The 235,121-nt window shown below is 40.4% G+C and overlaps 6 protein-coding genes across 13 annotated transcripts; 2 read left to right on the forward strand and 4 right to left on the reverse strand.

The window, feature by feature from the left end:
* Nucleotides 1-8,306: 8,306 nt before the first annotated feature.
* hsp90ab1 (heat shock protein 90, alpha (cytosolic), class B member 1) lies at nt 8,307-12,954 on the reverse strand. The gene is made up of 11 exons (XM_063496595.1): nt 12,805-12,954; nt 12,482-12,688; nt 12,206-12,365; nt 11,729-11,862; nt 11,342-11,647; nt 11,069-11,234; nt 10,763-10,953; nt 10,100-10,247; nt 9,720-9,988; nt 8,935-9,268; nt 8,307-8,843 (listed from the first exon to the last, which is right to left on the reverse strand). Exons 1-11 carry the CDS (start codon nt 12,952-12,954, stop codon nt 8,725-8,727), a joined length of 2,184 nt encoding a protein of 727 aa, XP_063352665.1. The 3' UTR covers nt 8,307-8,724.
* A 2,360-nt stretch (nt 12,955-15,314) lies between these two features.
* Nucleotides 15,315-28,063, forward strand: rbm25b (RNA binding motif protein 25b). Its single transcript, XM_063496593.1, has 17 exons — nt 15,315-15,441; nt 15,945-16,045; nt 16,252-16,469; nt 16,569-16,626; nt 16,765-16,925; nt 17,015-17,200; nt 17,306-17,389; nt 20,215-20,492; nt 20,795-20,906; nt 21,206-21,295; nt 22,166-22,239; nt 23,138-23,288; nt 23,507-23,918; nt 24,905-25,200; nt 25,421-25,519; nt 25,614-25,661; nt 27,116-28,063. Exons 2-17 carry the CDS (start codon nt 15,967-15,969, stop codon nt 27,206-27,208), a joined length of 2,439 nt encoding a protein of 812 aa, XP_063352663.1. The 5' UTR covers nt 15,315-15,441; nt 15,945-15,966; the 3' UTR covers nt 27,209-28,063.
* Nucleotides 28,064-28,817: 754 nt separating this feature from the next.
* eif2s1b (eukaryotic translation initiation factor 2, subunit 1 alpha b) lies at nt 28,818-34,475 on the reverse strand. The gene is made up of 8 exons (XM_063496596.1): nt 34,303-34,475; nt 31,704-31,946; nt 30,656-30,735; nt 30,248-30,399; nt 30,053-30,159; nt 29,873-29,970; nt 29,621-29,764; nt 28,818-29,512 (listed from the first exon to the last, which is right to left on the reverse strand). Exons 2-8 carry the CDS (start codon nt 31,942-31,944, stop codon nt 29,387-29,389), a joined length of 948 nt encoding a protein of 315 aa, XP_063352666.1. The 5' UTR covers nt 31,945-31,946; nt 34,303-34,475; the 3' UTR covers nt 28,818-29,386.
* Nucleotides 34,476-34,525: 50 nt separating this feature from the next.
* On the forward strand, nt 34,526-39,126 carry atp6v1d (ATPase H+ transporting V1 subunit D). The gene is made up of 9 exons (XM_063495156.1): nt 34,526-34,759; nt 36,588-36,705; nt 36,993-37,072; nt 37,161-37,228; nt 37,311-37,355; nt 37,454-37,557; nt 37,947-38,013; nt 38,126-38,204; nt 38,432-39,126. Exons 1-9 carry the CDS (start codon nt 34,719-34,721, stop codon nt 38,574-38,576), a joined length of 747 nt encoding a protein of 248 aa, XP_063351226.1. The 5' UTR covers nt 34,526-34,718; the 3' UTR covers nt 38,577-39,126.
* Nucleotides 39,127-40,294: 1,168 nt separating this feature from the next.
* On the reverse strand, nt 40,295-59,393 carry pals1b (protein associated with LIN7 1, MAGUK p55 family member b). The gene is made up of 14 exons (XM_063496264.1): nt 59,183-59,393; nt 55,910-56,391; nt 53,964-54,172; nt 51,056-51,133; nt 48,208-48,327; nt 47,202-47,363; nt 45,841-45,918; nt 45,565-45,748; nt 44,145-44,213; nt 43,990-44,061; nt 43,266-43,427; nt 42,720-42,922; nt 42,342-42,452; nt 40,295-41,274 (listed from the first exon to the last, which is right to left on the reverse strand). The coding sequence occupies exons 2-14, from the start codon at nt 56,235-56,237 to the stop codon at nt 41,098-41,100; spliced, it is 1,953 nt and encodes a 650-aa protein (XP_063352334.1). The 5' UTR covers nt 56,238-56,391; nt 59,183-59,393; the 3' UTR covers nt 40,295-41,097.
* Nucleotides 59,394-62,601: 3,208 nt separating this feature from the next.
* gphnb (gephyrin b) lies at nt 62,602-179,138 on the reverse strand. Of its 8 annotated transcripts, none has more exons than XM_063496490.1 (25): nt 179,006-179,138; nt 143,623-143,701; nt 132,048-132,105; nt 131,828-131,920; nt 123,013-123,107; nt 121,948-122,014; nt 107,616-107,888; nt 106,213-106,347; nt 88,082-88,123; nt 86,168-86,242; nt 81,786-81,842; nt 78,656-78,698; nt 77,592-77,729; nt 74,211-74,303; nt 71,427-71,482; nt 70,771-70,890; nt 69,406-69,464; nt 68,937-69,090; nt 66,999-67,120; nt 66,735-66,822; nt 66,466-66,539; nt 66,264-66,331; nt 66,039-66,142; nt 64,543-64,639; nt 62,602-64,054 (listed from the first exon to the last, which is right to left on the reverse strand). In XM_063496490.1, the coding sequence occupies exons 1-25, from the start codon at nt 179,067-179,069 to the stop codon at nt 63,921-63,923; spliced, it is 2,388 nt and encodes a 795-aa protein (XP_063352560.1). In that variant the 5' UTR covers nt 179,070-179,138; the 3' UTR covers nt 62,602-63,920. The 8 variants fall into 8 exon arrangements, with proteins under 8 accessions (XP_063352560.1, XP_063352562.1, XP_063352561.1 ...); XM_063496491.1 differs by having other exon boundaries at nt 62,603-64,054; nt 66,267-66,331; nt 179,006-179,137; XM_063496492.1 differs by lacking the exon at nt 88,082-88,123.
* Nucleotides 179,139-235,121: the final 55,983 nt, after the last annotated feature.

Consider the following 235,121-nt stretch of genomic DNA (forward strand, 5'->3'; position numbering starts at 1 on the left):
GTGACACAGATGCAGTAATGTGCAAAAGGTCTTGAGCCACCACTTCAGTTTTGTTTCAAATATAGTGCTAAGAAAATGGGAAATGGGTTTTGCAATTTACTGAAGCATATAAGCTTGAAAGTCAATATTTGGTATGATCACCTTTAATTCCAACATAGCCTGAACTCTCTTAGGCAAATTTTCTTCTGATTTCTTTAAGTAGTCATCAGGAACAGTTCTCCAGGCTTCTTGGAGAACATTCAAAGCTCTTCCTTGGATGTTGGCAGCCTTTTGTTATGTTCTTTGTCAAGATAATCCCACACTGGCTCAATAATGTTGATGTCCGAGCTCTGGGGAGGCCAGTCCATGACTGATAGTGATTCAGTTCAATTTTACTGAATTGGCAGTGTGTCTGAAATCATTGTCCTGCTGAAAAATAAAGCAGAAGCAGCTACCGATTAGATAATTTCCATATAAATGGTGGATCGAAATCTGACAGTATTTTTCCGTGTACATACTTTCATCAATTTTGTATGTGATATATGTGAAATGTAGACCCAACCCATGACAGACCTGCCACCATGTTTTACAGATAGCTGTAGATACTCACTGTTTTTCCTCTCGCTTGACCTCCTTCGTTCATTTTGACAAAAAAATTTGACCCAGAAATTTAAAATCTGGATTCACTTTTGATACTGATTTACAGTCCAGTTCTTATGTAATGTGGCATACATCAGGCTTTCTCCCTGTTTCCCTTCCTTAAGAATGACTTCTTGACAACCACCCTTCTACTGACACTGGCTTCGGTGAACAGCAGACGGCTCAAGAGCCAGATGTATCTCTCAGGTCCTGTATCAGGTTTTTGCTGGATTTTTTCCTATTTCTTAAGATCATTACTTTCAGATACTGTTCATCTGATGTAATTAGTTTTTTAGGCCTGTAACCTCTTCTGACCACCACTAATTAAGTTTCCTCAAATTTTTTAAGGACACAGTGCACACCATGGCGAGATACACTCAAGTTCTCAGGCTAATAATTCTTTGGGGATCACCTTGTTGCTGCAAAAATACTATACTATTGCAACAACACTGTGTTATGTTTGACATTTTTCATAGATTCAGATAAAGAACTAGTAAAAAAAAAAAAGAAAGAAAAAAAGAAGCCATTTGTCGTGGTAGATGCATCACTGATTCATTCCCTTATGTCTTTTTTATGCTTGGATGATTCATAGGTCAGTGTTAAGTGACCTAAAATGGTGAACATTCAATGAGACACTAACATTTCAACAGCTTATTATGAAAATGACAAATATTACGTGTGGTATATATTAATATGCTTTTAAAAAAAAACCTTTGTCTTTTAGTTTTTTAATAGATTTCCTAGTTGAATCTACGGTCAGAGTACAGTTCAAAAGGTCAAATAATGAAAATCAAAATATAGAAGCAAATTTTAAAGAAATGGGGGGCAGCTTAGGAATTTGCACAGTACTGTAATATAAACATTTGAATCAGTCGAATTAAATAAAAATCATAAATCAATTTTACACTGAAAAGACAATACAGAAGAAGGGAATGTTGCAGAGTTTAAAACAATGCAGATGTTACCAGACTTCAATAAGACTTGATATAATGATAATGACTAAAGGTAGTTTTCATTGTGAGTGTAAAGGATCTAGGAACTTTCATAGACAGACTTGGGACACCATTTTTTAGGTCAAAGTCATGAAAGTTGTAAGTCATGGCTTGTTTTTGTAATCCTCCAAACTCCAACTTCATGTTTAATAGCGGTATTTTCCAAAAGACAAAGATTTCAAAATATAATTACCATTCCCAGAATCAGAGCATCTGGATTTCTCTTTGGAATCTTATTTTTTAGGGGGGAACTACATAAAGATGGAATGTGTTTAGATTTCCAGATTAGCCATAGAAACTGACCTGCAGCCAGAATGCTTCAGAAATAATTACAGTAAGATTTTACTAACTCTGGGTCACTGAATCTGAAACAGATGCTTAAAATGATTAGCTGTCTCTAGTTTTTGTGATATGCTGAGACGTCAGTTCTTGGACCAAAACTTCTTAACTGAAACCAGAAAGGAGTAAAATACATTTTGACCAGTGGGTTTTGACAAACAAAGGCCTAGATGTGAGTCATTTGAGTCAGCTATTCTTTTGTTTTGTAGGAACTGAGCTTTTTTGGAGTTGGATTTCCACCAAGTCTGAAATGCTGTGTCCAGTTTCAAATACTAAACTTTCTCTACTTACCTTTTGACCTCTGCTCTGACCTTATGTTTAAATCCTAGTACTCGGAAATCCAGATAAAATCTAGATAGGAAATCTAGAAGTGTTTTTTAAAGCACACCGAGATATACCACAAGTAATATTTTTCATTTTCATAATATGCTGCTGAAAGTTCTGTGACTCATGGAACTTTCACCAGTGAAATTCACTTAACCTTAACCTGCATTTCCTCTCTTGGTACATGTAGCTATGATGAAACCAACATACATTACTGTGCAAAAGTCTTGAACCACCCTTATTTCCTTACTCTTTTTGCTTCCAAGGAGCCAGACTTTCTTGTCCTTTTTAAAGTGGTCTTAAGAAATAGCACTCCAGGGTTTCTGAAGGTATTTTAAAGTTTGGGAGTTTTATTTTTATGACATTCACTCGTGGACTTGCCAAGACCTGAGATCTGGCCCTTCAGCTAATCTAGTGACTGTTCACCAAAGCTTTGTCTGAAATGGGTCAGTGGAAAGGCGATTGTCAAGAAGCCATTCTTAAGGGAAAGAAAACAGGGAGAAAAGGCTCGGGTATGTTAATTACACAAGAATCGGGCTCAAAATCAGTAGCAAAAAGGTTTTATGGATTGATATGAATGCAGGAGATCAGAAGAAAGGTACAACAGTGAGTGTCTACAGGCATCTGTAAAACACGGTGGAGGCTCTGTCATGGTTTGGAGCTGCATTTCAGTGGTGTTGGACATCTTCTAAAAACTGATAGAACCAACAACGCAGAAAAGTACAGTCCTGCCAAGCATCTGATTGGCAGTGGCTTTATTTTTCAGTTGGACAATGATCCCAAACACAGCACCAATGCAGTAAACACATCTGGATAGATAAACACACAATGAAACAGCATCAGTCATGGATTGGCCTCCCCATAGACCTAGCACAAACTTCCATGTAATTAAAGCATTAAAGCAGTGCAGGATTCTCTTCGCACAGACAGAACAAAAGGACGCCAATATCCAAAGATGTTAGAGTGTCCATCAAGAAGCCTGAATCAATTCTGACAACTATGTAAAGAAATTATAAGAAAGTTTAGTCAAGAGAGTTCAGGCTGTGTTGGAGAATAAAGGCCTGAATTTCCACAAATGCTTGCACATCTTTCAATAAATCACTGCATATATTTCCCATTTTACTAGCAAAATATAAAGAGGGACTGACTTTTCTCCATGTGGTCACAACAGCTTCACGTGGCCTGGCAGGCTGAGGTTGAGGTGGGGTGGTAATAACTCTGCTATGTTTTCTAGTATACTATTTCAAATTAACTTTTTAAACTGTTAGATTAAAAAAAACAGTGACAATATTGTCAAATGAAGCAATCATAAACAGATGAAAAGGCTGATATTACAATTAATAATTAACCCTCATTTAAACAGTGTACACAGGTGTAAAATGTAAAACATTGAATGTCTTATTAACAGCAGCCAACTGGCTTTTTTATTCATTTTATACCACTGAAAACTGTGTGCACATGTGCACTTCACTTGATTTGCATTTCTCTGGCGCCACAGCGTTCCCCCTAAAATCTCAGTAACAATTTAAACCAGGTTTTACTTTAAACTGTCTCTCAGAAGTTTTCCCTGGGCTGTAGAGCAACACAAACAGCTCTTGTGTGATTTGCCACCCTCTTACAGCTAGTCATAAAGGTTAACATTTAAACCGATGTTTGTGTTTTATTCTTCATGATAAACTGTTATCTGCTCATCTTGCTTCCTTCCTACTTAGTGTGGGTGTTTATCCTGTTCCTGTATAGTATTTACCAACTGCTGTCAATATGACAATTATAACACCCTGCCTTATGGGTGTAATAAAAATGTTTCACATCATGAGTAGAAGTTATGATTTTTCTGACATTTAGTATTTCAAATGTCAAGGAAACGAAAATACGCCACGTTTAACACATGACACCAAGGTGATGTGGTCGAAGTAAGCACTGTAATGTCAAGCTAGATTTGCGGTGTATATGATAGGTATTGTTTACTCATACTAAAACTACACGTCTGTGGTGGTCTGTTATCAGTGGGCCACAAACACACAAACTCTCTCGTTTAGGTCATCATGACATAGGCAGAGCCACACAGAGAGAGGAGCATTTCGATTTCTTCTCAGGGTCCTCCAAAATTATCAGGAGCACTCCTTTGCAAGAACAAAAGCTGTGTAGTCTGACGCATTTTAAACCAGTTTCTTGGTATTTCTGCGCTGACATCGTGCACCAGAGCAAGACAGACTGCAGTCTGCAAAGGTCGCAAGATGCATTCACAACTGTGACGCTGCTGCCAAACAGCAGGAACCCCTCCATTATTGCGCTCAGCATTTGTGGGCTGAGAACAGACTTGCACAAAGGAGTTATGTTTCCACAGGATGTCTTTTGTTGAAAAAAAGAAAAAAGACAAGTCAGATCAGAAGCACCTTTCAACTTTACAAGGGAAACCTATTCTGACTCTTGATTAACCTCACAAGGAAATTTCCATTAGTGCTGTCGTAAACAGATGTCACCGTATATTAGAACATCCCTTTGAGGTTACCTATTTGTCAGTCTAGATTCAGTTTATTGGGAAAAACAGTAATGCATCTATCCCTGTTTCCCCTTTTTCCTTCTAATTAAATCTGCCTTTCCTCTAAATAGAGGACAACCATCATTTTTTAGTGTTTGAGTTCAAAATGTTTTTTGTGCATGTAAAAAAAAAAGCTAATTCTTCAGCACAGGCAAGAATTAAACTTCATGTTGTACAGCTAAAAGCATGTTCATCACACGGAGGACTGAGAATGAGTAAAGGAATTTGATACATATAAGTAAATATCCACTTTATTAGGTACACCTGCATAGACAGGCCAATAATCAGTAATAGTAGCAAGAATACTATAAAGTCCATGCATGTGGGCAAGTCTGTTTCACAATACTTTTCTTGTTGGCACCAAAGTTCATTCATGATAATATTTTGAATTATGGGGGCCAAACCCAGACCAGTAAACCTTTTTTTGGAACACCTGAGTGCCTGAAAACGGTCTCTTTTTAGCGCAAAGTACAAGTGCAATCTGAAAAACTAGTATTTTAATGATAAGCTGGGAAAGAACATTTTAAAAAAAAAGAGTCCAATTTGAATAATATGCCTCAGCATTTTCACATTTAGTCAGCTTACTGATCCACAGTGGTCATGTTTATTGTTTGCTGTAAAGGTGTGATGATTCAGACTTCTGGCTCAGATGAAATTAATAGTTCAGCCACTCTCATGCTGTGATCCATTCTGAAAGACTCGTGTCACCGTGCTTACTGGTGCAAAATGCAGTGGAAAGTCCAGAAATGGGTTCTCCTCCTCCTCCTTCTGCTCTTCCTCCTCTGCAATTTTCACACTTTACATAACCATGCCGTAGGCCGCATTGAACCCTTTGGGAAGCAAGTTCAGACCCCTGGTGTGCATCCATGCCACGGCAATAAAGGTTTTGATTATGCTCACCATCAGTGTTTAATGCATTAGCCTGCTGATGTAGTGGAATCTTTCTTAATTTGCTCACATGCTTAAATTTCATGTATGGTTGTGCTTTCATAGTTTGAAAAGGGAGTACGCTCAGAAGGCAAGGGAGTTGAGGACATGTGGGGATATCGATGTCCTTGCCAGATAAACAAGATAAGATGGTCAGGGCTGTCTAGATCAGGGGTGTCAAACATAAGGACCGGGGGCCAGAATCAGCCCGGCAAAGACTCCAGTGGGGCCCACTGGATGGCTCTGCAGAAAAGGTTGAAAGAGAACATATATTTTGGACTTTTAATTGTACTTTCATAAGTTTTACAGCTTTTCCTCTTCTCCTTGGCCCTTCATGCTACACCAAAGTAATTAAGTTATAGATTTCTGTAATTTTACTCATTTGCTTCTTAAAATTTAAGCCCAAGGAGTTGTGCTGAGAGATTTCTTCCTGTTAAAATAGCACTTCATTTTTTTATATAAAATATCTCAGGGATTAAATGTGTAGTTAAACATCTGTACACTGGCAGAAAGTACAGTTTCACTGGTCCAGGCAAGTTTCAAGTTAAAATATTCCACACATTTCATCAAACCTTTAAGATCAGCTATATAAACACATAAAAAAACTAACATTTATAGTGTTATTTGATTTACCTCATCTAACCCTTATCCTTTGATGAGTTTCCACAACATATTTATATACACGTGCTTCTGGGAGAGCAGAAAGAGTATGTAGAAATGATGAATAGGACCCTTTGTTATATTCCTAATATTTAGGGAACCGGCTCATATGCCCCAGCTTAAAATGAGACTGAGTTTTTAGAATTGTGGTTTTTAAGCTGCCAAATAACCAAAGCTACAAACATCAGCCAGGAAAACATGACAAGGTATAGCAACGAGTGGTGTACCTTCCAAACCAACCTCAGGCATGTCTTTATCTACACCATACCACATGGAGAGAAAAAGACTTGCACTGCTGCTGCAAAGTGAGTAGGGTTTGCAAAGACACATCAAGGGAACACACAGTTCCCTAGCTGTGTCATAGGGATGGTCTTATCCAATCCTTAAAGATATTCAGATTTTAAAAACATACTACTGTATTATAAGGTACTGTATCATTAACTACTGTTAGGGGTTTGAGTGGGGAGGAGAGGAGAGGCTGTCTTTTAAAAGTTAAACATGTAATGTTTTTAAATCTACATTTACCACCAGCTCTTTGGGGGCAAATCATTTCTTTAATTTGCACTGCATGTTCAAAAACATGCTTTGTGAGTCTACTTCTGCTGTAGACTCAGCAGAAGGCTGTAAAAGGTTATCTGTTGGCTCTTTGATACAGCTGGGATAGGCTCCAAATCCACACAATGCTCTTAAGTGGCTGAGAAATGTAGATGTGTTGATTATACGGTGATATTTACACTGATATTCTTAAAAGACCAACTCATTTATTTACTCTTACAGAAATGGACTGGTTCATTATGGTGTTACTGATAGGACAACACAGGGTAGAGAATGGCACTGAGGGACACAGTCACCCCAAGCTTCACTATATGGCTACACCCCTGATTAAAGGGGCTCACTGCTGTAGTAGCAACTTAATTTTCATGTTCAGTGTCCACATATTTATTGTAATATACTTTGCACACTCAGCTTTCCCTTACTGTCATGGCAAGTTTAACATGACCTTTACTAACCGTGCCTGACTGATGCCGTTAGTCCCGCTGTCACTTTGTGCCGTATTTTTACATTTATTTACATAACGTTGTGAGTATTTGCGCACACAGCACAAGTTTTAAGAAGGTGGTCAAGTCACAGAGATAAGAGGTGGCAAAGAAGCAGCGGAGTCGGTTTCTGAATGACAGAGCTCAAGTTTCCTCACTATCACTTTGACTGGAGCGAGTGTGAGTGAGTTAGTGTGTGAGGGGACAGACACCCACACGTCACTGTTTTACTGACAAGAGCAGAAAAAACTGCTGCCACCTACTCAAGCTTGTACAAAACACACGACTTCCAGGAAAGCTACACGCTCTACATTTCCCCCAAATGTTCAGCTGATACTGCCTCACGCTTTGAAGAAACACGTGCCTCCAGCACATGGCTGCGTCCTTTAATGCAACTATCTGCATTTCTCAGTGCTGTTGTCAGATTAACAGGATTACTTCGCTTTTCTTTTTACTCCCTTCTCACGCACACCTGCACTGTAATTTATGCAGCTGTATGAGAGGTCTTAAAGTAAGAGAAATTATGGATTTTAGTGAGAAGACAAAGTAGATTTACATTAAACTGATCAGATCATACATTAAGATGTAATGTAGTTGGCATTTTGATGCAGCTTTAAGCAAGGTGCGGGGGGGGAGACGACAACGACTCCTCTTTACAATAGTAACACTTACAAAACCCATTCTTCTGTGTCTAAACCACTTGTATGCTGATGTTTGGAAAAGGCTCTCACACTGTAGCATGTCCCCACCTAGTGGATACATTGAGCAACTGCCCCAGTAAGAATTTTGAAGACGTGTGCCAGGTCCAAGTATGTGTGCAAACACTTATTTTAAATTCCCTAAGACATAAAAATACTACAAGACAAATAAGGTCTCACATCTTTAATTTTTTTGCAAAACAAGACTTGGAATTACAGACGAGCCTGAACTCAGGCAAAGGAATCATACAGTCCTCTCTCCATGCAGTGTGCAGAGTTGCACGTGAACAGCACTCCCCCCAAACCCTCCAGATGCGACTGTGGAATGTACTTGTGTTCACACATTTACCGCTCTGACATTTAAAACTCAGTGCAACAGGGTTCTCATTAAAACAAATGTGGCGTCACCATGAACTTCTACAGGAAAAATCAAGACGGCCTCTTAAAGAGCTCTTCAGTGTGATGCTCCACACTCAAGAGCACCAATATCGGTCCACCACACAACATTAATAGCTATTTTTTTACAGTTTAAGGATGAACAGTTGGAAAGGGAGGATTATGTGTTGAAATCTGGGGTGCCATCTTGTTTAATCCACTTCTTCCATGCGTGAAGCATCGTCCTCAGCTTCGCCTTCTAGGGGAGGCATCTCATCTGGGACTGCTGTAGTGGTGGTCTCCTCTGCGGGAATGTCGTCATCGTCGATACCTGAGAGCAAAAAAAGGAAGAGCGTTGTTCACCTAGATCGATACCTACTTCTAGAAAGTAAAGAGGATCTGGATCTGCAGCGTTTTCTTACCAAGACCAAGTTTGATCATTCTGTAGATGCGGTTTGAGTGAGTCTGTGGGTCGTCCAGGGAGAAGCCTGAGGACAGCAGTGCGGTTTCGAACAGCAGGATGACGAGGTCCTTCACAGCCTTGTCGTTCTTGTCAGCCTCAGCCTTCTGCCTGAGAGTCTCCATAATGGGGTGGTCAGGGTTGATCTCCAGGTGCTTCTTGGCCATCATGTAGCCCATGGTGGAGTTGTCCCTGAGTGCCTGGGCCTTCATGATCCTCTCCATGTTGGCGGTCCAGCCGTAAGTACTTGTCACAATGCAGCAGGGGGATGACACCAGTCTGTTTGACACAGTCACCTGAAGGAGACAGAAGACATTAAGATTTAAAGAGGCTCAGGTGACACATCTGACAATTTTAAGGAGAAAAGTCAAGTTAGTCAAGCATGTTAGAAATAATACCAGCACATTACAACTTTAAATCTAGTCTAGTTCGTTTACTTCCCCAAATCCTTGCAAAAACTTAAGTACTAGATGCACATTACTGCAACAAGCATGAGTTTGACTGCATTCACTTTAGGGTTCAGATTTCAAACATGTATGTACAGTGACACATCTGGCAAAGAATGCAAATCATTCACATCACACCAAGACTGCAGGAACTCACCACAGTACAAGTTGGGACCAATTAGATGACCTGTTACCAAACAAAATCCTGTCAGCCACAGTTGTGAACTTTGAGACCCTAAACGCTAGAGCACGAAGGCAAGTTTGGGTTAATCTTAGTTGGGCTCTCATTAGGATCACTGACCTTCTCCACTTTCTTGTCAAGGATCTCCTTCATGAGCTTGCAGAGGTTCTCAAATTTAGCCTTGTCATCCTCCATCTTTTTCTTCTCCTCCTCATCCTCAGGCAGCTCCAGACCCTCTTTGGTGACAGAGACCAGGGTCTTGCCATCAAACTCCTTCAACTGCTGGACACAGTACTCATCAATGGGCTCCGTCATGTACAAGACCTCAAAACCACGCTTGCGGACACGTTCAACAAAGGCAGAGTTGGCCACCTGATCCTTGCTCTCACCTACAAATCACAAAAAAGCGATAAAGTTTGAATAAAACTGCATTTTTAAAACTTCTGTAAATGCAGTTCTCTTCTATCATTTCAGAAGCTACTTAATTTTATTTTCCTCACCAGTAATGTAGTAGATGGATTTCTGGTTTTCCTTCATGCGGGTCACGTACTCCGAGAGGGAGGTGGTCTCGTCACCGGACTGGGAGCTGTGGTAACGCAGCAGCTCAGACAGCTTCTTGCGGTTTTGCGAGTCCTCGTGCACACCCAGCTACAAGTGAACAAGTAAGATTTATCATCTTATCCAAAAACAACCTCATACACCAGTAGGTTAATGGATTCAAATAAAAATTCAATCCCACCTGTGTATGGTCAGGTGGGATGGACTGCCAGCAATGTCACAATTCTAATCACACTGACATTGCACACGGCATGAATTCTGCTACATAGTTTGTCACTTTAGGCTTTTAATTAACTTCATGTTTTCAGTCTACAGCATAAATGTGGGAAGTTTCTATTCCTAATGCAGGATTGACTGCATGGGATTACATAAATGCCAAAACAGCTATTCTTCTGGGTTTTAAACATTTTTTTTTTTTTTTTGGTAATAAACAAAGGTCTACACTAATTTGAACAACAAGAGGGCTTTACAAACCAGATTAAAGAATAAAGAGGTAAACCTTTGAGGTCCATGAAGATGCACTGACATGAAATGAAGAGAATTTTAAGAGCCAACTTTCCTAAAGACAAACAAAAAAAGAAAAGTAGCCAGAAAATTATAAATACCTTGAGGTTCTTTGAGAAGGCTTCATAGAACTTCTTGTAGTTTTCTTTATCCTCACCCAGTTCAGCAAAAAGCTCAAGACATTTCTTGACAATGTTTTTACGAATGACCTTCAGGATCTTGCTCTGCTGCAGCATTTCTCTGGAGATGTTCAGGGGCAGGTCCTCAGAGTCCACAACACCACGGATAAAGTCTGGAATAACATACAAATGCTACACTAAGCCTTTGCCTTTAAGCAATTCCTTACTGTGTGCTAAGCTGTAAATTAAAGTACTTTCAGGCTAAAGGTAAAAAGCAAGTCCTCTTACTCAGATACTCGGGGATGAGCTCTTCACAGTTGTCCATGATGAAGACTCTCCTGACGTAGAGCTTGATGTTATTCTTCTTTTTCTTGTTCTCAAAGAGGTCAAAAGGTGCGCGACGGGGGATAAAGAGCAAGGCACGGAACTCCAGCTGGCCTTCCACTGAGAAGTGCTGTAGAGGAAAATGACTCATTTTAGCTTTATTGTAGTTTATGACTAGGTTAAAAACCCAGTAGGCCAATTAAAACATGGCAGAGCAGTTCAGGTTAACCTGCTTACCTTAACAGCCAGGTGATCTTCCCAGTCGTTGGTCAGACTCTTGTAGAACTCGCCGTACTCTTCATTTGTGATGTCGTCAGGATTCCTGGTCCAGATGGGCTTGGTCTTGTTCAGCTCCTCCTGGTCGATGTACTTCTCCTTGATCTTCTTTTTCTTCTTCTTGTCCTTGTCTTTGGAGTCCTCCTCATCATCTGAGCCAACATCCTCAATCTTTGGCTTGTCCTCACCTTCCTCTTTCTCCTCCTTTTCTGCCTTTTCTTCCTCTGCCTCGTCGTCACTGACCTCCTTGTCACGCTCCTTCTCCACCTGCAGATTCACATTACTTTGATTTTTACTTTGCTGTTCTTCAACGGTATTCTAACAACGTCCTCTCTAAAAGTCACTTACAAAGAGGGTGATTGGGTAGCCAATGAACTGAGAGTGCTTCTTCACGATCTCCTTGACCCTCTTCTCCTCAATGTACTCTGTCTGATCGTCCTTCAGGTACAGGATAATCTTTGTTCCACGGCCAATGGGCTCACCTGTGAATAGTTGTGATGCTTTTAGTACATTTTGTACTAAACAGTGTCCATGGATTCAAGATTCAATTTTTAGATACTGCAACTCCATATTTAAGCCTCTAAAGGAGCGCACTTTGCTAGACGATGCCAACTTTAACGCCAAGAATGAAAACAACCCTCTTAATATTTTAAAGCTACATCGTAACCTCAGACACACGAAAACCAATACACAATTAACAACATCAAGACCATTAACAGTAGTAAGAACTGCTTCCAATTAATGAGAAATCAGGGACATCCTGAGATGTACCCACAATATTTAAAAACAGGTTTAGTTCTGATATTGTAACATCAAGACACTTACTGTTGTCAACCTTGACTGTGAAGGAACCTCCAGCAGAGGACTCCCAGGCATACTGCTCATCATCATTGTGCTTTGTGATGACAACCACTTTCTCAGCAACAAGGTAGGCAGAGTAAAAACCCACACCAAACTGACCAATCATGGAGATGTCAGCACCAGCCTAGAGGAACACAGTCAGTTCTAATGTTAGATTTCAGCTCAATTGTGAACATGGAAAATGCTGTCCTCTTATAAAGCGTCCCTACTGTTCCATACTGAGACTCATTCCCTTCATACCTGCAGGGCCTCCATGAAGGCCTTGGTACCAGACTTTGCGATGGTACCCAGGTTGTTAATGAGGTCGGCTTTGGTCATACCGATTCCAGTATCGACCAAGGTCAGGGTGCGTTCAGCCTTATTGGGAATGATGTCAATTTTCAGATCCTTGCCACTGTCGAGCTTGGAGGGATCAGTCAGGCTTTCATAGCGGATTTTGTCCAGAGCCTGTTGTTTAAACAACAGAATTAAAACTAACATTCTTTAAAGCATTCAGAAACAAAAAAATGGCTAAAAATAAATGCATTAGTGCTGAATAAAAAGCTCTGCTTCTGCTAACTTACATCAGAAGCGTTGGAAATCAACTCCCTGAGAAAGATCTCTTTGTTGGAATAAAAGGTGTTGATGATCAGCGACATCAGCTGAGCGATCTCAGCCTGGAAGGCAAAGGTCTCAGCCTCCTCTTCTTGGTGCATTTCTTCAGGCATCTGCATTAAAACAGTTTGTGTATGCTTTAATAAAATGGTGGATTTCGATGAAAACAGGATGATAAAGCTAATTATGGGAAGACAGAGATCCGGTTAAACTACATTCATTCAACTACTTTCAGTTTCGCAAACTGTATCATCGTTTGATCCTGTCAGAAGTCGGTTACATAATATGGATAACTGCCGTCATGTTGCGGAAGTGGCCGTTAACCAACATGGCGTCGAGCGACAGACAATGGACCCCGCAAACACGTGCTAAGGAAAAGCTACCGATGAAAATAACGAAAAAAAGCTTATGCAATGCGGCAAAATAGGTTCACCCAGAAGAGCAACTTAAAGCCGTGTATTAACGACGGCAAACGTGACTGTCATATAAAACGGCTCTGCCACCAATTCGAATAAATAAGAGCTAAAAACACCAGTCACTTAAGACGAGCATAAATCTGAAAGCATTGGCAACTTGAGAGACTAACTCGTGCGTTTTATAGAAACGCGACAGCTAGGTGAACACGGGGACTAAACGAAATCGACTCAAGACAGTTCACTTTATTCTTATAAAGATTTAAAAGGATTAATTCGGTTAATGTGGACCAGTCGTACACTATATGAACCGATACAGCGCTGTCATGTTCGCCACACCTGCCTTGGTACTACACACGGCTGGGGCAGTGCGGCAGAGTACAGCATTTACACTGCTCGACGTCTGCATGACAAGTGCAAACATTTCTTACTCCACAGTAATTAAAAACCAAAATTTTGAATACTACAGTGATAACTGTGATATGTTAGCCGTACCTGACCAAAGTTACTTAAGGTTACAACCGTAACTCGTGAGAATACGAGCTGTATACTTCACTGACGGTTTAATAAAAGGTCAAAAATCAAAGGCTAAAGCACGTAGTAACCAACAAGAAAACGTTCGTCTACATACCTTGTTAATTTCGTTGACTTTTCTTGAATAAAATGCAACCAAATCGCTATCCCTTACGCTGTCTGACGCAGAGAAATGGAAAGGGACCTCCTTTTAATAGACCGGTATCTTTATACACGTGCTTGACTGTGCAGTCGTATCCATCCGCGGTGCGCCATCTAGTAAGGAGAAGTACATCAAGTGAATTACAGTTAATGTTTTAAGGCTACATTCACCATGTGATGAGTTTGAATGAAGACTTGAGGAAATACGATAACTAAATAAATAAATATGATGTTATTAAGACATTTTAGCAGGTATTAATTCAGTGGATTGAAGTGTAATGTGTACTAAGGAAAACAAATCTCTGGAGATTAAAGCTATTATTATTAGGTATACAAAAACAAGGGGACTTTTTCAAGATTAATTAGTAAAGTGAATCCAAAAACACTTTATACTACTTTATACTAATCTCCTGGAAAACACAGTATTACAGTTTTATTTCTGAGACAAGCGCATCATTGCTGCCATCTTGTGGCCGTTAAAACCAAAAACGAAAGTATTGTCAGAACCGATCTATTTTATACCAGTTTCCAGAGCTGCCGCGATATGCTATCAAGGCAGAATTTAAATCAGTCTAGCAAATAAAGTCAATAAAACTCACGAGTATACTGTTAATTTCCCGAGAGACCAACAAAGACTTTAGATCTTTTTAATCTGATGGAGGAATATTCAAAAACATGCAGGGTGTGCTTCGTTTCTTCTAGCACTTTCCATGAAAATCCCGCCTAAAGTGACGTCACGCGATGTCAGTCGCAGTCTTCACATAACAGCCGCTGTCTCGGAGAGGCACCGACAAAAAACAAAACAAAACAAACACACAAACAAAAAAAAACAAACGAACAAACAAAAACAAAACGCTGCTTATGCAATAAATAAATAATTAATCTTCAGATATTTATTCTGTCGGATGTCAAAATTATTATTTTATTCGTAAAAGACATTATGGAGGATCTCCTATGCACAAATAATAGACTACGTCTTTGGATTACATATTAATGTAATTAAATAAAAATAAAAATCTAAATTGACGGTGTCTTAAAATTTCCACAAAGTAGTACATACAAGTGCAGGAGTTGTCTTATAGTATTGAAATCTATTTCTAACCCAGCAAACGTTCAACATCGACAAACGCTCCCTAACCTTATGTTTCATTAACCTTCTAGACGACCTTTAGGATTGCTATCTAAATATTAATAATAATAAGAGTAGTGATTTTTCTTATTGATGTTAATATTATAATACTAGTATAAAACTATACTCTAATGCTAGTAATAATAGTAGTACAGTTATTGCCGCAGTAGATACTAGTATCGTTAGTAAACTCCGTCCAGTGGTCAAGTCTTGGTGTACAAAGCAAGCGCTCATGTAGTGTTGCTCGTAAAGCGCTTGCGTCAAATGTTTTTTTTTTGAAGGCCCGACTAGCCAACGTGCTAATCCAACATTTGGAACGTTAGAGGAATTTTCATAATTACTAACCTTCTGAGAGTATTTTTATTCTTTTAAACACCACCCGATTAAAGGTATGTATACCTGGGCATGTGTAGATTTATCTTGAACTTTAACTTTGCCCGGTAATAGTTGAGTGTTGTTTGTTAAGTAACGCCAGGTTGCGCTAATATTAGCTTAGCCTAAGTCTATGCCGGGGACACTGGAGCGTGCTCGGTGCTAGCTTTAGCTAACTAAGCTGCTAGTTTTTTGGCCGCATAAACAGTGAACAAATTAACTCGTTGTAACACAATAACAATACGTGGCTCCTGGGACTTTATAATAGTCACCCTGCGAACGCCATCCCATTGAGCTAAGCTAAGTTTAAGTATTGTTGCTGCTGGGCAGCAGAAGTCACCGACGGGTACTTCAAATTCATATGACTAGATACCAATAAACATCGTTGTGCTTTCTCGCTTATAGTGTTGTTGGGTTAAACGAATCTTTGGGTCTTTGTTTTAATTTACATTGTTTAGAGGACTTGATATAATTACACATCTGGTGCTGCTGATAACGGGTATCTTGGTTCCTTCTTCAGGTCGGTCCAGTTCACTTCCACAATGTCCTTCCCCCCTCATTTAAATCGGCCGCTGTTGCCACCTCCAGGCATCCCTCCTCAGTACACAGGCTTTCCCCCAGGTAAGCACCCTTCTGATTGGCGTTCACCTGTTTTGTTTCAGGTTTACCACAGTGTCATTATTAAGAGGCATATTCGCAACACCCAAGGTAGTTGAGATTCGCTACATTACTGAAAATATTTGAGAATCGTTTTACTAATCTGCAGTCATAGATCTTAAGTGAAAATGGTGTAATTGCTTGTTGCATGTTTTCTTTGGCTGTTTCAGGAGCCCCTATGATCCCAGTTCACATGGGTATCATGGCCCCCACACCTGCAGTAATGGTTCCTTCAGTACCAGTGCTCAGCAAGCCTGCAGTCCCTAAGAGGGAAACCATTGCTGTGATTGCCAAAGACAGTGATGAGAACAGTGGCCCCACCACAACAGTGTTTGTGGGGAACATATCAGAAAAGGCTTCAGACATGTTGATCAGACAGCTGCTGGCGGTAAGAGGGGGAACACCCATTCTATTTGTAGAACTACACCAGCAAAGGCAGACACCCTCTTAAGTTGACAACTTTATTTTTTTCTTTGTAATTATATAGAAATGTGGAATTGTTTTGAGCTGGAAGAGAGTACAAGGAGCCTCTGGCAAGCTTCAAGGTAATTTTTATTATGTAGTCAGTATATGGGTATTAAAAGATGAAGAATATCTAGATACATGGCAAACCGTCAATTCAGTCTATAAATAAACATTTGATCATGCCCTTATGTCTATTTATATGTCAATATTTGTTCCAGCTTTTGGTTTCTGTGAGTACAAGGAGCCAGAGTCCACACTGCGAGCCTTGCGACTGCTTCACGACCTCCAGATTGGAGATAAAAACCTACTTGTGAAAGTTGATGCCAAGACAAAAGCACAGCTGGATGAGTGGAAGGCCAAGAAGAAGACTGCAAATGGGGTATGAAGTTTGTAACAGCAATTCAAATAAATGTTTGCAGCAGCTAGAGAAGGTGAAATATTGCTAAACTTGACTCATTATATTGACAGGATAAAAAGAGTGAAGATGCAGGAGAGGATGAGGAAGAAGTGTTAGATGAGGAGACAAAGAAGAAAGATCAGATTATCAAGGGCGCCATCGATGGACTGATGCGGGAATATGCTGCGGAACTTAATGCACCTTCACAGGATGATGAGTCCCAGCGACGAAAGAGAAAAAAGGAGAAAAAAGAAGAGGTGCTAACTTTGATTAATTGTTAACTTGTGCTACTGTTTTGTTTACTCCTTAGCTTGAAAGTGAGCATTGTTATTTCAACCTGTCAATGCGTTGTTTTTCCTCAGGATGACATAAACACTATTGACATGGAGGAGGACAAGAGGGACCTGATTTCCAGAGAGATTAGTAAATTTCGTGACACTCACAAGGTAAAGTGGCTTCTTTGATCTTGTAGTTGACATTTCAGGTTTTGGACAGCAGTTCACTCCTAGAGCTTGCACATTTAGTTGACACAGTTTTTTTTTTTTTGCCCTAACTCAGTAACATGCATACTCTACTATAGATTGGCGGTCCCTAAAACAACACCACCAAACATATTATTCTGCCCTAAACTATATGAAATGTTTTATTTTCATTGTTTGAACACTACAAGTGGGCAGACAGCTAGTGTATTCTTGTCACCTTTCTCAGGCGTGATTTGACACCTGCCACTATTGCCAAAATATCTAGGTGTGACCATTATAGATCCATATCTTCATTCATCACACAAAAATGCATGGAGACGATGTAAAGTTACTTAAAAGCTAATCTATTCATTAAACCCCACCATTATGATAGTGATCATATGGTGACTAAAGCAAGATGAATCTCAGAGCTTTGGAAAAAGTTGCCAGGATAGGATGTAAGTATCAGCCTTCATTTACTATATACATATACTGGGCGTCCCCCTCTTGAGGACTTGCATTGGGGCAACTGTGCTGCTCAGTTGTGTGTCTGTGTGTGTGTGTGTGTGTGTTGGCCTTGATTTAGCCAACCTTTCCACCATGCAAAGACAGTTTCCCTAGATCATCCTGAATTTATGACAGCATTGGTGCTTCACTTGAAAGCTGATGAGTCAGTGAACCTGTGCGAGTCCTCTGTAAATTATGGTCTGTCATAATGGTGTTCATGTTGAAGCACAAGGACTCAGTAACTACTGCAGTGACTTTGGCTGTAGCCTTATTATTCTAGTGTGGGGTGGGGGCGCCCTCTCCACAGCAGTAAGATGATCTGAAGACTAACAAGGTACGTGCTCTCTGTATGTTTTGTTGTGGAATTTCTTTCTTCTGTCTCTTCCATTTGATAAATATCTTACTCTCTCTGCATTCGTTTTTATTTTTTTTATGAAAGATTAGTTAGTGAGTTTATTCAATCAACTGTTTAAATTCTAATTTTTATTAAAACAACAGGGAAGGTAGCAATCTAGTTGGGTTTTGGATGCATAACTCTGGTTTGCTTGAAGTGTCCTCCAGCTGTAATCATGATCTTGCCAAAACAGCGTTTAAAGAAAGGGAGAAATTTCAGCTGCCTGTTGTGACCTATCATATTTGGGCTGATCGATTTTTAGCCCCAGAAAAAAATAAGAAATCATACTTAATTCAATATCATTATGATTATTTAATGTGGTTAATCAGTTTTTAGTGAGTGACTTTGCAGGGAGTGAATTCAGGCTTTTTATGGGGAAAGAAAATTAAAGGAAGCGCTTAAATGCTGAAAGAGTATTTTTGCGAAATGTTTTAATAATACCAGATTTTTCTTTATAATTATAAGTTTGCCTAAATATTACTGTTTATATACACCCATACATGCTTACTGTAAATAAATAAAAAAAATTTTTTTTTTTTCATGGTCGCATGTTTATTTAGCATTTAGCCTTGGCAGACAATGCAGAGGTAAGTAAAAAAAATGTATTAAAAGAAAGGAAAAAACACCTAACGTGAAATCATAGATTTGAATTAGAGCTAGGGTATTAACTAATATAAAGACAATTTAACTGGAGCATTATAGATTTTTAAAATAATTAACATCTATGTTATCTCTGTCATGTCACACGTTTCTTTCTCTTGAGATGCATAACACCCAAGGCTTTTAATTAGTTAGTCATTGTAAAGACCAACTGACTGCATATGACTTGTACAAGAAAACCTTTTGTAAAGTTATTTTCCATCTAATCTCAAGTACAACAGTGCCAATGTAAAAGGAATGCAAAATGATGAACATAGTATTATATTAAGGCTCAGTATATTCAATCATTGTTTTTAAAAGTCTTATTTTGCATCAGATGCCAGTATAACTGCAAAGGAATTCTGGTTAAAGCCTTGTGTGTGATGTCCATAAAACCAGAGTTTGGTGTGTGTGTGTGTGTGTGTGTGTGTGTATGTGTGTGTGAATAATCAGTCCTGAAGAGCTCCTGAAGACTTCTGCAGGGGTAAGACCGTTTCTACAATTTCATTTATCTGTTCAGAAATATAACTGATGTTCATAATGTTTATTTTTTTGATTTTAGCAAAATACCAAATGCCATGTTACTCATTGAAGGAAAGGCTGTTGTTGTTTGATGACGATGATAATGATGATGCTTAAGCAAGACAGAATCCCATAACATTTTTCCCTTGTATACCGTGTGACCTGCTTTCCTCCCAGGCCTAACTTAAAAGGCTTGTAAGGGCAGCGAAGGGCTGAGTCCATAGTTCAACACCTGTAAGTCACAAACAACTAGTTCAAAAAAAGACTGATGCCTGTTTTCTGTTTTTGTTTTCCTTGTTCTGAGAGGAGGACTCTTAAGGAGACAAAAAGCATTGTCATTTCCCGCGTTTTTTTTTGTTTTTGTTTTTTTTTTGTTTTTTGTTTTTTTGTTATGAATGCCTCAAGTTGGATATGTTCCACGGGTCTTTAAGGCCATTAAAGTGGTTTCCAGTTCTATTCTTGCTAAGCTGTAGTTTATGCTGCAGGCTTCAAGCAATAAACTGTCCTATAGTTTTAGATTAATGTTGAAGCTGTCTCTCTGTGGGGGGAGAGCTTTTTGATTGTTCCTGGTTTTCCATTTAGGATTCTGGCTTCTTATACAAGCTTTGCGCTGATTAGCAAAGAGCATGTTCATCTGTGAAACCAAAACCTGGAAACCACTTGATCTGTGCACAGCTGTGAATTGGTTGCAGGGGCTCCCTGCATCTCGTGTGGCATAAGCTGAACCTGTCTGTATTTTACTCTGCAGAAACTTGAGGAAGAGAAGGATAAACGAGAGAAGGAGCGGCTGGAGTTTGAACGTGAAAGGAGGGAACGGGAAAAAGAGCGAGAGCGGGAAAGAGAGCGGCGGGACCGCGAGAGGGAAAAGGAGCGAGAGCGGGAACGGGAGAGGGAACGAGAACGTGAGAGAGACAGAGATCGAGACCGAGACAAAGACCGTGACCGCAGGACCAGGGAAAGGGAACGAGAGCGAGAACGGGAGAGAGACAGAAGCCGTGACAGGAGTGCCGACCGCAGCCGATCCAGGTGAAGCAAAAAAAACCAGATTAATGTATAAAGACACATGTTACAATTAAACACGTGCAAATGTTTGCAGGTACTTTGCTGGTGATTGAATTCTGACAAGTTTCTGCAAGCTGATTTTCTCAGGATTTAATTGAAACCACTTGAATTTTAAATTGAAATGTTAAAATTTATATCATCTCATTTTGATGAAACTCCTTAAGACTATGTACCATGCTTGATCAACACCTTAGTACTTGGATTTGCCATGTGTTTCTATATGGTCACAAATAAAAGAAAATGTATCTATGATTTCATTGTTGTAGGGAGGTCAGCAGAGACAGAGAAAAGAAGAGAGACCAAGAGGATGAAGAAGAAGCATATGAACGCAGGAAACTAGAGAGGAAACTTCGAGACAAGGAAGCAGCCTATCAAGAGGTGGGACTGGCTGTGCTAAAAATGATAAAAGCCATGCGCTGAAGAGCAATATAAGCTATCCTACTAGCAGTGAGGTCACAGCTTCTATTTCCTACTATACAAAATGTTTGTCTGAGAAAGTCAATACAAGCAGAAAAATTCAATTAAAATGATTCTTTATATGTCAAAAAAAATCCAATAAATCTTCAGCATCATTTCTATTTTAAGCAGAGTAACAGCCCTTGTATTACTCGTTTACCTTAGCTAGGGGTAGTTCTTGTGTGATGTTTGCAGCTTGCCTGACAATATATTTGTTGTAGCGGCTGAAAAACTGGGAGCTGAGGGAGAGGAAGAAGGCACGGGATTATGCTAAGGAGGCTGAGAGAGAAGATGAACGCCGACGAGAAATGGTAAGCGGGTTCTGAATGATCACTGGTTCTGTACTATTATACAGGTTAAGTTCATACTGTATTTATTTAACTAGGGATCTGTATAGCAAAGTAACTTTGGGGTTAACTCTGGGGTTACAGAGTTAAAGTGGTTTATTTATTACCAGACTACATTGGTATGTTGCGCTGCAGACTTAACCTGCTCTGGTAAAGGTTAGAATAGAGATAAGAGATGAACACACAGAGCCACAGCCTACAAACTAATCAGTTTTCTGGAAATGGTATTGCCTTGTTTGGAGAAACCTTTGGACCTCGGGGTGCAGTTAGTTGGAGGCTTTGTATGCTTTTGAGATGGTCTGCACCCTAAGCCTTGTACTCGCCAAACTTAATTTAAGATTTGCAAGAAGGCTAAACCTGCTTACTGGTTTGAATTCTTTACTAACAGACCCACTAACACACCCTGTTCATCTGAATGCACTTATAGTTAGACCCAAGGCTGCCTTATCGAATTGATAACCACCTTTGTGTAAATGCTTAGCCTATTTTTTTTTATTTTTTATCTTGGTGTGATTAAAGCCAGATAAGGAAGTCATATCCTGGGTATGTTAATTATATTTTATAGCAGAGCAGTCAGTTTTTCCCGCAAAACTACCTAAACACGTCTGTTTTTCAGTTTTAAGCTAAAATGTTGAAATGTTGTCTTTGTGGGATGCATTTAACAAGTTTGAAGTCTGCTCTTTTTGTCAGTTAAAAAGAATTCTACTTCATATCTTGTGTTGTCCACGTTGTAGTTCTCTTTGTTCATATGATTTAGTTTACTAATTCAGACAGTAGAATTTGTTAGAAGTAATTTTTGTGGAGAAGTTCATTTTTGTCCTTTGTTTTCATTAGATTAAAGAAGGCAAACGGTTAAAAGAGTTTCTTGAAGACTATGATGATGACAGAGATGACCCCAAGTATTACAGGTGAGTGTTAACCCAGGTCATCAAAAACAAATGCACTCATGCAGGATCCTAATTGGCTAATTATAGGTCACTATAAATCCACTCTAAAAAATTTCCTATACATATGTTGTTTACCGTACACTGCCTATTTCCTGTTGCCACCAGGCGGCACTATGAATGTGACCTAATATTGACACATACAGTGAAGGAAATGAGCAATCTCTAAATTTTATGGTAGTGGCTGCAAGAGTTTTACATGAGATTTCCAGATGGCAATGTTTAACCATATTCATAGCCACTAGTCTATGATTATAGTTAAATACTGCCATACACATGTTCAGAGGCAGACCCTTAACCAAACTTCTCATGTTTGATAATGAGTGAATTACAGGAAATGAAAATTTCATGGGGACTGATTGAAATTTGCTATGGCAACATAGGGGCGCTCTTCAGTGAAAACTTAAATGCTTTGCAATTTACCTACAAGAGTTTTTATTTATTTAATTTTATTATTTATTTTTGTGTGTGTACCGTGCTGTGTTACGTATGTTTATTAAATGTTATACATATACACACAACACAGCAGTGGGGCTCCTGTTTTGCAGAACGGTGCTATAGAGTCATTTTGCTCCACCCATGTACGTGGCCCATAACATGTGTATATTATCAGCAGACCTGACACATGTGCAAAATTTAATTAGAATCAGAGCATGTGTAGGACTTTAAATAAGCCAATTTCTTTTCTTTTTCTTTTCTATTTTTGGTAAGAAATTAAAAATAAAAACCCAAAAAACAGAGCATACACAATAGGGCCTCCTCACTATCAGCAGATCCTGTGTGACCCACATGTGGCTCATGGCAGCGCATGCAGTACTGCAGCCATTGTTCTGAAAGCTGTTATTTTCCGTATGACCCCTAGGGGCAGTGCACTGCAGAAGCGTCTCAGAGACCGAGAGAAGGAGATGGAGGCGGATGAGCGTGACAGGAAGAGGGAGAAGGAGGAGCTGGAAGAGATCAGACAGAGGCTGTTAGACGAGGGACATCCAGACCCAGACGCAGAGCTACGCAGGGTATGCTTGTCTGTAATGTAATATAAATGTGTGTGTTTGCCTGTATCTGTCTGAGCTGAGTGGGGCATGCTGTCTGTTGTCTGTGTGAAGGTCACTTTATCGTCTGAGTCGCTCTGCACATTATGTACGTCTAGCAGTCATTATCTGTTGACCTTCTTTTCTGTAAAATGCTGTGATTGGATGATTATTTTCTGCATATCTGCCTGTTATTGGTCCAGATGGAGGAGGAAGAGGAGGAGCGTCTGAGACAACCTCCCATCGTCCAAGAGCCAGAACCTGAGGAGGAACGTGAGCGCCACAGAGGTTCACGAGATCACCGGGAGCGCCGACAGGAGCAGGAGAGGGCAGATTCACGCTCACGACCCCCCCAGTCCGACAACGAGGTGGAAGAGGGTGAGGAGGAAGATTATGACAACGATGAAGACAACCCAGACGTGAAACCACGCTTAAAGCCCACAATGCGACCAATCACAGCAGCGCCTTCTGTGTCATCAGCCAGTGGAAATGTGTCTCCCAACACGCCCGGGGAAGAGTCACCCTGTGGCATCATCATCCCCCATGAAAACTCCCCACCTGAGGCTCTTCCGCAAGAGGAACACCGGCCAAAGATTGGCCTCAGCCTGAAACTGGGTGAGTCTAAAAGATCTTTTACCTCATTACAGGATGAACAGACACACAGCATACCCATGTAAATATGAATTCATTAATCGATTAGTTGATGAAAGTAGCAAAATGTTTAATAATTGATAAAAATTCATAACAAGGAAATAAGTTGCATTCTATAGACAAATAATTGTTTAAAACTGGGTTTAGGGTAAAAAAAAAAAAGAATAATAGGTGATGTGTTGCTTTTCTTCAGGTTTTGATCTTGTCTGAATGTATTCAAGGTAATTTGGCACCTGCTACACTGTTTGGTTAGTGTGAATTGGACTGAAGGAAAGGATATTTCTATATTTTAATTTATTTTGAAGCTAAATAACTTCATAGGGACAAATCTATGATACACAAATTCCTACATGGATCAGGCCGTGTTCCAGAAAGCATGTTTAACAAACTCTGACTCCCGTCCACTTCATTATTTCTGTCACCTCAGAGTGTCTTCACTTTGTGTGTGGGTATTTAAAGAAAGCCATCATTAATGGAGCTCAAATACCAATATTCACCATGGCAACAGATAATTAAAGAGCAGAGCCTCAATTTTCATCTAGTGGACTGAGGAATATGAATATGAATCATGACATTCGTCTGAAAAACAGAGGGGACTTATTTCAATCGGTGTCATCTGCTCAGGCATCATTTATCAAACCTAATTTCCCTTTAATAGATGAAATCTGGCAGAATTCCAGTTTTACATCTGATGTTTTCTTGAATCAAAATTTTAATCAGACAGTAACAAAATGGAAGTTATGACAGTGTTTTTAGTGTTTTTAATCAGCTAAATTTTTGCAAGGTAATGTGCCTGAATATGAGCTTTGATATGAACTATATGAATGTCAGGCAGGTGTTTCAATTGTTTCAACATTTTCAGATGCTGTTAAGGGCGTTTAAATAACTCTGGGGTTGCAGAGACAGAATTCTACAGACAGAACAGTAGTTAAACTCTGTGTCCTTGCCAGGTGCCACGGGAAGCCCCAGTCAACCCAACGCCGGCAAGAGGAAGAAGCTTCCGGTGGACAGCGTGTTCGACAAATTTGATGACGAGGAGGCTGACGAGCAGCCGCGCAAGAGGAAGCTGGTGCCCCTGGATTATGATGACGACAAGAGCCTCGGGGTGGACGGTGCTGGACTTTCCAGCATAAAGGGAGCCAATGCTGAGGAGAAACGCAAACACATCAAGAGCCTGATCGAAAAGATTCCCACCGCAAAGCCCGAGCTCTTCTCGTACCCACTGGACTGGTCCATGGTTGACACGGTGAGGAGAAGAGGGACAATTTGTGGCATCTCACTGAGTGTGTCTTATTTTTAATCCATTTGTAATTAGGCAAGTTAGAAAAGAAAACCTGTGCTAAGAATATTTTACTCACAGGATTTAAATGATCAAGGAGGGTCAATTCACAACCTTATTTTCTGCTTATTGCTAAAAATAATATAGAAACGGTGAATATTTCTCTTTGTCATCCCTTTTTCCACAGACGTTAATGGAACGGCGTGTTCGTCCCTGGATCAATAAAAAGATCATTGAGTACATTGGAGAGGAAGAGCCAACGTTAGTGGACTTTGTCTGCTCCAAGGTAATAGTCATGTCACTAGTTGACATCTGTCTTAGAGGGAATGTGGAACGATTAAAATGTAATCTTTCTGATATTTTCCTCTGTGTACTTTCAGGTGATGGCCCACAGTACACCGCAGACTATCTTGGATGATGTTGCCATGGTGAGCAAAGACACAGTTTATAGATGCTTGTTTATGGGGTTTCTCTGTGATTATATTTCTTGTCAGGATGCAGGTTTTTTTTAACCTCCTTACTAACCTTCTCAATCAAATTATACCAAAATACACTTCATTAGGTACACCTGTTCAGCTGCTTAATGTCAATATCTACTTAACCAATCACATTGCAGCACCTCAATGCATTTAGGTATGTAGACCTGATCAAGACAGCCTGCTGAAATTTAAACAGCATCAAAACGGGGAAGGAAGGTGATTTAAATGGCTTTGGACATAGCATAGTCTAAATATTTCAGAAACTGCTGATCTGCTGGGATTTTCCCATATAACCACCTCTAATGTTTGAAAAAGAGAAAATATTCAGTGAGTGACAGTTCTCTGGGTTCAAAAGCGTTGTCAGAGGAAAAGACTGCTCGAGCTGATATGAAGGCAACTCAAGTTACCCACTTGTTACAAATAAAGTATGCAGAAGAGTATCTATGACTACACCGTGAAGCTGAATGGGCAAAAGCAGCAGAAGACCACTCCTGTCAGCTAAGAACAGGAAACGGAAGCTTGGATCACACACAGTCTCATTAAAATCAGACAACAGAAGATTGAAAAGTATTGAGTGATCTACTGAATCTTGAGTAGAGTCAGAATCCTACCTTATATCAACAGTTTAGCTTGATGGTGGTTGCGTTATAGTGTAGGGGGATATTTTCTAAACACATTTTAGATCCCTTAGTACCAACTGAGCATCACCTAAACTACGCAGCCTACCTGTGCATTTCTGCTGACCATCCGTGTACAGTGTACTCGCCTTCTGATTCCAGGAGGATGTGTCACAAAGCTCGTATCATTTTAAACTGGCTTTTTGAACATAACAGTGAGTTCACTGTACACAAATGGGCCTCCAGTCACCTGATATCAAACTAAGAAAGCACCTTTTGAGATGTGAAAAAGTGCAAGATTCACATCATATCAGCAAAAATCTCAGAGCAATGGTTCTAGTGCCTTAGTAAATCAGGGACATCAGGAATTAAGGCAATTCTGGAGGCAAAAGAGTGCAACAGGTATTAGCAAGGTGTACCTAATGAACTGAAGAGTATGTTAGTTCCATCTGATTTAAAATGTGTGGGGGGAGATTTATGAGGTGAGATTTCAGGCGCACCTCTTATCGATCAAGGTGAGTGCCAGATAAAAATGTAACCCTTTAAGGCAACTGAAATTGTAACATTTGACTAAGAGTTCAAGATTTTTAAAGAAACTGGCCTTGAAATGTTTTAATGTCTCTCATTCGATGGCACAAGTAGAGCCATGTCAAATGAGATGTATTTTAATTAGCAGTTCATGGTCAGTATTTTAACATATTCACCTTTTCCACATACACGTCATGAGTTTAGGTTAGTCCTCTAAGTTTCTTTCGATTATCTAACTTTCCTTTTGTTCCGAGTCAGGTTCTTGATGAAGAAGCTGAGGTCTTCATAGTGAAGATGTGGCGGTTGCTTATTTATGAAACTGAAGCAAAGAAGATTGGGCTGGTAAAATAATCGTCGGCCGAATGAAGATGAATTCCTCTTCTCCTTTACCTTCATTGTGTATAATACTGTAGCGAATTTATGTCACCCCAGAAGACGTGACTGACCATACCAGTACAGACTGTAACTGCAGATTCTGCTCATTCTCACATTTGCACCAGTTGTTGGGTCTCCTTTTTTTTTTCTTCTTCTGTTTAAACATACTCAGGCTGCATCCACCTCCTCCACTCTGCAGGTGCTGATTGTGTCTGTGTGCTTTTGTGTATATACAGTTTGTCATTATTTGGTTATGAAGAAGCTACAGCTCTGGCCACCCAGGGTCACTGTGTTGGAGATGAGACCCTTTAGTCCCATACTTTTTTTTATACATGCCAACACACACTGAGTGAGAACAGTTTGCAGGTTTGCTACAAACAGTTCACCATTTCTCAAACTATTCTTTTGAGTTGTGAAATTGGGCTTACAGTTGAATGCGGGTTGGTTAAGTAGACACAAACTAAAGCGTATGAATGACTACAGCTATGATGTTTTTAAAATAATTACAGGGGTATTTATTAAGGGTTTTTGGATGCAACTGAATTTTATTTCTGTAATCAGTACACAAATTCTTCCCCCTCTCCCTCAATTTCTTGTCACATTCCTGACAAACTGGCATGTTGTTTTCAGACCATCTCTAAAACATCTCGTTCTCATTTGAAATGTCTACTGACAAGACCCATAGGCCATGTGTCATCCTCAATGCTGTAAAAGCACACGTCATAACCACTATAGGAAAATGAGCTAAGAACGAAAACAATTGAAATTGTGAAGATGCTCTCCATTTGTTTTTGTATTGGTGAACATTTGAATAAATAATTTTTATAATCATTTGACTTTTTTGGTTTTGCATTAAATCACAACCATTAATTTGAGTTCATGTCCTAAAATATGGAGCTGGATTTAGGGTTAAAGGGGGGTTTTTTGTTCCCTGTTTCTTTGTGAGTAGACAAATAACCAGATTTTCAACACCTGGGCTAACACAGACAACCATTCACACTTATGGGCAATTTAGAGTTTCCAATTAACTTATCCCGACTGACTGTATGTCTTTAGACTGTGGGAGGAAGCCAGAGAACTCAAGCAAACTCTATACAGAAAGATCCCAGCCTGATGGTGGAGTTGAACTCAGGACCTTCTTGCTGTGAGGCAACAGTGCTAACCACTGTGCTGCCTGTATCAGAATTCAACTAACTCTTAATGAGCAGAATGAATAATAAACCATAGGGCCTTAAAGTTTCAAACTAAAATGCAAGAAACTTAAAGCAATGAGTTTGTAACAAGTCTCCTAATTTAGAAAAGAAAATTACCTCCAGTTCCCTCCACATAAGCAGTCTGAGGTCTAAGTTTTCTGAATATTAAATCAATGTTTAGGGTTTTTGGCATTCATACATTGATATACAGTCAAACCTATCTCCAGTTGGCTTCATTACAATCTCTCCATTTGAAAAAAACAAAACAAAAAAAAGGCGAGAGTAACCGACAAGATTTACCTTGAATTCATCCAATAATAATTGCTGCTTTTTGGGAGAATAAATGTTATTTCTTGTTGGTGGAACAATTTAATTAAACTGACAAAAAGGCATTGAGATCAAAACTTCCAGATCTTTATTGATACGATGGGAGCTAAACAAGAGCCAGTAAAAACCCTTTGACTGGAAGAGAATCAGCACATAAAGTCACCGCTGGCCGGTGTAGAGACAGACGAAGCATATGCGTTTCCCCTTCAGTCAGTCACATCCAGTGAGCAGCCGGAGATACAGCGGCATGGATACTGAAGACACCGGGCTCTTAAAGCAAGAGGTAAAATGAAAGGCCACAGCCTGAAAACAGCTTTTCTTGTTTTAGAGTTATTTAATCAAATGGGGGTACTTTAAAATAAAAACTATAAGTGATGTTTAACTTGTAATTTAACCATCCTTGTGTCCGTGTCTGGTTAAAAAGACCGCGTTTCAGTTACCTTCTTCTGAGACAAACCTCTCTTGAACAAACTGGGATGTTGCCAATAAAAATAGTAACACCAGTTAATGGTTGCAATGTGAAAGTTAACATCTGTTGGACTGGGTGACTGAGGCCAGGTATGTCCACGTTTCTTTCTCTTCTTTCCTCCTTTGATGCTTTTCTCCCCACCAGCTTTCCAAAGAGGACCGACTCTTAGTCCTCTGCTTTGGCCTCCATCTCCTCAGCGTCGTCGTCTCCATCCACCTCGGCGTTCTCGCGCTCTAACCTCTCCAGCTGCCGGGCGAGCTCCGTCTCATCCGTGTCCGTCACCACCTTAGGCTGCAGGACAAAGTTTACAGTTTAAGCATATTGATCCTTTGGCCAGATGAGCTAAAGACAAACATGATCATGAAAAAAAGAAGAAGAAAAAAAAATGAAATCATTCACCTCCATCTGGATATTAAACACGCCCCTCTTCTCTTCAATCTTCTCCTTGATAGCAGCCATGGCCTGGTTGAGGACAGAGAGGCCCTCTGTGCGCTCCAGGGTGGTCGTCGTCATCACATAGCGAGGGGGAGCGATCAGGTTGATCTGTAGAAGGTAAACGCCATGAGAGAAGGATCCAAGTAGAGCCTACAGCTAGAGACTCATTAAGGTAAATAAGAGTTTTTACTTCTTGATGGAAGAGAGAAGGATTACCTTGATGGGCATTGCCTCTGTGGAGCAGCCCAGCCCAGCCCTCAGAGCTTCTTTCACGGCGTCGATCCCCTCGTAACCATAGCACGCCACTTCAATGTCTGCACGAGGTAGAGGAGGTTATCTTCACATTTCTAATTTATTCCTAAGTCCAACTGAGAAACACTGTGAGTAAACAGTCACCTGCTCTGATTTTGACAGCCTGTGGAGTGAGTCGCCTGTTGATGTTATCAATCAACACATTCCTCTCCTCCTCTGTTAAATCCAGGCCATCCAGAATAGCAGGATCTCTGCAGAAAGCCATCAAAATGTAAATGTGTGCACACACTGAACAACCTGTGTTTCATTTTAATAAGAGGTGCTGAAATGAGAACTTACGATACAGCCTGTTTGAAGACATCATAAGCGCCGTATCCTGGCCGCTTGTATTTCTCATCGAAGACCCATGCGGTGCGCTGGTACAAGCTCTCTAGCTGCTCGTCCTTACTGTACTCCAACACCTCTGCCACGTGTCGCAGGATACTGTAAACCTGCAAACACTTTAAAAATCAGCTCAGCGCAAACAATATTGTAAAAACAAACAAGATAGACGTTTACAATTTCTTACAAATACACGTCTAACTTGTCTCACAATATTATAATGAACGCCTGAACCAAATGACCACAACAAGGCTCAAAGGCAAGTTCCATCTACTTTAACTTTACACAAGACAAGGAAGTCCTCTCCAGGCTGGGCAACTTGCACCAAAATGACCGAGACAGATAAAAAGCATTTGACCAACTTACAGTTTTAGATTTGGTGAATTTATCCTCACACTTGATGGCCTCCTCTGGCGAAACTCTTCTTTTTGATAAATCAATGTATCCTGAGAAGAAAACAGAAGGAATGCAAAACAAACGCTGTTTTAGTGCAGCAAGTAGTTTCTTACGATTAGGAATGATACGATTAACTAACAGGGAGGGATTCGATGGCCACTTGCTGGTCTAAGTTTCAAAATGTGCTCGTCTTTATTTCCTCATTACCAGCTTTGCATTTTCATCCTGTGTCTCTACTCGAGTGTCGGAACATGGATCACAGGTCAAATCTGCACAACTATCTATCTATATAAAGAAAATAGTCAGGTAATATGAGTCAGATGAGCTGCATATTTTGCGATTAGCAGAAAATGTCCAGTTCAGTAGCTCAGTTCAAAGTGGTCATGCTTAATTCATGTTAGTTTTGTTTTTCTTTTTTTTGAATGTATGAAATATGCCTATGTGTTATAAACTCAAAAATCATCATCTTCATTCATCTTATAATGAGCCTCAGTTCCTCAGTTCACCCACTCTCTCAAACAAGCTGTTTAAGGCAAACTTGCATCTGATTGGGCTGCCGCTGGAAAAGAGAAGTTTTGAACAGCAGGTGGGTGGAGCTGCAGTTCCCACAGAACTGTTGAACAGATAAAGATATCACCTCTTAGTGACATCATACAGAGCCGAAAGCACAAGAAGGGTCTGAAATGGTGCATTAAAAAGCAGCCTGAAGCCTGAGCTTTAGGAATTACTCATACATATGGTGACCTCATTACAGCAGGTCCCCTTTAATTACTCCAAATTAGATATTCTGTGTGTCATGTGAGACTGTCCTGATATTAACCTGGTGAATGTTATAACTTAATGTAAGTTATTGATCATTTACTAACCACAGCCCGTCACAGAATAACACCTCTAGCTTCAGTTCAAAAAAAGGAAATGTGGATCACACAAAAAGATCTCATTTCATATGGTTTTTATTCCACCACTGCACTGCAGATCCGACACACCACCAGTTTCAACTATATTAGTCTACACTCACCCTTCTCTTTGTCTACTCGGATGACGACCACGCACTCGTTGCGGCCTATGCGGATGAGCTTGTTGATGGAGCGGATACGTCGACGCGACAGCTCGCTCAAGAGGATCATGCCCTCAATGTTGTTGTACTCCAAAAGGCTGACGTAGGCGCCCATCTCAGCGATGGACCTCACGTTCACCATCACGACATCCTCCACCTCTGGGAACCGGTGCTGGTAAAATCGACAGCTGAGCCCCGGCATTGCTGTGAGGTCAGAAACAGTTAAGAAGACAGGGGGAGGTTAACGTCTGCAAGTCATGGCACAAATCTTCACTTTGCAGTTTTAAACACTGTGAAAAGTACTGCTCGGACTGTAACTTGGTGTTTCAGTACTAATAAATACAGTTTTTATTCTAGTTAATAAAAAATAGTCAATAACTCGTAACTAGCATCTCTGCTTCCACTGCTTCAGTTTTCACCAAAGGTTGTTTAAAAAGAAGTCCCACAACTAAACACAATCAAAGCGCAACATTAAATTAGCAGAGAACCATGTATAAATTATTTCATTCTGGTTTTCTTTGTCTTTTTTAATCTCAGTCATAGTAATTTGTGAATAATCTGTCACACCATCCCTCTGACAATCCTCCTTTTAGATGTAGTGAAAGAGACATGCAGAGCATGTGACAGAGCAGATGCTAGAGACAGAATGAGAGGATCTGGTGTGGTGACCCCTAAAGGGAGCAGTCACCTACAGCACCTATAACGTAACCTAAGTAAAGGACCCATGACCCATTCATGCTTGTGCATGGTCTATTACGTGTTAATTACTTAATGGTTGGGAATCAGTGTTTTATATGTGGGGTCAGCCACAAATTATAAAGCCAATGATTATTATTCTCTCACTAATAAAATACAAACTATGCTGTGAAAAAGTAGACAGAAATGCACAAGAGGACTCAAAAATACAGAACAATCATAATAGTTGTGGGCTGCGTCTAATTACATGTCAGGTTACGACATAAGCTTTCAACACAGAAGCACAAATCTCTTGTTACCAGGGCACATCACCATGTTAACTTCTAGATTAGCTTGTATGAAATCACTGCCTAATGACCAAACAAACTCTCCTTGAAACAGCGTCATCATTCCATTCAAGATCTCCTGGACATTTTTCTGTTACAAACACTCATACCGCTGACTGGTCTGCAGCAGCTGTGCTGCTATCGGCCTGTATTATGTGTATGACCACTTTATATTCTTCTAATATCATAGTTTTCTCCTCTTTAAAATCAACGTCCCTGCTGGCAGTAGGCTTATCCAGGTTTATGACTGATTGGTTCCCCAAATCTTTTGCTTTTAACATCCTGTTGTCCCTGTAACCTGAGGACATCAGCCTACCCCCTGGAGTGTTTGACCCTTAGATCCTATCACCTTTGTTTTCCCATTCTTTGATCTCATCACTCCTGATTGTTGTCTTTCAGACTCCAGACATTGTATCTTCTGCTTCTGTTTAACATTTACATATAAATCATCTTCTAGTGATAGTCGTCTCTCCCTTTCCTCTTGTGTAAACCACTACAAATGCCATGCCTCTTTGGTGGGTCAGAGTCGGCTCATCTTCCAGGACCCACTATCTGGGCTAGTATATGGCTAGTCCATTTCGTTGAGAGTTGATAAACTGTGTGTTAACATATTGAGATGATAACCACCTTGATGTGATATCATGGGTATGCAGGCCACAGACAGGCAATGGGACACAATGTCAGCAACCACAAGTACTCTGAGTTTGAATAACAATCTGTTGGGTGTAAAATGCTGCAGTCAGCCAATTAACATCAATCCCTTTCTACATCAGAGTATTTCAACTATACACTGCAGTGCCTGTTCATGAAGTAAACTCAGCTACCAGTAAAGACATTCCTTTATGGAAGAACACTGTAATGAAAAATATCACTTTTTCTATTTTACTCAGATTTTAAAATATTAGCTGTGGTCATTTTTAGAGGTTTTAACCTGTAAAAAGACTTAGGCCATACAGACGTTTTCTCTCTAATCCTTAGTCTACTATCAAGAAAGGTGTGGACAAAATAGTAGAGAGATACCTTCAATATTAAACGAAAAGTCCCAGGCCGTTTGAATGGAGCCACTTATCTGTGTTTCTATGTTTTCCCACTGAACAAAAATCAAAGCCCAGGTTTAGCTTATAAAAATATCCAGGACATAAAATAAAAGCAGGGAAATGAAACAAAACTTCTGCCATTTGTCTTTTTCCCCTGTTGCTGTGAATGGACTGATGTAACGCATCATCATCGCAGAAAAATCACTTAGTGTTTAAAAGAGAGAATCGGCGACAAGATATGGACACAAAAAGCTGCTTACCAAATATTTAGTACGTGTTACCAGCGACTGTATGACTTCCTAGTTATCACATTTAAAACCACGAGAAGAATGTTCATTCAAGCGCAGAAACGTTTTCTTTCAACATCAGTTAGCTTCCCAGCTAATAACCCGGTGCACAGCTCACATGCGGCACACGCAGGCTAAGCTGTTAGCCGGCTATCTGCCAGTTCCGATCGTTCCCCAGTCCCCGCCAAACGACATCTTCATAAAACAAACTCACCTGTGTCATAAGGTTACAGAACGACGCGCCTGAATGTTCCGTGCTGACTTTGTTTAAATGTCAGATTCGGTTTTCTTTCTGGTGTTTTGTTTTTTTAATGAGTAACTCAGGCCCGCTAGCTCACATACATGGGTGTGCTAATTTGTCGACCCGGAAAAGATCGTAGGGGCCTTCCACACGCGCGCATGTGCGGAACGAGTTTGGTTCTTTGGTCACATGACGCGGAGGGCCAGCTGATCATCGCCGACAAGATCACGACCGTCAACTCGATCTGCTCTTCTAATCCTACACGAAGAGCAAGATTTTAGCTGTTATATGTCTAGATTAATAATTCAGGATTCAAGCTAAAGTTGTAGTGTTGATTTAGGGAAGCGGGAGTGAACTGAAAATCGCAGTAATCGACAAAAAACGGAAAGATGTCTGGAAAAGACAGGATCGACATATTCCCCTCCAGAATGTAAGCAGCTTGTGCGATGGCTAGTTGCTAAAGCAATGTAGCTTCCTTAAATCTCATATACCACTGTTTTGTTGACATATTTGCTTTTATATATGAAAGTTGTGGATAATTTTCTGCATGCATTTGAAAAGCAGGGATCGCCGTTTTGTTTTGTGCCAAGGTTACCGTTTAAAAGAGGAAGAATCCTTCTGCTGTCATGTGACATTTCTAACATTATCCAAGTGTGAGCTGTCAGTCGGAGAGACTTCATTTTAATCTAATTTCACCTGCATCCAGTTATATTACATTTAGGACTACTGAAACTGTATAAAACAGAGGTTTGACCCTTTTATCAGGTCCTGGGTGCAAATATCAATGAGTTGTGTATGTAGAGGAGTGGTATAGATTGTTTTGTTCCTTACCTTGTTTTAAAAATAACGCTATTACACAAATTACAGCATGTAACACCTTCTGTCAGTAGACTCTTGGTTCAGATAAGATCTCCTCCTGAAAAAAAAATTCTGAAATTTCTGAAAAATTCTGAAATGGTGAAAAACAGAAGAAATCTCAGGAAAATTAATGGGATCTCACTTCCAGGATGGGAAGGGATTCAGCAGATGTTGTACAGCATAGAGCAACAAAGTAAATTTCTATTATAGACGATCAGGATGACATCGTTAACAATCTAACATGTAACAATCTGTGAGTAATGTGACACAAAAGTGGGCTTGAATGTTGATGGCTGTATATTTTCGGCTGCTCCCTTATTCACAAAGAGGGATCCACAGAAGATGGATCCCCATATTTAACTGGTCTTAATCCAGGGATCTCTAACCTTTACACTATGGAGCCATGTTAAATTCCAACACAGGCCTAAGGTAGCATATGAGTCACCTGCTCAAGTCTGGAAAGAGCTGGGGAAAGATTCTGATTTGGAAAATTTTATTCAGACTTTATTTAAATTTAAAGTTATCAGTCATGATAATTTAAATGAAAAGTCAATGAACAGTCAATGACAAGTGAGTTACAACTACTTAGCCATTTAGCAGATAAAATTCAACTTGTCAGCAGCTCATTGTAAGGTCTCCCACCAGAACTACAACACATGGACTTATATATTAGCTAGATGAAAGAGAAGAACAGATACTACTACTTATTCATTTTTTAAGGTAAGCTAGCAAATGGCTGGATGAATTAGAACCCAGGCCTCCACACTATAGCCCTATAATATACAGGTTTGCCTGGTAAAACCAGTGAACCACACTGGTGCTCCAGAACAAACTACTACTCTTGACAATTAGCATTTAGTAGCCTGGTAGAAGAGGGAACAGAGGAGTTTCAGTAGTGTTTTTTTTCTCTTCATGGGCGCATGATAACCCTGACCTGAGGGCATTGAAATAAACTCACTAGAGAGAATGTGGCCACCTTGATTAATAAGACCCTTTTCTTTCTGAACTACACATTTCTTTGGACTTGGTACTCTTGGACTTTAATAATGCTATTAAGGCTGTTCCTGTCCTTCAGAGATGACCCATTGAACCAGTATATGACATAAAATGATGAAATGGGGAAAATAAGAAGTGAATCCATAAAAAAAAGAGCTTTAACAAGCATAGAGGTCGAGAGAGAAAAGAGGAAAATCTGCCGGTTAAAAAAAAAAAAGAAAACTGGGGTGAGGGTATCAACTACCAGAGAAGAGAGACAGAGACCTTGGGATGGCCTAAGGTCTGAGTGAAAACATGACAAGGAGATGAAATGAATGAAACTTGGCTGTGTCATTTTACCCCTAATTTAACCATCTGATTCAAATAGAGTGTTAAAAATATGTGGGTTTTCTCTGGATTTGCAGGGCTCAGACCATCATGAAGGCTCGGTTGAAGGGAGCACAGACTGGCCGCAACCTGCTCAAGAAGAAGTCCGATGCCCTCTCCATGCGCTTCCGTCAGATCCTTCGCAAAATTATTGAAGTCAGTTTAAAATGAGCCTTCATTTTTGGTCCTAATGCGGTCTGAAAGAACAGATGATGCAAAAAATACTTTATTCATACATCATGCTCTTTGGTTGGAGGCTGTAGCTCATGATAATGCTCAATTAATCTGATACTAAGAGGTGTTTCTATAGTAATTAATTGGGTACCTTCATTGTTATAAACTAACAAATTACAGCCAGTCTGAATCAAAACCTCATGAAATAAAATCTTCCTGAAGGCTTTCAGCTACGTGTTTCCCAGAGGTGTGTTTATTTATACTTTTAGACTAAAACCAAGATGGGAGAGGTGATGAGGGAGGCTGCCTTCTCTTTGGCTGAAGCTAAATTTGCTGCAGGAGACTTCAGGTAAGAATGAGAATAACGTGTCAGCGACGTGATGTTGTGTTCTGGTGCAGATACACAAACAACTTCCATCTGTTGTTTTTGCCTACAGCACAACTGTAATCCAGAATGTTAACAAAGCCCAGGTGAAGGTCAGAGCCAAGAAAGATAATGTGGCAGGTTAGCATCAAAAATATTTTCTAATTTTTAATCATTTTTTGTTTTGTTTTGTTTAAAATATCTGCTGCTTTTCCTCTTTTAGGTGTCACCCTTCCAGTATTCGAACACTACCAAGAAGGCGGAGACAGTAAGTCCAGTCACATGTCTGAGTTTGGTGTAACTGTACATCGGGTTTGAAGGGAATCGCAGAGAGCACTCACCCCACGATGTGTTTGTGTCTGTCAGGTTATGAGCTCACCGGTTTGGCGAGAGGAGGAGAGCAGCTCTCGAGGTTGAAGAGGAACTATGCCAGAGCTGTGGAGCTGCTTGTGGAGTTGGCCTCCTTACAGGTAGGAGGCGCTGTTACATATTAAAAGCATGCTTTATAGTTAGGGTGATTCCCCCCCCCCAATGGTATTATCATTGAAAAAAGCACAATGTAACGTCACTCATTGAAACTAAAATTGTATTGATGATCTCAAATGTAACTGTGCACAATGTGAGTGTATAATCAAAGGCTCACATCCTAAATGACCAAAACAACTCATGAAAACAAAGGGGTAGCGTCTCCCGCTATAGTTTGTGTATTCCTGCTGTGTGGCATATCACTACAACATTTCCACAAAGGCTACATTCGTTACACTGAGTCTGTGTGGATTACAGATGCAGATAAAATGTAATCTATACTCTAGAAAAGCTGAAGTTTAAGTGGAAAAAATTGCTCAATTTTGGTTTGCAGACATCTTTTGTCACTCTGGATGAAGCCATAAAGATCACCAACCGCCGTGTGAACGCCATCGAGCACGGTAAACACACTTAACATTCAACTGCAACCTTTTATTAATACATTGATTTATTTATTTTTTTAAATAAAAAACGGGTTGGTGCAGCTAAAATAATTTTGAATCCGCTTTGCAGTGATTATTCCCAGGATTGATCGCACCCTCACCTACATCATCACAGAGCTGGATGAGAGGGAGCGAGAGGAGTTTTACAGGTGATGATGTTTTCTGTCTGCCTCGTGAAGGTTTTAGTGCATAAACCTAAAAAACAATTATCAGGAGGCATCTTTTGCATGTTTATTAGATATTCTTGTTCCAACTGGCTGTCCACAGCTCCGAATTCATTCTGTCACTACCCCAGCAACTTAAGTCCAAAACCAGACTGCCCAATCCTCAATTTTTGGTTATAACACAGAATGTTCTCTGCTCTCTGCTTTGCCAGACTGAAGAAGATCCAAGAGAAGAAGAAGCAGCTAAGGGAAAGGACGGAGTTGGAAATAGCCGCCCGTTTAGCTGCTCTGGGACCCATCGCTGAGCCCGCCAACATGCTGACAGAGGAGGCGGATGAAGATCTGCTGTTTGAGTGAGGAACATTACAGGCCACCGACTTCACTAATCCTTTTATTTATTCTGTGCCTCTCTGGCCACGTCTGCGTGTCTTTACGTCAGCGATGAAAGTTGTTTCTTTTCTTTTTTTTGTGTCCACGTCGTGATGATTTGTTCTGAGTGTTTCCAGATGTGTACAGGGATCAAAGTGCTGTTCGGTATAATACACAAGTGAGACCAAAGCAGTCTCTAACAAATTAAGCAAATATTACAATGAATATGTTTACACATGGTGTGCAAGTGATAAAGAAGCGTCCCGTGTGACTGATCACCTTGTAGATATTCAAGTTTTATCATATATAGAGGCATTGCATGCTGTACAGCTTAAAGTGGTTGTGGATTTCAGAGGGTGCGAGTGTGCGCCGTGGAGACCCGTCCTGCTGCTCACTTCATATCGTGCGGTTCCTGTTACCTCACTGGAGGCTGTTTACCATTTCACCAGAAGCCCCAATGTGACCCTGTTGTAAAATGTGATGTGCAAGTCAAAACAGCCCAACACTTCATCCAAATAAAGATGTTCTAAATATTCAACCACTGATTGAATTTCTTTTTTTTCCCCCCACTGAAGGGAAAACATTTTAAGTTCCATATGTGAAGACTGCTAAGAGACGGCTTCAAAACCTTTAATCAAGTGCAAATTATACTGTGTTTAAGCAACTCATAAGGAATGGCGGAAATTTGGGACCAGAATGCTAAATGTATTTAAAATGCATTTTAAAAAATTAAACATTATCTTTTTTCAAAGGAGATCCATTTCAGAGGTGTTCTCACTATTGGATACACCCCATTTAAGTGAGAGGAGAAACTGAATAAGGAACTTAGGTTAGTTACCCAGTGGCTCTGGCAAGAGTGGCACCACAGTAGAATTAGACACATTAACACTCTGTGTTGAAAATTGTTTTTTACTGCAATCTAAACTAATGAAAAGAAAAACAAAAATCTAGCATGCTGATAAGTCTTTTGCCAGTTTGGTCAAATTTTTTTTTTGTAAACGTGCCTGATGGCTTTGATGGACATGGTTATTGCTTCCTGTTCTTAGCTGCAGCCGGTTATATAGTCTACTGCTGTCACCCAGCTGCTTCAAGGTTCAATATATTGTGCATTCGGAGATGCTCTTCTGCATACCTTGGCCCTGACAAGTAGCTATTGGTTTAGACCAGTGGTCCCCAACCCCAGGGCCACAGACCAGTAACCGGTATCAGGCCGCGAGAGTTGAGGCTCGGGTGTGAAATTTATGGTTTTCAGGGTTTTTATCGTTAACTCGGTTTCCCTGGGTCTTTTCCCATGTGTTAGGACTAAATCTTCTTTTTCTGGTACTGGTTTTATTTTGTTGTATTTATCCACCACACCTTAAAGGCCAGTCCGTGAAAATATTGTCAGACATAAACCGGTCTATGGCACAAAAAGGTTGAGGATCGCTGGTTTAGACCATTCATTCAAACCAGGTACAAGTGTATCTAACAAGGTGGCTGCTCAATGTATATTTTCTGAACTTCTGAAAAATCTTGTCCTGACAAATACCCAAATATAATCATATAAAAAATAAAACTAACACTGAAAACAAAAACTAAAAATTCTCAAACATTAAAAGCTAAACTCAAACCACCAAACCTGGAATCTGAACTGAAATGAAAACTCAGAACTACAGAAAAGATAAAAAGAAAACCTTCTCTTTGATATAAAAGCCAGACAAAATATGTGACTTGTTCACATGTGTTTTATTTTATTAACAATTCATGAGCACAAAATTGTGCCTATGAATTTGCAAATGAACTGCAAAGAATCAATACAGTATTTGTTGGAATCACACTAACTGATAACAGCTCTTATCAATACTGATAGAAAAACAAAAAAAAAATAAAACCAGACACTCGGCAGTACTTAGCAGCATTACTGTTTGTAACGACAACCAGCTACAGTGGTTTGTTATCACAGCGTAAAATCATAAAATGAGACACAAAATAAAATACTGACAATGGAAGTACCTCCAAGCTGTGCAGATTACAGCAGATCTCTCTCCTGCACTTCTGAGTGGAAGACGGTGCCCTGCAAAAAGCACTGATGCTTCTCTTCTGTTTGGTACCTAAAGAGTTTCTGATCTGCTGCTTCATTAGGGAGTCAATTAAAAACCAACACATAAAGACTCTCCCACATACAAACTGTAACAGTAAAACACTTGATCCTTTGGTCTAGAAAATATGTATGTACAATTATAAATAACTATTAAGCATAGAATAGAAATGGTTCTATTTTGTTGATAAATGACTTTGCATAAAACTGAGATCAACAGAGAAACAAAAATCACCAACAGACACACACACACCGACAACAAAATCAAAGATTAAAATTGAGTCCATCCCTGTAACGATCACCTCCTCTACAAACGAGGAAAATGTGCAAGTCAAATTCCAGTGACAGTTTACCAACCGTCCTTGGTTCGTTTTTCACTCTCCAGTCTTCTGTTTACCTCCTTCGACTCATGGTGCTGGGACACAGTGACCTCTAACACAGCCAGGACGTGGGCACCCACTGGGGCTCAGTGTCCAGTTTATCTATCAGCCTGCGCAGCTCGTGGAAAGCCTGGTCTGGATCCATGTTCAAGATGGTCGCATCAAAGTAGTGGCCGAAATTTTGCTCCATCTCGCGGGCCTTTTCAATGACCTCCTTCAGCATCTCCGGCTGTGCACAGGACATGGACATCAGTTCAAGAAACTGCAGTAGTGACTCTTATTATTACGTGTTTTCATTCTCAATAGCAGTCTTCATGAACAGAGATAATGTTTATTTACTGATTTTTATATCTAAATTTGGATCCAATACATTTAAACAACAGTGTACACACATAAAAACGTGCCTGGGACTTTTCCCCACATATTAACTGCGATCTATAAGAATGTGTCATGTGTACTTCACACCATGTGTACACACATTTTCTTTTTTAAGAGTAAGTCTGTTATGAAGTTCAAGTCAAAAATAGTGTGATAAAATGTAAAATAATTTTAAAAAAGGCATTTTTTATTATGGAATCACCTTTTGTTCTTCATAAAAGAATAAAACTGATTTGATTTCTCTTCAGGTGATGCTATAAATTCTTTTCTCTCTATAAGTTAACACATAAATGAAAAGGATGAGATCTTGTTTTTGTTTTTTGATCCATTTTTTATTTTTATTTTTATATCATCATCTTGGCCGGCACTACTTCAAAGACCGGTGCTGTGCTGACAGACTTTTGAAAAGCCGTTGATGTCATGATGTCATTTTATTTAGTAAAGTGAGTAAAATTTATTTATTAATTAAGCGCTTTTCACAGACAAACAGTCACAAAGCGTTTGTGTGAGCTTGGTTGTTTCTAAGACCATTAAACCAAACACCTTTCCTTCTCTCTACTTCTTTAGTCACAATTTTGTCTAAGAGTTTATGGTCTAAAGAGTCTTTTTTCACAAGCAAAATTACCCAGATTAATTCATGACTAAAGCTGGGATTGGGAATTGAGCTAACAGTGTATGCAATTTATAAACAGGACTATGTACTGCTCTCCATGACTGATGAAACAATGTCCATTTCTGCCTTTGTGTTTACACACAATTTCACTTTTGTTTGGTTTGTGTGCATCTTACCTCTAGTTTTACTATCTCATGGCGATTCTGTGAGTTAGAGACCAGTTTTTATGCAATATATGTGAGTAAATAATGGTCGTTCCCTGCTCTGCCTGAACGGTTTTCTTTTCTGAGCTGGTCAGCGTTTACCTTTGGTGTTTTCCCCTCTGTGGCCAGCAGGGTGCGTAGTCGCTCCTGAGAAGGAGGAGCTATGAAGATCACATATGGCTTAAGGTTGGAGGATCTCAGGACTCGCAGTGACTGACAGAAGAAAAAAATCAAGGCACAAAGAAACAAAATGAATGGAAAGAGCAACACAAGGAAAAAAAAACAGATTAAATATGGTGTCTTCAAATGTGTTATTTCAGCTTTGATCAGGCTTAGACAGGATTAAGACTTATGTTGAGGAAATGGAAAGGGGTCATTATGTTCTGGCAGGGCCACAGTGGTTAAGATCACAGATGAGGGAGGATCCAACGGGCTTTGTAATTAACATGTTAGTGTCTGGACAGTAACGAGGTCTCTTACCCTTGTGTGCAGGCAGAGCAGACAGATGCGTCCAGAGTTGATGACGTGTCGGACGGAGTCTGTGCTGGTGCCGTACAAGTTCTTCTCGTACTCCCCCGATTCGATGAACTTTCCCGTCGCCAAGTCGGCTTCAAAGGCAGAACGAGTTACAAAATGGTACTCGCGCCCATTCCGCTCATGTATCCTCGGGCTCCTGGTTGTATCTGAGCCGTCAAGAAGGACAGATATAACTGTTTTACATTTTCTGAGCTTTAAGTTGTCTATATATATATATATATATATATATATATATATATATATATATATATATATATATATATATATATATATATATATATATATATATATATATATATATATTTTTTTTTTTTTTTTTTTTTTTAATTTATCTGTGTGACAAACAGTTGTGCATTATGTGATAAGTTAAATGGTTTCACTTCTTTACTGAACACCAGAAACACGTTCCGCTCATCATCTGAGGTCTGTGATTAACATTTCACGTCGCCTCGCTCTGGGCTCTGTTGCTTTGACCAAGCGGAGACTTACGTGGAACAGCGACGGCAAACTTCTCGGGTTCGATGGAAAGAAGCCTCCGGCGCAGCTCATCGTGACCGCTGTTTGTTGGGCCGATCAGAGCTATGGGGCGTTTGCGGTTGGCAGGCTGGTGATAGAGCGACATCTCCTCATAGGTCAGGATGTCATCGTAGTCTGAGGAGACGGTGTGGGAGGGGTTATTGAAACATTCCTAACCTAAATACCAAATTACTTTTAGCTCTTGGGCTGACCTGTGACCTCTTTGTGGAGGATAGAAAGATGCATGGGATTAAGAGATCAATACATTTAAAGTGTTTGAGTAAAGTTTTTTTTTCCACAGTGCTTCATATCTGACCCTCATGGCTCAGAGTCTGCCACTTTTAGCCGTGGATCAGGTTCATTAGAACAGTATGTGTGCCACTTAGTGAATATTTGTGTTTCTATGTGTGAGCCAATCACAGCACAGGTTCCTCCAAGCCATTTAGGCACCTGCTGGTCGCCTGTTCGTGCTCCCTCTGATCCTGTCTGTGAGGGTAGGACTAATCTGACCGGAGACACACCAAGTCTGATCAAGCTGAAGTGAGAAAGACGAGACGTGTCAGCTCTGGTGTGGAAGTGGTCTTTCACGTGTGATAAAGACAGAGCGACACTGGGTTAAGACTGTAACCAGAGCCCACTTTTAAATGGGATTATTACTCAAACCACTGAAGAGCGACACAAGAGAAGAAAGCCTTACCTGTACTTTTGCTGGACTGTGACGTGATCTTCTTCCTCTGTTTCTTACTCTTCTTTGGGTACCAATTCTTCCCTGTTATTACAAAGAAATTTGCTTTAAAAGGCAAATTATCACAAGACTGTTAAAACACGCTGAGCACGTCAACTTCTTCTTACCTTGCTGCTCTCGACTTTTGTCTGTTAGAGTTTTCTTTAAGGTCTCTCTCTGTTGCTGGAAGCTCTTACCTAAAAAAAAAAAAAGACAGAACGTGCAGACAGTTATTAGTAATTTATATAAATACAGACATTACTGTATTGTACTTTAAAACCCTTTAAAAAAATGTATATTATACTGGAACATTATTTGTGCCTAGACTGGACGATTACTAAGTGGCCAGAAACCACCAATATTACAAATCCTAAACTTTTGCAAGCCTACTATTGTTTTTCTTTCTCTACCTAAAGAGGGGGAGACAAAAATATGGCCCACTTTCCATTTCCAGTGCTTAACCCTCTCTTTTGTCCCACCACAACAAGGCCTAGGTCAGAAAGTAATCACAAATAATTCTCAGGTGTTTGCTTTAATCTGCTTGACGTGCCAGATGGATGCTGATTCCTGCCAGGGTAGTAGTGCCAGATTAGCCATTAGTCACTTTCAAGTACTCTTCTGAGACTGGGTTTCCAGTTACTAGAAGGGGTCGAGCACATTACTGGCTTATCATTATTTTATAAGAAGCTCTCCTATGTAGCCCATGCATTAATTATTAAAGATTTCATTTCATGTATCATCTCTCAGAAATCTGCCATTTTGGAATTAATAAGCTCTTGCAAAAAAGAAAAAAGAAGAAGAAGTTGTTACTACGATGTGAATTAATTATGTGTGTACGCTACCGGCAGTGTCACAGTTATTCTTTCTGCCAATTTTAAGCGTGTAACCCCACAAATAGTATTCGCTTTGCATATATTCATATACGGGCTCCGGTTTTTTGTGTTGCTTTTCCATTATAGATGATACTCAGTACATCTAGTAATGATTAATAATCAACAAATCTACCCAAGTTATATAATTTCATATCTTAATGTACACATTTCCACGTAGCATTTTGTTTGTGCTTACTGACCGACCGTTTAACCCGACCACAAAAATAAATACAATTCAATTAAGTTTTATTTATATAGTGCCAAAGTACAACAACAACAAAGCTTCAGTGTGCTTTATACTGTAAGGCAAAGACCCTACAGTATTCTGGAGAAAACCCCAACAATTAAACGTTCTCTATGAGTAAGCACTTTGCGATGGTGGAAAGAAAAAACCCCCTCTTAACAGGAAGAAACCCCCAACAGGACCAGGCTCAGGGAGGGGCAGCCATTGCAAAAGGTATTAAAAAACAGCATGTATATTTTAAAATATAATACGATGTGTTTTTTTAAATATAGTTATATGTCTTTTATGTCTTTTATTACTCCATGCTGTGTGTATGACATCACAACTATAGGTATTTGTAAATATTATGCAGCATTATGTCTTTGCAGTTATTATCTGTCCTTGTTAAGCAATAAACTTCATAATGACATTCAGCTCTGGTCTGACTTCTACCTGGAATGAGTCCAGCCAGGGGCTGGTTTTCCTCATCTCCATCCCTGTAGGCTTGCCACCAGTTGGGGTCATCCTGGCTGATGACATGGAGTATATCTCCCTTCTGGAAGGACAGGCCCAGCTCTCGACACGGCACGAAGGGGTCATCAGACGGGTCGTAGTCAAAGTATGCTCGTACGTGCATCTGAGGACAGGGTTTTACATTGTGAAGGACTCTTGCACGCATGCAGACAGCCCATCTCACGCACACACGGCCATATACCGTAAGATACTTACCACAGTCTGTCTGTGCGGGGCAGGTTTAATCTGAGAGCTGGGGATGAGGAGGAAGGTCAGAGCGCCATGCATTTGTTGCTGTGGAAAACATGAATTGCAAAAAATTGAACACGACAGGAATATGAAGAAACATTATTCATTTACTTGTAATTTAGGAGATGGATTTTATATTCTGAGAGCGCACTTAGTTCAAACAACTATTATTTGCATATCTTTTTTAAATGACAGCTTGAAATTCAATTTGCCTAAACAACATTTTTTTAGCAGTAACATTATTTTATCTATTAATAAGAATTATATGTTAAAACTCTTTAAAAAAATGATTCTTTTTTGATAATAAAAATATTTCTAAAAATTATATTCTCTGTGAGTGAAACCTACTGCAACCAGCATCTCAAGTAAGATACCTGTTTTATATATATATCCCGATGCCCTTTGTGACATTAAAGTTACAAACAAAGTGTCCAGGTAGCAGCAATCTGAATGTTCATTACAACATGGCCAGGTTTCCATGTACCTGTGAAAAAGTATTTGTCCCCTTCTTGATTTCTTAGGGTTTTTTTTTTTGCATATTTGTCACACTTACATGTTTCAGATCATCAAACAAATTTTAACCCTTTAAAACCTGAATCATGAGAGACCTGTCAGAAATCTTTAATTTTTTGATAATGGAGTGTTTGTTGAACCTTTAGACAAAATATATAAAAATATATCAAATTTTAATCTGCATATATGAGTTTTAATTTGAAGAACATTTGCTACATAAATAATATTTTCGCAATTTAGTCATTAAAAGTGTGTCATGCAATTTCTATCATCTTTTGGGGGTAAAAAAAAAAGTCACACTGATGATGTAGAAGTCTCAAAAACTCACAAAAACACATGTATCAAATATGATCCGCTTGGCTTTAAAGGGTTAATAGTAGTCAAAGATAACCTGAAGAAATACAAACTGCAGTTTTTAAATGATTTTTTAATTTATTAAGGGAAATAAAATCTCCCCACTTAATAACTGGTTGCAGCACCCTTGGCAGCAAGAACTGTAATCAATAGCTGGCAATAAGTCACATTGCCGTGAAGGAATTTCTGCCTTTTCTTCTTTGCAGAATTATTTTAATTCAGCCACACTTAGTAATCCTTACTTGGATTAACTTTTATCCATCTTTGATCTTAAAATCTGTTTGATGAGCTGACGTTTAAGATTAATTTAACATTTATGGGGGACAAATATTCAAAAAAAAGAAATCAGAAATGGGACAAATAGTTTTTCATGTCACCGTATTGAAATACTTTGTGCCATTATTAAAACAAAACAAAACAAAACAAACTGCTGTGAAAAATAAAAGAGCACTTAAAATTACCAGCAAGTCGTGGACTTCATTGACGTGTTTCCCACGAATAGAAATCCCGTTGATCTCCAGGATCTCATCTCCTTCACTGAGGAGGCCACTTCGCTCTGCTGCTCCGCCCTTTACAACACGGCTCACCACCACACTGTCCATGTCATTACGTACTGTTGCACCCTGATGACCACGCACAGACAAACACATACAAAGTTTGTACAGATGGCATAACAAGAAAAAGACCTTACACTGAGCAAAGACAGAAGTCTGAAGACACAAGGAGAGAAACGGGTGTGAATACAAAGAAATGCGACCACCACTGTCATTTCCAATTCTTTCCCATTGGATATGTGACACTCAGGCTAACAGGCACTCATTCTCCTCCACAGTTTGAATGCAACAACCCTTCTAATTCCATCCTCATTTCACGGGAAACCAGAGTCAAAGAGAACCATATGTGGGAGCTAGGGCAGGTAGTTAATGATGACTATGTACTGGTGCATGAAGACATGGCTTAAGTAATTTCTGCTAACTATTCTCCCTCAGAGGCCAAAGGATGTTATAGTCCAACTCTACATTTAATATTAAAAGGATTAGTATACCTTGCTTGCATTCCTAACATGATGAGCCACCTTTGGGAGTGGTATTGTAGGCTCAACTGAAAACTACTGTCTGGTATCTGTTCTCTTCTCTACTGATGAAGTAGGGTCAGGTTGACAGAGAAGCTGATGTACACTACTGAAAGTAAGCAGTTTACAATCCATGGTGAAATCGCAGATGCACACGTGCAACTGGTCAAAATGAGACTTTCAGACAGTGAACTCAAAGTAAGAAGCAGTGCAGAGACATATGAGGAGATAATCTTGAAGGAACACTAGCAAAAATGAAATCAGGTGAGGCATTTTATGACTTTATGTTAATTTTTATGGGTTGAGTTGCAATAAATTATGATTGACTATCCTTGTTACCATGTTTCTCATTCTTTCTTTGCAGATACAAACAAAAAAAATAGATGACATCTCACCAGTGGAGTGTCTCTGGCCTTCTCCAGCCGCACTAATTTAACCGTCTCTCCGAGGTACTGGGTCACACTTTCCTCTGCCATTTCCTGCACTGCCACGCTGTCATGGGCCTGCATCAGTGCCTGCAATGCAAACACACATATATTGTAGAGAAAGAGTATGATCATGCAGAAATATACAAACATGTAATGAACAAAAATAAAGTGTGAAAGGAATAAATGAGGATTTGAGAAGAAACGAAGGATGCTGCGTTCTATAGCAGTTGACATGGGAAATAAAATGATCATAAATCTTATATGGTTTTAATCAAATTCTTCACGGCTGTGATTTTTAATGTAAAATGATGAAAGACGAAGTGATACCAAACAAGTTTCCAGACCCCTTTGACATGCACCTGCAAGCAGAAGCATCCCTCCACCCAATCTTTTTTAACAAGACCAGTCAGCAAACCCACCTCTAAGCCAGAAATAATACAGATATTGCTCCTTCACTTCATTTAATGTGACAAGCGCTCTGTACCCCACGATTAATAACCGTCGGTCCAAATTAGTTTCTCTATCCTGCAGCAGAGGGGACCTGAGAGAGCAGAGGCCGGGCTAAGCTTTGGCATACACGCAATCCGTCTTACTCTCCCCTGCATTTAGGAGTCAAAATGCACGGCCATCAATCATCAAACACCTTTGGCTGGACTGCTCCCGAGGAAACGGTGTCCCAGAAAACAATGAGAGGGAGACAAGGGGACTTGAGGGGGCCCTGCTCCTCTCTCACATGTCTCTATTAGTTTTTCACATGAAGCTGTTTACCTGTACTACAGGGTGACTCATGTGAGCCTCTGCTCCCTGCAGAGAAACCAGCATAATCTGTTCCAATTTCTGTGCCACAAGGCAGGCTCACATCTCATCACTCTGCCCCCGCCGGCTACACGGTTCCAACTCAGTGGAGGGGTTAACCGGCATCGGGGGTGGGAGATTGCGATGCTTCACACGGTCATCTGGGTCAAACATCAGACCCCGTGGCGCTCCCCTGTCAAGACCCTCAACCATAAAAATCATAGCCAAGTCATGCACCTGGGGTCTTTTCTCACCTTAGTGCCTCGCTAATAGACGATGACAGCCTGATAATATGACTTCATTTTTTCCTACAGAGGAGTCACTGAAGTCTAAACTGACAAAGGCAGAGTGTCATGCAGCATCAAATAAATGCAGTTTCTTTTGTTCTTTTCATGTTGACACCCCAATTTTTTTAAAACAAAACTCCCAATGTAATGCTGCAGGGGTTACCCAAAATGAAGTGTGTAATGCTTTTTTATTTTTGTTTTTCTTTTAAAACAGAGCTGTGCGAGTGGCCTTTGTCTACTGCAATGCTAATGTTTCTGTAAAGACGCAAAAAGCAGCACACGAGAGAGGAGCATCTTAATTGTCCAGTTGGTCAGCTAGGCCAGCAGCAGCCTTTGGCAGTGTACTGTAAGGTCACTACTAAACGGGTTAGGGACAAGTCGGACCTCGTTATGTTGAACTGTAGCCATGTCACAAACAGTGGACAAAAAAAGCTCTTTAAGCAGTCTCACAAGAAGGTTGCTCAAAATTACATATGCGTAATTTAAGGACAGATACAGCATTTCACCAATTTACAAATTACATATACCTGAAACTTATATTGCCACATTTAAGTTTAAATTTTAAGTGTCCCTTCATAACAAGTAGGCATGGGCCAGAATGGTCCTTTTTTTTTTCTTTTTTTTTTTAAACAAATTCAATTTGTCTGACATCATTAGTGCTAATTTCAGTGAGACAACTCCAGTTTAAAATGATTTATTACAGTGGCAAAACATAGTTAGAGGCTGGCATCTAATTTCTGAGCTCATCACTCCCTGCAAATATGATTGATGAGTAAATACCCCGCTGGAAACTACATATGGATACTGGGGTGGTGGATGGCTCAAAACAGGTGGGAGTGGAGATGGGCAGGACTGACATGTCAAAGAAAGTGATGGTATATTCTGCAACTTGAACAGACCGGAGGAGGGAGTGTTTGGACACATGAGCATAAAGTGCTAAAGCTTGAGCTCAGTGTTTGTACTCCTTGCAGGAAAGCTCACCAAAACACTACTGCTTCAACAACACTACACACCTCTATTAAAACTTATGGTTGTGCTCAGTAAATATATGTAAAAAATAAACTAGCATAACAAGCCTAATTTTTCATAACCTATATAAAAAATTAATTTAATTAAAGCAGGTGGATGAACAACACACCAAATGGCTAATTTAAACTGTTTGAGGAACAAGTTGACCTTGAAAAAAACTGACCCACACACACCCACCCTGAATAACAGCTAAAAATAACAGTTTTAGAATTAATATGTCATAGCGGATTTAAGGTCTTTAATAACCATCCGCCTTGGCCAAGTGTCCTTGATCAAAACAGTAAATTCCACCCATTTCATAACCCTGTGGCTGTAATGATGGAGAGCCTGACCTCTATATCTTTCATTCAAGAGAAAGGGCCCTATTTCACTTTCTAATAAAGTACACATGACAGCAACAGAGATGTAAAACTGTCCAACTGTCTCTGAGCTGGTAGGCAGCTAAGTCTTATGGTTTATTGGCATATTCTATACTTCCACTAGGACCTCTGACGTCCTAGTGGAAGGTGCAAGAAAAACAATTAGCCTTTTGGAAAGAGTCCAGTAAAACATTAATTATATTTCCAGTTGTGCAATTATCAGAATATTAACTAAATAAATGAGTTGGCCCAAAAGGTTCTGCAGGCTTTCTTGGCCTCAATGGTGCTGCCTTATAATAAAATTGCGGGTAAGGAGAGGTCATGGCTGGGAGGCTGATCTCTGACCTGGAGATGAGGATTGGTGAGCAGAGCTCTGAGCTCTAAACCCTCCTTATGTTGGCTGGACTGGAGAATCTTCTGTACCTGAAGAGAAACAGAGACACACCACAGTAAAATAATTCTGTCAAGAGCTATAAACAGTGCATCAAGTCAGAACAAACTGTCAATGGCTAATTAAAAACTTTTAACACAATAGGGACAATCAACCTCTTAATCTTTTATAAGATGACTTTTAAGTCATCTAATAAGTCACAAGAATCCAAGTAAAGTTAGAAAGTTAAATCCCCCTTTATCAAATTAACAGATATCAAATGTAGACCTCAAGGATAATTATGTATCCTATTTACTAACTTTACAAGGTTAGTTCTTCTTTCACACTTTAACATCTGAAAGCAAACACTTGATAGTTCCATGGTCTTCTCCTTACTGTACAGCTAAGGGGTCTAACTTTTTATGCAAAGGAGTAGAACGCTATGATGAATAATATATAAGTAAAATGTGCATGAAAGGTTTCAGCTAATGACTTTATCACCATTGTCATGGACATTATTTTCTGAATCTGCCTTGTTGTATCATATTTTACAAATGTAGCTCTTTCACCTTGTGACCTTCACTTGTTTTGCTGTCTGGGTACCAAAACGTACATACTGTAAATATCTATATGAAGTTTAGATGCTAAACTGTTCCCATCCTAAACCCACGTACATCATAAAAACCATGCTAGTGGCACATTCTGGTAACAAGCCTGTGGCATGGAAGAAATGTTTTCCAAGAAAACTGCAAGACAAATAACATTTTTGAAGTGATCTATGTATAACACAAGAATTTCCAAACATTTGGGGGGAAAAAAAGTATATCTTTCAAAGTGCACACAAACATAGGTACCTCACACAGAGTTAATTTAGAACCGCTCATGTAACTCACAGCAGGAGTTCAAATTCCATGCAGTATGCTCCACATACAGTCTTGTTAAATGCAAGTTTCATCCTGTGTTTATAATGTGCGAACTTTGTGTTTCACCAAATTTAACAAGCACTGGGGACTGGAAAATCCCCAATCTAAACGGCAGCATGTCAAAATTCTGGTCGATTTCCAGCCTGTCAAAAAATGTTCCAGTTTTCTTTCTTTCCTCTCTTTCTCTCTGTTCCATTTTAATCCTTTGGCTCTTGTGTTGTAATTTCATGAAACAATGCAGTGGCTATGGCTTTGGACTCTTCAATGAATAATCGCTAATTATTTTGGCCTTCTGTTTCTTCCCCTTCTTCTCTTGTTTGGAGCTTAGTTCATCCGTTACACTAATCAAAGCTCTCACTAACAAGGTGACGCACTTTCCCTTCCCCCCCCTTAGTGGTGCGGCGCCGCGGCCCACGCTGCTATAAGCTGCTGGAGTTTCTTTTTCTGGCCGCCCAGATCCTGGCCTCCTTCCCGCAGTGCGCTGCACTGCTCAGCCAGCATCAAGGGCTGCCGAGAGATTAGTTTACCCAGTGGTCAAAGTGAGTGTCACACAGAACAGCCACTTAGTTTAGACATGCTGCAGCTCAAACTTTAATGCACTGATAAGCGCTTCGGGAGCTGGCCCGGCGGATGAGTGCACACACTGATTTACTGTACACGGGAAGACAATGTGCTGTGTGCGTGAGGCAAAACAGATCATCACACCCAGCCTCTTTATCTTCAAACCACTCCTGTCATGACTGGAATAGCAATTCTGTTGCAGTGCTGCTTGCTGGCCTTTGAATGAACTCTACACAGCTCACAGTCAGTTTTGTTGACACAAGTTGTACTATTACACATCTAGCCATCAGCTAAACATCACACTGAACGAGTCTAAATGTCCTGAAAAGTCTCCATTACATTCTTTCATGTTACACCTATCACAAGTTGACACTAATCCTAATGAAGTGCCTATTGTGGGTGTAACTTGTCACAGATATACAGAGCTTCTATGTGTTTCATGGCAAACCACATCAGAATTTCAGTCTTTCTACAAGGTCTGTTCTGTGTGACAGGCTCTATTTTGAACACTGTGTGCAGAGGCTCAGTTCTGCCGGGACACAAATCAATTACTGCTGCTTTGCTTCAGCAGAGACCAGCTGGTGTTTTGTCAACAAGGAATTCAGGTGTGGCAGATTACCACCTACTCAAACCTAAAGATTGAATTGGTTTGTTGCTCTCTGTCACCTTCTGTACTGCAGCTCTGCAGGCACTGTAAACTGTTATTTAAATAGAAAACAGCAACTACCCGATGAAAGATATCAAAAATTAAAAAAAAAAAAAAATTAGTTAAAAAACTCATTATTTTTTATATTTACAAATAACCTGAAATATGAAAAAACAGTTCACACCTTCCTCCTTTATTTCCCTGTCATATCATCCACTTTTCAACCTAATTGTCATATTAACGTTCTTGAATCTCTTTTGTTGGCAGCTCACTCAATTTTTATGCGCAGCCTGGATCTCACATATCCCTCATTTTTGTTTTGACTCACCTTGTTAACCGCAAGACAATTTACATTTCATAATTATTCAGACTGGCATGGCTGTCTTTTGGGCAGCTTTGTTGAATTAATCATCACCTCGAGCAAAGATTTTTCACGCTTCACTGAGTTTGCTCAGTTGCTTTACCCACATATGCGCTTTGAAAGCAAATATAAACTGAAAGGGTCCAAGGAATTAGGAATTAGGAATTGCAGCCCGAGTGCCTTTTTGCCTTTATGCATAAAATGCAACCTCTGCAGAGGCCACCCTTGGACTAATGAGGTACAAAACTGGTTTTGTGAAGTGGTTCAAATAATTAAAGTGAGGGCTTCATTATTCTCAACCCAAGACTGCGGACAGCTTCATCTACAAATATATTAGTTATTGCCAATGTTTCAGCCGTAACAAACAACTAGAAAATGATCATTCCACATACCTCCAGGCAGAGGTCTTGAGCTTGTGATGTAAGGGGGGAGGTGGGACTGACTCTGCTCATCTGCTGAGACACAGCGCTGTATATTGAATAGGCAGTCCTGAAGTCTTCCTTGGTCAGGAGCTGCATTATCAGCTCCACATCCTGCTGGCTCTGAGCATCAGTCAAGCAGTGCTGCACCCACTTCAGAGTCTGCAGCAACTCCTCCATCTCTGAGAAAGAATCACAGACAGTGAGCAGGTGAACAATAGTACAGAGGCAATGCCGAGGAAAAGTCAGGACTTTAGCTTTTAGTCCTTTAAGTTTAAAATTTTCCTCACTGTTTGTCTTCTAGGTTTACTTTTCTGGCAGCATAGCTTCTTACTGCAATTAAATTCTAAGTCTTATACCTGTATATCAAAATTTTCCACTAGCACATTCTGTATTTGGCCCAGGGTAATCTCTAGCTATATCACAGATAGATCTACAACTTTAGTACTGTAGCACACAAGCTGTCTGTTGCTGTTAAAACATGTTATTTCTAAGTCATGTACAAAATATGTTGAAATTTAGACATTTTTAAATCATTTTCAGAGGCATAATTACTTTAATTTTAGTGGAACTAGAGCTGATTTTGCTCCACTGCTTTCAAAGGTAATAGCCACCTCTGCTGCAAAGCCACCATGCATACTGTACATAGTATGCTTCTGCTAAATGAATAGTTGTTTACTTTCAGTGCAATGAAAATATAAAAAGAAGGCAGAAAATTTTAAGATTAGCAGTGCAATCTTCAGGAGTCATGGCATAAGAAAACATTTGGGAGCAAAAATCAAAACAATAATTAGACATCTTGCTGTGGAGGTCCAGAAATTTGCTCCCAGGCCACTAGTTAACTATGAGTCTTTATTTTTAGTCAACCTTTGTTTCAGTTCAGTAGTTGCTGCAGTGTTTACACCGGAGATTTACTATGGAAGATAGTAAGAATACATTTTGTGGCATCCTTTTTTTTTTCACTTCGCATTTTCTTGGACAACGTTCATGAAATAGTTTACAGTCTAGAGTAATGTTTATTATTATTTACTACTGACTGAAATTAGATTTTATAACTGAACGTGCTAAGAAGTGGCTTGACACCAATATCATCTGAAGTATTTATATAGTAAAGAAATAATAGAAACTTTTAACTAATCCTACAGAATATTGTGTGTATTTTATTATACCACAGCAAAGCTCTTAGACAGGTCAAGGTACACAGGCACTGTCTGTGAAAAAAAAAAGATAAGACCCTGAAGACCCAGTAAAAGTTACTTCCCAGGAAAATCACACTGTTTCTGTCCAGCTGTGATAAAAAAAATTTTTTATTATCATCATTATTATTATTATTACTGTTGTTGTTGTTATTATAAATACATTAGAGTCTGGGCTGAAAAAAATTACTTTAACAATTTGTATTTTACCCACTAAAATAAGGCTCATACTACAAAAATCATGATCACTGAGTGCATTTAGCTATATACTGATGACTTTAAATGATCTTTAAACTGTATAGAAAATATAACAAAGACACTTTTTTCAACATAAACAAACAAAAAATATGTTGATCCATAGTGGTGCGTTCATATTATGCCATACACTCTTTTACTAACAACATTTTTTTCCTGGAATGCTGACTTTTGTGCTGGGTTCAGCTAATCACTCGCCCTATGGTAGCTGGGATAGGTACCCTGTGACCCTGAAAAGGATAAGTGGAAGAGAATGGATGGATAGGTTCAACTAATCAGTGGAAACTGGACATCGCTGACACCAAACCAACCATCTTTAGTAACATCTTTCAATTTACCCTTTCACTATTTAGTCACTAGTTTGACTCTTTCTGTTTTACCTAATTTTTTTCTTAAGTATGCATACATCCCATTCTTTCAAGCATGTCTTCCTCACTGCAATCTCTCACTTCACACCTGTTAACTCACCGACTACAGAATCCAGGGAACATGTGTCTTTGGTGGCCTTTTCCTTTCCCTCAAAGGTGGGATTGTCAATGCCCACTTTAGGGTTCTGCGACAGCTTCTTGAGCCTTAGGGAAGAGTTGAGGTCAATTTCATGCTTCAATCTGCTGTCCTCTTCCCTCCTTTTTCTCAGCTCCTCTTGGTAATGCTGGATCCTCTCCATGTGGGCACTGCACTGTGGAGATTTGACAAGGCTGCTTTCATCCCCTGGACAGTCCACGGCCCTCTCCCTGTGGCTCCTGATCAGGCCTGAGGCCTCTTGCACATAACCGTTCATATGGGATGTGATCATCCCTGCTGCAGCAGTGTACCGCTCAAAGCACTCCAGTGTTTCCTGAGATCTGCTGGAGTGTTAGGAGGGACTGATGCTGAGACTGCTCAACTCAGGGGCCATACTGAAGCAGTGGAAGATGTAGTCCTTTTCCCTTTTTCTGTAATTTGTCATCCTGGAATTCAAACAGAAAGTTTCAAAGGTTTAAAACACTTCCTCTAAGTGTTTACATGCTTAATTCTAAAATATCTTTGAGATCTTTGCTGCCAGCACATTTACTTTTTCTATAATTTTACAGACTGTAAATTAAAAAGAGTGTCACTTAATTTAGAAATAAATGTTTCAACGAAAATCTCGATTTGTTTCTTGTTGTTGTTGCTATATGCTCTTAGCATTTATTTGTTCACACTTAAAATAAAATACACCCATAGAAACATTTGCATGCCTTATTAATATAGTCTACGATCATGTAATATAAACTATGATTTAAACACACTATTTAATATTAATTTATCAATTAGACCTATTTTCAAACTAAATATGCAAAGATTTCCTACTAAGTTTCTCAAATCTTTTTCCTCTCACCTTAACTTTGCAGTACAGGGAATATCATATAGGACTGTTTTAGACTGCTACTACTAAGTAGCAGTTTCAGAAGTTGCCGTCTGAACCTGAATAACTCTGTCACGATGAATAGTTCATGAGTGCTTACTAAAAAACTTGCTCAGGCATGTAAACCTCATACTGAATCTGTGATGTTTCAGCAGCCTAGACTTGTCATGTTGAAGTTCTTTAACGTCTCAAATTACTCACATTGCAAAATTTCAGTCATGCTGAGACTTTGTGTCGCCTGTTGATCAGTGCCAGCACCGGCTCCTACGTCCTCTCATCAGTCTCACCACTAATCTAACTCCTAACAGGAAAGGCTTTTTAACCTTAGTCAATTAAAATCCCTTGAGTGCAGCTCCATCCAGCCATTTGCTTGTTTACACTTATCCCTAATTGCTCACCTGAAAAGCTTAATCAACTCTATTGTATGTATGGGTGCCCAATATTCTGTTACATATATGTACATGAAACTGCTACTTTATTTACTTTTAAGGACGTAACATGCATTCATCTGATTCTGGGAGTACAGCAGACATGAAGCTTTGGTCAATTCATGAGAAAAAACCCCAAAAAACTTTCAATAAGTGAGTAGTGAAAGTGTTTTATAACAGGACAGAAAAGACAAAACTATGTCTTGATTTCTTACATAATGTGTTTGTGTAAATACCATATTGTGGCATAGCTAATACAACCAGCTATGGCTTAAATACATTTCCGGATTGAAAGCTTGATTTTGAAAGCTTTCACCTGACCTTATTGCAAAGGCTTTGCAGTTAAGACAACCTTTACATGCAACAATAAAATAAGTATAAACAAAAACTGTTGCTGAATGCCACCTCTCTTTTGTAGTAAGTCATATACTCATGTCACCCATCACCACACGGCAATCTCCCCCCCCCCCCCCCCCCCCCTTTACCTACTTCTCAAAGCTAATTACGGCTGGCAGTCCATTGCCTTGTCTCTCAAACCCCTCCCTCACGGAAGCATTTAGCTGTGTTTAGAGTGGCGATGTACTGCTGACAAACAGCAAAGACTGCCAGCGTACCATCTGTTCCCAAGGGCTTAATTAAGCATGGGATCTCATCCTAGCTTGGTGGCCACAGCAGAAGTGGGAGGGATGCTGGGAGGGGACAGGATACCTGTGTGGAAGACTGAGCATGAATGGGCACCCACGCACACACACCCACTCACCCACCCACCTAAACATAAGCAAGTAAGACAATACAAACAAAAAAAACTGGTTCCAGTTAGATATTTGCTCAAGGGATTAAAGATTTCTGGGAAAATAAATACTGATGCCAAATTAGACAGTGATAAATGGCTCAAATCAGCTCACCTACCTACTAAAAGATTTAGGTGACAGTGGAACACCAAACAGATAAAACACTTACAAAATAACATCATGAAGGAGGACACCCCATGACCACACACAAATAAATAGGAAATGTTATCTTGAATCACCCTGAATTCCTAGTCTGTCAGACTATGGCTCCGCTAAACTTATCACCCCGAAATTAGCTTTGAGCAAGTCCTGGAATATTTGTCATGTATGTTGACAACAACTCCAGAGGTATTTACTTACTGAGAGCAGTTTAAAAGTCCTGAAAAATGTTTGTCAAGTGAACATGGTGCACATAATAATTTTGCAACAAAAGTGTTAAAGCCTGCTCCGAGGATAAGGTATTACAACTCACTGTAAAATGCGGATAGCACCCTACCTACACTGGCATGCTTTTTCTCGGCTAGTCTTCTCTTTATATGGCCTTACCAATGATTTCATAATAACTAGTAAACATGGGAAATGGGCTTGTACCATTCCAGCATAACAGTAGATACTGTGAAATGTCTAATAAAGGCAAATAAAGACACAAAAATGCTTCTTAGTTAATTGGTAACTTTAAAATTTGCACAGTGAATGCTCTTAAAGCACTTGTAATTACTTTCTACTCCCAATGAGACACCAACTGTCTTGTTAGTAACAAAGGTAGAAATAAAACAAAATAAATGAGTTTCAGTTCATAGTATCCATAATTCACTGAAAATATGAATATGATAAATATGACATGATAGCTGGAACAGGCAAATTGTAAGGAGTTACAGTGTCTAAATATTACTTATTGGGTTGAAACATTAATTTGTAGTTTGGTACAACTTTTAAAAAGTAGCAGCACATTTCTACAAAGCAGTACCACATCCGCTTAGAATAAGCAGCGGTCCTAATTTAAAAGTGTAAAGTTGGATTTTTAATCAGTGTTAAGCGCTAACGTAACAATAGCAAGGAACTTAGCTTAGTAGCATGGTACCGCTAACTGCGTAGCTTAACGGTAACTGTCCCGCAACAAACTCAGTGTACTTACCGCTTTAAAAAGAGCGAAGTGGATGAGATTTTCGTATTATTTTACTGTCCGTCGCTCAGAAAACGTGTGATTTGTTCACACAAGTACGAGCAGGATAAGCAAGACGTGTCTCCCGGTCTTCACAGAACCACGTTCAGCCGCTGCTGTGAGTTTTGTCCGGGCACAGTCGGGAACACTTGTGGCCATTGCTGTGGAACTGCGCCTGTTGTTTTGAGTCGTCTCCGTGGCAACACTTGCGCCCCACAGCGCCCCCTCCCTGTCAGGCACGCAATGACCCCCAATCTGACGAACTGCACCATGTACTTGAAGCCGATTAGTGACGCAGTGAGTAAGAGTGAAAATTTGCCCCATAAAATCCCTGTTAAAAGTCCTGGAATCAATAATAAGGTTAATTTTTGTTTTCTTTGCTGAAATGCTGTGTTTATATATACAACTATTCACTTGTGTGCAAATGTGCAGACTGCATGACAGAAAAGCAAGGTTCTAAATTACTGTTTCGTTTTGTTCTTACATTAAAGATAAGATCAATATCTATTAATCACATGATAGATCACAAAATGTCAACAGATAGGGAAAGAAATGCATTTATTTTTAATAATTCACACTATAAATGAAACAAAAAGTGAAACCCTTTAGAATATAAACAGAAATAAGACTGGATAGTTTCAGAAAACACTCATTTTGAGAAAATAGCCTTTAGAGCACTGTATTTTTAAATTCTTCCAAATTCTTATTGGAAACTCGCAAATAATGCTCCATTTCTTGCCCAATCTGATGCAAGGTTTTAACCTCAGCAGGCTTGACCACGTCTAAATGCCTAAATGTGGTTTCTTCCATGTGATTGAGTAATACGATATTTGCATAAACAAGAAACTGAACAGATGTAGCTAAAAAAAGTGACCAGCGAGTGTGAGTACATATGAAACATCATTCATAAAGCGCTAAAAATTAAAGGCCACTCAAAAAAGTGATCAGTTTCAGAATGACATTGTTATGATTCTTTGCAGACTAGCGTGTGAGCGTTACTTTAATGCCGCAGCCTGTAAAAGGCAAGTTAGTTCTAAGCGCTATATAATTTATTTTGTGACTACATTTCTTGAAAATGTGCTCTAAAAGTCTAAGCTAACTGTAAATTAACCTGTCTTTATTTTTAGTGAAGTAAAAGTGGCATAATTACCTCCAAAGTATAAAGTAGTATAAAACGGAATTAATGACAGCACATCCAAAAGATCACAAACTATCACAGTGAATTTTAAGGAAGCGTGTATAAAATTATGCACAACACAGAATTATTCCCAGGTGATGGACTGGGAGGCCATCATTTGAAGTTGAAACATAATATAAAGGTTTAAAAAGTAGTTGGGAATGGCTCTGTTTAAGACTTTCTTAAAATAATGTTGATATACATGTGCTGTTGATGAAAATAAGTCTTGGTCACAGACATAGTCCTGTAGGAATTTGCTGCAAATATTGCAATGCTATGGAAGCAGAACACCAGGATGTGTGTGACTGAAGGGGGAGGAAAATGCATCACACTTGGAGGACTGCCTTATTCTCCTCCTCCTAAGAATATTACTTTCTATAAGCTTTTTCCAAATGGCCCAAACAACAACTTAATATCTTCAGAGAGGCTTTGACTGATCATGAGCCCTTTCATTTGTCTTTTTTAATCTAAATGGCCTAATTTAGTTGAATGTATTTACAAAAACTAGACACTCATGTATATCTTCTAATGAATAAACACAGTCATTGCACTTGAGGGTATGAAGAAAGCGCCATTATTTCCTGCCGTCATCTTCACTCTTATCCTCTTACATTCAACACATTTTACGCACATCCACATTGATGACTTTAACTAAGTTCTTGTCACAGTACTATTATTCATTGCAAGCTAATTGGATCTACTGTCATTTTACCTTGCTGAGAAGAAGAGAAACTGTCTAATCTCAAGCTGCCTAAGAAATATCTCCACTGAAGCCAGGAGCTGCCTTTTCTAGCTGTACTTTCTATTTGGTTAATCCTTTCTGACACTTTTGTGCTTAACCTCTTTTCCTCGTTAGGCTCCCTTCTGCCAGTTCCCAATTCTTAAATACTTAGCTTCCCTAGAAAGATAGACAGTTAAAACCTCCTAGGCTCTTCCAATGCAACTGATTTTTTCATTTTTATCTACGGAGCAGTAAGTAAAAGAAGTACTAAAAAAGTAACCACAAACATGAATAAAAAAATTAACAGTGTAAAAACTGTTAAACTGTGCAAAAATCTCAAGCCATCTCTCTTTTTGTCTATATATGCTAAGAAAATGGGAAACAGATGCAGTGATTTATTGAAACATGCACAAACATACATGGAAATGCAGTATATGAGGCAAAACCAAGTTGGTATAATTCTAATGAGCTTGACTTCAATATTTGGTATGATCACTTTTATTTCTCACCACAGCCTCTCTTAAGTCCCTTTTCCATTAGTATCCACTCAGATCGGCAAGCTCTCTTATAATTTCTTTAAGTAGTCTTCAGGAATAGTTTTCCAGGCTTCTTGAAGGACATTCAAACCTCTCTTTTAGAATTTCGGTGCCTTTTGTTCTGTTCTCTGTTGAGATGATCCCATATTGCTTCAATAATTTTGAGGTCTGGGCTTTGGGTAAACCAAGCCATGACTGACTATCCAGTTATGCATCATACAAGACCTCAAGACAAGATGGATAGTGAACAGCAGATGGATACACTGAAGGTCTACATGCTTCTCTCAGGTTATGTGCTAGATTTTTTTTCCCTATTCTTTATGTCATTTTTTTGTAGATTCAAGTAAAGAAATGGGAATAAATAAATTTTTTCTTGTGACAGGCTGCTAGTAACTACGTGCCTAAAGATACAATTTAAAATTGGTTCCTTGATAAGTTTTCTGATATGTGTAGCCACAACACTGGTTCATCTCTTGAGTTAGGTGTGATATTCAGATTTACAGGTCAGAGTTAAGTGGCTTAAGGAAGGAAAAATCAGCCAGTGTCCGAAGAAAGACTTTGAAAGCCCCTCAGAAAGCCTGAAGCCTGAACTATTGGTCAAGACCACTACAAGACGTCTGGCTCCTTGGAAGTAAAATCTTAAGAAATGAGCAATGACTCATAAATTTTGCACAGCAATGTCCATTCAAACTCATATAAATAAAACTACATTAGTTCAGTATTAAAAAACAGACCCTAGTTTTAACAACTTTACATGCTACTCCTAAGGAGGATGAGAATAATAAAGGGATAGAAAAACTGTAAAATAGTGGAAAGCTGAAAATCTTTGGACCTTAAAATGTTTGTTTTTTTTTAAGTTAAAAGTCACAAACCAAAAAAATGAATCACCACTTTTTAATTTTTAAACAGAAATTGTGATTTTTCTTGAACATTTAGTCAAATCCACATTTAATAACTGTATTCACTGAGTCCCTCTTGTTATGATCAGTGATTGTTAAGGCCGGTAAACTCTTGATTCATTCATACACTCCTCTAACCTTCACGCTACTTTTAGCCCCAATGAAGAAATTCACTGCTTTTTCATTAGATATATTTTATTTAAAAAAAAAAAAGGAAACCCAACAAGAACTTGTTTTTTTTACATAATGATCAAGGATTTTTATTATCGTAGTCTCTTTCATCAGTTTCATTTCATTACAGAAAATGTTATAGTACAGCGTTGTTCAATGTCTCCTCATTGCTTAATAATTTCCTTAGGAGTGCTGGTCACATATATCTGTACAATATGATTCTTATTTTTTTCTGTACATTTTTTGTGAAGTTGGTTAAAAAGGCTGTCAGCACTTAAAGAAGCTGTTTCTTTTCTTTCATTTTTTTTTCTTAAATAGTTGATCAAATAAAAGATTATTTTTCCCAGGTTCAGCTCGCCCGTGGTGGGGTTTGGGACGGAGTTTACACCCGGTCACCATGAATATAAGGAAGCTTTAGGGTCCTGGGCCGACTGGGGTGTGCCCACCCCCCTCCCCACCCTCCCCGACACCGCCTCTTCCTTGCCCAGGCATTTGGCACTGCGCACATAAACAAGACTCACAAGATAAACAACAAGCAAAGCTCTTTGTGAAGCCATTATGATGCATACTAATGAGAGAAAAACAGAAGTGTCACCTTGATGGGCACTCCAAAGAGGAAGTGGCCTTTATGTGCCCCCCCTCTTCCTCTTAGCTGAGCACCGTGGGGAATCTGGAGCCTTCCTCGGTGTTTTCTTTATTTTCATAAAACAGAGTATTTTTTTTTCCACTAAAGATGAGAAAATAATAATTTTCTTTTTTTTTTCTTTTTTTTGTCCTGGCAGGCACCTACAGCTGTCTATTAAAATGCTACTGCTATAGATAAGGTCTAGCATTGAACACACAAAGCAATTGCAATGAAAGGAACAAAGTTGCCTTAATATAATAATGATAATAATAAGAATAATGATAATAATAATAAGAATAATCATAATAATATATTACAGAATAAATCTCTTTTTATAATTAGATTTTTTTCATTAAAAGTTATATTTTCTTTGTTTGAAATACTATAATCTTTTTAAATTAGTTTTTTCATATGTATCTAGGTTGTGATCAAGATGTTGACTATACCTCAACGTTATCCAAATCAATAAAAACTAGCTGTGCCGTTGCATATTACAGAATAGTCAATGATATGTGGACATGCACCGTGAACCACCCATTCCCTCGCTATGTGACGCCGTTTCTCCGTCCCTCCATTATGACATCATAGCCGGCCGATGACCATAACGTCGACCACCTCGCCCTTGTGCAGCTCCACGTATTGCTCTGTTTTCGGAGGTAGCATCAGGAGCCCGTTAGCACTGCGCATGCTCATCAGTCTGCTGTTCACCTGGTTCCCTGCATCAGAAAAGATGATGAGGGAACAAAATAATTGCTGTTAAAAAGAGCAGCTTTTATTTTTTCCACTGCCAAACTGGCTAGTATTCAAAAACTACAGAAACCATGTATTTGAAGTAGTTTCAACTGCAGTAAACCAAAGAAACCCTGAGGCGAGCCTAGTATGGATTCATGTCTACTTCTGCTCTGTGTTCCATATAGAGATTTTGATAAGTCTCTTTATTATTTCCACTTTGATGAATACCAAACGGCCAAAATGATCACATGTTTACATGACTGGGAATCGAAATGCTCATCTTCAAACTCGTCTAAGAAACTGCTGCCAGTCTTGTCAGTCCTGATAATTTAAGGTGCTCTTAAATGATTGCACTTATGTTTAAAAAACAACACAATTTTTGTAAATCACTATAAAACTAACCACACCTATGAGTGTTATTTTATCATTGTGCTCAAATGTTATTTTCCCCCCACAGATGCCGGTTTTGTACCTGTGCTCTGTGCCCACGGCAGAGGCTCCTGGTGATGCCATGTCAAAATGCAGCGGTGGTATTCAGGGCGAGGGTCCAGCTTCACATCACAAGACAACTAGAGTGAAGAAACACACAACATAAATTCTAATGCTGCATCACCCTTTTTTAATCACCACTGTGCTTGAAGTATGAAATTGAAGAGGATACACCCAATGTAGTGGAGAAAAAAATGCAAAATTTGCTTTCAGACAATTTCTTGGAATCCATCTGGCTCTCATGTTACTGTTACCTGGAACCACAAAGACAAAAGTCACAACAGGAGTCTTGCTTGAGTTCAGATGTTCACGTACACTGATTACGAAATGCTAAAGATGCTGATGAAAGCCACAAGCTAGAACATGCATGACTTTATTTCCGACTTTCCCGTGTACTCTGGTCTGGACAAGCTTTTGGACTCAGTCACACTTCAGGTTTATTTAGCATGTCTTTTAATTTTCAACCAAGTCCCAGAAGTTGAATAATAAACAATCTTCCTCGCTCTTGAATGCCACACAATAGATGGCCTAGCTATACCAAGTGAATTCCAACAGGGCTATAATTTAAAGCCTAGCAGAAGTGAAAAAACCAGGCTCGTCCAAATATGGCCTCTTCTAAAAAACAGAGTGCAGTCATCTTCAGAGCCACAGCCATCTTTTATATACAGTCTATAGGCTAAACACACACATGTACACACACAAATCTTCTAATGGAAAAAATCGAGATCTGAACTGTCACAAAACGTAAGCAAGTTGGGTAAAATTCTGCCAAACACATTTTAAATAGGGCAAATACATTAGTTCAAAGATTATCTAAGTTTGCTGGCAAAAGGAAACATTTTCTCAGAGTATTATCTGACCTGTGTCTGATGCCATCTGCTTTGGGAAATTGTCTGGCTACATCTGGCGAAGGCCATCATTTGCACCCCTAAGTGGCAGTAATGTGTTCAAGTTGATTTCTAACTGCTTTATAACAGCAAATGATGTAACACTGCACCCTGAATAGCACCCATAATGGCAGGGGACCAGATTGCTCACTCCATGATGGTAGTTGGGGACATAGGCTGTGTGTGCTCGCTGTGTATTATCGTGATATGATTTTCTCACTCTACAGTTATGAATATTCATGACCGGGGAGCAGGCCTTCAGGTCAGTGTGGGCCGTGATTGGTTCCTCTGCCAAATCAGAGCAAAACACTGTGGTCATAAATATGTATCAAGCAGATGATGAAAATTATATCAAATCACGGATTCGGCTGCAACGGGCTGCAATAATACACCCTGTTTTTTACGTATAAACATAACTGTAAATGTCCCCATATATTATATATTCTCTCTGTTGCAGCTGATTGCATCGACACTCTTAAAGCCTATTTGTTACAACAGCGACTTTGAATCATCCCTCACAGGAGCAAAGGACACTTTTTGCACTTGGGAACGCGATGAAGTCAGGATGTCCCGGTTGCCCTGTGTGTCCTACCCTCGCTTTGATGATGGTGGGCCTGGGGTCCAAAATACCCTGCATCTTTCTCAAGGCAGGGATGACAAAAAGATTACAGGTGACAACAGCAGACACGGGATTTCCTAGGACAGACGGGGGGACAGAGAGAGGAGGGCGAGGAGAGAAAGCGAGGGGGGAAAATATGTGAGTAACATCTCTGCGCAAACAGCGGAGTGAATCACTCTTTCTCTCAACTTCACACACTACCTGGGAGGGCAAAGATTAGTTTGCGAGCACCGTCTATGTCCAACGTGGCAAATGTTGTTGGGAGACTGGAAAAAAAGACAAAAACAAGCATAATTTCTAAATTCTCCACTGGTTGTCATTTTATACCACATGACTCCTTCTGCATGTCATTTGTATGTATTGTTTGTGAAGCACTTTTGAAGCGGATTCCTTTTCTTACCCTGGTTTCATGAACACACGACCAAAATGGATCTGAGCATGAAGATCGATATCCAGCACCTGCTTAAGGTAGTCCTAAAAATGATGTTAGAAAGAAAGAAAATTAAAAACCTTAAGAATACTCAACAGACATGAAGAATAAGTACTCCAAAAAATGTGTTTCAAAAAATAATGAACTCAAACGAACTGTGAAGCTCAGCTGTCTGGCTATAAGCTACCACATGGTGTCAGTACAACACAACTCTACCACTAGACTTTCTGCCACTGTACCTTCTCTCCCATAGACACTCCTCCTGAGGTGATGATGACATCAGCACGGCTGATGCCTTCATTCAGAGCGTTGAGAAGGTCATCGGGGCTGCAGGGCACAGACAAACATATACATACAAATGTCAACCCCCCGCGACACCCAGGACAGAGAAATCACAGAAAATGAGAAAACTGGCCTATCTTTGGATAAGTACACAGGGCTTATTAAAAGGACAAAAGCATAGCTAAAGGGAACTGTGGCAGAGGCAAGATCTGACGGCATACTTGTCTCCCACGATGCCCAGATTGATAGTGGGGTAGCCATGTTCCTGAATTGTGGCCAACAGGGTGGAGCGATTGCTGTCCCTGATCTTTCCAGGATGGAGGTCATCTTCTGGGTTCAGAAGCTATCGCCCAAACAAATCACATGTTAGAAACTCCTATTTGATGGCAGTCTTTTATTATTAGTTGTGAAAATCATTAAATAAATCGTTCTGCATCTTTTTGATTTGCAATGAGGTCTGGTAAGTAAAGAAATAATTATTCTGCTGGAAGATGAGACAATATTATAATCCTTATGCAAACTTTTTCTTTTTGTACCCAGTCATGTAGTTACTATATTTAACATGCTCTCTGTACTGAATAAATCTGCTTTGGTTCTATTACCCTTGAGTTAAAAATGCTGCATAAAATAATACTTTAAAACTGAGAAAAAGACACTTTCTGAAGTTTCAAATTAGCAACACCCATCTGTTGTCCGTGCTATAGTTAGTGTCATCTAAACCAATGCACTTTAAAGATGTCAGCTTGGCCTCTGGGAACTTGTGAGGGGCTCATGTCAGCATTTTGTCACATTTTTAGACTAAACAGTAGAACATAACTGACACATTTTTAAAGACCAAAACTAATATTTGGTGATTTAAAAATCTGATATACACAATGTTGCAACAGACAGATTTCCCTAACATTTACTATGTGTAATTATATAAGACTCTTTACAAAAATAATATGAAAATGCTTTTTAAAAATAAACATTTTAATCGCACAATTATTTTTACGATCCGCCTGACTCTTCTTCTTGTATTACAAACCCACCTGTCACCATGTTGTTAACCACCTGGTGCTTGCAGAGTTTCCTCTGGTGAACAAACTATGCAATGTCAACACTCAGAACATGGTTGAATGGGGTTTCTTTCATCTTATTCTTTACTCTTTAAATGCTAATTTATTGGCTGTTATCAATGCAGACACCGATATATCGCCAAAAAGCTACTATCAGCCAATATCTTAGAGTCATTGGACTCTACTGAAATAAATTTTTTTAAGTCATTTATCAATTGTTATACCTCAAGTATTGGAAATATCACAAAGACAAAAAAACTGCTTTTCCATTGCCCCTCTCCTCTTCTTAGTCCTTCCCATGAGATGAGCACAGGCATATGCATGTGGTTCATGCAGTCTGACTTTCAGCTTCATGTTATAAAAGCGCTATGCTTAACTGACGGTGCCACCACATCTTACTTCCATGTGGTACCATGACACTCTTTATAGCACATCACCTGATCAGGTTGGAAAAGAGCTACAATTAGCCAAAGTCTGCCGTCATCGGTTAGGTTTTGTAATATCTGAAACTGGAACACTGAAGAGGTACAGAAGTCTAGTTGTATCTTAAAATCTTTGAATCACAACATGCTAAAAGGATATCATGGATTTTTTTTGTCCACTGCCACCAAAATAAGTGCTCATGAATAAAATGTAGCTGCATCTAATCCTCTACTTCATAAGACGGCAGATGAGTGAAATATGCTAACAAACAGGTGATAAAGTTTAAATATGGGTCTGCACGGCCCTGAAAATGGAGAGCTATGCATATTCATGCACCCCATGAAATTTAAACTGCGCATTAGTCACACAGAAAATGCACAAATCTGACTCTACTGTTTAAACAAAACCACCTGGTCACAGATAAACGCGTTCTTCACAACTGAAAGCACATATGAAACAGCTGACTGCACATTCACTTCTAAATGATGTTCTGTTGTCGCCAGCCAAAGCAAACAATGGTGATTGTGCATAAATATGAACGAGGTGTGTTGTTAGGAAAAAAAGGCATACTGTTGTACCTTTCACAGCCAAAGTGGAACCATTTCAGCAAATACAGAAATAGCACGCATGAGAGGCATAATTCACCACAACAAAAACTAAGATTTTCTTAACCTTTACCTCATTTCCTGTGGACATGACGGCCACCACAGGGAATTTCTGGACCTCCACCTCTGTAACTCCAACAGTGGCCAGGAGGCCAATTTCAGATGGGCCCATATGGGTGCCCTTTGCCAGCACGCACTCGCCACGCTTGATGTCGTGACCGATAGGCCTATGAAGAGATAAGCACTAAACATTTAAAGCCTGCAAGAAAAAGGGTACTGCTACATTCAGCATAGATGTTCTGGTAAAGACATGAAATGTGTTCTAAGCATCTGTTTTCTTTCAGTCTTCATCATTATTATAATGTTAAATAAAGAACAATAATCTTAAAAAACATGCAGACAGACAGAATTATAATAAAGGCAGTAGTAGTGGTGCACTATACCTTGGATTAATTTTTTCAACTTAACTCCCAACAGTGTCTTCCAGCCTTACAGTATTTGATAAGTATAATACATAACAAACATCTCAGTCATGGACTAACCTGATGTCCTGCCCTGGGCGAGCTTGTACTAGGATTCGTACCTCCAGCTCCTCCGTCCCCTACCGGACAAACATTCATCACATTGAACAGGATGGGTCAGCAACAGATGATGCTTTCAGTATATTATGCTGATCCACTGTTTGCAGCTATAAGAAGCTTCAACTCTTCTGGGAGGGCTTTTCATAGGTTTGTTTATGGGAATTTTTGACCATTCCTCCTAGATGCACATTTGTGATGTCAGACAGTGTTTGGATGAGAAGACCTGGCTCACAGTCTCCGCTCTAATTGATCCCAAAGGTGGTCTGTCGGGTTGAGGTCATGACTCTGTGCTGGCCAGTAAAGTTCTTCCACACCAAATTTGTTTACTGTCTTTATGAACTGCTTTGGTCTGCAGTCATGTTGAAACAGGAAGGGGCTATCCCCAAACTGCTATCCCCCAAATTTGAGAGCTTGAAATTGTCCATGACTGGAGCCCATCCCAGATGTCACAGGGTGACGGGCACATAGTGGACATGTCACCAGTCTCTTGCAGCTCCAACACATAGACAATTAACCTAGCATTCATGTATTTGGAATTTGGGAAGCAGTTGCAGTACACAGAGAGAATCCCAACCGATCACTGCCTGAACCAGACTGCCTGAGCATGGTTCTCCTGGAGCTTTCTTCCCGTTAAAATTGAGTTTTTCCTTCCGACTGTCGCCAAGTGCTTGGTCATGGGGGTCAGCTGATCGTTAGGGTTTTCTTGTCTTTACCTTACAACATAAAGTGATTTGAGGTTACTGCTGTTGTAATTTGGCACTATATGAATAAAACTGAACTGAATTAAATGAAACCTTTCACAGGTTTGGGTTAAAGACAACCTTATAGGATGGTTATAATAAACATAGCTGAATTTTTAATAAAGATACTGGCATGTAAAAAGGAAGTGAGACAAAAGCTTGGGCTTGAGAGTGCCATGGATGTTCGGCTTCTAATGTTTTTCTTCTCTTGACCAAGCTGACATCAGCTTGGGATGGATTTCCTTTTATGGCCAGGTGTGTCCTTAGCTGTGTCTGTGGTGTGGAATTGGTGCTTACATGTAGTAGGCATTGCTTGCAATAGCCAGGTGAGAGGCAACCAATTAAAAGAAAGCAGGCCTCAGGCTTTAAAGAGACATGCACTTAACAATCTTGTTCAGACAGTAGATGAACCCAGACACTGCATCAAAGGCCAGTATATAATAATAATTATTATTTTTTAAAACTATGATTCATGGAAAACTGAGTAGTTTTAGATTCAAAATATGAAGCTGGAAATGAGCATACTAAGGCCTTTTAACATTCTGATTCTGACTGTCCTTCATTTAGAGTGAAACTTCACACTCACGTCTTCTGATTCGCGGAGGAGCTCGGTATCTTCCACCTGGACTACAGCGTCTGCCCCACAGGGTATAGGGGCACCCGTCGTCACCCTCATCACTTGGCCAGGCATCACTGTCTGGGTGGGCTGTGCAAACACAGAAAGGTAAACATAAGTCAAAGATACCGGAAAGGACAAACAATATCATGTCAAATTTCAAACACTGGGTTAACATTTAACCCATAGGTGTTATGGAATAAATGACTGACTGCTTGTGACTGAAGTAATCTATACAATAAAACAGAAAACTGACTTTATGTACATCATAATTGAAATTTTAAGAGCGTATAAAGGCAAATAGGAAACAGATGCTTGAATGTGTGGTGATGCTGTTTGAGAGGAGATGTGAGGGGTTGTCCAAAATCTGTCAGGCTTACTTTTGTCTCAGTGATCTCATGTGTTTACACTTTGACTTTTTGGCCATGCTTTGGTGTGAAGGGCTTTTCATCACCTGCTAAGGGAACACACTGATGTGCAATTACAGGCTGGTCAAGGTATAAGGTGAAGGGCAAAAGTGAAGTACTTTATTTTCATATCCAGCTTGTGTGGGTGTTTGTGTGAGACCGACTGTGTGAGTGAGGGTGTCTTTGTGTGCTTGCAGAGGTGTCAGCGTGGACACAAACCTGCTCTCCAGCTTGGGACTCTCCAATGATGAAGCGGTCGCCTGGGCCGTCAGCCGCTAGAATAAAAGAAAGATTGAACAGCATTACACACAAGTGCAGGTGAAAACCTGTGGGTGTGTGGGAATGTGTATTGAGCTGAGTCATTTCTTTTGGTGAAATACAGTGGGAAATGATAAAAACAAGATCTGGGGGAAAAAGTTTGTTAAACATCTCCAAAATAGACACAAACAGTACTACCAGGGCAAGCAGATTTTTACAGATTTAATCAAAAATCAGTCTGATAGCCTTTGCACAGCCCAACCCTTATTGTTACTGCAGCCAAATACTGTAAGCGACCAGAGCAAACGCAAAAATTGAGAAATCAAGAATCATTTTTAGCATCCCTCTTTATCAATTAACAAACACACAGAAAGAGGAACGAAAGTCATCACAAGATGCTCTTTGAACATGGATATACTGCATCCTTTGACATTAAAAATGTCCTTGCCGGGTGAATCTGCCATTCTCTTTAGTGCAGAAAGTTTAAAAAATCCCATTGATGACATCAAAAACCTGTTTTGACATGAAGAGGTTTTTCACATTTTTGGGAAAAACCTGAGAGCCATGATGGAAATATAAGTTTTTATGGGTTTTTATGGAGCATCTCCCCTCACCTAACTCTGCTTCATACCAATGCAGTTCTTAGTATTAACATCTACTGCATTTTTACCTGTTCACACTACACACGTAGCATAACCCAGGACTTCCCTGATCACTTTTTGGATGTTAACCAAGGCTAATTTGTCAGCTTCTTGGTGCTTTTTATGACTTCCAGTGACAATAAAAGGCAGAAGCTACACTTTGGTAAAAGGAAAAATTCAAGCTCTAGACAACAGACTCCTTTCAGACCCATATTTTAAGCACTATAATTTCTAAAAAATACACGTATCCTTTAGCAGGCAACAGGCCCTTAGGACAGATGCAGAAAATCCTGAGAGATTTGTGGTATTCTTCTCCTCCTACTCGTTCAGTAAGAACCAACAGCAGATGTTATGTACAGGAGGTTTTGAGCTGCCTGAAGTCAGCGAGTTGTCACCCTGTTCTTCAGGTTAACAGAGCCCTCAGTGCTTTACAGGACTCCCTTCATTTAAAATACTGACAGAAAATCTCAACCAACGTCTTCTGAATCTCACCTAGAAAAACATTAGAAAGGAGTTCTAACAGCCATAAGGATGAAACTCTGAGAGTCGGATGTCTGAACAAAGGTAAACCCTTCACCATTTGAGAATTATCTCTTGCCACCTGGTAGCTGTGGAGGACAGCCTCGTTTATGTACAATAATTGAAAGGATCACCGTTCAATCACACCGACAGAAAAAGCCTTTACATTGTCCCACAAGCAGTTCTTTCCTGCTCCGGTGTCCTACTGTGATCTCACTGGGACAGAAACAGTTAGTCCTTCTGCAGCATCGCTGCTCTGTTACACAGCAGTGACTTTACCAATAAGATGACATGACAGGCACGTACAGCTGCGTCAACGTGAGGTAGAATTCAAGAAGTAACCTTGATTAGTTTTCTTATTTCATAATTGTCTGATTTCACTATTAAAACTTTGTCTCCACTATACCTTATAAATATGCTGGGAACAGTTGAAAAAATTCTGCAGCAGTGCCTAACGGGAATGAATCACAATCCGCCATGTGAGGAAGGAAGTGTGAGTGCACAGTATTTCCTCAAAATAGTGTGCAATCTATTTACACTATTTAAAAGGTTGCACACCTTTTCAGGTTTGTACTTGCTTCAGTTTCAGTCCATCAACTTTTTAATAGTGCTGTCAGCATTAATCTCGTTAAAATGACGTTAACGGCATAACTGCATTAACGCAGCAAATCTCCGTTAGTGAGTTAGCGCGGATCACCCCGTGCGTGGGGCTGCACGGTGTCAACGCGTTAGCGCGGTTAGCTCGTTAACGCGTTAGTTATGGCGTCAACGTCATTTTAACGAGATTAACGCTGACAGCACTATTTTTAAGCATATATATTGCTTTTGAAGTGATCCAATTCTTTATGTTACTTTTGTTTAACTAGATCGGCAAAGCAGAATCAATACATTTTGAATTTTTCTTTAGTTTTAATTTTTAAATGAATATTTTATTTCCATTTAGTTTCAGTTAGTCTCATGGAGTGTTTTTATCATTAGAATGCAATTTTAGCTTTTATTAGCCTAATTTTCAATAATTTTTGATATTTTTTATATATAATAACAATTATAATGAGGCGTATATAAGGTGTATATAAATTTAATCAAAAAAACAAAACTAGAGACATTTCCTGAATATTTAGGATTTTTTTAGGTAAGGTTTGTAACAGTATTGTTTCAGTTAGTGTTTATGTTTTCTTGTGACTTTATAAAATGTAATTTTATAAATGGTTTCCATTTAATAATTACATATAACCATGCAGAGTTTGCACTTACGAACATCTGGTTAAGCAGGCCTACTGTCTCATTGCCCTCATGGCAATAACAAGAGGTAAAAAAGGACCAGTAAACAACTAAAAACAAACATAAATGTGTTTGATTATTAGTCAAGATGTGTCATTTGAGCATAACAAGGGCTATATAACATAAATAACAGTATAACCTTTGCAACATTTACACTTATGTACATTTTTGATAAACTGAGGCTAAGATCCAAAGTACTAAATACTGAAAGGATGTCAGATGGATGGGCAACAAAATGTGGCAAAGACAAGAATGAGAGGATATTATTCAATTTGCATCACCTGCCGTAACCGATGTTACCTACCTCTCACAGCATAACCGTCCTTGACAGAAGCAGGGAAGGGTGGCAGGTTGTCTTTGGCGTAAACGTCCTGAGCCAGGACTCGACCCATCCCATCTGTAGAAGAAGAGGAAGAACATGAGTGTGAAGAGAGGTGGAGAGGCTGGTTGAAGATCGGTGGAAGGAGAGAGCAAAAGTTAGAGAGAGAAAGAGAGACAGAGGCATAGAGCGTGAAACAGTGCATCTGATGAAGATACAGAGAAATGTTTGAGCTGGAGGTGTGTGTGTGTGCGTCTGTGTGTGTGTGTGCATGTTTTAAAGAGAGCCATAGTGTGACACCATGCATCAGCATCTCTCTGAATGACTCACCACCTGACCTGCACACACGGACATGTACTTACACACTGCGCTATTTTACTTCAGTTTACCGATTTGCACACCGCAAGTGGGGGCTTGCAAATGTTCATGTGCAAATTTCTTTAGTATTTCCACCAGCCAGACAACTTAAAAAATGTCAGGGAGGAAGAACAGAGCCTCTTCACTGAGACAATGGCTCAGAGAAAGTAAAGGAAGGAAAGAAAGACATAGAAGTCAGAAGGGAGAGTGGGTGGAGGGAGAAAAAAAAAATCCAGGCACTAAAATACCTTAAGCTGCTGTGTGCCTATATATAGCTGAGCCTTCATGCTGTGATTATGTGGGTGTTAATATGAAGATCTAAGCTTTGATATCAACGAGTTTAAGGGGAAAAAAATATGCATGTGCATACAGACACCCACACACATGCAGATGACAGGAATACTGAGCTGCTGTACATAATGCATCTCCATCATGGATAAAAGCACACATGCTCGTGTCCAAATCCTCCCATCTTTTCTCTATATTAACAGTATTTAAATTGGTGTATTTTTACACGCAAGCTGGAACTGAAAAGCTTGTTAAAACCATGTGCTGAAGCTGAGCTGTGACTAATAATAGAACAGAGGTGATGTCTTGTTGCAGCAGAAAAGTGCACGTTTGATAAGGTGCTTTTCAAAAAGAAAAACTCTTATTGTAAGACGTTCTGGACACCAGTCTAAGCCAGCAGTTCCCAGAGTTTCTGAGTCCAATAAGATTGAACCTCACACCACCTCGTCTGTTGAAGTGTATCAGTTTAAACTCATAAAAGCAGATGTGGTTAAAATAATGTCTCATTCAGTTGAAATGCAAATGTTTACGTCAGTAATTTAAAAAGTAGTGTGAGCTAATTATGACGTATCTGAAAAATAAAGTAAAAAACACAAAAAACAAAACAGGTTTACTAAATCTTTTAATGTCTACTATTTCTGCTTAAGAACTAGCCCTATTTAAGAACAATAACACTGGTTATTAGGACAGGAAAATAGGGAGGAACTGAATGAATTTTTTGTTTTGTTGTTTTGACAAATGCGCTCACTTTCTTAACTAAAACTCGATGAAATGACTCACTCTCATGCCTTTGCAGAAAAGTACATTTAAAGCCAGTGAGGTTAGCCCAGCGTTTAGCCTGAAAACAAGGGCGGACTAAACTAAAACTGCTCTGAAGTAAAAAATCTGAAGGTCTCTGTGTTTAAAACCAACCAAGTGTAACCGAGCATGTTGTTTTTCTCCCTGTTTCAATTGCTGGGCTAAGTTAACCTCCAGATAGTTAGGGCTTCATAATTCACATGCAGATAAATATTTCTGTCTAATTCCGGGCGTGAAAGAGAGTAAGCATTTCAAACTATTCCTTTAAAGTGTTTTAGACTGTTTAGCATTAAGTATTAAACTGTCAAGAACTTCATATTTAAGTACTGAATCACAGCAAATGTCTCTATGATACAATAAGAAAGATAAACAGGGATCTAGTATTAATTTATACTATTCCTCCAGTAATAGCTTCCGTAGAAATATGTAGTAACCAATTATAACAATAAAATCAGCGCTAGATACCTCTAATTCAATACTCACTATATGCAAAAATGCAGAATACACATCCATTAGCAAACACGCACACACTATTCTAAATCCAGCAGGGGAGCTGCTCCAGCTGTTGACTGTCTAAATATTTCATCTCTCAAATCCCCCCATTCTCTCTTCCTTACTCAACTGTCCGCCTCCCAGCTGTGCTCTTGCAAATCCTGCAATCCAGTCCCCTCTTCCATAACATGAAACATCATTTTATACCTGGAAAACGAAAGTGCTCCTGCTACCATCATTGATCTAGAAGTCATGTGCGCTGCAGGCCATTATTGCCGCCAGTCTTTGCTACAGTTTCTACAGATGAATTAAAGACTGTGTTTTCCCCTCCAGCCCTCAGCTTGACTCTGTGTCATCCTCCGCTGGCACTTAAGCCACTCTGCCAGAAGGATGACAAGACCCTCAGGTGCTAAACTTACTTGTCTTGCAAGTTTGTACCTTAGAATCTGGATGTCTGTTTAGACTTGTAAGCACACAATGCAAAAATACTGCTACAGTTAACTCATACAGCGACATGAACACACAAGCACTAATGCTAATGTGTACATACAAATGTCATGACAGAAACTGAGAATTATATGAACAGGAATTAGTTTTGCAACTGCATTAAAAAATGTTACTATTTTGACCACTTGGGGGCAGCGGAAATGAGCTGTAAATAATCCTGGCATACTATCAACTTTGAAAATGACTGGCTTTAGCTATTTGCTACACAAAAGTTATATATAGACCCATACACCCATGAAGCAAAAGCTAGCTTCAGCCTCAATTTGTCTCTTGATGTGTTGTGATCTCAATTTCAAATGCCTCAAGTAACAAAAACATTAGTTTCACTCTTCTTTTGACATAATATTGGGGCCACAATTCTGATAATTTTTGCTTTTGTAGAATTCAGTTCTGTTTAGCTGAAATGTACTCTGATGGAAACACAGTAGCACTCTTATGGCTAAGGAATAAAGCTACAATCACGTGCATGTCACTGTCGGTTACAGAGAAATAAAAGAAGCTCTAAACGAAACTCCCACCTGGTACATGTTAATAAATGAATAAACAAACAAATGGATCAGGTGAGCAAAAAATGGGATCCATTGTCTGTATAAAGTGTCTCACAAGCTGTGGGAAGTCAAACAACACATGCAAGTCATTTGTTTGTTCTGCATTTGACCTTGTAGCAAAGACAATCTGAGTCTGTGTGACTGACAGCATGGCCTGCGTACAGGAACTGCTGATTAAGTGAGGTGTCTGGTTGTGAACAGGTGGTGTTTAAATGCTGTCATGTGTACTTAGCAATCAGAAAGGAGTACCACCACAACATCCCAGCATCTATATGAGCTGGAGATGCAAAAAAAGGAAAGACTTACAAACTAGGAGCTCTTCTGTAGCAGCATGGCTACAGGCTTTAAAGGGTAACCACCTATCTCTCCTCCTCACCTCTGTAGTTGATGATCTCAGTGCCCAGGACTGCAGTCATCTCTAGCACAGTGATGAAGGCCTTGTCCATGGAGGTTAGGGGGAAGGGGGACATACGGTGCCTCCGGGCCACCTTGGTGATGTCCACAGCACTGTGACCTGAGACGATGTGAAACATACAGATGTAGTCATAAAATCCACAAAATCAGGTTTAATTCTCCATGTTAAATTTGAACAATTAAAAAAAAAAGAGAAAAAGTATTTATTTTTATTTAGACACTTTGAAAGAGGAAGACTGGAAGATAAGGAAGGAGAAGAGTGAGAACTCTACTGGGATTCACTCCTAAGGCAGCAGGCATCTACGTGGCTCTAAAAGCAGGGAACTGAACAACTCAACTGTCTCCTGAGACAAAAAATTTTAAAATCTCAAACCGAACCGAGCACTCTGGGTTTGCAGCTAAGTCCAGAGTCTACATGACATACAGTTAAAATGCACAAATGATCATTATAAAAAAAAGGATATATCATCTAATATGTCTTCACACCATGATAAGAAAACTGGATTAAGACGACTTATTTTTGCTGCATGTAGGCATATATGTGCTATTTGAATGCCATGAGGAGGGATTGGCAAAAAACAGTCCTGTTTGTTTGTTCCTGTGAAACGCAGCTGGATGACAGAGGTGCTCGATAGCAGCCATGTTGGCCTAATAATACCTCTCTAATAATTCCAAAGGTAAAAGGAACAAAGCAAGGTGTAACTAATGTGTAATCTGCTCTCTCTTTCTTTCTCTCTTTATCTCTCTCTGCCTCGCTCTCCCTCTGCCTCACAGCGAAGAATAGACGCTGTGCTTTGATTTCCCTTGACCCAATTTCTCTCCTTTAAACATACACTTATGCTTCCACAGCATATTCTGATGCTTAACATGAGGCTTAACAACCTCTGGCAAAACATCACAAACACACAGGGACATGCAAATTGCAACACAGAAGCCACACACACACACACACACTTAAAATCTATCTGAGTGTTAGAGGGCACACTCTGTGACGTGCAGATGTGAAACGTGAAAGTTGGTGCTTACTTGATCTTAGGATATTTTCTTTGCTGCTGCATCGTGACTGCACCTGGGGATGGAGAGGGTGATTGGGAACGAAAGACAAGAAAGGGCAAAAGGAAAGAGAAAAGGAAAGAGAGAGAGAGAGAGAGCAGAGGTGGTGGTAATTTGAGATAAACCAAGCTGCTCTTTTCACATGCTTGAAATGACAAGCTGTTTATACAACAGTCAGAAGCACTGGCAAGAGCTTGTGTCACACTACACTGTGCACTTTGTCCTGCTGCTGGGAGATGGTTACATCTCCCCCATGACCATTATGATCACTTACGGTACACTACATCATCATATCACAGGTGGTTGTCACACTGATAAATGCACTGACATGTCACACTATAATTAAAGCACTTTAAAGAATATACGGACAAAGGCAGCAACATACAGAGTGACAATATTGTATCACAAGATGTTTTAACTGTGCTACAGTGTAACACCAAATGTAGTGGAAATGTAGTGCTGAGTTACGATAGTGGCTGTTCAGATGTGGCGCAAGATGGTTCAGATTTCTCTGGAAATTGCTGATGCTGCGTTTGAACGCTACCCGTGATCTATGGCAAGGTGGGGAGGAGAGCAGAGCGGGTTAAAACTGGGCTGAGTTTCCCAAAAACAACCTGAGGCTGGAGCTCAGGTGCTGTCCATGGTTCAGAGAAGGGATGTGGAGCTTATAATATTCCTATAAAACTCTTTTAACTTCTTTATGTATAATCAGTGTTGCCAAAATTAGCAATAATTGCATTTACATTTCCCATTGACTTCTGTCTTCCTGCTTGAGTGGCCTCTCTGGATTTTTGGAGTTGTTAAACATGTTGAAAAAGGCTATTGCTGTGCCCCTGTTCTATACAACATAGTAAATGCGCACAGTATGGGTGAGAAATTTAAATTTTAAACATTACTGTTTCAATCAAAGTTTGTTATACAGACTTTATATAAAAGATAAAAAGAAGATGTTGTATTTAATAATAATGTAACGTGAAAGTCTGTAAACTCAAGAAAAAAAGAAGCAGGGTAATTGTCCAGTGGACTTCAGGATAATCAGACTTTTCTTTCCAACTAGAGGAGCTGCCCCATTATTTCTATTAGCTGTCCATTTCAAAGATCTTTTATTTACAGTCTATGGTTGGTTATTGTTTTTGTGCTATAGGAAATCAACCTGTTGGAAATTATTTGGATGGCAACATCAGTACTGAACCCAAAATAAAACAAAAAATGCTTTCTGTTTCTCAAATACAATTTTAGGACAATTCTCAAGTTTTACTTCCAATCGTCAGTAAAAATGTCTCCTAAAGGGCTTGAGAAAGCTTTGGCGATCTCCAGGAAGAGCTGATGGAGGATGGAGACAGTGACCAGGAGAGGGAAGTCTGGGCATCTCTGTCTAGACTGTTGTCCCCTGCCACCCAGATCAGGAGAAGTGGTAGAAAATGGTAGAAGACGGTCAATTATCAATACTTCCTGCCTTCTTTTGTGCAAGACAGTAACGTTTTAGAAAATTGTCATGTTTGCTGACATTTTGAGTTAAAACAATGAAACTTCTCAACTGTAAACACATTACATGCCAAAAGGAATGTAGTGTGTGTCTGGAACACAGTTTTGTTCCCAGTTTTAAGCACCTTTATTCTGCTTTACATGTAGTAATTTAGTCCAAGACTAGCTGCTAGTGAAAGAAAAGAGATGTGATGCCAAGCAGCACCGATCCATGGACATGCTACTGCTCTAGCCTCCTGTCTCTTTTAGCTGTATTTCTGGAAATCAAGCAACGCTTTGATGCTTTTATGTTAAAATGTTGTAGCGCACCTTTAAAAAGGAAGATGCTGGCTTGCAGTAATAAGCATGCTTTTGGGAAACTCAGCCTTAGGGAACGATAAATAAGGGAAGAAGAATCACAGGAGGCACTTTGTTAAGCTAGTTTGGCACATAATCAGAAAGTAATTATTCTTTAGACACATACACAAATAGAGGTCCGGTTGGATACACTGGAGTGAAAGTATGGGATTTGTGCCAGTGTTGTCCACTTCTTTGGTTTTGGCTCTCCCTTTGTCTTCTCGCCTGCTCGTTAGTCTGGCTGTCTTTCAACCTTAATATTCAGATTTGTCAACTGACATAGCTGATTGTACTCTGGCAGTCATTATCTGTCTGCGCTAACATGTCTTTCGATCCCTCTGGGCTCTGGAAGTCCTCCCTTCGTTTGTCGCTGCAGCTCAGTAACTTCTATGACCCGTGGTTATCATAAAAGTTGGGTGTGGGCAGTGTGCTGTGTATGGAGAACCAAAACACCCACGGTGAAGGTGAAAGTCTCTCTACTCACCCACCCACCCCTCTCTTTCTCCTCCCCTCCCTCAATGCCTAATACTGTGACACCACTGGGCACCAAACAGCCAAGGTGAGAAGGTGGTAAATGGGAGGTGAGGCAAAGGTGGATGGGATGGTGGAGAAGGAGGGATGGACAGGCAGAGAGATAGAGGAGACAGGTAGACAGATAGACAGGGAGGGTGGGGGTGGAAGGATGAGGATCAGCGTGACGTGGTCCCACAGCCCAGAAAGAAAGAAACAAAAACAGGAAGCACAGACTAGACAGACTTCACTAAACTACAGAGCCGAGACATAGCAGAAAAGAGGAAGAAAAGAACGAAAACAATAAAGACCATTAGAGCGGCCTGATGGCATCTACTTAACAGACATCCAGCACACCAGACAGCTACTGAAAGCAGAGCATGTTAACCGGAGAGACAGAAACAGAGAAAGATGAGCAGATGGAAGAAGAGCGAGAGAAACAAAGAGAGAAAGCGAACAATAAGAGACAGGAAAGTGTGCGTGGGAGACTGAGAAAAGAGGAACCCTAACAGACCGGACAGAGAAAACAGCTAGACAAAGAGTGATGTAGAGTGAGCGACAGATTGAGTACAAGAAACAGACCAGTGGCAACAGACAGAGAAAGAGAGGGAGTGAGAGCTAGAGAGATAGCTAGGCAAGCGAGTAGGGGGGTGGGGTGGGGTGGGGAGGTACAAAGAGCAGGGCATTTGTTTTGCGCGCTCCTCGGAGGAGGGTGAGGGGAGGAGAAGGGGAAAAGGGGAAAGAGGAGAGGGGGCGGGGGCGGGATAGTTACTCGAGAGCTGAAGGTCCTCCTGCGATCATCTTTAAGCCCCTCCAACCTACACTGGAGCTAGTGGAGATAAAGCATCGAATCACAGGCATCAGTGCATCTGTCCGAGCAACCAGAACACCACAGACAGACAGACAAGACACACAGACGGACGGACGGACAAACGGACAGACAGGCATCCACTACAACAAGCAACCCTAGCAGGAGCTGGGGGGAGAGGAGCAGAAAGGAGAGAAAGAAGGAAAAAGAGCTAAAGAGAAAGGTGGCATAAAGCAGGGCCATAAAGAATGAACACCTAGTGGCTTTTTGGCTTCCTGAAAACTTTAGCTGAGGTTCATGTTGTGATTTTGCTGATCCGGAAATAATGGATGCCCTCTATAATGATCAGAAGTTATAATAACATATTAAACCGCGATGCTTTAAAAATGTTCAGTTACAAAAAATGATAACAGAGCAGATTTTTTCTTTTTCACTGGGACAGCTTGACTTACTACACTGTATCGTAAACCTCTGATGCAGTGCTGGAGCAGAGCCAGTTCTGCCTTTCAATCTAGTCCCAGTCCCGATAACAACAGTTCCTGCATGCCGCCGTGGGAATTTCTTGGATAAGTAGCCCTCATGTGTTCCTACTTTGTGTCCAGCAAATTTAAGCCATGTCCACCAAGGTTATCACAATTAACTAACACTAAAATAAAAGCTAAAATTAGATGTGAAAAAACATTTTAGTTAACTAACTTTTGAAAAACAAATTAAACTAAATGAAAGAAAATTGAGTTTTTAAAAAACAAAACAAAACTTTAGTTAATTTTTTAACTAAAAATGTAGTAGAGATATACTTAGTTGTAGTGTTTGTTAGACTGGTAAAATATTTTATTACAACTTGCCTGATGAGTCTCAAAATACATATAATGGGTCTACAATTCTATGACACACTATGGGTCAACTGCTTTACAAAAGTTATGTGCTTCTGTAGTAATACACATACTAATTGTCATCAATCTTCCCTCTGACATGTGCCCTCCATACAATAATAATTAAACTGAATAAAACTAACACTGAAACGAATAAAAAACTAAACTAAAACTAAACATTTTCAAACAAAATAACTGAAAAGAAAATTCACTCTGTAGACTAAGGGAAACTAAACTGAAAAAAGAAGACAAAAAAAGTCAAAATGAAATAAAAATAAAAACAAATTAGCAAATACAACTGTATAATAAATTGCTATAATAAGGATATTGCTTTGAGGGCGACTGACATCTTTTATTTAATGTAGATTTTTATTATTAAAAAAAGAAAAAAAGAAAAAAAACCCCTTTCTTAAAAAAATACATGAACATGTGTGGACGTAGCCTTAGATTATAACCCTACATCGGCATAGTTTAGGCGGACAGAACTTGTGAATAAAACACCAGTTTCCCCTTCAGCTTTTTAACCCCCATACTGCCATGTTGGTAAGCTATATACCCATATTGACATTTCTAAACAAATTTCAGCAGATGCAAATGCTAACGAAGTTTTAGTTTAGGCTGGCAGCAGATAGGTCACCATGTAGATGGACTACCTAATATTTTGAGGACTAGCAGTAACACAACAACTGTAATTGAGTTTGCTGAGTTGCTAACCCTTTCAATACTAACATTAGTGCTTAAGAGTCTAATTTCTGGATTTAAAATGCCTCATCATATTTACAATTTTACCACTTTCTCTTAGTTGGTACAACCTTTTTTCAGCGCATGCCATAATGGCAACAGTTCATGCTAGCAAATTTGTGCTGAAGCTCGAAAGCCCTTATATTTCTTTTATATAACACTATATATAAGAGAGAGAGCAAGCGAGAGAGTGATAGAGACAGGGATAGAAACAGAAAGAAACAGAGAGAGGCAGGCATGAAAAAAACAAAAAAGGACAAAGGTGGGGATTAAGGGGGCTAATTACAGCTACAGCAAGGCACAGATCAAACTTGCAGACATTGAAAAGCACATATGAAAACTAGCGACTGACAGCTAGGGCATTTTTTGTACAAGGTGTGCCATTCCAAGAACACTAGGACTAGGACATCTCAAATAAAATAAAATTAAATTAAAAAAAAAGCATAACAATTACATCAAAATCTTACTGCCTAACTGGTCTCCTTAAACACACAGATAAACCACAAAGATCAAGTTTTCTTCTTCTACCTAACCCAATTTCACACTCTGTCTTATAGTAATGGATCATTAGTCTGTCTTGCAGCAATATACGGTCACCATTACCTAGCACATAGCGGAAAAACCTCAATGCAATGTGGAGTGATGACACTAATGCTGACACAGGTTGAAAACAAGACCTCGGTATGGCAAAAAATAGCTCAGAAGAAAAGATCATACCATCAGAGAGCCATGGGGAAAGACAGTTTGCATATGGAGATGAACACGGGAAAAAAGCTACAGGGGGATGTGTTAGAGGCGAGGAGGATACATGGAGAATGAGTACAAAGGCAGACTGGGATGTTTTGGACGTTTAGAGGGGGAAAGGCATAAAAGCAGACTGTCAAACATTCTCGCACTCGTTTCTAATCTACCCTTCGCTGCAATCCCCTTTTACTGGTGAGAGACCGACCAAGTGAGAGAAGAGAATGGGCTTGTATGAGGGATGCAAATTTTAACAGGCACACATCATACACGCAAGAACAACAGTTTAAAAACTCCCTGGATAAGCAAAAATAAAGGAAATAAAATAGAAAAAAAGTCAGGCAGTTTTCACATTCATGTGTGAGTGTTTGCATCGAAGCATTAGGCATGTTGCAGGGAATGCAGACACACACGCAAATGGAAAAACCACCGGCTTTCGTGCCAGAAACACTAAGCGCTCTAAACGGCAACCTTGCCGTCACCGCGGAAACAGCCTGACAACGGGTTGTCATGGAGATCTGCCCGGAAGATCAATGGGCTGGGGAGCAGGTGACGGTTCTGTGTACAGACACAGAATAGCGAGCACGGCCAGGTCAGCGAGACATGTGGCCTGGCATCTGTGAGCCGCCCGGGGAAAAATCGATGGGGCCAATAACTAGCCGGCTAAGGAGATGTTCCAGGAAATGATGGGATGCAACTGCCGCGGTGCTGAGCTCAGCACAAAAACAAAGGAGCTGTCAGACAAATTATGCAAAAAGGGGAAGATTTATACATCCTCTGCAAGGAGGAGAAGGCTGTGACAGGGCATGGAGGCTTGCTGTAAACTGGCTTCAACCGCCTCACCCCTTGTGACGGAGTGAGAGAGGGATGGAGCAGAGGACAAAATGCCAGGATGATAGAGACAGAGTAGTAGAGGGCAGGGGGAAATGCTACTGTGGCAATCCAGAGTGATGGCTTCAACCTCCTGGAGAGTGCACTCATGGCTTCCCGTGGGGAGGTCAGTTACTGTTCAGTGATCCCTCTGTAAATCCAGCAGCACACTGGCATATCCATATCAGGCACAAACACACAAATACGTTGCATCCTGTGCAGAAACCAGGTACTGACACACACATCAGACCTGACAAATGACCAGATGGGGGGATGAATGGAAGAGAATGAGTGCTGGTGGAGTTCTTGAGATTGAGGCATGGAGAAGAAATGTTGCAAACTATTGAAGATGGTGGTACACAGGACAACTTATAGACCAAAATCAGATGGAAATCAGTGTCCAAATACATCTGACTTTTGAAAACACTTCATTTTGTCTTTTGCCCATGTGTATCACCACTGTACTTCTAAATCTGAACCTAGCTCTGCATGGCTCAGGCAACAGACACCTCTGCTGTAGAAATATGCAACATGTGGACGTGTCCTATGTGTGTTTGTGTTCATTAAACAAGATCCCTTTTACACCTGCTATACATGATTTGATTTGTGTCCACACAGGTCATGCAGAGAATATAGACTGGCCTTTGCATTTGCAGCTGGTAATATTAAGCTTTTTACTTATTTGCAAGTAATTTGCAAGTAATCTACTTTATATGCAATTCAGTTTGGAGCAAACCGGCAGACTCAAACACTTAAAAGTTCGTTTGTTAAGTTTTAGGCTGACCAATTGAGATGGCGGGAACAGTCTCACCCTGCAGTGATCTCTTGCATTTAGATATGTTTCATATCTCCGTCTCTCAACTTAACATAAGCAGTTAGATACTGTCTATTACTAAAGTAGTGCCAAGTTCTCACCTGCTCCAGTGCTGCAGGTACATGCTATAGCAAAGTGAAGCCCAGTGCAATCTAAAATACAGCGTGCGCCTCTCTGTCCCTCCATCAGCCTCCCTGTCTGTGTACGTGAATGCTTGTGCATGTCACTAGTGTGGTTAGGTGCTCAGTGGGATGCCAGTGGCCTGCATGCCGGTAGAGAAGAAGTTGCTAGAAGGTTAGCGGGTTTACCTGGTCCAAGGTAGAGTACCTTGACTTGAGCGTGATGACCTCATCCAGGTGAGCCCTGAATTCTCTCCGTGAGGCCTGGGGGAAGCCACAGGATAGTCACTCACCTTCATAACATACACACGCATGCGTATACACACACACGTACAGACGACAGGCATACACTCCCACTCGGACTGTTACAACACATCAGTTAGTAGTGTTTTAAAGACACAGCTGCACACACAGTCTGCTAATTTAGCATACTAATGCAACAAATACGCACGCACGCACGCACACACACACACACACACACACGCACACACACACACACACACACACACACCAGAACTAAGCCATTGAATGACATACATTCGGCAGTCAGACCAATTTAAATAAATATAAAAAAAAGTGGCAAACAAGTCACTGGAAAACTGCCAAAAAACACAACATAAGGAATGACGGATGAGAAACAAAATCAGTTCAGTGGATCTGACAACAGTTCCAGGTGAGCTCTGCTAGCATAAATACATTTTTGAACTAACGTGAATGTTAAAGAAGTGAACCCAAGTGAGTGCTTGACCCCTGGCCCTACTCAACGCCTCGCTCGGTGTCTTTGTTTTGTTTTAATGATGTACATAAAAAAAAAGAGATTAAGCTTTATTAATTTAAATAGTTATTTTTATTCCTTAACTCATTTAGTTACAAATAAATATTAGAAAACATGCCTCTAAGTGCGTAATTATTTAAATTTTATATCCTGAGACCATAAGTTCTATTAAAATCAATAAAATAAAAAGACATATATATCTTATTTTTTAAGCTGAGATTAAGATGGCCACCAAAAATATGAAATTACATATAAATACAACTTTAAATGATACGGAAAGTACCTGAGTAGGCCTGTGCTGGGAGCATTGCAAAAATTTCTAAATTACCTCAAATATACTGCACATTGGGCATTTCTGTACTGCAGTACCTTGTTACTTATATGCATCCCATTCCAGTACATGACAAGATCAGCCTAGGTCTAAAGCAAGATTAAGACTAATGGAATACATAGCACACTACATAGGCAACAATTACTTTTGAGTTAATTTCCGATTTTGCATTTCAAAATAAAACTAAAGATAAAAAGTTACCTCTAATGCATTAGTGCTGAAAAAGAAATTGAAATGCGCATTAGCTCGCTAGATAATTTATTTTTAAACACGTATTCAAAATCTGTAGTTTCATTACTGTGCAATTACAGTTAATCAATGGGCTTCAATATCACAGTGGACAGCGCCAGCACCATTTGACGCCCTGCACAGAGGTCATGTCTTTATCACTCACTGATCAGAGTCACTTGGGGCCATGACCAGTGTACCAAGCACAGCAAAGCTGCAAAGCTTATATTTACCAGGCCTTTTCTCTTTTACGAGCTGATGAATGTGTGTCAGCGAGGCGCTTTAAAAGGAACTGAAGTGTATACACAGAGGGAGAGAAACATACTTTGTTTGTGCAACCAGTATCACTTTCATTCAAATACATAATTCAAGCAACTTTCAACTTCACTTGTGAGGTTGAAACGCGTTTGAGTAATATGCCAAGTGATGGACGTTTGTTTATTCTGGAGGCTGTGTGTGCATGGAAACCAGGCAAAGGGTTAGATACAGTATGTATATGAGAATCAGACAACATTTCACTACAAGACTCAAATACACACAAAAACACAGGGAGAAAAACAAAGGATTGTGGGTTGTGTGTCAAAAAACACAGAGAGACAGCAGGAGTGTAGCAGGCAAGTCAGCATACACACAAGGGAAAGGAAAGGAGGTTTAGGCAGGAAGCAGTCATGCCAGGCAGGAAATTAGAGGTGCTGTTGGAGAGGGAAGGAGTAGGAACTGATGCCACCATGATGACCGTAACGGTGCTTTAGAACACATGCAGGAGTACCTCAGCAATGCTTAGGGTGGATGAACAGGAGGGGAGCCGCGCCTGGTGCCGCGAGAGAAAGGAGGGGAGAAGAGAAGAGGTTTAACAGAGCCAAAGCCGGGTTGAGCGGGGCACAGAGGCACACAGAGACTGGCGGGTGGGTGGAGCGGACAGCGCCCTCTGTCTTTCAGGAGGACATCTGCATGACAGCTCTCTGTGTGACTGTCTCAGGTAGGCCATGGCAGCCAAGGGCATGAAGGACAAGACAGGACAGGTCAGGACAGCAGGTAGGAGTTACATGGGGATTCATTCCCCATCAGAACAATAGGAGAACAGGTTTCACAGGAACAAAAAAAGAAATAAATCACACATTAATGTAACATTTTCTAAGCCTCTCAATGCATTTTCCAGAATTGTCATGTTTTTAAAATTGACCAGAGAGAATCCACATGTATCCACAAAGCTCTCGCTACTTTCTGCTAAGCCCTTTCCAGAAATCTGAATGACCAACCTATTTCCATTCCCACGGTGGCAGATCCATCCCTGCATATCTGTGAAACACCAAGTTCCACTTGCACCACAGATAAACACAGGGTGTCCTTCAGCATTGGGACATGTTATAAGAATACCCAGGCAGGTTTCTCACTCCCAGTCTGTCAAATTAAGTCTAACTGAAAAATTTTAAAATCATTACTGATACAGATATTTGAAAATCCAATATATCTTCCTTTTAGACACACAAAACATAAACAGAATTCCCCAATCCTTGCTAAGAGAATATGACAATGCTATTTAAAAAATATTGTTTTGCTGTCACAGCATGTCGGTGATTACTCATTTATAGGGCTTTGGAGCGTGATGTCACAGGAGGGGGCGTGACCGCCGAGGCGCCATTTTAGCAGGCCAAACAAAGGGCTAAAGGAGCGAAGCACACGGATAGCATCAGCAATGGTTCGCACTTGCTGTTTTGTCGGTTGTAATGTTAGAATACTACCCAACTTTATTGCTTTCCACATGGACTTTGCAAAGTGCCCTCTGGTGGACAGACTATGCAACATAACCATTAATAATTCAGTTAAAGAGTGTTTCGACCATCTCCATTGTTCTTTTACATTTCTCATCAACTGGCTATTATAAATGCTGATAATGATTTCATGTTTTTCACCAAGCAGAGGGTGAAAGCAATAGTAAAAAAGCACATGTGAAGAAAATGAATTAGCGACCGAAAAAATAAATAAATTGCAAAACTCAAAGACTTAAAACAGGACAGAAACTGTGGTCTCCTGGCTGAAAGGCTTCAAACCCCAACACTAATCCTAACATGGCCACACTAATGCCAAAGGACACCTTTTGCATGTCTCTGCAACACCAGGGATGAAAATGTGTTCAAATAAATGGTTGCAAAACTAGATTTTCCCATCATTTTGTATGTCACCATCCTAGACCAGGGTACTTTGTGTAAAAGCAAATATCAGTGTGATATAGGGCATGTATAACACACTCATTTGCTGTTGACTATACACTACTCGAACACAAAGTTTTACGTCACATGTAGTAGAAGAACTGAATTCACCAGAGGTGCCATTTGAACTGAAAAAGAATGCAAACCTGACCACAACACAGTAAAAATGTCAGTTCTACAGTCAAGACAGATGTCAGTCACGGATCCAACATGTCTCCAACTGCAGTTTCACATCACATGTGACATACTGTTAAAAGGACTCCGTAAGCCAAAAGCACATGGGGAATAAATGAGGCAGTGTAATTTATTTCTACCATCCCCAGGTATCACCTGTTACTGCTCCACTGGGGTCACCCATGATTGGTGTATTTTTATTCAAGCTGTGGTACAACACTTTAATAACAATCCCTTCGCCAAAAGGCACATGAAATTTTTTATTAACTCCCCTAATGAAGCTAGAAGGAGGTTATGTCTCAGCCTATTTTAGGGTGATATTTCAGGACGGTGCTCATAGATTATCCAGTTTATCTTACTTTAGAGACACTGAATCATTAGATTCATCAGATTTCAGAGATCAGATTAATTTGATTTATTAAGCTGATCATGTGCTAGTCGGAAAGCCAATCCCTGTGTCTATGACAACTGCTCTACAGCCTTTCATTCATGTGCTAGTTTGCCAAAATATCCCAAACAAAAACTGCAAATAAACGCAGCCATCTGGGTTGGCTGTTTGTTTCTGGTCGAAGAGCCTTCCAGCTATGACATATCACTGGGAAACCCATTTAGAAGTATTACATCTAGTCCCCAAATAATGCCTAACATGAAAGCAAAGCTCAGTATGAATTATTAGCAAAGTCATTAGACAATTCCTGACTTTTCCTCATGAATCAGTAACATTTCAGATTATATAATAAATAGCCTTTGTAAAGCAGCACTGTCAAGGAGATGAGCATCTCATCCCACCTAATTGAAATGCTCTACATTCACAGCAGTTGCCCTCATGTGGCTCACAGCTCAGATAATGGACACTGGCAGGAAACCATAGGAGGTTACAAATTGAAACTCAAAAGTAAACTATACAAGGTTTTCCTAAATACTGTAGTGGTGAGGTAGGGCTCAATTCACTACCATAGACTGAATACATCTATCCTCTTTTTTCCAACCCAGAATTTTAGTCTATCATCTTCTATTAAAATGTAATTATATGTATATGATAGCAGTTGTGTAGACTGTTAGATGAGGGCTGTTTTTTGAGTTTATTGTGGTGATGGAGGGTTGGTCTCAAGAATATGACAGTGCTTTGTAATGAAACTGGGTTACATAATCATCCCCAAGATGTGAGAAAGTTCCCTGTTAAAGTACAGCAATACAATGCTAGCAGATAGATCTCCAAACATCAGAATTTTATTTTGCAATTAAACTCTTGTGATCTACAATTTTTTTTCTATGAAAAAATTAAGGTGTTTTATAAAATAAAGACTTTCCAGTATAATACTGTCAGGTTGTCATTAGACTGTTACTTTCGGTTCTTTCCATCTCAAATCATCGAAGGCTTTCTGCTTGACCATCTCTGATTTGCTTCAAAATTCTATGGTATCCATCCATCGACCAATAATGATTTCTACTAAATTTTATCTTCATACATCAAATACATTTTAAGATATATTTTTTCAGCTCCCATGCTTTATCACACTTTTAAATCTCAGGCACAAATCTCACATGTATTAAAGATAAAAGTCTAAACTTTTGACTGGCCTTTCTTACCATAAAATTGAATCATATTGCCAAAAACAGCTAGTGACAATTTCTGAATATTATATAGGTATATTGCACTACAACAAAAAAAACGTATACTCTACTTTATTACATGACTGTAAGGTTAACGTCAAAATATACTAACAGACATTAAAAACGCAACAATGTAGCATTTTCATATAGTTTACTTCTCTTGCAGCATTTGTTCCAGGCAGCATGCCGATCTCTTGATTGATGCTTACTCGTATTGTGTCAATCACACCATGTGGACACAACAAATCGGCTATATAAGACTACTCTCATGAAATGAGCTACCAACTCCTTTTTCTTTACTCTTTTTTTTTAACTTGTCAGTTGTTTTGCTATATTTATTTGTATTTACAACAAAATTTGCAGTGGTAAAATATCTAGAAAAGTATTTGATACATGATATATGAAATGTTACAGAAATCATTATCTAAGTCCAAATTTTAAAGCTCAAAAATTTTAGTCAAACAAGCTCATTTGAGATGGAATGAGTTGTAAGATAAAATATTACTCTTGGCCCAGAGATATCAGCCAAATGTTAACACTGTTCTCAGATACAAAAACACTTCACAAACCACATCACATTTGTGCAAAAATCAAAATGTAACCCTCCCAAAATGTAACAATGATCATAACACCTCTTAGGTAATAATTTTTGAAAAATAACAATGTGTCTTTGCACTCGCTGAAGACAAAAAAATAATCTAGTATATTATATAAAAACATTGTTGTTCACACAATTTCTTTTCATTAAAGGCATCAATTTTTTTTACAGCACAGCCTCTGTTTATTTGGAAAATTTTAATAGTGAAACGCAAACTAATTTCTTCAGAAACCATCATACACAGCACTTTAAATAAAGCCATCAATGGGCAGCTAGTTCACAAATTTCTGTGTTGCTATTTGGTCAGATTTGGAGACAAGCATTTAAAATCATTTATGTGAAAATGGGGTTAATAAATGTCCCACTGCGCTTCATATTACACACAGTGTTATTCGCTGGGGTTAGTGGTTCCCTCATCTCTGCAACAGAGGTAAATGTAAAGCTAGCATGACTAGTATTAATAGAAAAACAAGGTGAAAGACAATGTTAACATCAAATATTTCCAAACATATTAATAGGGACAGTAATAATATTCATGCATCAGAATGCCACCCAATCAGTGCTGTTTCATGTTCATATATTTTAACTGATACATCGGCACTGCAATGCACTGAGTACCTCTTAACCTCATAACTGTGTTTGTAGTGTTGGTGCCTTTTGGATCCATTTTGGACCTTTGGATTTTGCATCATTTTAATGCAATTATCTAAAAGTAATGTGGCAATCCAAACATTCTGTGCTCAATTTCTAAGAGTGTGAATGTGTTATTTAATTTAGGTCTAGTAGATGCACCTTGCTAATCTGTTTACCTCATAACTCACAGCTCAAGCAGAAGTCTAGAAACTTATGGGTGACATCATCATGCTGGATACTTTATTTTTATTTATTTATTTATTTTTTTTTTTAGATGCAGTCTATAATTTACTTACAGTTCAAAGTATGAAAGTAAAAGATGAAGAAAGAAGAGAAAATGTAACAGAGGTTTTGGGATTAGATTACACTTACGTGAGCTGAATTATAGATTTAGTTTGGTTGAAGTAAACATTTTTTGAATGATATCACCAGCTGATTGTGCAGGTTTATGATGAGCTGCTTTCTTTACTTGTCAAATTAAACTTTCCTGCTGTCACTGCTTTAAAGTAATTTCAAGTTTTTTGCTTACAGTTTCAAAACAGAGTTACTAAAGAAAAACAAAAAACAAACTCTGCTCTCCAACGGCTCCCTCAAGAATAACTAATATTGGCTAAGAGTCCACACTGGAAAAGCCAAACAACTAGTAGCCAGGCTGACCCGGAGCATGTGCTGTGTGCATCTTTATCTTGCCCCGGTCATTCATCACAGCGCTCCTATGGCCATCTCTACATATGTTAGAAATTAATGAGCTACTGAGTGAATTTTCAGAGAGCGTGGCATTAGCACAGCTGATTTGACAGGCCTGTGTTATACCGCTTACCAGTCTCCCCCGCTTCACATTCCCAGCCCACATGGTGATGGAGCACGCTCAGTACAGCTGGTCAGACAACTTATCCACTCTTCTTAATGCCTTTCCTGTCTGTCTTTCTGTCTTCTCTTCCTGCTCTTGTTCTGTCCCGCTGTTCACTGCACTTGTACGCTTTCTATTCTCCCTCGACTGCCCTAAAGGCAAACGCTCTGAGTCAGTGGGCGTGAGTAACTCGAGACAAATATAATACCGCACACAGTGCACGCAAACTTCACACATGCAGATGCGTGTCTGTGCTGCATGTGTGTAGAAGACATGATATTTTAAATAGATGACGCTGACATATAAAATATACGCTCCTGAATATCTAATAATCTCGATAACAGAAGTGGAAAATCCACCGTGTGTGCACATGCTCTTTCCACACATGAACAAGCACATTCGACTTATTTTGATTTAAAGCCTACAGCAGTTTGACCCAAATGGTCAATGGGTTCCTGGAGCCAAATAAAGGCAGGGAGGGCCAACTGTGTGTACATTAATCAGAGACAAAAGAGCACTTTCCTCTTGGCCATAGCTACTTTCATCTGGTCTTTTCAACACTCACACTTATTACAATACAGTCTGTTCCCTTTAAGCTTTCTCAGCCATCCTTCTGTACCTGACATTTTGCAGCACAGTCACTCCTCACAGCTAAATAACATCAGTCTACCTTTTTCATCCAGTTACTGAAGGCTGTTGTGTCTCTTCTGAACACTCTGACATGCATGTGTCTACTTTCCTTAAGGCTACATAAAGACCGGATTAAGCAGGTTTATAAAAGGGAGAAAGAGTAGACAAAGAGTCTAAGGGTCTCATTTCTCAAAAGCAAAAGACTGTCAGTATGATGTGAATATTTTAGTGTCTCCAAAGTGAACCAGCTTTTTTCGTGTATTTTCTAAAATAAAAAAAAAAATCTGAAAATCCAGTGCAGCAGTCAGTATTGTTTTGTCTGGTTTCAATACACAGACACTTCTAAAACAGTCTTGTAAAGGACTCATTTGAAAAGGAAACAGGGATGACAGATTCTGTCACTTAAAAAAATGAATATTTCAATATTTCAAGAAATGTGGTTTCTTTGCTTCAGCAATATACAACTATCATTTCTTCATGGTAACAACAGCCCTTTACGTTTGGCCCCAACCCTTTGGTGACCACCAAACGACTATTAGACAACCTAAAAAGACACCAACAAGCTTCCCACAAGCCTCTTTAAAATGTAACATGCTGCGGCTTTGCTATAAATTACATAAACAACATAACACAGGCTCATTAGTAATAATTTGAGGTGCTGAAAGGTGAACTATCTCATTACTTTCCGTCTTAAAGCTAAGCTAATCAGCTACTAATCTGCAGCTTTGTATTTATAATGCAGACACAAGAGTGGTATCAATTTAAAACATATCTATAAGCAAGAAAGCCAAAAAGCTTTCATGTTTCCTTAAAATGTCCAACTTATCTTTTAACAAAATGCAATTTTCTGGATTCATTTTTTGTCCTAATGATAGATAGATAGATAGATAGATAGATACTTTATTAATCCCCAAGGGGAAATTCAAGGTTCCAGCAGCTTAAGAACACCACACACACAGCATTCACTACAATGTACCAGGATGATACACAACAATCAACAAAACAACATATACTAAATCTAAATCAATCTAAATCTAAATCAATCTAAATCAACAGTAGCAAAGCGTATAATATACTGGGGATGCAGTCCTGTTTGAAGTGTGTGTCAGGATAATAATGCAATGGTGCAACAGTGCAAGGTTAAAATCTAGTAACCAACAGTAAATGTGTGCATATGTCAACATGTACAATAAAATGTAAGCACAGTAATTTAACAGTTCTAATATAAATATATGGGCAAATAATATAAAAAAAAAAAAAAAAAAAATGTTAGCTGTGTGTGGTTTTTTTTGGTCATCTCTTAGTCCAAACAAGCACAAAGAGGCAGAGCTCTATTTTATCCACAGGTTCTCACAGGCTCTACAAAGCATAGCCTCCATAATACTGCCATTATTTTCGCCGTACCTGACATTTAGCTATTAGTGTCGTCATTCTCCACAGTTACATCAGTATCTTGCAGCTTCTCCTTGTCAACTGTATAAAGCCATCATGGATTTCTGAAGGCGCTGCTTCCACACTTCTTCATCCATATTGCCCTCATTTCCATTTACAGTAGTGCTCCAGCTAAGCTGCTCTGTTATTGCCTGGAAGGAAGCACATGATAACTCCAGGGACAAGGAATAACAGTAAAGGCATCGGCATCATGGGGTTTCTGATTCCTGTTCTGCATATATTGTAAGGTGCTTTGGATAAAAGCAGCAGCTGAGGGAGGAAGGGAAATGTGGATGGAGTGTCATCTACTTCTTAAGTGACTGACTGACTGCTGGAGTGCAGAGCCCTATGAGATATTGTGTCGCTTACTCATACTCATCATCCTTTCTTTGTCTTTTTATGTAACTGCCACCGTCCAACACGACAGTAACACCACCACCAAAACATGAAGCACATAAGCCCCTTACTCTTTATCCACACTCTGCAGCCCACCACTAGTTTAAGCTAGTCAACAGTATCCTACATTACTCACCCTCCTACCTCCTAACTAATCCATGGCCTGACACTGTACCTCCTTCAGGCTTCAGCTTCCTCATCAACAGCAGCACACATGCACAAATAACATTTGCAAAACACAACGTTGCACACGCAATATATCCACCCCCCATGCCCACTCAGCTAATAATACAAAATCCTTCACTTATTAAACATGGACACAAGCGACCTCTGCACACACAACCCTCCACACTCAAAACCTGTAAACACTCTCTCAGATATGCAGGAGGAAAGACATTACTTACCATCTTCTGCCTGGAGTCGAAACAGAATGAGCTCCCCAGCACATGCACACACGAACACACACTTTTACACACTCGCTAACTGTGAGAGGGTGAGTGAGGAAGGGTGAGCAAGAGAGTGAGAGAGAGAGAAAAAAACGCGATAAGAAGGGAAGGCAGGAGCAGGAAGGATGCAGAAGACAGAGAGAGTGGCGAGGAAATGCAACAGCCAGAGAGACAATGAGGAGGAGGAGAGTGAGGAGGAGGGCATATAGCTGCACATACGGTGATGTGTGCTGTCCTAAATTGTACATGCATGACTGAGGTCTGTGTGTGCAAACTGCTGCATTATCTGTGTGTGTGTTTATGTGTGCGGGAGTGTGTATTTCCCATGAGCCTTTCTGTTGAGGGAAAATGACAGATGTGACTTTCTCCTCTTCACGATCATCTTTCTTTCTTGCATCTTTCAACTTTATTCTGCCTCCTTCTGTCACATTCACACTGATTTGAGATGAGTGAACCGGGGGAGGGGAGAATGCTGAGGCTAATATGAGGTGAGCTACTGGACTCAACTTCTGGGATGGACAGATGAATAAAGACTGACAAAAAGACACAGGCCAAAATAGCTGAACTGTCCTTACTGTTCACTCTGTGTGCATTTTAATTTCCTTCCATCACCCTTTCGCCACCTCCTACTCTCTCCCAGTCCCCTGTCCTCTCGAAGTTATTAGCTATCTATCCCTTTCACGCCCTCCCACTCTTTTCTTCTCTCCTTCTCTCTCCTTTCGCCTTTCTTACTTTCTCGCTCACTCCATCATAAATCCTCCACACCTCCAGCAGGCCAGAAGACGAGGAGTCACATTTATGAGCCTTTCTGCAATGGAGGAGGACAATAACACATATCTAGCACTATTGCCGCCTTGCCGAAGACACACACACACACCAGCAGACACACAAGCGGTCACTACTGTCAAGTTAAATCAAACATAATAAAACTTTCAGTAGAACACAAAGGCATATAAAAAATCCTATCTATCACTTGTGCAGGGGAATAAACCTTAAAAGAACGACGATACGAGCTGTAAAGAAGCGCCGGAACGTCACACTGCGCCTTAGCTCCAACAGTAAAGTATCTCGTAACACTCTCGCCCACTGCAGCATACAGTAAATGGTCAAATATAGTAGAGTAAAGGAAAAGAGCATTAAAGCAATCAATACATTTTACCTGTACTATGCGCGCTTTTATCAATTAAGTTTGATTAGGATCTTCATAACAATGTACTGTACTTTACCATCTCCATCGGAAAATCTGTCCTGGTTTGACATGCTGCACATGCATTAACCACTTCAATAAAAGAGTCAAGGCTGCACGCAGGGCAGCACCACAGGCCACACTGAATATGGGATTTGTGAATGGCAGTTTTTAATACCATCTCTAATCTATGTGGCACCGTTATTGATCCTAACTCTTCACTTAAAGGTCACAGGTCACCAAACTGCATGCTCAGCATATTATCCTCATCTGAAACAAAACTACAGCCATATGCATTTAACTGGCTTTAACTGAATTTTTAACTTTTTTACTTCACTTTTACTTTCAGTTTTAATCACGTTCTGTTCTAAGTTGTGATACATTAAAATGAACTGAGGCCATTTTCAGTTATGCTTTTTCTTTCTTACTTTCTTTGACATTACACTTTTAATGAATCCTGTAACTGCGTGAACTGGATAAAGGCGCTAATGACCGAGTGGCAATATCTGGGAACTAAAAAATGAAGCTGAGGCAGAAATGCGAAAAACTGCAGTGCAACTTGAAGGAGACTCCCATTGTCAAGTCAACAATCATACAGATTCTCACTTTTTAAAAATGCTCATTTTTGCAGCACAGAAAATGAAGCACACTTACAGCCTGGTACAGAAGTTTTCATACTGTAGGATTCTCTGCACTCATGTAGAATACTAAGCATTGCCTTACTGCTTCAATATGTTATTAAGGTGTTAAGTAGAAGCCAGAAGCTGCTAATAAAATGCACTTGAAGTCAATGTCAGACTGTGCAATGCTCAGAAAAATGCAAAAAAACCCAAACAAACAATCCAAGGCTACATATCAGACTCTACAGGGCTTGGTTAGCTTGTTAAATGTTAAAGTCTATGACGGCACAATTAGAAAAAGACTGAACAACTATGGCTTGTTTGCGAGGGTTTTTGGGAGAAAGATGCTTCTCTCAAAAAAACAAACAAGCAAATAAACAAACAACAACAACAACAACAAAACATGCCAGCACAGCTTAGTTTTGCAAAATTGCATCTGAACAAACCACGAGACTTCTGGAACAATGTCCTTTAGACAGACAACACTAGTGGAGATGTTTGGCCATAATACACAGCACCACATTTGGTGAAAACCAAATAAAGCATGTCAGCACAAACAAACTATCCAGCACATTAGTGGACGGATGTATACCAACGTATTCTACAGTCAATATGAGGCCATCTGTTCAACAGCTAAAACCTGGGTGAAATTGGCAGCACCAGCACATCAACAGCAGAATGGCTGAAAGAGTACAGAATGAAGGTTTTGCAACGACCCACTCAAAGTCTAGACCCTAAACCAACTGAAATGAGGACTTTAACAGAGCTGTGCATAAGCTAATACGCACAAACCTCAATGAACTAAAGCAAGGTTGTAAAGAAGAGTGGGCCAAGATTATGTGAGAGACTGATAAAGTCACATAGAAAACAATTACTACAAGTTATTGCTGCTAAAAGTCTAAAACCAGGCACACACACACCTGGCTTCATCTTCACAGTACCAAACTGAGTGTAGATGACACACAGAGAAACACCTGCATACCTACATTGTATCACAAACTCTTACCTTTGGACAGTAAAGAGTCATATCTCCTGTTCAGGGTTAGAGAAGGAGAAATCTGCCATACAAGCTTACAGATCATTGATCTGTCACGCATAGAGCCAGCTGAGCTGACACTATAATGGGGCATTCGCATACAGCCAGGGCATAAATCATTCATGTCCTGCTGACAGATCACTTCAGTTTGTCAGTGATCCTCTGTCACTACATATTTGCAAGTGATGATGCTGTGATCTGAGTACAGACTAGGCCCAGGCCAAACTGCATGTGCATGCTTTTTTCATGCTCATGTTACACATCACGTTCACACGTGCATTTTGACTCCTGTCAAACTCTTGCAAGGGACAGATTATTAAGACTGTTGAAAGCCAAGCTACCAAAAATAGAACAAAATCAAAGTAGTTACACTAAAAGGAAAAAGGTGTGGAAAATTCAGATGAGTGCAACAAACAAACAGCTGATGATTAAGTCAGAAAAATAAGAAATGTGTCATTTTAAATTTTTGATCAAACATGAATTTATAAATATTAGACTCATTCCAACCCAAATCAGCCAATTTTCTGCTCGACCACAAAATTTTATGATCCAAAGTTTGAACATATGAGTGAAATTTTAGTTTCATATATCAAATACTTTTCAAGAGAAATATATATATATTTTAAAATGGCACGTCGACCCACTTTCAGGCTTCTTTTTCCCCCACACTGAAATCTGTTGCAATGTTTGAACACGCATATCTCAAAAACTCTTAAATATAAAAGGCTGAAATTTTCACTGGTCTTTCTTAGCTTCAAAATGAATCAGAATCTGTAATTTAGAACAGATACATAAAAAAGTCTGAGTACTGGCTAGTTAAAATATGAAAAAACAAACAAACAAACAAACAAACCAAAAAACATCCAGCACTCCTGCAAAGTTCCTTATTACAGCACACACTAATACAGCAAAAGACAACTAGTGACAATGTCTGAATGATATATAGTTGGATTTCTCATAAAATCTGTAAAATAAAGCACGTCGAATACTTTTTAACATGAAATTTTTAGGACACAAAAATGAAGAAAACACCATTTTCATTTCAATTTCGTGCTGTATTAAGCTAATATGACGAGTTGTGTTGTACCACAAAAACAAAAATATTGATAGATGGTATAATCTGAATATAACACTGTTCTAGATGGTACTATAATGACAGCTATGGACAAATCAGAGATAATGGAGCGGAAACGGTGTAAAAATCGATGACCCAGGTTTTGAAAATGAATATTACGCACATATTTAACTATAATATTTTCTGAGCTATAGTTAGAGTCTGGAGAATCCATACTTTTACTCTATTTTGACAGACAATCTGAGAATTTTATTTTTGTTGTAAAACTTGTCATATTTGCTCAATACAACAAGAAAGTTGAACGAAAATGTAATTTCTTTTGTTTTTGTGATCATGAAAATTATTTAATATATGAAGCTGAAATTTCACACCAATCATTATATATGTATAAACTTTGCACCATAAAGCTTTTATGCAAATCGGAGAAGGTTGAACAGAAGGCTCGTGTTGGTTTGAGACTGAATGACCCATTATTTCTTTCATAAATCTGCCTCTCTGAACCTTCGATGAAGATGTTTTCCCATTTTCCACGATCAATTGGCAAACTAACAGTTAACTGGTAATTAAATTTACTGTAATTAAATTGATTGCATTCATGTGTACATTAATATTCCCTGTTGGTCTGCAGAAGTGAGCTGAATGTCAAATATCCACGGTGAAGGTTACTGAAGTGGTTTGGGATGCAAAGTGACTCATGTCCTACATTGCAGAGGAGGAGGTGATTTCCATAAGCCCTGGCTTTGGCTCCAAAGCCATACATCAAACCACTAATAAAAAAAAATGCTATAGGACCAGGGTGGAATGAGGCAGTGTCCTCTAGGTGCTCAGCCAGCACCCACCTGTGCAAATGCACCATCTGAAAGTGAGAGCATTGAATATTTTAATCAAAATAAATGCCCAAATCTGACAAGCTGATGGGATGTTTGGAACAGTATACAATTGACGGTAAATAATATTAGCTCTGGAAAATGCGTGGTGATCAAGGTGAAAGCTCTGATGGAAAGGGGAGTGTAGATGTACAGTAAGGGCAGCAGCCACTCTAAGGCAGGAGTATTATTTTAAAAAGGAGGCGAAACTTTAATTCAATACTAAAATATTCAATTCAATAAGCATAAAGAGCAGGTCTAAAAGAACTACTGGCAATAGCGCCAAAAGACTGCAGTGATTATAAAAGTCTTTTACCAACAAGAAAACAACCTCACAATGTAAATGAAATATTACGTTCTCGTTTTTGGTGCTGAGTTTTGAACAATCAACTCAATCTACCAATAGGTAAACAATAAATGAGAGTGTGTAAGAGCAGCCACGAAGTAAATACTGATTAACCACTTCTTACTTTCCTTACTGGGGAATTTCAGCGCTTTTACTGGACGACTGATGAATCAGTGAGAGGAGTATTATACTGGATTATCAAGGTTACATTAGATATTGCTTCAGATATTGCTTCCAGTCAATATTGGCAGCAAATGTGATGCTACCCAGAAATCAAACAGAAATGATTTCAGACACTTTGAGTTCAGCCAAATGTTCATGCAGAAATGAAACCTGCTGTGACTGCTGCATAAAACACAGAGAATCTACTTACATATCAACTTGCTACAGCAACAGCTCCAGGGATTTTAAGAGACTACGTCTTTACAAAAACCAAAATAACAGCAAGAAAAAAAACCTCCCAAACTTTATACAAATGAACATAAAAAGCCTAACTAACTAACCACTTAAGTGAGAATAAGAACAGGAGACACAACCCCAGAAAACACTGGCAAAACACACACACACACACACACTGTCAGCCATCCTCTGAATCAAAGCCCTATCTCCCATATGGTTCATTAATCCAAACTCACCGTTACGTAACTGTACTAAATGCTCACAAGAGTGGAAGGGTACAACTACTCTCTGTACATCTTGTGCATGTGGCATCTTTCTGTGTGTGCACAAGTAAGAAACCGCATGACAGAGACAGAAATCTGGTTACATGAATGATTTGTAAAGTTGCTCCTGGGCTGTATGCTGTGTGGGGTGTGTGAGAGCAACACAGACACCTTCTGTCTGGAGGATGTGAGTCAAAATTTATTACATGCAGTGTTTGTGTGCATTCCAAGTTGCCGTGCTGCAGCAGACACACAGGTCTGACCATCAGTTCGTTCCACACTCTGCATTTACGCACCGACTTTATACTTAGCAGCAAATCCTTGCGTGCAGGATCCAAACTCACACACACGGTGTTGATGTGCACATTTAAAAGTGACTTCATTATTGCAAACACATTTGCTGTCCCCTTAAAAACAAATAAGACTGCATGCATAGTGTCATAACTTGACAAATGTTACCTGAACTTAAAGTGCTAACACACCACCTCTGTGTGGATTTATGCATGTTTCTATTTGGCAAAAAATAAGTGGCCCTTTTGCTTCTGTTTCACTCTGTGAGCTGAGGTGTCGGATTGGCATGTACAGAAAAAGCAGCAGCAGCTCGGGCAGTGACAAGATTAAGATCTACTTCATACCTTTTCTTCTCAAAGCAACCACACAGCCTTGCCAACAAGACCTAGCTAACAAACTAACACAGCCCGCAGTGGCACATGAAATGCATCAGTGAACAGAGCCATTCTGGCTGTGGCTCTAGGGACAGTGTGTACATACTGTCAGCAGCCGCTTGCAATGTGGGAATTTCAAAGAACATATGGCAGCTTGTCGCTGGGTAAAAGCTCGTGTCAGAATCTAAACAAGCTAAAAGCTGTACCTAGAAAAGCCATTAACTGCCTGTTATCTGCCATTCACAAAAACACACATTCCCAGGCATGCACAGTACACACAAACCCTGAGTAATATGGCTGGAATGTGATCATGACAAGCTGGCGATAACTCAAATGGGGTCATTCGCAAAGAAAGATGGAGACACACGTGTGCTTGGGTGTTGCGGGAAAGGAATGGGGTGAGGGCTACCTCGATGCATTAGTGGAGCCAACAGCAGCATTAAAGCTCCCCACTGTCCAATTATTTACAGCTCCACACTCTGTGGCTCAGTCGAGGTCAAAAACACCTTGGCTCTCTAAATGTGATCAGCGGGATAGGCTGCGATCACTACAAGCTGTGGACCAGAGCAAGAGACCGTGCGTAAGTTATAAGCGTATCTGAAAAGATAAAGATTTGCATTTTTTCTAATGCCCAGCAGGTGGCGACTGCTCTGCTTTCAAAAAGAAGTCAGGCCTTATAAAAGTCTATAAGAAAATTACCCTCCTTCTCATCTGATTTAATACAGTGAAAAACAATTTCCCTAATGGACTTACGGCTTCAATCATTGTTTTTCAGTTTTATTCATAACAGCATAATACTCATTTTGTAAGTTATGGGCCCTTTCAGGTTAAAAAAGAATGATAAAGCAGATGATAAAGCAATGATAAAACATTAGGAATTTTTCTAGGGTCAGCGAAAGAAAGAGGAGAATCAGAAACTGTATTTCTAAGTTTAGTGCTAGTGTGTTCATATTTACACACAAAATAATAAAACCCAGAGACAAGGAAGTGTGTTTCACCAAAGAACTGATATTCACATACCATTTTCTCAAAGTTATTAACCTCAGACCTACAGTGCCTTGCTCAGTGGCCTCTTGGGAGGATGAATATTTTCAAAATTCATTTTCACCAAATAAATTTAACAGAATCCTTACTCACTACACCATGTCATGACTAGCTTCTCACTGCCTCACATCTTGCTGCTTATTTATACTTGCTGAAGGACCAAATATCTTTAAATATCTACATATCTAACAAGCCTGTTAGAAATTACTTGCAATGATTTATTGCCTGTCTGACCTTTCACCACTCCATGCACACCCAAACACAGCACAGCAGAAAGAGAGAGCACTCTTCATGGCTGCTTCCTCAGTTGCATGACCCATCTATGCACCCGCCCTCCCTCCTTTGCTAACATCCCATCCCTCTGTTCCCATGGCAACCCCACTCATCTATTCCCATGGCACCTGCCTGCTGTCCGGGAGACACACGGAGACGCGACACTGACAGATGAGGTGAGAGAGAGAGAATAGAGAGACAGAAAGAGAGACTTGACACCATTTGGCAATTTAAAAACCTGCAGGAGAGATCAGTTAAAACAGTCTTTTCACAAAGAATTGTGCAAATGTTCAGTTAAATAGCCACAACGAGACAATGCCAGGGAAAAAAAAAAAAAGGGAATACATATAGACGACATGTTCAAGTATCCCATTAAAGCAAGCCCAGAGCAAGTGCATAAAACTGCAGTGAAACCTGCTAAATAATACTGTTAGCATCCAAGCATAAAAAACCACAACCTGCTGTCTCCATAAACACACTCACACATAAACATATAAAACACATAGAAGCAAACACAAAACATACAGAGAAACACAGACACTTATGATGCTGTGACACTGAAACCGGTCATTGAAGTGTGTGCGCGCTGTTTACACAACATAATCATTTTACACAACATCACATTTACTAATAATCAGATTTTAATTGTGGAAGACGCAAAAAATAAAGATTTTAAGAAAACATATTCCTCTCTATATTAAAAGAAATAATATGATGAACTCTTGGTTTTGTCCAGTATTCCTATTCCTGTACAAGTCTATAAGCATTACATGTTTGAGTCAGGGCATGACAAACACAACTGAGCTGTGGGAGACGAACAGTAGGGCTGAGCAGAAGGGAAAAATGGGCTAGGGGCGGCCTTTGTTTGTTTGTGTGAGCATGCATATGTGTTGCTGGAAGTGCATGTCCTTGTACTTCTCTCCCGGTGAGAACCAAGTACACAATCTGATTTGGGGCTTGGGTTGAATTACATTTACACTTAGTATTTACAATCAGATTTAGAGGTGCTTTAGGAACTGAACCAACCATAAAGCATTAGAGTTTTCTCTTGACCTTGACAAAAACACTCAAGATCTACTTACCAGCTTTTTCAAGAGTTCAGTCAATGTCTGCAGCTTGCTGACATTCAAGCTCAGTAGCTGTCATTACTGTGTTCATACCAGTTTTAATATCTGTATGTCATTTTGGCTTAAACGTTAAGAATAAATTAGAAAATTTGCGGAAAACCTGAATATAAAAAAAGTGGAAATACTTAACCAAAGAAACCTTGAAAAGTGCTTTGAACAATGTAGGAACCATCGAAAACATTCTTTCCAAGCGGGCTTCCCCTCTACATGCACATATTGTGAATCAAATTGTACACAATTTTTCTTCTTCTTCTGTATTTCTGTCTATCTTCACTGGCTGTTACTAACGTTCGAAAAAATCATGGACTGTATATCAAAGATGGATGCAGCTACTGTGATGTCACTAAGTGGTTATTTGAGGAACCCTCAAGATGCATTTTAAACCCAGACATGTAGAACGAAGAACAGACCAGATTTATTTAGCTGCTGTGCAACCTTTTTCAAATTCCCACAGAGTCACGTGTTGCCAGACAGCAGCTAGTCACAGCAGAATCCAGCAGACCCCGTTTTACTTCCCACAGTAAGATACCTCACTCGGTTCTCAGAGAACCAGAGTTATGTTGGTTACCAAACATTTTTTATAGATTATACGAACCGGGCTCAGAATTAACGTGTGCTAGAAAGCATTTGATCTTTTAAACAGAGCCGGGGTGACTGTTAAATAAGTTAATTAAGCTATAGGTTGTAAAGATAGCTGCATTTTCCATGGAAAGCAATCCTGTTTCATATAACAGCTTTATAAACAGCTACTGAGCTTATCTAGTGAAAATTCTATCTGAATGATAACTCCATGAGCAACAAGAGCTAAAGCTCAGCTTTGGTAAAGTTCCTCCAAGTTTGCTTAGGATTACCGGTATTGTTTGCTCGCTTGCTTTCAGTCTGTTTTTTTCTAGATGTGTTCTCTTCACAACTGAGCTGCAAACCTTATATGGCTGATGGTTAACGTAGCATTTTAGATTCCCTGCTAGTGTAATTACATGTCGATGTGTGCCACTGGGTGTACTGTATGCTTACTTACTTTGGGTGTGGGACAAGAAGCGGTAGAGAGGCGGGAGGTGGCCTGGGCACGGGGTGACTCTGAGGGCGTGGTGCTGAGAGAGGCCGCGTCCCTGGGCAACACCTGCACACCCCGCGAGATAATGGAATCTGGGATCTGAGATCACATACACCCATACACAAACGCACATGCATATAAACACCACGTACGCACATACACACACATACCATGAACCCATAGCACACATCCTGACTTTGAAAATTCAAAAAGCTGCGCATGAATAATTCCTACAAACCTATATACATGTAACATGATCGTGAGGACAAAGTCTTTCAACATTTTTAATAAAATGCTAGAGAAAAATAGGACCTTTTAAAAAGAACATTGATTGTGGCTGTTTGGTGGAGTCTTACCAAGATCAATCTATGACTGGACAATGAGATGAGATGTTAGACTGAGAATGGAGTCATTAAGCAGGGTCCAGGCTGCAGACTGGAGGAGTATGGAGACGTACTTGATGTTACATGTGAATGCACAGAGTATACACAAACCCACACACACAAACACAAAGGCAGACAGTCACAACACCATGATATGTTAAAGTTATCTAAGGAGCTTCTTTACGTTATATGTCTCATCCAAGAAGCTTCTTCCATTCTGAGACTAAATGGTGGAGAGCCCAATTTTTAAGCGCTAGTCTGAGTTGTCCCTATAGAGGGTCGTTGGCCCAGTATTGATCATGCACCTCATCAAGGTGTGAAAAAGGGTGTGGGTCATCATCAGCAGAGGTTTCGGGTGAAACCATTGTGAGACCGTGCCTCATCCAATCATGTGACTTATTGAGATCAACTGACACAAGATGTGAGTGGGCGTTAGGGTGTCTGGGAAGGGACAGTTGGTGTTGTAATGCTGATGTTAATGCCACAGGAGGTTTAAAGATCTTTAGAAAGATCCATTCTTTCTCAAAGGCTTGTAAAGACATAGCTAGATGCTTTATTTTACACACCTGTGGCAAGGGGACTGAAAACATGTGAATTCAATGATGATGCAATATGGCCCAGTATTGTCCATATAGAGTATCTGCAAAAAATAAATATCATGGCACTATCTTATCTGCCTGGATGAGCAGCAATTGTGCATAACCGGTTTCTATTTGAACTCTCAACTTCAAAGAAAGATCAGAAAAATATACTTTGCAATTGCTATTTACATAATTTTTATAATTACATCTCACTGGCACAGGCTTTGTTATATTCAGTTATTATGTTCAACAATTTACTGGTGCTGAAAGTACTACTTTAACATTATCTTCTATGAATGACGTGAACATGTAATGACGATGAAATGGATGAAATCATATCTGAGAAAAATGTCATTTTTGTGGAACAACCAACCCTCCCCTCTCCTCTCCTCTGTCCTGGTACCTTGGCGGCAATGGATGCGGCGGTTATGTGGGAGGAGGAGCTGTCCTCGGTGGACGCAACACCGCTGTCCTTCTTTTCCTCATCTTCCTCCTCACATTGCACGCCTTTATCCTCTGTCTGGCGGCGTGGCGAACTGTTTGGAGGTGGCGAGAGGGGCGGTGGTGGTGAAGGCAAGTCCTCCAGCTCGTCTGCTGCCTCCTTTACCTTCACCACTGCGTCCCGAAGAAGGTCGATGGCGTGCGGCAGCGCTGGAAGGATGAACTGGAAGCATTCCTGGAACAGATTAAGCACAGTTGTCCTAATGAGGGTTTAAATCATGGCACAATCTCATCTAATAGCTGCCAGCATGAAGAAAGTGAAGGTTGGTTGAACACATTTGAGTGTTATGACCTGAACCTGAAGGACCTTTTCTGTCAGTGGAAGAACAGATTTACAGTTGACCTCTTTCACACATATCTGTATCAGTTTTTCAAAGCGATGTTGTTTTGTCCCACTAATTAGATTAGTGGGATCAATACTCTCAAAATTACAGCGTCACTTCTAAAATCTATCAGGAAAGGAGAACATGATGTTCTTAGGCTTGGAGGCTTTTAATGTAGAAAATACATGATAAAAATGTTAAAGATTAACTTAAATATTAACAGTGTTGGGGAGTAACGGAATACATGTAGCGGTGATACGTATTTAAAATACAAAATATGAGTAACTGTATTCCGTTACTGTTACCTTGTTGAAATAAATGTATTACACTGCGGTCTTTTCCTGTTTCATATCCCCTCTCTAATTTTGGTAATTCCACGCATTGTCGGAAACCCAAACAAAACATGCAAATAAAGGCTCTGACAGGAAATCTGACCGTGCAATGCAAACTCTGTTTGCCAGCAATCAAGCTGCTCTCAGTGTCAAAAGAATCCACCTCTAACCTAAAGAAACATCTGGAAGTAAGTTCTTTTCTAAAAACTAATGTTAGCTTACTAAAACTTCCTTGTTTTAGTTGTGGTAGGTACCTGGGTTATGTGCCACTTCAGTATCTTCGATGTACTATTGCTGTGTGATTTACTAATATTACTGAAGGCTGCATTACAACCTGCTAGCTGTAAATAATCATGTGCAGTTCTGAAAGAAGACAGAAAGAAAACATATTACTGATAAAGACAAAGTTTTCTATACGAGATCACTGCAAAAAGCACAGCCTTACCTAATGTCCACCCTACTGTTACTCATTTTATATTAAGATTTAAAGATCTAGTCGGTATTGCTTTCAGAACTGCAGATGATTATTTGCAACTAGCAGTCTGCGGTCTATGAACTAACCTCAGCTAACACCAGCTAACAACGTTAGCTAGGTGGCGAGTAGCCTTCAGTCATAGTAATAAATCATACAGCAATAGTACATTCATGTAGTTGTTACTCACATTAAGTAACTTAATAGAATACGTTACAAACTATATTTTGGGCCATGTATTCTGTAATCTGAATGTTACAATATTGTTTAAAAGTCTCAAGCCATCCTACATTTCTTTAGTTTTCGCTTCCAAGGTGCCATACATACAAAGTGGTCTTGAGAAATAGTTCTCCAAACTTGCTGAAGGTCTCCCAGTTTTTCTCTGAACATTCACTCATTTCAGTCCAGTCCTTGACCATTGCTTTTTTTTGTTTCTTAAGCCGTTTAACACTGGCCTATGATTTATACAAGCACAAAACAACCATCTAACTCAAGAGAAGACCCAGCAATGAACCAACTTAGCAAAGAACCTTTTTCAAATTGGATCATTAGCCAATTATTACTGAATATATCACAGTCAGACACCAACAAGGTGGTTCCCAAATAACTTTTAGTCAAAAATTGGCCCTGTTCTGTCCTTTAAAATTTGAAGAAGCTGGAATCCGCATCTTAAAGCCACGGTCTTAAGAACTACGAAAAATATCCAAGAAGTGCCTGACCCAGGACCTGAGAGATGCATCTGGCCCTTCAGTTGATCCATCTACTGTTCCCTGAAGCTTCATCACAAATGGCCTCAATGGAAGCTGTCAGCCATTCTTAAGGAAGGGAAACAGGGAAAAAAGGCTGAGTTATGCCAAATTACACAAGAACTTGACTGAATATTAGGGGCAACGGGTCTTATGCAGTAAATAATCTAAATTTGAAAAAAATTTAATCCATCATGTAATAATATCTGTAAAGTATCTGATTTGCAAAATCTTCATTTTCAGCATGACAATGATCCCAAACACATTGCCAACACAGTAAAAGCATACCTGGATTAAAAAAAGACGCAATGGAGCACTATTAGTCATCGACTGGCCTCACTGGAGCCCAAACCTCAACATTATTGAAGCAGTGTCAGATCATCTTGACAGAGAAAAGACCATAAAAAAAGCTTTGAATGTCCTTCAAGAAGCCTGGAGAACTATTCCTGAAGACTAATTAAAGAAATTAGAAGAACGCTTGCATAAGAGCATTCAAATTTGCTTGCATTCAAACTCGCTACAATTATACAAACTCAGTTTTTGCCTGTTTGTCCATGTATGTTCACACATCTTTTAATAATTCCCTGCCCCTAGTTCCCATTTTCCCAACAGTAAATAAATAATTGAGTGATGATTCAAGTCTTTCACTCAGTACTGAGAGTAAAAGTTTATTTAGGTAAGAGGTGGGAGCAATGTATTATCATAGTTATGACAGTCAAACATGCAGGAAGTGATGCATTGACATTCCCGCAGACAGAAGGTGATATGTGAAGGCTGTGTGCAGGCAGGAATGGTGGACCCAAAGTGCAGACGCTCGGAGGCAAAAGGTGAACTCAAAACAGCTTTAACGCTGAACTCAAAAAAGGTAACAAAACTGAGACTCCAAATACACTTACGCAGACAGAACACACAGCTAGATAAGGGTAGATCGCGACACGGACAGATGAAAACACAGGGCTTATATACACAGAGGGAGCAGAGACGTGGGACCAGGGCAGACACAGACACTGACTGGACACGGGGATATAGCAACTAAGGATTACACAGAGACATAAACCATAAGACAGAACTCTAACAAAGAAACCAAAGACTAGAAATGATAAATAATATAATAAACTCAAAACCCTGGGTCAACGAAACAAACGAAACACAAGGAGCCAGAAACCAAAACAGCAAACACAGGAGCCCAGAAAACATCTCAAAACGATCAACCAAACAAAAAGGGACCACAAAAGGTGCAGGCGGCCAGGAAAACAGTTCCGAAAAAAGTTCAGGGGACCGGCCCGGAGGCTGACGGCACAACAGTCCAAACCCAGGTAGTTCAGGGGGCCGGCCATGACAGCGAAAACGTCCAATCAGAGGCCCGGAAGGAGGCCGGCGATGTTGAGGCGTAGGATGTGGGCCGGACGGCGGCGTGGCAGCCGCAGGACCAGGCGAGGCAGAGGCCGAAGCGGAGGCCGGACCAGGCGAGGCAGAGGCCGGAGCGGAGGCCGGACCAGGCGACGCAGAGGCCGGAGCGGAGGCCGGACCAGGCGACGCAGAGGCCGGAGCGGAGGCCGGACCAGGCGACGCAGAGGCCGGAGCGGAGGCCAGACAAGGATGAAGACTCGGAGGCTGGACCAGACAAGGATGAAGACTCGGAGGCTGGACCAGACGAGGATGGCACTGCAGGCGACGAAACAGATGGTGGCGCTGCAGGCGACGGCGGCCGGACGGGCCCCTCGGACCCTCCAGCGGAGGCAGGTCGCTGTCGCTGGACGGGCTCCTTGGACCCTCTAGCGGAGGCAGAAGGCTGGACGGGCCCCTCGGACCCTCCAGCGGAGGCAGGTTGCTGTGGCTGGACGGGCCCCTCGGACCCTCTAGCGGAGGCTGGTTGCTGTGGCTGGACGGGCCCCTCGGACCCTCCAGCGGAGACGAACAAAGGCTGGTGCGGTTCCCCAGAACCCCCAGCGGGAACAGAAGGCTGGACGGGCCCCTCGGACCCTCCAGCGGAGACGAACAAAAGCTGGTGCGGTTCTCCAGAACCCCCAGTGGGAACAGAAGGCTGGACGGGCCCCTCGGACCCTCCAGCAGAGGCAGAAGGCTGGACAGGCCCCTCAGACCCTCCAGCGGAGGCAAACAAAGGCTGGTGCGGTTCTCCAGAACCCCCAGCGGGAACAACAGATGAAGGCCGGACGGGCCCCTCGGACCCTCCAGCAGGACCAGGTTGCAGAACAGATGACTGGAAAACTAAACAATCCAAAGAAGCAACTTCGCTAACAGTCTCTGTATTAGCTGGCTCAGGCGAAACAGAATCCTCAGAGTGAAACACAATGTTACTCACAGTGGGTGTGATGTCAGAATGTCCAGAGTCAGAATGCTCAAACGGAGCATACAATAAACAATCACCTTCTCCCCTGAGAGGAGTTTGCTCGACAGTTCTGGAATGGCGGCGGAATGAACGCCGTTTCCTTCGGGATGAGGAAACAGGAACCGGTGGTGAAATGGAGACCTCCTCCTCATCCTCCGACCACATAGCCGCCAGGAAAAAGGCAGGCGAACGAGGACCCTGTTGTTGTGGTTAGGGAGAGGAAGTCCGTGGCAGTGTTGAGGCAGGTGGAGAGTGTGTGTTGTCCTGGGGCAGCGGTGGGGAAGATTTAGTGAGTGAGAGAGCAAGCTCACCAGCCTTGACTTGCTCTCTCCAGGCAGTAATGGTGCCATCCAACTTAGTGTCCTTAGCGAACTGGCTAAGCCGGGGGTTATATCGAATGATGGCATCCACCGCACTCAGCCCAACTGCCATGGTCCTTAAATCTGGGGACTGTGCAATGCGGTCGAGCAGGCTCACCATCCGCTCCATCTCAGCGTTGTACTCCGAGGAAAAAGAGTCTGCGGGGTCCATGTTCTGGTCACGATCTTCTGTTATGTGAAGGCTGTGTGCAGGCAGGAATGGTGGACCCAAAGTGCAGACGCTCGGAGGCAAAAGGTGAACTCAAAACAGCTTTAATGCTGAACTCAAAAAAAGGTAACAAAACTGAGACTCCAAATACACTTACGCAGACAGAACACACAGCTAGATAAGGGTAGATCGCGACACGGACAGATGAAAACACAGGGCTTATATACACAGAGGGAGCAGAAACGTGGGACCAGGGCAGACACAGACACTGACTGGACACGGGGATATAGCAACTAAGGATTACACAGAGACATAAACCATAAGACAGAACTCTAACAAAGAAACCAAAGACTAGAAATGATAAATAATATAATAAACTCAAAACCCTGGGTCAACGACCCAGGCATCCTAACAGAAGGCTCCTGGAGAAAACATGCCTTAAACATGTGAGGAAAGCATTTCCGTAATATACAGTTTGTGAGATTTTAGGGTGCAAACTACTGACCATATGACACACAGAGCTGCAACCTGTTTGAGGCACAAAGATTTCATTTGAGGAAATCACAGTTCCTCTCCCTGGCTACATGTCTATTGGCTTTTGCTTTGGTACTTCCTCTCTGCATCCATCCCATTTTCCTTCTCCAATGTCTCCATGTATGTGTGTGTCAATGTGCCTGTGGGCTCGTCGGCTAAACGCTCCATTCTCTTCACTCCCAAGACAAGAGCTAATCTGTGAAATTATTTATCTTCCTGTGTATTTCAAGCATGGAGGAGATACATTATTAATCGCCCCCACACTTTACACTGCCCGTGAATGGGCTTTCGGGGCAACTCTTCCACTCCACTGTCCGTTTTAATGTGTACATATCGGAATCCGCATTAAATCTGACAATGCTAACCTCAGCTTGACTGAATTCAAATTTCATAAATCCAAACTGCAATTCATGCATTACTGAGACAGCATTCTCAGCACCAATGTGCATAAACATCAAAAAAGCCAGGCAGGAGGACTCAAAACAGTAGATGAAAGCCAGTCTGTCCTGTTGCGTAGCCGCAAGCTAACCTTTACACCCTACATCCCCATCTCTCTTGCACATTTTCTTCCAAAACCCCTCAGCAAAACGAAGGCTGTTTATGCCTCTCGCTGCTGAGTTTGAAGCCTACATCTGAGCATGTCTGGAGGATGCAGAGAGAAGGGCTGGGTGGGCTTGAGATGTACAGAGGACGGACTCCGTTAAAGAATGAGTGAGGATTGTGTCAAGAGCCTGGATATATTCATCCTTTACAGTTTTGCACATTTAATACATGCTGGGAATTTTTTCTTTCTTTTTTTGTTTAGCTATTTTAGGAGTGTTTTTTTCTGCTCTTATTCTCTGTTTTGTCCTGGAGGAGAGTAACTGTCAAGAACACTAAAGAGCAGAATCCCTACCAACAGATCAGAAACACGAGCAGGAGAGAGAAAGAGGCATGGAGGAAGAGGGGAAGGCATTGCTGTTCTGAGAAAGGGTGAGAAAGGATGACAGAAAGATAGAAGAGAGAGAAAAGTAGTGAGTGAGATGAGAGTGGATGAGATCTCAAGAGATAAAGAGTTTTGGGGTAGAGGAGAGAGAGAGAGATTCAGAGAGATCTTAAAGATCTCATGGACTATTATCTTGATGTTATCTTCGTTATCGGTAAGTGCCAGCACTGAATTAAATTAAACAGAAATCCAAAGTTCATTACGTAAATTAGACGTAATGAACAGAGGCTAAAAGGGCAACAGGACAGAACCTAAACACAACTGTGGTCAAAGCTCTCCAAAGCAGTAGAAAAAATGTACTCTAAAGAGGGGACTGACTTTTGATTCACGTCCTGAAAATAGGCTGAAAATCCCACTCCATGTGTATTCTTGTAATTTTATTCTTTTAGTCTGGAAACTTGCAGGCACTTGCTACCGCTTCTCTTTCACAAAACCTAAAAGGAAAGCTGTCCATAGCCTCACACATGCAAACAAACCAAATGGCCTATTTTTTTCTGCTTTAACACTGAGTTGGACTTGCAGACTTTGAATTATGTAAAATTATGTTTACTTAACAAGCAATGGATGCTTGAACAGCTTGCCTTGCAAAAGTCTTAATTTTCCCAAATCTTTTTGAAAAAACCTCTTCAAAAATTAGACAATTAAGCCCCTGTAAGTAAATATTATAATGCCTATAAATGATTAATATTTATTATGAAACTTGGTGATGGTGGCCAGGAAGAACCCCGTTTTTATAAAGGAAGAACTGTTCAGAAGACAGGACTGAATGGAGAGCCATCTATCAAGTCTGATTGATCAATGAAAGAAAGAAAAGTGAAAAAAGAAGTGCATGGATAGTCAAAGACAAAACATAAACTATGGGAGCCAGTGGTGGCTTGCAAATGCATAATGGTAGAAACGTGTGGAGGTAGGAAAAAAAAAACTTAATGTATGATGGGACCTCAGCAGCCTGAGCCTATAGTAACATAAGTAAGGGATGATACAGGGCCACCTAATCCAGCTCCATCTCTAAAATCTGTTAAAAAATAAAAGTTTGAAGCATAATCTAAAAAGTAGAGAGATTATCTGCCTCTTGAACCACAACTGGGAGCTGTTTCCACAGGTGAGGGGGCTGATAGCTGAAAGTTCAACATCCATGCACTCCTTTTTTCACTTCTCTTTCCCTTCATCACTCAACCAGACTTGATACATAGCGCCCCATCTGGTCTGGTCTGCCGAAGGGTCTTCCTTTTAAAAGGAAATTCTTCCTTCCCACCATCGCTAAGTGATTACATTGTTCAACAATGTAATTACTTCTGTACAGTACAGTGGATACACACAGTCTTAAATATGCATATGAAATATGCATACATACACTGTGTGAAAAATAAAGCTTTTGCGTATTTTCCATGCATTCATTTATAACCAGCAAATGTAGAGGTTTTGGCAGTTTGGTTATCTGAATCATACAGGTGTGTGTTAATATAATGCCACAATCTTCCCAGAAGTGGAAGATAGTGGTAGCAAAATTACTCCAAAAACAGACTGTCTAATGCTAAGAGATTGCAAAAAACACAAAGCCTACATCTCAGACTCTAAAGCCTCAGTTAGCATGTTAAATGGTAATGGAGAAAATCTCTCTACAAAGAACATGGAAGCACGGCTTAGATTTGTAAAGTCTCATCTGGACACACCACAAGATTTGAACAATGTCAAATCTTGTGCACAACTCGAACAATTTCCTTTGGACAGATTAGAAAAAGTAGAAATGTTTGGAACCACATTTGGTAAAATCCAAACACAACGTATCAGCACAAACACCACATTCTGTCAATCACGGTGGTTGAGTGGTGATGATTTGGGCTTGTTTTGCAGCTACAGGACTAGGACACCTTGCAGTTATTGAGTCGACCACAAAGCATCTTCTAGACCAAATATTCTTGAGTCAAATGTAAGGCCTGAGCTAGTTTGGCTGAAAGACTATTCTATCATGGGCTGTGCTCATGACTGTACATGCATAGATAAAGCAAAAAGGAATTCAAATGATTAGTTGTCAGAAATGAGAGGTGAAAATGTTAAACAGTGTATGGCTACAATAAGAAGGTGTAAATCCATGTTGAAATGATATATAGCTAAATTAATTTGCATCAGCTCTGCGGGTTTTGCTTTCAGTAAGAAACTAAAACAAAATGCGCCCACTGGACAAAAATGCCATTGCACTGTGCAGAAATGCCTTTCCCACTGTGGGTTGAAACATTGTTACCAACAATATTATTAGCATATATTTTAATGATGAAGTCAGCATGAAATGAAAGAAATAAAATTGTTCACTTTCCAACTGTAGTGTAACTTTTGCTAAGTTATTCTTTTATGTAGCGCTTAAGTAGCACAGTTTGAGAATACATAACATGTCTCCACACTCCAACACGAAGGGAAATTTGGGGGAAGAGAGCAACAGCAACCTGCAGTTATATGGTAATGATCAGTTTCCTATCAATTACAGTTTGAATCTAACATATAAAGCTTCTATTAGGCTAGATGTGAGAAGAAAAACACTGTTGCCTAAATTATGATGCCTAAGCAAATGTTAATACTGCACCCAGAAGGAAGGATAACAAGGTTGTCACAAGAGTCCAAAAGTAGCATGCTACTGAGCGGCATCATGGAAGATACCGATTTCCAAGCTTCACGTCAATAACTGCCCGTTTGCTGCTTCCGTTTTTTCATGTCTTGTGATTATTGAAACATAATAAAAAAGTGCCACTGGCAAATCACTGGAGCACCCTTTCATGTCATTTTCATATCAAAAGTATTTCTACTTTAGTCAGAATGTATTTATAAAAAGCAGTTACAGAACATAGTCCATAGAAGACTACCAGCTTACTGGCTCTGAGGGTAAAACCATGTTCTCATCACCATTATTTCAAAGTCTCTTTACAGTGGAGACAGAATTAAAGCATCAACAACACATATTAATAATTCACTGTACAAAAAAAAAAAGAAAGATCTAAAGTATTTAGCTGAAAACTTGATATGTAAATGCTGTAAATGGACATGCTTTGGATTATATCTGCAGTATAAATGAGGCCAAAGAGACTAAATGAGGAGCTAAAAGGTATGCAGCTGACAGTCGGACACAAGGGGCTTCGTCCGGCTGGCTCAGCTGGACATCCCTGTTATCTTTATGACAGGAGATCATTGTAATAAAAGCCCGCAATGGGCTTCCTGTGCCGTTAACTTTAACTGGAGGTTGTTGAGGGAGACACTAATATGGCAGCAGATGGGGAGAGGTGGTGTAATTGATTGAAAGAAATACTAAAATCGATCAGGAGACGCGGGCGTGTAACGAGACAGAGATAGATGTGCAGGTGAGCAAGGCGGAGAGGGTGAAGAAGGTCGAGAAGGAGACAGCAGTAGGTGAAAACACATTCATGTATATATAAATACAAGCGTATGTAGAGTTTTACATTGCAATAAACAAATATGAGCACATATATGAAATCACATGCACAAGTTATAAACTCAAACCCACAAATTCATTCATATATTTAGATATACAGTAGACAACAGTTAATAGTTAATATTAAGACTTCATTGTTAAATGGTTCATAATTTAATTACAATAACTAAATTTCTTCTGAAATGAACAGTTGGGGGTCGGGAACAACAGTTGAGAATCGTAGATTTATGGAGAGATTTGTTTTTTGCCATTTAAAACACAGAGTAACTGCACTTTGCTAGTTACTCTGCCTACATTTCTAAAATACCCCAAAGGTACTCTATTGGATTGGTGAGGTGATACCCTTGAGCGAGGTCTAGTTTCATAGTTTTTCCATCTTTAGAAACTCTTTTGTGATTTTGGATGAATGCTTTGGATCTTAAAGCTGGAATTCCTCTCTTCTGCAGGTTTCTGAAGGACCCAGAGTCATTTTATCATCCAGTTTATTTTTTTAAACACATTTACAGGGATTCACAGTGCCATCTACAAATGTCATCTCCTAACACCTTGTGCTCTGTATCATCACACTCCCCCATTCATTGCTTCACTGTTGGCACTGTTCATTTCCGGTGACCATTTTGCCCTGGCTTGCACCAAACATGCTGGATCCCATATGAACCAAACAATTTTGTCTTGGTCTCATGTGGACAAAGAATGTGCTCCCAATATTTATCTAGTTTCTTTTTATTTAGCAACTTTTAATCGTACAAAGAAATTATTTTCCGCGTGGAGCCATGCTAATGCAACCCACAGAACTAAAGTTCAGACAGTTCTGGTATACAAAGGACATTTTCATGTTCACGCAAATAGACCTACTAGTAATCACAGGTGTATTCAATTATCTTTCAGTGATCACAGGTTTTCTGACTTTTGTATCAGTGATTGCAGTTGTATTTACTACTGGTTTAATGAGTTTCTGAGTTCTAATGAGTTTGGAGCCTGTCGTTGCTTAGAAGCTCTTTGTAAAGATTCTGCTTATCAACTTAGAAGTAATGCAATCAGTGTAATGGCTCATTTACACTAAGTTAAAAATAGAACAGTAACATCCTTGTGACATCCAGGAGATGAGTATGCAATATCCTCAAGCTCTGGGTGACCACTTCAATCACAAGGCACTTGCACAGGTTGCCTATTCGGAGTGTCTGATCGCAGTCATTAAGTGAATTTGATCACAAAGAGGTATCTAATGCTGGACCAAAAGCCTTCTAGTGATTGATTCGTTCGGTAGCAGATTGCTGCGGTTACCAGTAGTTTGCACAGACGATGCCGGCTATACATGAAGTCTCACCCACTACTCACAGAGATAAAATTTATAGCGTCCCCAATTTGCAATTTTCACTCATTTGACATTTAAGTAATGTTGTCCAGAGGTGTGCTAACCTTTATTATATTAAAGCAAATCAAAACATAGAAACATTAAAACATCAATGTGGGCTTACCATGACAACACAAACACCAAAGTCTACCTGCAGATCAGTCTGCACAGAAGTAATCAATCATTCAAACCAAGCAGACAGAGGCACACAACTACACCATACAACAACAAATGCATATACAAATGGTGCACCTGGTGTTTACACGCACAGGGGTAATGAGTAAATGCAACAGTGTGCAGAATTCAACATAAGATGAGCTTCAGGTGTTACAACATTAAGCTAATGCTGTTCAGGCAAACAGGTCATGGCAAACTAGCTACAACAATAAAGAACCAGAAGCACTACCATGAACTCTGCTCTTTACTTTGTTTCAAAAGAGGTATTTTGCACAGAAAGGTCAGCCTAAAATTTGAAACAGACACAATTGTAAACAATTACTGTTCAAGAATAATTCACTAAGCTCCAAATTTCTAACTCTACATGGACTAACTAAAATATTTTACAATATGTTTTCTTGGTTGGCAGCAAGCAAACATGTCATATGCAAACAGGTCTAATGATCTGGAGCAACTAGGTTTTACAGGCCAGATAAAAAAATTTTAAATTAAATATTAGCCTACAAATGCTACAGTTCCAACAGTGTGGGGAAAAAAGACTTAGCAGGACATTAGGATCAGCATAAAAACATGTTCACGCATTTTCAGCATCACAAAAACAATGCATGCAAATTCCAGTGACAGTGATGTATTACAGTTTGTGCTGCGGTGACTTTGCAGCAGTGCTTCATTCTGCGGTGTCGGTAAAATAAGACTTAAAAGTTTGGATGTATGAAAGACATGTGTTCAGCAGAGAATCTGTATAGCACAGAAGAATAGCGTAAATGAAAGCTTGCAGCCCATTTTTAAGTAAAAATGAACACAACCTGCTCCAAACCAGGGTGTATATATGTACACACACACACACACACACACACACACACACACACACACACACACACACATATATATATGTATATATATATATATATATATATATATTTATTAGGGGTGCAACGACACTCGTATGGATATTGAACCGTTCGATACAGTGCTTTCGGTTCGGTACGCATGTGTATCGAACAATACAAAATTTTTAATTTATTTTATCAACTTTTCTTCTGACGATGCTGTCTGTGTTGAGAGCTCAGTGGATCTGCGTTCGACTACTCCGCCTAGGCTGCACTGTCGAGCGCAGATCCACTGAGCACAGCGCAAGCTAGCAAGACAGAAGCTAATCGTTGCAACGTGGCAAATTGAACCTCCCCCACCCTCATTCAGATCTGGCCTTTGGAACTATTTTGGTCTTCATGTGAAGCATGACCCTGAAGGTAAGCGCGTCATGGACAAAAGTAAAACAGTATGTCGGATGTGCCACGCAATGCTCAATTACATGGGTGGGAACTACTGCGTTAGCGCAGTTTGCTCGTTAACGTGTTGACGCTGTCCGAGGTAGCTCGTTAACGGAGATTTGCCGTGTTGTGGTGTTAATCATTTCAGATTAATGCTGACAGCACTAGTGGGAACACAACGAATATGACTGCACATTTACGCCGACATCATCCTAGTGTAAAGACAAGTGGAAGCAGACAAAAACAACATGCTACAAACTTTACCCGAGTCATTTAGACAGCCGTTAGCACATGATTCTCCTTATGGGGACCTGATATGTTTAATATGCTGCTGAGAATATAGCCCAGGAGAAGCGTATAGTATAGCTTTTATTTTGGAAAGAGCCATTTCTCTGTAATGAACTCTCTTTTCCAAAGATGAGTGATTTCTCGATCAGATAGATTTATTTTTTTATTACTTTGTTGTTTCAGCAACATTAAATTTAAAAACTGTACTTTTGAGTTAAAATATATAATTTTAATAAATGACAAATTAAAAAAGCATGAACATTTTTTTGTATCAAAAAAATATCGAACCGTGACACCAATCGTTGCACCCCTAATATACACATATATTATATCAAACATATATGTATATATATATATATATATATATATATATATATATACGTGAAAAAGTGTTTGCCTCCTTCCTGTTTTTATTTCCTGACTTGCCAATAATCATTTTGATGATCCCCAAGACTTTTGGGAAAATATTCTTGTTGAACTTTGTGGAAGGTTTGAGTCCCATTACATCTGGAGTAAAACTAACACAGCATTTCATAGAAAGAACATCATACCAGCAATCAAACATGGTGGTGGAAGTGGGGCTACTTTGCTGCTGGACAACCTGGACGATTTTCCATATTTAATGCAATCGTAAATTCTGCTCTCTACCAGAAAAGAAGAATGTCTGGCAAGCTCAAGAGCACTTGGGCAGTAGGACAACAGTCCAAAACACACCAGCATAGGGCTTAAAAGGCTAAAAAACAATACAAAACAAAACAAAAAAATCCCTAGTTAAAATTTCGGACTTTCGGACTCTGATTGAGTTCCTTTGGCATGACCTTAAACAGGCCATTTATACTGGCCTGACAGAAAGACAGACAGAGAGACAGGTGCGCACACACACGCACGCACACACACACACACACACACACACACACACACACACACACACACACACACACACACACACCAAAATCAGCTCTCGTATATAAAAATTAAATTGTCAAATATCAACTGTGGGCTCTTCTATTGTTTCCTAGTCCTTATTGTGATTTTTACATTTGTAATTCAGCTCTCTTTGTCTGCTAGACTATATGTGTGCCAGCAAACTGTCAGCTTCCCTGCCCGCCTGTGATTCTCCTCTCAAGTTTGCATACTCTGCTTGGTTGCCTTCAATAGCTAGAGACCACCGACTACTTGGACCCCTCAACTCGGCATCCCCTTTTGTGTCTTAACCTTTTAAAGGTGTTTCTGCGTCTGCCAGCACTGGCTTTAAAAACCATAACGGTCTCACTCTAGGAAGCTTTCACACAGATTGTGATGTACAGTATATATTTGAACCACATAAATATGAATGTTCCTCTCTTACTTCAGGTGAGTCTGTTTTTTTTGTTTGTTTGTTTTTTTACATCCATAGGAGAAAGCCCATGATGCACTTGCTTGCGGTGTCTCCTACCTGGGAACCTTTCTTGCTTCCTGGTAAGTTAATAATAAGTGTCTTCCCTCGGATACCACACACAGGTCTGTAAACAGACAGAGAAAGTTTTAATGAATACAGCGGAACAAAGTGCTGTGAGAAATATGCTCAATTATAGTGACAAATGTGGGTGCTGCTCTTCTTTCACTGTAAAACCAAAATCTCCTTAAATCAAGTGATAAAAATAAAAAAGTGTTATGGTCTTCTTAACCATGAGGAAAGAGGGTCTACTAAAAAAAACCTGCCTAATTACCTGCCTTGAACACTTCTAAATACAGTAATTTTAATGTCAGATTCACAGGACATTTTAACATTAGCTGTGCTGCAGTTTAGTCTGAGCTTGGAATCACTTTGAAGGGAAAACTTTCCCCATGTTAGGGTGATAAAAGAATTAAATAATGAAATGAAAATTAAATGTGTTTTGTCGTAACACATTTACTGACTTTCCTAAATGTTTCCTCTGACATAAGTCCTACAACATAGACCTGTAGCTCAGGTGGCAGAGCAGGTCAGCCACTAACCAGAAAGTCGGTGGTTCAATCCCAGGCTGCTCCAGGCTGCATGCCAAATATCCTTGGGCAAGATACTAACCCCATGTTTGCCTACTGGTGGTGGTCAGAGGGCCCGGTGGCGCCAGTGTCCGGCAGCCTCGCCTCTGTCAGTGCGCCCCAGGGCAGCTGTGGCTACAATGTAGCTTGCCATTGCCAGTGTGTGAATGTGTGTGTGAATGGGTGAATGACTGAATGTAGTGTAAAGCGCTTTGGGGTCCTTAGGGACTGAGTAAAGCGCTATACAAATGCAGGCCATTTACCATTTACTAATAATGAAAAAGACTAAAACTAACACTGAAACTAAAGATTTTCAAACAATAAAAACTAAACCGAAACAAAAAATAGAAATCCACTCGCAATCGAACTTCACTGGAAACTTACGGAAACTAAACTTAATTGAAAACAAAAATCTAAATGAAATAAAAATTAGGACTACTTAATAACTCTGGTGTGTGTGATTCTGCTGTGCTGTCTGTACTAAAATGCGTCTGACCTGGAAAGCATGCCTAGTGGTGTGACGTTGAGGGATCCCATCAGCATTGCCAGAGACATCCCTGGAGCCTCGCGCTCTATCACCTCCTTAGTGGCCTGGAGAGACAGGAGGAGAGTTGTTAGTGTGATCATTGTCCAGCCAACCATGCGAGCCATGCCATGTCAACTAAAAACATTGCTGCTGTTCCTTCTCTGAGCAAACTGGAGCAATATTCATGAGGGGAAACACTGGAATTATATTATATGCTGTAAAGAGACAGCTGTAAAGATCTGATGGCGGTAAATACCTGCATGCTTGAAAGTGTTTAGTTGCCACTTACTCTAATCAGTGGCATAGCATAGCATGACAGAGCTGCACACGAGAAGGCAAACATCCAATCCAGTCTTATCAGACTTAAATAGCCTTTCACCTCCTAACCAATATAAGAGTGCAGCGGGCAATTGCCAAATGAATTCACAGTGTGCATACTCTAACCTGGCAGCACCTTTGTCTAAACCCAGCTCTTAGCAGAAGCCTCTGAAGTGGATCTCTTGTTGTGTGTTGATGCGAGAAATTGCAAATCTAACTAAACAAATCAATAACAACAGAAACCAACTGTATTCCCATGATGTCAGCCAAAGGGCCAGATGCATCTCTCATGTCCTGCATCAGGTCTTTGCTGGATTTCTTCCCATTTCTTAAGATCATGACTTTCAGATACTGTTCATCTGCTGTAGTTGTTTATTAGGCCTGCCATCCTTTCTTTGCTTCTGAACTCATTCAGTTTTCTCAAAAACTGGGAATCACCTTGTTGGTGTGAAAATACTATTTTATGCTTATCAAACTGTGTAAAGTTTTTTTTTTTTGCAAATTTAATTAAACAAACGGAACAAATGATGTTTTGACAGGCTGCAAGTAACAGGGTGCCTAAAGACACATTATCTGGTATGTGTAGGCACAACATGGCTTCATCTCTTGAGTTATGTGCTTTTTTTTTTACACTTAAATGATTTCATAGGTGAGTGTTAAGTGGCATAAAACAACTGGACAGTGGTACCTGAAAGTGGTCAGGTACCAATGTTCAAAAAAAGCCCAGAGAACTATTACTCAAGACCACTTAAAAAGTCTGCAAAATATCAAGAAATGATTGGTGGTTCAATACTTTTGTACAGACTTTTGCTGCCTAAGCAAAAACGACTATAGGAAGAAAAAAAAAAAAAAAAATATATATATATATATAAAATGAATAGAATCTCGTTGTTGCCCATAATACGCAAGTCAGACAGATTAAAGGCTATATGGTGGAAACAGCTCTTTATTAAAATATTTGATTAAATTTTTTAGTGCACAGATATGTTTATGGGACCAAAGTTAATGCAGCACATTCCTGACAGATAGATGGCAAAAAAAGTGCCTGGTCCTCCAGCTGTGTGTGTTGGGTGCCCTTGAGTTGAGTGACACTTCAAACGCACCATTAGCGAGGGAGAGGGGAGAGGAAGAACTTCAAAGGAGAGGAGCCACTGATGAGCATCTCAGGCTTGGACTCAGGAGAGGAGAGGGAAGGGAGGGAGGGAAGGGAGAGAGATGAGGAGAAGGGAAAGAGTGTGGGAGGGAACTGAGGAAGAGTGAATGAGAAACAAGAGGGAAGGATGGAGACAGTGAGGGGTTAAGCTCGACTCATACTTCATCGAATACATCACGCAGAATCAAGAAGGCGGAGATGTATGCCTGATGTTCCACTCCACAAATATTTTTGTGGCATGCTTTTGATGAACTCTGCCAGATTTTACACATTTTTTCTTCACTTATAGACAAAATAATGTGATTTTTTTGTTTTTTAATTGATATGTATTTAAAGACAGTATGAGATGACAGTATATGATGGCAAGTGCAGGTTGAAGAACTCACAATGTAATGTTATGTGATGGAATCTTACTCAATAGGACCCCGAAAAAGATTTCAAATGTATCAAATATCTAAATGCAGAGTGATGATGGTTTGCACCAATGTTCCCTCTAAGCTGCGCAATTGCGCACTGTTGGCACGGTCTCTGCGCAGAGAAAATCTGTGTTGCGCGCACAAAAAGAATTCTAACCTGAATTGAAATTAAAGTAAATATGTGCCGACACCGGTGTTTTAGCTAGCAAAGCGGTGTGGCTGATGTGGAGTGCAGCCACGTTAACGACAACGTGTACAACCATTGGAGATGTGAGCAGGACAGATGGAACAATTGACGGAAAAAGTGTGGACTTTATACCAGCTTTTAAATTGTGTTGATAGGCCACGTAAAACCAGAGTTATGATAAAAAAAATTATGCAATGTTTGGTTTTCTTCCTGAATACTATCGTTGTTTATATTTACTGCGGGGAGAAACGGTAAAAACGGCGTTTTATAAGGAAAACGCTCGAAAGCACTCTCCACCTGTGAGCAAAGACGAAACCAAAACACCCCACCCTTTCCTATTGGTCGAAAAATGTACCATGTCGACCAATCAAAACATGGCATTTAGTTGTTATGAAACGGGAAGAAGTTTTAGGAGTGACGGCGTGTTTTGAGATGTGAGAGATCTGCAACGTTTAGCTCAAACCTTGTGTAGTTACTGTGTAGTGTAGTCAATAGTTTTGTTGTGTGTGTCAGAACAATGAGGCGACTGCTGAATGTTACAGGTGTTACAGGAGTGATACATCTCCCGTTGTCAGGCCTGCAGGTATCAGGCTGTTGTTCTCCTTTATCTCATAGTGGACAGAAATTATTTTTGGAGTGGCACAAATAATTTGTGTGGCATCAAATTTGATGTAGAACAGCTGATTGTTCTGTAAATAGTTTGAAATGTTTATTTAAAAAAACGCCTTGGCTGAATTTTTAGGTAAACAGCTGCAAAAAACTTTGTTGTTTGCATAACTCAGTTACTTTTTTGAAGAAGTAACTATATAATTAATTGTCCAACATTGGTCTTTATATACTGTATTTTGCAGACAGAGAGTTACAGGACTCTCTCCCAGACCACAGACTCATACTCATAATACAAGTCAGAGCTTTATTTAAAAAAAAAAAAAAGTTGTGTTTTCAAAATTGGAGATCAAGTTATTTTTACTTCCAATAGTGTTAACATACTACACAGGTCATGAACAAGATTTTTTTTTAAATTTTCATTGTAAGTGGGCTAAAGCAGTTAATTAAAAGTAGTCTAACATAAATGTAAATGCTGTAATTTGATTATTTTAATAAACCATGTAACTTGGATGGATTCGACGCTGGCGTGACCACAGTGCGCACGTCTAATGTCGCTCACAGTGGTCCACGGGATCGCTCAGGGAGTTTGTGTGTTCGCTCAGACACATGAAAAATTAGAGGGAACATTGGTTTGCACGTATTCATATAAAAATTAAAAGTAAGAAGTCATTTAGTTTTAAATCTTGTAAGAATGGGATTTTTACATTAATAGCTTCAGAAAGAATACGAGCCCTTGTTAAAGTCATACACTGAACACGTCCTTCTTAAAAGAAAGCTATAAATACGGATAAATACAGACAGGTACATAAGGTTTCTTTATTCCATGGACAATGCGTAATTGGTCCTCAAATCCGAGTACTGGGGTAGCCTTTGACAAGATACTAAACCCCAAATTGTCCTTGATGCATCCATCAGTGTGCATGTATGTATACAAAGAATAAATCGCTGTATGAGTGAATCTTACTCCTAGTAACACAGGTGGTCAATAAGACTAGAGAAATGCAAAATAATAGGAAGCCTGTTTGCCTTTTGCGATCATATAAAATGAAGGGGAATGAAGCTACAGAAGGCAGTTTTAAGCTTTTTCAGCTGCGAGTACATAAAAATCCAAGAAGCACTCTGAGAGTATAAACCTCCACCCAGGCAGCTCACTCTCCAGGCAGTATTTACTTTTACGGGAACAGCATTGTATTTTGTATGTATTTGTTTTCTTCTTCTTTTTAACTGTACTTTAAGATGTTTGTAGTGAAGTAAAAACAAGTGCAAAGTGCAGGTTTTTATTATTTGCGCTGTTGAAACCCATTTTAATGTACCTGACAGAAGTTGTGCATTTATGTGGATGCAGTAAATCTGTAGCATTCATTTCATTGTTTAGTAGCAGATTTTTTTTAATGTTTAAAAGTTTTGATCACAAGTTTTTGTTTAAAGAAAAAACATATTAAGGAACATTGATCATGTTTTTAAACTTTTATGTATTTAAACAGTTATAAACTTTTACTGTAGTGCACATAACATATATAACATATCACATAATGGGATATTTTATAATTCCTATATATTACTACCTTTACACCTATATGTTGTCAATACAAAGTATTGCAGTAAGATAGTTTAAAATTGGTCTATATAGCATTATTATTGCTTAAGGTATTCAGATCAACAATATTAATCTTGTAGGAGGGGTTAAAGGTCAAATGTGACATGATATTTTAAATCCTCATGCAGTACTTTCTATGTATTGACAATACACGCCACATTTTTAAGAACAATAGTTTAAAGTTATATGGCATTTTGTCAATAAATCATTAAGTTGACCCTGAATATCCTGATGGGTTAGGGTTAGGGTTAGGCAAATTTTAATAGATTGTGTCAAGTGGGGCCATGTCAACAAAGTTTTATTAGAATTTGTTCTAAACTTTTCGGGCTATCATGTTTTCAGAAAGAATGACACATGAACACTACCAAAAACATATCCTGCTTGGCAGAGGTAACAAAGCCCGTAAAAAGACATAAAAGCACCATAAAAGGTAGAAAAGAGCAGAGTGAAGCAGAGAAAAGCAGATGCATGGTAATGTATGGTTTTCATAAAGAAAAAGCACTTGTCGGATAGCGGCACATCTACAAGACAGAGTACTAGCAATGAAATATACAGTAACTCAGTTACACTTCTGCTGTTCATGTCCTTAAAAAGTAAGTAAGACTCACACACCATCTTCTCCACAATGCAAACAAACATTGTGAATAAAACAATTAATACCTAATCAGTTCAGGTTTGACTTTACAGTCATTCAACATTAACTGTCTTGATGGATAGATGCATGGATTGACCAAGAATATATTATATATATTACTCTAGTGATTTGGCGGCTAATGCTGATAAATGTAGATGAAGAGCAAGCTGATCAGATGAGGATTTATTAGCATTCAGAGAGCTGAGACATGGATTATTATAGTCAGTAATGGATGCAATGTAAAATTCAGTAACATGTAGTGTTTAAGAATAAATTAACACTTACAGCTAAGATAAGATTCACACTTACACATCTTAAAGCATTTGAAAGCAGGTACAGGGAAATGAAATTACTGGTAATTTGTTAATAAAGTGTCACTGTTACTTCTGTTATAACTAAAAGCAAGTCAGAGCAGTTACATGTGTCATGTACAGCCTTCAAACATAGAGACAGACAGAAAGATATGACTGTTTCCAGCATGCAGGGTTGAATCAGATAGCAAGTATTATCAGTGACTACAGCGTGTATGCGTATTTCCTTTTCCAGGAAGGTTGCTGCTGTCTCCCATGATTGATGAGGACCAATGATACTGCTGAGAACCACAGATTGCTTGTATGCGTTTGTGTTGGTGAGTGTGATACTGAGAGGTTTGCTGACTGCATGCAAAGACAAAAGACTTTGTGCACAGCCTTCACACTAGGCTCTATTTACACGTGTATGAATATGGATTAAAATAAAATATAACACTAAAAATGTTGTACTTCATGTTGGCTGAAATCAAGCTAGATGTTTTTGATACAGTAATGACGACTACTCATGAATAATTTAAAAAAATATATATAGCTGTAGCAAAAACTACAACAAACCCTTTTCTGACTGTGCGCTGACAACATACACTCAACCACAACTTTGTACACTTGTTCCCCAAGCTTGTTAACACTAGAGCAATCAGCCAATCACAGGGCAGCAACTCATTTGAGAATGTAGACATGGTCAAACTGAGCATGAGAATGGGGAAGAAGGGTGATTTAAGTGACTTGTCACATGGTTGTTGGTGCCAGATGGGCTGATCTAAGTATTTACAAAACTGCTGATCTAACTGGGAGTTTCTCACACAACCATTTCTAGGGGTTACAGAGAATCATCTGAAAAAGAGAAAATGTCCAGTGAGCAACAGTTCTCCAGGAGAAAATCACTTGTTGATGGCAAAAGTCAGAGGACAACAGCTTGACTCAGGTGGCAGCTGAACGGTCACTGAAGAGGCCCGCGTTCAATTCTCTGGGTCATTTCCTGTTTGTTGTTCCCTCTGCTCTTTCTCTTTCCTGTGTGCTCCGCTGTCTAGGCTACAATATTCAAAAATAAACCTCAAGAAAAAGACAGAGAGAATGGCTTGACTTTTTAAAGTTCAAAGACAGGCAACAGTAACTCAAATAAACACTTGTTATGAAGAAGAGCATCTCTGAAAGCACAACATGTGCTGCAGAAGACCGCACAGCCAAGAACGGGAAACTGAGGCTACAATTAAAACACAGGCTCACCAAAACTGGACAACAGAAGACTGTAAAAGCATTGTCTGGTCTGATGAGTCTTAATATCTGCTGTGACATTTGAATGGTATGCTCAGAACTTGACGTAAACAACATGAAAGCATGGCGCCATCCTGCCTTGTATCAACAGTTCACGCTGTTAGTCGTAGGGGACATTATTTTGTCATACTTTGGGATCCTTACTACCCACTAAGCATGGTTTGACCATCACAATATACTCAAGTATGTCCTTTCCTTTATAATCATAGTGTACCCATCTCCTATGTTGGAACGGGATGTACAACCAACAAATGTCCAGAAACTGTGTGATGCCGTCATGTCAACAGGGACCAAAATCTGTGAGGAATGTTTCCATCAACTTGTTGAATTTGTGCCATGAAAAACTTTGGAGATTATGTATCAGAATTTAAGGAGTGGGACCACGCCTCCAAACACGCTCCTTCTAGTTCTCATCTATATAGGTTCCCCCAGTTCTGTTCACTCTCGTTTATATGCCCCACCTTCCCTCCTCTTTCCAATTTGTTAACTTCTTCACTTCTATTTAGTACATGGGGATCTGCCAGGCCCGGGAGCCGCCGCCAGTCCCCTTCGAGGCCTTCCCCAAACCGCAGCTCAATTCATGTCCAAGCCATTCACCTTTACCACCAAAACGCTGTCAAACCTAAAATGAGGATGTGGGCCCAGCTAATGAAAAAGCAGTTATGGAGACAATCGGGGGTCCAACCAGCTATAAGCGACCTGTATCTAATGAAGTGTCTAGTGAGCGCAGTTGCTTCTGTAACTGCTAAATAAAGTTGTTCAGGCTAATTTCAACCAGAGAATTCCCCCCATTACTGATTTCGTGGATTTAAAAGAAGTAAACAAAAACTGTGTATTTAGCATTTTGATGGAGGCAAGTATCATGGTGTAAAGTTATGAGCTAAAATCCAAGTTTTACTGTTCATTTGTGTAATAATACTCTTCAAATACAACAACTGTGAACACAATGTCATACTTTGTGAATAATCTGATCTAAATTAACTAAAGACTGATTCTGGACACAAAAATGAAATCTTAATTGTGTTTACATTTGGGAACTGCTATGGCCTCATGTTGTCAAGTAAGCAGAAAAAAACCCTCCCCGTGCAGCCATAATGCCACATGCCACCCATTATCTCTGAGTTATCAACAACACAGCACATTTATTTATTTATTTTTTCAAAGGGAGTCAAGAAAATCTTACCTCTTATTTCCCATTTGACTGTGGGGCTAATTACACTGTGTGTTTATCAGTGCTGCAACACGCGTATGTGATCTGTATAAAAATGCTGCAGTTCTCGGAATATAGCACTTGCAGCAAAAAGAAACACCTGCCTTTTAAATCCGCTACCCTCTAAAGCTCCGTTACGTGTCAATATACTGCAATCATTCTTGTGTTTTAGTAGTATGACCTTATTTGCCTTATACGACCTCTTAGAGAAAACAGTGCCCATATTTCAACTCGAGCTGTCCTCGCTCATTCTTATGTAACATGTTTCTAGCTGTATTTCAGCTCAACCCTAAACCTAATTTTACAGTTATGAAATACTGCAAGCAATAAAATGTGATTTGTGAAGCATTTTCATGAGTTAGCACACGTGTCATTGCTCTAAAACCAAGACCAAATTCCCAATGCAAAAAACATTCTGGTGTGCTTTTGTCCTCTTCTGCACCTGCACCACTGACCCCCTCATTGCATTACTGAGAGAAGTGATACAAAAACAAAGGGCAGCAACTCAGTTCCTGAATGTAAACACACACAAGCATGGATTATTAAATCAAGAGGATAACCATTCATCTTCTTCCGCTTTCTATCCAATTCAGGGCTGTCGAGGGACTAAAGCTTATCCCAGCTGCCTGCCATAAAGCGAAAGGCAGGGTACACCCTGGACAGGTCGCCAATCTATTGCAGGACTAACACAAAGAGACAGACAATCATTCGTGCTCACATTCACCCGTAAGCACAATTTAGAATTACAGGTTAATCTAACTTCATGCACGTGTTTTGACTGCGAGAAGAAGCCACAGTACCCAGAGAGAACGGACATAAACATGGGGAGAACTTCTTATTCATTCAGCGTGTGAATGCAGTAAATAATAACACTGAGAAACAGCTTCAGTAAGATGCATGCATAGTGAAGTGCTTACCACGATCTTGTGCCATGACACCCATGCTAGCTACTCCAAAGTCAGCATTAAGAGTTTAAAGCACCTGAATACTATAGTGCAGTACGTCATTATGTATTATGCGTAAATCCATTGCATGACTCGAATGACACATGTTCATGAAAAATGTGTAAATTAACCTCTGGTGTGACGTCTCTGGGGGCGAAGCCGGTGCCTCCGGTGGTGAGAATGAGGTTGAGTTCCTTTTCGTCGCACCAGTCCACCAGTGTCTCCTGATAGAAAGAACACACATGCGCGTACAAATTACTGCTCACCGTGGGATCGACCTATCCAGATAAACGGCAAAGCAAAACAAACAAACAAACAATACAAGGAATACATTAAATAGACGGCAGTTACCTTAATTTCATCAATTTCATCAGGTACTATCTTGTAGGCCGCGATCATACCACCCAACCTGTAAAAGGTAGAAATAATGATTTGATCACAAAGCAGTAATCCATGTTCACCTCTCACCAGAGTGAGGTAAAAAAAAAAATCTATGCACTCAGAATATACCATAAGTCTGTATTACAATATTCTTGGCTTTGAGGTCCAAAAAGGAAAGCCATTGTGAAACTGCCTGGCCAGCAGGAGGCGAATTCTCTGTTCACTGAAAAAAGTCCAGTGGTATAGGAGTCCATGTGGAAATCACCTTACTTCTCATTTGATTTATTGACACAGAAAAACATTTTCCTAATGAGTTTCTGGTCTTAATCACTAATTCAGTTTTTTTTAAATACTTCCTGATGTTCACTTTGTAAATTTCAGTCCCATTTAGATTAAAATACTGAAGAAAGTTTCTACCTTGCGATCGAAGAAAGTGAAGAAAGTAAGTGTGCAGCATATCCACTGCATTCTTTGTGATGCCTGGTTTATAACCAACAAGAAACTTCACAAAGGAAATCTGCAAACTCAAGCGGATGTTGTCCATCATTTACATACACAAGTGAAAAGCCTTTGCAAAACAGCAGGCTAAGACTATTATACAATATTACACGAGTATTATACAATCTCCTATATATTTCCCAAAGCAGTAAAGCAGAACGTATTGCTTGAAAAAAGCAGAAATGAAAATGTGGCATATTTTTAGATAGGTTCATCCTCTGTCCTTCAGCTACCACTGGCCTTTAGAATAAGGCCTACACCTTTATTACACATTCAAGAAAACACACAGCTGTGGACACACTGATGGAGAAAATACAGAAGAGAAGACAGAGACTCTCAGGATGTATTTTAAATGTGGGCGAAATGAAGGAGATGAAAACAGTCTACGAGACTGAAAACAGAGGCAGGAAGGAGCGAGAAACACAGCTTTACAGCAGCAAAAATGTCGAGAGAGAGAATGCCCTTGAACATCCCTTCCTGAAAGGATTTCCACAGGATGGCCCAGTGAGGAAGGAGCTCTGTCAAGGACAGGGCTGTGCTTCAATTTTAGAGCGAGCCATAGTGACCTCCTGTGGTTAGTTTCAGTACCGCACTAAGAAAAAACCCCAAAACAAGGCAAGAAAAAAAACAACAACCCCAGGCTCAAGGTGAAGGCTCTACACAGACACCCCCTTATGTAATACTTTTTCTTTTTTTCTCTAACCAGCACTATTTTGGGAGACTTCTGCATGATGTCTCCCCTCTGCATCAGACACTTAAACGCTATGATACCCTCCCTTAGACAAACACCCATTAACTCTGAACATTAAAACTCTTTTTCTGCCTTTCAGATACTTTTATCCACATGGGAACCCTAACTCTTCACACACCGAGTTACAAATTGTGCGCCCTGGAAATATAATTCGCTGAATCCATTGGCTCTGCTTCGTTTTCAAGCTGTGCGATGGAGCAGCAGTGAGACGAGCCACCGCTAGACAACACCAAAATACTGCAGCAAGCATGCATGAAGATGAAGCACGAGGTTCAGAGGGAAGCTGCTTCTGACAAAAGATGCAGAGAAGTCGGGAAGAATCATTTAAGAATGACTTTTGCATGTAACACTGCACATGTAGAGCCACTTAGCATCCACTAACTTGTGCATTCATGCACAGACACACAACCGCACAACTTCCCTGCTGACATTCCTGTGATGGCACGACTGATTTACTTCTCTTGATGTGTTCGGAAGGGGTGGGGGTTTTGGCATCTCTGTATGTATCTGCGCGTGCATGTGAGCGTGTGTGTGTATACGTGTTCATGCGCGCGCACTTGCCTGTTGATGTGTTTGTGCGTGCGTGTGCGTGCGTCTGTGTTACACCTCGGGAGAGTAAAGGAGCTGTCAGGACAAATCACCTCTCTCGCTCTCCTGGGGTTTTTATGCCTCTCTGTTTCAGCCCAAATGAAAATATGCTCAACACAAATAGCTAGGGTTCCTTCCCACCGTTTCCTAGGCAACCCCTCCTGTCTGAAGCCTCCAGTTGCTGTGTTGTTCATTGTGAGAGAGTGCGTGAGAGTGAGAGTTTGTGTGTGCCGGTGCATGTATACGTGTGTGTGTCTTGTTTTTTGTAACTATCGGGGACACCAGTTCTCTGCAAAAGCAACAATATGTTGTGTTGACTAGATGGTTTTCTTTTTTTTGAGCGTTTGCCTGTAGGTGCATGTTCATGAAAAACAGACAAATTAAAGGAAATACCTCAACTTTATCAATTCGGTGCTTCTGTTATGCTGTGAGGTGGATTTTTGTGACGACTTGCCCCCTTCAAAGGAAAGGTCACTGCAAATCTGTTCTCCCGAGTAAAAACTTTTACTTTATTTTATTATCAGAGCCTTTATTTATTCAGGTAAAAGTCTCACTGAGGTTAAATGTTTCTTTCTCAAGAATGACCCGGCCAAAGGGGGCAGCAGGCAGTCATATAACGGGTGAGGTCTCTTTAATGCCCCTGATTAATAGAACAAGAGGTGTCACTGAATGGTTTAATGAGGGGGACAGTAATGTGACTCACATGCTATAAGGCCAGATCTCAACCCCACTGAAAACACCAAATGAGGAAAAAATGGTGTTCACGCCTCCACTAGAATTGCAGAGATGCACTCCATTGTGTGCGCTGAAACTGTTCATCAACATGGATGTGTGTAGATGCCTTTTATTTATAATAATAAGAATGGATAGCTGGATATTGCTTACATTATAATAATATGTACTAACTGTATGCTATCAGTATACAGTATACCTATCAGAGAGAAAGCAAAAACTTTAAGAGACCAAAGGAACCACAACCTGGTTCTTTAAAAATACTGCAGCTGCCTCCTATTAGATACACTCACGAGTATCAATTTCAAAATCCTATGCCGCCTTGTTCTCGAGTTATTGCATTCATAAGATTATCTAAAACACTTGACATCTGACCTTGACCTTGAGGTCGACATCACTGAAATTCCAACTCGTCCGAAACGTTTTGCAGATGCACCTGTGGTATCAATTTCACAATCCCAGGCAACTTCCTCCTCGAGTTATCGTATTCACAAGATTTTCAGAAAAACTTGAACTCTGACTTTGATCAAGGTGACTGAGATTTCAACTTGTCTGAGATTTTTTAGCAGATGCACCTGTGGCATCAATTTGAAATTTCTACGTTGCTTCGTTCTCCAGTTTTTGCATTCAGAAGCTTGGATGTCCACACAGAGTGCATGACCACCCTGGTGGGGTGACGACAAAACTTCATTGGTCTTTTACGGCTAAGGGATACAGAAAGAACACACTGGCCAGCTTAACAATACCAAAAGATCTGAAAGAACATGGATGAGTAAAGTGGATGATTGACATTTCTTTCCTGACTTTATAAAACCCCCATCATAACATCCGACCAAGTTAATAACTGTCTTGAGGAGGAAGGTGTATCATAATGTGATAAGAAAAAGCAAAAAGTTCACAAAAATCTTTGCTAATGGAAATACAGCATTTACAACAATGTGCAAACCACTGATTGCACTTAACAAAACAAGATTAGACTTCGCAGGGAAACATCAAAAAGAGCTCGCACAGTTCTGGAAAACTTTCTTTTGCCAGATGAAACCAAGATGAACTTATAATTTTAGAATTACAGAGAAGAAGAGAAACTGCTCATGAGCTGAAGCATACCACATTATCTGTCATACAAGGTGGAAGCAATGTTATAGAATGAGTATGTGTAGCTGCCAGTGGAACCGGCCCACTAGTCTTTATTGATGATGTGACTGCTGATAGGAGCAGCAGGACAAATTCTTGCACAGGGCTTTACCTTCTGCTCAGATTCAGACTAATGCTGCAACACTTATCAAAAAGCACTTTACACTGCAAATGGATAATGACCCAAAACAAACTGCAACCCAAGGGTTTTTAAGTGGGGATATTCTTCAGTGTCCAAGTCAGTCATCTGATGTCAACCCAATCATAGCTTTTTGGTTATTAAATACAAAACTGAACGCAGAAGGGCCCACAAATAAGTAACAACTGAAGGCGTCTGCAGAGGCCAAGCAGAGGATCTAATAGGAGGAACCTCAGCATTTGGCGATGTTTGTGGGGTCTATACTTCATCCAGTCAAAAACTGGAAAGGATTTTCATCCAAGTATTAAAAAACATTTTTATATTTAAAATTATGTTAGTTTTTCCGATGCAATTTGAGCCACAGAAAATGTGGTTCTAGGTATAAAAATGTCTGTAACTATACAACAGTTAATGCAAGACTTCAGTTAAATGCCTTGAATTAAAGCTGAAAGTCTCCACTTCAATCACATCTTGACTGTTTGATTTAAAATCTCCTGTGGTGGTGCGCAGAAGCAAACTCACAAAAAACTGCAATTGTCTAAATATTTATGGATCTAACTAAATGTTTAAATGAAAAAGAGATCTGCAGTAAAGGCCTGGCAAAGCATTACGTGATGCCTGAGTTGAAGCTGCAAGTGCATATTTTCAAATCTATTGCAGTGGCATATAGAGACAAAATTTCCAGACCTACCTGTGTATATTTTTGTGCATGTTTGCACACAAATATGTGTATACTATTTAAACATAGACATAGAACACAGATGTGCACCACTAACTTGAATGATACTTTGTGGGTGGGATTAAGAAAATGGGGCATCATCTTCTTAGTTAGCCACCTACCACCTACCTGTGAGAAAAAAAGTAAGAAATATGGCCGCACACATGCCTAGGGGCAACCAAAGTTTAAATTAACAAAAATATTTCAAAAGGATGAAATTGAGGAGGTGCTCCTTATCTCTGATGACTACTGATGTTTTTCTTCTTTTTCTTGTTAAATGAAAATGGAAACACCAGGAGTGTACACAAGTTTTTACTGATGGCTGGTACAAAACAAAACAAAGAAACCCTGCAACTCAGCAAGATCCGATGACATGAACACTGTGTGAACCTAGGTAGTTGAATTTACTTGCTATCATCACCCTACCACTGCCCACCTATTTCCACAAATGCAAAACAGTGGTTTGTTCATGCACATAACGCTGCTTACAGAATGTGAACATGCAAAATACACATATATATTTGTGCACATGGAAGTATCATGCATCTAGGATGTAAAATGGTTATTTATACATATGAGAGTATATGAATAAATTGTTAGTTTCAGCATGACTGGCTTCTTCTTTGCAGATAGAGTGCTTGGCTGTATTTTAGGTGGGTGTGCTCTGAATTGAGAGAAGCCTATTAGAGGGGAAAGGGCTTGCAACATTTTAATCTCCAAAACCCATCTATGTCTCTTTCTACTGCAGGGGGTTATGGCATATAAAGCTCTTCCTCAAACTGCAGGATGGAGGTAGTCAGCCTGGTAAAAAAAAAAAAAAAAGCTTTTTGTTTGAGGTGTGGACAAATCCTGATGCGGGTGGAGGAAGGAGCAGGAGGAAGAGTGGGGTAAGCAGAGAGAGACCGGGGGTGTGGGGGGAGAGCATGGCAGTAGTTTTGGCCTGAAAGCCTGGACGCATCGGCCAAATCTGTCTATGAATAAAAGACGAGCACAGAGAAGAGGATAAAGAGAGGAAGACAGAATAAGCAAGAGAGGCACAGAGTGAAAAGAGCAAGAAAAAAAAGAGGAAAGAAAAGGGCTAGACCGTCAGGGGCACACTTAACAAGAGAGAGGAAAAGCAAATGTGTGTGTATGCATGTGAGCCAGCTGCAAATCTCAGTGGTTGTGGGACACTTCCAAGATGAGACCCATCTGCCAGGGTGATTTCATTAATAATACAAGCTCTTTGTACAGGGCACTCAATCTCACTCACTCCTTTTCTTGCTCTCTTACACACTCACACTCCACCCAGGGAGGAGACGAGAGACTTGGCCATCTCCACACTCCTGGTAGTAGCATGGAGCTGAGCCCATTAGAGCTAAGTTGTTGGTTCATCCATATGTAGGAAAGCTCTCAAGAGGTCACCTCTCAACATGTTCGCTGATAGAGGGAAAGATGAAGGGATGGAGGGGGAGGAGTGGACTAACCAACCTCTTCAAGGTCCTACTGTGATGAGAGCTCTGAGTGCCCAGTGTGGCGTTCCACACCCATGACTCCACTCATGGCCAATAAACAACATGCAAAGAGCCACAGAAACAGCACACCGAGTCAGGTTTCAATGACGTTAGAGGACATTTCATTGACTTTGCAACCTTGACTGTAACCTAAACCGTAGCTACTACATGAGCCTTAACTGAACCTTACCCTAATGCTAAAACATGTCTTTTCCTTAAAATATAACTATTTAAACAAGGATGTTGCTTTTTGCCCCCATAAGGCAGACAAGTCCCTACAATGAGACTGTGTATAATGATTTAGATCATTAAAATAATGCAGCCTTATTGACACACAGCTGAGGGCACTGTGGTGATAAGGTTGTCTGTTTTGACCTGCCCAGACCTTCAGAAAGGTGCAGCTTCTTTTTTTTTTTTTTTTCTTTTTTTTACATTTCAAGTATTCAATTTGGTCTTCAATGTCTGACTTCAATAGCAAACATGGTTAAAATACTGATGTTATTTCCTCCAGTCAAAACTGGTCACGATATGATGGGAAAATATGCAAAGTAGACCGTCAAAATGTATGCAAAGCAATAAAGAAAGTAAATGCATTTTTTTGCACTTGTTTTTTTTGTTTTTTTTTAAAGTACAACAGTGTTTTATTGTCAGCTAATTTGATAATGGTTATGAACAGACAGCCACACATTATTCACTCCACATGCATATCCTTCTTTATCAGATTTATGATTTTACAGAACTTAATGCAATCCTGTGGAAAACTAAGCTAGGAATTTAGAGGGTGAGAAGCAGCCAGGTGACGATAATTAAATTAACTGATGATCAGCAAGAATGAACATCTTTATAAAGCAGAAGTTTTGGCAGTTTGCTGGTGTGGAGCATTTAGATGTGTTTACACAATGCCACAACAACCCAGGACTGGATATCCCCTACATCTCAGACCCTATAACCCTCTAAATAAGAAAGTTATTTCTTACTCTCTTGAAAAAACAAACAAACATCCCAGCACTGGTTAGGGGTGCACAACTGCATCTGAACAAATGATAAGACTTCTAGAACAAATCCATTTTATTAAATTAAGTATAACAAAATACTGCTGCGAGTACATGTCATACAACAGCAGGCAGTGTTGTACTGCAGAGATTTACTAATTTACGCAGGAGGCACAGCAGTAATTCAATTGAAATGTAAGCACAAATACAACAAAATGTGCATTAATTTAAAATAAAATTATTAAAAAAAATTAAAAAGGAAGAAAATCTATGTTGTGATTGTGTAACAGCATTTAACTTTCCATGAACCACTGATGAGCTCAACAGATGAAGCAACCAAAACACTTCTGTGGTAACCTCTGGTTCCTTTCCTGAAAGTCACACATGCCAACCCACCGGTTCAAAGTCAACATCACCCATTTTTGGAAAAAATAAAAGTACCACTTTTTATGGTGGCAGTAACCATTAGCACAGGTGCAGATTTATCCAGGTAATCCATAAAATCCATAAAAACATTCAGGATGCAGTGCAGGTATATTTAAATTCTTACTGATGTGCACAATTACTTCGTATGTATTTAAGAGTTACACAGGGAACTACATACTGCAGGTAGTATGCATGGATAATTCACTTCTTGCTTATATTGTGATACAACAGTGTCAAAATTCCAACTGCTACATAATACTACTGCTTGCAGAAGTAGCAGTGTTCATGGTTGTAGGAGTAGTGTTAACAACAGTACTGACAATATTAACTGTAGTAGTAGCAAGGAGAGGTTTACACTATTATTTGACTGCTGTACAAATATATATTCATAAAGTATATATTAAAATGTAGAAAGAGTAAAAAAAAAATAGGTAAAAGTAAAGTAAACATGTTGATATTTAACAAAGGTGTCAAGTCAGGTAAAAACCAGGAATCTTCCATTTAAATGGTCAGCATTTTAATCCGAAATAACAACAAATCTGGCCTTCGACTGTTTATTGGTGCTGGATCTCTAGCAGCACAGATTTACGATTGCGTCTTTGTCCCACGACCGTCTCCTGACTATAAAATTAGGCCTACTATCATGCATCTGATTGGCTTCTAGCTATTCTTAGCCATAATCATTTATAAAATTGACAAGGGTCGTTACAACACGATTCACTGGAAGGCAGAGACACAGAAAGACACGAGATCAACTGTTATGAAGGGAAGCACACATACACATACCTTCATACCTTTAACATAAATGCTAATAGCTACAATGACCCATGAAGCAAATCTCATAGATGCAACATTTTCTTGGCAACAGATTATATATACAATGTTAACTGCAGTAACCAATTAACATAAGCCAGAAGGAGCCTAAGTTTCCATGTATCTATTGGGTTATATAGCTTTGCAATCATTATATCTGGGATTCATGTTCATAAATTGGCATGCTGCAGCTTTATTAAAGGTAGAGCGATGAAGGGCTAAAGAGCATTAACACTTGTAAGTTACAAAAAAGAACAAAAAGCAAAAAAGAGGAAAATGCATGACAAAAAATAAAAAGAAACAAAACAATTTCAATCAAAGTGTTATTTTGAATTAAAGTATCATCAGAGATTTTCACAAAAAGTGGATCGATAAAAAAATATTTCAGTCAGGACCACTATAGTGTCCTGACCACATCTGTCCTCAGTAAGTTACAAACCAATATAGATCGACAGATAGATAGAGGGATCTCAATGTCCTTACAGAAAGGATATATACAGAAAGCAGCAACACCATCCCCTAAACCTTAAGTCAGACAAAGCATGATAGGTTGAAGTGCAGTCTGCAGATGCACAGCAGCTGTGTTCAGGAAAAAAAAGTGCCAGTAAAATACATAGAAAGCTATCACCTGAACCTTAAGCTGATATTAGACTGCACCGAGATCAGCTGATTGCCTGGGATTGCAGCTGGGCTCGACTAACGCTATGCTAAATTACTCAAATAAAAACTTGCTGACACTTTGGTATGGACGCGTACAAAAAGACACATACAAAGAGCCGCTTGTTCGCACATCCACCTCATCCTCATCTGTGTGTCCCTGACTCGAGGTATCGTTTATTTGTCCCCCTCTGTTACTTGCTCTCTTTTTTGCCACACATCATTTTTCTCTCGCCCTGACACACACCTCTGGATACCCCTGAATGTCAAACTGGGCAGACTGATTGATTGCATGTGCCAATGTGTATTTGCGTGCCTGAAAGACACTGTGATTACAGTTTATGTTATGTGTCCTGCTGTGCTGCAATACTCTCTCCCTCGCTGGCTCCCCTCCACTCTTTCTGTTTTCATCTCTGTCTATGTGCCTTTGTCATGGCAGCAGTGGCACATTGAGGGCACGGCGTTCTGGGTGGTCAACCTGATGGAGCTGCTGACTTGTGGTGCGGTGTGGATTAACATGGCATGGAGACTCTTAAGCCAGGGGAGGTCAATCATCACCACAACCCAACAGACCAGAGAGAACAGATGCCAATGCTGATATTGCCTTCCAAGTTTTATGCTTAACAGCAGCTGGTTTACCACTAGTCATCTCTGTCAGTTAACTGGTATAAAACACACTCGTCTCAAGTGCTCTTTAGTAGCATGAGAGTCCCTCAAGTCAGTGGGAGCCCAACATGGAGACAAACATCAAATACGTGTAGCCAACAGCCTCACAATGAACTGGCTATAACAAAATTATTGGCCACAACAGAACCTTTTATCAGCTGTCAACAGCCAATTGCATTTTCACATACCCCAGTTCACAACAAGCGAGCCAAGAGTTCTCTGTAAGTCTTTTACATCCCTCATATTAAAATAGATCCACCTATTATATTCAAATATCAAGAGGGTTGCCCATCTTTAACTCTTACCCTCATGAAGATGACGTCTGACAACCTGCCGAGTACCCTTAACGACAAGTCTTGACTCTAAATACATCAATAAAGATGTGGTTTGATGACCATTAAAACAGATTATGTTTTTTTTTTCCAGTTAACTGTATAGGAAGAGATCGCCTTCATTAACTTCTGATGTACATTGAGTGATTTTGTTCTGGAAGCAGGGCTGGAGTATGATAAAAACCGCTCAGGTCAGAAAAGAGATACAGGGTTACCCCTAGTAGGCGTCCAAGGGCTAAAGAGTTAATGCAAATAAATGCAATTCCATCAATACCAGAAGGAAACTGAAGGATCTTTTAACACTGTTGTTGCTTTGCTTGACCCGTCAACTCTAAAATATCTTTCGAAAATATGTATATTGCAAGGCACGCAGCCACACACACGCACATATGGTTTAAAGCATGCATGCACTGATAGATACACAAACAAAATGAAACAAGCAACTTAAAATTTCTACTCCTGCTGCACAACACTGTACAAACAAGCATGTCATGAATCCCTAATCACTTTCTGGCACCCTGTCGAGCGTGACGCACATGACATAGCATAGGGCTGCTCACACTCCCTCTTTGTGTCACACAGAGTTGACACATGAATTACACATCAGGCTCAAAATAAACATACCGTAAAGGACATGACAAGCATGGATCAGTCCAGGGTCCCACAACAGGGGGGTGGTGGGGCCTCGTGACACTCCAGTGATATTGAATAGTGTGAGACAGTGACAAGGGAGCAGGGTAGCTCCAGCAGGTCTACGGTCGTATGAGAAATTGCTCGGATGTCTAGAGAAGCGTGTCTGAGGCTGGTGTTGGGGTCACACTTTGTAGTGTTGTATTCGCAGGATGAGATGGCACTTCTATGTGTGATATTTGCAGTGGTATAAAAAGACTCTCAAATCACTAAATGGAAGAAATACAAGACAATAGTGTGCTTGAAACTTTACGGCTTTCCCTGACTGGCTCGCGCAGAATTCTGACCTCAACCATGTTGAATCCCACCTTTAGGATGAACTTAAACAGTGAGCCCGGCCTGACCTCACTAATCCTCTTGTGACTGAATGGTCAAAAATGCCCACAGCCAAGATCCAAAATCTTGTGGAAAGACTTAGTGTGGTGTAGTGTGAAATAAAAGCACATTAGCGGTCATATCAAGGCGCACCACATAAACGACATGACCCTCACTTTAGTTAAGAAATAAATGATCCAAATGAGCACGGTGGAACTGGGACACATTCACATCCCTTTTAACAACTGTTGATTTCCCCTCCTTCAGCTTCTTTTGAGTAAATAATGACTTCTTGCGGCTACCAGGATTCATCCTTATAGATAAGAGAACTGCAAGCGCTTTTGTTGTTGCCATGCATGCTGGGAAATTCTCTTCATGAGGGGCAACACTGAGCCCCGACATGTTGAGCTGAAGAGATATTTTTAGCTTCTTAGTTACACTCCTGCACTAAAAGAAGAAGGCTTACACTCAGAGATGCACACATGCAGGAGACTGTGCATCTCATTTGTGTGTGGTAGATTTAAAACAACTTTGATCTGTGTGTGTGTGTGTGTGTGTGTGTGTGTGTGTGTTCATTTGTCTAGAAAAGGGCAGTACTCACAGGGAGGGATCGTGGACGAGATCTTTGAGGTTGACCCCACTGCGGTCCTCTGCTAGGTTTCGAAAACAGCTGTCACTCACTGGATAGGCAGCGATAGAAAGAAGAAAAAATGCGGTTAGCTCCAAGTTCTAATGTTATATTACATGCATAGTCCAGGAAAAAGATTTTTCTTTGCCATAAATGCAAGTAATTACAGGGAAAAAGCAAAAAAAACCTCAAGAATTTACGTTCATAAACCTTTTTATTCTTGTGTCTGCCTCCTAATGCAGTACGCAAGAAAAATTACTATTTTTTACTCATCTAATTTTCCAAACTGTGCCATGGTTATGCACCTGTGAATCCACAGTGGGAAACTGAACTGATTACCAGATGAAGGAAAATAGTGAAATAAACCAAAACGATTCTCCTTGTGAACAGATGAAAAACACCAGAGGAGGAAAATCCAGGAAACATCCCTCCACACGCACCTTTAAATGGATCTCTGCTGTTTTTGTTTTCATTCTTACATTTCACACCTATGCCTTGGCAAACAGAGAATCTCCAGCACACAGGTTTCGTCCTGTCAAAAACGGGGACAACAGGATGCTCTTATTTGTTGCAGCCACACTTGTCAGCTGCGACTGTTATAAGGCAGGTGTTTCTGTATATCAGAATCATGTCTGGTGTAACTGCTACATTGTCGCCTGAACCCTGTCTTCCAACCCAAGCCATAGTGCAAATTAAAAAAAGGTCAGGGTGTGAGAAAAATACATAGTGACACCCTTCCAAACCCTTCATTGTGCAGGCTTTTTGATATCGGTGAGCCTATGGAAAGCCACACCTTCACGCAAACCCCCCTTGACTGCAGAGCAGGTGTGAGCCACATGAGTCATCGCGGTGATGATAGACAGATAGAGTGATGGATAGAGTAAGACGGGAGGAAGATGAATATGTGGAGAGAGAAAAATGAGTAACAAAGCAAAAGGAGACAGAAAGAGACATTTCAAGATAATGGAGAGAGGGATAAGGTGTTTTGTAATCCGATGGGTCAAACATGAGCAGACACGCACTCGCATCTCAAAATAGATCCAAAACGAGTCAATGGAGGGGGTGATGGCGGTGGATTTAAGCCAAAAAACTTGATGCACTAGTCGTAGCCAACACTGGAAATGTCATGATGTTACTCCAATGAAAGTGCCATGATCCATGAACAAGAGCGGGTGGGGAGGGGGGTGGGGGCGGAGGGATAGGGTAAGGACATGGGTGAAGCAAGAATGGTGCAAAAAATGGAATTGAGATGGCAAAGGGGAGGAATTCAAATGAAGAGAACGCAACAAAGCTGTATAAAGAAGATGGGAAAGTATGGCGTGATCTGAGCGCGGGCAATAAAAGATTGAGTTGGGGAAGAGAAAATGGGAAGATGTAGAAGATGAAAAAAAATTTAAAGAGGGGGAAGGGCAATGGCGAAAAAAGCTGTGCCGATGGGGCAGCGCTGTGGAGGTAAACAGAGGGAGCAGGACGTTGCTCTAGGCTCTGGCAAATAAATAGGAAAGTGCTGACATTTGCACACTGAGCCTACTCAGAAAGAGAGGAAGAAAGGCAGAAGCAAGAGAGACAGAAAGATTGTCGGAGAGGGGTGGTGGCAAAGCTAAAGAAAAAGTCTGAGGGAGGAGAGAAAAGGGGATGATAGCACATGGAATACACACCACCTTGGCTTTACAGGGGGACTGCTGCATAAGTGCAAGGATGTGTATGTGTGTATCAGGTTGAGCGTATGTATGTGTATAAGGACGAAACTTCGTTCAAGACTGCAGTATTCCTTACAAACACACTCTTGCACACGCGCACACACAGAGCCCTCCTCAGTCTTTCTCTCCCAGCTACCCCTTGATCTAAAAATAGCCGTTCCACTCTCCTACAAGAGGCAGCAACCATTCTGAACCAATCAACACGGTCTGTCAAAGGCATCGGCATCCACCACCCCTTAGTGTGTATGTGCGTGCGTCCATGTGCGCGTGCGTGCATTTGTGCAACAAGGGGAACTCCTGACTGAGGGTAATAAAACCGCCCCTCCCTTCTGCACCGGTTAGAAATGGTGGGAAAGTGATCCCTCCTAGAAAACAATAGCTCGGAAAACAAAAAGAAAGCAAGAGGGAGAGAAAGGGGAACAAAACGAGGAGGGGAAAGGAGTGCGGGTGAGAGAGGGACAGGGAGATCTGGCTGCAGTTGAAACAGGCTTCAAAGGAATATTAATGTGATCCTGTGCAAGAGCTGAAGACAGGGGAAGAGAAGGGGGAAGAGGGAGGGTAGATGGGGAAGAGAGAGAGAGAAGGGAAGGGGAAAAAGGGGCGTGAGAATTTATGACATCGATATCTCCCATCCGTGTAGCTCCACCCATGCACCTTTCTCCAGGTGAATCTGCAGCTCAAGCCTTCACTGCCCGCCTGCATTCTACTCACACCTGATGCGGTGTAGTAGCCACCAGGGATTTAATCATCAGAGCAAACACATGCAGAGTTTTACTTCCAACTCTACAAGCACGACGATGATACCTGATCAGTGAGCAGCTGAGGAAGTGCAACTCTGTTCCCGGTGACAGTAAAGACGCAATGCAGTGACCTCTGTCCCACCCCAGAGGGTGCTATACCCCATGCTGCATACTGTACATACTGCAACCTAAAGGTCAATGCTTCTACATGGCTGGACATCCAGCAGGAGACAGACGGCTAAACCCCAGACAGACTTCTATTTGACTGCTATTTTGTGGTCAGGCTCATATCTTTTGAGAAAAGTTTCAGTTCTGAGCAAATGCATTTAGTTTTTATATTGGACATCAATGATAACAAGTGCAACCAAATATTTCCCTTGAACTCTCCTCTTCTTTTCAATGTTATTTATATTGAGTCTAGGGATAAATGTTCAGTTTTTTACATTGTTTTTCTACATTTCTGTCACTGTCTATTTGTCTTGGTCATATTATATTAAGAAAGGAGAACCACTAAATAACTATTTACAAAGTTGAACCAATGTTATAGTGCATTGCTATTGAATTGTTTCAATGATTAAAAAACAAATAGTGAAAAACAAGTATTTTGAGTACCGATTTAACGTCCCTAAAAGTATTGCATTTATCCATACAGGTATCTCCGTTATCCTGATCAATTTTCTATTTAATCTCTTTTTTTCTGGGGTGTCTGCCGGTATTGACTCTTATCATCTTATATTTGCCTGTGAATGTGTGTGAGTGCACAAGCTCGGATGTCCCCAGGCTAAAGTAGTGGGAGGGGAACAGGAGGCCTGTGCTTCAGAAGCATTACGCAGGGCAGCACCACTCACGCATGAGATCTAGATCACACCCTAATGCAAACACAGGCTCATGCACATTCTTAAAGGGTAAACTGCTAGTGCACGGGAGATGAGGGCACAGGAGAGCACATCACGAGTACAAAGAAAAGAGAACTGATCAGGAAGTGGAAAAAAATGTCATCATAGGACAAAAGTTTGATGCTATGTATCTTTGACCTTGGAATAATGGAGACAATGCCAATAAAACCTGTGGAAGAATGCCCGGTACAGTATAGATATCTTGCCTACACATCAATCTAGAAAACCAGAGGCAATCATTGGCTGACTGAGGTGTGTGTGGCCATCGAACATCTGGGCTGAGACTTCCTTTCTGTGACGGATTGTACTTGGATGCAGAGTCTATTTTAAAAAAAAAAGCAAATAAAAAGTTAAAGAATTAAATAATAGCTAGTGGTTTTGAGATGTAATTCATAAGTCTTTTTTCTTCTTTTGCTCTTCCTATTGACTGTTTGCTTTCTTGGAACTAATGTCTTCCCTAATGTGACCAGTCTTTAGTACTAAGACTACAACATGGACTACAAGAGCAAATGGAAACTTTTTAGCTTTTTAGAAAACACCCTATCTCGTTTCCAAGAGGTTTCCCTTCTAGAGGTTACATGACAGAGCTGTGTTACCAGGTAGATGAACTCGTTCTGTAATGTTGGTCATTTGTTTGGAAAGGATCCTGCAAGAAACTTGCTGACTGCTCTTGTTCTTGTTATTATATTTCAGAGGGTTAGAAGCTTTCAGCTGGACTAAGACTGTGGGGTCGAAATGTCTACGTATAGTTGGATGGATAGTGTACCACCAGAGATTTTTGATTAACAGTTTTAGTAATTTTGAGATGTTCACAGAAACATTCGCTTCTATGAACAACATAACAAATACCACAAATATAATAATATACATTGCTTATTTGTTAAGGAGTGACAAAAACTATGTCATTTACAAAAAATGCTAATTTTTGTTTATGTTAATAATAAGTTATGCCTCAGTAAAAGGTGTCTTTTCATTGCCATCTGCTGTATTTTGTTACTTTAAAGTTGAGAGTGGTGACGATTATGGTAAACATCTGTGCGCACAATAATAACTGAAAATAAAATCGCATCAAAACTGCAAATACTGATCTTTTTGATTTGAGCAAGTCCCACACACAAAACAAAACATGACAAGATTTGTCACATCAGTGAAGTTATTCCAGACAATCTAAGTACTGCTGCTGTGCGAAAAGTTATTTAACTGTAAAACTATGACTGTGCGTTACAAATCACCTATCTGAGGTGGAGAAAAGTGCAGATTGCGATGTACCATTAGACCTTCTTCTCGAGTTATCGCGTTCATGAGATTTTCAGAAAACTTGACCTCTGACCTTGAGGTTGAGGTCACTGAGTTTCGAACTCGTCAAAGATGTGGTATCACTTTGAACCTCCTACATTGCCTCCTTCTCGAGTTATCGCATTCATAAAATTAGGTGTCCACTCCGCCTGCCCGCCATTTGCCATTCTTGATGATGTCACAAGATGATGCAAAAGACTTATGCATAAGCAAACATGCAAAACAACAGACAAAACGTCTGAATTGTTGTTTTCAAGTTGTGAGTAGGATCTCCAAATATTGTACTGCATTAATTAGTTATAGTCTATACTTTGATTAGTATAAACCTGAAGTGATAAGAGGCTGTAGCTCAGGTGATCGAGTGGATCGTCTACCAATCAGAAGGTCGATGGGCTGATCCCTGGCTGAGTGTGTGAATGTTACTGAGCACTAACAAAGCATAGATAAAAGTTAAGAGGGGGAATGAGTAGTAAAAAAGTGCTGTATGTGTTAAATAGCACTATATAAGTATCAGTCCATAACCGGCTTAGAATTAATTAAATATGGTTTATAACTGGGACTCAGCTGCAGCCTCAAAAATAAAACTATGCTATTAGTGATGGTGAAACAGACAACGAAGTCAGCAAACAGACCAGGTTAGGTGTCTCTGTGATATAGGTAATGCTAGCATGCAACTAGGCAGGAAGAGTCTGTAAAAGAGTAAGTTGCTTGACTAGCTAGCTGTCTGTGTGCTGTCAGTCTGTTAGCTGCTAGCAGACACTGCTGCTTCATAAACCGCTAGCCTGTTCCACTTAATCATTTCCAAGACATAAAGCAGTCAACTCTCATCTCCCTGGGATTTCACACTAATGTGGTTTTCTCTTATAACAGGTCCTTGCACACCCATCACATAGCTTACACACACAGTGTGCCGGTGTATAGATGTGTTTAGATGCCTATTAAATGTCGCACTCTACTTTCCAGGTGTAAGAACACACCTATACACTGACACGCACAACCTTGGAGACCCTGATATGGATCAGCAATTGGGCTCAGCTAGACTACAAATCAGTGCACAGCAGAATGGATAAAGTTTGCTTCCAGTCCCATTGTGACACTTCCGCCATGAGTAAGATTATATACCCTGCTGCTTTGAAAGAAGGACACAGAAATCCAGCTGGCTATAAGTTGCTCATTACATCTGTACATGTGAAAAAAATCTGCAATTCCACCAGCGCTGGGATAGTAAGGTATCGCCTCATTTTCTCAGCAGCCCACTTGACACCTCTATTATTTCTTCTTCTTTATCTGCTAACAGCAGTGCAAGTGGCCCTCCAGCCCCGGAGAAGCTGCTTTGGGGGGTCAAACACTGGATTGGGCTGACATCTACCGGTGGGAGGGACAACACCTCTGCACACCAATAAGCCTCTACCAAAGTGATATCACTACCTCTTGTCATCTATTTTACTGGCTTGTTCTCCATCAAATGGAAACACTGGGCCCCAGGCCTTGGATTAAATGGGCTTAATGATGAATAGAGGTTTGGATCCGCCTCCAGATTGTAACGGGGTGGGGTAGACATCTGACTAGGGGGTTTTCAGTACTACAACCCCTTTCTTAGCCAGGAGAGGAGAGGAGTAATGGTGCACAAATACCAGCATCTTCATTCCATGGCAGGGTAAATTTCCAAATTAATAAAAGCTTCACGGTGCTGGGTAAAATATAGTAACAGTAATAACGGCAGATAACCTAATCTAATATAAGCCCACTGTATCTTAGCAACCTTGTTAATTCTGTGAGGAGCAGTGGGGTAAGCAGCAGAAGCACAGCATCCATCATCAAAGACACACCCAGCAGCAACACACACACACACACACACACCAATTACTCAAACTCCCAAATCCACGACATCATGCAGATGCACATGCTATCTTGCCATTACCTGCTATCTCAATCACACGTGCTAAAGATCAAGGCATACACATGTGCAAGAGTACGCGTATAGTCACATGCACACAGAACCTCAGGCTTACTGTAAGCAGTCGGGAGAATGGAGGGGGTGTGGAGCGGAACAATGGGATCCTAATCGTCGGGCTGCATTTCAAAGCCTCTCCCCTCTACAACACTGTTTCTAGATAAGATTTGAAAATGCTATTTATATCCATGGGGAAAGGAGCCAACCAGCAGCTTGATTTTCATTTATTTGAAGTCAGATCTAAATTGGGGTGGAGTTACATAATGCAACTAGTGCGACACTCCACCTGCTACTACTGAGCCAGCCGCTGAAGAAAACTACAGAGGGAAACAACTCAAAAAGGCACTGGGCCCACGCTAGTACTGTGGCTAATAATTAATCTATTGGCTTAATAACCACTGCTTACTATAACCAAAGGAGCCTGGCTCATCCGTGTGGGCATAGCAATGGGCCGATTTGCATCTCAAATCCAAACCTACTACAAAGTGGCCCGGCCAAAATCCGGCAGCCGTGTCGCGCCAAGGACAAAACAACACAGCACAGCATGGCCCAGTCCCCCCTACGCACCAGATGTGCAGAGAAAGAAGGACGGAGAGAGGAGGACAGTTCTGTTCTTCACAGCTGTGTCCCAGGCATGCAGGGAGGGACCATTCCCAGCCCGGCTCATGCAACTCTCCCCCTGCCTGCCTCCCTGGAGATGAGGCAGCTCCATCCCAGCCTGAGTAAAAAAAAAAGGAGGAGGAGAGGTGGTAGGATGGACATGTGGAGTTGAGGGAGGGTAAATTGGAGCCCAACCCTGAGAGGATTAACAGAGCAATTCACACTGGATAAAAAAGAAGGTGAACACAGAAAAGAAGACAGATGGGAGCAGCAGTGGGAGTACTCTGAAAGCAAAGAGGGAGGACAGAAAAAGGAAGGAGGAGAGGAAAGGGAGTTGTACGGTAAAATGGGAAGACGGGGAAAAGACTGGTAATGGGAGTGTGTGAGAAGAGAGATGCAGAGGAATAAATAAAACACATGCAGATGAATAGGACATATAAAGGTACAAGAAAAGAAGAAGGAAAATGGGGGAAGAGAACCCCGAGTGCTCCCAGATACGCCTGACTATCTATAGTTTCAGTCTCTCTTTAGCCTCACAATTTATTCCGTTCTTCTGCCTAAATAGGCGAAGACTGTGGGGAATATTCGTAACTTGAAAGCCAAGAGTCAGAGTCAGTATATAATTGTTCTTTGAACATGACAGAATGACATTTGATCACGAGACTCTGCTTCAACACTTAAATGTTTTTTTCTAATTTTTCCTTATCAAATTGTCAAAAAGGTTTGGGGGAATCCTTAAAACAAACCCTGGCATCTGCCTGATCAAGGAAAAGAAAACTACTGCATTGGCTCCATTTTTCCTGTGCTCAGGAATTGTTTGTTTGTAGCTTTTTCATGAACAGCTTAAGCTGGAAGGATGAGGTAATAACTGTTGGGTGGGTTCTTTGTTTAGTGTTATATGTGTGGACAGCATGTACAGTGGTGTGAAAAATTGTTTTCCCCCTTCCTGATTTCCAAGTGTTTTGCATATTTGTCACACCTACATGTTTCAGATCATCAAACTAATTTTAATATTAGACAAAGATAACCCGCGTAAATATAAAATGCAGTTTTTAAATGGTGATTTCATTCATCAAGGAAGAAAAGTTATCAAGACCCACCTAAATCATAATTTAAATGTGATTAACCACACTTTTTGAAAAGCTGAGTTCAGTTTCACTAAACACACTCTTGACCTGATTACTGGCAGACCTGTTGAATCAAGAAACCACTTATATTGAACCTATCTGACAAAGTGAAGCAGGCTAAAAGATCTCAAAAAGCAACACATCATGCCACGATCTAATGAAACACCTGAGAAACATAGTCACTGACATCTATTGGTCTGGAAAGGGTTACAAAGACATTTCTAAGGCTTTGGGACTTAAATGAACCACGGTGAGAGCTATTATACACAAATGGAGAAAATTTGGAATAGTGGCGAACCGTCCCAGGAGTGAACGGCCGACCAAAATTACTCGAAGAAGAAGACAACGACTACTCATCCAGGAGGTCACAAAAGAACCCAGAACAATATTAAAGAACTGCAGGCTTCACATGTCTCATTTAAGATCAGAGTTCATGATTCAACAATAAGAAAACAACTAAATGGCATCCATATTAGAGTTCAAGGAGAAATCCACTGCTGACCAAAAAGAACACAAAAGCTTGTCTCACATTTGCCAAAAAACATCTTGATGATCCCCAAGACATCTGGGAAAATAATCTGTGGATTACCGAATGAAAAGCGAAACTTTTTGGAAATTTTAAGTTCCACTGCATCTGCCGTAAAACTAACACAGCATTTCGGAGAAGGAACACCATACAAACAGTAAAATATGGTGGGGGTAGTATGATGGTCTGGGATTATTTTTCTACCTCAGAACCTGGAAGATTTGCTGTGATAAATGGAACCAACCAGCTGTATACCAAAACAATCCAGAAGGCGAATGTCCATCGATCTGTTTGTGACTTCAAGCTGAAGCGCACTTGGGTTGTGCAGCAGGACAATGATCCAAAGCATACCAGCTAGTCTACCTCTGAATGGCTTAAGAAAAACAAAATGAAGACTTTGGAGTGACCTAGTCAAAGTCCTGGCCTGTATCCGATTGAGATGCTGGGGGATGACTTTTTTAAAAAAGGGAGTAGTTATGGTTGAAGTATATGTTCTTTGTAGACAAGTTTTCAGGTCCATGCTTGTATGACCAAGTAGTTCACAAATATTACAATTAAGGATCGCTGGTGGGTTTTTTTTTTTTTTTTCATTTTTTAGTTTGGTTGTTAGTGAACGGTGAGCTCTCCATTTGTGAATTGTATCAGCTCCTTTGCAAACTCCTTAACATCTTTTTCCTCACTCCCCTCAGGCACACAATATATTCTCAAATTATTGCCTCTCAGTCTATTCTGCAGGTCTTCACATCTAGCTGTTAGGTTCATATCTAGGCGCAGCAGATATCTTATTGCTCTTTCATACCTTTTCCCATTGTCTTCTGCGGCATATGATATTCCACCTCTGTAGTTCTTTTTCTATTTTTACATTTCAGCTTTTAGCTTCTCCATAAATGCTTCTGGCTTTGTAAGCCATAGTTTGGTCTGGTTGTGTTAGCATTGTTTTAGTATACTTGATTATGTGTGTTAGCACTTGCCGTGTCATTGCCAGGTTGATTTTGTTTCATTCCTTTACTTCACATTTAACTGTTTACTTGAGCCTCTGCCTCTAGAGGCTGGTGCCATTGTAAAAATGCTTTATATAGCTGAGATTTCAGAGTTTTGTTAGGATATTAAATATTCAAATGGACCTAGCTCTGCTTTTAAAGCCGGATTTACTAAACAGGGCAAAACAGGGCTTGTGAGGGCAATCCCCAAATGGGTTAGTTTTGCGGTGATCTACAAAGGTTTTGCTGTTTTATGCATATGTCATGCCCAATCTGCCAACAGTTGCGTAATTTAAAGCAAATTTCTCAAACTAACAGATGACAGTCAGCTGCGGGTAATTACTAACAGGACAGACTTGTTCACTGTAATCAGAAAAGCATTTAAATATAGGTCACACGTACACGTTAAAAGTAGGCCTATGTGGCAGTCTGCCTGACAGAGTCATTATAATGGAAACAAGCTTCATTAATTGACAGGTTCCAATGTAGAACTGTAAACTGCAACAATATTTTGACACAGCGTTATGTAGCATTCATGTATTAAGACAGCTTACAACACTTGAAGGGATAAAATGAACCGGAAATGTTTGATTGACAAACGTTTATTTCTATACTCTGCAACTGGTGGACAGTACCAGCACAATTTATCTATGCTATCTATCAATGTTAATTAAAAAGATAAACAAATAAATAAACGGATTAACAGATTTCATGGTGAGTCTTGTGCATGTTTGTCCATCTGTGATCTATCCCTCACGTACTGTCAAAGTGCATGCAGCTGAATTTGTGTAGATCTACGACTAAAAACAGCCATGTTTGATCATAGCTACGAAATCAGAGTGAAAACTGTTTGCACTGTCTGTGATTCAGTTTAAGTTTACAAGTTGAATTAATATTTCACTGTTTAAGTGTAATAAAACTTTATTAAGGGAAAAATGTGTTTAGTTTATTAACGGACCAAAAACAAAAAGCACCTTCAAACTATCAAACCATCCAAAACATCAAAATGAAAAAATAGACCGCTTTTTAAGACTTTCTGTGCCTGATATCAAACCGGGGCCTGAGTATATTCAGGATAGGGTCCAAAGACAACATCGTCCTTGCTCTGTTCTCTCTGTTTTTCAGGCATTTAGCTTTGAACCTCATGAAATTCCTGCCACAGAAGCCACAGTATTCTGAAAAGGACCCAACACCAAAAATGAAAGAGTTGGAAGGATTTTTGTTGTTGCTGGTATAAGCTGACTCCCTTTGGGTGAAGGTTCGAGGACACCTCTGAATTCACTAAACAAATTTTGAATTAGGTGGCTATATAATCTATACTTTTTTTTTTTTAAATCCAAGAGGCTCAGTTGCAAAAACGCAACATTCCGGCCTCTTACACACAATCTTCTCAGTGTCTTTGTAGATACTGACAGCACTTTGTTTTACGCCAAAAAACCTTAGTGAATCTGGCTCCTACCTTTATCAATGCGTTTTTAGTAGTTTCAGTGTTAGAGGGCAAATGTCAGAGGCAAGATTTAGGAAGATTTAGGAAAATCAGCACTGGTATTACAATAAAACACAGAACTTGTTGAAATAAAATTGACTCTCATCCAGAGTCTTAAAAATTACTGCCTTCAAAGGCTCATCAGGCAAGTTTTCTAATAAAAAGTTACCATACTAATAAATACTAAAACTAAGGATATTTCCTCTCTCCTTTTGATTTGATTTTAGTTATTTTATTGTTAAAGTTCACAAAATCATTTCAGTTACTTTTACTGTTTGTGAAAAGTTTTCATTTGTATTTTAGTAAACTATAATTTTTTTCACATCTAGTTTTAGTGATTAGTTAGGCTACGTTCACACTGCAGGCGAAAGCGCATCAAATCCGATTTTTTTGACCCTATGCGACCCATATCCGATCACGGTATGACAGTGTGAACGGTGCAAATCCGATATTTTCAAATCCGATCTGGGTCACTTTCGTATGTGGTACTGAATCCGATACATATCCGATGTTTTAGAAAGCGACTGCTGTTTGAACGGTCAGGTCGCATTAAATCCGTCTTTTACGTCACTGACACGAGACAGACGCCAATTATCAGCGCCGGAGAAGCGCCCGAGAAGACATCGTGAACGCTTCCTGGCCATCCAGTGTAGATGTCAGTGAAACTGTTGGGAAGACAACGTTGGAGAAACGTGAACATTTTATTTGTACTGTATAATCTGCAGATTCTGACAGAAATCTGCAACTATCCTTTGAAGCACCGCTCCGCTCTAAAAACAGCGATAAGGATAATTATTAGGTTATTTACGTTATTATGTAAATAACAAAATAACTTAAAGCAAAAATTGGGAAACGTGAAGTCCGAAGTCTTTATATTAAGGCCATCAGTCAAACAATATTGTTTGCTCTGGGTCTAAACAGAGCGCGTTGTGTGTGACATCTTCTTTTGCGCATGCGGGCCGCTTTGAGCGTTCACACTGGAGAGCGTTTGCTGTCGCATTTTATTTGTAGTGTGAACAAGCAGACAAAAAAATCGGATTTGATCAAAAAATCGGAATTGAGCATTAAGACCTGCAGTGTGAACGTAGCCTTAGTTACCTACGCTAACTTCTGTGGCGCACTGATTTGAACTGATGACTCTGGGGAAGAGCAGCCAATTTGAGGAACGGAACCAAAAACAGTGAAAACTTTGAGAGTGCACTGCAAAAGCAAACCTAGATTCTTTCCAGCGGTTTCTTTAAAGAAGCCTATGTGAAAATGACTGAGCTTCTCACTTTATTTAATACCAGAGTAAACATCTTAATGAGTTTATGGTGTCAATTGCTAGCTTGAAGTCTTCTTTAATGCATTGTGATGTTCATTATGCACATTTTGGTCCCATTTAGAGAAAAACAGGTGATTAAAAAGGAGAGTATGCATTAGAGTGTGGCAACATTGTCATTTACAGTGTTCCCTGCTTCTTATCCATATTCATACTTTGCTTGTGTGCATTCATCTCCAAATGCCCAACTCAACACTTCAATGCTTGATACAAACCCCCCCCCAAAAACAGTGTCCACGTTAATGCAGTTTATGGTTACTCTACAACACTACCTACAATCAATACCGAATGACAAAAGTACCAGCAGTCAAAGCAGGTAGTGTGAGGCAGTGCATTGCAAACTACCCACCATAAGAGTTGCCACAGTCATCCAAATGTTAGTCCCACCACAGGTGAGCTCCTTGCAGTCACTCTGCATCACACTTACCTGAACTTCTCTTTATCATCCAAATATTACTAAAAACCTGCAGCCACCTGCAGCCTGCAGTTCTCCACAAAGGCCTCACGTACTGATGTTTTATTAACACAGCCATAAATATTGAAAAGACACTTACTAATGAAGCTGCGTAGAAAAGTTCCAGAGACAATTTACAGCAGCAAGGAGTACGGGGACCTTGATTATGTCACCCTTCTTTCTCTTTCGTTGTCCTTCATCTTATTTCCCACACCATGGCTGGAATGCCCCTGCAGCTCATCCTCCACCCACCCACCCACACACCCACACACACACACCCCTCAGCAGCCTCCATCTTCTTCCCCCATCTATGTTTTTCTTGTTCAATGAAATCAATGGATTGGAGGGGCTTGACAATCTGCCACACCCCTTGCAAATATTAATCATAAACCACAGGCTCTGAGTATAATGAGGCTTGTTTCTAATGACAACAGGCGTGATGAATGTGTCTGTGGCTCGGCGTTGCATTACAATATAGCCAGTCAGGAATGCGTGCGTGTGTGTGCATGTAGTAAGAAGGTTGGGCGAGAGTGTGGCTGTTGGGGGATGAGGTATCACAGCTTTTCCCCCATGTAGCATGACATTTCGATGGCAGAGGGCCCACGGCAAGCCAGCTCTCTGTGGCATTTCCAACAGCTGTTTATGCACACATACACACAAGCTAAATGTTCACTGGGCATTTTATAAACACGAGTACTAGTATGTAGAATGCACGAGAGCAAGCATTCGCATTCACACATTCATTTTTCTATAGCCCTATTACTATATGCCATTTGAAGTATAGGTGAGGGCAAAAAAGAAATCAGTAATTTTCACATTGGATGTACACAAGTCACAGGGGTTCAAGCAGGGAAACACACTATCTATAGTAGCTGACAAGAAATTAAAAAATAAAGTATGTATACAGTGAATTCTATTTTGCCACCAATGCTATTTCGCAATATGGGTAATTTGGGTTTTTGTCTACCTAGTATGACACACGCCCACATCCACTAAATGTAATTTTCTCAGTCTCTCACTGCAGAAGAACGTTTTTGAGGTTCTGATTGCAAATTTTTTTAACTTCCTTCTAAAAAATAATTAGATTTAGTTTTTAATGTTCGCAAGTAAGAAAGGCTGGCTCCAAATTTTTTTTTACAATGTCCAGCTTAACAGCAATAAAAAGCAAGTTTACAGCTTGGTACACACATGGTTTTGTTTTCTATGGATGAGTTTTCCCTTCATGTGATCTACACCGTGGGTGATTTTTTATTTTTCATAACGCATCCATTTGGATACTGTAAAGTTAGCTGACATAGCTTGCTCCATTGCTCCAAAAGCTGCCAAACAGAAGAAATAATATGACTTGTAACGCGTTACTGTAATCCGATTACTTTTTTCAAGTAACGAGTAAACTAAGGGATTACTATTGCAAAAAAGGTAATTAGATTACTGTTACTTTCGCGTAAGCACGCTGCGTTACTGCGTTATTAAAACCGTGATTTTTTGCGAGTGTCTCATGACAATGACGTAAGCGAGTGCGACATTCGTGGCAACAGCTGTGTGCAGATCAACAATGGATAATATAACGAGTGCGGCAGAGAGTATGACCGTGCAGCGTTTAAAGCGTGGAAGTACTGACCTTACTTTGAGTTTGTTTCCGTAAAAAGTGACAAAAACATTAGCGTCCGCTGTTCACTGCGTGGGAAGAAAACTTCTTTTTACAGCGAAAAAACCCCTAAACTTCCGAGCAAGCACAGACAGTACGCTGCCACGGGAATGTCAAACTCCCAGATCCTTCCACTGACCGCTACAACACACCTGCACCAGGGCAAACCTCCGCCTGCCCCACTCCTGCTATACAGGTGAAAATAGAGCAACGCTGAGTCTTTGATTTTATTTATTTTCTGCTGTGTTTTACGTGCATTTATTTGAAAGAGTGAGTGTAAACACAAAAAACTATTTTATTTTATATGCTGGAATGTGCAGAAAATAGGTTTAAATGTTAAACAAATTTCTTCCAGTCAGAGAATGTTGCATATAATTTAATGTTTGCTTCATGCGTAAAGTTAAAAGATTAAAACTAATAAAACTAGTTTCAAAAAGAGACTTTTACATTTGATTACATTTTATGTTATGGATTATGCAGAAAAAATAGAATTGGGCTGAAAGATCTATTGCCTATTTATTTATTTATTACATATTCAGGTTGTAAATCATTTTTAAAAAAAGTAACTAAGTAACTAATTACTTTTGAAAATAAGTAATCAGTAAAGTAACGGGATTACTTTTTGGGGGAGGTAATCAGTAATTAGTTACTGATTACTTTTTTCAAGTAACTTGACCAACACTGATCCTCTGTCATGTTGCCAACAACATGGCAGTGGCTAAAAATGCTGACGTTCAGAGTTTAGAGTTTGCCAAAACAAGTGGGTGGCATCACAGTTGTTACATTCATCTTTTATATACAGTTTACAGCTGTAACTTAATTTATAAATAACCTCAGTGCTGAAAACGCTTACCTTTTTATTTCCTAATAATCCGTAATACCACTTTGTGGCTACCACTTGGGATAGCAATAAACAGCATGACCTGTTGACTTAATTTATTTGACAGTTATTAATGTTCCTACTTTGCCCAAGTACTGGAGACCCCAATATTAATATTGATGTGATATGCATAACAGTTTAATTTAAGAGACTTCACCTGCATTTGATGTGCAGGAGCATATCTAAAGGAATAGTCACATCTCAGATGGTAGGCTATTGTGAAAATAACATTTATTATCCAGGTTTTGCTCAGAATTAACAAAATTATGTGCCGATTTCAAATTTAAACTGGCTATCAGCACAAAAGTCCTTGTGTGCTACCAAAAAATTTTAAATATAGGAAAATTAGATCAAAAGTATTTTCTGTTGTGTGTGTGTGTGTGCAATTTCTGTGAACCAACTCGCTGGCTGATTTATGGAATTCAGAAAACAACATATTTAAAAGATAATGGATATTGTCATTTTGAGGATTACAAAATGCAAACAAATACTGAGCTGTGGGTGTTATATCTATGACTGCTCCATTAATCGGCCAGGTACCATTCTCTTGTTAGAAGCCAAAATGAGTTTGAGAGCAGCTCTATTGATTTCAATAGAAGTGCTTACACTGGCATCAGTATAGCTGTACATTTTTGATATCTCCTTTAGAAGCCCCCCACCCCCCCCCACCCCTCTGCCTCCAATTCCCTTCATCTCTCTCTCTTTCTCTCTCCTCCACTTTCTTCCACCCCCACCTCCTCCTTTATCCTTCCAAGATGCTCATGCAAGGCTGCAGCAGTACAACCACAGATTTACGCATCCCAGTTTGAACATGGAACAACAACATGGAAAAAAAACCCACTCACCTCACTTATTAAACGTCAATTAAAATGAGTAAAGATCGAAGGGTGGAGAGCGGTTAGCCTCTGAAATGTATAGCTATTGGCTAAGATAAGCAATGGGGCTCTTAATCTGTTGGCGTTCAGGGTTTGTAGTGGTACATATGTGCTGAGGCCTAATCAGATCAGGTATCGATTGGTCTTCATAGAGGAGGAAGCTTAATGCTCTCCCTGCTCCTCTGCGATATGTCTCACTCATATGAAGGAAGGTAGAGAAGCTCAAAGGCAGAGGGAGGAACAGACCAACGGTTATGGTGACTGCAATAAGGGTTACAGGTCAAGGTTATACTGACAGAAAGCCACTGAGAATCAATGTCTCATTTCTGATCAGAGCAAATGGTCACATTCATGCTGCGAGGGGAATCATTTGATGGGCAGGACAAATGCACAACCACAACTCCAATCCTGATTGGGACAAACAAGTCCCAAGAGGTGCAGCTGTCAAGACGATTTCTGGGGCAAAAGAGTCGTCCATATTGTAAGTGACACATTGTTCACTAAGTGGAAAGTTAATCTAAACTGCATCTCCACAGGGTCCCCATGTGGCAAAGATGGCAGCTTCATCATCGCCTGGTCTACCAGCTGCCCTCCCCATGACCAGTCTCCGCTCTCTGTCCACAAATCCCATTTCATGCCAGCCTCGCTTCTAAAAAGGCAAAACAAAAGCCTGATCAGCACAGCTGCGGCTTTAGGACATTGTGCCAACAATCATCGTGAAATCGGTGGAACAGAGCAAAGTAAAACTCTGCAGCGACCAAAAGTACTGAGCGCTGCACTCTGCAGCATTAAACAATATGGACTTCTTAGGTGTGGAAACTTGTGGCTACTACTTCCTAAAAGTAAACAATGACACCTGCATTATTTAGCTGGTAGGTGTTGAAAGAAAGTGAAAAGAAGCATGAATCAGAAAGTATGAGGTCAGCCCTAAACTGATGCTGTTCTAATGCACCCATCCACTGACAGATCCATGCATCAACCTTCTACGTATTATTCAGTTCAGGGTTGTGGAGTAGCACTGTAAGCAAAGGCATCCAGTGTTTCCCAGAGTCTCCTCATGGTTGGACATGCCAAACACTTGAAGCACCTCAACAAGCCCAAATTACACTTTCCACATCCACATAGGCCTGAAGAGGAACAAGCAAAGTGTTTTGCAAATCCCTCAAGTGCGTAAACGATTAGTCGAATAAGCAATTCAATTGAAGGGAAATTAATCAGCAACTAAATTTGCTAAGCTTTTGCTGGCTCTAGCTTCTCAATTCTAAATTGTGGCTTTCATTCTGTGACTTATTTACATAAAAATGAATATCTCTGGGCTATGGACTGTTGGTTGAATAAAACAAACTGAAAACTGTTATGGGATTTTTGCTGTTATGTGATCTTTTAAAGACCAAACAGTGTATTGATTAAATGTAGACATTATCAGCTGAGTATGGATAAGGGTCATTAGTTGCAGGCCTACATCTATCAGTGCATTAAATCTGACTACATCCATTATAAGCGCTCAAAAATGCAGTGCAGCATTGCAACAAAGAATTAAAGATCTTTCACAGGATATGCAAAAAGTGATATATTCAGAAATGGCGTCATTGTTGAGAAAATGTATAGAAGTTGCAAACTCACAGTGGAAATAAAGTCCTGTGGATGAAAGTTACAATGAACACATTCCACACGTTGCCAGTGCTTGTTGATGTGTTTGTTAATGTGTGAGTGGGTGGTAATACATGGGTGTATCAGTATGAATGTGTGCAAATGATTTGACTCCCCTTATTTCCCAGGATGCAGAGTTTTACATGCCCACACGTGCGCGCGCGCGCGCACACACACACACACACACACACACACACACACAGAGGAGTGCCCCGGGCCCAGCTGTACTAATGAAGAAGCCTGTAAGCAGCTACCTTCATTACATTCAATCCTCTGGACAGTGTCAGCAATTACATTGCAGCTTCCCACTGTCAGAGCTCACACATGTACGTACACGCACACACACACACACACACACACACACACACACACACACACACACACACACACACACACACACACACACTACAGCTGGATACTTCTTCTCCAGACTAATTGAGGTTGATGCAGGGAGGAGTTCCTGTTCCTCTTCTTCTTTAGTAGTGGGTGTTTGGCTCAGTCTTGGCTCTTTAAAACCCAAACCTCTCAATGCAAACTTAGATCTACCACCACATCAGCATACCCCCTGTGACGACTCACTCTACCAGCCTCTCTGTATGGTGGAGCAGAAGGGAAGCCTGGAGGCAAAGGGGGAAGCGTCCTAATAGAGTGCTCCACTTGCCATATTTTACACATCTCATCACTTATCCCACTGAGACAGATACATCTACATGTCACTGTGGGGGCAACTGAAGAGGGAAGATCCTAAAGGATCAGAGAGTTTTTGGGACTGGTCTGATTGTGTGTATAATTCTGTGTTTAAATAAAATCCATTCATCCATCCATCCATCCATCTTTTTGTGTGTGGGGGGTGGAGCCTATCAAATCAATCAATCCCACTATTGCTGATGAAGATATCCATATGTATGTGATGATATGTAAATAAATGATGGTAGATGGTAATCAGCCATTCATCTTTCTACCCCCTGGATTTGCAGCTACTGAATTTTTTCAATGTTGCTTAATTACCATATTACATTCCTAGTATTATTAGTACTTTTGGAGCCTTTGGTTGCCCACAGGCACGGGCCACAAACAACAATATCCTCAGTTTATATCCACAGGATGACCTTTTTTCCAGGCTGTTAACAAACCTCTTCATAAAGGTCATACATTATAATTAATTTACAAATACTATTTTGCAAATAATCATAAAGTCCACCATTTTGACAAAAAAACTAAGGTAATCTCTTCACAACTAACTGTAAAAAAAATATTCAGTTAACTTTGATATATGACAAAGAACAGCATTAAATCTTCATACTTGAGGAGCAGGATCCAATAAGTGCTGCTTCACTTGCTGTTATGGTATAATTGTTATGAATGGTGCATTTGGGGTACCTCCATGTTGTTGTTTTGGAGCCACAGGTGACAATTGACAATACCAGAAGGTGGAGTGCCAAGTTATCAGCTATATAGTATAATATGAGCTGCATCCATAAACTGCATGGGTGCACTGCACAGACACATAGGCCTGCTAATTAGTGCTAAAAAGAATTGAAATTAGCTGGGATAGCTGTCAGCTATGACAGAAAAGGCTATCATCCATCCATTTTCTTCCTCTTATCCAGTTCATGGATCAGTTCATGGTGGGGCTGGAGCCAATCACAGCTGTCGCAGAGCAAGTGACAGGGTACAGCCCGGACAGGCTGCTACTCTGATACAAGGCTAGATTGCAAGATAGACAACCATTCAGTTCTACGGACTTAGAATTACCAGTTAAGCCAAAATGCACGTCTTTACATGCATTTTGCATGGGAGGAAGCCAAGGTCCCTGAAGGTAACTTACACAGGCACATGGAGAACATATTAATTTCAAACAGAAAGGTCCCATCCAGTGAGTTGATTTGAACCTTCTTGCTGTCAGGCAATAGTGCTAACCACTACACCACTGCATGTTTACCAAATTATATGTGGACAGGGTCAGAAAATCTATACTTGATTCAGGTGTTTTAGTCAATTACAGACCCATTTCCAACGTTCTCAAAAAATTGTTGAAAATCAAATATGTGATCCTTAGAAGAGGAATAGTTTAACAATAACAATAACAAGAAATCCAGCCAGGATTTACAGCACAGAAAAGAAACTATACTAGTGACTTACTAGTTTACTAGCTTGACTGTTACACTGACTGGTTAGTCATGGAGTCCCCCAAGGCTCTGTTCTAGGTCCCATACTTCACATTACACATGCTTGTTTCGAGCCATACTTTTGGAAAACACTGCATACATTTCCATTTGAATGCAGATGCCACTCAGTTATATTTATCTGTGAAACCAGGTTACACAAATCCTTTGAATAAACTATCACCATGTCTTAAAGAACTATAAGGGCTAGATGGCATGTAATTTTCTACTGTGATATGCATACAAAATTATTGGATTTGCACATATAATTCTCAAATTCAAGTTTGTCTTACCAGATAGTTACTCTAGAAGGCATTTCCTGGCCTCCAGTGTCATTTACCTTGCACATTAAACAAATTTCTATGAACCCAAAGGGTCACTAGAGAAGCTGCAGTTTTTGACCCCTTATGTTTTGGTTTCATTTATCCTCTCTGCAGCTAAAGTACATATAGATTAAACTTAAACAAAAGAAGCTTGTGTATCTTTTTAAATGTCCCGAAATGGCTGAAGACTGCTACAACATGTAGATGTGCTTATGCAAATCTCAGTAGCAACAGTGCAGCACCACACTGGAATTACTGAATGTCTGTTTTTCCATTGCATTAGGCAGAATTTCAAGGTAAGCCACAAGTATTGATAATTATTTATCTCTCTAAATCTGCTGCCAATGTAAGAAAAGACAAAACAAGTAAAAATAGGAGGGCTAATGTAACAAAACTGAAGAAACTGAGTGAGAAACTCCCTGACTCACATCTTTAAATGTCCAGTGTCATGTGCCAAAACTGAAAAATCACCAGTCATGCCTGTTGTAAGACCACAAATGATGCAAAAGGGCAACAAAGCCGTCAAGCCTTGTCAATCAAATTGGCTTTTGTGTTCATGTGTTGAGCTTTTATGGCTATGATGTGTGTTTGTGTGTAGGCGCGTGGGTGTCTATTAACATTTGATTCCTAGGTGCCATGATCTGAAAGGATTTTGTGGTAGAAATGGAAAAGGCATGACACTGAATAATGGAGGAGGAGAATAGGAGAACACCTTGACCACACACACACTAGGACGAGGCCGGCCATCAAACACACCTTGTTAGGGGAAGCTGGCCTCCTCCATTATTCACAGGCACATGCTCCCCTCATACTGCTTTGCCGGGGAAGATGGAGTGAGCTGAATGTAGACAGACAGCAAAGGAAAAAAATGATAAAGGTGGACATAGAAAGAGAGGTGAGGAGACAGGGACAAATATAGTAGGTGAGAAAAAGGGGGAACGGTCTGGGATAAAATGTGTTATAAGAGTAGAAAACGGAGGGTGAATGTGTTATATTTATCTCTGAAATCCTCAGACTTTCTTCAAACTCAATGTCAGTTATCACTGATTCAGAATCGATTTGTGAAACTGACACAAACATACATGTGCAAGCAAGACAGTGACTTAAATTATCGCAGTCAATTATGAATGCAATTGCAGCATTGTCTCTATAGCGACACCAAACACTGCAGGGGAAAACCTTCATAATGGGGACCACCAAACATGACGGTTATTGAGAATACATTTTCAAAAGAAAAAAAGAAACAAAACAACAACAACAACAACAACAACCCCCCCTCCCCCCTCAGTGTGGCACCTTTGCATTTGTTGTTTCTAAAACAGAAGCAATTCAGATGACGGAGGTTCCCAGAAGCATGTGTCACACACATCCATCAGCACGTCTCACCTCGATATGGCTGGTCTTGTGGCCTCAGGAAGGACGGAGTAATGGTGGGAGGGAAGAGGTCTGAAGAAGTGACAAGCCAATGGATAACCTGGCAGTAAGTCAAGAAGCAGTGGAAGGGCCATTGCCAAGGGTGACAGCCAGAAGTCACACAGCACCACAGCACTTCCCAGAGGTCCTTTTCCTCCTTCTTGACTCTTGTTTTTGTTCTTATGAATGGCTGATGTTGTGTGCTGCTGACTGATGCTTTCTAACCTCAAGTTTATTATTTTATTTGCATGTCTGAATGAACATTAAAGGGCTTGTGGTTTTCAATCGTGCACACCTTTTGGGAGAAAAATATTACCGTTTTGAAAAATTATTTATTCACTTGTCATAACTTCACTTTGACTTACTCTGTTTTGCCTCTTGTGTTTCATTCCTCATCCCTCTTCAAACTGCACCCCACTCTCCTGCTCTGTTTGGCAAACAATAACAAAATGTCGAAATACTGGAAACCTGAGTGATGTTGACATAAATGAAGTTCCTCGTCTCTTCTTGCAGGGAAGCAAATTTAATAGCTGCTGCACTACATAGAAGATCTCAGAAGCCCCCCTCTCAGCGCATTACTTTTGTCACTAATGATGGTCCGGGGGGGGGGGGGGGGGGGGCATTTTGTTACATGGCTCATGCAGCATGTCTTGCATTTTGCCATTAAAGTTATTTAGCTGATAAGTATATTGGAAAGTTTTAGAAATGAAATGCTTGCATGAAAAGGGGAACAACTGATGGTCGGAGTATTATGAAAGTAGGGGCACACATTTGAAGACCTACTGTATTATGCTTTTCCTTTTGTTCTGTTATATATACATAATCTTACAAATGTGGGTGATCATATTGATTAAGGCCAAAGTTTCAAATAATGAGGTTAAACAATACACCAACAGGGCATAACAGTATGACCACATGTCTAATATTGTGTTGTCCCCCCCCCTTTTACCGCCAAAACAGCCCTGACCCATTGAGCCATGGACTCCACTAGACCCCTGAAGGTGTGCTGTGGTATCAGTCACCAAGATGTTAGCAACAGATCTTTAAGTCCTCTAAGTTGTGAAGTGGGACCTTTATGGTTAGGACTTGTTTGTCCAGCACATCCCACAGATGCTTGATTGGATGGAGAGCGAGGGAATTTGGAGGCCAAATCAATACCTCAAACTCATTATTGTGCTCCTCAAACTATTCTTGAACCAATTTTTGCTTTGTAGCAGGCCGCATTATCCTGCCAAAAAAGGCCACAGCCGTCACATATTACCGTCTGCAGCAATGCTTAGGTAGGTGGTACATATCAAGGCGGGTGGTTGTAGCTCAGTAAGTAGAGCAGGTCATCTACTAATTGGAAGGTTGGTGGTTCAATCCTCAGCTGCTACAGTCTGCATGACCTAAGAGTATCTCCTAGAAGTCTTTCACTCCTTTTATTGTTGCTGCACAACGGAAGTGGCTAAAACTTATATAGCTGTGAGATTCGTCTACACTTCCCCTGTTTTGCTTACACTGCAGGTATTGCCAATTTGGGAAAATAATTGCGAGAGGAGATAACATATCTTCATTTTCCTGAAGCCTTCATTACTTGCTGTGTTAAGTAGACACATATCTTTGGCCAAACGGAATGTGATCACATTTCAGTGATTCCAGTGCATCTTTATGAGATTGACAGATACACAAACATCCTGTGTAGGGTCGCTTTCATGGATGTCTGACTTGGACAATTTTCGTTGGCAATCGATGCATTGCTTTCCTGGGTCTTCATGTATTCATTATACTAGAGTTCAGGGAGTTGCAGTGTAGACACAACTCTACAGCACTCTGCCCATGATTTGTTCTTGGTTGCCATCACTTGCCTTAAATTGGAAGTCTTTCCAAACAATGGGTCATGATCACCTTCTAGGGACAAGTCTTTGCATTCTGCTTTGCCAGACATTTAATTTTTGTTTCCAGTCTGTTATCTGTTGTATAGCTTACTCTTAATGTAGTCTTACTCATCCAGACTAGGGAACACTTTTGCTTTGCATTCTATGGGTGGCACATACATTTTCTGTATATGTCAGTCATATTCACTTATCTGTGGGAAGCCAAAATTTTCATCAAGATTAAAATTCAGTTAATTGTGCAGTCCTAACCTTTCCATGCCCCAAATTCTAACACTGCTCCTGCACTAAAAAATTGCACTCTCCAAGCCAAAATCAAGACTATTTAATTGGTGTCATTTATATATTGTCTCTGATCTTGGTTGGAGTGTGCCTTTGAATGAATTTGTCTGCCATGACATGACATAAAAAAGGCAGATAATGACGCAGTTTCTGCTGGCGTTACCTACGATCAGTAAAAAAATCCAGGAAATTATCCTCCGGTCTTATCACCAGAATTAACATGCATTGAGCCCCAGAAAATCTGATAATTAAACCAATATGGTAACAATAGATTCAAGTATTATAACAGACACAATGATATGTGTGTGCATCCAACCAGAAAACACCAGCAGTGTATATCAAGCAGGTAGTGGGCAGTTCAGACAGTAACAGACACCAAATGTAAGCAATGAGTTTACTGTGAGGATCTCAGCATAATTGATGTGTCCAGCAGCCGGCATTTTGAGGGACAAATCTGATTTCATCATGATTATGTCAGACATATTTAAAATCTGTACAACACATCTAAATTATATCCAGGTTCCAGCTACAGTATGTTTAGTGTCATTGGGGGAGGAGGCTCTCTGGCTCAAGAACTACTAGATCGCATTAGGAAAAGGAGTTGAGCTGCTATTTATATTAAAGAAACAGAATATTTACGTCCAGATGAACAGAATCAACTTTTGGAGAATATTTATGGAGCTTTTGGGCCAACTGAAATGTTGTATTGCATTGAAGCAGACACCAGGTGAGACAATCCAGAAACCGAAGCATTTGTATCAAGAAAATGAGGCCCTACCTATAGACTGTTAGCACTGTTACCCTAGCCCCTGCTCTCAACGAGGAGCTCCCTGTCTCATCAGCACCCAGTCAGTCTGCAACAAATCTTAGATACAGGCGATCTGACCTTGTCCTCAGAGTAAAACATGGGGGAATTATATGTTTCAGACGCCTGTTAGATCAGGAATGGTAAAGTCGCATGGTGGCATCTCAGCACATGGAGGCCACTGATGCTTTTCCCCTTCGTTCTTTTTCCATCATCGTTTATCTTTTGCTTCCTCCAGCCCTAATTAACAGCTCAAGCCAAGACAGAGGATCCAGCATTAAGAGTAACTCATCAGTTAAAACCACCACTCTATCTTTTATCTCCATCTCTATCTCCATCACTCAGCAGCTTCTCTCCTCGCACAGGTCATCGCAGAAGACGGACCTGAGCAAAGGAGGGGGGCACCCCTTGCTGTCTGTAGACAGCCCAGAAGTGTCCTTCATCTCAAAAGTTTAGTGTTCTTGGAAACATATAAACATATAATACATATAATAAACAATTATTTAACAATAACTTTACTTCTGATAATTTTAAAGGGCGTGGGATATATCTCCTGATGGTAAATGGATTATTTATTTTAGTTTAGTTTTTTTTTTTGGGTTGTTTTTACAACAATTAACTCTATCTGTTCTCTTTCTCCAAAGGTCAAAATACATTGTTGTCAAAGTGCAAAACTTCTTTCGGAAAAGAAGACAGAAAAAGTAGAGTAAAAGTAGAGCAATAATACTTACTCTGTACTGTGATCCAAGCCATTTCAGGTGAAATAGGTGCAAGTGTTTAAATATACCCAAAATTTTATACTGAGAACAAAAACCAATAGATCTTAAATTACATAAATGCAGTAGAGACTCTTACACTGCACTGAAGTAAAACAAGTGGTAAATAACTTCTTCAAAACTTCAATAGCCATGCATTGGTGGGAAAAACACTGGGCTCGATTCCTCCATTCTCATTTCTGATTTCCCTGCCTTTGACCCTGAGAAGCAACACCATAGCATGATGGTGCCACCACATTTTTCTGGAAAAGTCTGCACTAAACAGGTGATGAGGAATGCCTGTCAAGAGTGGCTTTCCTCTAAATACTCCTTCATAAAATGATGGAGTGCTCCTGAGATGGTTGGATTTTAGGCCAGGTGCTTCTCTTACCTCTGCAGAGGACATCAATCCTGGAACTCAGTGGCCATGAGCTTTGTGGTGACCTCCTAGAGAAAAGACACCGGCCTGAGCAAAGGAGTTCAGTCTCGGTTGTGCTCAGTTACTCAGTTTAGCTGGACAGCTGCAGTCCCAGTGGTCCCAAACTTCTTCCTATTGAGGCCACTGAGTGAGCACTCAGACATTTCGAAGTGGATTTTAGACTTTTGCTCACTGCTACATATTTCATAGACACTCAGAGAGTTCCTTTGACTTCATGGCTTGTTTTTGTCCTGGTGTACAGTATAAATTGTGGGACCTTATAGAAAGGGGCGTGCCTTTAAAAATTACATTTAATTAATTACGTTTGCCACAGCTGAGCTCCAATCAAGGTCTAGAGTCATCTCAAGGGCAATCATAGGAAATATGCACCTGACTCTCAAGTGTCATGACAATGAGTCTGAATACTTTTGTAAAACAGAGTTTTCAGTTTATTTTTTGTCACTGGTGCAAAAGGTTTGAATTGTTTTTAATTGGTTTAAACGAAATGCGAATACTTACTAAAGCAACTGTATGCAAATGTCTATCATATTGATAATAATAACATAATAATTTCAGTCAAGAGATCTGGTAATAGCTCATGACCTTATGATGCCTTTTTAGAAATTTGTAGCTAAGAACTAATTGTAATAAATTTTATCAGGTACACCTGTTCATCTGTTCTTTTATGGAAAATCTAATCAGCCAATCAGGTGGAAGCAGCTCATTGATTTAGGCATGTAGACATGGTCAAGACAACCTGCTGAAGTTCAAACTGAACATCAGACTGGAGTAGAAGGGTGATTTAAGTGACTTTGAATGTGGCATCATCAGGAATAGCTGATCTATTGGGATTTTCCCACACAACAATCTTCGAGGTTTACCAAACACCTTCTGTAAAGGAGAAAATATCTAGTGAGCAACAGCTCTCAGGGTTGATCCTCAAGTCAGAGGAGAATGGCTTCAAGTTGGTAGGAAGGCAAAGCAGCTCAAATAAACACTTGTTGGATACAAGAGATGAAGATGAGTATCTCTGAATGTGCAACACACTGAACTTTGAAGCAGATGGGCTACAGCAGCAGCAGACCACACTGGGTCGGTCAGCTAAGAACAGGAACCTAAATCATGAGGCTATGATTCACACGGGCTCAACAAAACTGGACAAGAGAAGACTGGAGAAATGTTGCCTTGTCTCGATCTCTGTAGCCATATTCAGATGTTAGAGTCAGAATTTGGTATAAAGAACATGAAAGCATGGCGCCATTCAACCTTGTCACAACAATTCAAACTGGTGGTAGTGGCATAATGCCGTTGTTTCTGATCACGTCCCTTTATGCCCACACTGTGATCACCATCTTCATGATGTCTCCTTCCAGCAGGATAATACATCATGTCACAAAGCTCAAAAAATCTCTATGAGTTCTATGTACTCAAATGGCTCCCACAGTCGGCAGAGCACCTTTGGGATGTGGTGGAACAGGAGAGTGACATCATGCATGTGTTGGCAAGAAAACATCACACAGATGCCATAGAGATATCATGTCGGTCAGGATAGTCTTTCCTGTTTATCATCAATCATTTCAAGTTAAGTGCTTCGACTAAAAAGCTCCATTCATCTATTTTCTTAACTGCCTTGGGTCACAGGTGGTGGGATAATACCTATGCCAACCTACACTGTGCAAGAGGAGAGGTACACCATGTACAGGTAGCCAGACTATCACAAAGCTAACAATTCCAAATCCTTTATTCTAAAAATACCAAGCACAAATGTCCTTTTCTTGTCTAAACTGCTTATCGCGTCAAATGAATGACAGACTGTAGCACTGCTTTATGCCTAGAGGGAGTGGGAACCAACCAACTCTCCTACACCTACGCGTTTAGTCTGGGAATGGCTTTCCAGGCAGCTCCGACGGAGCTCTTCTCTGGAGAGTTGACAAGAGCCTACATGAGCGGAGGAGACCCCGCCAATACCGTCTGCCTCTTGTTCTAACTCGCAATTCCAACTGAAGACTATTTAGAGTAAGGGAGAATCATTTCCATGGGCTATGAAAGCAGAGACAGAGAAAGAGAGAAAGCCAGAGAGAGTGAGGGGTGTGTGCAATGGAGAGGAGAGGACAGGAGAGTAGAGGAGAGTCACCCCCCTCCCGGCCCAGCACACCCTGCAATCCCCACTACTAGATGCTGAAAATAATTCCTTTGCAGTGAAGACTTAATTCTCATTCTGTGTTCGTGTCCCTGATCCCGTATTGTCTATTCTGGTCATGTGGTCTGCCTGCCTTACTGCTGTCCACTGTGACAGCTGTGGATGCAGAGAGAGAGCAAGTGAGAGAGAGAGAGAACGAGTGAGAAAAGGGTCAGTCTGTGTATTAACTACTGCTACAGTATGAGCTGCACCCATACAAAAGACAAATCCTTGTCTGACCACATGCAAATAAAGGGCTCAGATAGATGTAGAGTCCAGAGAGGAACCATTAAGGTGCATGCCTGCGTTTTAACAACGGCACCACTTTGCCTTCCATGCCTATGGGATTGTAACATGATGAACATTTCCAGTTTGACAGCCTGCTGGAAGCCTACGCATCAGTGATGATGCAGGCAACAACCACCAAAGTCTAAATAAATACAAAGAAATCCCTCAGATTTGGCTCAGAGATGATCTAAAAATACTGGAATCAGATGAGAAATAAGCAGCAGGAACAAGTATATGCTCATTTTTTTTCCCGATTTAGCGCTTCTGTTCCAAGTGTATCCCTCTCAGACTAGCATATTGTTGAACAGATGCCCACATATCATTGCAAGGGATCACTCCAGTAACAGCTCAGAGATGATTCAACCGTACGCAGACACAAAGAGTAGGGTCAAAACAGGAAAAAGGAGGAATAAAATCATGCTAGTGGGTAGACACACGCCTGGGGCTCACTGATTCCCATTCAAACCACGTATCTTTATATCACCAGAGAACCGAGTGTTAACATTTATTTTGTGTTTTTGTTATCCTGTCATGATGTCAGCTTTGTCAGGATATTACGTTTGCCTGTCTAAGCGTCAGCGAAGTGGAAAATGGGAAGGAATAATAATAATCTTGTGATGCTAATGGGATCAATGACAAGCTGGTGGCCACGAGGGAGTTAGCAATGACTTTTTTGAGCTTGCTTTGTAGTGTAGTTGTGCATTTTTTGCCGTTGCCTATGGATAACTGACCAAATGAAGAAAACACGACACTACAACAGCTACAATGAGTTTGAGAACATCTTCCAGGTTGAAAGACTGTACTGCTGTTAACTCTATAGACAACCAGAAAAGTGTGTAAACAGTTATTTGCTTCTTTCAGTACATAGTGCTGTCATTAAAAAGCAAAGAGTTTAACTGAAAAGGATGCAAATTTCAAATTAAATCTGTCTTATATCACATTTTTTTCATATAAAAATAGGCTAAACTACATATCCCATATCACTTATCCATCCAGTACCCCCACGCACTGTCATTTTACATCCTTCCTTAGTGACAATCGGTGTCCATTGTGGATAGTTTGCCAGTCAATCACAGATCACACACCTTTACACCTACGGGCAGATTAGGTTAACCTAACCTTCATCTCATCAGACCGTGGGAGGAAGCCTGAGCACCTGCTGAAAATCCACAGGCTTGAGGAGAACATGCACACCCTACAAGAAGCCAAAACCTTTCTTTAAGATTCTATTTCATTTAACATTTGCAGACAATACTGATCAGTCTCCTGGCTCTTGTTTGTTTAACGCTTGAAGCCATAAGGTAATCCCACAATGGCTTCCCACCAGCAAAAAAATGTCCATTTGCTTGTTTGCAACAAAGCAACAGCCCCTGGGGGATGAAAAATAAAACCAACACGTATGTGCCAAAAACATTGCAGTTCCTGGAATCGCCACTTGGCTCCAAAACCAAGTCAATCCCCATAGATTCCAATATTAAAATGGCTTTAGAGCATAAAATATGCCTACATGAATAGTTTACAGCCTGGTATAAAAATGGATTTGGTATCTATTGATAAATTCTCCCTTATTTAATGTTAATTTCATTAGGCCGTAAATAAGAAACAGCTTCTGATTGTAGCTGTAGCTGATATCTGTTTGCCGAATGACTGAGCTGAACCTCTCAACCATGTTTGTGGTGTTGTTGTCTTTAGTTCATTTCTAGTATTTCATTAGTAACTTAGCATTGCTGCCCTTCACCTCCCCTAATTCAGACATGGAACTGGACCTCTAGGCCATACTGGGAGTGCTGCTGCTGCACTTAATGAAAGATGAATTACAGGTCTTGCAGTTAATTGTAAAAACAGACCATGCAGAACATGTGTTCCTTGTTTTGGTTTGCCAACTTGTACATTTTTATTTATATGTTATTTAACACTAATTATCAGGTATCTGTGTGATTCAATCCTACAATTTATGGATGCAGTTTGCCAACCTCCCTGTAGCTTGCCAATTAATGCAGCAATAATAATGACCATATTGTCTAAATGCCGTCACTGTTGGCTCTAAAAAAAAAGCCCAAGATGGCCACAATGCCAAAAACTGCACTTTGCTTTGTTGAGTCATAAATAGACACTAAGAGGAAATTGCTCCATTATTTGGCACACACCCGTGTTGTTTGGTGACGCCTGATAGCATTTTGGTCAAGGTACGCTGGCAAGCTGCTCCACCTCTTGCTGACTTGACTCCTGTTACTCTTGAGAGCCTCTTTAGCACCTAAGTTGTTAAGGTGAGTTTGGGATAAACTCCAGAGATTAAATTATGTGGAAAAGCTGATTAAATAGTTATTATCCCATCTGCAGCCAGACAAGTACACACACAAGAAGGTACACTTACATCTCCGCAATCCCGTGAGCCTGCACACTTGCACACAAGCAAAAGACATTAAGGCTGAAGGGAACTAATGCAAAATTTTTGTGGTTGAAAATTTTGGGGCACTGTTCAATAAGCAGGGGAAATACATTATATGTTCAAAAAATAATTATTTTACTCTCCTATTTCTTTTTTTGTTGCTCTGTCTCATTTCTAGGACAGCATGTTGGGTCTTTAACTCAGTAATAAAATGCAGACTTCATATGATTAAAAAAAAAGACCACCATCCTTTCCAAATGAAAGCTTCATTCATTCATTCTGATGAGATTCACAGAATTAGTTCTACTTAAGAGAGGAATGGAGAGCGTGATCTAAATGTGGTTGTTTTGGGAAGCTTGCCTGCTGTCAATTCATGTCTTTCTGATAGACATGTAAGTTTGGAGAGATGCCCACATGTCCCTGAGCCTCTCTGAGTTCTTAAAACCAAGGAAGATAGAAAAAGAGAAAAAAAAAATATGTGTGGGGTGGGGAGGTGGGGACAAGACCGAGAAAGGGGTACAAGGAGATCGGAGAGGGAAAAACATGTGCTGACTGTCGCACAGTGGAGCTTTCCTGCCTCGGCTCTTCGTCGGAAGCTTGGTGGTTAGGTTGTGTCCAAGTCTCTTTGAGGAAAGGCTAGCGTTAACCCACACACAACATCCACCATCAATGGAGCTTTCAGTGGGCTGCGAATCAAGCCACACATCCAAGAGCATCCGTGGCGTTTGCACGGGGCGCTGCCGTGTAATAATACTGTATGGTCCCACACATACGTGCCAGCTTTGCACAGATTAAAAGCCACTGAATGCCTTTTGCTGCTCTCTCTCTCTCTTTCTCACTCAGTCTCTCTCTTACACACTCTCTCAGTGTGTGTGATCATGGGAGGTATGCATACAGTGGCTATATTTGGGGCTGGGGGGATTTGGAAGCTGTGTTTCCCAGCCAGAGCTTGGTATTACTACACAAAGATGAAGAGCAAAGCGGAGTCACATGCAAATGCACATACTGTGCATGCAAAGGACACATACACACACAATTCAGACAAAACTGGAGTGCAAATTATCATGTAGTTAGTATTAGCGAACCTGGGCCTCACAAGGCAAGATGTCATAGAATAGTCAACATTTTTGCCATATTTTTATACAAAGTACATTTTGTAAATGCATAATATACATCAAGCCAAGTCAGACCACTAATTTAGCAAGAAATATATGACATGTGAGTGTTTGAATGGAGCACACAAATGCATATGCAACAAACAAGTACACACTCACAGGAAGTGAGTGTGTAGATGAGTGCTCAGACCCTGAGGCAGGCCCAGGGTGGGAGGCATAGGACAATTAAAACTCACGGTAAAGTGGAAGAAACACAGACAGTTCGAAAGTAGCCACTGAGCAATCATGCATAAAAATACACAACCACATAAGCACTTACATACAGGTAGACGCAAAAAAATAATACAAGCACACACAAAGGTTGAGCTCAGCGTGAGAAGCTTTCATCCACTCCTAACAAAGCTCATATTTTCAATGTGATATCTTTGACAACTGACAGCATGTTCACCCCAATTATCCAGTTTTCTACCTCCCTCTCCTCACAAATAAACCCCACCTCTTCTTCAAACATTCAACAAAATACATACATTATCTTTCCCCCCCTCTCTCTCTCTTTCTCTCTAACACACACACACACACACACACACACACACACACACACACACACACACACACACACACACACACACACACACACACACACACACTTGGACATGTCAGCTCACCTCTCCTGCACTGTGTCCAGGGTCTAAACAGAGATGTCCCCTGGGCTCTGTCACCTGTCTAAAGAGATGTGGGGCTAAGTGATGGAGGAGGGTGAGCCAAGGTCTCATCTGCTCCCTGGTGACTGAATGCAGGAGTGGACGGGTGACCTTTGACCCTGGCAGAAAAGGAGATTGAGCAACGCTCCAGACTCCATTAGCATTCTGCTCACACACACGGCCCATACCATAGCAGACTCGGAATGAACACTGTCGATGTAGAAGACTGAGGCTTAGCAACAAGGTTCTGAGTTGTAAGAGAGATTCAGTCAACCTGAATGCTTTGCTTCTTTCTGGCATCACAGCAGGGGAGGTTTTTTTGCTGTCAAAATACATCATCTCTCAGTAAATTCCCCAAAAGGAGAAAAAAACCCCACCCAAAACAAAACACGCAGAGGTTATTGTAGTAATCCTAGCATGATTAGAGTCTTAAAAGACCAGGGGTCAGGTACAACATGGGAACTTAATGCCATTGTGCACCATTTCCTGCAGGATTTTCCCCTCACGCCTTTGATGCTTTGTTTCCCCTGACAGTGCGAGCCTTCCTTTTCCATATGCACACACAAATACATCAAAAAGACAAATAAGCTGTCGGTTGTGTCTCTGCGCGTCTCAACATCGGCATATGTATGTGGGAATTGTCAACACTGCACAGCAAGATCAAACTGGCAATCTGTCAGTTTGCTGGGGATACAGTTGGGGATTTAAGTGACTGATGACACACACAGAAATTAACCCCTCTCTAATGTGGCGTGGGCCTTAATGTCAGTTTAAAAAAAATGATAAAGGGATGAGTATCCTTTGACCTCCAGTTGGTGATGAACATAAGCCACCTAACAGCCACCGACATAAACAGAATCCACAAGAAAAGCTTACTTCCAATTTTAATGCCAAATCCTCATCAGCTGATGACTATTTCTCTTTGGAACTCCCCATTATACAGCCCAAAAACGATGATGAAGATAAGAAGAGAAATAAAAGTGGCTTGGGATGCGTTTATCCTCCGCTACATTCCCGGCTGTATCTACCTCATGCAGTATTTACTGTGGTAGGGTCAGTACCGCACTGATTTGTGAGTGACGCTTGGATTTCAGCACCACGGACAGCGCGTTGCCTCTTTCCTCCAGCGCTAGGAGAGAAGGAGGGAGAGGAGGAGGAGGGATGGAGATGGAGACGAGTGGTTGTGGTGGTGGTGGTGTTGTTGTTGGTGATGGAGGGGGTTTCCCTGGCAGATTTCAGCAGAGGGTCTACACAGTCATTCCTCCATCGCTGCAAACCGCCTACCACCTCCTCCGTACTGGATTTCCATACGGAGGAATACCGTATGTGTGTGAGAGAGATCACGGCTTTTCATGAAATATTGATCGATCCAGCCTCATGGACACGGAGAGGAAGAGAGAGGGAAAGGGAGGGGGTTAGGGGGGAAGGTCGGAGAGGGGGGGGGGGGGGTATTCCTTTGCACAGCCTTTATCATGCTTCCACTACCAGCACCGATATCGTCTCCATCCCTCCCTCCCTCGCTCCATATCACTAAAAAAAAAGCAAATCTGTTTCATTTACTTTCCGATCATGACCACAACTGCTGATTTTCGCCTCGCCTTATGCTTTACCGATTTGAAACATGACAAAGCAGTAGTCTAACACACACACGCGCGCGCGCGCGCTGACAGATATGGGTAAAATGAAGGCCGGCGGCGACCAGATCCAACACCATCCGCCGTCTCATAGCCTCACATCGCATCTAAACGCAGAACGTTTCCAGTGTTGGTAAGCGAGAGACGCGCCGTCATCGCTCTGCGTTCAAAGGAATGTCGGGATTCACCGGTGTGTTCAGCCCTACCAAACCGAGCCAGAGCTGTTATCATACAGCCCAAACTTCTCGGTCGCCAATGTCATTCACAAAATAACCCCCAGTGAGCCGTCTAACACTCATTTCACTGAATTTCTCACATCAGCCACTGCTCTAAATAGGCCAAAGATGCGCTCATCATCATCACCACCACCACCACATCCACCTTCAGCAACTGTCGTGAGCAGCACTTAAAAAAAATGCTGTGGTCAGTTGGGTGCCAGTAATGCAACATAGAGGCTGAGCATCTTCAGTATCGACACAACACACGGTCAGCTGTAATTCTCAGCTTTGACAAGCAGATAGGGGCATGAATTATTCAATGCACAAACTGAGCGCTTCTTCTTCTTCAGCATCAGCAGCAGGGAAAACGGCTCGACAAGAAATCTACACACGCCAATGCAGAGCCCACATTTACCACATTAGCACTGGTTGTCATGCATACCGGTAAGAGAGGAGAGAGGGGGGGAAAAACCCCAAGACCCGGCTTTAAATCAGCGTCGCCTTCAAGAGGCTGAAAAAAAAATCAGCGAGAGACTGAGAGCCGACGCCGCCGCCAAGCAAAGCCAGCCGACACGTATGAAGAACCGGGCCGACAGCCGGCGGAAATGAATTCACAGAAACATGAGCGAAAGATGAAACGGGCGATGGACATTTCTGCGTTTACCTGTCAAGACTCCGACCCGGATTTGGTGGTCGTGGTTCGTTAAAATCATCCCGTCTGACGCCATGTTCAGCAGCGCTGTCGCCCGCACCGAGAACTCACGGCAGGGCCCAGAGCCGATCGCATCGAACTTAGTCGGGAGAGGGAGGGGAGGAGGAGGAAGAGGAGGAGGAGGAGGAAGCTCTGGAGGAGGGCTGGGATACAGCAAAAAAAAAAAAAAAAAAAAAAAATAGACGAGAGGAGTAGAACGCCGAGCGATCATCGGGACACCTACAGATAAGCGGGCAGGATGCGGGGGCCGTTTAAACCGCACACATCACTCTGCTGGCCGCCAGCCACGGTTGTAGTGTGGATCCTAGATTATTTCTTATGGAGACCATTATTTTCTGAGAAGGCTTTTAGGGAGACTGATTAACAGTAGTTACGTCTGCAGACGTCACTCAGTTTATATGTCATGCATCCTTCGGAGCTAGGAAGGCTTCATGGACCCTAAAACGTGATTAATAACAGCATCCTTTCTACGATCTGAAAACCCAATTAAGCCCCTTCCTCCGTACAGCTCTTCCTTTTTAAGATGCCACCTGCTTTATTAGATTAAAGGGGGGCCCTCAAACAGCAAGGTCAACACTCTAGAGATGTTGCGGCTGTGTCTCAATGCAAAGGCTTAAGAGGAGATCACAGTCTGACCTGTAAAAATGCAACTATATCCCAGGGCAAAAAAGCACCGCTGCTATTTATAGACTGGCCTCATGCTTCCATGGTGTATAATTTCTCTTGTTTATTCTCATGGGGGGGGGGGTGTTGAGAATCTATCATAATTCATCAGCACAGGTATATGAGCACACTAAAGGGGGAAGAAAAGGGACAGGTCCTCTAGATTTTTTATCAGTGTTGCCATATTCCTGTCCAATGACCCAACCAAGTGCATGGCACAATTTCCACTCTTTTCTTACTCATCTATTACACAGCGAAGCATCAGGGGTGCTCTGACAAGGACATGAAACAAGACATTCAAGGGCTTATTGAATGCCTTACTGATCTTCCCTGGAAGTTTGATCTCCTGTTGTGCACTGTTGCCCTGCACTACATACCTCAGTTGGATACCAGCTACATAACCTGTCCGAGCTAAATGTTTTTTTTTCTTTAAATTCACATTTATTAAGGCCATGGAATACATACCACGCATCTTCATGTACTTTTTCTTTAAAAAACAAAAAAACAAAACAAAACAAAAAACTATGCACACAGTCAAAAACCTTTTAAATGCATTTTGCGGTATGCCTACATATACAATATACAAATAAAACTGGTGCAATCATTTTATTATTACTGACAGACAAATTCCCAACTATTTACCCCAAAATGCAAAGCACTGGAAATAGTCTTCTTTGAAATTAATACATCAAAGAGGTGGTACGATTTACAGAAGAGTGATGAGAACCTGAATGAAGCGAGGGTCTGGAGAAGGCCACACCCAAGATTCACAGACAAAACAACGTAGTACACCAACACACAGAGAAAAAAGGGAGGGGAAAAAAGTATGAGTCAATGATTTTTCGACTTTCTTTTAGAAACGTTGAAAAACATGTTCAATTCGATTCAATTCAATGAAATTTTATTTATATAGCGCCACATCACAACAGCAGTTGCCTCTAGGTGCTTTATATTATAAGGTAAAGTGCGATAATACAGATGTCCGATATTCTTCCCTCCAGCACAGCATCACAAAAGCTTACACATCTGTCAGCTTGTCAATGAGAGACCAGTGTTAAACAGGCCTTGTTAATAGTGAGGATTAGCATGCCCAGATGAACTGTGCATATGTGCACATACAATGCAAACAGACGGTGCCTCTCTCTTTCTCTTGCTCTCTCACACACACATACACAAATATTCGCAGACACACTCTGTGGTCCAGAGCTGGCAAGCTTTCCAGGAAGGCTGGAATTCCCTAGTTGGCATAGAGAGGGAAACTGAGAAAAAAAGATAGTAGAGGAGAGATGTACAGAGGAGGGGAGGGAGGGAGTCATCAGGCTGAAGACATTGGGGACCCCATCTGGTGTGTAGAGGACTGTGTTTATGTAGTGTGCGAATAAGTATGCTTGTGCACAAGTGCGTGTTATAATGATGGTGTAATTACCTCACTGTCGGTCGAGCTGTTCGCTGTTCATGGCTAGGTGATGGGGAGGCAAGGGCCATCGCTCTCCCCTTTTGCCTCACCATCCATCACAATAAAAAGCGAAGCCTCGGTAGACAGAGAGAGCCGTAAACATATGCATCCTCATCTTTGTGGTGAGCGCAGGGAATCCCCTTGTTTTCCCAAGATAGAAAGAAGAGAAAGGGGTGCAGCCAGAGGACAGCCGCCTGTTCTGGGTGTTTGTGTTTTACAGCATTAGAGGCACTTAAACTCTGTCTTTAGGCTGCTGGGGACTCTGGCAGGGGAATCTCCCACAAAACTACAGAAAGCAAATTTAGCTGTTGTAAATGCAAACACAGCATAAAGAGGATAACCTACTCAACCTCAGAGACAAACAAGGACATATTTCTGCATAAATGCCCTTTGTTATTTTGATTTCATAATTTCCCCAAAGTCTCTGGACTGGTGAAATGGCTGGAAAAAGTAACAGATACTTCCAATGCCATAAAACATGCAGGATGTTGTCACCAAAGAGCCGTAAAGCTTTACTTCCACTCCAATGATCCCAAGCCTGCCCCCATTCCTAAAAAGAAAACAGCAGGCTGAAGTTGTTACATGCACGATAAAGCGTGCAGCTGCAAGTTTTACAGGGTTCCACAAAGTTAAACACCACTTTATGGCGATGTACCTCATCATTTAATATAGGTCAAATATTTCATTTAAAACCAAATGTGTGTTTGATTAGTCAAAGTTCAGTCTTTCTTCTTCTTTTTTTCTTTTAAGAAAGACTTCATGGATTTATGTCACTTGCATTTTTTGGAGCAGGCAGTTTGACTCTAACTCCCTGCACCAATCATATGTCGTCTTGGAAATGTTCCTCTGCTCGCGATGGGATGCTGTTCCTTAATTAAAATAAGAGGTGGAAAAAAGCAAACAAGAAAAGGGAAACTTACCTTCGGGCTTTTTTAGCATTATTCCCTGATGCCTTCTGCAGAATACCTGACTAAATGTGGCCTGAGCTGAAAAAGGGGAAGACAGCGAGGAAGGGGGAAAAAAACAAAAACAATTATCCATCTGCGAATGAGCAGCAGACATTTAATTGAGGACTGCTGGGGACAAAACCCTTGTTTAGAGACAGTAATTAGGCAACAACATGGCAAGGAGGTTGGGACGAGTAAGAGGCAGGGTGGTGTACACCTCTGGTCTGCTCCAGTGAAGGGAGAGAAATTAAGGGAGGAGTGGAAAATGGGAAGAACAAGAGAGAAAACATGAGAATGAGAGAGATAGATTGGGAGAGAAAGAGAGAGTGAGTGTGTGTATGTGTGTGTGTGTCAGGCACCATTCTGATGAGTGCAGGATCTCTGCCTACTCTCACCACCATTACAGCAGCACAGAACATTGCTCCAGGGCTTTGGATTCAAACCCATTACATCTGATACTGGATTTCGCTCTGCACAGAATTAATGCAATGTGGACTCGCCTCCTCTAAAGCTGGCCGGTGTCGCATAGCATCGCTGTGCAAAGAACTGCACCACAAGGAAAAAGAGGACAGGGGAGGAGAGTGAGGGCCTGAAAGTCTGAGAGGGACACTGGAAAGGGAGGCTCGCTGCAGCCGAAGGAACCTTTTTCATATTTCAGTTTTTATTGTATCTAGGAAAAGGGACAGCTGACTCTAATAACTCACACGGTATATGGTACTGTGAACACATGAAGGGGGCCTATGTATATGTTGAACAGAGGCCCTGTGGTCCATTTGCATAATTAACAGACTGGCATTTGAAAAGCAGAATGTCAGCACAAACAACCTTGGACACCAAACTACCCTGGGTCATTTTTTTTCAGCTGTATAATTGGCTCCTAATGCAAAGAAGTTAAGCGTAGAGATTTTCTGCCCTTAAAGCAGAAGACTAATAAAAAAAAACCCCAAACAAAACCCAAAACGCTTGTTAATGGGTTCACCTTGTGATAATCAGTCAGCTTGGACTTTTGGAAGTTTAAGAAAGGACCTCTGCTACATGACAGAGTTAATAAATAAATAAAATACCATGTATCTAGAAATCCTGTTTAGTATGCAGAATCCATTTTCAAGTTTAACTGAAGCCACTTGGCGGTTTTAAATACAACCATAAAATGTGTTATTCTGTGAAGTATCTCTGGCTAGCCCGGCCTTCATTTTGTCTTAGCTACACCGTGTGGAAGGGAAGGTAATACATCCATCCATCTCTATTCGTAGTGACACGCCTGATGTAATGTTTGTGTAAGCGACCATACTCTTTGTGGCCAAAAACCTGGCTTTCCAAATCACATCCTGGACACATTTGGTTTGACAGTTACTAGCAGTCTCAAGCAAATTGGAAGTATATAGGACTTTATGTAAGGCAGAACCTCAGATGATACACAACCACTCAGTTTCATTTGGGTTGTGCATTAGGGCAATAATTTTCATTTTCTTTATTTTTAATTGACTAATAGAAGGAAGTTCAAATAGATTTTGCCTTTATGGATATTATTTTATTTTATGCCACAGTCACTGAATCATATTTAGGACCATGCAGAACTGTCTGATTTAAAGTTTAATGTTAATTTGTCACATGTATATTTCAATTAATGCATTGCCCTGACAGTTAATCACACCTATAGGTGGTAGATCAGAAACCTCCATGATTCTAACCACAATAACTAAAATCACTGACCGCCTGATTTACATTTGTCAGATCTCTCTTTATAGGTCACCTTGGGCAGTATTACACGGCCTTCAGCCAGCGTAGTATTTTCAGCTTGCTCTGAAAAGTCCTCATCTAATCACAAAATGTAAACAATGTTATGGCCTGTGTATTTAGTAAGTTGGGTGGCAGTGCAGGACGGGGACTAATTTATGGTATATGCCCTTGTGAGTATCAAAATCACCCCAAGGAGCATGATTCTAATGGCGCTCCACTGAAAATGTCTTTTTGGTCTCTGGGTCTAGAGAAGGTCCAATTCCAATTATCAGTGATGTCAGTAAGGTCAGTTTGACAGAGAGGTTCCTGTTTCCTCTCTGTGCAAATCTAAGGTCCATATAAAATTGCAGATGCAAAATTAGGGTGTTCAGGACAGGACTTCCAGTGGGGTATCTAAAATTAGTGTTAAAAAGGACACAACCTTGAAAGGGACAGGGGAAAAATTCAATAATGCTGGATCCATGCCAGCTATGTGGACGAAGGTATTCGGCCACCTACACATTACACCTAGAGGAGGTTCTCAGCCATGGAAACCCATGCTATGAAGCTCCCAGCGCGCAATGTTTATTCTAATGTTAATGCCAGAAGAGGTTTGAAATTGCAATTATCAAGCCAGCAGAGTGTTGTTGACTTTTGAAAATGTGAGAGTGAATGGTTGTCTGTTTCTCTGTGGAAGCCCTATGACAGAGGGCAAGTGGTCCAGGGTGTACCCCGCTTCTCACTCTGTGATAGCTGGGATAGGCTCAAGCCTTCCCGCGACCCTGATGGATGAAGGATAATATAATATAATATAATATAATATAATATAATATAATATAATATAATATAATATAATACAGAGATCTAGGAAAGATGTGGAAGGTGAAGGCAAAAGTGGCAAATGAAACACTCGGGCGGAGACTCCCAAATTGGGAGAATGGGTCTGTCTGAGATCTCTGTCCAGAAGATTCCAGTCCTAGGAACAGCTGACATACTGTGCAGGACTCTCAAGATCCCAGGCTTCCAGGAGAGAACCCAAGTTTGAAGGACAAAGACCACCTGCAGGGTGAGTGGGGGATTCTTTTATATGCACATGTAGAAATGTCTGTTTTTTGTCCACTCTGACAAATCAATGGCCTTCTGATGATTATAATATTTTTTTACTTAGCAAAGATTCATGATATGTCTACTCAGTAGAAATGCCTATCTGTTGAAGTTTTGTCTTTGACTTGCTTCATAGGTGTTTCAAAGTGAACTGTTTTACCAGCACCATTTTAATATCAGCCTGAGAAACATTAACCCATAATCAAATCTGAAATAAAAAGTTAAGAGCCATTTTAAGGGCATTTAGGGTTAAGTTCATAGGTGTGCTGTTGATGCTTTTATGTCTTGAGATGCACAGCAATGTTCTGGACACCTGTGGGTGTCTTTTATCATTAAATCTGATGTGCAAGTTGGGAAACATGAACTGAATAATAAAGAAAAGAGAGGAAAAAAAAATACCCTCTGGTAACCGTTCTTCCAAGCTGTTCCCTGGAAAGAATTGATTTCTGGGATTTGCCAGATGCCATGCAGCCTTTGGGATGTAATCTCACGTCCATACACACCTATTAACCTCTGCTAGCAGAGAACCTGGAATGACTTTCAAGCTTCAGTGGGCCCGGTGCAGGATAATGACTGTGGTGAGTTCAGGTAATGTGGTTAGCGAGCTGTTGGGGCCAAGCTGTCAACTCCGTGACAGAGTTAAACGTGGGTGTTGTGGATTGGGGTGGTTTAGAAACTCAGAGGAGGCCAAAGAGGGAGAGAAGCTGGACCTGACAAGGCCTGGGAGCAGAGTCAGCGGCCTGGGATCAGCGGCATAGCTTGACCGGATTGGACATCTTCCTGCAGAGCGCTCTCTCCTCAAGCTCAAGCATCACACATGAATGTAAAGACTCCTGTACGTGTGTCCACATTTATGCACATGTGGGGGACAAAGATGGAAGCATATGTCACCCCAAACGGATAAAAATTCCTTTCCCCATAATGTAGATATTCCCTAATCTTCCTCTTGCCCCACACCTCTCATCATCTTTTGCCTCTTTCCTCCTAATATCCCCCTCCCTCTCCCTCTTTTCCAAGTCAAGATGCTTCAGGGAAGGAAGAATTCATGGCAGCCAGAGTTACATGACTTATTACTCATCTCGGCCTTTGGTGGACCTCAGAGCCTCATCCATGCCTGCTGGCAGTACTGCGAAGCTGTGAGCCCAGACTCTCCTTGTTCTGCCAGCTAGTTTGTCAATCAACAAGCTAAGCAGCCAATCTGTTAGGTACCAAAGCAACATTGCAGTTAGCCCTTTCACTGGTCCAGGTACCCCCTCCCCACCTTTCATCCGCCTCCTCAAAGATGACCACCAAAATGGATTCAGCACACTCTCTTCACACAGCTTCTCTCGTCCTGTCTGGCTTGCATGTATAATCTTGGCGCTCACCCACGGTGACCCCTGCATGGTCTCCCATTTCACCGCAGGAACCCTGACTCACATCCAAGCCAGTCAAAAAAATGAGGCAGCCATGCAGAAGACGATGCAGAAAGGGAAGGCATGCAAAAAAATTTTTTTTTAAAAGGAAACAATGAAGAGAGGAAGGTGGAGAATTTGTGTTAGTAAAATAGGTGTAGGTATGAGAATAATGCCAGGAGTATAAAGCGCAATATATTTTAATGGGCAGAAAATAACTTATTATTATTATTATTATTGATCCTATATTTAGGGTTAAAACTCAGACTGAGGCCTGGAAATCAGTTTAGGAGTAAAAGTGTGGTCACAAACACTAACATTTTGAAGATTGTGCCTTTAGTCCACTTGTTTGTGACACAGTAATTAAAAACACGGCTTTTTGCAGTCTCACATTTGTCAGCTCAGAAGTAAAATCTTTACAAATCTGGGTATAATGGTGAAATACTGAGCATCAAACATTTCACACAACATTGAGGAAATGCTACCTTTTTCAATATTTAATCCCAAAAAGGTCAGTTTTCGCAAACAACATGAAACCATAAATATAATCTAGAGTGAATGAGTATGTGATTTTTTTTTTCTGAAGTCCAAATCATTTCAAGCTTGTGATTTAACGACTGAGCTGTTTATGATTTGAGGAGACAGGGAAGAGGAAGCATAATTAGAAGCCTCCTCATCTTTGGCTTTCTAAATCCTGAACCCTCCTCTGTCTGGCCCATTTGCGTTGGTGTGTCGTCACAAGGCCAGGGGATTTAAGCTAAGCCATATCAGCGGCTGAAAAGGACTCCTCTCAGAAAATACACTGGCCTGGATGTGGCAAATATTGCTGTAATGCGTTTGCAGGGGCCAGAGATCAACAATGAGGCCAGCTGAGGAAAAACCAGTGAGCTTTGCCTCTGGTAGAGTGCTCCTCAAGGACCCAGGGCACACATGTATTTTAGCACAGACATGCTATGCTATATCCTCAACAAGTACATGCTCTATTTAACCTTGAGCCACATCCAAAACAAGAGCAAAGCTGGTTGCTAAGATCCAAAGTGTGGTTATTATAAGCAGCATATTTTAACCTGAATCTATAACATGCACATCCACTTAGTCACCGTGTCAGACCCAGGGGTGGGTTGCGGCATTGCTGCTGATCTGGTCTAGCCTTCCCATGTGATAAAAAAAACCTCTACAGCACACTCTAAGCATACTTCCATTTAACAGTAATGGGTAGTTTTAATGTCATGCAGATATGAATTTTTCAAGTACCGTGGGACCAAACAGACAACCAACCACTATAGTTTAAATGAGTCGCACTATTGGCATCTAGCAGTGATAGAGAAGAGAAACAGAGATGATCCTAATGGTGGAGATTATTTTGATCACAGTTCTCACTCTCTCGAAAAATAAAGAAAGATTAAAAAAAAAAAATAAATCTTTATTTAAGATACTAATAAAAACACATACATTTTAGAACTCCACTTTGATCATAGAGGATGAGGAAGCGTACGGAGATGAAGACCATCTTGAAATCAGTTCTGAATTTAATGATTCTGATTATGAACCAAATGAGGAAACTCCTATTCATATCCTTCCAAACAAGACAATTACATGAAAAGATGGTCAAATACAGTGGTCTTCATCCTCAAATATATGTTAGGCAAAATTTTCTGCATCAAACAAAGCTATTGAGCTGGTCATGCCCAACTCAATACAGAAAATCATTCTCAGAATTATTAATCTAAGGGGACAGTGTATTTTGTGGGAAGAATTGGAAGGAGCTGGATAGAAGGCATTTACGTGGATATACATGGATATTTAGGGGCCCCTCATGCTGGCCCTCATGCTGTCAAAGGAATGATTCAACAGCCAGTCTGTGGAAGTTTTAGATATATTTTTTATTAAACAAAGTGATATAAATCCTAATTGGACCATGATCTGTGATCTGTCAGATCATGGTCCAATGGGTAAACATATCATGTTCACTTGTGAGCATAATATGAGGTGGTTCATAAAGACTCTCTGGTGGATTTCTTGGTTTTAGGAAACAAACTGGTCTATGATGCATAGATGTGTTGAAGCTTGAAAAGGCTTTACTGTGTGCAGGCTTCTCGCTACCCACTGTCTGTCAATTTTGGACTAAAAAACACATTTAAAAGAGAGACAGAACTAATTGAACATTCAGTAGTAGTCACAGCATCTCCACCATTACAGTTACATGATCCTTTTCTCACACACAACCTGTGGCGTAAACTCTGACCTCTGAATGACACTGTGTTACTTGGATAATGGCGACAGCAATATCTGTGACAATAGAGTTGCTGCTACACTGTGACAAACGGAGGGGATCGTGACAAATATGTTAAGCAGAACAGCTCATTTGGAGTCCCGTACATGTTGAAGATGTCGACCTAGCATGCAAAATGGCCCTGAGCGGATCCTGACCTCCCAAGGACACATAGGCCAAAATCCTTGACTTACACCAGGCCAGCAGTCAGACAGGTATTAAATGGGGGCCGGCAGCGACACAGAAAGCTACCCCCCTGGCTAGAACGCCTAATACCCTGCAGTGCAAGCTTTTATCTGGCAGACCTCAGTGGCCCACCTGAGAGCAGAGCCAGTTGGGGAGCAGAGTGTTAAGCTGTTGGCTGTCGCTGTGTCATGTCTGTGTGTTAACAGGAAACCCAGGCTATATTGCTGCTGCTACTGCTTTATCTGAGGGCTTCTGTGAGATGCGTGTTGCAGTTTGATGAGTGTTTCTTGCTGCAGTGCGAGAAAGGGAGAGAGGGAGAGGGAGAAGCAGAGCATCCCTTCACATCAGGGCTTCGCATTTGCTGCGGTTTCCAGCACAGCTGCATACACATTTGCACATGAGCGAAGCACGTGCACATGCAATCACACATTCCAAAATGCAGACATGCATTCATGGGCGCGCACACAGTCACACGCACACATATATGCGTGCGGCGCACTCAGTGAGAGAGGGAAGTGCTTCACTGACCCAGCACGGCAAGATAAGGCTGCTCTGCAATTCAGAAATATGCAACCTGCATGTTAACAATCCCTGGAGCGCAGCCTCCCCGGGGCGCTCTGCCTCATCTCTCAGCCTCCCCACACCCCTTGCTCTCTGTGTACCCATCCTCTCCCTCCATCCACCGACCTCCTCTTCATCCATCCCTCCATCCCTACAGCCACACCTCACCTCACCTGACTGCAAATACAGAAACAATGGAGAGAGAGAAAGAAAACTGAGGCTGGATATTCTCAAAGAATGAGAGAGGGGAGAGAGCTGCTGAGAGCATGTGCAGAGTCCCAGTGAGCTGCTTAGTGCAGAGTAGGGGCAAGAGGGCTTGGGGAGGCAAAACACAACATATGGAAGACTAATGAGGTTCTATTTGAAGGGCTTCTCAAAGAAAGGTTAGACAAGGCCAAACATAAGGGGATGTGGGAGGACGAATTTAAGGGAAAACTGAGTGATCAAACTGGGCAGGAAGGCGAGATGATAGCCAGAGAGAGTGCTGTTGAGTGAGAAGGGGAGCATAAACAGTAAGGAAAAGAGAGAAAGAATGCACAGATCCACTCTCAGCAGTAGAGGGAGATTGTCAGGTTTATGCTCTGGAGATGCTATGGAGAGTGACACGTCCACACGACACAGGCATAACGCACTGGCTTTGATACTAATATCAGTCTTTTTAGTGGGAGGTTGATGAAATTTGCATTTAGATTGAAATGACTTGGGAACGGCCAGGAGACCACAGAGGGCTACAGAAAAGGAAGAGGGAAGCAAGGGGAGAGGTGGGATGTCTTTTTAGTCACGGCTATGAAATTCTTTTGCTTTTAGTTTTTTCACCCTCCCCTAACAAAACAAACAAACAAACAAACAAACAAACAAACAAACAAACAAACAAACAAACAAACAAACAAACAAACTCTCACATGCACTTGACAACATGTCCATTCCTCACGTTCTCTGTGTGCCAGCACAGCCTTGCTGAGCCACACATGCCCGGCCCTGTCGTCTGCAAATTTCAATTTTACTTTGTCTTTAAGGACACAGGAGCAGCTCTGCACGCCACCCACATCTCCTCTCCTTCTGTGCTCCTACTACACACGCCTGACATTTGCATTGTCCAGAGACAGAGGAGCTATGAGGAGGAGGTGGGTAGTGCGCTCAATTTGCGCCTTAATCACATTAAAACGGCCCTGTTCAATTTTCTAAACGATTTAACGAGGGCTGTGCCGGCTGAGACAGATCGCGCACTGTGTCCTAAAACTGAGCCCTGCCCACTTAATGGAAGAGAAAGCAAACACTTTATTTCACCTCATGCTTTATTGGCACTGTATTGTTTATCTAACATAATCACGGCATTCCGTAATTCCCCTTTTGCTTGTCGCAGTCATTTAATTTTTGGTCAGCTTCTTCGCGGACATGACAACAAACGTCTAATATTGATATAGAAACTTTAAATTTGAAATGAAATCAGCTATTTTATCACAACTTAGACATGAACACCATGATCAGCATATGCAACAGCAGAATATTGTTGCAGGAATGGAAATTAGACCAATAAGTGATGTTTCTTTTCCACAAATATAACTTAATTTCTTATTTAGCTACTAAGTGCTTAGTCAAATAGCTGAATTCTCAACTGGAGTGACTCCTTTTGCCATGCATCGGGCTGGGAATGGCTTTTCCAGAGAACAAGAGCACCACCTTGTGTTAATATTTCATAAAAAGCACCAGCCTAGGCCTTGACTTGCATTCTGATCACACGTAGCCTTACCCTTTCAGTTGGCAGAGGACAACCGACTAGACAACTTCCTTACAGTAACAATTACATGAGCTGAATTGTCTGTCAGAACCTCGTTATGTCTCCATAAACCTAAAAAGCTGAGTCGGAACAAAGGCAGCGAAAGTTCTCTGGGCGATAAAAAAGTGTCTTTCTTGGAAAGTCATTTAATCTGGCGTTGAACCTCTTTTAATATTCTTTAAAGCAAATCTGCCTGTGGGTTTATATCACTTCAGCAGAGCAGTCTTACCAACACAGAGACGGATTTTGCTCTTTTTGAGAATCACTATTAAAATGGTTATGCCGCAGAAAAAGAGTGTCCTATATGAGGTTGTTGTCCCCAGAAGTAATAAAGACAGAATCCAGATGTTCAGACCTGATTGTCAACATGTGGATTCTGATCCTATCAAAACCACTACGGTGTGTTTATCAGGCGGTATCCACTGAAAAAATGATGATAGTGGATTTTCTGCAAACCACCAGCCATTACAGTATGCTAATGCACGCTGGGAAAAAGACGTGAATTAAATGGAAGATGGGATGGCGTTAAGTGTTAATAGCAATTTACAATACCACATCCCCTCTGAGGATTTCTAATCTTCCATGTAAAATAATATAATCCTCTCTGTCAATATAATCCTGCTGATATTATTAAAAACACCCGCGATGACACGCAGATATTACTATTTCGCCTCAGAACCAATAATCTTAATTTACCTGGTGGGAGGGAGTGTGTGTTGATGGAGAGAGCGAGGGAGAGACAGAAAATCAGTGCTCGGGGAGATGATGAGGTAGCGCAAAAGACATTTGTGATGAAGAGGTCCCAGGGGGGAAATAGCTCTGAACTACCTGGGTACTTACATTACCTGTTAGGGAATCAAATAGATATAACACACACACACACACACACACACACACACACACACACACACACACACACACACACACACACACACGCGAGAAGTATGCATGGATATTGCTGCTTCCCAACTATCAATTTCAATATGCCTACTGGCGCAGGTGCTGAGTAAAGAGGGGTTCTAGAGGAGGAGAGAAGGGTAAGTTATTCTGCTCATGAACAGAGAGAAGAACTCAGTCCTGATAAAACTTTCCATATTTAGAGTGAGTGAATGCCCAGCCCGCTGAAAAGAGAGAGAGAGTGAGCAAGATATATTATAACCAGAGTAGGACACTACTCAGTGGACTGCCTCAGTCTCATAATTCATTAAAGGCAACGGTGTTTTTTTTTTCTTTCGAAAAATGCGAGAAAGTAGGACGTGATTTAATGTCTTAAGGGAGATTTTAAGCCACTCTTAAAGGCTTAGCCTTCCCCCATCACAACTTAATAATGGGCTGCCATTTGTTCAAAGTCATAGGCTAATGGTCAAATCACCATATGAATACAGCCACCATGGTGTGCGGCTTTAGCTGTGTTACATTTTTATCATCACTCCAGTGTGAGGATCATTGCACGGGTTAATGGGGATCGAGGGCGTCTCGCTGTAGAAGTACCGTATGTGGCCAGCAGGTGTCAGCGTAGCCCTCAAACCTGCCCGCAGATGCCCGAGAGGGGGGAGATTAAACCTTGACTGGAGTACGGAGGGGAGCGGCCTGCAGTGGACTGGCCAGCCAGAGCCGCAGTGCATCAAACACAAGGTGGGTAAATTGCTATTAATAAGCAAGAGCAAGCTCGGGTGGCCAGTATGACACGGCCTAGTACAGAATTTATGGAGCCTCCGACCGGCAAGAATCTTATAAGTCATTAAGTATAACTCATTTTTAACCATCAGAAAGTGTCAGATACTCAGGACATAAATTTGTTCCACACTCTGTGGCATGAGTGAGAATGAAAGCGCGTGTGTGTGTGTGTGAGTTAAAGAAGCAAAGAGTGCCCTATTTGGGCTTTAAAGCCATAAACCCTCCCTCTCTTCCGCCTCCCATCAGAAGCCACATAAACCAGAGACAGAGTGCACACAGGGCCAAGCAGTAATGGGAGAGTGGTGGTGACACCTAATTTGAGTTTTATCATTCTCGGGTTTTATATCATTAGGCTCCTGTCTCTCCCAGCAGGTTATACAGCACATGCAAACATTTAACTCTTCCTGTGTGGACTTTGTCCGCTGTTGCCAGTGGCTACACGCAGAGTGAAGTTCCTCCTTAACCTGATTATGGCAGCAGTGTGGTTAATGATAGAACCCGTGCTCATAAAAGTCACATCAAGGTTATACGGCTTGCGCTAGAACTAAGAAAAGCACGAAAGGATCATTGGCCATCTCCACTATTAATGTTATATTACTATTTTTCTTATTTTCTTAATGCACGCACTGAAATGCAGGAATAAAGCGAGCGGGCAGAAAATGATCACAAATTCACTGCTGGTTAATGTGCAGTTCATATTCTTAATGAACTGCTTAACTATTTGGTCTATAAAAATGTCACAAAACTGTAAAGAATACCTCGCTCAAGGACCCAGCATGATATTTTATAACTCAACAATATTTAACTTACCAAGATACGAGGCACAGAAAAGCAGAATATCTTCACATTTAAAGCCAGAGTTTGACATTTTGTGGAAACAGCCTTAGTTGAAAGAGAAAAAGTTGATACTTCTGCCAAATCTGACAGTTAAAATGAAGCTGTTGCCAGAAACCAATTATTTAGTTTAGCATAAAGAGTGAAACAGAGAGGTAACAAAAGGTGACAAAATCTGCACGTCAGCTCCTCTAACCTCTCCAATTAAGTCATTACACGTAACACACACAAAAAGGCTAAAGCATAAAAACAACCTTTGTAATCTTACATGGATTTGTGTGTCAAAGTAGTTATTGGCCTTCACAGTATCCCTGGCAGTTGCTGACTTTTGTTAGATGAGTCCTTGGACATAAATACACTAGATGTTTGCATGTGATAGTCACAGCTACAGTACAAATGCTTTCCTAGCTATTAAATTTAGGTTGTGACTCGATTCTGTCTTTAAAAGCTGTTTGATCTCAACTGGGTTGGGCCAGAACGAAAAACATTGCATAAGAACCTATATATAAATATTTATATGTAAATGTCAAAGAAGTGCAGATATAGTCAAAATAGATGTATACTTTCAGATCAATATGTAGATGTACAAATAATTTAATCATTAGTTATCTGCCTCCCCTAATCCCCAATGGGTCGCAGTATATGGCTGCCCTTCTCTAGGCCTGGTTCTGCTGTAAGTTTCTTCCTGTTAAAAGGGAGTTTTTCTTTCCCACTTTTGCCAGGTGCTTGCTAATAGGGCCGTCTGATCGTTGGCGTTTTTCTGTATCATTGTGGGACCTTTACCTTACAATGTAAAGCTTCTTGAGGCGACTACTGTTGTGATTTGGTGCTATATAATTAAAACTGAATTGAATAATGAACCATGAATTTACAAAGCGGTGTCTCAAGCAAAAGAAGACAACAGAAGCATGCCTCAGTATTCGTTTTTCAATATTCAGTCAAATTTCATTACAATGAAACACTGTTTTAATAATTCAAAGAGTCAGCCCCTTGGCTTCACAACCTTTCTTTGTAGTGAAATGGAAAGCCATGGGTTTTGACTTTTTAAGAAAGATTGCTGTACAACTAGAGATGATTCAGACCTCTGACTCTGATCAAATAGTTTGGACAACCACCGTCATGACATGATCCGCTCCTCATCTCTTGCACCACAAAGCATTCTGATGCAAAATCCAGTGAAAAGTAAAAAGAAATGAGGCACTCCTGTGCAACTGTCACACTTTGCAAAGCTATTCAGTGTGCCCATTTGAACGTTTTAGCGGGCTGGCCTGAAGGCCCCATGTTTGATACACCTGCTGGAAAGCGCACCTTCTGTTGTCATGAAAGATGTTACATATAGTTTGCAAAAACATCTGCAGGTAAAGTAAACGATATTTAGGCAGCTGCGTTTATCATTTTAGTAGAAACTCCCGACACCCGGTGATAAATGCTCATGCAAATAGCTTATAATCACACAATAACCACAATAAGGTCAGCAGCTGGTTCTCTGTGCATACAAACTAGTGGCAAGAAAATGCCACTGTCAAACACTGAGTCACACATCCATGCGTTCACCATGGCAACAAGTTTCTTCTCATCCTGTGGACCAACGTACAGCATTGGGCGTGCATTGTTTTGACTCATGCACAAGTCTGAGTTGTTTGTGTGCACTCTCGATTATGTGAAGATAAAATCGGCGCGCTCTGTCAGTTCTATGTGTGTTACTGCGAACCATGTCATACATCACTGTGAAAGCTTAGTGTGCACAAAGTGGGAACGAGAGTAGCACTCGGCAAATGAAAACAAGAAAGGTACCTCTTTTGAACAGCAGCATGCAAAAATATGGATTCAACCACAAAATGAGCAGTCATTCAGATTTAAACAATGGCTCGCCGGATGTTTTATTGATTAATTTATTAATTTTTTTGAATAAAAGAAATCATGGGAGGATAAACAAAGACTTTGACGGTTGCTTGTATAATAGGTTGACGGTGGTGAGAAAGGAAAAGGGAAGACACACCAAACACAAACAATATGTGAAGGTAGCGAGACAGAAGGAGGCAGTGAAGGAAAGAGCAATTAGTGAGAGATAAAAAGCATGGCAGCAAGGGTAAGACAACCTCCTATTACTCCAATTAATCCAATTTGAAAAGAGAGAGAGAGAGAAGAAGAAGAACTTAGCGCACCAGAAAAGCAGATCCATTTCCGCGACAACAGCAAGTGTTTGAGGGTCATAAGTGGGCAGCCAGATCAGGCCTCCTGCCAGACTGAGCAGAAAACAGCATGCTGGCATTTCAGCCGGGCGGAGGGGAGCGCGTGCCCCGTCAGTGGGCACATTAACACTAATTCAACATGACTTGTTGATATATTTCCATGGCGGTAATGATGTTAATGACAGTATTTTAATGCCTGTGTGCATGGAAATCTGAGGGAATATTAATGCCTCTGGCCGCTGATCGTGTCGAGGGTGGAGCACATTAATATGTATTGAGCAGGCACGTGCCTATATGTCTATGGATGCGTGTGAAGTGACTAATAACCGCTCCAGTTTCATGTTTATTTCTCTGGTGTTGAATTAAACAAGCCTTTTTTTGTAGTCGAAATAGTCATTTATCTTGCCACTGGTGTGTAAAGTGGACTTGGAGCTTATGCCAGTGACTGCTGATAAAGTCTAAAGTGAGGGAGATAACGGTTTCAGTCTGGGTTCAGCAGCGGTGCATGTGCTGTGCCAGTTGTGAAAACGGGCTCTTTTTTCCCCCACTATTTGGCAACTGATCGACATGAAAGTGTTTGCTGTGGCACCCTGCCACCACAAAGTCTTTTATTGACCCAATTAATGTGTCGCCTTAGCCACAAGTAGGTGGAGTAAATGTCCTCCATGGACGTAAGATGCATGCCACTAATTAACTCTAAAGCTGTGACATGTCTGTGGTCTGCCTCAGTGTTCTGCTCTTTGAAAAGTTTATGTCAAAATAGGAAGAATCACGGACCAACAGTCATGCCTAAGCTTACCATTGGAAAACTAATCACTCATGCACAAACTCGCTGATAAAATGTGGTTGTTTTCTCTCATGTTTGGGTTTCCCAGCCTCAGACACGAGCGGAGAAGGCAATTTATTTTAGTTTTCGAGCTGCAGCTTCATTAGTGTTATCGGGAACTATTGTCTCAAGATGCCTACGATTACGTTCGCGTCCCAGCGCTCACAATCAAAATACCATTTTCTCCACTAAACATGCTCCAACTGATCCTACAAATAATCAGTTCTATTTTTGATCAGATTACTCTGGTATTTTATTTTTTTTTTACCAGTGGCAGTAATGAATTAGACCTGCATGCGATAGCAAGGTGGAACAGATTGCTCTGTAATCTACTGAGTCTTCATCCAGTCCGCTTGACAGCTGTATTGTTTGAAAAATAGCAAGACAGCAGGCTGCTGTGAAATCCCACCCTGTAGGAGCTGTATAAGCTGTTCACCGCCTTAATGGCTGCTCCAGTCTCACTGATGGGAGTGTGGCTCTCACTTCTCTCCCGAACGTCAAAAATGAGCTGTTTTGTCTTGTTGCTGACAATTGGGGTCATGCTGTTGTTTTGGCACCCCATTATCAAGCCTCCACCTCCAGTAAGCACTCTTTCATCTGTCAGATATCAAACTACATAAAGGGCTGTAGCGCACTAAGTGTAAAATACAAATTATTTGAAATGTTATTAATAGAGTGACAGTAGATGTGATGTGCCAATTAGTGGTGAAATAAATATTCTTTTTATTAGGGTGATTTTGATAAAAGTTGTCATTGTGATACTTAAAATTGTTACAATTGTTGGGGTACATGTATGTCTCAATTTACACTGGGCAATGTAGAGTGCTGTGCAAAAGTCACCGCCCATTTCATTATATTTTGCTTCTGAGGAGGCAGACTTTCAGATTTATTATAAGTGATCTGGAACAATAGGTGTCTGTGCTGTTACAGGTTTTCTTTTGACATTGAGAGCTTTTTCTCTCATTTCCAGTCCAATTCTTGTACCTGAATACCTTTAGAAGAATGCTTTTTTGTTAATTAAGCCAATCAACACTGACCTATAAATCATTCAAGGATAAAATGGCACCTAAAACAGTGGACAGCAGTGTTGTGTCTACATATAGCATTGTACCTTTAGATACCTTGTTACTAGCTGCCTGTCACCCAAACACATCATTTGTTCCCATTAAAAAAAAAGAAAAGAAAAGAAATCTGTGAAAAATACCAAATGATAACAGTTTTAGGGGTATAAAATAAAATGTTTGTTTTTGAGCGGTACAACAATGGTACAAAACTGGCACCACCTTCATTTTTTAGCATGACAGTGATCACAAAGACATTGCCAGTGTAGTTAAAGCATAATTGGATAGATAAACACACAAACGGAACAGTAGCAGGCATGGACTGGCCTCCCCAGAGCCCGGACCTCAACGTCATGGGGTCATAGTGTGGGGTCATCTTGACAAAGAATGTAACAAAAGCCAGTCGTCGTCCAAAGAAGAGCTTTTAATAACCTTCAAGAAGCCGGGGTAGCTATTCCTGAAGAGTAGTGAAAGAAATTACAAGAAAGCTTGTCTAAGAGAGTTCAGGCTGTGTTGAAGAATAAAGTTGGTCACATCAGTTAATAATTTCTAAGCTTGTACAAACTCTGTTTTTGCCTTATATACTGTATTTTTCTGTATATTTGCATGTGTCAGTGTTTCACTGCACCTATTTTACACTTTCCCACTTTAAAGATTGCTTAAATCTGTCATATACTGGCTCCAAGTGGGACACCCTGGTATACCTCTTCAGCTGGCTGGCTGAAACACATGATAAGGTGCTGTTAACACCGCAGCACTGAGCGAAGAAACTCCTAACGAAAGCAAGGGCTAGGGTGAAACGGCTGCCGGGTCACCTCAACAACTATGTATTCATTTCCAAGGGGGAGGATACCAGCCACTGTTAAGCCTGGAGAAGGATGGACTCCACCAGGAGTAAGCTGCCCCAGACGCAGCACACGAGTAAGAGAGCAACCAGTAAATACAGACTCAGACAAAGGATCAAGGCCAGAAGTTTTCAGTAAGACAACATCAGTGTTTTCAAAACTGAAACATATTTCCAATGACAAGAGCATCACAGTCAGCTCAGTCAAATGCACTTCCTCTAAGCTACTGAAACATCTGTTCAAGAGAAAAAGCTAAAGGCATTAGAGATGAAACGTTTCCACCACATCCTCTGTATTTTTTACGAGGACCACATCACTAATGTCAAAGTTCATGGCAGAGCAACACAATGATCAGACCATGCAAAGATCTTTTTTTCTGCAGTCATGGAAAAAAAGATACATGTATATGTAAGGAGAATGCAAGGAGGCAGAAAGAGAGAAAGATAGAAAAAGAGATGGGAGAGGACAACATCAGTGAGTGGACAGGCCTCACATCATCCGAGAGCATCTGAGGACTGAGAGGCATGGAGGAAACTGGGTGCAATCTTTCAGTGACACACCAGTGGAGATGACTATGGGACAGGTAAAGGTAAAGGTAATGCAGTTATACCACACAGTGACAGATGTTGGGTTTGCTGGGGTGAAACTAGAGTGTTTCAAAGATGGTCAACTTAAAGGATGTCTTTGTACTTGGGCCCATGCTTTCTTACTATGTTGTGTCATGCAGGCAATAAAACTGTGGATAGCCCAGTGAAAATATTACCTCATTATAGATGTTGGAAGATATCAGACACAAAAGCTGAAACAAAATATCACATTATTGCTGGGGCACCTGGTCGCTCATATTTATCAGCGTGAGTCATTAGTGTGATTGAATTAAGTAACTTGTTAGCATCATTTCTGATTTGAGTATGGTTCAGTTTACGTGAATTATTGAAGCATCTTTCTAAAAAAAAATTTAAAATTCATCCAGTTCTTATCCTAGCTGCCAGGAAAATGCGATGAGGTCATTTCCTTAACTGAGTGAATTGAAGGAAAGAAAGAGTCTTCGGTCACAATCTCTGTTACATGCCATACTGCTGCTTCTATATATATTTCCTCCTGCTTCTTCACTTTTACATCCCTTGACCTCGATGGAAAACCTCATGAGGTCAAGGACAGGTGTTTCATGACAATTGTACTCACCCATCTGAACAGCTCTCTGTGAAGCCCTGCATGTTCTCGTGTCCCTCTTATGTCCCATTGCTCTCCTTGAACGTTTTCAGACGCTGAGCTGAATGATCTCTTGAAAGTCACACGAGAATGGCTAAAAGAGCCGGAAGGCCAGGATCAACTCGAGGAAGGCAGAAGTTACTGGCAAACACCAGTGAGAAGCTGCATGAAGAAGAAGAAGCATGCACAAGTTGGTGATTTGCATTTCTTCACAGTGTGCTTCTTAGATGCTTCCTTAACTAATGAATTAAAGTTCGTACAGACTTAAAAAAAAAAATCCCTCAACTTATTCCAAGGTATATGCTACTCATGTAACCAAACCCCAGCTCTGATTGCTTTCTCAAAAATACTGTATTCACACTGGTACAGCCTTGCCAGGGTGCAGCAGATTTCTCCCCCTTATATTCGGCTTCAGCTGCAGCTGTGGATAAGATTCATTCATTTTCTTCCTTTCTGACAAAATTGATCATGTCTCGTGTTTTTACTTGAAATGTGCCAAAATACATGGAAATATTGAACGACGGCAGGAAGGCTGACACGACTTTCTGACAGAAGATGGAAAATCTCAAAATGAGCAGATTACTGTTGGAGTAAGCTCATAGAGTTTCTATTTGAAAGAACAGATTACTAATAGCTGTGGACTGAGGTTAAGGTCAGTTAAAGTAAGACACTGGTGGTTAGGGTGAATGTCACATCAACCTATTACGAGTGGTGGAAAGTAAATTTGCACTTTGCGTTTGAGTCCTCACTATGTGTGATTTTACATTGCTCCACTGGACTGTTTCATACTTGATTGCACTATTCATCATTTGTACATAAATGTATTATTAAATTACACTTTGAGTAATTTAAGCTGTGCAGTCCCACACGTGTGTTTTTCGGGTGATATAAAGCTCTGCTGTAGTTTACATGAGGTCACTATGTAGCTGATTAAGTTGGAGGAGAAATTTAAAAAGCAAGACTTGCACTATTATTCTTAATCTTCAACAAAAGAATAAATTCTGCACACAAAATGCTATGTTTCAAGACTCAGGTACACTCTAAGTGATTATTTTGCATCACAATGAGTATTTTCCAGCTCTACATCGTTATTACTGGGCTCTATTAAAGTGTCTTGCATGATTCACAGTTCAAAATTATTCTTACATTTTTTTGATTGGCTGTTCATTCCCTTTTTTCAGGAACTTCTGGGGTGAAAAATGGAGCCAACATATAATTGTCTAAAACTGCTGTTCCTCTAATGGGTGCTTTAAGCTGGCTTAAAAAGCAAGTCATTTCACATTGAATTTCATGTAAAAATGCACAGTACCAGCCATGAAAATAACATGTTTACACCTTGGTACCAAACTGGTTTTAGCCTTTATAGCTAATTTCCCCCTTCGCTTTCTTTTGGAGCGCTTTTAATTGCATTATCTCATGAATAGTATAGTCCTGTGTGATGATCCGGTGAATGATATTCTAGTAATTTATTAGTCCGTTACTTAGAACTAAATCACAGATATCTGTGTACCAGTGCAGTCTATTGCTTAATTTTTAGGACTGCGTCTGTCTCCGTTTCTGGAGGTATTTTCCTATGAACAGCCTACAGAAAGGGGTTTTTAACCAATGCAAATATGCTCCTGTGCAGTCCGATTGCAGGCTGTGCAGGCAAGTGACAGTGGAGTTCTCTAGGAATGGGAAAAGTGTTAAAACCCCCCAAAACAAAGCATTAAGGACAAAAAATATAATATGAAAAGCACAGACAGTGGCTAGAATGCACACTCAAGCCTACATGGTGATGGGGCCAAAAAGATCATGTTGACGCTTCAAAGTGACGAGTCCAGAAATCTCCATCTGCCTCCACCTTTTATATACAGTCTATAACTGAGCATTTTCCTCTTGCAATCTGAAAGACCTAAAAACAAACCCCAAACCTGCTAATAAATAAAAACAAAGAAACAAACATCATTTCTTATACTTGATTGGAAATTGCAAGAAAATCGATTGATGTACAGTGAAGCCCTAATTCAAACAAGAATATGAGACTAGACATCACAGACATCAGCAAAGCAACAAATATTACAGCAGGTTGTCTGTGTTCAGTAAATATTACTGGTGGGTTTAGTCTTTTAGTCTTCACAGTCACTTTATTAAAACAGTGTCTAAATGTATTCCCGTTAAAAGGTGTATGTGAGGAAAATGAGCTGAAATGCCAGTTGGACTGGGAATCTGCCAGGAAATATAAAAGTGATTGTCGAATAAAATGTAAATAGATTTTAGATTTTAACTGTACTGTATCTTCCTGCACCATTGCTTATAACACCAACAGCTTGCAAAAGCTAGTGGAATTATAAAGAGCAGCTTAGCTATATTTAACACTGTGATTATAGCCTTTGGTTCGAATATCAATAGAAGCATAATATTTTAGCCACATGTTGCTTACAGCTTGTGGCTCAGATACGTAATACTGCCCTTTATAAATGGAACAGCTCCTCTAGCCAAAACTCCAAATTCATACTGGGCTCAAGTTAAGTGGCGTGAACAAACAAACATGTTGGTCTTTGGCTGTTACTGGTACGAAAAAATAAACTGCATCCACGGCTGTCTTGTTTTCTCCTTTTGGACATCCAAAGAAATTGAACTTTCCCTCACAACCAAAAAAGCAACTTCCAACACTTGCAGAGTAGGCGTACTGCTAAGTTTTTCCAAGTTAGAAAAAGCACAATGGAAATTCCCTCTCGCTGACGTCAACCAGACCAGAGAGCAGGAGGAAAAACAGTTTAAAATGATGGATTTTGAACCTAGATGGGGTCTGAAAAGTAAAGCCAATGTGGAATTTCTTTAACCCTGCATTCCCTCCAGCTCTTATCCTAGCTGCCAGTTAAATGCAACGAGGTCATTTTACTCAGTTAAGGCTCTTTCTCAACAACTTTGACCAAAAAGAAAGAAAGGCTGTTTAGTCACAATTTCTGTTATATACCATACTGTTGCTTCTATATATTTTCCTGCTACTCATTTACCTCAGTTTGTAACTCCACATTTTCCAGATAACGTTCGTTGCTAGTTTTAAGTTTTATTAAGTGAAGCACGATTGTTTCGTGAAGCATGAAACCCATTAGAGTCAGAAAAGAAAATAAAGGGAGAGACTTTGGGATGCTGTCTTATAACTGACAGAGAATGCAATGTTCCTCAGTTTCTCAATCAAGTCAAACCCTTGTTTGCCAACCGACTTCACTAACAAATGAGTAACATCAATGCAACCATGTCTATCTTTTATATACAGTCTATGTTTTAGAGCAGACTGAAACCTGAGCTTTTTGGCTTTGTGTAATATCAGATATTGATTACCTGATGCTGGGTTTCCCTGACTGGGTCCTTGGCCAGTGGTACTAATAATCATATAAAACTGTGGACTTCTCCAGCAGAAAAATACATTCGTTTTAGCCGCCAAATCAGAAATAATTACTGCAATCTAGCGTGTAACAAGTGTGTTATAACATACAGTAACACATAAAAGGACAGAGAACCGTGGAGAAAGGGGCGAGGTTCTGGCCTTCAGATGGCCTAGAAGCAGCCAAAAGAGACATGCTCACAGGAGGAACATGTAAAATAACTGGACTCTACAGTCAAGGACGCAGGCTAATAACATCAGAACCGCCTTTCCCCACAAGCCCTTTTCATTCCAGGTGTGTCAGCCTCTACGCCAGAGCTTGAAGCTCACAATTGCTTTTTGTCAACTGATGCTGCAAAATCCCCAGGCCCTGCTGACACACAATGACAAATGTGTGAACACTGACTGGGAAACTGGCTGTGATTTCTAAAACATTCTCTGAAATAATGGTGGCAGAAGGAGGGGAGAATGCTACAGAGTGCAAATTACAGCTAAGGCAATGGGCTGGAAAAAGAACAGCCTTGTTGATGACAACACTGTGTGCTTTTGTGACAGAGGTCCTCACTTTAGTATCCATCTCTCAACTTATTTCATAAAACACATTGTCAGCTCTCAGGGGAAATGGACCACTGAATGGTACTACACCGTAACAGTTCCTGACTGAGATCTGCTAAGAAATATATGCGGGAGGGGTGGGGGTGGGGGGCAGGGAGCCCTCGTGACAGTCTGATATGACAGTGAATTGGAATTGATGTAAATATTATCTCAAGGTTAACTGCAAGCTGTTTGCTTTACTGTGCAGTGTGCAACTATTCAGCCCTGAAACCCCTCTAATGTTCTCAATGAGAGCTGCTCTTATGGCATATGTTTCAGCACGCACACACAAGAAATAAGAAATTAATTCCTGACAAGTTGCTCTCTGGCATTTCTTACAAAACTAATGGGCCATGAGTGAATTATTGATGAGTGTTGATCAAGGAGAAAGCAGAAAATAGGTTACCTATAAGCTGACATTCAAACACAGTGACATGCGTGAATATTTCATCAAAAGGGGTAAATAGGCATTTCATATGATGATAATATTCCAAAGCTTTCCTTCTAATCGCTAATTTGAAAAATAAAATGAACTCCAGCGTTGCTATTGACTTGTGTTCTTTTCAATTTATGAGACCTCATTTGACTGCGGAGCCCTGCTCAGCAGCAGCCTTATCTCTATTTCCTTTAACTCCTGCATCCCTCACTTTCCCTTTCTCCCGGTTTGCTGTGGGCAGCAGTAGCGTAAGAGTGATGTGAGTGACCTTGGCCCAGTTCTGTAGGCTCCAGAGGAAGGCCATGGCTCACAGCGATTCGTTCCTCCCCACCAATCCCGATTAGCAGGCAGGCAGCAGGCAAAGGATGGGAACTGCGTGGAGTGTCGCAGTGCAGAGAGGGCCATCAAGGAGGTGGAGCTGGATCTCTGGCCCAGAAGAGGTGTGAAGAGGGGAGGAGGAGCGGGCTTGGGACATAGGGACAGCAGTCTGTGGGGTGGAGTGTGTGCCATGAGGAGAGGGTTCTGTAGAACAAGGATAATGGAGGAACAGATCAACAGTGGGTCAAGAAGGACAAAGAGACAAAGCTAAGCTCAGTGGGGAGGAAGATGAGAAGGCATAAAGGCCTGGAAGAAAGCCTGCAGCCTGGGCTGTGCTGCTCAATGCTTTACTGCTCTTCAGAGCCGTCACTGCACACTGGGATGACACATGAACAGATGTGCACACACACACACACACACACACACACACACACACACACACACACACACACACACACACACACACACACACACACACACGCGCATAGTTAGGGGACACCTCTTAAACTATATCATGCTAAATCATGATACTGAATCATATTTTCTTTCTTACATCTTTCACTTTGTTCGCTTCTTTCCACTCTCTAAAGGCCAGAGTATGCACAAAACAGTCAAGTTTATTATAAATGTAAAATTTTGACCTTGTAAACTGAAATGTTAAACCTCTATGTTGCTGTAGTCAGCGCTACATATTTTTTAAAAGCAAGATGTAGAAACATGGGTTACTGGTTGACATATGAAACACACTCCTATATGTTTGAAACACTGTGTTACATACTGCATGTAATAAAAATGAGAAAATAGTCTCGTGCGATGTGATAAATCAGTTGGGTCTGTACCATGAAAGGTAATTTAATGTGCTAAAACTCTTTTCTAACCAACTAATGGGACCAAAAATAAGGTGAAGACACAATGTAGACGTACTATAAATTTTTAAGTAGCAGGTAAAACTTGCTAGCAGTTAAATATTCACACATCAGTTATATCTCTGGCAACCTGATAAAGTCCCACATCCACTTTCCCTTTAGTTCTAATTTGCTCTCCTCCGACTCCTGATGAAAATATCAGGTTTCTCTCTGGTAATTAAATACTAGAGTACTTTCGTCTGGGAAAGCTTCCATTGTAATTATAAAGGGACAAATGGTTTCAAGAACAGCGTCAGAAGTGTTCTTAAGTTTTCTTTATTAGATTTGTTTTAAATATCACACTGAAAGTTACCTTAACCTCCAGGTTTTTCTTTGGAGATTGCAGCTAAATGACTGCATGCTTTAGTCAAGCCTGGAGGCTAACGTTAGGTTAGGTTGTCCTTCTCAACCTTCTCCACACACCCTCTCTTGGCGCAGCACACGCATACAGCACTAGTGTGATGTATACACACAAACACTCAGCAAATGGGCTCGTGCAGTGACAGTCACCTTTTCGATGTCCTTGGGTCCCTCATCATATTTACCCCCCTTCCCCTTCCTTTAATTCCACCCTCTGCCCTAACTCCTTCCTCTCAATTCAAAGCCACTTTTTTAGGATGGGGTGGGGGTGGGGTGCTTCACTTGCAAGACACATGAAAAGAAGCACTGGAAGTTTTCGATCTCTCTTCCTTGCCACCTGCAGCCCCATCCATTTCACTCTCCCACCTTCCAACTCTCCCTTCCATTATATGCTTCTCTTACATGAGGCCTGGGCAATCGACCCCAGTGATAATCCAGTCTTTCATATTGGCAGATTAATATTGACTCAGAGCCCTGGCGCTGATGCTCGGCCCATCCTCCAGGTGTTGGAGCATGCAGAGTATGAGAGATGGAGCTTAATATACATTCAGCTGGTGCCTCTCACCCCAGAAGAGCTGCATGACAGGGAAGAAGTGATTGTGGTTTGCCAGCTTTACAACTACACGTTAAGAATACAGCCACACAAGGCTTAAATTACGATCTACTCACTGGCCTACATGTATGAGTTCATGCATGCATGTGCAATCTATCGAACATATTACTGAGGCCATACCAAAAACATACCTAGAATGGCTACTAAAGGATATGCTGCAAGGTTTTTAATACATTTTATCTGAGCAGGCTGTGTCTGCTTTCCCGTGGAGTAACTGTGATGAACACATACTGAGACAGTCAGTTTCATGGTGATAAATGGAGATTTGATGAGGGCAAATCAATGATTTGATTACATAGAAATCAGGCAGAGACATGAAATCAAACACTCCACAACGCCAGATAAAAACAACAGGAGAATATAATATAAATGAAGAGTAAATGCAGTCCATGGTATGGTGACATCTGAATCTATAGACATAGATTGATTGGGTAATGCAGAAATGTGGAAAAGAAAAATAGACAATGGTGTTTCTGAAAGGTTAAGCTCACGGCAGAGGCTTTTAATTCTCTAACATAACCCACAAGGACACAGGATGGACCTACTCCTTCTAATCGACCAGAAACACAGTAGGATACCTCAGAATATTTGCTCAGTCTGATCCTGCTTTATTGCTTTTGCTAAGCTCGTTAACCTTCTTCTAACTATGTGTTTTATAGCCATTGTAGTTCATGGAGGATACAGGGTTGGAATGCATGTTGTAACAGTTGCTGCATCTGTAATGAGTTTGAAATATATGAAGGATGGTTGGAGTGTGTTTAAGTCCTCAAATTTTCAGTGTAGGCTAATCTTTCCTAAAAATAAGCTACTAGCTAATGGAGCGCTATTAACTGTGAATGAAAGCAATGCTAACACAGTGCTTAATGTTTTAAGTTTTGCTGTTTCTTGGCTTTAGTATGCCATCAATGCTGTAACTGAAAAAATGTTAAGTCATTGCTAAAGATGCTAAAGGTTATAAAGTAAAGTAGGAGTTAGTAACACTACAGAATTAGTGTGTATTTTATGAAAATGTACTTAAAATTAGAACTAACATGATATGTAACATAACTTCACTTGAATGTTTAAAACTAAACTAAACTAAACTAAAAAGGGACAAACTATTCAAGTTTTGCTCTGTTGTACCTGAAACGTACGCCTCATAAATGCTGACTCCAAACCTCACACTGGACACTAACCCTAAAAGCCACTTTATGCTGTCTTGTCTGTGCTATCTTGTTTCATGCATCCAGGTCGTGGTATTCTTAAGTCCTAAGTCCACCTATAAAATAGGCTTGAGCTCTTTCCAGGCGATTCAACACCCATTCACACCTTGATCCATCTGACCTTAATAACTCATATGACAGTGGGTGGGGCAATGTGGCACAACGGATTGAGACCTGGGCCCCTATGCTGGTAATGATTCGATCCTTGGTTCACACCTAGGATCATGTGACCCTTAACAACTACTGGTCATACTACGAACACCTTTTCAGACAGTTTTCTACACATTTTAGCTCTTCAAAATCACTAGGGGGCAGTGTCACAAGCAAATGGTTTACCAGCCATGGAGAAGAGTGACGTTTTTGCATACAAAGAGATGAAGTGAAACCGAATGTTTAAAAAAACGAAAACTGTCTACTGCAGACGTTATCTGTGCTTCTCGCTGCTTTTTGATCTTTGACATTGATGCTTAAAATGATGAACTTGACTGTTGCTCCCTTCCCTCTCCTGATCTACTTTTGAACCAGTCAATGTTCGATCTGCACATGTAGTCATGTGTAGCGCTACATGCTGTTGGATCCTTGAAGACTGCACAGGAGCACATTTGCATTGGTTGAATTAGTGTATACAAACACAGCACCATAAAACAAGCAATCCATGATTAGTGCATTAAATAACTGGGACTCTCCTTCAGTTTTTAAATTTAATTCATTATTTTATATATAGCGTTAGATCTCAACAACAGTCGCCTCAAGGTGCTTTATAATGTAAGGTAAAGACCTTTCAGTAATACAAACTGAAGGACCCCCCTGGATGAGAGGTTTTCATGAATACAACAAAAAAAAAAGTCCACTTGCCTTCATTTCAAGGCAACTGGATTGTACTATTATACTAGCTTTCTGTTATCAACCTAGTATATTTGCGGCTATGCCTTAGATTTTCAGGAGTTGTCTGGGATTGGCTTGCTTTGTTTTATGAACTGTAGGTATAATATTCCATGAAAAAATAAATATATTATATAGCCTATCAATTTGGATTGTTTGATTCTTGCCCTCTACTTGACCTGCCATCAACAACCTGGTAATAAAATCAGGAAAAAATAAATTAAAATAAATACGCTGCTGAGTGTTTTACAACCAGACAGTCACATTTCCAACCCTTGTCCTTGGGATTTATCACATGCAACCTCAAGTTCTCAATAATGTAAATCTGACAGTAATGTGACTGTAAAACACGACCAGAGTTCAGTGTTAATAACCTCCCGGTCATTTATTCCCGTACCGCTCAGAAATCACAGCAAAGACAACATGACAATAAAAACATGACAAATCAAACGGTGATGTGTGATTATTGTTTTGCAGTTTGAACGTACAGTCACAGTTTGAGTTTGAGCTGTAGGAGTGTGCAGGCACCGCTTGGGAATTTTACAGAGGATAATGCGTTAGATGAGTGACGTTATGATTGTTCACAGCTGCACGGGGACATTTTTTTTGTCCAAGACTTCAATTTATTATTTGAAATTGTGACACAGATCTGCAGAGATGACTCACAGCTGAAAGAAGAATAGCTTTCTGCTTTGACAAGAAAGATGTGATCAAAAAAAAAGGAGAGACAGTAAAAAACAGAATGTTTGGTCGTGTTTGAGAAATGGGCTACCGCAGTGAGCTAGTCAAGTTGACAGCCAATGGGTGCTCATCCTTGCTGCATTTTGCCACAGTGTGACTTTCATCACGTGTACGTATCATAAAAATCACAAGACTGAGCCTGTGAAGTCGGATCTGTATTTGGAGTAGTGTTGTATCAAGATTATTTGCGATGTTAATCACAGAGCAACGACAGATAGGAAGGCGTTAGCCCCAACTTTAGGACAACAGGACATAAATTTAACATTAACCGTGGCTCAGTAGTGCAGTGGTTTACACATATGCCCAGCAAAAGAAAGCTGTCCAGTTTAATCCCAGGAGGAGACAGAAATGCCCTTGGGCTTGTGTCAGGAAGGGCATCTGGTTTTTAAAAAAACTATTTCTCAAAACAAACATGTAGAGACACCTGCTGTGGTGACCCCTTGTGAGTAAGGGAGCAGCTGAAAGCAGCTCCAAAAGAAATGATCAGATTAATAAAGACATCATACAGAACGATTTCCCATAAAAGATGCATCTTTACATGTAAAGATCAGTAAGAATAAGTCATACTTTTACTTCTGATTGCTAAGCCAAACCCAGAGGTCTTACTGAGGCATGGAAGAAATGCTAAAATCTCAGCACGGAAATTTTAACTTTGCATGACACTGCATCAGTCAGGGCTTGTTCTTTCTGAAGTTTCAGGCTTGACAGAGAACATACTTAGTGTAATGATCCATCGTCTGTGTGTATCTAATGAAGAAACCGATTATATGTGGATAGTTGCCCACTTCACTGGCTTGTTAATGAGTATGCATATTTGTTTGCATGTATGTGGGAGTGTGTGTGTGTGTGTGTGGAGGATACATTACAGGGGAGCATGCAGTGTAGCCAGCTTGAGGAGGAAGGGTTAATGAGCCAATCACATTCCGTCAGGGAAGCTATCAAGTGCTCAGAGGAGTCCGCTGGTCATTCAGCATGTCTGGTTCTCCTTCTTTACTCCTTTCCTAAACTCCCTCTCAAGCTCTGACCATACCTCCCTTCTCTTTCTCTCTTTTGAACAGCTTCCATGCTTCACCCCGTTTTTCACACTCCTGACAGATTAGTGTTAACGAGGATATTAGCCATGGCAGTAAACACAGGCCCTTTCTCCAATCCATTTGGCCATTCTGGCTGCTGAGGCGAGCACTACCAGAGTTACAAAGAGGAGTAGGTGCATGTGTGTGTGTGTGTGTGTGTTGGGGTGTGTGTGAAGGAGCTGCAAGCTGTCAAAGACAAAGGCAGAAGAGACAGTGCATCAGGGGTCGGACTGGCATCAGTTCACGTTAGAGGTCATGTAATTTCAGCCATCTCACTGGCGGAAAGGAAAAGCCTTTTATCAAAGCGAGCACTCACCTGGCCAAAATACTCAGGATGCTTGCCTACTCCCAAGTTATTTGGTCCTATTTCAATGCACTCTAACTAGCTGTGCAATATTTTCATCCCAATTTTGTTTATTTATAAGGCTTACTTTGTCCTGGAGAGGAATCAACCATTTCCATCCGCAGAGAACTATACATTCCCCCTGGGAGCACCGGAGTGGTTTAACGAGTACGTTGGGATAACCTTTGCACTCCATACACATACACACACCCACAAACATGCTCTGAAAAATGGGATGCACTGTGTTAGTGTGGCGCAAAACCTCAAGGGGAGGTCGCTTTGATAGAGGGGGTTTATGTCCCTCCCAGAGGGCCTGGAGCAGTGCTCACCAAACAACCACAAATCAATATCACACACACACATCTGTCGGGAGGTGATTAAATTCTCCCATTCCCATGATATCACCCAGCCAGCACACACACACAAATATGTATGAATGCACACAAAAATGCACTCAGATATACTCTTTGTACTTGGCAGGGGGCAGAGAAGAAAAAAGAAAAAGAAAAAAAAGAAATGTGAGAGGGCCTTCAAGGCCTGGGAAAAGGTTAGCACAAAGTGTTGAGTTTACACCGAGGAACAATAAACAAAACACAACTTCTCGTTGAAAACAGAAACTTTTGCTCTCTGCTCTCTTCAAGTGACACACTGACATTTGTCCTTAGGCTATGTGCGCTTAGACTACAATTTTTAAGGCTACGTTGGGACAAAGAGACGGAGACTGACCTAAATAGATGAATGTAAGCTATTGGACACAATGGGCTTCTGCCGCAGAGGCTCCTGAGGACATGCAGGAAAGAAATTCATCAAAAAGCAATCATCAGCGCTAGGTGGTGACTGATCTAGCGTGGCAGCCATTCATTATGTAAATCTTGCAACCTAGCTTTCTTTATCATCAAAGACCCTCATTCTGAAAAATTAGCCATTCTCTGTCTGTGGAAAAACAACAGAACACTAAAACTGGACTGTTGCTATGGAAACTATGTGGAAGAAACCATTTTAGGGAGAACGGGCGGCGGGGTGTGTGCGTTATTGTGTGTGTGCGTGTGTGTACCGTCAAGCGGGTGCGCGAGCAGAGCAGTGTTAGCAATCAACAGGTGTACCGGCAACTGCAATATCTGAGCCCCAAATGGAATGGTAAATTAGATTTAGCATGCCGTGACATCGGACAGTGGATTAGTCTGGCAGTATGATGCCGTCTGTGTCAAGCAAGATTGAGTATTAAACTGAAGGTGCTGTACTTATTGTCACTGCTGCAGATGGACCTCATTATTAGGAGATTAGTCCAAGGCTGCACAAAAATAAATCCCATTCATTGATGTCTATCAACACTGGAGAGCAGCACTGGAGGCACCAGCTCACCGTGTCATTTACAGCAAATGTGGAATTCCTATTGAGGTGGGTTGGGGGATGAAACAGCTGGGAATGAATATTGCAGGATATAAAAAACTACAACCCCCCTTCCCCTCAAAAACCCCGGCATCATGCATACTTTTAGCCAGATGCAGCTAACGTGGACCTGATAAAAGATTCAATGGAGTGTGAGAGAGAGACCATCTTCAAGGGCACATCAAACCCTGAACGATCATTTACATTCATGAATCAATAATCCTTGTCAGATGAAACGGGGGGGGGGGGGGAGAGACAAAGGGTTGTCTCATCTTTTAGGGTCATTTCTGTGTTCAGGGACCTAATTTTCATTACTTGGGCTGAAACGCAGCAAAGCGTCGGAAATCTCCATTTGTCTAAGCATCGGTCATCCCTGATGGAGCCCTACCTGCTCATTTTGGAATTTATGATAGTTTTTTAATGCTCCCCCTTAGTCATAACTTAGGAAGGTCTGACAGCAAACAAGGGTATTCATACCGACATCCAGGATGTCTGAGTCTGAAATATGAAATGTGATCTGTGTTCATTATCTGTTAGCTTTAAAACACATCATATGGGGGGATCAAAGTCTGTCCAAGCAGTTTGTTTTTCACTGTACGTTTTGTTGAGCCAGCTTCATCCTGGATTTGTTCTCAGGCCATAAAAGATTACCATAAAAGGGAGCTCCTTTGAAGTCTTGATCTGTTTCTGTTGACTGACATGAGCACAGATATCAGTTTGTATGGATGCACATAAACACCACATGTGAGGAAAAAAAAAGGTTGAACAAAAATAAAGAGTGGGAGGAATTATTTTAGTTGTTTGGGGTTCCGGAAATAAAAGATGCATATTTCTAGCATGGAAAATGTTTGATGTCAGTACTGCCAACATTGTTAATTTATTAGCTATGCTATTTTCCTGAACATTGACTGTATATAAAATATAGATACAGTCACTGTAGTTGCTGTTGTGAAGCTTCAAGGTAAACGGTTCCCTGTTGCGTACTTGGCTTTTAAAACCTGAAGTCACGAGCGAGGATGGGAACTGACTCAGAAACAAATACTGCGTGCTCGTGTCAAACACACAGTAAAGCATTCCCTACATTATCATCCCTAAGGGCACTAGTAGGGACCATAATTTACAAAATCAACATAATTTTGCAGTCAGTATGACTTCAAAATAGTGAGTGAGCTCGTAATATCTGAGGGACATCCCATAAAGAGCTACACAATCTTCTCTGAACCACTTGAATTGTGGTTTGATCGCCATTAGAAAGGATGCAGGCTTTGCACGCGGATGGGTGGATGGATGGAAAGAATATTTAAATGGGAAGGAATCTAAAAGGAATAAATAAACTCTGTAAATAATATAAGCAGGATGGGTGCCATTTGCTGCAGATTGGATAGGGTAAAGCAAAACAAACCATTCCCATCTTAATGAGAAGCTGGCCAGCATAAATGAAAGAATGAAGGGTAATACAATTACAAATATATTAATTTACATGCCATTTATATCATAAAATGTATCGTCTCTCAAGTTACAAAGTTGCAGTGTTGAGGCATACTGAGGTTATTATTAAAATATCAATTAAAGTCATGTTTACTTTAGAGAAATAATTGCCTTTTCCCACTTCGACAGCACAACAGGACGCTCTCTTCTGCAAACCTCCAGGTATCTGTCTCAATCCACAGCTCTGTTATAAATCACTCTGATGTGAAATTACTTAGAAGGACCTACAGATTTCATTCTAATATTCTTCCTGATTTATGTGTCATAACGCAGCATCATGAACCTAATCCAGCAACCACCTGGGAGTCTGGTTAGATGTGAAAAGACAAAGATGAGGAGGAGGAGGTGGAGGAGGAGGAGGAGAGAAGGCATCATTTGGGGAAAAATGTGAGAGTGTGGTGTACTTCAGATGATTGGGTGATCAAAAAAAATGAAGAGGACGTGCGTGTGCATGTGTCGGTGTGTATGCAAGAGGTGCAGATGAGCAACTGATTGGGTGTCGTGCACTGTCACCTGCTCAGGCTCCACAACAATGTCATCATAAACCAGCGCGTGAGCACCTGTCACACACGATAGATGGAAGCCAGCCGAGTGGAAATACCTGTGTGTATACCTAAGAAGTGAACATTGCAGCCTTTCAACTCCTGATAAGTGTGGGAGTTAACAGCTCACTCTCATCTTTGGCTGCTGCAGCTGGAGCCTCTTCCCTTCTCAGAAACCTCCACATAGGAAGATTGCTATACTTGTATACTGAGAATATTACTATACAATGTTCAGATCCTTAATTGGTTAAAGTAGAAATACCTCATTATCAAGGAAAAGCCTTACGTATTTTTCTTCTTAAGTAATGGCATGCTTGTGTAGTGTACTCAGCTGAGTCCTCGTGAAGTATGGCTGTTGGAGTATTAAATAATTGATTTCCTAATGTGTGAAATATAGATTAATTTTTAAGCTGGCCCAGGTGGAACTGAGCTTAAATGGAGTAAAAACTATTTTCTTAACCAGCTTTGACCATAATTAATGGGGAGATGATGCCATCCATTGAGGGTTTTTTTTTTCCACACAATCAACTAGTTATAAATTTTTTTTTATTATTATTATTATTATTATTTTTTTTTTTTACAGAGAATGGTTAGGAAAAGAGAAAATATTCAGAGAGCAGTTTTTCCTCTAGGTGCCTTGCTAATGTCAGAGGTCAGCGGAAAATGACTTGAACTCATACAAAGGCAACAGTAACTCAATTAAACACTCCTTACAATCAAGGTATGCATCTCTGAATGCACAACACACAACGTAATGGTGAAGCTGATGGACCACAACAGCTGCGACTCCTGTCAGCCAAGAACAGGAAATCTAGGCTACAAGTAACACAAGCTCACCAAAATTGGACAACAGAAGACTGGAAAAAATGTTAGCTCATATGATGAGTCTCGCTTCCTACTGTGACAGCTGGATGGTAGGATCAGAATTTGGCATAAAGAACATGAAAGCATGGATCCATCCTGCCTTGTATCAATGGATCAGCTGGTGGTGGTGTGCGGGGATAGTTGAGCCCTTTAGTACCAAATTATTAAAAATGCCATAGCCCACATGAGTATCATTCCTGAGCATGTGTACCCATGTGCCACAAAGGTGGTTTCTTGAACATGACACTGAGTTCACTGTGCTGAAATGACCTTCACAGTCACCAGATCTCAATCCAAAGGAGCACTTTTGAGATATGGTGGAAGGAGAGATTCACATCATGGACGTGCAGTCGGCAAATCTGCAGCAACTGTGTGACAGACCAGAATCTCTGAATAATGTTTCCAGCATCTTCTTAAAAGAGCCACAAAGAGTTAATGCATCTTTGACGCAAAAGTGAATCCAAACTATTACCTAATGAAATATCTGGTGATATATGAGCAAATCATGTTTAAACACGGTCCTCCAACATGTTTAGTACTTTTTTAGTAAAGATGAAGGTAAGTGTACTTATCATTTTTTCTGGCTGTATTGGTATTGTTCAATTGCTCTGCTAGGAAAAGCACAATTGAGCCCTGATTCTTACCTTTTGATTGGTCCATGGGATGATACCACATTTTTCCAACAAATCTCCATCTTCACTCTTCTTTAATTCTTTAGTAGACTTTAAATCAAGATTCTCTGAGCTGCAGGGCCCTCCTATTCTGTCGCTGATTGTTTCTTTGTATTGCCATTGTTACTTACTTTAAGCCCCTATGCATATAAAACAAGTTCGTCATTTATATTTGGTTAGTCAGTTGTTAGCCTCTGAATTAGTCTGACTGATTCTGTGCGTAGTTCACCTCCTGCTGTGTATACGTCACTTAAGTTGTGTATCACTGCAAAAAACCAAAAAACAAAGAGCAAAACAAACAAACTCCAAGTCGTGATCCGCTTGCTTTCTTTCTTTCCTGGAGCTTGTGATAAAAGCCCACTGCACTTTCAGGGCAGATGGAAGACCGTGAGATGCAGCTGAAAACCCTGTAAGCCGTCAATTTGTTGACATTAAACTGAAGGTGGCACTTTTAACTTCTTGCTGTAATTTTTTAGGGGTTTGATTTATAATGAAAGCCAAATTCATAAGGTCGTCATATAGTGTATTATTTGTAAAGTAATGAGATACTGTTGCTGTCACTTTAAATATAGTCCCTCAAAACCTAACCTGAGTATCCTAGTAAATATTTGTAGCTGGTTCTATTGGTTCCATCTTGTCAAATTTAATTTTCTTGTCAGATTCAATTGGCCGTGCCTGTCTATTTGGGTTCATCTCATTCGTAGGTCTTGCTCATTTTATTCTACTTGATAGGGTCTGAAGGCCGTTTTGTAGCATCTCATTCTGCTCTATGCTCAGAGTGTACCCAAGCCAGCCCACTGTTCAGCGATCAGTGTGATTTTGTGGAGGATATAATGGCTTTGAGCGCAGAGCTCCTGGTTGAATATCTTGTTGAGCCAGAACACACAGCAAACGTTTCTCAGGGATATGCTGTGGAAGGAGTTTTTTTTTTCATATCAGCTTTGACAACTTTCCAGCTTTCATATTCATGCGGAAAAACAAATTTCACACTTCTGACTGTGGCAAAGAACAACTGTGAGAAATTGGTGGATCTTAAAATATTAAGGCCAAATTGCAGTCAGGACTGATAATCATATCAGCTTTTTCTTTCAGTTTTATACGGTGTATCACACTTAATATAATGCCTGGAAATTAGGTTATGTTTTCCAATGCATTATGTATATATAGATTTCCAGTTTTTTGTGCATTTCTAAATATGTCAGCACTTTCGTTGTCAAAGTTTTTTAGAAGTTAAGTGCTGTCTAAGCAATCGAAATGTCCTAAATATAAAAATATGGATGTAAAAACTTTATGAAGTAGCACATTTTGGGGATTGTTTTTTTGGTGCAGACCAGAGTTATTATTGTGCTGTACTTTGTCATAAATTTGAATTTTACTTTTTATATCTATATATATATATATCTATATATATATCTATATATATATATCTCTATATATATCTATATATATATATATATATATATATATATATATATATATATATATACATACATACATACATATACATATATACATACATATACATATATATATACACATATGGATTAAAGAAAATTCCAAATAAATTCCAGCTTGTCCAGCCAATTCTTGTTTTTAAAGATGTATGCTAAACGATCATTTCACTTTGAAAAAAAAAAGCAGTTCAAAGAAATCATTAAAAGCCAAAATTAACATTTATGCCCATGATGATCATATATAAAATTTTATCTTCGATTGTACTGTTTAATAGGGACAATGAACATTATCAGGAGCATCTAAGTCAGTAATAAAGAAGCCATTCATCAACCCCGATGTGCTTTGCAGGTGGGCTTTGGGACTCTAAAACGTATTGATTTGGTTTGTTTATTTAACACAGAGAGATTTCTATTGTGTCAGTTTGCAGTACCTGACCAAAAGATTATCTATCATCTTCAGATGTTGTAGAATTGACCTAAACACAGAACATACGTCACTTTACCTCCTTTTTTATTTTGTCAGAATTGCTAGGGCCATGAGATGAGACCGTCACTGAGAAACCACAAAGGGGGCTGAGGATGTTGGAGTGAAAGTGTCAATCGAAATGCATAGAAATGAAATCCACATACAAAAAAAGCTGTATTAAAAAAATAGTGACTCCACCCTTCCACTGGACTCCAACAAAAAATAGTCTATTAGGAAAGTCTGTCCAAGCAGTTGACACACTCATAGTTGCGAAAAGAGCATTGATACTGTCTCTTTTCCCTTTTAATGGTGTTTCTCCCAGTGCTCAAATTGATTTTTCTATTACCAATTGACTACCAGCTCTGTCACCAGCAAATTTTGTTGTCATCTTTTTACCTTTTTTCCCCCAGGCACCAATCCATTTTTTCTCTCTCAGGTGGTTTTGAAGTTTAAAGAGACTGAATAAAAAGACTTAATCATCTTCAGTTTTCATAGATGTCAGAATTGGTAGGAAGGTCCTGTCTGGATTTAAGGTTGCTCTCTGGCTTGTACTCGGCTTATCTCTCTATGAGATATGGTCAGACAAAGTCAAATTCTTTCACTACACAAAAGGAACTGAAGAAAAATCCCTCAAAATTGAAGAGGTTGTACAGGGAAGTGCTGCAGATTTAAGTTGAGTTAAGATACAAGAACTGGAAAGACAAGGTAGATTAAAGCGGTCCGAGTAATGGGGAGATAATGCATTAAATATCAGCCTTTGCAGATTAGTATTCTGCAAAATAACTTTTTAGTTAATCTTCCATATCCACAAGCATTTTACTTCAGCCTAAATGTAATACCCCACTATTTGTGTGGGAAGCCAGTAAGGCAGCTTATGGTAATACCATAAGCTGTATGGTATACCTCAAGATGATCTATGATTCACAAATCACTACAGTGTATTATTACAAATCCTGGTTCTGTAATTGTGCTGTACTATTAATATTTATATCTAGTGTCACTTTAGTGTTGATTTCAGTACACCATGAGTCTATAAAACCCAAATAATGTGCTATCTCTGAGTTTTTTCCCCTCACAGACTTGGATGTAGCTTCCTTGTCGGAATGCAGAAGTGCCTTTAACCTGCAATTCTATCAAAATGCCACCAGGTGGCAGTCATCGCGGTTTCAAAAAGCTTTCCATTCTTATAGAAGTCTAGAAAAATATCTTTCTGTTTTAATCTCTGTAAACAGTTTACTGGTGAGTTTATAGGCTCAGTTACTTATCTTGGGTCATATTGAGTAAAATATTAAGTCTGTTTGGTAAATCTTGTTCATATTTTTCAAATCGGCGCATTATCTGTGATACAGCATCATACGCTCATTGGCTAATGAATGGTCAGACAGATTTTGACTTAAAATCATTAAACACATCCTTAAAGTCTTAAATTCTTTCACATGTTAATGTGATTGGGATTTTAAGATTTTTAGAGATCATGCAGATCTACAAAAACATTGCATTGACTTACATCAGTATCCTGGAGGACCACTCTCACCTTGGCCGTCACGTTGTCAATATAAAGCATACTCTTTAAGCTAGTTTTTTTTAATGCTTTGCATCTTTTATGAGTCAGATGTCAAGAATTATTTCAGAATTCACGCAACGTTTTTATAAATAAGCCAACAAGACCTTGTGGAGAACTAGATTTTTGCTATTGTCAGTGAGACATTCAATAATAATAATAATGATGTATACTTTATTTATCCCCGTGGGGAAATTGCTCTCTGCATTTAACTCATTCACTTAGTGAAGCAGTGGGCTGCCATTGGGCGCCCGGGGAGTAGTGTGTAGGGACGGTACCTTAGGGTAGCCATTTAGGGGAATCGAACCCCTGACCTTCCAATCACGGGGCCAACACTTTACCTACTGAGCTATCCCTGCCCCCCATTCCTGGCTGAAAAAAGGATAAGAATGAAAACCCAAGAGGTTAACTTCTTGTAGGACCTGTGGTTCAAGAAGATTTGCACAACTGTAACAAAAGACATGCTAATTGCACCTTTTCATAACCATCCACACAACCATAAGACATTGCTTTGTAAACAAATGGCATTATAGCTCCTTTACAGTCTTAATAATATTAGTCAACTTGTAGCTGTTTGGGGAATATAAAGCCCTGATAACATTACTTTGAACAAGTGTTTTCTTGTCCCTACAACATAATTAATACATGCTTACACACACACACACCTTGAGGCCAAGCCCCTACCAGACAGACTCCTGGGACTCCCGAGGCCAAGGGATCCAGCCGCTCTGTGAAGTCAGCACTTTAGTGTCAGATCAAATAATTGGATTCCCATTTGTCAGCAGAATACACGTTCAGCCCACACTCAGCAGTGGCCAGGAGAAAAGAGGCAGGGTTAGAGGGCAGGACTTGTGAGACAGGACCTGGACATGCGCTTGTGCTATTTCCCAAACAGAGAGATATTACCACCAAATGATTTTTGTTCAGCGTAACGCAACATTGACAGCTAAACAACAAGATATTTTTCTTAGGCAGCTTTTCAAAAACAGAACTGAAAACATCTCATTGTTTTATTTTTAAAGTAAAAGGTAATTACACTGGTCTAATTTGAGCGGATGCCAGCAGACGGAGCAGCTAAAACCCTGCAATAAATCTTCATTTTTCATGGTCCCCTAGAAACTAAAATCCAATATCAAAAAATAAATTAACAAAAAATAAAAAAATAAATGCCTCACTGACCCTTTAAGGCTAAAGACAAATGACATAAATGCTGTGAAAAGAGGGGAAACTGCATCTGATTACTGTGCATAAATTAACTTAATAGCTCCATTAAACCAGTCGCATATTTCTTACAGTAATCTGATATTCACGTTAGTTCAGGTTTGCATGATTTATCTGATAATCAGGTCTGTCTGGTTGCCTACAGGGCAGATCTTCACAACTCAGCACAGAAAGGAAAGTAGAAGTATTCACTGCTTGTTATTGGTTGTCATGTTGCTGTATTTATTTTCATTTTCTACCTCCCCTAGCAGAGCGATGCTTACCTGCCATCATTTAGGTTGCAAAATATAGTTGCTTTGGGTGGTGGTGGAATCCATTTACCCAGGTAAAATCTACCTGCTGTTAATTCTGTAGGATTTATTCCAGCTGCCAGGATACATTCATTTAGCTGTACATTATTCGTGGCTGGTGCTGTGTTGTGTTTAGACAGATATTTGCAGCAGTTGTACAGCGCTGTAGTCATGACAGTGTTGGCTGTGGAAAAATAAATCCACACAGCTCTCAGCTTTTTAACGCGTCTTTCTTTGATAAGTTATTTGGTGAGCTGGAGGTCGTTTGAATAGATGGAGAAAAGATGCAGGTTTGTAAAGATGGACTGCAAATACCTGTCACTCATGTTTGATGAGAGGCACACACGCCATTACCGTTTGGTGCATTTTAAAGTGTCACACTCAACTGTGACTTCTCAGACCAGTAAGCTGAAGCGATGCAAGCAACAACAGCAGCTAAATTAGCGAGGTAATTGATTCGGAGAGCGTCTGCACGCACACACCCCTGCAATCGACTTGAGGGTTGCCAGGTTGTGATAGACAGGCTGACACTTTATGTGATTTGTGGGTAGCATGCGTAGATTTTATTCCATAGAGCATGTGGCAACTTAGAAATGTAAAACCAGATACACAAAAATTCAGTGTGTAGTAAAGCTGGCCTATATACAAATTAGTTTCCCAGAAGAATCAGCAAAATTGGAGAGTACTTTCTCGAGAATTATGAGGAATCCTGTAAAGAAAAAATATAATTATTAGTATAAAGGGAAACTATTTTTTTAATCATTATTATATAGTCTCTGGTGAGAGTTTGCCATGTCATTCTACAGTATGTTAGAGTGTGCATTTAACAGCACTCCAAGGGGTTTACAGTGTAGATGAAATTAAATTATAAGAACATTTTCATACTATTTCATTGAACTGAATTATGAAGTGAATCCCTGTATTGCCTTCTAGAAGCCAGCCAGGGCATTTTTGTATTAGTTTACCAATCAGTGAGCACTACTTAAAACAGTGGGCCAGTTTATTCAGCGTGGAATCTGACCCAGTGACCCAGTGTTATACTTTTCAAAGTCAAGTATGTGAGAATGCACTGAGGTCAAGATGTAATTTTTGTCATCAGTGGATATTTTTGTTGATCTGTGTGGATCTCTGCCTATCTTTGACTTCACTACATTACACGGGAAAACAGGTGCAAAGTGCATGTATGCACACTGAGCATACTCCTAACCGTCACTGGATGTCAGACAGGTTTGTCAACTTTCATTTTTGGTCTGGCCACATCTTTAAGTGGCTTCCATTGGGGAGGAGGACTTATTTTCCCTTGCTAACCACATCCACCTGAATACGTAAAGTCATCAGTAATGCACAAATAGCTACTGGTTTAGCCTTAGTAAAGCCAGCATGTTCTTCTATTTGATGTTCAGCAGCAGTGCCTCAGGGGAGCTAAAAGTCAGCAAGCACCAGCTTTTTAAAGCATCCCTGTCATGGAGCACAGCTTGACAACAGCGTTGATCCCTCCCATGACAGTGGTTGGTTAATTGTTAGTCGTCCTGTGTCTCATTGGACCTTTTCTTTTCCAATCAAGTAACTGTTCTTCCATGTCACAATTAGTCAACTCGGTGGAGTGGATGGATCTGTGGCCTGAATTATGGAAAGGACAGACTAACTTATGCCTCGAGGCTTCTGAGTTCCTACACATTTGCAACAGTGACAGCTGAAGATGAATAATTTCACCAGCCCTATAACAAGACTAATATATATATATATATATATATATATATATATATTACATATATTTTTATTTTTATCCATTCATCACTTATTGTGTTTCTGTCTGAGGCAGCAAAATGCATCTAAATTGCAACCTATCTTCAGGCACCAGAAATGAATGTGCAGAACCAAGATATGGATACTGACTGCGTTCCACAAAGATAATTTATTAATTGCCCACAAAGTTAGCCACATTCAAGCAGAGCAATTATTAATATTATTAATTTGGCTCACTGAATTAAACATTATAGTATTTAGTGCATAAAGGAGGTAACCTGTGTTACCGAAAGCAGGATTTCAACTAGTGTAGACTTTGTTGGCTTGAATATATGTGCAGTATGTTGAAACTTTTTGATTACTTGTGTGGTGGGTAAGGGTGACATGCACCAGCTTTTTGACTATATAGGCTTTTAGAAGAGAAAAAAAACAAAACAAAAAAACCAGTGAAAAGCATTTAAATGTGGGGAATAGAAGGTGCACTTTCCTTGGAACTAAACTACTGCCTTATGGCAATGCTGCATGATTATTGACTATGCGTGCAAATTTGTTTCACACTAATATTATTTTTGCTCATAAATGTTGCACTTGATAGATTTCTAGTAGAGCTGGAGTTCAAGAATTTATAATTTATTGTAAGAACAGTTCTCTAAAATATGCTGCCTTACAAGAAAACCTCCATCAATATTCCCCACACAGACTTAAATCATATTCAAAACATTTAATTTGCAAGTGACAGGATGACTTTTACTTCTCCAAAGGTTTATAAATAGACCATCACAGAGCGTGACAGTGAGGGAAGACGCCAACTGTGTATTTCAAAAGGGAAATTATACCAAATGGGATGCTGCCATATGGAAACAATTTAATGTGATCAGTTAAAGTAAAACTTTAAAGATCCGAGCATTGGCTGAAAAATACTTCTTTACACATCGCCGCTGTGTTTACAGTGCTTCAAATTCATGTCTGATATATGTGTTGAATTCTAGGTTTTTGCAATTGGGATGTAGAAAGCAGGAGAAATATTGAAAATAAAATAAAATGTGAACAAATACGATTTCCGACATAAATCTCATAAACCTTAGTAGAAATATGGTTTTGCTCGGGGAAGAGGAAGCTCATTCACTTTAGATTATGTGTAAGAAATTACAGTGCGTACTGCTGGAAATCTAACTCAGCAGGTAAAACTTGCACTGATAGATGTTTTATTAGATTGCTAGAGAAAAAAAGCCCACTGTGTGCGGAAATGGTGGAACAAGAGATATCCTTAGCAGTTCGACAAAAACTGGCACTTAGTGGTGGATCTGTGCTGGGCTTTTGGCAGAATTTGGACAGAGTGACTAAAGGGCGCAATAAGAAATGCTGACTTCTGTGTTGTCAGGGAGTGAATCCCTGGATTTGGAGCTTCCCCAGCTGATGCCCGTAGTACATTTTTAAAGGAAAAAGGGGGGGTTGGAATTTGTCACCCATGCGGTAAGAACTAGGCTTCTGTCTTTTTTCATCTCTTTTTCACTAGGTCTTACTCTTAGCCTACTTAACCCCAGAAAAATGGAGTTCTAAATCTACATCAATCTCACCTTTCCTTTCAGAGCCACAAGCCCTATGTTCCCAAATGTTCCCCAGTGTCTTTGTTAAAGGAATAGTTTGACATTTGGGGATGTATTCTTATTTGCTTTTTTTCAGTAGTTGAGAAATCAAGACATTTCAGGTTTGTTTACCTAATAATAAGTTGAGGCCAGGGGTCATTAAAACTGGGAAAATGAGATAACACCATCTGAAAGGTGAGAAAAACACGGTTGCCTGCACTTTAAAAGCATCCAAACACTGTTTAATCTGCACATAAACAAAAATGAAAATCCAACTACATGATGTACATGATGCTATTTTGTGCAGCAAGCCACAGATATGGGAAAAATAAGGGGCTTACACAGGCAGTCTGAACTATACATTGTCTGTTACTCATATACACCAATAAGCCATGACATTAAAACCAATGATAGATGACGTGAAACACACTGCTCACCTACTTACGATGCAGTGGTTTGCTGAAAATCCCCCGGTCCTGGCTCAGCTAAAAAAATAATGCGCCCATGCACTCTGCAAAAACTGGTTCAAGGAGCATAATAAAAGACACTTCACAGATCCCAATCAAGTTGAACATTTCTGGAGTTCTGCTGGAGAACGAGACTCTGAGTTCTTTACAGTGGAGCCAAGTGCTCACTTATAAGGATCATTGGGTTTCTATCAAAACAACTGTATAAAATTCCTTGAGAGGTTGTTGTGATTTGGTGCTATATAAATAAAATTGAATTGAATGTACTGGAACAAGCGTGATCCACGGACCATCACTTGTTGCAATGGATTTTCAGTGGCTTTTTGTCCTTATTCAGACTTATCAGGAATGTTTCTGGGGCACGAGGAGGGGGGACTAAATGGTATTACTCAGACATTTTTAATGTTGTGGCTAATAGCTGTTACTTTGAAACTGATTCAACAGCACTTATTTGAAAGTGAAATGATATATGAAATGTTTTAAGGGCTTAAAAGAGGAACATTTTCCCTTTTGTAACGCTAGAGGAAACTTCCAGGACTTTTCAAATGTCTCTGCAAGGTCAAACTAATATCTTACTGGATGTGTGAGTGCAATCATAGCACTCTGATCCATTTCCTATAGGCATGCCTAAAAGGTCAGACCCTGTGGTTAGAAATTCATGAGACTATCAAGCTGTCTGTTGGTCAAGACATCCCATTTGCACCTTGTCCAAATGTGCTGGGCGACCTGCAGCTGCCTAAGGGCCTCCTTGTGCCTTGTGTGCACCTGATCTCTGTATTGCATTTGGTAAAAATAAAAAAATAAATAGTATATAATATATATTTTTTCAACGCTGGAAATCTTAAAAATAAGCCCCAGCTATTGCAAGATTCATTTGAAGTTTAAAAGGATATATTCATGTACTCTGCAAACAAATACACAACATGCATTTTTAATATTTAATATTCTTCATTTAGGTTTGCAGCGAGTAGCAGTTTGATTGTTTCATTTTCTCTGTTCTCTGCACCTAATGCAATGAAATAAAGAATATTAAAAAACAATACCGTTGCCATAGTTGTAACAGATTCTTAGTAATTACACACTTTAAATGCACGTTCTCCTTTGACATTTAAATTTTGTACACTGGTTACAGCACCCCAGTTTAGTGCTAACAGATTGGAAACATACTTTTGTGTAATTTTGTATATTCTGCTAATAAAGGTAACTCGACTTTTGGAACACAAAGAGTAAACTGAGCTTATGCAACCTTGTCTTTGTATTATTAAATTCCAAATCCATACAAATTAGTCCAAATAAATTAAAAATACATTCTGCGTTGAAATATGAATGCTCATTAAGCCGCTATGAATCATGTAGCACTAAGGGCAGCTGGATAAAAAGGTAAGACCTGCATGCTGCTGTGTCCCAGCACAATTTCCCACCCTCGCTACTTTGTCTGCAAGTCTCCCGGGATCCCAGGCAACTCATCTATCTGTAAGGAGCAAGAACAAGGTTTTTGATTTTATTTTTGGCGTGTATAAATTATTCAGAGTGCATCCCCCTACATTTATCTCCGATGGAGCCTGGCTGTTCAGTCAGTGTCGAACTCTCTCCATCTAACTCTTGCTCCATCTGTCTTTCACTTGCTAGCTCGCTGTGTCTCGCAATCCACACTTCTTTCAAACACACACACACACAAACACACGGTAGATAAGATCTGTCTTTACCTCATCTCAGAGGAGCCTTGGCAGGCACTCTCAGGAATATTGATCATGACACCCTTGTGTGGCGGCCCTTCTATGCAGCTGTGGCACAGAACAGACAGAGCAAAAACTCTTTTGGGATGGATGTAAACTGGGATTTTTGCTCTGCGTTATGAACTCTTAGCAGCTTGTGTTGCCCAGACCACACGGCGGACAATCCTTTTCTTGAAGGTACCATCTCACAGTGAGGCACTCAGGGGCTTTGGATTAGTCATGGAGACCCTGAATAGTGTCACTGCATTATTAATCTAGAAGGAGGCTGGAGCTTACTTTCTGTCTCGTCCTGCCCCACAGGCTAGACAAATCATTCTGGTTCTCCCAGAACATCCTGGCAAAACCTGTCAGACAACAAAAGTCTTTACCCTGCTGCTACTCGAGTGCTTTTGAGCAACAAATCTGACATGAAATTGACCAAGTGAAGCTCAGCACCTAGCAGTGGAGTACTGTGGTTGAAGCGGGCAGTCCCCTGGTGGAAATCTACTGTGTAATACTGAAGTAGAGCAGAGCTAAAAAAGAACAAGTCTGCAAAGGAACACGCCTGCTCAGCAAAACCATTCCCTGGATGAATAAAAACTCAGCTAAGTTAATCCTGTGACAATCTGAAGACACAGGCCTGCTTTGCATCTCATTATTCAAGCTGTCAGATACAGTATGTACTCATCACAATCTGTTCCACAGTATTTTTTTTGTTGATCTGCAATAGTTAAAATGAAGCCAAAGGCCTATGTGCTGAAAATGTGGTGATTTTTAAACCCTTAAACACCATGTCAAGTATTTAACAACCCCACAGAAACAGTGACAAAATGGTCAATAAGTCAAGTTTGGAGAAATTCTTATAAAATCATGTATAAGAATTTAAACATTTTCAAAGTTTAAATATCAAACAATGTCTCATGCAGTAACTTTAACAATTTAACAAGCCAGTGCACATGCAGTGTCATAGACTGTCATATTTTTTTCCATCTTATAAAACAGGAAAACAGAAAAATGTATAAGCACACACACACACACACACACACACACACACACACACACACACACACACACACACACACACACACACACACACACACACACACACACACACACACACACAAAACATTTATGTCACATACCACGATAGGTTGGACCAACCATGACCCTTCTGCGTTCTTGGGGACAGCTTTCATGGGAAAGTAGCTTCCATGAAAACATTTCTCTCTCCGGTAAATACTGATCATTCATCATAACAAGGACATTAGGTTTAATGCAAGGAGCTATTCCCTATCACAAGCTGTGTTCACAGAACTCTCTGCGCAAAGCAGCACAGATGCGTGAATCGCTCATGTCTGCTTGATGAATCCCTCGCTAGCAGAACTCACACCCTTAAACCATCGTAAATAAGTTACACGCACAAAATCATTTCATTTTCATTCATTTCCATTTAAGGTTTGAGGAAACTGACCATAAGAAGACATTTTTTGAGTGCAATATGTGGTAACAGCCTTAGTGCTGAAATTTATACACTATGTTCTGGCATGAAAGGTTTCGAGATAATACATGCAAAAAAATACTGGAAGTGAATAACCAGCCTATTTAGCATACCTTGAAACTTTGAGTTTTTATGATATGCTAGGTATAGATATGCACTTTTTAAAAAGTAGTCACAAATATACCAACCACAGCACGTAGAAATGTACAAGGCCAGAGACACAAAACTTTTTAAACAAGCTCATAACTTCACATTAAATATTTATATTCAACCATAAAGATTTTAGCTTTTTTAACTGACTTGGATCCTGACTGGAAGATTTTTGGTATTTAGTTACTTTTTTATTATTCCCTTTTTCTCACTTCTACCTTTTGTTTTCACTGACAGCGGGCCAGAGTTAAGAAAGCACTCTTGTCAGTAGGTGCAACTCTGAGAAAAGTAAAGCTCACCTGGTGTGATGAATGCAATGTCAAGGGGTCCTTTACAACCCATATGTGATGAATTAGGAGTGACAACCTCACCACACTATTGCCATAACCCTGGGTTTATGGCACTTACCAAATGACACCTCGTGTATATCTGGGAGACACTAGCAGTGCTGACAAAATGTCTTTGAGACCATGTGAGGACTGGCTGGTAATAAATGAGTGAAAAACCTGCTAATGCCTGCTAATTTGCTTCTTTCATTTTAACTGATTTTTAGCACGATATTAAACATTAAAATGTATTTGAAGTTGTGAATACTATCATGCCTGACCACTTATTGATTGCCACAAGATCTCCCATATCACTTGTGTGTGTGTAATTTAAAGAAATCTGCAAAAAGGAATCAAGTGGATATTGTACAAGACTTAAAGAAAGTCAGTTTGAAAGTGAAAACTTTGATGTAAATAGCCCATAGGAGGAAAAGTAAGAGGGAGAATAAGCCAAACCTATAACTGTAACTATTTTCTATTTTCCTCTGCTGTGTGCTGCTCTGTCTGAGTGACATTAGAATTATGTCATCTTGCACGGAAACTGACAGCTTTAAAATCAGCCTCTCAGTGAGTAACCTATGATTAGCAAGGGGGCTTGTTTGCTTCGAGGTACTGAGTATATTTTATAGATGTTAAGTAAATTGGCAAACATCTGGGAGGAAATGAATAACCTGAATTTCCCACTAAACTTGGGAATGAAATAACCCCCACTGTGCAGCTGATGAACAGCGTGCTTAGGAATCCTAATATATACTTGCTCGTAATTTCGACCCGCTCACACTGTGAGAGGGCGTCGGGTGAGGTCTCACCGCCTTGAACGGGGCCATGAGAATCAAAAAAGCATGAACAGCATGTGCGAGAAAGTTTGATTTCTGAGTTCTTATTTTAGAATGAAATTGCAGGAATCTAACAAGGAAAATTACTCAAGTTTGATTAATCAATAGAATATTTCTGATGAATGCTTTGGCTTGTGAGGTGGCAATCTCTCTGAAATGCAATTTGACCACAGGCTGTAATGCTGGTCAAAAGTCAGCTTGCATCACAGTTGGAATGAAAATAGAAGTCATAAGCTCCATGTAATTTCAACAGTGTCTACAAAGAGAGCAAAAGGCATCCATCGATCTTGGAACCAGCGTCACCAAGGCCACACTGAAATATGACCGAGTGCTCAGTCTGCAGGGCTAACAATAGACAATTCGGCGGGATCAGGTGGGTTACACAAACGACAGCAATAAAAGGGGCAGTATGACATTTTTTCCAGGTCATCAAAACTGTAAAAAAACACAGAAATATGTCTGACTTGCGCACACATGTATCTACAAATGTGATAACACACAAACACACACAGCAGAAGCATCTTGCAGTACCCAAAGATGACAGGGGCTAGGATCACAGGAAAGTACCAGGTCAAGGGCGAGGCCATCATCACAGGGAGACTGGGGCTTGAGGCAGTAATCTAACAGCATGTCTAATCGAACCTCCAAACGCCATGAATTCACCCATATGCACAGGGGGAAAAAAAACTGCTTGGAATTATAGAAACTTCACTGGGCCAGGCTTCAAAAGCCTGAACCACATGCCCGTGTTACCCTCACAAATCAACTTTACAGGCACGGAGAGGGTGGAGACAAAACAGAATGCTGCGCTTTAAAAGAAACGTTCAAATATGATGTTTTTAGCTATCTGTCAGAATCAAAGAGTTATAGATCCTGTAAATAGTTAAAAGCACTCTCCTTTAAAGAGAGAAACAAAAGTAAGTGATGGAGAAAATATCATCTGCAGAATTACTCCGATGACTAATGTGGATGGGAAGATTTGGGCTTATTCATAATAAGGCTTACAGGTAGTACCTTTCATCCAAAGCTCCTTTAACTGCCGCTTCCTGTAATATTAACTGGATAATTGCGGGGTGATGTTGGATACACGTGCCAGAATTAACACATGATTAAAATATGCATAAAGTGACATTAAAGCCTTTTCTGGAACTGGGGCCAGTAAAGATTTCCGGGGGGCGTGGTGGTGGTGGTGGTGATGGTGGGGGTCTATTAAAAAAATCCTGGCAGTGAATTTGTAGCTGTGAAAATTTATGAATGAAGTCTTTTCTTGGTAGGGTGCCAACTGGCAAACGCTTCTACATTTCTACTGAAATGCCACAAGCATAGTCCATCAGTGGAGGACATTTTTTTTCTTTCTGTTTTTTTTTTCAGTGCACTTCAATTATCATACACCATGCAGTGCAATTTTGCTTTTCGGCATAATTTGTCTGAGACAGAGACAAATGTACAGTAATAAGAAGAGAGGCAGCCAAAATAAGCAGAGGCAGGTACAAGGGATGAGGTAGCCTGGCTGCTGCAGTGTCAGAAGCTTTTTAAATTTCATGTGCTAGTAGCATTACACTCGACAAGGCAGTCTCAGGTGGTCAATTGCCCACTTTGGTCCACACTGGAATATCTTAGCGACCAGAGGCTTGCGGTGACTTCTCCTTTACATATTCATGCTCCCATCAAAATGAACTGTATTAACTTTAGCTTTCCGACTTCTAACTAATCAAGACATTTTTAATATATTCAGCAGTTAACGCACTAATGGTGTTTTCTCCGTGTTAGCAAAAGCTGGCATGTTGGCACACTAAAATTCTGAGCATGGTTAAATATAGCGTGCCGCAGCAGTCTGCCTGTTATAATGTTTTAATGTTCAGCCCACATCCACGTCACACCTTCCTGTTTGCTGATGTGATTCCAGAGTCATCCTTCCCTCCTGCTTAAAAACAAATAGTGGGAATTTTACATTAGCGGGCAAAAACGTTGTTAATCTTTAAAGTTATTCATCATTAGTGGTTCTGAGTGACAGGTGAGTAGTGACACAGGCTGTTAGTTGTCTCCTAGGGTTCACCTCAGCTAATTTGAGTTACTGAACTGAATCTCTCAAATGTGTTTCTGCCTTTAGGGGCATTTTAATGCCATTATCTGACAAATAACATGGCTTGCTTTGCAGTTGATGACAATAACAGCCATCCAAGTAATCTGGCCTCAAGTCTTGGTGAATCAAGTAAATATTCTATTTGTAAGTTACTTAGCAGTGATTAGCCCGTATCTGTGCCTGTTTGTTGCTTGTTGCCAATTCTGTCTGTGGCTGCATCCTCCTAACAAAGCTTGCCATCTAAATATGTATATTTTAAAATACTGGATGCTTTTTCACTCATTTTCAGTTCAGTCCTTGTACCTGACCATTTTTAAGGCAATGCTTTTTATTTGTTTTTTTTTGTTGTTGAGCCAAGTAACATTAACAACAGAAAACTTAGCAAAAATCTGATTTTCGGGATTTTGTTGCTAGCAGCCTGTCACAAAAACACATAATTTGTTCCCATTTCTTAGGTTGAACCTATGAAAGACACCACTTATCACTCAGTGAAAACATGTAATGATTGACGATGATGAGTGATGATTCCAAATTTGAACTGTTTGGTTCAAATCATGGTCAGTATGTAATGAGGAGGTCAGGAGAGAGGTACAACAGTTCCTCCCCAGAGCCTGGACCGCAACATTACTGAAGCAGTGTGGGATCATTTTGACAGATTCGAAGAAAAGGCAGCCAACAACCCAAAGAAGAGCTTTAAAAGTCCTTCAAAGAGCCTGGAAAACTATTCCTGAAGACTACTTAAAATGTGGCAAGAAAGCTTGTCTAAGAGAGTTCAGACTGAGTTGAAGAATAAAGGAGGTCATAGCAAATATGGACGTTCAAGCTTGTTGGAGTTGTACAAACTTCATTTTTGTATACTGTTTGGATGTTTCAATAAGCTGCTGCAGCCATTTCCCATTTTCCTAGAAGAAGAAAGAAATTACAGGTGGTTCAAAACTTTTGCACAGCACTATACATGACATAATCACCAAAATAGCCCCGCTCTGAAAGATGCAAGTGGTCAGGCATGACAGTTGAGTGTTAGGCATGACAAGTGCTTTATCCCATGTAACGTATAATAACTGCTAAAGCAGCACATGGACAAAAAACCCCAGCAATCTATCTGCCTTTTTTCCCCCCTTTTATCCCTTTCATGTGTCAACTTCCACAGCCCGTCTGTGACACTGACTAATAGCAGTCCAAAGCTCATAGTGAAGCGAAAGATACCAACATGACTAACGTGTTTTCATCCCAAGGTGTAACATAATGCTGTTTTGTCAGACGCCTCTTGCTTCTCCCAATTACACACAAGGCATCCTTTGACATCAGTGCCCTGGTAAGACAATTAGTTTGATTCATGCCATTACAAAAAAAAATCTATTATTTTTGTGCACGCAATAGTTCCAAGTACCTTATTCCCAATGACATAATGCAGGGTGTTAATGACAGGGTAGTTCTAACAAGTCTATCATGTGTCTTGGCAAAGGTATGTCAAGAATTTATGACTTCATAATTGTCTGACACAATAATCTGACACAATAACCGTGTCGTGTAATTCCCCCCCCCCCGGCGTAATTACAGACTGGCTGTAGACTCTTAATCTGCAGCTACCCTGGCATCTACTCAGCCTGATCATCTTAAGGGCTGGGGTCAAACAGACTTAAAGAAAGTCTTTAACTCTACTGGTTCACTCCTCGTGTACTAGATGACAGTATATTTCCTCACTCCACCTCTGCCAGTGGTGGCATCCACTCTAGGCTTGGGCCATAATCTGGAAGACAACCTTATATATTTAACACCTGCAAAAGCATTAAGTTGAAATTCTCATCGGGTTTTGATGAAGTGAAGGGAGATGGAGGACAGAGGTAGCGAACAGGAAAGGGAAAAATCGTGAGGCTTGATGAGAAAGGTCGATGGACAATGATAAAAAAAAAATCCACTCTCTCTTAGTTTGTCCAGCGACAGGAGAACTTTCTGTCCTTTACTTGCTGCCAAGGCTATTCTGCTGTCACACAATGACACCATAATTACAGAGTGGAGACCAGAGGAAGAAAGCCACTGCCCACTTAGCCGCCAGTGTGGGAAAATCAGCAAACACTAGGCAATTATACAACCCTTGCTCCACATCTGAATTTAGCTGTCTGTGTGTTTACGTCCAATCTTCTCTGGATCTTCTCTGCGCTTTCCTTAAGACAACAGACATTTTTCTTTCGTGCCCTAAAGACAGCGGATATTTACTCATATATGCACGTCCAAAAGGGATGAAGTAATCCCTTTTCCAGCTGGAGGCGTAACAATATGTTATGGCATTAAGATTTAACCACGAGTCCACAGACATGGCGGCGCTTTCCGAGCAATCAGAAGAAATGACATTTCTGTCATTGTCACTGCACTGCTCAGAGATAGAGAGCCATCGCTGACATATGCTCATATGCTTTTTTTTTTCCCTGTTGAGGCATGATAACATCTTTGCAGTTTTCGTTGACGGTGCTGTGATGGGTGTATGCCACTGTTCATGAATGGTTGATGTACTGCAGCTCTAGGCAATTATTATCCCTACCACATTCATCTTACCGAGGCCATTGATTTGCAATTAGTCCAGGGGTGATGTTACACACTCAGGTCTCTCTTTTTACAACCAGGTACAGTATCTTTTGTGTGCCACGCGCCTCTATTGTTGTCGAGTCCCACTGTGTCGCCCCAGGCTCTAAGTCAGCTTGTATAAAGTATTCAGCCAGTGTGGCGTTGTCGACTTCGACCGTGTTCCTCCGAACTGCTGTGTTTATAAGTATGCAGGCGGAGTGGCGGCGTGTGTCTCCTCAGCCTCCTGCTCTCCCCCTTCGTGAAGTACGCAGGAGGTTTTATCAAACCCTGACTGGGAAGACAGATGGCTTTGAATAGGGGAGCCTAATGTAAAAGTGGGTGGAGTATGGCGCAGGGGGAGATAAGCAGCAACTGGCCATTTCTCTCTGGCTGTGTTGGGGTACAGGGCCTTAAATCACCTGTTATCTCCTGCAGCCTCAGCCAGACGCTAATGGTCATCACAGCAGGCCATACCCCGCAGGCAGCAGCAGGGGGAGGCGGGGCGGGGACCGTGAGATTTGGGCTCTTCTCTCCACTGCTGCTGCAGAGGCTTCATGTGGACACACAATGTGATAGTGGCTTTTTTTTTTTTTTTATCCCCCTATGGAACATTATTCTTTCTGCTGTACAGCAGACGTCCCACTGACACACTGCCCATTAGTTTACTATCAGATGTAACATCACTATCCAAGAAGAAATATAGCATAAAAGATTACTTTTTAAAATTGAATATGGTGCAGATTTAGCATCACTTTGATTGGTTTTGATAACACCGTAGCCCCTTGAAGTATCGCTGACTACAGTGCAAGTCCAAAAATGGCAAGAATTCAAGCTGAACTTACAAGCTGTGAACAAGCCAAGAGATTGACCAGTCTAATCCAGGCACAGCGGCCATGGCAGTTAATTACAGAGTGTGTTATTACTGAAAGATAAAGGATCTTTCATTAGGCTGTTTTTTGTGTTCACATGCATCGCTTTAGTAAGTTTTAGTTCTGGGCCAATCTCCCTCTATTTATCCTCCTCTCAGATAAGAAAGCAAGCGCTGATACAGAGTTCAAATGCCAAAGAATGAGAGAAAAGGAAGAGCAAAAGATGGGAATAAAAATGAAACAAAACCTAAAGCAGAGCCTTGTTTTTCCTATTCCACATCTGTTAGTTACTAAAAAACAAACAAACAAATATTTTAATGAAAAATGCTGAAAGGTGGTGCTGCTTGATTATCCTTGATGGCCCTGTGATTAAACATGTATAAGTTGCTGTTGGATGTGTAACAGGGAGCAATGAGGAAAAGTGCAGCACAGACGTTCTACTAATTTCAAGTTGTTGCAAACAAATTGATTCCGAAGCAACAGGTCAATTAAGATTCACCCTTCTCATCATAGTGTTTTCTTGTATCACATTCTCTGTGGTTTTACGTAGGCCTAAGTTTTTTGTTTTTTTTTTTAATCTAAACATTAACGAAACCATTACATTTTTTTCTAACACTGCTGAACTGTCCTGTGACAACCTGTCTGGGAGTACCCTGCCTCTTGCCCTATAACAGCTGGGATGGGCTTCACACTGCAAAGTGGATCATGTCCTTCTTTTGGC

Source organism: Pelmatolapia mariae, linkage group LG15, assembly GCF_036321145.2.
Source record: "Pelmatolapia mariae isolate MD_Pm_ZW linkage group LG15, Pm_UMD_F_2, whole genome shotgun sequence".
Lineage (NCBI taxonomy): Eukaryota > Metazoa > Chordata > Actinopteri > Cichliformes > Cichlidae > Pelmatolapia > Pelmatolapia mariae.

Bases quoted from the DNA above. Each gene is read 5' to 3' on its own strand.
- rbm25b (XM_063496593.1), top strand. From the start codon at position 15,967: ATGTCCTTCCCCCCTCATTTAAATCGGCCGCTGTTGCCACCTCCAGGC. The intron at 17,201-17,305 runs GTGCTAACTTTG...GTTTTTCCTCAG, and splicing joins AAAAGGAGAAAAAAGAAGAG to GATGACATAAACACTATTGA. The intron at 25,520-25,613 runs GTAATAGTCATG...GTGTACTTTCAG, and splicing joins TGGACTTTGTCTGCTCCAAG to GTGATGGCCCACAGTACACC.
- atp6v1d (XM_063495156.1), top strand. From the start codon at position 34,719: ATGTCTGGAAAAGACAGGATCGACATATTCCCCTCCAGAAT. The intron at 36,706-36,992 runs GTCAGTTTAAAA...TTATACTTTTAG, and splicing joins TCCTTCGCAAAATTATTGAA to ACTAAAACCAAGATGGGAGA. The intron at 37,558-37,946 runs GTAGGAGGCGCT...TTTGGTTTGCAG, and splicing joins TGGAGTTGGCCTCCTTACAG to ACATCTTTTGTCACTCTGGA.
- eif2s1b (XM_063496596.1), bottom strand. From the start codon at position 31,944: ATGCCGGGGCTCAGCTGTCGATTTTACCAGCACCGGTTCCCAGAGGTG. The intron at 29,765-29,872 runs GTAATCCTTCTC...TACCTTCTACAG, and splicing joins CAGAGGCAATGCCCATCAAG to ATCAACCTGATCGCTCCCCC. The intron at 29,513-29,620 runs GTGAATGATTTC...TTTGTCCTGCAG, and splicing joins TGTTTAATATCCAGATGGAG to CCTAAGGTGGTGACGGACAC.
- pals1b (XM_063496264.1), bottom strand. From the start codon at position 56,237: ATGATCACATCCCATATGAACGGTTATGTGCAAGAGGCCTCAGGCCTG. The intron at 45,919-47,201 runs GTAATTTTAAGT...TGTTTTCCACAG, and splicing joins ATGAAGTCCACGACTTGCTG to CAACAAATGCATGGCGCTCT. The intron at 44,214-45,564 runs GTAGAAGTCAGA...TTTTTTTTTTAG, and splicing joins CCTGGCTGGACTCATTCCAG to GTAAGAGCTTCCAGCAACAG.
- hsp90ab1 (XM_063496595.1), bottom strand. From the start codon at position 12,954: ATGCAGATGCCTGAAGAAATGCACCAAGAAGAGGAGGCTGAGACCTTT. The intron at 11,863-12,205 runs GTAAGTGTCTTG...AACTATTCACAG, and splicing joins CACAGTCAAGGTTGACAACA to GTGAGCCCATTGGCCGTGGA. The intron at 9,269-9,719 runs GTCAGTGATCCT...TGTCTCCTTCAG, and splicing joins TTGACAAGAAAGTGGAGAAG to GTGACTGTGTCAAACAGACT.
- gphnb (XM_063496490.1), bottom strand. From the start codon at position 179,069: ATGGCGTCAGACGGGATGATTTTAACGAACCACGACCACCAAATCCGG. The intron at 77,730-78,655 runs GTAAGCACCAAC...ACATCGTCTCAG, and splicing joins AGAAAATATCCTAAGATCAA to GTCACAGTGCTGTGGACATC. The intron at 69,091-69,405 runs GTTAGTCCATGA...ATCTCTTCATAG, and splicing joins CGCCCAGGGCAGGACATCAG to GCCTATCGGTCACGACATCA.